This window comes from Bemisia tabaci, chromosome 4 (assembly GCF_918797505.1).
Source record: "Bemisia tabaci chromosome 4, PGI_BMITA_v3".
NCBI lineage: Eukaryota > Metazoa > Arthropoda > Insecta > Hemiptera > Aleyrodidae > Bemisia > Bemisia tabaci.
The window spans coordinates 7252677-7470389 of NC_092796.1; the positions used below are offsets into that span (position 1 = coordinate 7252677).

At 40.0% G+C, this 217713-nt stretch overlaps 1 protein-coding gene across 5 annotated transcripts; it reads left to right on the forward strand.

Annotated features, from left to right (window-relative positions):
- Positions 1-39717: 39717 nt before the first annotated feature.
- S6kII (Ribosomal protein S6 kinase II) lies at positions 39718-206128 on the forward strand. 5 transcript variants are annotated; one of them, XM_019052346.2, is made up of 19 exons: positions 39718-39977; positions 47390-47436; positions 147298-147348; positions 186360-186560; positions 187955-188036; positions 188406-188566; positions 189861-189967; positions 192561-192738; positions 193164-193329; positions 194343-194504; positions 194992-195131; positions 195747-195872; positions 196870-196959; positions 197516-197674; positions 198377-198615; positions 199129-199246; positions 200093-200230; positions 201409-201537; positions 202274-206128. In XM_019052346.2, exons 1-19 carry the CDS (start codon positions 39947-39949, stop codon positions 202289-202291), a joined length of 2343 nt encoding a protein of 780 aa, XP_018907891.1. In that variant the 5' UTR covers positions 39718-39946; the 3' UTR covers positions 202292-206128. The 5 variants fall into 5 exon arrangements, with proteins under 5 accessions (XP_018907891.1, XP_018907892.1, XP_072155318.1 ...); XM_019052347.2 differs by lacking the exon at positions 47390-47436 and having other exon boundaries at positions 39719-39977; XM_072299217.1 differs by lacking the exons at positions 39718-39977; positions 47390-47436 and adding an exon at positions 43284-43603.
- Positions 206129-217713: the final 11585 nt, after the last annotated feature.

The window sequence follows — 217713 nt, forward strand, 5'->3', positions numbered from 1 at the left end:
TCGGGACCGTAATCTTCTAGGAAGGAAAGCCATCGCCATGCTTAATGGGATCCTTTGGGACCAAAGGATTTCCAAAGACAACAAGAAGAGGATTTATAACTCGGTTGTCAAGCCTATTATCGCCTATGGCAGTGAAGTGTGGCAGTTGAAGAAGCGGACCCAAGAAATGCTCAAGGCGACCGAGATGGATTTCTGGCGAAGATCGGCTGGAATCTCGAGGAGAGAACGTGTCAGGAATGAACGTGTCCGAGAGATAATGGGCGTTGAGGGGACGATTGTGCACGATATCATGACCAAGCAATTGGTATGGTATGGGCATGTGCAGAGAATGGCTGATACCAGGTTGCCGAAGAAGGTGTTGGAGTGGGTCCCCCCAGGTAGGCGACGGAGAGGGCGTCCAGCCAAACGGTGGGTAGAGGGCATCCATGAAGAGATGGAGAGATGCCAGCTTCCGGAGGATCTCTACCATGACAGATTCCTGTGGAGAATAGGCGTCGCAGAGCGCCCTAGCGCGCCGTAAAAGCGGCTCATACATACATACATAGAGGCGGAGATTTTCAGACATCACAAACTAGTTATGCGATGTAAAATGAGCTCAGTAGAAAATGAAAAATTCGCTTTAGCTTAGACACCTTATAAGTTATACAGCAAAAGAGTGCTTGTGTTTGCCATGACTAATCCTAGTTGTTGCACCGACAAAAATTGTGTTAAACTTCAACTTGCGTTGCTATAGACCGCCATGACACCGACTATAGTCGGTGTGCAGCACCAATTTGATCGGTGTACAGCACGAATCGGGTCAGCGGAGTAAAAGTTAACAAATTCTTCAGCGCATAACACCAACTTTTTTAAGTCCAGTGTAATGTTGTGCTTGAGGTCTACCCTATCAGGATTCTCATAGATACTGTGAATACTATATGCTCCAAACGAGATTAGTTATTTTGGCTCGTTTAAGACTTAAAAGTTAAACAATATAAGAACAAATTATTTCAGAGACCCAGCGCCAAGAGTCTCAGCAATGTAATCATTTGCGGATCCAGCAATTTGGCAACATTGGATATCCTCAATTTAAACCTATAAAAATATATCGATTCTTGGAGGAGCTAGGTGCTCCGACAAAGATCGATTATTTAGCATAGGTATAAATGGAAGAAATCCGGTGTTGCCAAATTGCTGGATTCGCCTCTGAATGTAATCGAGTGAGACAAACGTTAAATTCAAAGGTCAACGTTACTTTCCGCCCGACAGGGTCTCTTCTCCTTCCACACATGTCTGAGGGCTGACTCATCTAGATTTCAAAACGTATTGCTGATTAAAAGCCTCCGATGTGTTTATCATGTAGGAGCTTCAATGGACTGCAGAACAAGGATTCGAATTTATATTAATATATATGTTTTCCCCATTAAAATTCCTTGTAGAATACAATTCTCGCAATGGAATTATTGAAAGTAATTCCATGAGCTAAGATATCGATGTATTTTGATGCATAAAATCAAACCTCTCCCTTAATAAAAAATCATGCACTCGCATCTCGTTATAACGTTTCTCGAAATGACGTTTCTCAAAATAACGTTTTTCTCGAAACAATGTTCATTTCTTCAAGTCCCAACCGGCCATTTCTCATTAAAAAGGTGCTCGAAAAAACACAATTCCACTTCGAAACCGTTAAAACAAGATACGACTGTAGTTTACTAGAGTTAAGTCGCACATTATGATGCTCAAGACTTTTCTTGAAGCCCTTGAAGCACCACTACAAATAAACGAAACTAACTCATCACGGAACGAGACTAACTCATCACGGAAAAAGAGAAAGAGAAAGGATGCGCGTTGATGACGGCGCAGAGATACAACTATTCGTGCTTGATGGATGTCCGTGTTGCATCTGAAAAATTGAAGGCGCGATGGAGCACGGCATGAACTCGCAGTGCTCCCTTTCTACCTATGAGGTGTCGCTTGCTAAACAAAGGGATGCGAATTCGTTTCTTCTAACTTCGGCTACGTTGGCGCTCCATTTTTTTTAAAAATACTATTGCATTTTGTCTTCAACGGACGATCTATGTAGTAACCGATCTGTGTAATCTAACTTGTAGTAATAAGTCAGTCTTTATTTATTGAGATCAAATACTATTGTATTTTGTCTTCAACGGACGATCTATGGTTTCGACCGCATTCGCCCGTTTATTTCTGTATTTTGTGTTGAATTTTGGAAATAAATAAATAAATAAATAATAATAAAAAACAAAACGAAAAACACAAATGAGAATGCTAAAATTTGTAGATCATAAGCTTTCGGTAAAAATATTTGTTCAAAAGGGATCCAAGTGAACTCAAAGTCAAAGTTTGCGGGTGAAGTTGGGAGGGAGGAATTTGAATGCCGGTGGCGGGAAAGCCGGGACAAAACAATGAGCGCGTCACGGTAAATTAGTGGACGTGAAAAGGAGGCAGATATAATGCCAACCCTCATTGTTACCACGTACCCGTTAAATCATCAAAACAAGGGCGGGTATTTCATCTTCGTGATAGGCTTACTCGTGTAGCCCTGTCTCGCTCGCCCCACGTAATTAAATTTATATGACAGGAATTGACTCCAAAAGTATTATTCTCACCAAGTTTTAGAGCGTTTCCAGAGTGTCATCACTCTGAAAACTGTGATCCCGTGAAATACTCATAAAACTTAATGGAGGAGGAATCTATTAATCCAGGGGAGAAGAAATCCTAGTCCACAATAAATGTAAATTGAGCTATCGAAATCATATTACCGAGTAGTGTCTAAAAAGGAGTGTATTGACGTTGGTATTATTATTAAAAAAAAAAAAAAAAAAAAAAAAAAAAAAAAAAAAAACTCAAACTATAAAGACCAGTGACGTGGTGTGTTATATGCCATCGTGGGGACTGACGAACCTACCTATTTTCGTACACGATCACATATTTTTCATAATCAATCAATTTCCTGGAAGGATTTTTGAATCAGAAAAGGCACATTTGATTTATCTAAGATAAATAAAATTAATGACTCATTTTTAAAAACCGTCACTTTTAAAATTTGTGAAATGATTAAATGTGATGAAAATGTGGTACCTAAATAAAGTATAATGGATTTTTTGAACTTGTATTCATTTTAAATTGTTCCCAACCTGGGAATCGGAACATTACATATTCGGATATTATCATGGGAAGTAATAAATGTAGAGTGGAAAACTGATGCAAAATTAAAATGAAGTCGAAAAGGAATACTGCCGTGCTGAGGAAGAACACCGCATGAACATTCGAGAGTTGCAAAATTTCCTTTGTTAAAATGTTTATTTATGAGAAAAGTTTTGAATATTTTTCCTTGACATTTTCAGGAACTTTAGGCGAGATCGCGAACAAAATTATCCGAAAAATCAGAAGAGAAATATTCATAAGTTCACCAGGAAATGTGTGTGTTGTCAAAGGAAATTTGGCAACGCCTGAAGGTTCATACGGCGTTTTTCCTTGGCACGGCAGAATAAGGAGGATGCGTACCGGTGAAAGAGATTAGGTAGAAGCGCTCTTTTTAAATATAAGATTCACCTCTCGAATAATTTCTCCGCAAATTGAGAATGAACGGAAGCACTTCCGTTTAATGAGTTTCAGGCAAGACTCAATCTCGTTAATGTCGATGGACAAACATTGTCTCCATTTTCGTTTGCACCAGCGAACAGACTTTTTTCCCTCACGTATTCTAGGAAAACGATTCAGCCTCGAACATTGTGATTAATTTGATGAACCTCCAAGCTACCTCCAAGCAACTCTGTCCTGGCCATTTTTCTTTTCCTTCTACTTTTTTGGTAAGTATTGATGTAAGTGTTTGTTTTGAGTAGTCGTTAGTTGGTGGTTCTACTGCAGAGAAAGATTCAATGATGGGTGGATCAATTAAAATGTTTGGATTTTAGTTCATTTCCTCGAAATCTCCGAATATTACATGTAGTCTGTCAGGTATCTGTGCAAAATTTGATTGAGAAATATGTTGAAATAACTCTAAAAGTACATATCGAGTAAATATTGCAAATTAAAATATTTACACGATACTAATTACACGATGGCATATAGCTTCAAAAAACGATTTTTTCACATTGAATCGAAAATTCGGTTTTTCAAATAGACGTATTTCTATCAAACGGACGTAAGCGCCATAGGGTTAGGAAGGTAGAGGTGGGCTTGGATTGGCGGCGTAATCGGGCGTCCGGCTTATTCCGTCCTATACTCGCAATGCTTTTCCATTGTGCTTAGGTCCGTTTGACAGAACGCGCTATCCGGGATTCTAAATTCCTCAAAAGGAACTCAAATTGGCGCTTAGTTCCGTTTGATAGAGATACATCCAAATTTCAATGGAAATCTCTGAAGTATCTTAAAGAATAAATTGCGAGGGGTCTAGTTCATTTTGAAGTCAATTGGTCAGTTGCACTAGTCCCAGAATCGTGTTTTGATGCTCGATTCTTGTAGATTAGCTAAAAATAATATGATTTGTCCAAACAGCAACTTTCTACGTTCAATATTAAGCGAGATGTCGCCCCTTGAAAATGCGGGGTTTCGACGTTATCCACCGCGGTTGTGACCCCCTTGCTTTTTTCCACCGTGCTTTCATCCAAGTTTCACATTACGTAGCCAGTGCAAGTGTGCGTTACACTGACTTTTGAAAGCAAGGTGGAAGAAACCAAGGGTGTCATTACCGCAGTGGATGGCGTCAAGAACCTGTCTTTTCGAAGGGCTATATCTCGGTTAATATTGAACGTAGAAAGTTACTGTTTTCACAGTTCTTATTATTTTTGGCTGATCTACAAGAATCCAGCATCAAAACACGATTTTATAACCAGCGCATTTGACCCATTGAGGGCACTAAATTTTCATTGATCAGGAATCACTGTTTAAAATCTATCTTTTCACTCAAAACTTAATTGAGATACAATATCAAAGGTGACACTGATGGCACACATTTATGTTGGAAAAATGTTCTACTTGCTGCGAGGTAGAGCCCAAGGGGCAGACCTTCAGGTATACTTCGTCCCCCTTCCCTCCCGCCCTCCCCCCCCACCCCCATACAATGACGCTTCTATTGTATCAGTGAATATAAACCATCATTTGACATAAAAAATAAAAATAAGCCAAGCAAGAACCTGTGCCGTTTCATCTGACTTTCACCCACTTTCTGTCGAATGCAGCTCTAATCCCGCGTGACGCTAAAGTTCAAGGTCCAATTTTCGGCCGTCCCCGCCGCTTCGCGCCGCCCGACGCAGTCGTGACTTTAAAAGCCCATGATGAGGCGGATCAACAAGTTGAGGAAGTCATTATAACTTTGCGCAAATGAGCAACTCTGCCTGCCCAAATAACTTTCAGCTCATTCCAAACCAAAGCCCAGCCCGTGACTTCGAGCCAAACGACGCGATGGATATTGAGACGACAGAAAGGAGGCATTTGACGTGATTAGGAGAAAGGCGGAAGGGATCTATCAACAGTGGAAATTTAAAATAAACAGAATTGACCAGGTGTGCGTTTCTTTCTTCCAAAACTTCTTTAGTCCCTAATTGAATCAACACATGCGAAAATACATGTCCATATGTCCCATGTCCAATACAATGTTTCAGATTTCGAGTGGACGATTTCGTTGTAACTTACAGACACAAGACGGTTTCAGATGTTAGGAATGTAGAGCAAGTTCATGATGCCCAAAGTATTACTAGACGTTTATTAAAGAGATTAATCAGTGTCGTGGGGCAAAAGGAACCACTGCAGTTATATTAAACCCAGTATTTGACAACGGATGTTTTAGCATGAGCCAATTCAGTGCCTCACTTTGATCAGTTTACTTCTGTTTGCAAATATTTTGTTTTGTTATAGTAGTGTTTAGTAGATGAGTAAAATGATATACTGCATTGTGACGTGATCCTTAAGACGTTACGTATTTTATGAACGGAATCCTTATTCGTGCTCTTCATCCCGTAGTTTCCATACATAAATATATTTCATCAAATTTCAAACTCTTACCATTTTTTCATCATTAAATTAGCTATTGGAGAATTTTCGAGAGTGGATATGTATGATACTTCATACCGTAACAATAAAACAAAAAATACCAATAGTTATTATAGCGTAAATTATGCCCAGACTACCAAAGACTTCAAGCTTTGCTTCACTGATGAAGTCGTGCTGCATTGCATCGAAAAAAAAGTGAAGTTGATTTAACATTCTGGATGTAAAAAAAATTGTGCGAGAACTTAAAAAATGCTAAATTATCCGCTACAGCAGTTTTTTTAGCAATGCCAAGATGTAAAATTAACTGCCGTGGTGGGTAATTCTGCATTTTATAAGTTCTCGCACACTTTCTTTACATCCAGAATGTTAAATCAACTTCACTTTTTTTCGGTGTGGTCAACTGACTCGCTTTTTTTAACGTAATCTAGGATTTGGCTCATCTTCTTAAGGATTTGGTTGAAAATCAGAAACTCGATTCTGACTGGTCCAAATTCCAACGGTGATACACAAGCCATCCATCCAAAAAAGTAACCAAATCCAGTGGCGGAAATTCGCCGATTGTACAAGTCCAAAAATGTCGAAAGCAATGAAAGAAAGTGAGGTGGGTGAGTTGAATAAAAAGGGAATGTGCGAGGCGTCAATCTTGACGAGCATCGGCACGAATCCGTATCCCACATGACAAGAAGAGATGCATGGCTAATCCCACGGGAGCAATCAATTTCAAGGGATTCCATTTCCCGGGAATGTACATATCGTCGCCCGTCCGACGCAACCGGCGTAATCGTTTTTCGAGTTGAGCCCTATTCTCCGTATCATTTCATACTCTCCACGGCTCACGCTCACATGGAAACCGAGCTACGCCCTTACGTCGGAGGAGCGCCGATACAGGAACGAGCAGCAGCTTAAAAAAGCGCGGCGGTGGGAGGGGACTAAAAATATACGGAGCACAGAGCTTAAAATTAAGAGCCAATCAGCGATTGACTCCCACGTGACTTCACTCTACATGCGAACGGAGTTGCGAGTAGACAACCAAGTGTAACGGTCATTGACATGGATTTCGATGCGAGGAGCCGGATGCGCTCTTGCCGAGTTTTTGCAGTCATGAGCAGGAAGAATGCACATAAGTTATTTCTGAGCATGTGTGTGTAAAAATAATTGCACCGAGTAAACTATACATATCCACAGAGGGATCTGAGACACAAACGTGGCTGAGGGGCAACCAGCACTGGAAAAAAAGAAACACATTGGATCTAGAGTCCAGACTCTTAAAAACATCGACAAGAAAAAGTACTCTTGATTCGATCAGAATCTAGCTTAAATCAAGAACCAAGCCTCTTCATTAAGCGGATTTCGTTTTGATTCAAACAAAAATCCGATTGAATCAAGAGTATTTTTCTTGTCAATGCTTTCAAGAGTCTGGACTCTAGATCTAATGTGTTTTTTTCCAGTGAGCCCTACTGGCTTCCAGTAGCGTTCTATCTCTCTCTCTCTCCCTCTCTCTCTCCCTCCCTCTCTCCCCCTCTCTCTCCCTCCCCTACCGGCTTCCAGTAGCGTTCTGTCTCTCTCTCTCTCTCCTACTGGCTTCTTTTTTATTTAATATGTGATTTTAAGGTAACTGTAAATAAGTTTGTATATTATTAAGATTATAATTTTATTAATGTCCTCAACTATTATTTTATTAACAATAGCAAACGTGATAGTTTTTTTTAAAAAAAATATAAATATTATAATTGAATGAGAGGTCATATTAGAAGGAAAAAGAAAATGAAAACGTGTACCTAATTCTAAACTCCAACCAAAAATCTAAACGAAAGAGAAAAAAAAAAACATTAACATAAAATCCGTGTTTCATCTTCATTTGAACAAGTATGCAAAAACTTTTCATAAGTGCGAAGACAGTCCTTAAAAAGGCATCCTCAGAGATTGATGCTCGTTCTTCATGCTCACGAAAATGAGATCGGTATCAGTTGTTCCAGCGCTCCTTTACACGGCGATTTAAAGATCGTCACGAAGTAAGCACGGCAACTTCGCAGGGAAAGAAAATCTAAAAAATCACGCTCCGAAGCTGGCATCATTGCAACTTACAGGATTTATTTCTCGTATCCTCGTGGGTATTATCCTTTCCGCAGATCATCTGTGGCATCATTGCTGCCAGATTACCAGTCTTTGCAAGTCAGCAACACTCGGCTCCTCTATTTGAATGTGCGTAAAATGATCGATATGTATCGACGAGGGTCCAGAAGCGATATATTTTAGAGACCCCACACTACAATCATATCTAACGCGTTAAAGTTACTTTCCTCGTATTGCGTCTTTCCTTATAGTATAAACATTAGTTTCGAATGGCAACGCTCAGATTCCCTAGTAATATCTGTTAATCTAAGAGTTGAGCAAATGGACGTATTTATGCGAAAAGGAACTACGTTGCACTGAAAAAAAATTCTCGGCGTTTTTACCAAGGTCCGTTGGTACCTTTACCATCTCACTTTTTTTACCAATTATTGGTAGTTTTAGCAAGACAGACTGGTAAACTTACCTAAAAACCGGTATTTTTACTTTTTTTTCAGGTAAGAATACCACTTTTATTGGTAATCCATTCCCGGTAACTTTGCCATTTTATCTCGGTAATTCTACCACGGTCGATAAAAAATATTGGTGTTTTTACCAAGGTCCAGTAAAATTACCGAGAAAGTTCAATAATTTTACTGAGATTTCTCGGTAAAATTACCAATTCCATAAATGGTAATTTTACCAAGAAAAAACTGGGATCAAATAGAACCCTGAATTCTTGGTGATTTTACCATTTTCTTAGTAAATATACCGAGATTTTTTTTTCAGTGTACACGCAAACCCTACGCACATAGTTCCTTTTGGCATAAACACGTCCAATTGCTCTGGAAACCCATGCCTAATTTGCAAAAAAATCGCATAGCAAAGAGCTAGTTGCAACATTCATCGGTCATCCTCAGACGAATTTCATTTGAACGTGTTTATGCCAGAAGGAACTATGTCTCACGCAATTCCTATGCACATTGTTCCTTTTAGCATAAATACGTCCATTTGATGTTTTTCTCAACAAGTTGCTCATCGATCATCATTGGGCGAAAAGTAGCATACACTTTCCAGCTTAACTCTTGTCTCACCCGGTTGTACATTATTCGAGTACTTCGATGTGCGCGAACTTATTTGAACATATTTATACCAAAAGGAGCTATGTCTCATTAAAACCCCATGCACATAGTTCCTTTTAGCATAAATACGTCCTTTTCAATGTCATCCTCCGTACTCGCGTATTACATGTCCTACGTGATACGCGTTGCGAAAGCTCTAGCGCAGTCATTGCGACGGACGGTGTATAAAACGCCTTCAAATACGGAGGATACCACACGAGCACACCAGAGCACGTTTAGTTGCTAGTAGCCCCTTCCGCTCCTGTGCTCCTCGCGCTCTCTACTCCCGGAGCTTATCGAACGTTACCCGAAGGCCGAAGGTAGCGTTTACACTGCTTATAATGTTAGCGAAGGGTCTTTATAATATGTTGCCCCCACAATACAATAATCACTAATGATCATATAAGCATAATTGCAAATTAGCAAGAGGGAAGGAGGAAAAGGGAGGGTTAGAAAGAGGCACTTTGTTTTTTTCTTTTTTTCTTAAAAAAAAAAAAAAAAAAAAAAAAAAAAAAAAAAAAAACCTTTTGGGTTGAAATGACTCTTTTTTACACCAGGTTCAACCTACCTACATTGCTGGGAAAATGCGCGTATACCGAAATCTTGTTCACGGCGATGCAAAGCTTAATCTCTTCTTGAAGTATCGCAAAGGGGGTCAATAATTGGACCACATTTAACAGAAAGGAGCCAAGCCACGTCAGCTATTGCCAAATTTAACCGGGCAATTTAATTTTTTACGAGAGAAAGTCTGTGTAAACTCCTTTGGAAATTTTAAGGAATTAGCTTCGTACTATGGAGAATATTCACCGAAATTTGCACGAAAATCTGCACAACAGTTTTCATGTTAAAAATTAAAGTGCCGCATTAAAATTAACAACAGCTGATGTGGCTTGGTTCCTTTCTGTTTAAAGCGGTCCAATTAGCAGTGTAAAGCAGTCGCTTCATTTAAGTTTCAAATTTTATTTGCTCTTTAATGGTCATAACAGCTTAAATCAGAAATTACCAGTTTTTCATTGCGAAGAAAGAAGACAACGTTAAATGCGGATAGTCTGATAGTGGGTGAATGCGCATATCGACGGTGAAACTACCAAACCACGTATCTCGGTTTGCGACGTCGCAGACTTCCTGTCATACTTTATTTTTTAAACGGAAAACTACTTAACGTCCAGTCTTGAAAATTTCTGTGATTTTTCCTCTTTGCGCGGAGAAAATTCCGTGAAAATTTCAAGGAATGATATTGATTTGGTCCACTTCAAGAAAATAAAATAGGAGCGTAGATTTTTAAACACCGCAAACGAGATACGTGGTTTGGTAGTTTCACCGTCGATATGTAATTTTAAATGTTTACCAATTCACTTCTGAAAACTTCAAAACAAAGGATTCGCTTTTGTTTAGAGAACCTTCGCATTCTCGTCGATACGATTTTATGCAAGGAGCATTTCTCGGAATATTTAGAATCCCTCCAAGCCCTGCTACTATTTACCGACTCAACTGAAACGCAGCTCAGAGGTCTCGTCCGTTTCCCCGGGCCCTCGTGTTACGTGGCGATGCGCGACCTTGCCGAAGTTCCCTTGAAAAATGACCCCCGAGCTAATTTATATTTCTACCCCTCGGAAAGTGTTTATCCTCCCCTATTTGAGGCCCTGCAGCATTTTCAAGTCAAAATCACAGGAGAGAACTAACGACAATCACTAACAACTTCTTTCGTGGTTGAAACGATGCTCCTTTTTCCTGCGGCTCTCCTATAAGGAGCTTGCGCGATTCTGGAAAATTTGAAAAATATGGTATCATACTGCGTTTCTAAAGTTGTGAAAAAAAGATTTACAGTTTGATATACAAATAGCAAATTACCTTCGATTTTAATTTTACATGTAAATACCTCGAACAACGTTATATCTCCATCCTAATAATACGTCTTCCCTTTTTTGAAATGAAAAGATATATTTATATTTAAGCTGTACAAAAAGTACTGTCCCTTTCCGTTTTTTGAGCAAATCAAAGTAGCTACCGAGATGCGGTTTGCGCAGTTTTAAAGTCCTCTTGAATACCTTTAACATGAGACCTTGTGGAAGTCCGTGAGTAAATTGACAGATTAACAGAATTTAGAAAATGGTGTGTTCAATTCACCCCTCCAGGATAACAGCCATTTTTTTTTTCGAGGAGAGAGACAAAAAAAGAAAACCAGTATAGATAAATTCCGCCCCAAGACAAATTAGAAAACTTTACCTGAATGGAAGTTAGTTTTCTTTATTAGGTGACTCAGCTTTCCGACCGTTTCCCAAAGTATCTTCCATCGTTTTTAACGTAGAGTTTCACTAAAGCAGATAATTTCGATGTCCAATATGAACCGAGCTTTATTTCTCCCTGTAGACTTCTAGAGGATGGGCAAGGCTGCCGTCTACTTTGCCGTGCTGGGAAAGTACGCCGCATAAACATTCGAGAGTTGCCTAATTTCCTTCGATAAAATGTTTATTTTCGAGGAAAGTTATGAATATTCTTCCTTGAAATTTTCAGGAACTTTGGGTAAAATTGCGAACAAAATTATATGGAAAATTGGAGGGAAAATATTAATATGTTTACCAGGAAATTCGTGTTTTATCAAATGATATTCGGCAACGCCTGAAAGTTCATACGGCGTCTTTCCTTAGCACGGCAGTACTGAACCCCTTTATTCTCCCCCCCCCCCCCCCGTCTATTTTCTTTTCAAGGGGTAAGACTTTAAATCCACTACGAAGGAGTCGCGGTGCGTTGATCCTTGTCCAGGGGGCAGCAGTGTCCGGCTATAACGGATAAGGGATAATCACGTGACGGTAGAGGGGACGAGGGGTGCGAAAAAGCGGGTGTTAGGGAGGGATTAAAGGGGGAACAAAACGTGCGGCAGTGGCGTGGCTCGGGCCGGAAGCGTGGGTGAGTTGAGGGTTGACACGTTGTGTCACAAGGCAAATGTAAGACAGAGGGATGAGGTGGCGGGTGACGGGGGGAGCGAGGGGGGTGACATAAGTAATCATTGGGATCGCTTTCAAGACGCCTGCCTCCCGAGCGGCGACGCGACGACGTTGTGGGCTAAGTATCCAACAGGTGGGTCCGTGGGTCAAGATGAATTGCTCCGTCCAGCCCTGGCTGGGCATCTGAGTATCTCCTCCCCGGGCCGGGAGTGATCTACGTTGTTGTTTCAATCAGCGCTCAGCTCGGGCGAGGTCATTGTCTCCAACCCCCCGACCGGGGAGTCCTTTATCCAACATTCACACCTCTCTCCATCCCTTCAAAAAATAACACATATCGTCACCTTCCAGGCAAAGTATCACAAGCGCCATGCGACGTTTAAAAATTTCCGCCGCCATTTTATTTTTTTACAGAGAAATTGGTTCGACGAAGCTGTCCGAAAATTTCACTGAATTTTCTTTGTGCGGCCCATCAAATTTAGTGAACTTTCCAAACAGATTCAACCAACAATTTCTCAGTTAAGAAATAAAATGGCGGCGGAAATTTTTAAACGTCACATGGCGCTTGTGATACTTTGCCTGGAATGTGACGATATCTAGGGTCAAACTGGAGTCCCTTTCTACTGCGAGTTAAGACAACACCCCCTCATGGAGTCATAAACGGGAATAAACATTACACAATTTGAAAGTTTTTCGTAATCTTTGATCGGCTCATTCTCAAATTCCTTTCTCCGTTCCTTCTCTCATTCCGGTTGTTCCTTGCCGAACCCGTGATTCCCCGGTCCATTCCAGATTATAATCTTTGCAATTGGTGAAAATGTAATCTTTATTTCCGTTTGTGATACTGTAGAGGCCTAAAATATGGGAACCAATCAGAAATGAACTCACATTGTCTTGACTCTCAGTATAAAGGGACTCTAGGTCAAACTCCAAAAATCCGTATCTCGGTTACGGTGTTTGGAAATCTACGCTCCTATGTTATTTTTTAAAGGGAGATGAAACCAACATCATGGTCTTCACATAGAAAAGAAAAATCTTCAAAGTTTTCAAAAAATGACGTTAGGTGGTTCTCCGTGTAAAAAATAAAGTATGAAAGGAGTCTCCAACGCCACAAACCAATCTACGCATTTCTGCAATTTCACCATCGATATGTGATCTTCCGTAGTTGAAGGGTCCCTTTTCGACAAAAACTTGAGCAAGATGGAGTTAAACAAAAAAACGAGCTTTGGGTACCTAAGAAATTTTCTGCTTTGTGGACTGAATATTGAAATTAACAGACAGAGCGATAGACCGGGATGATGAAGAGAAAATGGAATAGAGTGATCCTACCGGGTAGCCGTGAATAGACTAAAGGGGAAAACGATGGACAATCTGTGGGACATAAGGGTTGACTCCTCATTTTTCAGACTTAAAGACGCACCAAAATTTCAACATCATAAATTTTTAACTCGTAAATATTAATATTATTATTAGAAGACTATACTGCTTGTAAAAATTTTGTCATCTTTACAATCGTTAAATAGAGTTACGCTCATGTAACCCAATGTCTAAGTATTGAGCGAAAAAATTCTGAAAAAACAAATATAAATGTGGTTTAATAATTTCAACTTCCGCCGCGCTGACCGCACTGTATTTTGCGCAATGCGTGAAGTATTCCTACAGTCTTATAGGTGCAATGCGTTTCTCGTCGACCGCTGCTGACCGCACAGTGTTTGACGCAATGCGTGAAGTATTCATGCAGTCTTGTAGGCGCTAATATGTGTGACACGCTGACCGCCGCGCCCAGGGCTTCTAGTTTTCATCTCAAGACCTCGTCATCATTGCACCGCGCCGCCGTTGCAGGCCAAATTGTGTGTTTGGTTTCTCTCTTAACTCGACTAATTAATGAAAGGTGCTGCCTCTTGTATCACCGAAAGACGGCAAACTTAGAAATTACTATACTGAGATACTGAGAAATGAGATATTTTGTCGCCTTTTCTCGTTCGTAATTGTTTTCTGAATCCGATTTTTGTATACCTAAATTTAAAAAAATGCAAAATTTGCCGCCATGGGCCGGGGCCCATATGGCCACCCCCTAAATTCGGCCTAAAAATTATTAGAAGACTATTGCTTGTTTTTAAATAGAGATACAACTGATTTTTTTTATTATACTCAAAAATCCGTGCCATATTGAACCAAATAATACGGTAATATTTTACAACAATTTAAATTTTGTCACCATCACAATCGTTAAATAGAGTTACGCTCATCTGTTTGAAGAGCGACGAAGTTTGCAGTAGCTCCAAATACTGGCCCCTTGGGAGCATTTCAAAGTTGGACGTTCTTAAATCTTAAGATGTAAATACTACATCCTACCGTACTAATAGTGTAATTATGTACACATATACTGCCTTCTTTCATCTTTATGTTTCAGGTGTTCCCAGGACCAACTTAAGTTCCTGTTTCCATCTCATTGTCAGCCGATAAATATTTACCGCGGCCTGGCCTGGGACACCTGGAACAATTAAACTGTACATTCTGACTCTGTCTCAGAGTTCGAATCACCCATAGGATTTAATAATCCACAAGTTAAAATGTATATATAGTCTAGTTTAAGTGTACTTCTAAAATGTAAATTACTTAATACTCTATGTAGGCGTAATTCAAGAATAAATTAAAAAAAAAAAAAAAGTTGGGCGAAAAACGGGAAGTTCGAAATACTGTATGCTGCTTTTACCGACTCTACCACCAGCTTTGGAAACGAAATACTTTAACTACTTTTTTCACATTTTTTTTTTCTTCCGTGTTGTTCAAAAAAATGTGAAAATTGTGGATCATTTTCATTAATTGAGGAGAAAGATTCACAAGTAAGTTTTAACAACCGCGAATTTGTTTCAGTTTAAGGATTTCTTTTACCATATCGTTCAAAAGTTACTCTAATACCAAAAAGGATATCTAATCTTTGTTCTTAAATAATTTATAAATTTTAAAATTAAAAATCATGGCTTAATATTATATATTTTGACCCAATGTTTTGAGGAATATTAGAAAGCATTTAGGGGGAGTTGCAGCTTTGGCGCAATGCATTTTGAATGCAATCGATAACTTTCAAATTCTGACCATCGGACGCATAGTATCAGTGGCGTGGCGTGCTTTGCGATGTATTAATGAATCTACCATTTAAACTCATGGAAAAGGATCGATTATTGAAATAAAAGTTTTATATAATAAAAAATATTAGATCAAAATTCTCCATTAAATTCAAAGAAAAATGTTCACAGTATTCCCTGAAAATTCATATTTTATCGCAGGAAATTTGGCAACGTCTGAAGGCTTATACGACGTTCTTCTTAAGGACGCCAGATTACCCGAGAGTCTTTACCGCGGGCGTTGCGGGCACGAAAGAGATTATTGGATCGAGTCAATAGGAGAGGTCGGACAAAAGTCGGAAACTTTAAACGCTCATAACTCCGTTTATACAAAACTTTCAGGTTCTAAAAGTGGTTTCATTGGTTTCCTCGTGAAATTTTCTTCAAGGTGCACCCCTTAAAGTTTAAAATGTGGCGAAATAAACATAAAAATTTGCAAGTTTTAGTCAAACATTTCATGTCCGACCTCTCTAATTGACTCGATCCACTGGGCGGCACTAAAAATCTAAGCAATAAAATCACTTCAGGCAAAAGTTTAATTCGGAGATCTACGTTATATTTTGCCTGATGATGGTCGATGAGCAACTTGTTGAGCAGAAAATTAAAATTCGCCTGATCAATGAATGTAAGATGAGCTTTTGGCCAGACGAGTTTTTGGAAATTATGTTAGAATCGCTGAACTAATTACTAAGCTCCTTGGTTATCAGTCATCATACGGCGAATCTGATGGAAACGTGGACTTTTGAAAGTCATTTTTTCACAATAAAAGAAAGCAGCAGAGCGGGGTCTCTAATGGCGCAGAGAAAAAAAAATTCGTTCGATATTGCGAATCTCAACGAACATCACCTGATAAAATATTTATTTTTGAAAGAAGTTGTTAAAATATTCCCCCCCAAGGTTCCAAATACATAAAACGAGTTTGAGTTGAAATCCTTCAAATGAAAAATTTATCAACATTCCGGTAAAGTCATGCTTTCTGAGAGCAAACTTGGCAGCGTTCGGTGGTTCGCCATGGAGCGTTTCTCCTTGTTACAGCGGAACTGCTTCGGACTTCTAACCCTATCCCGCAAATCCCATGCAAAACCGCTGATGGAAAGAAAACCCAAAACTGCTTTAGTGAGATGCAATCATTGATCTGCCTGCCCACTCAAAAGCCCCCGCGCTTGAAGCGCGAGTTCGCGAGTCGTAAGCCATCTGTCGGAGTTCTCCCGAACCACCAACGGGCCAAGCCAACGCCAGGTTGCGCCAAGAGTTTGCCTTTGCCGAAGACAAGATGAGACCCTTCCGGGCCTTTTGGCCATGGAAGGAACGTTTTTGCTTTTGGGCTTTGGGGATGCACCTTCAAGGTCAGATTTACCATTAGGCTGCAGGCTATTGCCATAGGCGCATAATTTTTTTAACTTTACTCAGGAACATCAGTAAACATGTTGGACAGATGATTTTCGAGTCCCTTTCATTTGTCACCTTTTCTTCTTCAAAACTACCTTTTTTTATGTCATAATGTGCACGATAGGACTATGTACCTGATAACTGGTACAAATATACAAAACTGGTATACAAATATACTGGTATCCTGATACTGGTACAATGCTGGTACTGGTACTGGTTTTATAGGTGAATAATTCATCATCGACTAATAAAATTTTCCCTGTTGAATCCTGAAACCTATACGGAGGGTGCAGGTGCATCCCCTGGTTGACGAAATAAGGAGAAACCGGTGTATAGACACCAAATCGCGTTAGGCAGAGAGGAGACAAGTCACATTAGCCACTCCTAAATTTCATAAAACAATATATATTTCAGAAGAACATTTGTACAGATACAATTTTAAATTTCAAAGAATTTGCTTTACATCACATAGTGAATTCCCTGATATTATCAAATGAATTCACACGAGCATTTTCTTTTAAAGAAATTAGTCATCCGATGTTTGGCAATGACTGACGTGATTTGCTCTCGTCCTGCTTAATGTTATCAAACTGGAAATAAAATGTGGGATGTAGCTTTAAAATGATGGATATAGACGGTATTCTATGATATTAGGGCAGATACATAGTACAACATGCGCCGGAAAAAAGTAAATTGAATTAAAAAGGAATGTTCTTAAATCCGCCATGGAGATGAAATTTCTCTTGAATCAACAGGAAAAAATGCTTACATCAAGTGAAAAGCCCCTCGTATCAAGCAAAAATCTGCTACTATTCGCATAGTTTGCCCTCGATTCAAGGGAAATTATCTTGACGGCATCAATTCACTTTTCTTACAGATTCGGTTATAGATTTAGATTCAAGCAGATTTTTTTAGGCTGGCAACAATAGGAGCAACTGGTCTTGTCTTCCTTGTTGCCAGCTGTGGATAACACAGTGAGAATAATACAGATATACTTCTTTCAACCCTTGAAGTGGCATAATTAGACCTATTACTGCCAAACGGAACTATGTGCGTTAAGACCTGACCCCTGAGACTCATATAAGAATAAATTTGGAATAACTGCATAACAGGGCTCCTGTCATAATGCACATCGACGGTGCAAGTCGGCAATCACATAACTCGTTTGCGGTGTCTGAAAATCTCCACAACTATGTTATTTTTTTAAAGGAGAACAAATGGACATGATTCCTTGAAGTTTTTTCAGAATTTTCCTCGCACATAGAAGAAAAATCACGGAAGTTTTAAAGAATTACCGTTGAGTAGTTTTCCGTTTAAAAAATAAAGTATGACAGGAAGTCTGCGACGTCGCGAACCGAGTTATGTGATTGCCGACTTTCACCGTCGACATAGTTCCGTTTGGCAGAAATACGTCCAATTAATTAGAAGCGTCTTGAAAAGCTCGCCAAATGTTTGCATGCCTACCAAATTGAAGGCGCTTCACGTTGCTCTGCACTTTCACCAGCAAGGAGAGCACAATGATGATATTAATGGACCGTTACAAGTCGACGGTGTAGGTCGGCAATCACATAACTCGGTTTGCGAAGTCGCAGACTTCCTGTCATACTTTATTTTTTAAACGGAAAACTCAACGGCAATTCTTTAAAACTGCCGAGATTTTTCCACTCTGTACGAAGAAAATTCTGCAAAAACTTCAAGGAATGGTGTCAGTTTGTTCTCTTTAAAAAAAATAACATAGAGGTGGAGAGTTTCAGACACCGCAAACGAGATATGTGATTGTCGACTTACACCGTCGAAGTTCATACACTACCGCAAAAAACAGTTTCCTTGGAAGTTTCTCGTAATCCTGAAGAAAAAACTTGTTGCGTCAAGAAAGGACCTTATAACGCCTCACAGTTTTTGTCTCCAAAGCTGAGTTTATTTTATTGTTAAGTGTATCGTTTTGACATTATACTTTTTTTTTAATCAGCAACCTAATCAGGTCGGCTGCCTCGGATGCATCCCCAATAATGAAATACACCAACAATGGTCTCAACCTCCCCACTGAACTACGTGAGATGATCAGAGAAAGGAGAAGAGCAAGATGTAAATGGCAAAAATCAAGATTCTATAAAGACAGACAGTATTTCGAAAAAGTCAATAGAATTACAACAAATAAAATTACTGAATTCCGTAATGAAAGAACTTTTAACTTCCTGAGAGAGTTAACACCATCCTTCGCTACGGATTACTCTCTCTGGAAAGTTACAAAATACCTTAAAAAAGGAGCAAGCTTCACTTGCCCTCTCAAAAAACCAGACGGCACCTGGACAGAAAGCCACCAGGAAATGGCCGATGAATTTTCAAGACACTTAACCGAAACATTTAAACCCCACAAAGACATTAAATCTGACTTAGACATTTTAGCAGAAACTGCCAAGATTACCCCAACACCCTCAGAACCCTTTTCGAAAATCACGAGGTCCGAGGTGACTGATATGATTAAGTACAAAATACAGATCAAGAAAGCGCCCGGAATGGACATGATTTCTGGAGATATGCTCAAAAACTTGCCCGGTAAAGCAATTAGAAAACTAACTGATATCTTCAATGCATCCCTTGAGCTACAGTGGGTTCCGACGATCTGGAAGAAAGCAGAGGTTGTACTCTTCCATAAAAAGGGTAAACCTCCACAGTTGGCTTCCTCCTATAGACCTATTTCCCTCTTATCAATCATCGGCAAACTATTTGAAAGACTATTCCTCAAACGTCTCATGCCGGTGATTGCTGAGAGGAAAATACTTCCGTCACACCAGTTCGGCTTCAGGAGAGGGCACTCCACAATTGAACAGGTGCATAGAATAACGGAGTTGATAGAGAGCTGTTTTGAGCAAAAACTAGTCTGCTCAGTTGCACTCCTGGACATAGCACACACAGGTACAGGATAAATTTAAGTCCATGTGGTGGCTCTTTAGACCTGCCAGTGGAGTGTCCATTAAAAATAAACTACTACTTCATAACATGATCCTGAAACCGATCTGGACCTATGGATGCCAACTGTGGGGGACCGCAGCTAGGACCAACATCCAGAAGATCCAGGCGGTCCAAAGTCTCATACTCAGGGGGTTCACAGGGGTCAGGTGGGATGACTACGTCAGAAACGACACCATCCATCAGATCCTCGGTGTTCCTCCTGTAGTTGAAACAATAAAAGATTTCACAGCCAGATACGCCCAAAGGCTGGCCAAGCACCCCAACTCCCGGGCTCTCAGATTACTCCAAAACTGCAAAAAGGACCTCAGACGCCTTTTGACGGCATCGAAGACCTTGATTAAAACACAGAATGGCCTCTGTTTTCTTCTAGACCGCTAAATTTTTTTATACATATTTTGTTTATTTACTCATGTTAACCTATTTGTTTTAAGACCCCAAAAAGACACCCATTAGTTTAACCTTTTTTACACTTACTTCTACATTTTATACATATTTCTCCAACCAAAGTCTAGATATCCTAAATATTGTACACTATACCGTAGTTTTCTGAAATTTAATTGTAATATGTAGAACACTACGGCAACACCCGGCTGAAAATCAAGCCAAGTCATTAATTTAATGACCATTAAACTAGATTTTGATCTAATGGGAATTTGAACTTCATTCCTTGAATGACTCATGCAATAAAATTAAGTAATCGGGCAATGTAAATAAACAAAGACTAAAATTTTAAGGATAGGCTTTTATTACTACTATTATTAACTTACTATCACTTGTATATTCAACTTACATACATCTAAAAATCCAGCTATTGTTTGTCCTGCCCACCAACGTCAGACCAAATGCAACATTCAACATTTCCTTGAATTTGTCAGCTTTTCATCTTTTGACACTGGCGTAGGGGGAGGAACTAACAACTAAATTAACAATTATACATAGTACCTATATATAATTTAGTTATAAGTTAGAGTCTAATATTAAGTTAGACTCAAAAGTTCAAAGTTCATTTACTATATTTTAACCTTATAATGTAAAAACAATTAATACTCTGTAGTTTTGTTCATAAATAAAAAATTAAAAAAAAAAAAAAAAAAAAAAAAAAAAACTTTTTTCTTGGTTGTGATTTGTAGGATTGTCTGATTTCAGTATATCGACGGTGTAAGTCGGCAATCACATAACTCGGAAAACGCGATTTTGTAAGTCGGCAATCACATAGGTAACTCGGTTTGCGACGTCGCAGACTTCCTGTCATACTTCATTTTTTAATCGGAAAACTACTCAATGGCAATTCTTTAAAACTGCCATGAGTTTTCTTCTCTATACGAGGAAAATTCTGTATGAACTGCAAGAAATGTGTCGAGGTTCTCTTTTAAAAAAATAACGTAGAGGCGGTGATTTTCAGACACCGTGAACGAGATAATTATGTGATTGCTGACTTAGGTACGCCGTCGAATTACGAATTAAAATGAACTGAAGATAAAAATAAGCGGACGATTACTCAGTTATCCGTCGGATTAGATGTTAGATGTTAAAACAATAACAATGTTCATGTTGTTTGAAGATTCCGTGACGTACTAACTTTTAATTTTCCCTCCTAAACTGTTCACGATTCTTCCCGGGAGAGCGCGCGTTGTGTAAAAATGCGGCGCGACGGCACGAGTTATGTGTTAATGGAATTAACGCCGACATATTATATTGCAATAAGTTTCAGTAAATGGGGCCCATTCAAATAGGAGCTAGGCAACATACACAACACTCAGTTGAATAGCAATATTTACATTATGTAATTACTACGTATTGCAATCTGTGCGACTTGGGGGCCCTTTGACGGTCACATCTTCATAGCTGAACTCGAAAAATGAGTTTTTCAGTTTGCGACGAAAAGTGAAAAATGCGTTTTCCAGTTTGCGAAAAGTCTCCGATCGTGTTTTATTTTTTGAGTGAATATCAACCAACATACTTATAATCATGTATTCTAAGTAAATCATAGAAAACTTCAAGGAACCACTTTGGTTAGTAATCCTTGCAGAGAATAAAACATATAATCGGAGATTTTTAAAACGCTTAAATTGAGATACATCTGATTTTTCGCATTTAACCATCGACACATGACGAGCAAAAATTCAAAACCTGGCGAGCGTCATCAGGTTAATGCTAAAATATGCATGTTGCTCCTCAGCGTAAAAGATCCTAAATACCCCGTCTTCATGAGGAAATTTTCTCTAAATTTGGTCTATTAGAAACCTAGAACATTAGGTAGGTATAGCAACACCTGATAACACTTACAAGATTTTGAATTAGTTCTGAATATTAAAAAAAAAAATTCACAGCTTCTACAGCTTCGTGTTGCTCTCACCTGAAAATTTCAGTTTCGCACGGTTCAATAAAAAGATTCTCAGGTTTTGACGTTACTTATTTATGTTTTTCATGTGCACAGCTAGAAACTAGAAAGGACAACTCAAAAAGGAATGGGGAAACAACTTTTGAAAAGCTCATTTCCACACCACCTTAGGAGAGTCCGATCAGGAAAATGATACGGTACTGCTCCTGGAGGTAGAGCTTTCGGCGCGCTTTTTTTAACGTGGTATCGCCATGAGCCCTAATCCACGGGGGAGGGGGAGGGGGGGGTATAGCACACTTACCAACGCTGACGCAGCTCCAGCTTCCTCTGCTCCATGCCGTTTTTGATTCTGATAAAAAACAGCTCTGCTCGTGAGACGGAAGTAGTGCCCACTAAAACTGATTAACGATTCTAACCCTTATCTAGTAATGAGGCGAAATAAAACGGTATCTTACCTTCGGTTGCGGGAACAGCAGCAGCAGCATCTGAAACAGAAAGAAAAAAAAAAAAAAAAAAAAAAAAAAAAAAAAAAAAAAAAAAAATTCCGACGATCCCGGTACGACGATCCCGGTACGACGATCCCGGTACGACGATCCTGGTACGACGATCCTGGTACGACGATCCTGGCACGACGATCCCGTTACGATGACGGCCTCCCCCAACCCCGGCTTCCGGCCCCCAGGTTCCTTTCCCACCTCCTCCCTTTTTTTTTTTTTTTTTTTTTTTTTCCACTCGTGGCTTGCTGAGATCCTCCGGGGCGTAACGCCCCGGAGCCGCCGTCGCCGGCAGGGGCGCCCGCCGGGACCCCATAAGGGTCCGCTGGGCGCCCCCACCCCCGACCCCCCGCGAGGGGGGAAAAAGCCCCCCCTTGCGGGGGGGCAAAGACCCCCCTCGCGGGGGGTCGGGGGCAGGGACGCCCAACGGACCCACGGGGTCCCGGCGAGCGCCCCTGCCGGCGACGGCGGACCCCGGGACGTAACGCCCCGGAGGATCTCAGCAAGCCAGTCGCAGAAAAAAAAAAAAAAAAAAAAAAAAAAAAAAAATCCTACACCTCCCCCCGTGATTCTACACCGCGGCCCCTCCCCCCTGGGAAACCCTACTCCGCGATCCTACTTAAACCCTACGAACATCCCCCCCTCCCCGGGAGCCCCCCTAGGAAACCCTAGCCCGCGATGCCGCACCAACCCCACGTACCCCCCTTTCCCCGGGACTCTCCCCCCTGGGAATCCTCAATCCGCGATACTTCCCAACCCTACGAACCCCCCTTCCCTGGGAACCTCCCCCCTCAGCGATCCCTCCCCCCAAGCCCGTTTCTTCAGCCGCATCTGAAACAAACAAGGCAAATCAAGAATTATTAGCATGATTAGCAACAGGTGACAAAACTGGCTTCTACGTTTCTATTTAATCCCTCATCCACGTTGTTAAAAGTTCTGTTCTATGATCATCAGTGGCTTGGCGTGCTTTGCGATATATTGATTGTTATGCCATTTAAACCTATAGAAAAAGATCGATAGACAGGGTGTTCGTAGCGAACACCTTCATAATCGATTCTTTACCATAGGTTTGAATGGCATATCAATCGATATGTCGCAATTCATGCCACGCCACTGATTATTAATCTGGACTTATGGATGCTAAAGAGAACTATTTGCATGCAACATACTTCCTTTTAGCGTGCATAGGTCCGATATCCATTTGTCCATTTATCTCTTGTCAAAATTCTAGTCAAGGCACCATGCCAAAATGTATCAAATATTAGGTATTACTTTTTCAAATTAAAATTGCCGTTCCGTGTTGCTTTTTGACTATACCATGCAGCGTTAATTGCAGAAAGGTGCTAAAATAGTGCTGCATCCACACTATTTTGCGGGGGAAACGGGGCCAAAGAGAACTTTTTGATTTCTTTTTTTTCCAACTTTTTGGCCTTGTTTTCCCAGAAAAATTGTGTGGACGCTGCACTATAATACCATTTGGCCTATTTTACTATTGATCATTATTGTACCACCTTCTTACATACTGTCGCCCTTTTGACTTAAAGGCATATTTCAATTTCCACGTGAGCTCTATTTCGCATATAAAACCATACTTTTTGAGGCTCATGCGGAAATCGAGATACGCCCTTACGCCAGAAGAGCGACAATGCGTTCAATGCTTTGCGGTTTTATTTTTCTCGATAATTTCAAGTTTGCATTCATCTGTAGAGTAACTGAGCTACATCACGCGAAAAGAAACTAATTTTTCTGGCTCACTTGGAAAAATTTATGGCATTTATGTCTTTGCCACAGTAAACCGAAAAAGCTAACTCCTTTCTACATGATTCAGTCTAATTACTCTCAGTTGAATGCAGTATTGTTCGATAGTATCACAAGAGCGTCATGCAGAACTGAAAGGAATTGCAAATACTTTTCATCTCTTTCAACAACTGACGGCATTCAAGTTAAGGATACGATAGAACAAATAGGTGCACATTTTGGAAGGCACTACTTCCGTCTTCAATGGCTCATCATGCGGAGCATTTTCTTCGTTTTTTGCAGGCCTGAAACAAACTAAGAATAAAAAAAAAGAATGATTAGTTGGAGCTTAACCTAACTTGAAAATAAAAAATTTATAAGAGAATTAGTTTTTTTCATGTAAAATCAGCTAGTGTTTTTTGACTTGTGCCATAGCTCCAATAATGGGGTTCTCATGTACATAAATATAATAAATAAATAAATAAATAAAATACATTTGATAAAGCTGATTCTCATCTCTTATTCTAATGCAAAATTAATAAATTATTTGGAATGTAATGAAGCTAATTTTTACTTTTGTCTTTTCTTTCGCTATTTGATAATTCGTCGCTTGGCTTACAGAAGGGCGTAACTACACATTGAGATGAGCCCGGAAAAGCATTGAATTGTGTCAGGGTTCACTGCAGAGTGTAGTTACGCCCTTATGTCAGGTAGGCGATGATGTAAGCGACTTATAAAAGTTATTTTAAAGTGATTATAAATGATAAAAAAAGTGATAAGTGAAATGTATAAAATGTGTGATAATAAAAATGTCTTAGTATTTCCTGCTAAATTATGCGAAATTCTATGTTAAGGCGATTCGATGGACGCCAGAACGGCAGGGCCGGGTCGGGCCCTGGCCGGGTTTTGTGTCAGAACGGCATGCAATATATCGCATCAATTGGTTCCATTTTTTCAGCTACTCGTCATTTTCCTCCAATTTTGAGATCGCAATTTTGTTGTCAGGAGACTAAAGCACTCACTTACCAATTTTAACAAAGAAATTCTACGTAATAAAGGCGTGGTTTTTTTCGGAGAGAAAACATCGCATTCGATACTGATATCGAAACTGCTTTCGAATGCGATATTTTCTCTCTAAAAAAACCATGCCTTTATTACGTTGAATTTCTTTGTTAAAATTGGGAAGTGAGTGCTTTAGTCTCCTGACAACAAAATTGCGATCTCAAAATTGGAGGAAAATGACGAGTATATAGCTGAAAAAATGGAACCAATTGATGCGATATATCGCATGCCCTTCTGACACAAAATATGGCGTCCATCGAATCACCTTTATATTTGCAACGCTAAAAATAATTAATGTGAAATTCAATAATCAAAATGAGAGTAAAACTGCTTTCACTGTGAGCGCTTCGTTTCTTGCCGATCTGAAAAAAAAGGATAAACAAAAGAAAATTAGGTAGTTTGAGGTTTACGGAATATAAAACGGAAAATGAAACTAAGCTGAACAGTTTGAAAAACTGTTTTTCCTATCAGTCTGAAGCTATTGAAAAAGAGGAAAAGTAGTTTAAAGTATACAAGAAAAAACACTAAATAAAATAAGGTCTTTTTACTGCGTTTGTTTCATACTAATCTGATAAAAAATAAATGAAAGTAAAGCACAGAGACCAGAGTTAATACTTTGCAGTTCTCTACATTTTGAATAAAAAAAAAAAAAAAAAAACACACGCTATAAATTCTGAAAAAACACGTACGTGCATATGAAACTAATGGCACATACGTTGTTTTTAAACCGGGCCAGAAATTAAAGTTGCAAATTACAAAATGCAGTTCAATTTTCCTTGTGATTAAAATGCTGAAAATCATCTAACCGCATCCCTCGTAAATTCTGAAAAGATTCATACAAATGAGAAAGAAAAGTAACTGTGAGGCTTTTGAAGAGGGGAAATATACGGCTTAAGGTGATTCGATGGACGCCATATTTTGTGTCAAAACGGCATGCGATATATCGCATCAATTGGTTCCATTTTTTCAGCCACTAGCTCGTCATTTTTCTCCAATATTGAGATCATATTTCTTAATACTTTTGTAGTAGGCGAAATCTTGAATAAAACTTAAAAAAATTGAGATCGCAATTCTGTTGTCAGGAGACTAATAAAGCACTCACTTACCAATTAAAACAAAGAAATTCAACGTGATAGAGGCGTGGTTTTTTCAGAAGGAAAATATCGCATTCGAGTGCAGTTTCGAAATCAGTATCGAATGCAATGTTTTCTCTCCGAAAAAACCACGCCTTTAATACGTTGAATTTCTTTGTTAAAATTGGTAAGCGAGTGCTTTATTAGTCTCCTGACAAAAGAATTGCGATCTCAAATTTGGAGAAAAATGACGAGTACCTAGCTGAAAAAGTAGAACCACTTGATGCGATATATCGCATGCCGTTCTGACACGAAATATGGCGTCCATCGAATGACCTTGAGAAGAGTTTAACAGTTAACTTAACAGTCTTTACAGTTTAAAAACTTCATTTTCAATTTGTAAAATATAATTTTTTTTTAATTTCAAAAATTTTATCTTTTACATTTTAGAAATAAAATTTTTACCTTTTATATTTTAAAATTTTTATTTTTCAATTTGATTTTTATGTTAGGTAATGTTTTACATCATTTTTAACAATTTTTTCAGACTCAATAGATCAATAGTGTATATATACTATAAACATAGTAGTAGTGAGTATATAGTGAGTAGTATAGTAAGTAAATCAGTATAGTAAGTATAGTAAGTAAAGTAAGTAAATAGGTATAGTATGTATGAGTAGTAAGTAAGTATATAGTTGTGATAGTAGTAATATATGTGTACTATTGACCTATTGAGTATGAATAGATTGGAAAAATGATGTGAAACAATAAAATATAAATCAAATTGAAAAGTTAAAATCTTAAAATTTATAAAGTAAATATTTAAATCTAAAATTTGAAAGATAAAAATTTTGAAATGAAAAAAAATTAAAAATAAGTTTTTAAATTGTAGAGGATATATATTTTAAACATTAAATTTTGTGACAGTAGAAGTTATGAATAAGATATCATACGGTGTACTCACGGATTAGAACCTGCAGTAGAAGTGTTGCAATTCCAGTATCCGACTGCACTACACCACTACAACACAACACAACATCACTGACCCACTGGCCTGCTCACCCATTGAACTACTTTACTTCACTTGCTGAACCCAAACTGACTGAAATTAGGGATTGGGGTTTCCCTTTTATAAGCTCGTATCCTGTTTGTCTGCATCCACCACAAACGATCCCATCCCCCCCTCCCTTGCTGACCCCTCTCGCAATGAGGGTGCATTCCAGAAACTTCTTCCTGTTTTCCAGTGGCGGGAAACCCGAACTTTACGGATTTCAGGAAGGGGTGCAGCATCCCATCGTAAACATCATTAGTCAGGTGGTGCGTAAGGAGGGGTCCTTTGTTCCACTGCGAGGTGGATGATGGACCTCACATGCGTCATTGTAATCAGGACATGGAAATCCCCTGTTTTGTTTCTTTGGCGGTCCGGTCAGGGAACCTCCGGGCTGCGAAACAATGAAAGAGGGTTAACTTTTGTAAACAGGAAAAATAACACGGAAATAAATTATTTCGGAGACGTCCGTTATAGTGAAACAGCAAAAAATACATTGTAGGCAATTTGGGTTCCTCCGCACAAGAGGAAAGTTAGAAGTGACAATATTAATGACAGCACATCCGCGCATCAATTCAATTATTCGTACTCGGTGGATTTGCGCGTTGCATCCGATAAACTTGAAGGCGCTGTAGTTGTCTCCGCGCATGTGGAGGTTAGAAGCGACAATGTTGATAACAGCGCCTTAATACAACTATATGGACTTCATTTTGCAATTCGGAACTATTACTTATGGCTCAATTTAAAAACAACGCATGTATCATTAGTTTCTCTAAGGACTTACGTGTTTTTACGGATGTGCCAGAAATTGTAGTTCCTAATTGTAAAATGAAGTCCATATGTACTCTATGCTGCCGTATTCGCGAAGAGAGCCGTAAATTTCAAATTTTCGGAATAGAATTTGTTCAAAATTCGTCTAATCTCTTTTAGATGAAATTGCTGACATAGTAAAAACTGCAAAATTCTTCTTATTTGTAAATGAAAACGAGATATATGAGGAAACCGTAAGTGCACAACAAATTATAATACCCAACTTCTGTAATTAAAATGAAACTGATCGATTTTTAATCCTCCACACGATTTCTAAGAGTCTCTCGAACGATTGGTAGATAAATTTGACAAAGAACGGAGGCTTCTTTCAATACAATTTTCCGCTCAAACGCTAGTGAACCCCTTTTTCTTAAAACTTCATTATTGTACTTACGGCTCTTCGCTACCATGGGCCACAGCAGTGGGGTTAGGTCCTTGTTGCATACAAAAAACTTTAAATAAGCGCTCTCGGTTTCGACGGGCTAAGAGTAGCAGCAAGTGTGCTCCCATAAAATTGTGCGTGGTGTTTTTACCCTAGACAAGAAGAAATCACGCGCCCCTGTGAAATGAATATCTGTAGAAAAAAGAAAATTGCGGAAAAATGAATTCAACCCAAAATGAGGCAAAACCGTCTCCTGAAAGAAAGTTCTCTCATATTACGCTATAATCTACGCTTTAGCCTAAAGAGAATGAACAGGGCATTATAGAGGGAAAAACCTCAGTGCTGGATTAAAAATTGGTGAAAATAGATTATTTTCCTCGGCAATGCAAGACGTTCGGATATAAAAAACGTTCATTAACGGCTAAGGCAAGAGTGCATAGCATCCGAGCAGTGGCGTGGCGTGGATGATCGATTTATCGATATTTCCGCATTTGAATCCATGGTAAAGAATCGATTATTAAGGTGTTTGTTACGAGCACCCTGTTAATCGATCCTTTTCCATCGGTATAAATGACAGATCAATCGATACATCGCAAGTGGTAAGAGTAGGGTCGCGATCAACTCTGCTCTGATATGAGTGTTTATTGGGGTTCGGAATTGTATTCGTGGGCAAAGATAGAGTAAAAAAATATAATGATAATAAAAAGGATTATCTCTTGCGGGAGGCCAAAGAAAAGGAAGGGAACCGGCGAGGAAAAAGACTCATTTAAACCCTTTTTAGATTAAATTAAAAATTCTTTCCTGCTTCAGCCGTTGGAACTTTCGGTTTCTTTTCTCGGGGGTAATTTCATTTATTAGCTGTTTCAGCGTCGACGTCAAACCTGAGGTGAAAAAGAAGTTGGCAAATAGATTAGTATTCAAGTTAAGCTACGTTGTCTGATGTAACGATGGAATTCGTTCGTTATCGGTCACAGTTTTGGACCGAGATTAACGTAGAAAAGAATCGAGTCTTATGAAGATTGAGCCGAAAAATAGAGTTCTGACGTTATATGCCATACTTATGCTATAGATGAAGTTCAACACCTATTAAGATATTTAAAACATGTTTTTGCGGCATTGAGATTTTGATGGAGAAAATGTTCGGCTCGTTAGCTCATGAGAGAGCTCTTTACTCATTCATTTTATAAACTACGAATTTCCGTGGATACCTGAGAGAATTCGTTGGAAACAGGATATGAGGACTTATCTGTAACAACAGCGGATGTGAAAAATTACCTTTTCGAAACTCATTCAAAAAACTGTTTTGGCATCGAGAAAATTTTGAGAAAATACTTGAAATGTGATCTTCGAGATCTGTACATTATGCCAGAGCCAAACATTTTAAATTTTTGTGTGAACAAAACAGTTTTTCAAGCGTGTTTCGAAAAGGTAATTTTTCACATCCGCTATTGTTAAAGATAAGTCCTCATATGGTGTCTCCGAAAATTTGAAGGAAAAAATCCCTTTCTTTTATCCAGAGGAAACATTTTGTTCGGGGTAATTTAGCAACGTATTTACCTTTTTTCTACCTCGGCAGTGAAGCTCACTGACCAAAAGTGGTGTCTCCTGCGCGGTTATTCTGAAACATGTATAGGTTTCAAGAAATTAGAATAACAAAAAAGAAAAGAAGACAGAAAGAAAACAATAGTGTATTTCCTTCGGAAAATGCATTAAAAGACTCTTACCGGTGAAGACACTATGAGCCATTATGCCTTAACCAAGCACTTTTCTTCCGTAATCAGACAGGCAAAAACAGACAAGCTGGCAGTTATCAATCCTTTTAGGATTGAAATAGTTGCCTTGCCAGTATGAATTGTTGTTTTTAAAATTCCAGCGAAATAATTTTTAGTTATGAAGTATTGCTACCCGACACATTCGTATGTTGGTGGATCCTAAATGTCTGTCTTCGGGAGATGGTGAACGTCGGTTTACAGTTTACACCTTCAAAACGTTCTCATTTACTGAAACCGCTAAATGGAGTAGGACAACTAAAATCCTTAAAACTGAAAGCTTGAAGCATCTTAAAAACTATCCAGTACCATAGGACTCGTCGAAACAGGGCGTAAAATCTACACCGAAAAAGAGGTGAAGTAAATTTAACATTTTGGATGTTACAAAAATGTGCGAGAACTTTTAAAATGCTGAATTACCCACTACAGCAGTTTTAGCAATGCCAGGATGTAAAACCAATTGCTGCGGCGGGTAATTCAGCATTTTAAAGTTCTCGCGCACGTTGTTAACATCCAGAATTTTAAATGAACTTCACTTTTTTTCGGTGTATCTATACCCCCTTGCCATTATCTCCGGTAGACCATCTGGAGCCTTAAGTTTTTAGTTTTTTTCCAACTACGAGGGCTGTCCCAAAAGAAACCGGACTTTTGTCATAGAAGGCGAACCAAGCGTCGCAATGAAGTTTTCTTGGGCTTGTTTGAAAGCTGATAAGCTACTGAAAATGCTTGTTTTTACAAAATGCAAAAATTCGTCTTGGTAAGGAAACTACACGCTTTGGAATAAAGGAAAGTCAAACTCGTGTTGCGATTTTTGTCTTTATTTCAAGAAAAATTTAGATACAACTTTAAAAAAAAAATCCAGGTTTTAAGTTAAAAACTTCGTTGCTCTCTTATTTAAATGCTTAAAATTAAGGAAATCAACATTTTAAGCAGCTTACCAAGTCATAACCTATCCCCTTCAAAATACTCGCCAGCTTTGTCGATGCATTTTTGCCACCGTTTCTTCAATTGGGAGAAACACTGTTGGAAATCCTCAGGTTTGAATGATCGCAATTCCTTCAATTTGACCTGACCTGGCTCCGTGTGATTTTTTCTTACTTCCATGACTTAAATCTACCTTGAAAGGTCGACGTTTTCAAACCATTCCGGAAATCCAAGAGAACACCTTGTAGGAATTGCGATCATTCAAATCTGAGGATTTCCAACAGTGTTTCTCCCAATTGAAGAAACGGTGGCAAAAATCCATCGACAAAGCTGGCGAGTATTTTGAAGGGGATAGGTTATGACTTGGTAAGCTGCTTAAAATGTTGATTTTTTTTTTTTTTTTTTTTTTTTTATTTATTAAACATATCAACTTCTGTACAGAAATAAGATATTTAGATGTAACTTAAAAATAAATAACGGTTATCGACTGAAAATATATACAATTATACAGACTTTTTCCTAACTTGGATGCCCTGGGACGAGCATCGCAGAGCCCATAGAGAACGGTATAGTTCCCGGTATCTGTGGTGTCCGACCCCGAACAACCGGAACAGCATTATACTAACCACACAGTGATGAGTATAAACCTAACATTTAACAGTGAAATTTTGATACCATATACTTTGTACAGGAAAAAGAAAAAAAGGAAAAAAAAAAAAAAAAAAAAAAAAAAATTAAGACATACTAAGAATAATACCAAACATATCACTATAGTTTAAAGCCACCCTCAATCAAGGGATTTTAAGATGATATATGGGGGTTAATCGGGTACTACGGATGTTGATTTCTTTATTTTTAAGCATTTGAGTAAAAGAGCAACGAAGTTTTTAATTTAAAACCTGGGTTTTTTTTTAAAGTTGTATCCAAATTTTTCTTGAAATAAAGACAAAAATCGCAACTCGAGTTTGACTTTCCTTTATTCCAAAGCGTGTAGTTTCCTTACCAAGACGAATTTTTGCATTTTGTAAAAACAAGCATTTTCAGTAGCTTATCAGCTTTCAAACAAGCCCAAGAAAACCTCATTACAACGCTTGGTTCACCTTCGTCCGGTTTCTTTTGGGACAGCCCTCGTATATTTTGGTGCCTACAGACATTTGTTTACTTTCGATCCAAGCAAGTTAATAACACGCTATACATGATGGAGCATCTCCAAGATAAAGTTGCTAATGTGCCATTAACTCGTTTGCCTCCATTAGTTAAAGATAGTCTGTCTCTTTTAATACCAGAGCAACGAACCCCCTCAGTGGAGCATAAGGAAAGAGCAGCTTGATTTATGACGCACATGGTTTTTCCTGAAACCGGCTGAATTGCCTTTGATAAAATCACGAAACCTCACGGGAGCTTAAACAGATTGCCTCCCCGCAAGAGCCCAAGCTCCGTCAATCCCTCCTAAAAAGTTTCAGAAACCAGAGGCTTGAGATAACATGTTAAACTGAGGGCTGTTTTTTTTTCAGTTGTAATATGTGAGCGTTCATGAGTAAAAGGACCGCAGGGGCCCGCTCATAAGAAACGTGACGCACATACACTGAAAAAAAAATCTCGGTGTATTTACTACGAAAAGGGAAAAATTACAAAGAATTCAGAGTTCTATTTGATCCCAGTTTTTTCTTGGTAAAATTACCATTTATGGAATTGGTAATTTTACCGAATTTTACTGGACCTTGGTAGAAACGCCAATATTCATATCGACTGTGGTAGAATTACCGAGATAAAATGGCAAAGTTACCGGGAATTAATTATCAATAAAAGTGGTATTCTTACCTGAAAAAACAGTTAAAATACCGGTTTTTAGGTAAGCTTACCAGTCTGTCTCGGTAAAATTACGAATAATTGGTAAGAAAGTGAGATGGTAAAGGTACCAACGGACCTTGGTAAAAACGCCGAGAATTCCTTTTCAGTGGACCTTCGTTACGGAGCGAGGGAGAGGGCCCACGGTTCAAGGCTGTGTTACGTAACACTCGAGGCTCTATTTCCCCCTTTTTAAAAGAGGACTTCTTTTTATCTTTTATTTCAGTTTTTTCGTCATGTGCAATTATTTTTCTAATTTGTTTAATTTCATGTTCTCCTAAGCTTATATTCATTGAAAATTGGCCCGACCACTTATTTTTCCGACATTATAAGGACCGCCTTCAGTAGAAAGGAACCAAGCCACATTAGCTGAGGCCAAATTTAATTGGGCAGTTTAATTTGTAACACGAAAACGGTTGTGCGGATTTTTGTATAAATTTCAGTGAATGTTCTGCATAGTACAAAGCAAATTCCTTACAATTTTCAAAGGAATTCGCACAAACGCTCTCTTGTAAAAAATTAAAATGCCCAATTAAATTTGGCAATAGCTAATGTGGCTTGGTTCCTTTCTGTTTAACGCGGTCCATATGGGTGATTCTACGACATAAGGAACAATCGTGTCAACGTGGGTTACAGACGAATTTGGGAAAAAAGATTGAAAGCCAATTTGATAAATCAAGTCTCTGAACTTATCCATGATGAAAAATATGATAAATTAAGTATTATTATATTTTATAATATGGGAATTTAAAGGCCGAAATGTCCGGTCGGTTACGTGTCACCAAACCCGATTGTGAAGCAAAACAGCAATTTGCGGTAATAAATCAGTACTGATCATGGATTAATTGGAAATATTTGCCAAAAGGAGACTCTAATGAGTTAAAATGTTTATTTTTAAGCGAGAAAAGCCATTTGAAAGAAGTTTCGCCACATTTGGCAACATATTTAGCACTTGTATTAAGTGCAGTGTTTATCTCGCTAGATGGAGCCAGGAATTTCAAAACTGTCATCAAATTGTTCCCTGAACTCTTTCCGACCAACCCATTACTATTAGTTATCAATCGGCTTTACAATGAAAACTTTAATTTTTATGACAACCAGTGATTTTTAGGTGTGTAGCACTAATTCAACGGTGAGGGTTGCAGGATCGCACAAGAACTTTTTAAGTTTAATTAATTATTTCATAACTCACTCGCACGTTACTTTAAGTTTAGTCGGACTCGTTTCGATCGCCTTGTACGACCATCCTCGACGACTGATTTACCGCTACGACGACTGATTTACCGCTACGACGACTGATTTACCGCTACGACGACTGATTGTCCCTTGGTTGATGTTTTATCTCTCGCTGTCTCCCCTTCAATGGTCAGGACTTTAAACATTGGGTTTGAAATCCCTGAAAAGTCGATGTTGAAGCTGCCGGTGTTCCTCACTACACAAAATTCTCAATTGGATGTATTTCTACGAAACAGACCTATGTGGCGATGAGAAATGTGGGGTGTGCTCTAGAAATCTGGATAAGAAGCAATGTGGTCAGTGGGCGTGGTTCCTTTTGAAGAATTGGCAAAGCGGGATATTGCATTCTATCAAAGAGACCTATGTGCAACTGAGTGCTGAACTCATGAGCCGCGGGCATGGCAAGAGAGCCTTGTGGACAGGGCTCATGAGTTAAAGACCACGCTGCCGGGCATCGTTGCTCCCGTCATCGTCGCTGACGTCACTGGTGCTTGATTATTATCATTCACTCTTACGCAAAGAGACTAACGAGCACACCCCATATTTCTCACTTCCACATAGGTCTGTTTGGTAGAACCACGTCCAATTTATTGTCATTAAACTCAAAGAAAGTCCCTAGAGTTTAGACACCTATTGAGGCAGCATTGATTCCACCTCATATCTCAAGAATTGCCAAGTTTCATCTTTTGTATCATCTTTAACTCCACATGCTCATGGTTACGCTTTGTCGGTCACGCAACGGACACAGTTTGGCAGTGCGGCAGGAAGAGCTGATACCTGATTCAATGGCTCGTTTATCGATCACTTTAACTTTGCACTGAATCAATATAGTTCGTGCCGAAGCTGGAAAAAGAAAGTTTAATATCTTCAAAACGAAGTCATGAAATTTGGTTGAATTTGGTGCTCTTTTATGTTTAAGGTGTTGCGCATTTTAGCTATTCCTGTTATCGTGAAATCACCCATATCCTTTCATTTTTGCATTCATTCGCATTTTTTATGGACTTTAAACAGATGGAGGTAAAACGTATATGTTAGTGGCTTATCCGTGGGTGAGGCAGGAGGGGGAGGGATGCCAAGAGGATTTTATTCAGGATGTTATAGAAGTAAGTACGTTACGGGTACATTACGAGGAAGCGAGGAGTTAGGAAATCAAATTTTAGCGTAACGCAGTTTATGAGCAGCGCCTTAGTCGACGGAAATAAAATCTTATAGAGGGATTTAGAAACTACGCAAGTTTCAAATCTTCGAGCCTGCAATTATCTACCAGCCATGACCCACCTTCTAGGAGGGAAAGAGCATTACATAATATAATTTTCACCTAAATATTTACCAGTCTTAATTGTGTTATAGTAGTGCTATAGTGATAGGTGATCATGTACCTACGTGTATTTAAGCTGGTGATGTGACATATCTTGCCGCATTCGCATTTCATTTGTCGAGAGGCAAATAGTTATCGTTTTCGTTCAAATCCCGTGCAAATCATCAGGATTGTTCTTTGAGAATTTCACACTTAAGCGTCCAAATTAGGTTTTTCACAGGAAAACCCCTAAAAAATCCAACTTAGTACAACTCATTAAAAAAATTTAAAGAAAACTTTACATATCATGCTCCAATACCTTTTTTTTTTTTTTTTCAATTTCGGGAGCGAGCAACGTTGTAATACTTCCTATGCATTTCTCAGAAAATTGACAATGTCGCAATAAATATCAGAAATGGTTTACATCATCGGCATAGTCAGCAATGCTAGAATTAAGCTGAGGTGTAAAAGAAATAATCAAAGCTTCAGTCAGTGTCACATGCGACAGAGCCTGAACGATTTTCATTATAACGCCTGGATACAACTATTCGGGCTCCATGGTTGTCCGTGTTGCATACGCACGAAAGTGAAGGGGTTCCGACTGTATCGACACCAACCGTCTCACCAGCGGCGCTCAGTGGCGAGAGAAGAGAGCCATGAGATGAGTCGGACAAACTGTAGAAATATCAGAAGTTCATTTACAGGCTCGGACTGGCCATAAGGCCAATCTGCCATTGGCAGATACGCCCCCTCGGCGCGCCGAAAACGCGCCCCTCTGACAGATAGCAAAATAAGAAGAGAAAAAAAATTACGACCGAGAATATATGCGGAAAATTTCTTAAATGAACGGAAAACGAGAGAGTTAGGAGTGAAGAGAGGTGCTTTTACGCATAGTGGTGAACAGAGGTCCAAGAAATACTTTCTGAAGCGTAAACACTTTTCTGTGAAATTGTCACCTTTTTTTTGACATACAGGCGCTTTATCTCCCTCCTTCATTCTCTATGTGTAACTCCCGTAGAAACGATAGCCGGTTCGATTTTTAGACATACGCACACTTTATAGACCTCATGAGAGACCTTTAAACATATTTCTTCCTTTTCATGCAAAATGACTATTGATTTGGACATATCATAGCATATCTCGGGCAAACTTAACCTTAATTTATTTCGAAATTCAAAAGTAAGAGACATCTAAAGTGTAAACGCGATACAACTATTCTCGCAAGATGGATGTCCTCATTGCATATGAAAAATGTAAGACGCGATGGCGTGAGTCGTGAACTCACAATGCTCTGCTCTAGTTTAAAGCACCATAACGCATAAGACAAACGCAAACAAACACAATATGGAAATAAAGCGAGGGAAAGGATGCGCGTTAACGACGGCGCAGAGATACAACTATTCGTACTTGATGGACGTCCGTGCTGCATCTGAAAAATTGAAGGCGCGATGACGCGGAGCGTGAGTTCTCAATGCTCTGCTATATGCTGCCAATGAGGTGTCACTCAGATTCGGGAGAAAAGTTAAAAAAGAGGCCCGAACACATCTCTCCTACCTTCAGCTGTGTTATTCACGTATATAGTGCTTGAAGCACCATTACGAATAAGACAAACGCAAACAAACACAATATGGAAATAAAGCGAGGGAAAGGATGCGCGTCAACGACGGCGCAGAGATACAACTATTCGTACTTGATGGACGTCCGTGTTGCATCTGAAAAATTGAAGGCGCGATGACGCGAAGGTTGAGTTCTCAATGCCCTGCTATATTCTGCCAATGAGGTGTCGCTCAGATTCGGGAGAAAAGTTAAAAAAAGAGGCCCGAATACGTCTTTCTTGTCGTCGGCTGTGTTGATACTCGTTCTTTCTTCTTTTATTCAGGTTCTTGCCTGATTCTTTTTTAAGATGGATTTTTCGACCCACGTCTTAAGCTCGAGTAAACCGCAGCACTGACACGGTTCTTGTGGAAATAATGGTGTTTGGATGCGTCCAGTGGCTTTAATTTTTTTTGTATTCTTTAATTTCAGAAGTCTGTCGGTCACTTCAATACGTTCAATTTTACAATTTTCACTCTGTACGATTAATAAACTTTGAACCTGGAAACAGCGTAAACTTGTGCTGCTTTGCCAAAATTTTCTGAACCCCTCTCCACGAAGGGGATATCCCATCAGGAAATATCACATTACGCCCCTTAACCAGCCAAGGGTCTCCGCCCTCTGATGCGAGCTAGTCCGACGCTGTTCATATAGATGTTAATACGGAACGGAGAGGTTTTAGAAGTGGTTTCAATGATTTTCTCAGAGGATTTCCTAAACATTAAAATTTTTAATTTTAATCGAAAATCTCATGTCTAACTTCCCTGAAAGGCTCGTTTAATTGTGCGACAATCTTTGCTGCGAGGATCTAAAATGAGAGTGCGCCTTCAATTCTTCTTTTGTACCTACTTTAAAGTTATCTCGTAGGCATAAATGGATTGCATCATGCAAAAAGGAACCAGGAGCATTGCGATGTTGCTAAGATTGTGCAACTTATTTTGTCGTGGATAAAAAACATGATTATCAATTAACATTTCCTATTTTACTCGCTGAAAACCGTAAATTTAAGACACAAATTAGCAAGTAAATTTCATATTTTTTCATGGTTTCAGTAATTTCATTACAAAGGATGAAAATGCACAATCTTAGCATCATTGCAATTCCTCTGGTTCCTTTTTGCAAAATGCAATCCAAACAGTTGCTCTACGAGTCATGCTCAGCAAACCGCGATATCAAAACTGAAGCACAAGATACTCACATCCTCCTCCTGTGTGAAACTATTCGTGCCTAGGATATATTTGTGTATCAAATAAAAACGTCGAAGAATTGAAAGCGCTCTGCTATTTGAGATCCTCGCAATGCAGCTCGCCGTTGTTGGCGCCACGCACGCCGCCGCGCCGCCGCGGGTCAAGTGGTGTGTGCCTAGACGGTCAGAACGCCTTCGATTCTGTGCGTATGCAACACGGACATCCACGGAGCCCGAATAGTTGCATTCAGGAGTCAGGAAGTTTGTATATTCTTCGCATTTACGGGCGCTTTGCCTGTTTGTTGTTTCACATACTGTAACATAACTCCAGCGTTGCCTATGGTGCAAATGAAGAGAACTCTTCCTGATTTTTATCGCGAAAATGTCAATTTCCCGAGAAATGCTTTGATTGTTAAAGTAAGAACATTGTTGCCGTCCTGAAATGTGGGCTGCGGCCTTTATCCTCTCTAATCTGAAGACGACGAACGCAGCAACGCTGCAACGTTGTCTCATGGCCACTTCAGGAATAATTCGAGCGCACATCTTAACAAACTGGTAATTTATATCGCCCGAGAGTTAGAATAAAGTCCAGTCAGATATGTTAAACAAACCTGCGGGTAAATCAGAGCAGGGTGCAGCAGGACCCAAAATTTGTAGGAAATATGTCTCACGTTATTGATTGCGTCAGGATCATCTAAAATGGGAGCACCAGTGGACTAGGAACATAAAAATTTTTCTAAAAAAAAATCAATAAGGAAGTACTTAGCTGCCTAAACTTCTCACATAAAATTCTAGAGATTTTTTTTTTAATTCAGAATTTTAAATTTAAAAATTTAAAATTCTGCGGTGCATTTGTGACAATACGGAGAAAAGAAGGAAAATAACTCCAAACATTTTTCGTCGTGTTGAGAGGGATTTTGCGTGGACGATCTCCGCGTCGGATAGCGCATCTGATGAATGTCACAATCTGAAAAATGCAGAGGAGACTGCATGTTACGTGAACGGACTGATAAGACACTGCATCATTAATGAATTGAATAGGAGGAAGCGCAGGACTGACAGTACAGAAGCGGACACTGGAGGAAGTAAAGGAACTGAAATGTGAATTACCATTTACCAGTCGGTCCGAAGGATAATATAGGTGCCGGGAATGGGTCGTCAGGGGGGGGGGGGGGGGCTGCGGGTATGGCGAGGGGGACCGGGGGGGCTTGACAGAGAGAGCGAGAAAAGATGCGCCTTCACCTGCTTCCATCGCACTTCAACAGCTGAAGAATTTAGAGCATGCGCAGAGGCTGCCTATCCGCTATCTCAACTCCAGTGAGTCGCGCCGCTTGCCGCTTCAAGTGTCTGTGAAGTTGCATAGCGGCGTTGTAATGCAGCTTCCTGTAGGTTTGTGTACTTGTCCCTCTCCGCTTTAATTACGTGTTTATCAGTCGGGCCGTTTATATTTTTCCCGTCGAGTGTGCTTATATCGTAGTAAAAATTGAAAACGATTACGATAACAGTGTTTTCAAAGTGATGCCTCTTGCTGGATTAGCAGATCCAGGAGACTTATGGCAACGAATTCAAGTAAAAGAAATAGAGGTTAGTTTCCTTGTTGATACATAATTTGCAATTCGGTTCATTGTTTTTTATCTCTCCTACATTTGCTTATGGGAATATGACAATGATGAAGCTTCCCTCTGTATCTCAGCTCTTGTATTTTATTATTTTCATATGCCACTCTGTTGCGCAGTGTTGTTTATTGTTACGCTCACAAGATTTTGATAGCAGGGCAAACACTGATTTTAGAGGAAAGATTTTGTTTGTCGTCCCCTTTCGTTACTTAAGGCTTTTTTAAAAGCATTAGTTCCTGCACCTTTTCTTAAATAATCGTTATATCTATCAAATAAAAGGTTTATCTGATGAAGAACTGGAGGTAGCGGATGCACCTTGTCTCAAATGACTGAGTCAGTGGTAACGATGTTTTACACATTCATGCTGTTTGATGGCTCCAATTGAAACAGGAACATACCTCTTGTTTATATTTGCACTGAAATGGTCCAAGTGTCTCCTGCAATCACTATTATTTGTGTTTGATGGGTTATCCTTTAATCGCATTTGATTAACGACAGATTTGTACTTCATTATCAATGTAAACACTCAGCTACAAATTTTGTATTGAGGTTAGGTTCTCTGTTTACATCGGAACCATCAATTATCACTACAATAATGTAGCTATTGAATCAGGGTATAGTGTATATGATACACATTTCAACATTTATTTTTCCCAACTACGTAGGCATTCCTTGAGCTTCACTTTGATCTTTTGATGAATAACATCTGCGATTACGTCAACCAAAGTGCGGCACTTTCAATAGATATCTCAACATCAAGGTGAAAGTAAGGCATTTCCAATGTATAGGGCGTATGTAGAATATTGCGTGCTAGGATGTTGCTTTCCTTGGTTGAACTTACTTTGACCCATCTGGCATCCTTATCTAATTTAGGATTCATAAGTACCTAATCTTCGGCACATTTGCAAAAGCATCAACGCTGAGCGCGGCTGCAATGATTTACCAGTCTTGTGTACAATTTATACTTCCTGTGATAGAGCTGGGGCATCTTCTTTTGAGGCAAAGCCGAAGTATTTTTCATGTCACCACTCATCAATGGTGCCATCTGACTGCATGTTTTAACCTGTTGAGTGGTGCCAATTCAGAGCTCATCAGAGGTTGACGTTTGTCTCAACATACGATGCGTAAGCTCTGCTTGTGCTATCATCAGCCCCTGTGGACAAAATTCAGGATGCACTAGTATTGCTGACTTATTGAGCAGTAAGTGTTGAAGAAAATTGATGGACACACAGTTGGCTAATGAATGGAAAAACTCTGCGCTAAGGAGATATTAGTGACGAACCGTTCAACAATTCTCCGCTGATATTTGTTCTAGCACTGAAATCTAGGTTAGATAGGTTGTCAATGTGTCCTCTTCATCCGCTGGTTTTTTTGGGCAAGCAAGGCTTTTATTTGTTCCTTTCTTAGAACTAATTTCTCTGCTAACAGTCCCTCAACTTTAACGACCAGGCTTTTTAATCTGAACCTGCCACCCTTATTTAGTGTACATATGACTCAGTAAGGAGCCAAGGAGGAAACATATATCTAAGAAACTTCAAAAGCTTGTCTTTGCAAGAATTTAGTCTTTCCTCCTTGCATCCGAGATCAACCAATGTAGGAATCTTCTCGTTGACGCTCGAAGTGATATTTTATAGAGTTAAACTAAGTATGAACAGATTGAAAAAAATTACATGGTACGCTTTGGTTTTAACTGCTATTTTTTCTTTTCTTGAAAGAAAGAAAAATTTTTGTTTCCCAACAAAATTATTTTATTGTACTCAACCAGGATCCATAAACAAGCACAGGTTTCAGAAAAGAAAAAGGTAACAAGTCTGTCCTGACCCACTAGTTTCCCTAACCACTCCTGCCTTTCATGAGGTTGGGATCCTACAATCCCACAAAACAACTGAAGCAGTCTGAAATTTTGATGATGAGAAACCTGATACCTATCTGACTTTTGAATAGTTGATTGATTGGAAGGCAGATCATTCCAAGCACCTGTTTAATCAGAGTGACGATTGAAAGTTAAGCCCTAAGACTCGATAAAGAAAATGTTTGAATGTTTGCTTTTTCTAATGATAGGTAGTATTATTTTCTATCTCACAAAATTACAAAGAACAAAACTTACGAAAAAAGTTTTAACATTTTATGTGTGAAAAGCAATGCTAGAGAAGGATTTCTTACACTTCACCTCTGTTAAATCAGTAGGTTGTTCAATGCAAGAAGAAATATCTTTTTTAGAAGAAACACCAGTCAGTGAAAGCTGATGTTCTAAGTGGATAATTAGTGAGAGTGAGAAAAAATTGCGTTTTTTAATTTGCAATAATTTAAAGTCTCCACCCATTTTTATTTTACTCATACAAAATTCTGCACATATGTGATTTCCTCCTGCTCAGCCAAAATGACCCTGCGTACACTGAATAAAAAAGTCTACTTAGAAATTTAATTTACTCCTGAAGAGTAAATTAAAGTAGAAATTGATTTTCTTGGTGCTATTCTTGCTCATTCCCACTAAATTAAGTACATAGTTTTAATTAAAAAGGCGCAAAGGTTTATAGTATGTGGTTGAATTTTCTTTTACATCACTTACTTAATAATCGGTCAAAAAAAAAAGGGGGGGGGGGAACAGATTTGAATTTCTCCAATTCCAGTTACGAAATGGTTAAAGTAAACTCTAAACACTTTTTCATCCCTATCTTACTTTGGACATTAAAAAAAAAAAACGAAGAAGATACCTATAACTTATTTTATGCAAGACCAAGCAACCAGCTAGCTTGCAGTAATGGTTTGGCACTCAATGCACTCTTAGAATTTGAATTATTCTCCAAATCTAGGAATAATCAACATAAATGAAGCACTCTATGAATAATTATTCGTCGGTGTTTAATTATTCTTTTTCTTTTCTTCGCCCATCAGTTGGAAAAGGTTAATAATTTTTTTTTTTTTGAATGGATCGATGACAAAAAAAAAAAAAAAAAAAAAAAAAAAAAAAAAAAAAAAAAAAAAAAAAAAAAAAAAAAAAAAAAAACAAACAAACCCGAAGCGGATCCAGCAAGCTGAAAGTATTGTTTTCTCTTCTTCAAACCCGTGTTGAATAATAGATTATTGCCTAAGTACCCAGCCTCTCCGAGAATCGATTCATTTCCACAGGTTTAATGGAGCGAAAACGATGTTGCCAAATTGCTCGATCCGCCGAAGCGTTTGAAAACACCGGAGATGGCTTTTACCATTCCGTAAGAGTAGAGGACCAATGCACTGTTATTATCTTATCTCTCATATTTATAAATCCTGTCTCCATCTGTTGATTTTTTTAAGGTTTGTCATTCCAGCTACGTTAGGTTTTGTGATGATTGTCGAAATTCTCCATACGTAGCTTGAACGGCATGGCACATACCTAAAAACGTTTGTGACTCACTCAGAGTCTTAACGTATGTGGAAAATTTATCGCGCTTATCGGAGCAATTTTTACAATCTTTTCGGAGATTAGACCGCATTCATTCCAGCACTCAGACGATGGGTGCTTGTTTGTGTATAAACGTCTTAAGTCACGTGGTGGCGCAAGTTCGGTGGTTTCACGCAGATATTTTGACCCCTAAGTTCTGGACTCCAAACAAGGTAATTTCGAAATAGCGTAATTTTTCCAGTGGAAATTTCTCTCGACTTTTACTTTTCTTTCAAGTTCCCAGCGGAGGAGAAGCTCAGAGAATTGCAGGACAATTCGTTCGGTCGATATAATCTTCATAATCTCTGTGAATCCGCAAAAAATCCGGTAAACACGGGCATTTTTGCATTTGACGTCAACAACAATTGATTATTTTAAGCGTGATGTTTTAGGACCTTAAAAACACCTTCCTTGTTTTTATCAGGGAACAAAAAATATCCTGGTCAACATAGGAATGTCTATGAGATTTTATCTTAAAAACCGGTGATTGATTCTTTCATCGCCCGGTGATGGTCATATGTTCATGAAGGTCTCGTGCTCGACTCTGTGTAGATTACTGCAAAAACACATGTAATATATAAAAAAAAATAATCAAGTTAGTTTTCAAATTTGTAGGGAAATTTCGGTTTCCTGTGGAGAGTTTGGAAAGGAGTGAGAAAAAATCCCGCGTTTTCATGAGAGACTTTTCGCCTTAAATCAGTAAATTACCAGGAATTCACCGGACAATTAAACATATCTATATAGACACAGTTAACGTTGATCTTCCGTTATTGGACGTTAGTTCCGGATAAACCACGTCGCGTCGCACCGCCGGAATTTGACCTTGATGTCAGCGATTTTCTTATTTCAATAATATGAGCGATTGGTTAAATTATGACAATCATAAATTGTAGCGACACTTATTTTTCTAATGGTTTAAAACGAAAAACGAGTTTTGGAAAGCTATAATTGGGTTAGTTGCGCTTGTCATAATGTTTTGATAGTTGGAGCCCTATAAAACATATAAAATATCGGCCCCTTCACCTTACAGCAACATCCTCGTCAGGTCGGCCGAAGGTGCGAAAAGGAAGTTGCTCTTCAGCTTAATGCTGTTGTCATCTCGGGACAGAAGAAGCTCTCGCAATTTCGCGGAATTCCAGGGAACTTTGTGAACAGCTCGCCGGCCGGCAGTGCGCAGATCGATACTTCATTATAACCCTTTTAAACTGTTTTAAAATGGCTTGAACCAGGCCCGCAAGCTGACAAGTAGCAATGACTCCGTTTTCTCTGTTTTCTCCGAGGGATAAAGAGCACGTTCCAATTTACTGAGAATTGAGAAATGACGTAATTTATAGATGAATTTTCCAGGAGATAATAACGAGTTCTCAGAAAATCTATACTAAAAGAGTTCCACCCGTGTAAGATTTCCGTAAGTCCAGAAGAGTGTTCGACATCCACTTAGGGTTTTCCGCGGGGTTTAAACTTCATTTTTTGTATGTATCATGAAGTTTCCTGGAATAATTTTAAAAAACCAATTTGAAGTCGTTTAAAAGTAAAAAATTTATAAAAGTTAATATATATTTTTTTATCTCATACCATCAAAAATATCAGAGTAAATTCTAGAGTGTATTTTACTTGAGAGCTTCCTTGGTTATTGAACAATGCTCGTAATCCGTATTCGGAGTAAAATACGCTTCTTCAAAACGGAAAATATACCTCGTGAAAGAGAAATGCACCAGGAAAAAGAGAAAATTCCTCGAATTATTCTTATTGCTTAAGTATAGAATAAAAGCTGTATTTGTTACCAACAGCTTTTGAGAACAGCTCCATTTCCTCAGGGGCGTACCCATGTTCGTTCTTTAAACTGCTCCTTTTCTGAGGAAACCCCATGTGACTGACACTTTGAAGAAGAGAGAATCAAAGAGGAACATCGCATCGTAAAATAGACATTTTTTGCAAATTTCGAGTAAAATTCAGCATTGTACACAAATAACTCTGGAAATGGATCCTTATAAGTAATTACAATGATTTGCCGCCACCCAAGAATAGGTTCATCGTAGAAAAGAAAATACTTTGTGAGTTCTGTAAAATTTAGGTAGGTCCGCACTTACCTTAAAGTCTGTTGAAATCCTAGTAGTTTTTCTTTTGTATTTTGTGCTGTGTGCAGTGACAAGTCATTGTAATCTATTATGATAATCTCCTTCCAGATTTAAAATACTGAATTTTACTTAAGGTTTGCAAAAATTGTTTATTTATTCTCTACGTTACATGCGTTTTTTCCGACGGCCGAAGCTTCCTGAAGGTGATTCGACAGTTGCCATTTTTGTGTCAGAGCGACGTGCGATATATCTCTTCAATTTGTTCCATAATTTCAGCTACTTGTTATTTTTTTTTTTTTCTAATTTTGAGATCGCACTTCTGTTGTCATGAGACTAAAGCATTCATGCACCATTTGATAAAGAAGTTCAACGTATTACAGTCAGGGTTTTTTCAGAGGAAAAATATCGCATTCGAGTGCAGTTTCGATATCAGTATCGAATGCGATATTTTCCCCCTAAAAAAACTCTGCCTTTATTACATTAAATTTCTTTGTCAAATTTGGTATATGACAACAGAAGTGCGATCTCAAAATTAAAAAAAAAAATTACAAGTAGCTGAAATTATGGAACAAATTGATGCGACGTATCGCCCGTCGATCTAATACAAAAAATGGCAACCGTCGAATTACCTTTATCCTCCCTTAATCACAGCGCCAACCGTATAGGGCGTCCTAAGGGAAGGGGCAATTTAAAGAACTACTGTAAATACGACCCTTACAAAAAAATTAGCCTCAGGTCCACACGCTAAATGAATATTCCAACCTCACTTAATCTTACTCAAAAAATGTTTAATTTTGAGAATTTGTCCTCTTTTGAAATCGTCAGATATTTTGATTTATTGCGTAGGAAACTCACCAGAAATGTATTAAAAATGTAGGTGCGAGAATTTTGAAAATTTGTTTAATTCATCCGAGGAAAGGCAACGTCCAAATGTTGATATGGCGTTTCTCCGCAGCACTACAGAATTATATAGGCCGCGGCTTGGAGGAGGGGGTCGGCCTACCCATAATTCAATTTAATAATCTATCCCTGATGGGGTTTAATATTTCTTCACCACCGCTTCCCCCTACCCCCGAAGGTTACGAGGTTCCCTGCGTTACTATTACGCGCTCCATTAGGCTCCAGGGAAATTTCTCAGTTTCTTATTACGGCACCCCCTAGGGGAGGCGCCACGCGTCACTCATGTGAAGTGGTGCAATACGACCATCATTCATTTCGTCGGTCATGACATAAGTTCCTCGGATCGTACCTTGAAAAGAAAATGGTCAAAGTTTATATTTGTGTACAAAAAATTATTAACTACTGGGGTGTTCCGCCAGGGTGTCTATAAGTCCGGAAAAAGAACGGATTCTTCAAGGCCAGTCCGGATGTACTGAAAAAATGCGGAAATTCCGCAAGAAGGTCCGGAATTTTTTCAATTTCGTCGCAATTTGAGCGAGAACATCAAATTTTTAACTTTTTTCGTACTTCCTCAAGTGGAAGTACTGAAAAAGTACTGAATTCTTCTGTTGTGGAGGTACTGAATTTCTTGGAAATGTACTAAAAAATCACTGTAAAAGTACTGATTTTTGGTCGACCATTTTTGATAGACACCCTGTCCGCCCCGTGGCCGCTACGCTGCCAAATCTGCGGGGCGCGAAAAACTGTATTTTCTTTCCTCGTGCGTACGGAAGAAAGTACATGGAATGTAGAATTTTCCGAACTGGAACTATCCTGATCAGGAATTTCGTCGAACTGGTGGAGATTTTGTGAAGTAATCTCTTACAGTTTTTCCTCTTCCCATTTTTTCCGTCGCGCGCCGTCCAAGAAGCTCCTCGTAGAAAAGTAGATTGTAGAATGGTGGTTTATGATCTCTAACGATGAATTTTATTTTTTTTCTAGCCAATGGTGTCGTGAGCTCTTTTTCCGATTTGCGGATAGACGAAGGGGTAATGACCATACGAATTTTATATTTTAGCGCACGCACCCATGTTACACTGTTCCCTGTAGATGACACTTCATTCATTTGTCACCCTTGGTAGACGAGTTTGATTCATTTGAACAAAACCATAGTAGTGAAACTATTGAGTATCAGGGTGTCTACTGCTCCAAAAAACCTGGAGAAAGTACTTATTCAGAGAGTCTTGCAACCTGGGAAAGTTCGAATACTCGGAATAACCAGGGTCTGTTTTTAACAGCATGGACAACCCGGAAAAAGTTAATGGAAAACGCGGAAACTCGGTTGATCGTGGAACAATTTTGTGGAACCATCAAATTTCTTCTTTGGTGTTGAGAATTGTTTAGCTTTTGATTCTGAAAATTTTGGTAACACCATAGAATTTTTTCGGTACATTGATCATAGTCCAATTTTTTTTTTTTCAATTTGCACAGAATAATCTCGATTTTTTTTTTTTTTGAAGCGCTAGACAACCTCTAATTTTTTCAATTGGGTCTCAATGTCCCCTCTCGAAAGACGACAATATCCGAGAAATCTGGCACGAGGTTTAAAAGTTTTCGTAAAATTTGTGTAAGAGAAGTTTACCGATCAAGAATTTTTTTTCATCAATTTTTTTTTAAAAGGAATTTCACCACCAAGAAAAAGTGCGAAAAAATTACGCACATATGGTTCTTATTTTCCTGGAAAAGAATGTCAGTAGACACCCCGGAATACACATTCTCATGCACTCATGAAACCTGAAGTATTGTCTCACGCGTAGGTCTAACATCAAGCTATTTCTCATTTCTTTCCTTTTGTGCGTTTAAATGTCTGTTGGAAATTGTGTCCCAAAGTCTTAGTTTGTATTGTCAAGCCTGTTTAGACTGTGATGTCTGTTCGAAAATATCGCGTTGGACTCTAAATTAACTGTAATTTTTCGCACCATCAATAACGCTGACGTTATTTTTTTCTTAAAAAAAAAATATCACTGAACTGGGAAAAATGGACCAATAGTCGCCGCTACTGAATATACCTACCTCGTTATTTAGAGAATGAAAATTAACACATCTGCGAAACGAAGCAGTTGGAAAACAGCATAAGTATTTGCAGAGCGACAAGTTTTCGAGAAATCGTCAAAATCCAAGATGTCAGTAAAACCTTGATCCGTCGCAGGGACTCGGGATATTTTACATTTTACGTAATCTTGAAATTTTCTGTCCTGCCCTTTTTAATGGCTCTGACACCATACATACATGGTGAAAGTTGCAAACTTGTATCTATATCGCGACCTTCTTTAATCTCCGCCGTTGCTATATTCATTTTCTAAGAAAAACCAATGACCGGTGTCTCTTGAAATGCTTACAGAATATTCCACACTCTCTGTAAAAAACTGTTCAAAACTCCAACAGATAATGTTCGCCAGTTTTTTTTGGAATATTAATATGTATGTGACGAGAAATCCCCAACATTGGAAATCGAGATACGTTTTTTGCAACTTTCAATACCGATTTGTCCTAGGGATCTAGCAATGCGTCACATCATTTTCCTGGGGGGGGTTTGAATGCAAAATTGCTTGACCAGGAAGAGTAGCAGAGTCAAAATTTCTAAATTAAATAGTTGACAGTGTGTTAAGGTTTTTGCCAACGTGCGTTAATATTCAGCATAAAACTGAAAATCTCAATACAGAGGGGAAAAGCTCAAATGAGCACAATTTTCCCTAATAAAGATATGCTGGCAAAAATTGAGGGAAAATTGTGCTCATATGAGCTTTTTCCCTGTGTATTGAGATTTTCAGCTTTATGCGGAATTTTAACGCACGTTGGCAAAAAACTCCAACATACTGTCTTACGACCCGTGCATCCACCGTAAGCAGTTTGTGTAAATAGTTGACTTAATTCTTGAGCGGCCGATAATAACGATATGTTCCGTCGGAACATGGAACAAGGCTCTTGTAGATATTTTCTCGTGACTTGACAACAGCGTTGAATGTGAGCCAGTCATTAGTGTGTGTTGGTGTGTGTGTGTGTTGAACTAATCAGTTTAGCGCAAGACTTTTAAGCTCCCGTCATCCCGTGTCTTCTTCACTGTCGTAGTTGGAGTAGAATTTTTACAAGCTCCCTCTGGAGTGCATGAAGGAAGATGATTCCATGTGTTGACGTTCATCTGGAAAAAGGTGTTTTTTCTCTCGTTTCCTCCTCTTTCTTCATCCCTCAGCCTGCTTCTCACCCCTTGCGTCTTCATTGTGCTAAAGACAGTTCCGGGGCTTGAGACATTTTTTACCGTCTCAAAATTTGTTTGAATACATTCATGGAAGCATTTGAAAACATGGATTTGATTCAGTATTTCCCCCTCTTTCCTCTTCATGAAAAATTGTCTCACGTCCATTTACTGACATTTGTAGACACTTAGCAAATACTAATTGCTGGCTTTAAGATTGATTGTGGACGTCTAGGATTTCGATTGATGTCGTCGACCAGTCCGCAATTCCGATTGTGACGTTGGTAGTTTTACTCCTGTTTTATTTATCAAAATGAAACGATGACCAACATTTGAACTGAGTTTAACAAAAACCAACCAAGTTGCATTTGTAGAAAATTGAGTTTGCAGTAGTTTTGGATTCACCATGTACTTTTCCTCTTGTCAAAAATAATATCAAATTCCAATTCAATAGAGAAAAAGTATCTGTCTCTAGCATTGAGTCTAATGAAGGAGTAAAACTTCTAACTTGTTTCCCTCGATTCTGATGTGAAGCAACCTGGTGGGTGTCTGTACACTCGGTCCTTAAATTTCACCTTAAATCTTTCTTGAATTTCTCCCCTTCATGCGGAAATATTCTCACACAAGTTCCATAGGAGATAGTTTGTTTGTTATCGGTTGGTTTCCTTTTAAAAAAACTTAAAATATAATTTGAAGTTTGTAAATGTCACCATGAAGGTACGCATTTTTCAACTTTCCTCATGTATATGTTTAACGTGTCCTGCTTGAAAGTTTGATACGGAAAATTAACTCGTAGAGGTGTAATTTTTACCTCGTGTCGTGGTCCATTGATAATTTTACCGCCTCTTTTTCCAGTGGCAACGACGTGCTATCGCAAAGCCGTGGCCGTCCCGAGGAAAAACACCGTATGAGCACTCCCAAGTGGACAAACATCCGCTAGTAAAGTACGGATTCTCTAGAAATCCTCATAGTTTTTCCCGTAAATTTTTCAGAAACCTCCAATCACAATTTAATCATGCTCGTCAAAAAATCTTAAGGAATAATATTCAAGTGTTTTTTCACAAATAATATTTGACTGAGAAGAATTTGGCAACATTCTAATGTTCATACGGCGTTTTACCGTAGCTCTGCAGCACGGAAGTGGGGGGGTGGTTGGAGGGGGAAACATCTATAAGGTTTCCACCCTCGCGAAGGCGACATCAGGATGTAAGCAGTCTCGACAAGATCGTTGTAGGCAAGACATGAACCCATATTTGTTGGGAAAGAACATGTTCATTTTCAGATGAGTTCTGAAATACTGGAGGGCACAAGCTTCTCCGGGCCGTCTGAAAATGAGATTGTCCAGTTTTGGGCTCGTGTAAGCCGTCGAACTTCGAGCGCCTCGCTGGAAATGTTACAAGGCGAGCTTTTTTTAAGTAATCCTGTTCGTGTACTCTGGGGACAGGATTCATTGCAACAAGGAAAATCGTCTCGTTGGCAGTTTCTCATCGGGTCAAAGGAAGTACTCGTTTTGTCGAAAAAGCTATTAATTAAGCCAAGTAAAATTTGGACCACCTTCAGTAGAAAGGAACCATAGCTACATCAGCAGGGTGTCTACAAGTCCGGAATCTCCGGAAAGTCCAGAAATAGTACTGATTTTTTAAAGGCAGTCCGGAAGTACCGAAAAAGTGCGGAAATTCCGCAAGAAGGTCCGGAATTTTTGTCATTTTTGTCGCAATTTGAACGAGAAATTCAAATTTCGTTAATTGGAAGTACTGAAAAAGTCCTGAATTTTTCTGTTGAAGAGGTGCTGAATTTCTTGGGAATTTACTGAAAAAGCACTGTAAAAGTACTGACTTTTGACCAGCCTGTTTCAGTAGACACCCTGATCAGCTATTGCCAAATTTAATTTGGCAATTTCATTTTTTACATGAAAACGGTTCTGCGGATTTTTGCGCAAACAGTGAATTTTCTGCATAGTAGGAGGTAAATCCCGGAAATTTTTTTAAGGAATCCGCCCAAACATCCTCTTGTAAAACATTGAATTGCCCAATTAAATTTGACAATAGCTGATGTGGCTTGGTTCCTTTCTGCCAAACGCGGTCCATTCTATAGTCGTGACAACTTGCCGATGGAGTACTTCCGTGCGATTCCGGCGCACAGTGGAGCGAGTCAATTCGAGAGGTCGGACATGAAATTTTTGACTATAACTGCGAATTCTGATGTTTATTTCGTCACATTTTAAACTTTTAGGGGTGCCTCTTGAAGAAAATTTCACGAGGAAACTAATGGAGCCACTTTCAAAACCTCAAAGTTTGGTATGAACGGACTTTTAAGCGTTTAAAGTTTCCACATTTTGTCCGACCTCTTCTACTGACTCGATCCACTGTGCGGCGCGTCGCACCTTAATTAATAGTTCAAATCAGGAGGTGCATGAGTTTTCAGCCCTTGAACTCGCCTTCTTTAGCTAATTTCCCAGAATTTTTCATTGTTGAAGACATACCCCGGCTTTAGTTCGTATCCATCTTGCTTCGCACCGAACCAGCAAAACTGGACCGAATATATATCATGAAAAAGTCTCGAAAAAACTGGCGGAGTTTTGATTGAATTTTAAATTTTCCGCGGACTTTATTTTCAAAACGCTTGGAAAACATTCTTCTACGTTGAATTACCACATAATGCAATTTCAAATAGTAATACTATGCTCCTCATCCTCCAGTTTCTCAGTTTCAAAGTCTCGTACTTCGGAACCGTCGCAATCATTATGTTCATTGTCAACATCAGAAAATGTTTTCGATCAAATAGAGCCCCTTCGATTGTGAGTGATTCGTCAAAAATTTTAACACAACTTCGCGCAGACTGGATAAACAACACCTGTGCGTGCTATCTTAGTGCCAACGGTAACGAACAGCGGAATAGGCGCAGTTACGTTTCATTTTTTTATTGAAGTGCTTTCAAACAAAACGAATTTCCGTACGTCTCGTATTGTGTAGTGTCTAAAAATCCCATGGATTGGTGCTCTCGCTGTTTCATTTGGAACTACACGGTGCTAACGGTAAATATGGAAAACAGGGAAATGGGCCCAAGAACCGTATTCACACAACTCGTTCAGCCGTTCTTTAAGCGCATGGTGTTTAGAACGGGAAAAACCGGGAAAACCGGGATTCATCAGGGAATGAAAATTTACATGGAAAATCAGGGAAAAATCAGGGAATCTGTTCCAGAAACCGGGAATCTTTTCTTCTACCGCTTAGGGATCATTTCGTTTTTAAATTTGGCGGTCTAATCTGATTGAGCGCTATTTTTGACTTCTTGAATGACACATTTGAAACTTCAAGTCATTAAAAGAATGGAGAAGCTTTCATTGACCCGATAATATAAACATCTGGAACGCTATCGGAATTAAAATCGATATTCATAAATGGAACTCTGGAGAGTTATATTCTTTTCCCCTAGAAAATCTCGGGGAAGTAGGAGAAAAGTACGGTTTCTCATCAGGAAATGAGCTCCTGTAAATCAGGGAAAAACCAGGGAATGAGCCTGGTCAAAAATTCTAGACACCATGTTTAAGCGGTTTCTTCTTTTAGGAGGCCATATTTAGTGTATACGGTAACTAAGGGGGCTTCAGGAGCTTCTTAACATAGCATGACACTAAGGACGGTTCTGACGTATCTCCGATAAAATTCAAGAGTGTGGATTTGAATATAGATCCTTGCAAGAAAGAACGTTCATTTGCCTCAACAAAAAAATACAGGTACCTGAAATAGAAAAAAATTCAAAAGTGGTTAGTTTATAGTTTTGTTTCTCAAACCCGAATATTTTAAGTTAATTCGTAGAAAAAATTGACTTTTAAAGGAAACGACGACCTCTGGGGAAAAATCAGTAGAACAAGTAATGAATTCCATCAAAGTTAGGCTCACTCAAACTTTTACTCGCTCAAGTAACTTTACTTTTTGAGATCTTTATATTTTATCTTTAAGATGATTTTCCCTGGTTCCTATGTTATCTCGCTGTGCTCATACGACTTTGCAAAAGAATCTAAGTAAATAGCCGTAATGGAACAGCCCCCCCCCCCCTCCCCATTTCCCCGAAGACATAGGGGGAGAGAGAGAGAGAGAGAGAGAGAGAGAGAGCGTGGCGTGCCGGAACTACACAATGCAAAGTAATTCTCAGATTCCTAAGAGTTCCTGGGCGCAAACACACATTAGCGGGTTGATGGCGCACAGTGGATCCAGTCAAAAAGAAAGGTTAGACATTAAATTTTTAACTAAAACAGCAAATTTACTTGTTTATTTCATCACATTTGAAGTATGAAAGGGTGCCTCTAGAAGAAAAATTCACAAGGAAACCAACAGAGTCACTTTTAAAATCTTGAAATTTTGTCTGAACAAAGTTATGAGCTTTTAAAGTTTCCAAATTTTGTCCGACCTCACCCGTTTTCTCGATTAACCGTGTGGCGGAGTAAATCGCGAGGAACTGAATATTGAAAATTAGAAGTAGGTTACTGTTGGCGTATTCTGAAGGTGGATTCAATTAATGGAAAATGAATACTCTGCAATACTGCCGTTCGAAGGTAAAACCCCTTATGAAAATTCGAGAGTTGCCAAATTTCCTTCGATAAAATGTCCATTTGTAAGGAAAGTTATGAATATTTTCCCTTACAATTTTCAGGACTTTTTGGTGAAATTGCGAACAAAGTTATCTGAAAAATTGGAAGGAAAGTATTCATAATTTTACCAGGAAATTCGTGTTTTATCAAAGGAAATTTGGCAACGCCTGAGGGTTTATACGGCGTTTTTCCTTAGCACTGCACCACTTACCGAAGATCCGTATCGTCACTTGATTTCAAATCTCAGATGAACCTTGTTGCGCTAATACGTTGAGACATGCATTCACTAGCAGCTGCCGAATTTCTTTTGGTGTGCTCTGCGTTTTTTTAAAAGTGCGTAATCGTTTTTTAATGTGTTGAATCGGTTGTAAAATCAGGATTTGAGAAAAGTCGGCCGTCCGATCGGATAATTTTATTGAGCTAGGTACTTTCGTGAAGTTACATCCGCCAAAATTCAAATTTAAAAAGATCAGAATTTAGAAAAATCATGAAATGAGGATTTGGAAAAATTATGAAATCAGGATTGGAATAACTATGAAATCAGGATTTGGAATAATTATAAAATCGGGATTTATCAGTCAAAAATCAGGAAAAGTCAGGGTTTCCCAAAATGAAATAAATCTAGACACCCAGTAAACTCCAAATGTAGATCGACTTATTTTGTGTACGAATTTATAACCATACTTCTTCTTCTTTTAAACAAATAAGAAAAATGTATTAATGGAAGAAAATTCGGCAACATGCGAATATTCTCACGGCGCGCGACCGTATTGCGGGTGGCGTGCGCCCAGATTGAAGGGGCGTCCTGATTTAATCTCCGTCGTCTGCACGATGATGCGATGTCGCGACTCGTCTCGTCGCAGACGTAATTTTAAAGTTATTAGGCCCTGGTCGCGAACCCTTTCATCAGCTGAAAGCTCGCGGATTTGAGGACGGCGCGACGAGCCGCAAACACCCCGAAAATTGATCTCCGGCCTCGAGTCGCTAAAAGCCCACCGTTTCCACACGGTCGTGGCTTCACGGACATAAAGACCCTACTCAGTTCCGCCTAAGCACTGGGAGGCATTGAGTTGTGCGGGCAACAGGGCTTAACTCCAAGTGCAGATATGTCCTTTTCTTATCCCAGATAAGACATAATATTTTTACAATATTGGGCAAATATTGTCAGTATTGTCGCAATATTTACACAATTCTGACAATATTTTGATAATATTAGAATCTCTATCCAGTATTTTTAAAAATAATATATTTACCCAAAATATTATGAAAATATTTTCACAGTGTTTATGCCAAAAGGAAATACGGTGTACACTTTTAACATTGGCTCAATATTTAACTAATATTTGCCAAATGTTTGCCTACATATTAAAACAATATTGTTTAAATATTGGCTAAATATTTCTGTCTTATCTGGGATATCGCAGTTAAGTGTTTAGAGGAATGACTCCGTCTGAGAGTTTCACTCGTGGCGGATCCGGTGCTTTGATTTCAGCCGAGTTCATTATCGACTCAAGGGCACTTAGAGTTATCTTCTCCATCACTTGAAACGTTTTGCATTACCTTTGAGTCATACGTAAAGAAATGTTTCGAGTGATCGACAAGATGGCCGAGAACCGAGCAGAAGTTGCAATTCCTCGATTCTTAATAGCACGCTGATTGATTGAATTAAGAATAATCCGTAACAATAAATTAAATGAACACATTTTAATCACATTGGGAAAAAAACACATTGGATCTAGAGTCCAGACTCTTAAAAACATCGACAAGAAAAAATACTCTTGATTCAATCAGATTTTTGCTTAAATCAAGAACCAAGCCTCTTAATTTGAACGGATTTCCTTTTGATTTAAGCAAAAATCTGATTGAATCAAGAGTATTTTTCTTGTCAATGTTTTCAAGAGTCTGGACTCTAGATCCAATGTGTTTTTTTTCTAGTGCATTAATAATTAAAAATAAGAGTAAATTATTATGACAAAAATTTAATGAATGGAAACCACGGTTGCCACAGCCAGGGCAAACCGGGAAATGTCAGGGAAATTGTAAAAGGCAGGGAAAACCTAGATCACGGTGTTTTTTTTTTTTTTTTTTTTTTTTTTTTTTTTTTTAAATATAACCACCTGATGATGGCTGATACCTAAAGCCGAAATGGCCATCGTGTTCTAGGTTTTAAGTTTTAAGTTGACAACCGAAATTTCACGTCGGGCGAAAAAGGAAAAGTGAGTACTATGAAGTCAAAGACAATTTTCTCGCAGTACATAACGTCCCTTTTACAGATCATTCAAACAACTGCACTAAATTAACAGATATAATGGAGGGATAAATAATTATTAGAGATATCGGCATCAAAGGAAAGAGGATGGGATTTGGCGAAATTGCATTTAAATATAGGGGACTCCACAGCACTTTCCACCCTCTCCATGTTTGTGCAGTTGGAGTTCGAAATGGATCGGTTGCTCGTGTCACAGCGCCATGTTTGGATGGTGGCAGCTTGTAGGTTAGCGCAAAATAATGAGGGACTCGTCGCAAATTTTAAGCCGTTCCATCATATTTCACAATCAAGTCAGGCCCATGTGAGCTAAAATCCATGGGCTAAAAAGTGCTAAAACCCCTACCGATTTTCGTGAACTAGCGCTTTTACCTCCGGCCGGCCTCTGATTTGCCTCACGGAGAAATGCTCGATTCCATGCCAAAATGAGCGATATTACGAAACAATATGTCAGTAATTATACGAACAACAACAATGATGCATAAATACAGGGCCCGCGTTAAGCAGAAAGGAACCAAGCCACATCAGTCATTGCTAAAAATTAGACAATTATATATGTATGTTTTACATGAAAACGATTGTGCGGACTTTAGTGCAAATTTCAATAAATTTGCTCCATGGTACGTAGCAAATTCTTTAAAATTTTCAAAGATGCCTGCACAAACGTTCTCTTGTAAAAAATTAAATTGCCCAGTTAAATTTGGCAACAGCTGATGTGGTTTGGTTCCTTTCTGCTAAACGCTGTCCAAATGATGCATAAATACAGACGTATAGTTATCAGTTCAAAATAGCCGGATTTGTAAATCAGGAAGCAGAAACAAAATATCAGCACCTTTAAAAATTACCTTATGACTTAAGATTTGCCTCGAGATCAGGCATTGTTCGCAACTCCTCCTGAAATTTTAGTGCATCTTGTAGTTCGATCACAAAAAATTATTAAAATTTATTACAAAGATTGCATTTTTCTCCACCCCATTCCCTCTTACTCTATCCCTTTCTCCCCCTCCCCCCGGCCCCTGATTTATGTGAGTGCCCTCATGTTAACCCCGAGCTCCAAGCGTATCCGTATTATCCCCCGCCACTTGAAAACATCCCCTTTTCCCACCCTTAAAAAGCGGAAAACGAGAAGAAAAGCGTATGACACAACTTCATCAGGACGTTTACGCTAACGTTTCCTCAATTCCCATTCGAGGAAAAGAATCCTCTCAATTTCTACACGTGCGCACCGATGAACCGGAACCTCAGGCTCAGGCCGCCCGGTTTTAACGGAATGAATGAGGGGCAAAAGAAGTGATCCCCCCAACTCACCTGCCCCCCTCTCTCACCCTCCCCGTCTTCACCTCGGCCCCCTAACACGCGAGGGTATCAATGCTTAAATTGAAATTTACTCACCGAACCCCCACGTGCAAGGGTGAATCCGCCCTATATTCAGAGAAAATTCCGTATGAGCGTTGGATCGTTGCCAAATTTGTTCTGACCAAGCAGTAATTCCATTAGAAGTTACGAGTATAAATTCCATCGAAATTCTAAGAAAAAATAGATTATAATGTGACTAATAACCCGCACTGGGAAAAAAACACATGGGATCTAGTGTCCAGACTCTTGAAAACATTGACAAAAAAAGGACTCTTGATTCAATCAGATTTAAGCTTAAATTAAAAGGAAATCCGCTCAAATTAAGAGACTCGGTTCTTGATTTAAGCTTAAATTTGATTGAATCGAGAGTATTTTTTCTTGTCGAGTTTTTAAGAGTCTGGACTCTAGATCCAATGTGTTTTTTTTTCCAGTGTGAGGAATAATTGGACGTAATTATGCTAAAAAGAACTATATCTCACGCAAAGCCTATGCACATAGTTCCTTATGGCATAAATACGTCCAATTCTCATAAATTATTAATGAAATTGGCTTTTTATCGGCAGAAATTCGGCAACGCCTGCATGCTCGCACGGCGTTTTTCCTTAGAACGGCGAAAATTGTCCTCTGACATAAGAGCGTATCTCTATTCCCCCGTAAGCCCTAGTTTACATTCAAATCGATTCTTTCTGGGGCTCATGCGGAAATCGAGATACGCCCTTACCGCAGAGGAGCGGCGAAATGTTGCCCAGATTACATTTCGTAGATTATTTCACGGCGAGAGAGGCGATTCTGGTTGATCGGCTCCGGGGAGGAGGGGGCTCTAGTAAAGGGCTCTTCATTTTTCAAAATCACGCCCAGAGATGGGTGTGCGGGTTGCATACGTGTGCGCCTACTCACTTAGTTTAAGTTGTAAATAAATCAAACCCGAGTCTGGCGCTGAAAAGAATAATTCCGCGTCTGCCTTTGTAGAGCGGAATTGCGCAGCGAAGAAGGCGGATACTGGACGCGGCGCTGCTCCAGGTTTTTCGAAGGGAAACTGCGAGAATTCTTCAACGAAAATTGAATACTTTGGCTCGAGGACGACCGAAATTAAAGGGAGAAAAAGAGCTAATAGATTACAATGATTCTCCAGGGTGTCTACAAGTCCGGAAATACTACTGATTTTTTAAGAGCGGTCCGGAAGCACTGAAAGAGAGCGGAAATTCCGCAAGAAGGTCCGGGATTTTTTTCGCAATTAGAGCGGAAAATTCAAATTTTTCGAATTTCGTCAATCGGAGGTACTTTAAAGTGCTCAAAGAGCTGATTTCTCAGTATTTTTTTATAATTTTTTTCTGATATGGAAAACTGTATAAAAACAGATTTATTAGTAAAAAAATGCACCGCCTAGTGACGTCATCTGACGGCATTTCTCATTTAAACAAATGTATCGCAGCAGATTAGATCATGTTGTCATATCTTAGTAGTTTCCATTTAAACAGGAAATTAGTCAATTTTCAGACACCCGCAAATTCTCTACTGGAGTGAGCGGGCCCTATATGAGCGGGTTTTCCTGGAAGAGTAAGGATGTCTGAAAATGGCAAAAATAGAGTCGGTGTAGCTTTTTGCTCGGAAGCACCAATATCGATCCGTTGCATCGCTGAAACGCAACGAGGGACAGCTATTCGATAAGCCTCGGAACCCGGCTAGAAAAACACGCAGTGGGGCGAAGCAAGGTGAGAAAACCAGCAGAACCGCGTATCGTCACAAGATCTCCGTGGGAGATACGTGGTTTCTCACTGAGACCGTTGAAGGAGGAGTAGCACTCGACAGGGTCCAGGGGTTCGCGGTCGGGCAGCGTATCTATCAAATTAAACGCCATGGTGTTTTCACGGGGGGAAATGCCAGATCAACAATGGCGAATTACCGTCACACAGTGGTGTTCAATGCTCGAGCGCGGACATAATGTGGAAATTCAAAAACTTATACAGGGTGTCTACAAGTCCGGAATTTCCGGAAAAAGTACGGATTTTTCAAGGCCAGTCCGGAAGTACTGAAAAAGTGTGGAAATTCCGCAAGAAGGTCCGGAATTTTTTCATTTTTGTCGCAATTTGAGCGAGAACATCAAATTTTTAACTTTTCCGTATTTCCTCAAGTAGAAGTACTGAAAAAGTACTGAATTCTTCTGTTGTGGAGGTACTGAATTTCTTGGAAATATACTGAAAAAGTACTGTAAAAGTACTGATTTTTGGTCAACCACTTTTGAAAGACACCCTGTTATATCTCAGGGTTGCCACAGGCAGGGAAAACCGGGAAATGTCAGGGAAAATGACGAAAATGCCAGGGAAAACTTGTTAAATCACCTTCATTTGCTTTCTAGAATGGGCTTGAGGTTTCGAACAACAAATTTTGTCTGAAAACTATTTTCAATAATGCCTTTTCAACCATCCGTCACATCTTCAATTGTCAGGGAATTTCGCCAAACTGTGTCAGGGAATTCTATTTTCTAAACTCTGTGGCAACTGTGTTTCCTGGTAAAAATGCAATTCGTAAGGGGAGATTCGGCAACATTTAAATGTAGTTACGTTCTTTCGCGAGGGAATCGTCGAAATGTGAAGTTACGGTTGAAAAGTTCTTGTTCGACCTCTCCCGATGCCTCCGTCCACTGTGCGTTGGTGGGAGACTGCGGAATGCTGGGTTCCCCAGGAATGTTTGATGAAACTCCCCAACAACGAGGAATTTCCTCGGAGGGATTGCTGTCCCCTCGTTCTCTTGCGTGCCAGTCTTTATCGAAATTTTGTCGCTGAGATTTGTGTTATGTTTTCAGTGCGAAGGAGCACCGGCGCGGTGTCAAGGGCCTGCAGGATTCGTGAAGCCGTGAAAAGTCTTTAAAGGAACCTGCTATTTTTTCGAACTTTCAAGTTCTTGAATACCTTTGAAGTTCGGGAATAGCTCATTTAAAATCTTTAAGTTTCGCATAACCTCGGTTTTTTGTCAAGAATCTTTTGGAAACTGTTTTTTATTCTCTTTCTCTTGCCGTGGAGTCTCTTAAAAAGTCTAACACAGCTTCTTCCTCACGCCATAAATTTGCCTCTTTTTGTATGCTGAACGCAGCATAAAACCATCGGAAAGGAGGAAACCCACATTTTTAGGGTTTTCTCGATGCCTTTGAAAAAATTGTGTACGTCTTTAAAATGTCTTAATTTTACGAATTCTAACTGCTTGAAAGCCCTGGATTTTGGTTTCATAAACCTTAACTCGGAAAAATGCGGATTTACTAACGTTTCGTTGGGGGAAAAGAACTCTTGGAGTATTAGGGCAATTATGAGGAACTTTAAATCGAAATGTCTTTCCTCTCTGATTTGAGATCATTTTGTTCCTAAATTTGGTGATTCCTGTCGAATCCGCGGTACAGATTTACCCCAAAGATCCATAAATATGACTTTCAGCAGGCCCTAGTCTACATGAACTCAGAATTGAGTTATTTTAACCAGAGCTCATAAGAGTGTTATACCAACAGATCAGTACCAGAGACGCTCAAAAATGTCACATTAAACCAGATTTATGACACTTTCAAGTTAGCCACACTAAAAACTCAATCATGAAGACAATCCACTAGAAATTCAAATTTGTGATGCGTTTGGATTATTATGCAACTTACAGCCTTTGTCGGCACAAAAATTATTCCTTCGCAACTAACCCTTCATGGTAGTAGAGAGGCTTTTCCCGTCAAATTTGAAAAGCTTTTTTTTTATTTTTACTTTTTTTTTTTTCGTTCCCATCCAACTCGACAAAATGCGCATTAATGGATTTGTCTCCGTGGTCTAAGGTTCTTTTTCGCATGAACGGTTAAAAATGTGCTTCAAAATTTAGAAATAGATCTAGTTTTTTACATGGAATCTCGGAGGAAACGAGGGAATTCACTAAATCTTTGTCTGAAATTCGCCTTTTAAGAACCGTAGTAAGTGTGGAAGAAATATCTTGGAATGAGGAAATTCCAAAACTCAAGACATTCTCTTCTACACTCGCACTGAACCATAATATCAAGGGAAAACAGTAGGGGTTTTCCCGTCTTTTGTTCCTTGTAAGCAATTTTCTAGAGGCCTTTCATTATCAGAAAATTCTATATTCTTTGTTTACCTTCCGTGCGAACGGCCCAACTGGTGCTTTGTTTCAATTCGAAAGTTGTATCATAACCGTCACCTTAACGAAGGAAAGATTAATTTCTGTAGGCCGCCATCAGGATTGCTGACAGCTCTTAAATGAGGTCTAATGAGAAATAGCGCGTTACGGCCGGGTTTGAGTCTCAGTATGATTCATCTTTCCCGCGTCTTTTAAAATGTAATCTCACGATGAGCCGTTTTAACCACGAAGATTTGCATGAGCACTCGCAGTAAAGTTCTGTTCAATCAGATATTTCCCAAGAAAACCATCTCTGGCACTTTGTCAACCGCTCATAGGCATTTCTACACGTAAACTTTAAAAATATACGCACACATTTACGCATAACAAGTTTTCACGTGGAAGATAAAAGTTTCCAGTGCTTGAGTACATTGAAAACAAGTATAATCGATGGAACTGGCATTTTCTTTAATCTTTAAAATAAGAAAATTTTCTGTCAATTATTACCTATTTGTGAGAAACTTTCATTATTTTTATCTTTATATCTACAATTTTTCTACACGGCGGCACTCAAAATTTCTTATTGGAATTATTACTGTGTTCGAAAAATTCAGTTTAGACGGGAGACTTATTTTTTAAACCGTTGGCAACTCCCAGTTGCTACATAAAATTGTCTTCGCGTGTCGAAAATTCACCATTTTTTTCTTGGAACTGTGTACCTCCGAAGGGCAGTTTTCGAACTTTAATTTTTTCTTAAGGGTCCGATTTGTAGGGCTACTTAAACGTCGCGGTGCGTCGCCGCGCCGCGCCGCGCTGTTCACGTCTACGACCGCAGCCGCACGCAACTATTCGGCTTGAGAGTCGCCTCTATTGCATATACGGACAATTGAAGGCGTTTTGGTTTTTCACGCACCGGCAAGCATCACCAGATAGTCTGACGGGTGACGGGTCTCTCCTCTCTAACGTCTGTCAAGTCTCCTGCGGCCCGATTATTGAATCTATGTCGATACGACAAGACAAGACATGGCATTATTTTAATGATGCATTGTTTCACATTTCGATGCCCTATCGTGCTGCTTCAAACTTTTATTAATTGGCTCGTGAAAGGGACATATTTATGCCAAACGGAACTATGTGCTTAAGACATGAGGCCTGAGACTCATATGAATATTTGCATAACAGGGCTCACGTCATAATGCACATAGTTCCGTTTGCCAGAAATACGTACATTTATCGAGCTGATTAATATAATGAAATATTGAAGCAGCACGTTTGGCAAAAAAACGTCCAAATAGTCAGAGCGTCGTCTTTCGCCTCATAAATTTGCCTCTTTATTTTTCTCCGTTGTTGCTCACTTCCAGCATATTTTATGAATGATTTTTGCCATCAAAAGTAAATTATTTATCCATGATTATTTTTCATCCATTTCTCCTGGTTTTAGGGATAGCTTTAAATATAGCTTCTGCAGTACTTCCGGTTATCCCAAGTTATACGGTCAATCTTACACGCTTAATCGGGGTAACAAGAAATACTGTAGGAGCTATTTAAAGCTATCCCTGAGACCAAGAGAAATGAATTTATAATAATCGTTGCACACACTACTTTTGATAGCTAAATAATTTACGAAATATGAAAATGATCAACGACGGAGAAAAATAAAGAAGTAAATGTACGGTTTTGGAGGTGGCTTTAATAGCTTCCTCAGTATTTCCGGTTACCCCAAATAATGAATAACGTTAATCTTACACGCACAATCGAGGTAACAAGAACACCGCAGAAGCTAGAATGAAACCAGATCAAGCCCCGGATAGTTTTAAAAAATTACATACTCGATACTATTTATGTAGTTAGTTAGTTAGTATATTTTGAGACATTCAGCGTCACGGGCTATTAACGACTAAACAGAGAATTTTGAAAAGGGAGTATGTACGAAAATTTAGATTTTTAAATTAAGAGAGGTGAAAAGTTTCAGAATTATGGTAGTAATGTTAGTTAGTTAGTTAGTTATTATAATTTTAAGACATTCAGCGACTCAGGCTATTAACGTCTTTACAGATAATTTTGAAAATAGGAGTATAACGGGTTGTGTAAGTAACAGGGAATATATGTGCATAGGGAGAAAGTAAGTCTGTAACGGAGAGTGAAGTTGTAAACAGAAGAAATATGAATTTTTTAGGTATTCTTCAACGCCTCTCAACGTGTTCGGTACGCCCTTGAAAGTCTTCGACACTTGTCCTCATCTTTTGAACATCCCTCTAAACCCTTTAATTTTACTCATCTTAACGCCTGGAAAGTCTATTGAAAGCCCTTGATTTTGTTTTTCAAAAGCCGTTTGAGCTATGTTGACGATCTCTACAATATTTTAAAAATCCCCTTAAAAATTGGTTAATTTGCAGGCCTAACCCTTACGTTCCCGTGTAAATTTTACCGAACGTGCAACCCCGAAGTGGCAACAAGCCCCCGGAGAGCAATCACCGCCGAACCCTTCATCCCTTCGGGCCCCGGGGGGCTCTCATTTTTCTCTCGACGCCATTGTCCAAGTGCTACCCCGCCTTCGTGACGCGCTGCGACGACGTGTAAATTTAGACCGCGTAGCAGTGGCGTGGCGTGCTTTGCGATCTATCGATATTTCCCCATTTAAAGCTGTGGTGAATAATCGATTATTAAGGTGTTCGCTGCGGACACCCCGTTTATCAATACTTTTCCATGGGTTTAAATGGTCAATCAATCGATATATCGTAAAGCGCGCCACGCCACTGCCGCGTAGACGCCTCTTTGCGCCTCTTTTCGCATCTCTCGGCGGGCGCTGCTTTTCATTTTTTCCCCATTTTCACGGCCGCAAAATGTATACACGTCGAGTTGAGCGTCGGCCCCTGCCACTCAACCCTGTTGGGTTTGTGTTAGTGTGTGTTGGGGTGCGTTGGTGTGCGTGCGCGTCCAAGAGCGAGCAGCGTCGCGCACCGAAAGGGAGCTTAACCTTAAAATGAAAAACCTCACCGTCAAGCGTCGACGAGACCGAGAATTTAACCTCTCAATTATGATTCGTGACGACGTCTCTTTCGCTCGGGGTTTCAAAAGGGGGAAACCGAGGACGAAGTGGGGGGGGAGGGGGATGAAAGAGGACGTCCAGTCCACTCTCCGCGCTACAAAATGGATGAGCCGACCATGCTGGGTTTTGACGTCGATGGGTTTTCGTATTAATGCAGTCGCGTTCAGTTAGAAACAGCCCAACTCTCGTGAGAGGGCAGGCTGTCATGTTCTTGAAAAGTCAGGGGATTTTGCTGCGGAACCTAAAATATTTTTCTACACGGGCTTTTCTTTTTCTTCTTTTCTTTTTTCTTCTTTTTAGCGGGTTTTAAAAACTTCGCGCCGTACAAATTGTGTGAAAAGTCGCACCCCCTCCTTCCTCCCTTCCTACTAAAAAAGTGAAAAATCAGAAAAAAATCAAATACTGTAATGTGCAAAATCCTTGAAAAGTCTAGGAATATTGAAATCATAGAAAACCTGTGACCCTGGACAGGATAAAATTGAAAATCCCGCCCTTCGCGAGTGAATCGTTTCGGCGCGTGACCCAGCAAAAAGCCCCAAAATGTTTTTCAAGCGGTTTTCTCAGCGAGATCTTGATTTTTTAAAAATGGGGGGGGGGGGAGGTCAGGCCGGCTTTATTTAATTTAAAACGGGGCTTGTAGGGCTGCGGCACGGGCACGTTACAAGGACAGGGCCGGATTAAGGGGGTGACCACATGGGCCGCGGCCCATGGCGGCAAAATGTAGGGAGCGGCAAATTTTGCCATTTTTTTTAATGTAGGTATAAAAAAAAGAGAGAGAAATCGGATTCATAAAATAAATTACAAACCAGAAAAGGCGACAAAATCTCTCATTTCCTGAGAGTGAAAGTATAGTAAATTCTAATTTTGTCGTATTTCGGTGATACAAGAGATAACATCTTTAATTAGTCGAGTTAAGAGTGATACCAAACACGCAATTTGACCTGGAAGTCATGGAACGGAGCGGTGCGGCGGTCGCGTCGGCATGAAACGCATAGCGCCTACGAGACTGCATGAATACTTCACGCATTGCGTCAAACACACTGCGGTCAGCAGCAGTCGGCCTGAAACGCATAGCGCCTACAAGACTGCATGAATACTTCACGCATTGCGCCAACACAGTAGGGTTGGGCAGCGGCGGAAGTTGAAATTATTAACCGCATTTATGTTTGTTCTTTCATAATTTTTACGTCCGTTTTTTATAAATGGAAGGCCTTGTCCAAACAGGGATGGATTTACGGAACTGAACTTTTGTTAGTGTTGACAGGGCTTTCACAAAAAATGTGCCCAACACGAGTAAACGCGTCTCGCACACCCCTCCTCTATCGGCACGTTCACTTGATGGTATTTATACATCGTATTCGACAGATCACACAGGTGAGATTATATTGATATCGATTGGTTCAATATGTAACCACAGCCTCAAAAGTCAATTTAGAAATCTGAGGTAACGGGTCTTATGTGATCGAATTTTCATTCTCTCGAGTACCAAATGGCAATGAAAAGTGAAATTGTTAGGAATTCTATCTTTTTCAGCTTTTCCGAATGAAATCCTAAAATTTTTGTTTGAGGTTATGTTCTATTGTTTTGAGCCAAACGATACATCGAACCACTGTCGAATACGATCTATTGATGTTTCAAAACGAATGAGAAGGGGCGGAAAAAATGCAGGCGGCCCATGGGCGGCAAGTAGGTAAATCCGGCCCTGTACAAGGAGGGGGGGATGGAGTCGAAAAATCGGAAAAAGCGCATTACGTAATACTTGGACGGCATCAACAATACTGCCGTGCTAAGGAAGAACGCCGTATGAGCCTCCAGACGTTGCCAAATATCCATCGATAAAAAGCGAATTTACTTGGAAAATTGCGAATATTATTTTCCAGAATTTTCAGACAACTTTGTTCGCAACTTAATCTAAAATATCCGAAAATTTCAAGGAGAAATAAGCATGATTGTGTCAAAAACACAATTTTTTCAAGGGAACTTCGGCAACCCTCGAATGTTCATACGGCGCTCTTCCTTAGCACGGCAGAATATTATCTCCAACAGTGTAAACTTGTCACTCGGAACGCGTTATCCCTCTCGCGCACATCCATCGGAATTACACGCCTAATCCTGTATGTCAAAAATACATATTTTTCAAAGGAAATTCGGCAACCCTCGAATGCTCACACGGCGCTATTCCTTAGCACGGCAGAATATTATCCTGAACAGTGTATGAACTTGTCACTATCTGAACGTGTCATCCCTCTTGCCCACATCCCTCGGAATTAGGCCGCCCTAATCCTAATCCGACCCCGTTAAAAACCGCGCGGGCCGGCTCGAGAGACACTCCTCGCACGACGAGCCTCTCGTGGAGTCGACGGCGAACGCGACCGCATCCGAAGCGCGGTTGAAATGTGGAGTGTGAGGACTTGAGGAGGCGACCGGAAATGAAAGGAAATGAAGTCTCCGTCCGGAGAACGAGGGCTAAAGCGGGAAACCGCAGAGGAGAAACTCGAAAAGTTGGAGCGGGAAAGAGATGGATCGAGAGGAAGAGATGGATTGAAGAGAGATGGAGACGGGAACGAAGAAAGTTGAAGCGGGGAGGGGGGGAGGGGGGCAGCTCCGGAGCATCGCATAACAACTTGTAACAATAAAACACGAGTGTGAGCGTCAACGCAGGAGTCCAGCATTGTCAGGTCTCGATTGGATCGGCCGTTTATGACAGTCGATCTAATGCGTGAATAAGTTTCTCGGGAGTTTTTCTACAGAAATTTCTGCGAATAGTTCCGTCGGATTGGATTAAATAGAAATTGGCAGGTGGGCAGAAACTTCCAAGGATTCCCCCATTTTAAGTTTCCGCAGAATTTTGCCCGACATATAAAGTAACGCGGTCGACAGTTGGGTTCTCCCAAAACAGTGCGGTCAACAGTTTGGTTCCCCAAAAACAGCGCGCTTGACTGTTAAGTTCCCTCAAAGTAGAACACTCAACAGTTCCCCCTGAACCCCCCCCCCCCCCCAAAAAAAAAAACTAATATCCCAAGGTTCCCCCAAATTATTCGTTCTCACATGGGTATCATCTTCACATCGGTCCCCCATTTCACGCGAACGGCCGGTCGGCGACCGGCAACCAGGCGACCGGCGGTCGCCTGGTTGGGAAGTTTCTGTACCCCTGGAAATTGGAGTCATGACATCAAAGATTGCCCTTTCCGTGATAGCTTTCCTATGCACTGAGTAAAAAGACTAGGAAACGATCATAGTGCCAAGTAAGAGTTAAGTCGTGATTAGTAAAGTATTCTTATGTCCCAATAAAATTTGCTTATACTCGTCATGCGGAGCTAAATTTTTTGTAACCAAGAATCAGCCACATTCTAAGCGCACGCTGAAAAAAATGTTACGGGCTGTATAGACATACGTCCGTTGCAGGCTCAGTGGCCGAAAGTTCCGGGTGCTGGAACCGCACCTTCGACTGCTCTGGGTGTCACGCCCGGAACTTTCGGCCTCTGAGCCCGCAACGCGGACGGTATTTCGACATAGCCCGTAAGCACGGCTTCCACTGCCGGAGCTTTTTTTTTGGTGCATCGAATCGGTAATCGACCCGTGATTCATTGGCGTGGCGTGCTTTGCGATTTATCGATTGATCTGCCATTTAAATCTATCGAAAAGGATCGATTATGAAGGTGTTCGCAACGAACACCTTCATAATCGATCTTTTTCTACAGCTTCTAATGGAGAAATATTGATAATCGATCATTCACGCCACGCCACTGCCGTGGTTCCGTTATCCAAACATCGGATGCCTCCGATTGTCCGATTGGTGGCGTATCGTGCGTTTCAATTTATCTGCCATTTAACCTATGGGGTAAGAGCGATTTAATAATAATAATAATAATAATAATAATAATAATAACCTCAGGGGCGACCTCAATGTCGTACGGGAGGCCCTTTCGAGGGCTGGCGACCCCGAGGTACCCGAGCAAGTGGCTGGGCATCCTCGTGGCCAAAACATCGCCAGGGGCGTCCGAGGAAGTAGAGTTGTGCTTGTCCCAACTTGAAAAACCAGCTGCGCATCCCTGGTTGGGGGTTTGCAGCCCCCAGTCAGTGATCTTCTTGCACAAGACGATAAAAGAAGAGCCTCGGTCGCGTCAAGGGTTGGGGAACATGGCGCGCATAATAGTCCCCACGCTGGGAACGAAGATGGTCGTGGATCGTCCCAGTGTATGGCACGACGGCCAACCAACAATACCAACCCTGCTCCAAGTGTTTCGTCGACTAGTCAGCCGACGACCACTAAAGCAGGGAAACTCAGGCAACGCATGGCTTGGACTCTAAGCATGAATCAACACGTCATGCGTTGTTATTACCTCGCGTCTAAAATGGAAACGATTCCTGGATACCGGCGGAAATGCGGAAACTTTTTCTTGATAGATTCCCTGACTGCAAAAATGTCTCAGAGCAGCGCCTAATGGACCAAAAGCGAGTGATACTGAAGTCTTGTAAAATGTCTGCTGATGATCTGCAGAATATCAAAGATGAAGTCCAACTTGAAATTTCTCGCGGTGAATGTGAAGACGAAGAAAACGTACTAGAGGCTGATCCCGCGTCAGTTTCTTGCACAGACGGTCCGGTGGAACAGCGAGACATTGTACCGGGATTACACACTGATGAAGGCATCGTACATGCGGAGCATGATGAGTGTGCAACTGATACTGCTGACGAGAACGTTATCAAAGCTGATACGCTAGAGGTTGCATTTATTGCTGAAATGATCAAATGGCAAGGAGTCAGTCCAAATCTTAGACAGTCACTGCCAAAACTTCCTTACACTCCTAAGTTGTTCGCGTGTATTGAGAGGATGAACCGAATTATACCAGCACACATTCGTGAAGAATCAACGTTAGAGGAAGTTCATTGCATCATCTATTGTGCAGCTCAGGCGATAACACAAGCCGTCAAAGGCCCCACAAATCATGGGCGTAGGGGAATCAAACTGAATGCACCAAGATGGCAACTTAGGATTGAAAGGAAAGTGGCCAACCTAAGGCAGGAGATTGGGAGAGTCACCCAGTGTGTCAAGGGGAATACCTCAAAGAGGTTAAGGGCGAAGATGGCCCATGTGAATGAGGAAAACCTTTTAACCCATCTTGATACACTGAAGCAGAAGTTAAAAGTTCAAGCTGCCCGACTCAGAAGATATAAAAAATCATACCAGCGCCATTTAGATAATGCTCTGTTTCAGCGTAATGAGAGAGCCTTCTATCGAAGGATGGGAAACGCCGCGGATGTGAGAAACGCTCCCGAAGAAATCCCATCGAAAGATGACGTAACGCGATTTTGGCGATCCATCTGGTCAGAGGCCAAGGAGCATAATAGCACAGCTCTTTGGATTGAGCAGGAAACAGTGCGTCATGCCCACATTACACATGAAGGTGAGGTTGAAATCACTAAGGAAGATGTGCGGAGAGCAACTTTGCATATTCATAACTGGAAGGCTCCCGGACCAGACAAAGTTCACAATTTCTGGCTGAAAAAGTTAACATGTGTGCATACGCAGCTTTCAAGAAGCATTCAAGATATTATTACTCATCCTGACAAAATGCCGATATTTCTGACTGAAGGAGTGACGTTTGCGAAACATAAAGGAGGCGATTCGAAGGACCCATCTGAGTATAGACCGATTACATGTCTCTCCACGCTCTATAAAGTCATCACATCCATTGTAACCCGATTAATTGGGAGACATGTAGCTAAGTGGAAAATTTTGTGTGAAGAGCAGAAAGGGTGTCGCAAGGGAAGCTTCGGGTGCAAAGAGCTGTTAATAATTGATTCGGTTGTGCTCAAGCAGGCTGTAAAGGAACGTCGTAACTTACATGTGGGTTACATCGACTACAAAAAAGCTTTTGATTCAATGCCGCACAGCTGGCTAATTCACGTTTTAAATATCTACCGAGTCCATCCTGTCATTGTTCATTTCCTGAAGAGCATTTTGGCATCTTGGCGCACCAGAATCATAATACAAGGATCGGCGAGTGAATTGGAAACTGAGGTCATCCACATCCTGCGAGGTATTTTTCAAGGTGACAGTCTTAGTGCATTGTGGTTCTGTTTAGGCCTCAATCCCCTCTCAAATTGCATTCGAGAGATGAAGGTAGGGTTCCCTCTGCGTCGGAACAGACAAGTACTCCACGTCATCAACCACCTAGCCTACTTGGATGATATTAAGATCTATGCATCCCAAAGAGACCAGTTGCATCAACTTTTCAAGGTGATTGAAGAGGTCAGTGATGATATTGGCATGATGCTTGGAGTACCTAAATGCGCGACGCTCCATATAGAAAACGGCGTTATAGTGCGGGAGGATGGTTTTGTGACCAATTCTGGTGACGTCATCAATAGCTTGACAATGGAGGATGCTTATAAATACCTTGGAATGTGGCAGAGCTCTTCCATCCAGAAGGTGAGAGTCAAAGAGCACCTGGTTAACACCTTCGTTGATCGGCTGAGTGCGATACTTAAGACCTCTCTAAACTCAAAACATACGACCAAGGCAATCAACACCTTCGCCATTCCTGCGTTAGCGTACTCATTTGGCGTTGTCCCATGGTCTGACACGGAGCTTGAGGGGCTTAATAGGAAAGTCAGAACCTTGATGACCAAGTGGAATAAGCATCACCCAAGAGCCGCGAAGGAGAGAATACACATCCCCCGCAAACAGGGGGGAAGAGGTATCCTTGATGTGAAGGAGGTCTGCCACAGCCAAGTCCGTAACCTGCGAAATTACTTCCTCAGTAGAAACGACAGCACTTTGCACGCTGCAGTAAATGCCATAGATAAATCCTACACGCCTTTGCGCCTCGCTTGTCACGATCTGAATGAAGAACAACCCTCAGACCCAGTTGCTGGCCAGTTGGAGGCATGGGCCTCCAAGCCGCTGCATGGACGCTTTTATCATTCAGTTGCGCAGGATCATGTTAGTGAAGGAAAGTCTTTCTTGTGGTTATCGAAAGGGCAGCTGTATCCAGAAACGGAAGGATTTGTTCTCGCAATACAAGACCAAGTGATCAGTACCAGGAATTACAAGAGATATATACTGAAGGAGAAGATCGAGAGCGATAAGTGTAGGAAGTGTAATGCTGCATCCGAGACAATAGATCACATTACATCTGGTTGCGCATTGCTTGCAGGGAAGGAATATACCGAGCGGCATAACAACATGGCTAAAATTATACATCTAGCGCTGGCCAACGATCGAGAACTATGTGATACTGCTGAACCCTACTACAAATATTGCCCAGCCACGGTCCTGGAGAATCAGCGCTTCCGGCTCTATTGGGATAACCCGATCCTAACCGATAAAACCATCATGGCAAACAGACCGGACATAGTGCTTGTTGATAAGCGAGATCGCACCGCTTACATCATTGATATTAGCATCCCTAATAATCATAACTTGGAGCTGAAGTATCAGGAAAAGATGGTAAAATATCTGCCCTTAGCTGCAGAAATGAAGCGATTATGGAACCTGAATATTGTTTGTATCAAGCCCCTGATAATGTCAGTAACGGGGATAGTTCCAAAAAGTTTAGTTCAACATCTTCGAGACCTCGGAATAAACAGTTACCTGCTTCATTCAATGCAGAAGTCCGTCGTTATAAGCACGTCAAGTATTGTCAGGTCGTTTCTTAATATCGAATAATTTTTTTGATTTCGCTTAAAATTTAATTTTTTTAAATTTTTTTTTTTTTTTTTTTTTTTTTTTTTTAATTTTACTTTTTAAAATAACGTTTATTACCTTTTTTTCAAGCAAGATAGTATGTGTTACTGACTTTGGCCTGTGGCCCGTCAGTAATACTTGTGCCGGAAGTGTTCCCTCTTCTGAGTTACAAAAAAAAAAAAAAAAATAATAATAATAATAATAATTTATTGTTTCTTTTGATTTAAAACAAAACAAAAGATTACAAAGTCAAAGTGAAAATTGTTATAAATCTAACATACATAATTTACTCTAAATATTCATCAATACTATAGAATACATTTTCCTTACAAAATGTATCTACTTTTCTTTTGAAGGTGCTTCTCTCTTCAATTTCTTTAATATATCTAGGGAGTTTGTTGTATATCTTTGAGCAATTGTATTTTGGCCCTTTGGAAATCATTCCTTTTGGTATCTCTGATATGCTTATGTCTACCTCATTTCTACCTCTATAGTTCTCTTTTTCTCTATTAAATTCGAAATAGTGCTTATTTCTATTTACAAACAAAACTGACTCCCTAATATAAATATTGTATACAGTCATTAATTCATTTTCTTTGAATATCAGTTTACATGTTTCCCTTTTTTTAAGTCCAAAAATGTTACGAAGTACTCTTTTCTGAAGTTTAAATACTAGATTTGGGCAAGGAACACCTTACTAATGGATTCTTTACCATAAGTTTAAATGGGGAAGTATCGATGGTCTAGGATTCACGGCTCCCACGTGCGTTGCGTAACTGGGGACGGATCCCGTGCCTGGGCGTCCTGACACGACGCCCGCCCCGGGGCCGGGACGGGGATGACGTGGCAACGGGGCGCAGGCGGTGGCAGTGACCCATTTCCCGGCGTCGGTCGGGGCGCCCGCGTCCCTGACTCCCGGTTAGCGGGAGGTTATCTCCGTCGGGGCCCCGGGCCCGCGCCGCGACGCCGACTCCCATGCGATTGATTGGTAAATGAGCGGAGTGGCTCCTCGTTCGAATAAATCAAACCCGGAACGCGGCCCGGCCCGGCGCACCTCGTGGGCACGCGTCGCGACGCAACAGGTTCGCCCGCGGCGACCGCGGCGTCCTCTATCTCCCACCCGCATCCCTTCCGGGGCCTCGTTACAGAGTCTGTGTCGGGGGTTTGTATACTCTGTTAGGGATGACGTCACTGCAAGGATTTTCTCTCGTATCCAATCACATCCTCAAATAAGTAGTGGCGTAGCCTCTTTCGTAATTCCAATTTGTCTATATGTATGGATATGTCTGTGTCACACTATCAAAATGCTCTATCTAAATGTGAAGGTCAAGGGCTGTGATTGGTCCAAGTTTTCGAATAAGCCAATCATAACCCCTGACCTTGATATTTTGATAAAGTATTTTGATAGTGTGGCACAGGCTGTAAAGTGAGGACTTGTCGAAACGTGGAGCTCTCACGGCCCAAAAGGGCAGTCAACCTTCTAGTACAAAAATTGTCACTGCTAATCGTCAGATTCCAATGTGAAACGAGATTGTCAAGAATGTTCATAAATTAGCGTCCTTCCTAAAAAATGAGTGAATGTATGTAAAAACCAAGTCAAGTACATGCTTTACAAATAACAAGTTCTCATAATTCTAATAATAAATCACTCTGAATCATTTGAAATCAAAGGTTGGCTGCGCTTTTGGTTAACCCCTAAATTACCGATGTATCCACACTTGCCTTGTTGTTACTCTATCTCCAATGTGAGAAAATCTATAAATCCAGAGACATCATATTCTAAGAGGCTTTACAATGTCATCTTCCCTATCGGGTCACCATCTGCGATCGCCTTGTCTTTAAACAATAATTTAAATCATCACTTTCTAATGTCTGCGTCGTACCCTTTCAACAAAAAAAGAGGGGTTGCAGAAAACTTGCAAGGAATTACATGAAGGACGGAAAGAATCGAACTCAAACGAATGCCGCGGAATGGAGAATCGGCTGAGAAAGTTGTGATGACGTTCCGTTCGAAGGAGTTACGTAAGGGCGTGGACGGCCGTGAAAGGTTCCCGGGTCTGCGACAAGGGCTAAAAGCGGAACTTATCCGGATGCAGATTTTGATACGAAGGATGCGTGGTCGTGGGCAATGAGGAATAGGCGGACACTCCGTGGGCGAGCGTCGATCGTGGGGGAGAAGGCTGACCATAACCGGAGTCGCCGAGCCTTGCTGCTTATGCAACCACCCATTTCCACGAGTTCAGGGGTTGTGACGTCTTTTAGTCCTTGATCATGCTTCAGGTTTTTTTCCCCGGAAAATATCCTTCAAATCATCGGTAAAACTCTCAAGAACTCTTACTCGTACTCTCGACGGATCCTATTATTTTTGGCTGATCTACACTGCCGTGCTGATGCCGCAATCACACGCTGAATTTAGCAGCTGAATGTGAAGTCAACAGTCATCGCCCAACGGCTGAAATTTAGCAAATTCGAGTTATTTTCACCCAGATGTGTATCAAATCTACTCGAATAGTTCAGACAAATCCAACATTAGTCCGATGGTTGCTGAGTATCGTTGCTGAATTTTGCGCGTCACGCGCAAAATTCAGGCATCGGGCCGATGACTTCCACATTTAAGCCACATTCAGCTTCCAAATTCAGCATGTGATTGCGGCATAAGGAAAAACGCCGTATAAGACTTCAGGCGTTGCCCAATTTCCTCTGATATAATACGAATTTATTGGGAAAATTGTAAATATTTTTCTTCCAATTTTTCAGACCATTTTGTTCGCAATTTAATTTAAAATATCTGGAAATTTTACGGAAAAATACATATCAATTTCTTCATATATACATGTTTTATCCGGGGACCTTTGGCAACTCTCGAATGTCCATATGGCGTTCTTCCCTAGCATGGCAGTACTAGAGTCAAGCATGAAAACACGATTCCGGACCAGCGCAACTGACCCATTAAAAACTTGTAAGCGTCTCAGAGCTTAGGCGAATCCAAAGAGGGGAGCAGAGGGCACACGCCCCCTGTTGGCCATAAAAAAAGGGGGAAGACAAATGTAAAAAAGAAACAAGGATAACGGATGAAAAAAGAAGTAAGCAAGCTTGTATTTCGTAATTTTTTATGACGAAATTGACTTAAACTGCATGTTAGGTGCTGAAATTTTCTGGGGGAAGCCCTCCGGACCCCCTTCCTCCCCCCGTCCGTTCAAAGTGTCTGGATCCGCGTATGCTGAAGAGTGTAACGAGGGCTTCCGTAGTGTTTGTGCGTGTTTCTTTTTTCCACACGTTTGCCCCTGTCCTGCTTCCCCGATGTTACGCTCGCTTCCTATCTAACATATGGAACCATTATTCCTAAACCGTTCCATTCGTATTTTTTTCTTTTATTTTCAGAATTCTTACTTTAGCCTGTGTCACACTATCAAAATACTCCATCAAAATGCCATGGTCAAGTGCTGTGATTGGTCCAAATCATCGAATAAGCCAATCACGACGCCTGACCTTGATATTTTGATGCTTAGCTTTGATAGTGTGACACAGGCTTTGGTTTTGACGGAATCTACGTGTTTAACTTGAAAGAACCATATCCATCGTGTCATGACTCCTTGGTTGCACTATGGGTGTTCGGGCCCAGTGGCCCAGGTCACGATAGAGATAGTTCCTGATGTCATAAATACGTCCAAGAGCGTACAACGCTATCCGAATGCAAATTCGGACCACACCTGGCCGTGAGCGATGGCGATGCACGGAGCCCCCGGAAAAAGACCCCGGTCGAAATATCGATGAGCTGCGGCCCTTTGTAATTCCAGCTGCGGTGGGAGGGGGGGGGGGGGGGTGATTTTCCATAAGGCTGCCGGTCGGGTGGTGGCGGCGGCGGTGGGTCAAGGTCGGGGTGTCGGTCGATACTGCAGACTGCAGCGGCGGCGGTGGCGGCGGAAGAGCACGCGACAAAGACGTAGGACGCCGGCTCCGGCGGGCACGCTCCAATTAACCCAGTGTAAATTTCGATTAAAGCCCTGGATCCCGGGTTGCCGCCGTCACCGCGGACGCCCTGCGTGCGCCCCACCACCCACCCCCCGCCCCACCTTCAGCGTCGGGCGATCCCGATGCTCGCGCCGGTCCGAGCGCCACAGCAGTGACGGTATTCCGGCGCGGAATTGCGTCCACGCGGTGAGGTTATGGTGGCCGCTGATGGATCCGGGGTTGCCACAGTCAGGGAAAACCGGGAAATGTCAGGGAACACTAGAAAGAAAAATCGCTTGGATCTAGAGTCCAGACTCTTATAAACATTGACAAGAAAAGATACTCTTGATTCCTTTGCTTGAATCAAAAGGAAATCCGCCTAAATCAAGATGCTCGGTTCTTTGATTCTAGGAAAAAACTGATTGGATCAAGAGTAATTCTTCTTGTCAACATCATTAAGAGTCTGTACTCTAGATCTAAGCTACTTTTTTTCCAGTGAATTTCATAATATCAGGGAAAACCGGGAAATGTCAGGGAAAATAACGAAATTGACGAAAATGGCAGGGAAAATTTGTTAAATCACCTTCATTTACTTTCTAGAATAGGTTCGAGGTTTCGAACAACGAATTTTGCCTGAAAACTATGTTCAGTTATGCCTTCTTAACCATCCGTCGCATCTTCAATTGTCAGGGATCTTCACCAAAATGTGTCAGGTAAATGTCAGGGAATTTCATCTTCTAAATTCTGCGTCAATCCTGTGGATCTTATTTGATACATCAAACAGGTCAGATTGTATCGATATCGATTGGTCCAACATGAGAACGTAGCCTCAAAAGCCAAAGAAATCTTAGACATACTGAAATGCAATTCTTCGTACCATGAACACGTTGGTACAAAGAATTGCATTTCAGTACCTCGACGGAAGATTTTCAGTTGAAGACCTAAGCCGGGTGGTCTAGTTCATTCTCGCACGCATACAGTGGCACCACCGAAAATAAAATTGGTGGCTGGACTCTAATGGGTCAAATTATGACAAGAATTATGTCTCTTAGGCTACGATATTCCCATTAAATGAGAGAGTCAGTTCTACGAGTATAATCTTTAGTAACACCCGATGACGCTTACCAGGTTTTAATTGCCCATTCTTCATTTTTTGCTGGTACTTCAGTGATACTTCCTAAAGTATTGTACGTTTTAAAAAACGTCATCTCTGGCAACATTGCCTCCGTCTCAAAGAGCCGCTAAAATACACAGAGAAGACTGAAAATGGCAATGCAATATCTTCGCCTCAAAGCGAGGGTATTTGTCATAAGAACCTGAAAGCGTATCGTATACCTTCATCAATTTACTTGAAAGAAGAGAGACAGAGAAAAAGCAAAATGAAAAAAACCAAGGGAGAAAAGCGGCCGTTTTCTCTCCTCTTCTTATTTCTCTCTTTTTTTTTAACGAAAGAGGTCATTACCAAAACTGCTTCATTAGGTTGTAATATCAGCGATACAATCGTTATACTTGGCGTTTGAGCGACGAGCCTTTTTTTTCATCAATCGAATGAGCTTAACGAGACGAAAAAACATCAGGAAATGAGCAGAGAAGCTGGATTCTTCATCGATTGCCCGTGGAAGCTTTTGAAAGGATTTTTCGGTCGTTGAATAATGGATGTTGGTTGAGAAATATGCGGGTTTCCCATTTTCTCTGATACGATTCTTGTTTATCGGATGTTTAACGTCATTTTTAAAAGATATTAAATATATCCGCCTCTTTTAAGGAAAGAATATCCTTGTAGAGGGGTGGATATTCTTAGTTGGCCTGTTGTTAAAGATGAATTTATAAATAAGTGAAATAAAATGAAATGAAACAAATTATTGAAAAGATTCTAAAACAGGACTGATGAAGAGTGCGTTAACGATGAGACAGCCTCCGATTTTATGTGACGGTGAACGCGAAACATTTAAAACGAAATATGGCAAAACACAAAACATCACTCGGATGCTTTAATATCTCCGTTCCTATTGTTCATTTTTATAGAGGAGGAGGAAACCTCATTTTTCATCTCTTTCCAAGTTATTTTTCGCACCAGAAAAGGAATGATTATCGACCTTGCACCAACTCCTGCGAAAATTTTAATGGAAGAATTATCAACTAAACTACTCAAATGAAAAACTCAATTAATGATAGAGCTTTGCTTGAACATACGCAGACACCGCGACTGCATTGAAGTCCCTGCGCATTCTTCTCTGGGAAATTTAAACCGATCATTTTCCAAATCACAGAAGCGCCAATTTCTATATTGGTGGTAGAGGGGTTGTTTTTTCCTCTTTTTTCTCTCTGGTATAATCAATCTTGTCTGATTAAAAAATAGCCTTCTAAAAGAACATACATTTTTTTGAAATTTGAAGATTGTCATGAAAGCGAATGAAACGGTTTCTCTTGTTTTTCTAGCATTCGCAATTTTGACGCTTACGTGTTTTGGAAAATAATCGGTTCCAATATGTCATATGTTTTTCTTGTTTTTTTGCAAAAAACGTTCCGAGTTCTAAAATATAAAAATTTTCTGTCTGTTTCAGGTGAGTTTCAACCATTTCAATCGTCAGGCAATATTCGACTTCGAATATTCAGGTGAAGTTGACAAAAGTTGAACTTCCAGAAGTTTACACTTCAGGCAGTTGGTATTTACAAACCCTTCATTATGTATGCATGATGAATATGTATGTCGCCGACTCATTCGCTCGGCTTATTTAATTCGCTTGGACCCGGAGAAGCCTTTAGTCACCCACCGTTGTTTCGTTCTTAAACGTTCAAAGAACAAGCGCAATTCGAATCTTGAGGTCTGGAAAAGTAGTCCCTCACTCTCAACACGCGTAGGAAACATTAAGGACAAAATCTGAAAGGGCGTGTAGATCTCCATCAAATGGGCAAATTAATGCAGGAAGGAACTTTGCTGTACACGCGAAGCCTATGCTCACAGTTCTTTTAGCATGAATTTGTCCGAACATGAAACAAGGCTTCGCAAAAGTCATCAGATTTAACGGTGATACATTAGGAGACCATGGTTTGGTACAAACTCGCCCTGCTCCGCCTGTCGTTCAGAGGCGGATCTAGCAATTCGGCAACACCGAGTTTACTCCATTTAAACCTATGTTAAGTAATCGATTCTTGTTGGAACACCTGGCGCTGGCCCCTTTAAGAATCGATACATTTGCATAGGCTTAAATGGAGGAAACCCGGTGTTGCCGAGTTGCTAAATCTGCCAATGCTGATGTTTTTATTGATGGACCAGAGAATCGCTTGGATGGAATGTAAATGAATCTGTTGAATGAATTCCGAGCCCCTGTTTGCAAAGGGGTTGCTACGCTACGCTCGAATCCCACGCAGTTAATAATGGACCTCTAGACAAGGTACAAAACCAAGCATTCCGATGGGGTTTTCCTCTTCAAAATTTCACATCAAACGCGCTTTGTGCAACTAAAATTACAAAGCTTCACTCTCTACCAAGATATTATCGTTTTTCGGAACGAACAATTTGCATTTCCACTCGCTCCTGGAATCGTCGATAATTTTCCGAGAAAATGCTGTAAAACCTCAGGGGTGGGGAGGAGGACAAAATTAAACACACCATTGATGCAGAGAACCGATGTTTTTCTCCGTGTACATGAGTGCATGTGCACATTCTTACCATTGCAATTATGGTGAATTGCTGTATGTTCTTGCCTCAGTATAGCAATTGTTATATTCCTCCGCTTCATTCAACTTCGCCGAGCAAACAACCCTCGTCCCCTCAAGCTCGAATTTCAAACAGGACCGAAGACAGTCAAGAAAAGAGTCTGCTAACTTCACATGCTAAGGGAGAAAGGGAGTGTATGTGAGAGTAAAGGGGGGTATTATTCTTTGAATCTGCTGGAATATGCATGCATTAGCGGGGACGAAACTGTAGTCGAAACTTTCCAGAACCCCATCCCCCAGCCCCTCTCCTCCAGATCGACTGCTAACATACCGAAGGCAAACATGAAACTTCTCTTACGTGGAAGCTGTTTTTACTTCCAAGAATTGACGTTGGCACAAAAGACGAAGGTTCGAGACAGTCCTTTTTTCACGAAAAATGTGCTATCATGTTGCTTTCGCGAGAACCTCGGGCGTGGAAATTTTTATCGCAGCGTTTTGGAATTGTTCGATGAGATTTTCTCGGTGCTTGGTTTGAGAGTAACTAACTCTTCGGTAGTTCCTACTAATGATTAAGGTTTCTCAGTACTTATACCGTCAGAGACATGATACCTTAGAGACTCCGCTCTCATCGTCGCTCCCCTATCCAGGGTGTCAGCAAGTCCAGAATTCCCCAAAAGTCCGGAATTCCCGGAACACTGGAAAAATAAAGACACGTTGGATCCAGAGTCCAGACTCTTGAAAACATTGACAAGAAAAAGGAATCTTGATTCAATCAGATTTAAGCTTAAATCAAAAGGTAATCCGCTCAAATTAAGAGGCTTGGTTCTTGATTTAAGCTTAAATCTGATTGAATCAAGATTGTTTTTTCTAGTCGATGTTTTTAAAAGTCCGGACTCTAGATCCAATGTGTTTCAAGCGTGCCAGTAGGGCTCGCTTTTTGAAATCACTCGGATGTACCATAGTACAGCACACCGATCAACCAATGCTATTCAACGGGCCGTCCAAATATTTTTTTCCTCGGACCCGTTTTCTTGTCTTTGAACCATTATACTGTCAAGCCCTGATGGTCTCTTAACCAAAAAACCGAATGAACTGCTAATTGGGAACCCTTGAGAACATTTTCCTGTCAACACCGTATTATTTCATTTGACAAAAACCTCATAGAAGCTTTCTTACGCTCGGAGGACTCAACTCTAAAACCTTCTTTCCCCCGCCAAAACTGTTCAGCCAATGAGCGTCTTGCACTGCAAGTGCAATCTGTGATGAGCCTCGTGACTCTTTATATACCATGTACTAACCGTGGCCCCTGCAGAAATCCACTCAAACCACTGCAGTTATCTCCCGATATAGCTTTGGGTGTCAGTTTTGAGCAAGGCAATAAAAGACGGCGAGGAGAGGGTCGCCTCGTCGAACCTATTATCTTCCACGCCCGATTAACCATTCACCGTGACGCCAGGATCCACCAAATTTTCACAAAAAATGTTTTCCGTCTATTTAGCGAGTTTTTCCTTACTTTCCGTTAAAGTACAAATAAAAAGAGACCTCATTTGTAAAAATCGGCCGAATAGGAGAGAAGTTACAGTTCGAAATCCAAAGAGATTAACTCAACGCGATTTCGATGCACGGCAGTTCGCCCAAATCACGGTCGTGCGAAATGCCGCATATCAGCTTAAAATCAAGATAATTGGACGGAATCTTTAAAATCAATTTACATTCAACGTTCATGAATCAATGTTTTCTCCCAAATTTAGCAAAAAGTACCAATTGATGCAAATAACAAAGACGTGAAAATAGTAGGTATGTGTCCAACATTTTAGTTATTCGGCACGCTTTTCCAACATATTCATGTTGGATTTTTCTGCTTGTTTTTGTTTCCCAGTGAAAGTCCGGAAATAGTATTGATTTTTCAAGGGCGGTCCGGAAGCACTAGATAAGTGCGGAATTCCGCAAGTAGGTCCGGAATTTTTTCATTTTTCTGTCGTTTTTTTCGCAATTTGAACGGGAAATTCAGATTTTTGAAATTGGCCGAATTTTGTCAATAATAGGTACAGAAAAAGTACGGAATTTTTCTTTTGAGGAGGTACTGAATTTCTTTGGCATGTACTGGAAAAGTACTGATTTTCGGCCAGCCTGTTTTAGTAGACACCCTTTCGAGGGCAGCCCTTTCCTCCAGTGTAAAAGTTACTTTGAGAAGGCAACGTTCAGATTCACCTGCTCACCGATGACCAAAGAATCCAGAAATGGGTTCAACAATCCCAACCCTATTTACAAAATCTTAGCTAGCTAAGTGCTAACTCCGATACTTATCAGACACCATTAAATAATCTTTCTCGGTTTTTTGTTCAACAAGTTGCATATCGATTATCATGTGGCAAAAAAAGCGTTGACCTCCGAACTTAACTTTTGCCTCACTTGATTAAATTGCTCCAGGGGTCTCGAAAGCATAGTATCGAAAATTAATCAGACTGAATTTATTTTTGAAAAGTCGAATGAAAGAGGGAAATGTATTTTAAGAAGAAATCGAAAATCCTAGCGACGTAATACGAGCACTCGAGCAGGTATCTTTCAGTGATGAGTCTCCATTCGTAACCATCCACGCAAACGGTGTTTTTTCCCCCTTGAAGCCTCGCGATTAATTATTGTACGAGCAATCGCGTTAAAAGCCAAACACTTAGACTCGTCATCTCTCGGCCGTCCACCCTTCTCCTTCCTTCCTGCCTCGCTTGCGCATTTTCCTTTTCATCGCGGACATCAAACGGCATTCATCCCATGATTTTTTAATTTCAGACGAAAATAATGAATTCTCGGTCACCGAACTTGTAGTTTCGAGCCTGTGTCCAGCTAAAATTCCAAGAAACTCTTCTAAATCTTCTTTTTTCATTCACAATCTGTCTAGTTCGGATTTTTGTCCACCCTTCTCCTTCCTTCCTGCCTCGCTTGCGCATTTTCCTTTTCATCGCGGACATCAAACGGCATTCATCCCATGATTTTTTAATTTCAGACGAAAATAATGAATTCTCGGTCACCGAACTTGTAGTTTCGAGCCTGTGTCCAGCTAAAATTCCAAGAAACTCTTCTAAATCTTCTTTTTTCATTCACAATCTGTCTAGTTCGGATTTTTGAAGAAAATTTTTAGTGAACAAGGTTCCAAGAGTAGACTCCGGGTGAGGGAAGAAGAGTGGGATTCTCGTAAATGTCGGATTTCTTCTTCTTCTTCTTCTTCTTCTTTTTCAAACCGAATGAAGATTTCCAATGTAGCCCTCCTAATTTTCAATTCCAAAGAGGAGCAGCAGGCTCTGAACTCGTGACTTGTAACTAATTTTATGCTGTATTTTTCTATGAACAAGACGAAAGGCAAAGAAGACTAAGTTAAAACGGAGCGATCCTATTGGTTGAAACTGGTAGTTGTTACAGACTGAGGGAAAAAATGAGTGACTCATGGAGAGTTTGCTGGTGTCTAAAATTTAATGAATTCTTTATGTGTAAGTGGAACCGACTTATGAGAGGACTGAGCATACGAGCATTTATGGACTGCATTTTGCAATCTGGAGCTATAAATTCTGGCTCTTCTGGAAAAACACTAATGTGCATAGGGAAACTATCTGCACATACGTTGTTTTTAAACCGGGCTGGAATTTATCGTTCCAAATTGCAAAATGCAGTCCATATGGACCGCATTCTGCAATTTGGAACTATAAATTCTGGCTCATCTAAAAAACCCTTATGTGCATGGGGAAACTAACGGCACATAAGTTGTCTTTAAACTGGGTCAGGATTTATAATTTCAAAATGCAGAATGCAGTCCATATGTACTTCGTTTCTGAAATGAACCATTAGTGGAGGAGATATGACCAAATGGCCTTATCTGCTAAAATACATACTCATCTGACAAAATACTTTAAAATACTGGGAAATGCCGCGTGATGACGTCACGAGGCGCTCCATTTTCTCACTTTTATAACTAGTTTTCTACAATTTCCTTTCAGAAATAAATCCTAAAAAAATACTGCCAACTCAGCTCATGAAGTTCTCCGAGATGAAGCAATACAATTTTTCTCGAATTCTCCTTTAGGGTGTTTCGTGGATTGTCATCAGTTAAGTCTATTCTGAGCTCCTTTGCTCATCGCAATCGACTGCTTCCACCAATAGGATCACTCCATTCTCCCTCAGCCTTCTTCGCCTCTCCGCTTCGTCTATCAATTTCAATAATCCGGCTGCAGTGCCTGTATGGCGCATGAATTCGGTTGCGGAACTGGGAAATTGAATTACCTGGTGCAGAGCCTTGAAATGGACATCTAGGCCGAGAAGACTGTCGTCTTGCAATAATAGTATTGTCCGCTCGGTAAATTGTTTAACCCTTCACACGTCAGATTCTCCCAACTTGGACGTCATGAACTGCCAAATCAAATGTGTCAAACCGCTCTGATCGTTGCGTAACGTGGTCGCGTGGTCCTGTGCCCACGATTATGTAATCACTCTCAAGGTCCCAACTACCCTTCATACCTCGCGTGAGCTCTAATCAAAGCTGTCCCTTCCACAACGATCCAACACCACGATTACTAATAGAGGCTATAAAGATACTAGGGAGTATTTCCCGTGGCCGCTACGCGGCCCAACCCTCAGAGGGCGCTTCGCGCTCTCTTAGGACCGCGTCAACAATAGCTTGACAAAAAAAAATTAAAAGGCTATCATACCCAACTCTCAATTGTCCAATCTTCCCCCGGCCTGAAGCGATTGGACCAATAAGAATGGAATGAAAAAATCGGCATTTATTTCAAACTGCACGCCAAGACTGAAACGAAACGGAATAGAGCGTCTCGTCGCTTTTGGATAGTCTGTAGCAAAGTTATGACAAAAGTTATGAATATTTTTCATCGACATTTTCAGATTCTTTAAATTCAATTTAATTTAACTCTCTAAAATATAGGAAGAAAGGTATTCATTCTTTCACCAGCTATATTTCCTGAAAATTCGGATCCTCCTAATCTCCTGAAAATTCATTGCCAAATTCCCTTTTATCAAAGAAAATTTGACGATCTCTGAAACCTCATTGTGCGGCAGAAGGAGAAAGTGTCGTCTATATTAAGCATAGAACTGTTTGATTTAAACGATGTTATTCCTAACTTGAGAGGCAATTCCCCTGGTGGTAACTTTGTCACTTTTCTCCCAGTGTGAATGTGTGTTTTGGGCCAAATCCCATCAAGCTGGACGAAATTGAATGAAATTTGATGAACTTGGACAGAATATGGTGAAGGTAAAGTTGTGAAAATAGCGCTGGAAACGCCACCGATTTGCGGACCCATCCGTAGGGAGGAGAAGGTTTACGGAAGTACCGAGGGGTTGTTTATCGTCTTACCTCGACGTGGCTTCCGGCTCTGTTTTTCGAAAGGATCCCATGCAAGGTTGCCAGATCGTGTGAAAAGATCTGGTGGTTAAATAATATTGAGGTAAATGGAGAAATGTGCTGATAATTTAGCACAATGTGACGACAATGATTCCATGTATGCATAGAGAAAAAAAAGGAGGTGTTTGCATCTTGAGGATTTGTACCCACCTACGTCATCAATGTAAACAAGACGCTCGTTGAGGGTTATGTTGACGCTGTAAAAACGGATCATAATGTCCGATTTTTTTACTTAAATCAACTCTTTATATAATTTCAAGCACTTTTTATAGAATGACTTTTTCCCTTAAATTACACCATTTCCAAGAAAATCGACAGGATAAAAACGTCGCTGTACCCAATGACGTCATCAAAGCTATAGATACTCTATGAAAAATTCCAAGATGCCCGAAATACAAACACCTCCTTTTTTTTCTCTATGCCATGTATGGTTCTACCGTGCCGAGGGAAAACGTCTTATAAGTATTCCAACGTTGCTAAAGTCCTTTTAGTAAACGATTTTTCTTAAAAAATTCATGAAAGCCTTTCTTTGAAATTTTCACACTTTTTATATAGATCGTGGAACAGCTTCTGTGGGAAATGCAACGTATATTCTTGAGAGAAGTTTCATTTTATCTTCGGAAATTTGGCAACTCTCTAATGCCCTTGGACCGTTTTTTCTGAAGTTTCACAAGTACAACCTTAAATAATTAATTTCATATTGTTTTCTTTCTGTAGTTTTTGAGATTTGACTTCACGAAGACACATCAAAATAATGGGTCTTCTCCCTCTTGCGAACAGATCCAAAGTAAGGAACAGGGTTGCCACAGTCAGAGAATGCCGGGAAATCGGAAGTTGTCAGGGAATTTTAAAAAGGCAGCGAAAAACATGGAAATGCCAGGGAAAATGTCGAAGGTGTCGGGGGAAAATAGTCTAGCCACCCTTATTTACTCTCTGGAATGGGTTTTACGTTTCGAACAACACATTTTGCCTAAAAACTGTTTTAAACTATGTCTTTTTAACCATCTGGCATGTCCTCAACTGTCAGGGAATTTTACCAAAATGTGTCTGAGAAGTCAGGAGAATGTCGGGGAAACGGAGTCTCTTAATTCCGTGGCAATCCTGAAGGAAGTGTCTCGCAAGAAGCGAGATTGATTTCAGTCTGCAGGATTGAAGAATAGTACACCCTGTTTACGATCCGGCATCCTTGGGCCCAACTGAGCAAGAAATGCAAGTTTTTCGAAAACAGCCAATTGTAATCGTATAATAAATGCATTTGGAAACATAGAGACCGTCCATTGGACGACTGCTTTGCCGTCGATGTCAAATAAATATTGATAAAAGTCTTTCGTCGCCAGCGAATACTCGATGAAAGGATTGAGTCACCACGTACCTAGTGAATCTTTTTCACTCATTCTTACTAAAGGTTGCCAAATTTCCGACAATTTTTGTCGTTTATCGGAGCTTTTTAGGGCGCGATCATCAAAGTAATAAAAATTCTTATTACGATTTCGGCTCCCTGTAATTTAAAGCTCCCCCGTTAGTTCGAGAGCTCCGCATTTGTGAATCACAATTTTCGGATAAGTATCGTTTCAGCTGTATTTGAGTCTGTTGTCATGAATTTAGTGAAACCTTTCGAAAAAATTTCGGCACGCTTGGTCAGGATTTTGTTTTGCAGGGCAACGTAGGAAATTTAGCAAATTCCGGTGGGTGTATGAGCCGTAAAGTCAGAAAAGTCACTCATGAACAGCCAAGAATATGGTTCTCAAGGCCAGGATAAAAAAAATAAAATGTCTAGGTATTTCAGCAGCCGCAATAGGGACTTCATAATGAAGCTTGGAAAACCCATTCGTTACGCGACAAATCAGGGAAAAGTCAGTAGGCTAGGTATCCGGAATCAGTGACTTTTTTTCTTCTTTAGCGATGTCAGTAAAAAATTGAGAAAGTTGAACATTAATAATCCCGAATATTGTTGATGAAACCGGGGAGCTGTGATAGAATTTGAAAAGCCAGGAACGTTTCATATTCGCAAGTTATTGCAGTTTTTTGTTGTTATAAAATCAGGAAAAAATCCAGGGTGTCTGCAAGTCCAGAATTTCAGGAAAGTCCGGAAATAGTACTGATTTTTGATGGGCGGTCCGGAAGTACTGAAAAAGTGCGGAAATTTCGCAAAAGGTCCGGAATTTTTTTCGTTTTTTTGTCATTTTGGTTGCAACTTGGGCGAGCAATTCAAATTTTTGGAATTTTTCGAATACCGTCGATTGGAGGCACTGAAAGTCTTGGGAATGTACTGAAAAAGTACTGAAAAAGTACTGTAAAAGTACTGAATACTGAATTCCTCCCCTCCTGTTGTAGTAGACACCCTGGCGAAGTTGGTAAATTTCGAAATTTTGCGAGGCTTGCAACCCTGAATACTCCCGTTCACTTCCGGTGAAACTTTTCCGCAGCTAAATAGGCAAGTAAGCGTCGTTATTTTAAAAAGGAACGTTACGAGGGAATTTTTCGGAGTGAACCAACTCTCGTTCGACAATAACAATTTATCTTCATTTGTCCATTCCCAATTCCAGCGGACGGCGCTCCGCCCTGGAGTCGCCTCGTCTCCACCCACCATCCATCTCCGCGAATGTATTCTGCCTTGCTGAGGAAAAACGCCGTATGAACCTTTGTCAGTTGCCACATTTCCTTTGATTAAATACGAACTTTCTGGAAAATTTGTGAATATTTTCCGTTCAATTTTTCAGAGACTTCTCCTCGTAATTAAATCTAAATTATTTGAAAATTTCAAGAGAATATATTCATAACTCTTCTCAAATATAAGCATTTCATCGGAGGAAATTTGGCAACTCTCGAATTTTCATACGGCGTTTTTCCTTAGCGAGGCAGTATTCTCGTCGCCACCAGGGGCGGGTCAATGGACCAACTTTCCAGACGAAAAACCAGCGTAGGTGAAAAAAAGAAACCCCCGCCCGTAATGCAATGAAAAGATTCGCCATTCACGATAGCCTCATCGGTTCAATTAAATAACGATCTCGAGGTCGAACAAACATTAAAAGATTATCTGTAAAAAATAAAAATCAAATTATCTCATTCCAGCTCGTACACCCTCTCCCCCAGTATAATCTCGATTCTTGAAATCAAAACTTTCGTTCCATGTATCTATGCTTTAGCAGTGTAGATACATGAATTACACGGCCCGAATACCCTGACTAACCGGTGATGTTCTTTAGGCGCCTTGATACTACTATTCCTGCTTTAAGACTGTGCGTGTTGCATAAAGGAAAAATCGAAGGCGCTCCGGGTCGCAGCATAGCGTAGTGTTTGTCACTGTCACTGCGTTTTTTGACCAAGTCGATGCACCCCCAGAATTGGTGATGTAGATATTTTGTTCCGATGAACATTTGATTAATATGCAGATTTTATTACCTACTCCTTTTAAAAGGTTTCAAGCACCTCAATTTTTCAATCATTATCTAATGACCGTGATGAAGAAATAACGTTGCCAAGATACGACTGTATCAATCGAGTTCATTTTATAAACTCACGAAATGTGCGATTGTCTGCGGAAAAAGGGTCTTCGCCACTGAGGATATATTTTTCGTAGAGTTATTCTCGCTGAACTAGGTCAAAAAACATTTCAAACTGAAAAAGGTCCATCTCTAAAATTTCACAAGCTCGCTTCAATATGGAAAAATCGCAAACGGTCCACAGTTTGCCACGAGACAGCAGTGCATATCGCGGTCTCTTGCACATCAGCACCTTTTTTGCTAATTACCAATTCACGGTTTTCGATCGAATCACGTCGATCGACAACCTGTGCATTTGATCGACAAATCCGTGAATCGTTCGACAAACCTTCGACTTGATCTAAATATATTATTATATATACTAAATATATATTAACACGAAGTGCAGGTTACTTCTTCTTACTGGGTGATGGGAAAATGCTGGACCAAAGTCTGCTCGTTCACACCCCGGAATTTATCTTATTCGCGCAGCGGTCGGGGCGCGAATCGAAACTGCTGACGGCGCAGACGACCCATACATCTTCCGCTTCCGAAGGGCTCCACAGCCACAGCCACACTCCACACGTGTCGGATATCTCGGCGGCTCGGCCGACAACGACACCGAGGAACTCGGCCCATATATTTCCTCGCGGCGCGCATTAAGACGTCCAATTAGGCGGATAAATTAATTTAACGACGCCAAGTCGCGGACGGGGGCGGGGCCCGAGGGGGGACCCGAGAAAGGGGGGAATAAATTGTCAACGGAGAGAAAATCGAGAACGGGCCCCCGGCTCCCCGAGTCCTGACACGGCGCAAAGTGGATCCAGGAAACCAGAGAGGTCGGACTTGGAATTTTTGACGAAAACTGCGAATTTTGATGTTTATTTCGTCACATTTTAAATTTTAAGGGGTGCCCGCAGAAGAAAATTTCACGAGGAAACCTATGGAACCACTTTTTAAATCTCAAATTTTTGTATTAACGGAGTTGTAAGCTTTTAAAGTTTCCAAATTTTGTCCGACCTCTCCTATTAAAAAACAAAGTGAATTCTCTGAAAAATTGAACGGAAAATTTTCTCGAGTTTATCCTGAAAATTCGTATTTTATCATAGTTTTGGCACCTGAAGAAGGTTCGTACGGCCTTTTTCCGGTACAGCGCACAGCGAATCGAGTCAATCAGAGAGGTGGGACATGAAATTTTTGACGAAAACTGCGAATTTTGATGTTTATTTCGTCACATTTTAAATTTTAAGGGGTGGTTCTAGAAGTAAATTTCACGGTGAAACCAATGGTACCACTTTTGATATCGCAATTTTTTGTATGAACGGAGTTAAAAGCTGTTAAAGTTTCCAAATTTTGTCCGACCTCTCTTCTTGACTCGATCCACTGTGCGGCTCCGGGATAATTTCGAGGCCTCCCCGCGTCCCCTCCGTGGAGTGCAGCCTAGCGAATGCTATCAAACGAGCTATTAAATGGACGTCGTTACCATTGCCGGAAAACCGGAAACCTCCCTGCGGTGGAATTTATTTTGGACCCCGTGATAACGCCCGAAAACAAAGCGCGGGGATCGTAAAATTTATGGGTGCTTTTTTCGCCCCCGAAAGAGGAACAATGAACCGTTAAGGATAATCCGGATTTAGACCGTAGTGTCTGGAGCTTTCGGGTCAACTTGTTCTCAGGCATTATCCTAATCAAATACGCATTTTCAAGAAAACTCGCGAACATTTTCCATTCAATTTTTCAGAGAATTTTCTTTGTGATTTTATCCGAAAATTTCGAGAAGATATTCATAACCAGGGTGTCTAGAATCAGAAAATACCAGAAAAACCGGTAAATATCAGGAATTTTGGCCGATCAGGAAAATATCAGGAAAATCGGAAAAATCGGACGATTTCTCAGGAATTTTTCTTACGCGAATCTCCTCAGCCGAGAAAGGCTTACTGCTTTTTGCCTACCGTGCCAGGGGTCGAGAAGAATCAGGAAAATATCAGGAATTTGCAAAATGAAAAAATCAGGAATTTTTTATGGAATACCAAGAAAAATCAGGAAAATATCAGGATTTTTGAAATCAAAAAATACTAGACACCCTGGTAACTCCTCAAAAATACATGTTTTTTACGCGAAAATTTGACAACTCTCGAATGCTCATACGGCGTTTCTCTTTAGCACGAAAGCGGAGCCCGGTGGTGTGCCGGATGCGACCCGTTTGATCCGCTGGCGGGCGCGCGGTGAGTCCCTCGAGTGCGGGTCGCAACCCTTTCTTTAGTAGGCGTCGCGAGCCTGTGGAAGAGGTTGAAGGTTGCCGGGCGACTTGCGACGTTATCTCGTGCACGCACAAATCGATATGAAAACCCGCCGCCGCGGCCGCACCTTATCCGCACCGTATCCACCGAGCTTTTTTCCCCGGCTCCATCACGCGCGCACTCGGAGCTTGCACAGGAAACAGCCCTCCAAGGTCTCGCAGTAGTTTTCTTCAAGTGGGTTTTCCAAGTCAACAATAAAATACTCTTGCTAATGTTACCTACTTTTGCCCCCCCCCCCCCCCCCTCCACGGAGAGGAGCTACGGACCTCAACTTTTTTCTTTTCGAATGGCAACTCCCTTCCCCCCACCCCCCTTTGTGACACATCAACAGGGTGTCTACACTGGAAAAAAAAAAAAAAAAAACACATTGGATCTATAGTCCAGACTCTTAAAAAAATTGACAAGAAAAAGGACTCTTGATTCATTAGATTTAAGCTTAAATCAAAAGGAAATCCGCTCAAATTAAGAGGCTTGGTTCTTGATTTAAGCTTAAATCTGATTGAATCAAGAGTATTTTTTCCTGTCGATGTTTTTAAGAGTCTGGACTCTACATACAATGTGTTTTTTTTCCAGTGTAGCGTCAGGATTTTCCCGATTCTATCAGGATTTGAAGTCAATCAGGATTCAATCCCGAGTTCATCAGGATTTGAGGGAAAATCGTCGTAAAATTAGGATTTGTGAAAAGTCGGCCGTCCAATCGAATTTTTTTTTTCGAGCCATTTTTGTGGAGCTATACAGTCGTCTAATTTTTCTCCGCAAAAAATCAGGATTTAGAAAAATTATGAAGTCAAGATTTAGCAGTCGGAAATCAGAAGAAATTAGGATTTCCTCAAATGAAAATAAACTAGACACCCTTATCAATCAAAAGAGAATAAAAAAGAAAATTTTTGGCACTGGCCTCGAATCAAAATCTTGATGTTTAACAAATTGGCGGCCGGTCAAAGTTCAGAACAGGACAAAATGAATTTTCGTTATTTACCGGTGAATTCGCGTGAAACTTGGTATCCGGGATTTTTTCGGCACGAGAAAACCGAATGTAGCCTTAGTTTTTTCCTAATTGGTGACCGTAAAAATGACGGTCAAAGGAAAAAAAACTACGACTATCTGAGCTGTTTACCCATAGATTTGCATTATATCAGACACTCATTTTTGAAAACATTTGAAAAAGCAACGCTGGATTCGATCTTCTCTTGCCAAATAACTTCCGTGCACCAATTTTAATTCGTGGGTACTTTTTGCGCCCCTGGTTTCTACAACGATTTTCCTTGCACGGCGCAGTGTGAGTGTATAGTTATGTGGACAAAAATCGAGCCGAGAGCTCTCTCCATTCCAATCGGGTGAAAATCGTAAAGTTTTCAGCGACTGGGACAAGAGGGAAATCAGAGGAGAACGAGGTTCTCAGTGAGCGGGAAAACCATAGAGATGGAAGGATTTCGGGATAACGGAAGGGCATTCTGGCACGTCACAGGAATGACAGGCAAAAATATAGCCCTCCTCCAAGTTATTTTCCCCTAAAAAGTAAAATTCTTATCGTAGTGTGGCAACGACAGGTCGCAGACGAAATCGTTAGCAAGAGGCTCCAAGGGAGGGGTGATAACTACCCTCGATGGGGTCATGGCGAGAAGAAACTGGGGGAATTTAATTGGGTCTATGATCGGCAATTGGCGCCTCTTATTCCAAGTGTCGCGAATTTCACGCCGTTCGATAGAAGAATGTGAACTCGATTTTAGGATAAGCTTCGCCTAAGTTATCGTCCATCGTGATCAACACTGGCAAAAAAGTGTATTTTTTTTTTTTTTTTGGTCAAATTCCTAAGTACCTAACCTTAGCGAGAGTTGCGTAATTTAATATCACTCTTAATGTTTCGCATAGCTCTTCGTCAAATCAATACAATTTATATATTGATCACGGTAGCTAGACACTTTATCCATTTTTTATTTTTTACCCGATACCTAGTTTCGGCCACAAATTTAATCCAAGTTATACTTTGGCTGCGTTCCTCACTTAGCCCTTTAAGCACCGCTATAAATAAGACAAACGTAGCCAACACAACATGGAAATAGAGTAAGAGAAAGGACTCGCTTTGACGGCGCAGAGATACAACTATTCGTACTTGATGGATGTCCGTGTTGTATCTGCAATATTGAAGGCGCTTTGGCGTGAGGCGTGAACTCGCAATGCTCCGCTCTATGCTGTCAATGAGGTGTCGCTTAGATTCGGGAGAAAAGGTGAAAAACAACGCACGATTACATCTCTTATCTTCGGCTGTTTTGCTAAAGTAGCTCTTGAAGCATCCCTACAAAAATACGACAGACGGAACCACCATAACATGGGAATGGAGCAAGGAAACGGGCCGCGCTGATGACGGCGCAGGGATACAACTATTCGTGCTTGATGGATGTCCGTGTTGTATCTGCATAATTGAAGGCACTATGTCGTGAGGCGTGAGCTCGCGAGTCTCGCTCTAGACTGCCAGTGAACTGTCGCTTTGGTTCGGGAGAAAAGTTTCCAAAAACCAGACCCTAAAACTTCTCTCCTACCTTCGGCTGTGTTGATATTTGATTTTTTCCGTCTTTTTTATCAATTTAATGTTTTATTCTTCAATTAATATGTATTTTTAGACCGCATAAAACACGTATCCTGGTCGGTGCAGAAAAACGTGAACATTTTACTCTTCAAACATTGATCATTCAAAAATCCAAACTTTTGGAATTTTAAATGCATACCTCGATTAGATTAACTTAAATCGTTATTCCTTGTAAAAAATAATTTTTCCATTCACTGTCGATTGTCAGAGTATGCAACAGAGTTACTGAACTCAGGTTGATTGTGTGGACGAACAACGCTTATATTTTGTCAGATTTTAGGATCAATAATTTTTCAAAATTCCAGTATTTCTTTATGCCTTTTCCATAACACTTTAGATCCCATTAAACTCCTGCCGTGCTGAGGAAAAATGATGTGTGAGCATTTGAATTTTGCCAAATTTCCTCGCAAAAGACAAATACTTCAGAAGAAAATAATGAATATATTTCTTGAAATTTTCGAACTATTAGATCAAATTACGAACGAAATTCTCTAAAGAAAAATATTTATAAGCATTCCCAAGGATTTGTGCTTGGTCAAAGGAAATTTTGTAATGCCCGAAGGCTCATACAGCTTTTTTCCTTAGCACGGCAGTATAGAAAATCTGGCTTTTCACTGATATTCAGGGTGTCTACTGGTACCCTGTCATCATAATCCTAGCTTTTTCAGTACATTTTCCTTACTTTAGCGAAAACTCCTGTTTTTGACGTTTCTTAAAATCCCTCGCATTTTCCTCACCTTTTCCTTACTTTTTCCTCACCTTTTACACATTTTTAACTGTATCTAGATTCGGAAAGTAGAATGATAGAACTACAACGGAATAAATTGAAAGACACGAAGAATCGAACCGGGAACTTTGTAAATGGATTACGTTAGGAAATTGCATACCCCCCAAGGCTACTTTGTAGATTTCATCACGAAAATCTCGAATTATCGTACCTTATTTTCACAGAAAGTCCGTACCTTTTCCGTACTTCCGCAGCGACCTTCTGAAATCCGTGTTTTTCCAGTGTATCCGTACTTTTTCCGTACACTGAAAAAACCAAGGTGCTTGGCTCACGCATAATGATTCTTGAATTTGCCGCCAAGAATTTTTTTAATCTTGATTGAAGCTAAATTTTGCTTGACGCAAGAAGAATAATGCTGGGATTAAGCAAAAAAGTAGTTTGTATTAAGCAGCAAAATTCTTGATCTTGGAAAAAATACTTCTTGGCGGCAAATTTAGCATTCTTATTTTACCAGTGTACGGTAGACACCCCGATATTGCTAATATTTTTCGATAATTTCTCACTCTAACGATTATGTCCGTCGTTGTAGCGGGTGTGAGCGCATCATTTTCAAGGAGTTGGGTTAATTAATTGATGCTTGGGCTGATTGATGAACTCGTCGCCCGCGCTCGCGAACGGGAGAAAACTTACTTCCTTCGACAGCGACTCAAGCTCGCAGCGCGGAGGATCGGGACTAGGAAGTGTAGATATTTCAATTCCAGCGCTTGTTTCATCCTCCCGTTATCCTCTTAAATTGAAGGGAAACACAGAGATAATCTCGGCACTAATCTCAGGGAGATGTACATTCAGCGCGTCGCTCTTCAAAAGTTATACTTACGACCATTTGTGAGAGTCTGTCTCTTGATACCTAATCGTACTTCGCTTTGTTTCACTTACTCAAAATTACTATCGAGTAACACTGAAAAGTTCGGCGAACAAGAACAAAGTAAGGACAAATAAGGAACGAGACAAGGTGGGAACCTAGCCATTTCATTCTATGCTTCCTCTGCAAAATTTTACGCATAGTATGATTCGCACAACGGAAATAAACCTCTGAAGAATAGATAAGTAAGTATTTATCATTTTCAAACGGCAAAAATAGAATCATAAACGGCGCTGTTTTTGTGATTCGTGTTTCATTTGAGTATACAACTTTTAAAATCTTGATTCGTCGGTAAGAGATGAACTTAAATAAAACGCATTATCGACGGTGAAACTACAAAAGTGCATATTTCGGTTGCGTTGTTTCAAAATCTCCCCTCCCATTTTATTTTTTAGAAGGAGACCAAACTGACATCATCGCCTAAAATTTGTACAGAATACTCTTCAAATAGATGAGAAAAACTACTGAAGTTTCAAAAAAACTGACGTCTATTAGTTTTCGGTGTAGAAAATAAGTAGAGCCTATAACACAGAGCGAAGCGGCGCGGCGTGCTGCCAGCGAGAAAAGCGCACTGGCGCCTACAAACCTAAGGGGATACTTCACGCATTGCGCAATGCTTGAAGTATCCCCTTAGGTTTGTAGGCGCCAATATAGTAAAGACGTAAAAGTAATAAAGTTTAATAAGTATGACGGGAAGTCTGCCAAGCTGCAAACCGAGATACACATACATGCACTTTCAGCATCCTTATGAAACATTGCCAAAGACATCCGTTCGGTTTGCTGCCGCTATACGTTTTATTCCTTTACAATAGATATGCAATTTCGTTGCTGAGAAGTTGAATGTATTCTATTGGTATCTTGACCCAACTCCAATTTAAAGATCGGTGAAATGTAAAGTTGACAGCACCGTTTCCTCTGAAAAACTCAGAAGATATCTCTATATTATACAGCTACAAGCAAAATCTTGGAAGCACTATTTCTGACGAACTGCCGGACCGATAAGGAGGATCTCTACATTTATGTCATCTGTGGTCGATGTAGATGTGCAAAAAATTATGAAACCCCGAACTTTTAATGTTGTAGAGCTTTTAAAGCTCATGTCACCTAAGTCCAATGTTAATAGCGTGAGAGATATGTCGTTTCCGCTAAAAACGTCAAGGTGTGGGATTCTACCTGAGTGACTCGAATAAACAATAAAACAATGAAAAAGCTCGTGAAGGGCTCCTCATTCGAAGAGTTGAGGAACGGTGCATCGCTCAGGGTTCAAGGTTCAAGGTCCAAGGTATAAGGTTTAACTCAATTTTTCCTGCATTCTTCCAGCTTCGATTTGTGGCATTGGTCAATTTACTTGATTGCTGAATTTCTATTAATATTTACAGCAGATTAACAGCAGATACAAAGTGAGAAGGCAGGCGCTGCGTCGCGTCGGGACGGACCAAATATTTTTAACTCTTAACGGTTAAAATCCGATTTTTTTTTTTTAAATTAAGTATTTAAAAATAACATAATAAATGGAAATTTCTCCAGTAAGTAGACTGTGAAATTATGTACATCCAGCTATTCCTCATCATTTACAAATCTGGGTGTTACGTCAAAAATTTTGAAATCGATGCAGCTCGAACACAAAAAATTGTATTAAAATGGAAGAACATTTTTGCCTATACATATGCGTATAGGGCCCGCGAAGCGGGCCTGAGGGCGCGAGGCGCCCTCCCGGGGGTTGGACCGCGTAGCGGTCAGGGGGCAGGGTCCCCTAGTAACTTCAAATGTTACAACGATTTTCTGCGGATTATTTTCACAAGGATAATTCATAATGATGAACCAAACGAGTTAAATGACAGTTAAACTTCAAAAACACGTATCTCTTTTTCAACGTTTAAAGAATCACGCGTATGCATTATCCTTTTCAAGAAAGGAAGGAAACAGTCAAAATATTACGGTTTAAACCGCACAACACAGTGACAAAGTGACTGAAGAATAGTACATAAAATTCCAAAATTCCGAGTTAAAATACCTTCCCTTCAAAATGTGAACTACGCGCGGAAGTTGCTGAGCCTTACGATCAAGATATAAAAGTGAATTTCAAAGGCATAAATTTTGTCATACCTTCGACAAAAAACCGTGTCACTGAAATAGCATGTGACGTACAGATCAGTAGTAATTATAGTTTTTATGGATTAATTTACGTACATCATTCGATCATGTCTGCATGAGAAAAATTTAGTGGCTGCACGGAAAAAATTAAATTGCTGATCTAACACTTCAATTGCTAAAAAAAGTGACTGCAATGTTTCAATGTAGATTTCACAACACAAAATGCTACTTTAACCATCCCCGTGGTTAAATTAGCTTACAATAGTGGCTGAAGGATCATTTTTCTTGTTGTAAAATCTAAGTTGAAACATTGCAGTTACTTTTTTTAGAAATTGAATTGTTAAATCAGCGATCTAATTTTTTTCCTTGTGGTTATGATTACCAATGTAGGGGTGTTTCATATGAACTTATAATTCATGATAGCCACAACCAATACTTATGGGTACTTCGGCCCAACAAAAAAGGTAGTAAAAATACCCTCTCTTTTTGGTAATGGCTACGATTAATTCAGAGCCCATATGAAGCATCACTACTTTACTACACTAGCACTGATTTTTCTTGGCGTAATGAAACGGAGAAATGACCTCGAAATGGAAACGATCTAGGAGAGCAGAGAATCATAACTCGGTGAATTACTACCAACCAATAGGGCTTAACGAGTTCCCATCAATAACCTCGAAGGGCAAACACGAAAACCGCCGCGGGGGACCGAATTCGCCGAATTAGGAGACTGGAAAGCTTGTTTAATGAGGCTACAAAGGAAAGCGATATCAATCGGGGGAAATTGTCTCGAGATTATATACGCGAGGGTAAGGGAAGGGCTTAAATCAATGCTCTTTCTAGATGAGACTCGCCGATATGTAACCGAGAGAAGGGGAAAAGCCGCCACTTTTCGAGAAAATTGGGATGGTTAAGATCGATCGGGATGAAAACATACCATCAGAACCCCGTGCAGGTTCACATTTTATGAAACTTTATGATGTGGTGATAGCCTTAGATGGAAAATTACAGCCCTAGTCCAAAGCTGCTTTCAGTGCAACAGTAATACAAAGTTTACATTGGTCGGCTTAAAAGAAATGAAGTAAATACTTTTTTCTACCTTTTTCCTTTTTCCTCTCTTTTGTGGAAGGGAGGGGGAGGGGGCTGTCAAACTGAAGGCTCTCACACTACAATTTTTAATATCGAATATCGTAAGCCTTGGAACGCTCGTATTCGTAGAGTATTCTGATCATTTGCGCGCATAAGGGAACTAACATTTTTCCTCCATCTGGAAACAACATATGTGCCAATAGTTTTTCAATGCGGATCGGCGTTTTCACATATTTGCCAGAAATAGTACACGGTGTCTACAAGTCCGGAATTTCCGGAAAGTCGGGAATAGTGCATTGTAGTAGATGCAGTGCGACCACGAATTCCGAATCAGTCAACAACCACTGAAGATGGGAGACGATTGAAGCTCCGAAACTAGTCTGGCAATGGAGAATTTGCACGCAATTTTTTTATTGCTTCATCTGAAAGTGCCTAATGAGCTGAGTTTGCAATATTTTTCATAATTTTTTTCTGACATGGGAAATTGGAGAAAAATTGATTTAAAAGTGAGAAAATGCGCCGCCTTGTGACGTCATCTGGCGGCATTTCCCATTTAAACACATGTATTTTAGCAGAATCGGTTATTTTGTCATATCTCCTCTAATAATCGCTCAATTTATGAATCAAGGGTATCTTCGTGTTCAGTTCACTCAGAGGATTCCACTTAAACAGGAAATTCATCAAATTTCAGACCCTTGCAAATTCTCCATTAGACGTAAGCGAATTTGAGTTTTTTAGTTTGATTTTAGCCTTAGTTGATTGAAAAAGTACTGAATTTTTCTGTTGAGGATGTACTGAATTTCTGGGGAATTTACTAAAAAAGCACTGTAAAGGTACTGATTTTTGGCCAGCCTGTTCTAGTAGACACCCTGTAGTAGCTCCTCGCGGTGCAATGCAGTCTATTTTCCTCGCCCGGATAAGGATAGGAAAATAGCCAGGTGGCGGAATCCATTTCCGTTTGAAATACTGTGGGTGGTAATGTAAGCACGTCTGCTTTGTCACCTTCCCATTTCCGAGAGAGGTCAATACGTTTTTCCCTCGCGTCGAAGCGATGTTACCTTCTAAAAATAAAGACGAGATCAAATTGAAAGAGGGCGACGCTACGATGGCCCGATAAAAATCGAATGCAATAAGCATTTTCATCCGCGGTCGACGGGATGGAGGAAGACGCCGCAGTTCCAGCCCTCTGAGTCAAAACCGCGTAAATCCAATGGAAACCGTGTGTAAGTGCGCGTTTCTCGAATAGCAAGATAGAGCAACGCTTTAAACTGGGGTGTGTTGCCATGCTTAAAAAAAGTTGTATAGAAGTTCAAACGTTGCCAAGACTTTGCCATGAAAATGTGAATCCTCTGAAAAACTTTTGAAAAATGTGTCGGTGTTGTCTTCGCGAGTGGGCGGAAAACTTTCAAGAGTGGATATTGAAAATTTCGGATTTTTGTTATCATTTGGACATCAACAGCTTTCGTTGCAACAAAAATCAAGGAAATCGGGCGGTTCCTCAGAATTACGGATCACAAGGTTTCGACCCTCACAGTTTAATTTACATAGATTAAGTGATTACAGAATTTACCAAACAAGGAAAAAACAAAAAATAATATTTTCGTTTTGTGTTTGTTTCAGGTGAGTTGCAAACATATACAGCAAAATGTAAAGAAGTATAAGTCAAAAGCGGTAAGTCGCATAATAACCATGCTGTCAAAAGCATAACGACGTGGGCCTGAGGTAGTGGGTGCTTGCAAACTCCAGATTATTGACGCTTTATGAATATGTGACCGTCCGAGTAATGATAGTTTGAAATTGAATCAGTGAGAACGAAAACGCACCAACTCGGTTTCCTCAAAATGCTCAATTTTCATTTAAGACGGTCAATTTTCTTGAAGGTCATTGAAGTTAGCGCATGTGTTCCAACTTGGACCTTTCAAGTGTCCTTAATTACTCATCTTTCGATACCAAAAATCTTTGTTTTAGACTAACTTCTTCGCCTGCTGAGCAGTTTTGTGTTTGTGTTAATTATTTTCATTTTTTTCGAGTTGGTGTGTTTTCATCCTCTGATTCAATTAGCAACTCAGTAACGTAATTTCTGAAAAAAACAACTTAAAATTGAAATCTGTCATGTTTAGAGCACCAAAATATGGACAATGGTATACAAAAATGGAGTTTACTCTCCAAACATATTCTTTGAATCATTCAAGAGGTTTCTAACGAAGAAGCGAATTTCAATTTTCCGACAAAGCTCGAAAAAAATCCCACAACTATATACCTAATTGAACTGCGTTAAGCAGCAGAGAGCAAGCCACATCAGCTATTTCCAAATTAAATTGGGCATTTTAATTCTTTACATGGAAACGGTTGTGTGGATTCTTGTGTAAATTTCAATAGATTTTCTACTCAATGCGAAGCAAATTCCTTAAAATTTTCGAAGGTGTCCGTACAAGCGTTTTCTTGTAAAATTAAATTGCCGAGTAAAATTTGGCAATAGCTGATGTGGCTTGCTTCCTTTCTGCTAAACGCAGTCCATTTTTCTTCCGTGCTGGTCCTTTTGCCAGTGGACAGGTATAGGTAGATCTGAATTCTTGAAGGTTTAATATGTAGGACAATTCTAGAAAATGAATTGGTCAGTTGATGACATTTAGCAACGTTCAGATGTTTATACGGCCCTCCTTCCCAGCGTGACACTTTCAGAGCCGTGTGGACTTTCGGAAAGTGAAGAGAAGAGTGGAAATGTACGCACGCAGAACGCTGACAGTGGCGTGGCGTGCTTTTCGATATATCGATTGTTATGCCCTTTAAACCTGTGGTAAAGAATCGATTATTAAGGTGTTCGATGCGGACACCCTGTTTATCGATCCTTTTCCGTAGGTTTAAATGGCATAACAATCAATGTATCGCAAAGCAAGCCACGCCACTGAACGCAGATCATGAGCCGGCGGCCCTTGGGAAATTTTTATCCAATTTGAATACTTTATTCTGGCCGGAAGTCACGAAGCAACTTTCCCTCCCTATATCCTCTCCTCGAAGGTGTTCCCCCGTCTTGTTAAAAACGACTTTCAAAAAGGCCTAAGGTTGTCACCCTACACTCTCTTTTTGACAGATCCATTTCGACCACCAAAATTCAACATCTTGATCACAGCAATTTTAGAGTCATGTACAGAAGATGGACGTTTCCAATTACCGTTTGCCTGGATTCTAGTGACCAGGGAATTTTGGGAGGAAAACACTTGAAATTTTGGCTTTCTTACGTTTATGAAACTCGAAAATTTTAAGTTTTGATCGCATGAATGATTTAGTTGATGAATTCTACCGTTTCTTTTCGCTTGTTAACCTAGAAAAAACGTAGAGAATTGGGAACTTCTGGCATTAAGTAGGCTCTGCGTCTGAGATTTTCGGAGTGAATGCACTGTAAATAGGGTATGTGCAAGACCGGCAGATATTTCACTCGAAAATAAGAGGAAAAAGGAAAATGCCACGGAAAAGGGGTAGTTTGTATTCTTTAGGCCACAAAATCTCAGAGGAAGCACTAAAAATACTCATTTTTAATAAAAGAGTAAAGTCATATTGAAATCAAACTGGGAAAAAGTGGCTCATAGTTTTATTTCTCTATTGGGCTCAATATCAGAGATGCTGTTCAACACCTTCTTCACATTCTAATTGTTTTTCTTTTTCGGCCTGTAATTTTTCTTGAGGCGCCTCTCACATGTTACTACGTCTAACTCTTTTTCTTTCAGAATGTGTCTTAGTTCGTCTCTTCGAAATTCAATCCAAAACTTGATCTGAACCCAACAATAGTGTAAAACTGAAAAAACGGCGATTGACCGACCATTGCTGATCAGCCGTCTTTTATGAACTAAAATTTGAAAATTTCTCACAAATTCGGATACAATGTAAACATGAAAAGCAGTTTGAACATCAAAAAATAAGGACACACTATGCTGAAATTTTAACTTTAAGGGTTGTCAGTTCAAAAGTTCGTGAATCACTTCCCGAAAATTATAGAGCGAAACGCGACCAGTCGAACGCCGCTCAATGGACCGAACCGATCAGAGAGGTTGGACACAAAACTTTTAACTAAAACTGCAAGTTTTGAGGTTTAATTCGTCAATTTTAAAACGTTTAGGGGTGCTTCTAGAAGAAAATTTACGAGAAAACCAATAGAACCACTTTTAAAACCTCGAAGTTTTGTATGAACGGAGTTATAAGCTTTTAAAGTTTTCAAAGTTTGTCCGACCTCTCCTATTGACTCGATCCACTGTGCGCCGCCGTGATCGACGTGAAACGATGCTTTCCTAGTCCCATTACAAATACTCTAGGGGCCTCAATGACGCACGTATATGTTTGTGTATGCTTCTGTACAGTTGTAATAGCAAATCAAAATCCAAGGGTTGAAACAAAATACAGTGCAACGTCAAGTGATAAGGGCTCGGTTCCTTAGGGTAATGGAAACTCTCGTCCACTCAACATTTTTTTTCACTGGAATATTTGAATCAGTGAGTTCGAAAACACACCAACTCGGGAAAAAAAAAATTGTTCAGGAAACACCTAAAACTGCGCAGCGGGCGAAGAAGTTAGTTTAAGAAAACATTTTTGGTGCCAAAGGATAAATACTTAGAGACTTTGTAAAGCACCAAGTTGAAATCGATACACCATGTTTGATGACAGAGAATTAAGCGTTTAAAAATTCCCGAGTTTGTGTGTTTTCGATCTTATCGATTTTCAGATACTGATTTTTCATAGTCCGCCCTGAAAAATTTATATTTTTCGACCTGAATAACGCTTGAATATTTATATAACTTGTTGGTACAAGGTACTATACTGAACCGAAAAAAGAAAACCGCAAAATCGGATGGTGACCCCGTTTCCCTTGAAATGGCCAAGAATTGGTATTTCAATTGAAATACTTCGATTTTTCCATTTCTCCCGTCGCTGTTTCGAGCACTTCCGATTGCAATTTCGAAATTCCCTCTTGCGTGCAGATGCTTCTATCCATAAGTGTCACTAAACCGTAAGAAAGTGAAAATCGAAAAAAACCCGAGTTGGTGTGTTTTCGAACTCACTGATTCATTTAGGAGAGGCAGAATCGACACGAACAATATAAGGAGGCAACGCAGATTGCTATACTTGAACTTCATTGTGTAACAAGTAGCTATACTATTTCTGGCGCATCCATGTAAAGACTATACTATGTCTGGCGCATCCATGTAAAGACTATACTATTTCTGGCGCTTACACAGTTGAAAAGATCCTGCATCTTCATACAGTGAAATAGTGTGTCCTTTAACCTGTCCAGAATGATTCCTTCTGTTTTCTTTGACAACCATGCTTGCGCCGTGTAAAAATTGCGACAGCAATTCCTCCATGTTTGCTTTGATTATGCCGTCGAAAAATGAATTTCAGCGCAGCCGATTGGCAGGGATCCAATGGAAATCTGGAGGAGGAGTCGAGATTAGCACTTCTGCATAGCAGGCCTGTCGGATACGCGAAAAATTACTCAATTTTTGCCTCAAGTTAGGCGATTGAAGACACACTTTTCCAGCCGTATTTCCTCTTCTCTATCAGCTCTTTACCGTCCAAGCAAGTTCTATACTTTTTGAGTCTAGGAGTGAATTTTATTCTCATGGCAGGACCCTGGAGAGGAATTTCTTGTTCATATTTCAACGGGACCGCATTTTGCAATTTGGAATCATAAATTCTAGCCCGGTTTATAAACAACGCATGTGCCATTAGTTTCACTGTGAACATAAGTGTTTTTCCAGGAGAGCGAGAATTTATTGCTCCAAACTGCAAAATGCAGTCCAACTATAATTCCCTGTTACGCGAGTCGGAAATGCTTCATTACTATTCGAAACCATTAGTGTTTTCTTTGAAAGAACTAGAATGAATAGTTCAGTTCTTGAAACCGGAGAAGAAGAGTTCAAAACCCGAAAATAAGTAATTTGATCCAATTTTTTCAAGTACTTGAATATCTGTTTGAGACATACGCTGAGGGTAAGTAAAAGCGTTAGTGTAGTTTTCTCAAAATTGATACAGTTGAAAATTTTGGTGAGCAAGTTCTTTCATTTCAACGGTGCTCATCTCTTCGGGGGACTTAAAAACGCGCCTACATGCTGCCGTGCTGAGGAAAAACGCCGTATGAGCCTTAGGGAGTTGCCAAATTTTCCTCGATATAACATGTATTTTTGACAACATTCATGCATAGTTTTCCTTGAAATTTTCGGATGTTTTAGATTAAATTGCGTGTACAAAATTGTCTGAATTTTTTTAAAAATAATATTTGCAATTTTCCCAGGAAAGTCGGTTTTTATCAGAGGAAACTTGGCAACGCCTGAAGACTCATACGGCTTTCTTCCTTAGCACGCCAGCGTAGAAAACAGCCGGGTGCTTCTTCAACACGATCGTATCGGAGCTTTCCCGCTCGTTTTTGTCTTGGAAGCACAGACTGCAGGAACGTGTTTCACAAATTAAGATCAAGTCTCTTGAATTCCGCCCGCAAAAATGTGACGATTCCGTTAATTGGAAATAAAAACACAAGATGTAAAATCACGGTGTCTGGTTTTTTTAAAAACCGGGAAAACCCGGGATTTATCAGGGAATGAAAATTTACCGGGAAAATCAGGGAATCTGTTCCAGAAACCGGGAATCTCTTCTCCAACCACCCATGGATCATTTCGTTTTCAAATTTGGCGGTCTAATCTGACGTGCGCCAAAGAAATGGCTGTAAGATTAATTAAAATCGATATTCATATTTGAAACTCTGGAAAATTATATTCTTTTCTGCAAGAAAATCCCGGGAAAGTGGGAGAAAACTTCGGTTTCTCATCAGGGAATGAGCTCCTGAAAACCAGGGAAAAGCAGGGAAAAAATCAGGGAGTGAGCTTTGCCAAGAAAACTATACACCATGTGTAAAATCGAAATTGGGGTGATTCGGTGGCAGTCCGACAACGCGGTCGGAGCCTAAGATCAAGAGCACGAGCCGCCGTAAATCGTCGTCAACATTGACTCTCAGCGCGGTCACCGAGATTTTAAAAATATGTTGACATTATTTTCGAGAGCAAACCCCCGCCCCCGGAGAGCGGAGGGTCTAAGGTTCTGACACAGTTGGCCCCTGCTCCCGTCGCGGGGCGCTAGTTTTCTGAGTGGAGCGAAGCGAGTGCGTTCTCACGGCCTCGCGAAATTTACGCCTGTTTATTTTTTCGCCGCGCCAAAATGTTCGAGTCCCTCGTGTCAGTGCTCGTCGCTCGTGTTCGTGAATCTAAATTCACCCACATCCATCAAACCGCGCCCAGAGGATAAATCTAGTGCTTTCCGTCAGTAGACTCGGTGTCCTATTCAAAGTCCTTCCTTAGACAGCGTCCATATGCTGTGCTAAGGAAAACCGCCGTATGAACCTTAAGGCGTTGCCAAATCTCTTTAGGTACACTGGAAAAAAAAAAACACATTGGATCTAGAGTCTAGACTCTTGAAAACATTGACAAGAAAAAATACTCTTGATTCAATCGGATTTTTGCTTCAATCAAAACGAAATCCGCTTAAATTAAGAGGCTTGGTTCTTGATTTAAGCTAGATTCTGATTGAATCAAGAGTACTTTTTCTTGTCGATGTTTTTAAGAGTCTGGACTTTAGATCCAATATGTTTTTTTTTCCAGTGTAAAATACAAATTTTCAAGAAAATGTGTGAATCTTTTTACTTCAAATTTTTAGACAATTTTGTACGCAATTTGATCTAAATTATCTGAAAATTTTATGAGGAAATATTCATAACTTTCCTCGAAATTAAACATTTTGTCGAGAGAAATTGGGCAACTCTCGAATGTTCATACGGCGTTTTTCCTCAGTACGGCAGCCTTCCTCAGGCAGGGTTTACGGCCGTCTGGAAAATCTGCAAAGCGGGGAATGTATAGGCCAAGTCGGAAAATTTCTTGAGTAGAGCATAGGCTCAACAACTTCAGCCGGTGCCGTCTGAGAGAATGCCAACTTCAACTTTCGAGTGCTTTTTTCCATAATTTTGATAGAGTCAAGCATAATCCTCGAATGGATTGCATTTAGCAAGGAGGAACCGGCGCGCTTATAGTGTTGTAAAATGTTGCTTCTTTCATAATTATCCGAAAAATCTCCCGGAATTGCAAATAATGTTTGCTTTTTACCCAAAATTTTTTAAATTTTGAAGGAAAATAATGGTGTAAATTTTATTACTGTTCGTACGTCAAGTGTTTTAGAAGAAAAGAAGAAGTAGCACACTTTTGAAAACGCTGTAATCGCGCTGGTTCTTTTTTGCTAAAATCGCTCCACATGAACATCGCAGTTTTTCAAAATCTGAACTCCGATTTTATTTTTTGGACTGAGGCGAACCATTATTTGCACTGAAAATTTTGTAGAAGTAACCTCAGTGGAAAAAAGACTCTTGATCCAAAGCGCAGACTCTAACAATTTGGCAAGAAAAATACTCTCGACTCAATCAGATTTTTGCTTGAATCCAGAAACAAGCTCTTAATTCAAGCGGATTTCCTTGTAATTCAAGCAAAACTCCGATTGAATCAAAAGTATACGTTTTCGAATCAAATTCGTTAGGGATCTGGTTTCGAGATCCAAGAGACATTCTCCAGCTAGGTTGTTCCCATAAAATTTTGAGCGCAATTAATGGTCCGTCTCCTTCCAAAAGATTAAAATCGGAGTTACGAGTTTGAAACACTGCAATGTAGATGTGATTATTTTGCCTAACTCTATCATTTTGATTTCTAGAAGTGAGAAGTTCTTCCGTAATTAGCTGAATATAGGGAATTCGGGTACTATAAAGTCAGGAAAAGCAATGAAAGTTATGGATAAGTCACGAAAATGGAGTGAATTGGAAAATGCAGAGATTATGGAGATACTATGGTCCATTTATGACGGTGCATGAAATTTTTAATAAAATAATCGAAATTTTTGAAAAACAGTAAAAGCTGTATTAAAACTTTTAAAACTTTTTTGAAAAACTCACGAAGGTTGGCAGTCAGCTGATGATGGTGGTCCGGGTAGCCGCCGAAACGCGTCCGAAAAATAACAAATTAGTGAAAGCGTGAGTTTTTCAAAAAAGTTTTAAAAGTTTTGGTGCATGACATTTCTCTTTAATCCTTTCCTAATTGCAATGTAAACCATGCAAGGCCTCCTCAAGAAAAAGAGCTGATTAAAGAAGGACCATAAATACGACTTCCAGTTTCGATCGTCCGTATTTTGTTGCGATCGAACAACTTGCGGCAGTTGTCTAAAATTACAAAAATTATTAGTTATTAGTGATTTGTCGGAGTTGGTAGCGCCTGTGTGCGGCAGAAAAGTTCGCGAAAGCTCGGCTAGTGCCTCCACTTGACTTTGATTATCCACGGCCTGACGCGGTCCTCACGGTGGGTGCTCTCAGAGCCAAGTAATTAACTTGTCACCGCAGCGTCCGCCTCGAAGGGTGGGAAAGCCTTTGTTGCTACTTTTGTTGTGGTCATCATGGCGGCGGCCGTCATGTACGGAATCACCCCCTTCAGTCTTCAGGTTGGTCCTAATTTTGTGTTTACAGAACGAGAACCGCAAACCGGGCAAACAAGGTTCGAAATAAAAAAATAATGCTTGGTAGGTGCGAAATAGTTATAACAATCAGTGTCAGAAACTCACCTTTGAGTTTCAGGAGCCTTGTGGCGCATCAAGCTCAATTTTTAGGGGCCATTAAAGATTTCTTAGAGGCCAAATTGACTTTTTGCCCATATACTACAGCGCATTTAGTGAAAAGTTAGACGCAAGATGTTTTAGTTACAGAACTAGTAACTGTAACTTGGGGGAAATTTCGAAAAATCAACAAACAGGAAAATTAACACAATAATCTCTTTCCTTCTACCTCGCTTAATTTAGACAAATTTTCGGGAAATTGATTTGGTTGAAGTATTTAACTTCCTATCAACCTCCGTTACAATAAAACGAAATTCTCTCTCCGGGCGACGTTGCGCCTGCAACAATTCTCATGAAGCAACTAAGTTTACTTCTTGACTTCAGCAGAGTGTTTTTCTCCTTTGGTTTGCAACCCAGCCGATATGGTCACAAAACTCGATCAAAATCCACTTATGTGTTTGTCTGAAATCGAATAACGGGGTTAAGCTCGCGGAAATTTCAGTGAGCCTTGTGGAATCAAATTTAGTGTTCATTCAAACGTATATGTCAGGTTTCCCGAAACCCAGTGACCCAGAGGAACTGATAGGTTACATTCAGGGGTGGCGGAAATGGACTAGAGAGTTGCGTTTATGTAACATTTCACGATATTCAGAGGTGAAAAGAGGCAAAAAGTTGCCTCATTCGTAATTAAGACTCTAAAAGGCGAAGTGTCCCCCCTCCCCGCCAGAATTTTGGCTCTTAGTTAAGCTGTGCTTTCTTGATCTCATTATCTATAAGCCAATGTTTTTAGGTTTTTTAGGTTTTCGGCAATGTGAGACGAGGAAAGGAAATGAAATACATTTGAAAGCCTCTCGAAATCCATTTCATATCTTGATACAAAAAGCTCTCCCAATTCGTTGATCTCACCATCAGACCCGCCAGAATGTGGCAGTTGCGGCCAGAGGAGGATCCAGCAATTTGACAACACCGGATTTCAACCATATAAACCTACGTTAAATAATCGATTCTTGTCGGAGCACCTAGACCCTTCCAAGAATCGATACATTTCCATAGGTTTGAATGGAGAAAAACAATGATCCCAACTTGCTGGATCTGCCAATGGTTGCAACCAGAATCGATGACTGTGCAAGCATCTTTAAGTATAGTTTTTGACTCATATTACACATACTCGCATTTTTGAGGTTGCATTTTTGCTCGTATCGATGATATTGACTACAATAGAACTTTACCCAACTAGATACAAAATTTGCTTATTCGCTGTATGATTTTGTGTAAAAGCTAAAGATTTCTAGAGCACAATTAGTGAAAGCGAAGGGCAGAAAGAGAATGATTAGTGGCGTTATAACGTGTATTGCCGCCCCCCCCCCCCCCCATAAGAAAACGACATTTCGTGCGATATAGGTGATTATCAGGTAATATTGTTTAGCGCTGGATCCGAAAACGGCAATTTGAGTCCATCAAATGTTATCACTTCAATTTTAGTTTTTCTAGATTGCTTCCTAACACTTGAAGGCCTAAATACACAAGGCGACTGATCGCCGCGAGTAAAAGACGGAAGCCAATAGAGAGCCTTGATTTCGATCCATTGACGTCGATATGTCAAAATCAAGGTACTTATTGGCTTTCGTCTTTCACCCGCGGCGATTAATCGCCGTGTCTATCTAGGCCTTAAACTACATGTCTATACTCGCAAGGAGGGAGTATAAAAAGCGCGTTATGTGGTTATTTTTATCAAAAATTTGAAGTGAAAAAACGGAGGCAAAAAAAATAATGAATTATTCCATCCTTTTTTTTAGTGTCCATTGGAAAGCCATAAAAATTGCCAGATTTCCATTTTTCAACCGTCGTAGACGGAATGGACGCGCACATCGCCCCTTAAACTGGAAAAGACCGGAAAAGTGACAACTTGGGACGGAGCAAATGAATTGCACTGGCCATTTTTTTCCCCGAGTGCTCTGTAAGTGTATACGCGGTACCTTAATCCCCCTCGAACCTGAGCACGAGAGGGGGAGGTCGGGGAAGGTTGTTTAATGAAAGTTTATTTCCGCTATAACAATGGATAGCACTGTAAGAGCACGTTTTTTATCATAAGCCCGGAAAAGCTCACAGCGACGGGGGGCAGGGGGCCGGTGATATTTTAGCATCGAAAGTTTTCATCCATTTATGGCCTGGTGGTTTTTAAGCGTGCCAGTAGGGCTCGCTTTTTTTTAAAAAAAAATACACCTTTCGCGCTTTCATTGAGCTTTTTGCTCTATTAACTTTTTTTTTTAACTGACGCGTTTTAACTTTGTTGCCTCGCCACCCTAATTTTCCGAGTTTTCGAACCGGACGTCCAATTAATGTGTGCTAGGTTTCGGGATGGAGGTTAGGTGTGAATAGTTTCGGAGAGGGATGACAACTCCCCACAATGCGAAAAATTTATTAGGGAGACGCATTCACGAACACGTGTATCCTTTCAAAATGTGTCTATATATTTTTTTCAGAGTTTGTAAGCTCTTGCGGACACTTTCGAATTGAATTGAACTGCAAAATGAAGGTACATCGAAGATTAATAAAATGAAATCGCACAGAATGAATGCGAGTGATTTTTTTCTACACAGTTTCATAAAATGTTTTACAATGCAAACTCTAGTATTTTCTAAAAAGCACAGCTAAATTCATTCTCGCTGCTAGTCTTCTCGTCGTTAGATTATTGCGGTCTAAATCGAAAGTCAAGAGCTGAATCAGAACTAGTGAAATCTTGATTCAAAACGATTGAAATTTCATTTTGCATTTTGAAGAAGAGTTTCTTGTACGGCTCTTGCAAACTTTTGAAACTTTTACCTGAATACATCCAGATTGGTTGGATAGTCATTAGACGAACAGCGTGTTCCACAATAATTATGGGTGTTTTCAATCAGGGTTGTCACCATGCCTAAAAAGGAGGGAACAGTTAGGGAAGTTCGTGCGACCTGGAAAATTCGGTAAATTTTATGATAAAACCGAAAAAGTCAGACTTCTAAAACGTAAACTATGTAATCTCTTTCCGTCTCAATTTCGCCAAACAAATATTGAGAACATGTTTCTTAAAGACTGCAGTGATTTCGTGCGTTCTAAATCAGGAATTTGAAAGAAATAGTTCTGGAAAAGTCAGGGCATTTTTCCAGATATCCTCGCGACCGACCTTGTTCATTGCATCAGAAATTATATCTATTCCTGTCTGGAGGTTTGTTTTTATTTATACGTTTTCTCCATACCCTCTCCCCCTCCGAAAGTTGTGTCGCTGTCCAAACTGAACAATTTTATCTCGGAACAGGAAAAAACGTGCGTTTGACCTTTCAATTTTCGGCCGTTGAGTCACGGATCGTCTGGCGACAGCTAAATAGTGGCGCGTGGGAGTTGTACTGCCATGCTAAAGAAGAACGCCGTATGAACATTCGAGAGTTGCCAAATTTCCTCCGATAAAATGTGTATTTTTGACGAAAATTATCGATATTTTCCCTTGAAATTTTCAGACTTTTCGGATCAAGTTACAAGAAAAATTATCCGAGAAATTAGAAGAAAAATATTCATAAATTTTCTCGAAAATAGTGATTTATCCAAGGAAATTTTGCAACGCCTAAAGGCTGCCATGCTAAAGAAGAACGCCGTATGAAAATTGGAGAGTTGCCAAATTTTCTCCGATAAAATGTTTATTTTTGGCGAAAATTGTCGATATTTTCCCTTGAAATTTTCAGACTTTTTAGAGCAAGTTACAAGCAAAATTACCCGAGAAATTGGAAGAATAATATTCACAAATTTTCTCGAAAATTAGCGATTTGTCGAAGGAAATTTGGCAACGCCTGAAGGCTCCTACGGCGTTCTTCCTTAAAACGGCAGTGTACGTGTACGTGTAAACACTGGATGGCGGTGAATCCGCGAGAAATAAGTTATGCATTACTGTAATTACATCGATCCGCCCATTAAGCGGTTCCGGATTACGAGAATGGCAACGCATGCTTGTAATCCGGCTCTAATCCCCTGTTCTCGAGCCGAGGGGGAGGGGAGGGTGGCGGGCAAAAGGGAGTTATCTGCCCAGAAGCTAATCCCGCTCGTTAATTCGATCCCGGCGCGTACGGTAGTTGCAGCGTTTTCCGCGAACTGAGAAAAATCACGGGAAGCTCTCACTCCGATTTTCGGATTTACCATCGACAAGCAGAACTGGAAAATTTATGTCTTTATCATAATGGACGAGTACTTTCAGACAGAGTATATACAGGGTGTCTAGTATCAGGATTTTTCCGATTTCCCCGATTCTATCAGGATTTGAGGTCAATCAGGATTTAATCCCGATTTCATCAGGATTTGAGGAAAAATCGGTTGTGAAATCAAGATTTGACAAAATTCGGCCGCCGATTGGATTTTTTATCAAGCTATTATTGTGAAGTTATACTCGCCAATTTTTCTCCGCAAAAAATCAGGATTTGGAAAAATTATGAAATCAGGATTTAGCAGTTAAAATGAGGATTTCCCAAAATGATAAAAAAAACTAGACACCCTGTATAAACATTGCCCTAGTAATGATGACATATCATCATCATGATCACTAATGATCATGACCATTGATGCAGTGTTGCAGGACTAAGATCAGACTTGCCACAGTCAGGGAATATCGGGAAAACCGGGAAATGTCAGGGAAAAATTGAAAAGTACCTTTAATTATGTTTTTTTAGAATGGGTTTGACGTTTCGGACAGCAAATTTTGCCCCAAAACTGTTTCTAATTGTGTCTTTTTGACCATATGACATAAACTAGTAACACTGTTGAGATTATTATCAAAGATATTTTTGTACTTCTGAGGATCGTTTGATCTTGCAATGATACACGATATTTACTAGGGGAACACTTTCCGATTGAAAATGGTGAGGAAGCAAGATAGACCAGAAATATGTACGGAAGTCAAAATTTTTTAAAGTTTAGATCCTCCGTGGCCGTTACTGTTTTTGTTAAGTTCAAAAAAAATTTCAATGACGGTCAGAAAATGACAAAAATATCAGGGAAAAATCGTTAAGGTCCCCTTATTTGCTTTCTTGAGTAGGTTTGACATTTCGAACAATATATTTTTCCTGGAAACTATTTCTATTTATGTCCTTCTAACCATCTAGTATATCTTCAACTGTCAGGAAATTTCACTAAAACGTGTCAGGAAAATCAGGGAATTGTCAGGGATTTAAATTCTCAAAATTCTGTGGCAACCCTGTGAAGTGTATCGAAAGTCGAGAGTATCAGAAAGGAAGGGGGAAAAATCAATGTTTCCCTTCGAAAAATTAAGTCGAAGTTTTTTTTTTTTTTTTTTTTTTTTTTTTTTTTTTTTTTTAAAAAAAATAGGTAAGATCTAAAAGTGAATTTTAAAACATTTGACTCGGGGAAAAGGAAATAAGGTCAAAGGTTGAGAATAAAGAAATTAAAGAAACCTTGGCGGAATAAAATCCTCAGCGCAGTCTGCGAGACAATGAATAAAACTCGGACGGGCGGATTAAAAAACAGATCATTCCATCATCTAATTGCCGGCAACTAAGTTGCCCCGCGATTCGGACGAAACTTTGACCGAAATTAATCGACTTTTGCTTCCCTTTGACTGCTTCCGTGGAAATTGAATGAACGGAAACCGGTCGGGTAATTGATTTCTGACTCATCGCCAACAGATGCTCGCAAGCGGGAGCCCATGCAAGCGGAATGAATTAATGCTGCACAAAAGTTAAAGGTGCTCCGATTTTAACTCGGTCTTGCCGGGGCCCGGGACAGAAGAGCCTAAAACACAAGTTCCAGGGCACTTTCTGATTACCTTTTGATGGATCATTACCGAACTTAACTTTCGATGCAAGCCCTGGCAGTCGGATCTACGATATTGCGCAAGGGCCTTTCATTACTCGGAACTCAAAACGTACAATATGGTAAAAGAGAGCACGGGGTTGTTGGATGATATGGACGTTTCAAATTAATTGCAGTGCATTTTGCAAAAAGGAACCAAGAGCATTCCAATGTTGCTAAAATTATGCAACTGACATTGTTCGCAGTGAAATTACTGAAATCGTGCAGGAAATCAAATTTACGAAGGTAATTTTCGTCTTGAATTTATAGCTTATTGGGAGTGAAGATAAAACTTGTTTAGATGATTAGCCTATTTGCAAGGTACAAAAAGTTACAGAATTTAGCGACATAGGGATGCTCTTAGTTTCTTCTTGCAGAATGCAGTCCAATTGGTGTAGTACTCCCAATTAATTTATTGTTGTAGTAACCCAATAAATTAGGTTACTTAACCCGAATGTTGCGTTACTATACCACAACTAATTGGAAATTTCCGTATCATCCAACAAATTGAAGTAGTACCACAATTTTAGGGGACAGCCCCTAACAGTCCTAACACTCGATTTTCGTAGAAGAAGCATCATTTTGGATGAAGACATTCAGGATTCGCGAAACCTTGAGAAGTACTCGACTAAACTTGATTTTTTTCGAGCCTTCAAATCCTTTTAGATATTTTTAAATTTTAAAAAAATATTGTCGCAATGGACTGAAAATTCCGTGAATTTTACACCCTTCGGTTTTTATCTTTTAATTGCTCATAATATAGTATTTGTAAAGAAAAGTCACCGAAAATTTCTTTGAAATTTTTTGGTTTCGCCAATTGTAACTCCTTTAAAACTCCTCGAAAGTTCGTGATGCTTTAAAAGTCGTGCCTCAAAAGCTTTCATGAACACTGCTTTTTCAATTATTACACGCCTCTTTAAAGTGTCCAAATACTGAATCGCTTTTTTCCTCTGTTTCAGGTATGTGATGATCGATAATAAAGCAAAGAAAGAAAGGTGCCTAATTGTTTTTCGTCGTAAGTAGTCTCAGGCTTGTGTCTTATGTTAGCCCTATGTATATCTGTGACAGTCCACGATTGCTACTCTAGCATTGAAAAACCAAAATCATGGTAATGGTAATCAGCACTTTGTAGAGGATTTTATTTTCATGCAGTTTGGAACAACAAATTTATAAAAATTTCAAATCAAACCGAAGTTACAACAGTCCGAAATTCATGGCTAAAAAACTCTCTTTAAAGAACCTGCACTTGAAGGCCTGAACGTTTGACGATTTAGCGCCCTCTTTTGTCCTACAAATGTATCAAATCGCAATTGCAGGTTTTTCTTCATGATACATCAAAATCCTTAAAATAATTCGTCCCGGATTTTGGCTTGGTCGAACAGGTGTGCGCTATATCGCAAATTACTGTGTCGAATGCGAGGAGTTTTCACTCCCCTGAATTTTGCCAATTTTTGGTTTGAGAATTATTTTGTAGGCTCACGCGCCGGGGGTTTTTTCCTCTTTTTGGCTATAATAAAAAAAAAAAAAATCTTGGCTCTAAAATGTTTTTGGCTACAAAATCTGCCGAGATTCATCACTTAATTGATGTGATATATCGCACGTCAGAATCAGGGGCGAATCATCTTAAAACCGTCTTCATTACTCAACGTAAGAAAAGAAGCTCTGTCCCCAGGGGCCAATAGGTTATTCTTTTTCATAAATGCCGTATTTTAGCGTCTTTCTCTCGTCCTTTCTTTCATTCTTTCATCTCTAATATCTGTATTCTCAAGGCCGGTGCTAACCAGCCAATGGCAATAGAATAATTAATTAATTGAAATCAGAATACAAAGGGGTATATGGTTCGTTTCTGAAGGGGTGCATTATTCACCCCCTACTGGTTTCGACATATGTCACGGAAAGGTATAAATTTTGCAGTAGGTGTATCGTTTTATTTCCATTAATATAGCGCGGAATGAGGCCCCGTCATTGTTCGGCTCAAATGCAATAGAATCGGAACGTGTTTCAATTAAGAATCCCTACATTGACGTGCCTCTGGATACAACTATATTTAGAAGAGGAATAATTGGAAAATATTATATTTCGAAGCGTTCTCGTCATCGTTGTTAAACATTCCTGGCAGTTCATTCCTTGTCCATGTTTTTAATGAAACGATCAACGAACACCCAGCCGCAGTGCGCCTAAACTTCCAACGAACCCTTCGCCCTTCACAGCAACTAAAGCCAAAACTGTGCGTTCTAGCTTTACACCTTGTCTGGCACCATACTTCGGTTTTAGGACGAAAGAACGTAACTTCATCCGACGTTTCAAGATTACCACCTGGCAAAGTTTATTTGTACAAATAGACTAAAAGGCGTACAAGTTTTTAACTGAAAGTATTTATTGATTACATACTATCCAAATTTATCAATGTTTGGGAAAGAAAATGCATTCTCATTCTTTCGTAAAACTGAGTTGTTTAAATCAATTTGGCAACCTTGTAATGGAGGTACGTTCTCTCGTCTGGTCGAAAAAACGTAACTTCATTCGACGTTTCAAAATTTCCACCCGGCAAAGTTTATTTTTACAAATATACTAAAAGGCGTTTCTAAGTTTTTAACCGAAAGTATTTATTGATTATATATCATCTAAATTCATCAATGTTTGGGAAAGAAAATGAATTCTCATTCTTTCGTAAAATTGAGTTGTTTAAGTCAATTTTGCAACCTTGTAAAGGAGTTACGTTCTTTCGCCTGGAAAATGACGTGTGTGACGGATACGTTGTTTCTGCAATGAGCTTGACATATTTGTTCCTCGGTGGAAGATGCGCTCCGATTTGCCTTCTAGTCCATTGGCGACCTCGCTCCTAAGTCCTACTGCCGTGCTAAGGAAAACGCCGTATGAGCCTTCAGACGGTGCAAACTTTCCTTCGATAAAAATCGAATTTACTGGAAAGTTGTGAATATTTTTTTCCAAGATTTTCAGACAATTTTCTACCCAATTTACCCTAAAATATCTGAAAATTTCAAAGAAAAATGTGCATGAATGTCGTCCAAAATACACGTTTCATCAAGGGAAATTTGGCAACTCTCGAATATTCATGCGGCGTTCTTCCTTAGCACGGCAGAATAAGTCGAGCATAAAAAGTCGGAGCCAGCTCATCGAGCGCAATACACCGTTGAAAAAAAGTCGCAACTGCTCCTCGAGATGACCAGTGGCGTGGCGTGCTTTTCGATCTATCGATGGATCTGCCTTTTAAATGTATGGAAAAGGATCGATTATCAAGGTGTTCGCACTGAACACCTTGAATCGATTCTTTGCCACGGCTTCAAATGGAGAAATATCGATAATCGATCATTCACGCCACGCCACTGGAGATGACTCTTTCGTCCGTACACATTAACGGTCTCCGGAGCTGACAGGGAAATGCAGTTACGTTTTTACGTCGGCAAATACTCTGAGGGCCGACAATTTGGAGTTTCCAATTTTGTGGCGACGAAGTTAGCGGCGGATAAGGGATAAGGGATACCTGCCACCCGCGCCCGGACGACAGGGACAGGGCTAATTTCATTCGTCCCGTCGGGGAAGCCGCCACGCCAGCCGCGAATGAGAAGCCCAATCGAGCCGATTATACCCGCGGTCGGGCGTCCCAGATCCAAATGTGAAATCAGAAAAGCGGAAAGGAAATTTGATCCGCCATCTCTTCGCACCTTCCGGCCCAAGTATCACAAGCGCCATGCGACGTTTAAAAAATTTCCGCAGCAATTTTATTTTTACAGAGAAATATTGTTGGTTGAGGCTGTTTTTACGTTCACTGAACTTTATCGGGACCACAAAGAAAATTCGGTGAAACTTTCGGATAGCTTCGCGGAGCAATTTCTCTGTAAAAAAGTGAAACGGCGGCGGTAATTTTGAAACGTCGTAGAAGAGATTATCATGCTATATCTTAATATTTTCTTTTGGCTCACTAGCGTCATGAGCCAAATTAACACACAGTTTCCGTGTCTGTGGTTACTGTGGTTACTTATTTGGGTGGCCAGACACTTTACCTAATTTTGTTTAGTCCAAGGTTTTTGTGGTCCGATAAAGTTCATCCAATAGTTTTTAGTGCAATGCTGTATGAACCAGTAGTTAACTTAGTCAAGTTACAAGTAATGATACAGGTGCTGAGATGTCGTTAAATAATGGAATGTAACCCTTTGATGCCCAAGCCGGGTCAAACTGACCTAAGGATCGCTGAAAACACGTATCTCACGGGTTTTATGTGGCCGGCACATCAGAACTTTAGATGCAGGGCTAAAAATAAATATTATAAAAAGAATAAGACATTCATTTGAAAAAAAGGGGGGGGGGGAATCAAATATCAACACAGCCGAAGATAGGCGAGAAGTTTTTGGGTCTGGTTTTTTGAAACTTTTCTCCTGAACCAACGCGACAATTCGTTAGCAGTCCAGAGCGAGACATCGCGAGCTCACGCCAGAGCGCAGAGCGCCTTCAATATTGCAGATACAACGCGGACATCCATCAAGCACGAATAGTTGTATTCCTGCGCCGTCATCAGCGCGGTCTGCTTCCTCGCTCCATTTCCTTGTTGTGTTTGTTTCGTTTGTCTCATTTGTAGTAGTGCCTCAAGAGCTACGTTAGCAAAACAGCCGAAGATAAGAGATGTAATCGTGCATTGTTTTTCACCTTTTCAACAACCTTTCAACAATAAGCGACACTTCATTGTTATCATAGAACGGAGCGGAATATTGCGAGTTTACGCATCGCGCCTTCAATTTTGCAGATACAACACGGACATCCATCAAGCACGAATAGTTGTATCTTTGCGCCGTCATGAGAGCGAGTCCTTTCTTTCACTCTATTACCATGTAGTGTTGGCTTGGTTTGTCTTATTTATAGCGGTGCTGAAAGGGCGACGTGAGCAACGCAGCCGAAGTGTAACTTGGATTCAATTTATTGGCCAAACTAGGTATCGAGTAAAAAAAAAAAAATTGGACAAAGTGTCTAGTTACCCTTACTTGGTTACTTTGAGGTTTATTTTTTTCAACCACATCAACCAAAAGGACTTGGTTGATCGACCAAATTTTTGGTCAATCGAAATCGTGGGTTACTCCGAGACATCTGAGGATGAAGAAAATGTCCTGCACTGAAGAGAAAAAACAATACGGCCGTGTAAGCCGTACTTACGAGCTATGTAGACATACCACCAGTTCCAGTCTCAGAGGCCGAAAGTTCCGGGCTTAGCACCCGGAACAGTCGAAGCTACGGCTCCAGTACCCGGAACTTTCGGTCTCTGAGCCCGGGGCGGACGATATATCTATATAGTCCGTAACTTATTTTTTCTGGGTTTTTTAACTGCCTTCTCTTTTTTCTACGCCACTTCGCGTGGCTGCTAATCTGCGCTAATCTGCGTCCCTGATCCATTGAAATTCATGTTTAATTTATCTCCGGGATAAATATTTTATCTCGTGAGAAGCAGCGCTCGTTGCATACGTCGTTTCTTCACAGCCCGGCAGGACGGGGTCGGGGTGTGGACAGGAGGCGGGCACAAGGGTAATGAGTTGACAGTCGGAATTCAAATGAGTTTCGCCCCGGGGAATAACAATGGGTTTTTGTGCTCCTCTTCCAGCGTTTCCTCGGCGTACTCTCTTGACGTGTCTGCTACTGAGTCTGCGAGAAATTATGGGAACGCAATAGTCGTCTCCTTGGGCCACACAAAAGAGGGCAGCAATGGCGGAGGGAAATTGGACCACGAGAACAGCAGGTGTTGCGCAGCTAGCATTCTGTTATTCAATAATATAAATTCCACGCTTTTCACGTTGAGTAACCAATGAAAATGTGCGTCTCCCAGAAAAATGAAGGCAAGGTGGAGGATTCCAAGAGTGTCACTGCCGCGGTGGATGACGTCAACAAACACATTTTGCTAAGCGCGATATCTTGGTTGATTTTGAGCGTACTGAGTTGCTGTTTGGACAGGTCATGTAATTTTAGGTGTTTTCCAAAAGTCAAACATCAAAACACGATTCTGTGGCCATCTTGACTGATCTATCCTTACGCGGTCGGAGAGGCAAAAATTCGCCCCGTTTAAAATCCTCAACACGGCGGCCTCGCGCCCTCGCGTTGAGCTGTCTTACTTCGATCTATGGGATCACGACTTCACGCCGCCGACGGAACGGCTTAACTGCAAAATTCGATGAGCCCCATGAAAGCATAGAATTATACGGGCAAGAGGACCTACCTCCAAGTGAGGTTATACGCTCTTCTGTCATCGCAGTGAGGATTAGAAAACCCAGCATCTTGAGAAGCGAGGAAGTTATTCTGCCGTGCTAAGGAAGAACGCCGTATGAACTTTCAGGCGTCGCCTAATTGCTTTGATAAAACACGAATTTCCTGGTAAAGTTATGAATATTTTTCTTCCAATTCTTCAGATAATTTTCTTCGCAATATGTCACTCAAAGTTCCTGAAAATTTCAAGCTAAAATATTCATAAGTTTCCTCAAAAATAAACATCTTAACGAAGGAAATTCGGCAAGTCTCGAGTGTTTTCTACGGCGTTCTTCCTTAGCACGGCAGTATTGCTCTCGGAGTAGCCGCGACCCGACCCCGCTGGAGTAACAACAAAACGCCGCATGTCTGCTCTGCCATGTTAAAGAAAAACGCCGTATGAACTTTCGAAATTTGCCAAATTTCCTGCGATAAAATGTTTATTTCTGAGGAAAATTATGAATGTCTTCCCTAGAGTACCTGTATAGCGAGAGTATAGACAAATGTGAAACTCCGAAAATCCATCAGGCCTTCACCGATGTCTCCGCGAATAAAGTTAGGGCCCAGAAATGCAGCCAACCTATGAATCTCAATTATCCAGAGCGCTTTACTAATACAATTGTTACGAACCATCGTTTATAAAGCACGTATTTGACTTAGTTTTGGGCGCTTCTGGGTACCAGATGCGCCCTTTCCAACCGTTCGACTCCCCCGATGTAACATGTACTATACTACATGCCCTTTTGCCTTATGGGTAATGACGCCATTCTGGTACACCCGGGAAAATTTGATTTTTTTCTGCATCTGGTATTCGTAAAAGTTTTCGTGAAATGTTTTGCTTTTAAGCATAACAATCTCGCACGGACGTATTACCTGGTTAAAGTATTTTAGGGCCTCCTTATGCTTTAAATACTTATATCCGAGGCAGTACTTTCAGATCGATTTGAAAATATTACGAACAGTCACGTGATCTCTTCATTTTAGTGACGTATTACTGTGCTACTTTGTGATTGGTTCATTTTATTGGCGCAGCATCGACACGTTAGCTGTTTGCGGCATTGAGCGGAAGGTTTAAGGTTATGTCATGGACCATGAGAATAAATAAGGACCCCCAACTCCAGTTAGCGGAGACATTAGCGCTGCCTATATTTTCATCCATGGCCGATGTCACCGCCGGCCGGCCGGTCGCGGGTCCCTCTCTTCCCCGCGACCCGCGCTTCCCCTCCCCCTGGCTGAACTCCTCTTCACGCGGCCCCGCTCCCCCGCGACCTGCGCGCCCTACCTCGCGGCGTCGCGACGCCGCTGTCCGCTAGATCGCGTTGACGCACCAGCTTTAGAGGTTCCGCCGCTCTTTCCCGTCGTCTGATTTACAGTGGATCCTTTATGTTTCCATTCACCACCAACTAACATTCGTCACAAAGTGCTTGTGGAAAGTTTCAGATCTTCGCGGTCGATCTGTAGTTTTGAAGGGTTTTTGCTGTTAAAGAATCCCACCTCAAATTCCATCTTCGTCAGCCTTCGGGTACATAAGTTGGTAGTAATATGCTTTATCAAAGAAGCGCCCTTCAACGCTTGGGCGTTGGAACTGCTTGTTTGCATTTTACTCGTTTTTTCGGAAGAACGCTCATCTATACTATAAGCTCCAAGACCTCCTAATTTTGCGAAACTGGTAACGCTTAGTTCCAGCGTTCTACCGGGCCGATTTTCATGATTTTTGCGGCTATCGACGGGCAATTGTCTCTAAATAAGCCAACTTTTTTTAGATTTTCAAAATATGGCCCAGGTTTTTTTATATTACGTGGTAAAGTTGCGAATTCTCCCATTTAAACAATGTAAATTTATACTTTTTGTCATAGTTCGTTTGAGCGTTCTACCGGGCCGATTTCCATGATTTTTGCGTAAATCGACAGGTAATAGGCCCTAGATGAGCCCGCTGTAATCAGATTTTGGAAAAAGGACCCAGGTTTTTTTAAAATCACGTTATAAAAGTGAGTGAGTTTACAGAATGCTCGGGTACTGCTACCGCTATGCGCGGGAGGATGCGCGGTGGTCGAGGAGGTTGCGCAGTAGCTGAGTAGCCTGCGCATCAGCTCTACACTTATCTACACAAGATTCGCTCTGAGGACATCACGTCAAGCGATGGCCGAGTCGTCTAAGACGTCGAATGCGTCCACATTGAGAACTCGGTATAGGTTCGATCCCCGACTCATGAAATCTTCAGTATTATTGTTTTACAGCAATATTTCATCAAGCAGTCAATCCAAAACGCGTCCTTTTAATTTTAAAGTAATTTTAAGTAAAGTTTAAAATTAAAGTATACCTCATTTCGTAATTTTTTAGGAGAAAACTAAAACTAACACTGATAGGAGGGTAAAAATAGGGCCGCGAAGCGGCCCATTGATGGCGCGGAGCGCCTTCAGGGGGTCGGGCCGCGTAGCGGCCAGGGGGCGTAGCCCCCTAGTTTATGTATACATTCTTAGCCATCTTGGTTAGAATTGGAATGTGCAGACTGGCAGTGAAATTTTGTGCGTTAGAAGTTGGTTAGAAGGGTGGCTGCACTTTTGGGCCCTAAGCCCTCCATGAAGCAATCTGTCCATACTCTCGCTATATAGGTACTCTAGTCTTCCCTTGAAATCTTAAGGGATTTTAGGTGGAATAGCGAACGAAATTACCCGAAAAATGGGAAGGAAAATATTCAAAGGTTTACCTCGAAATTCGTGTTTTATCAAAGGAAATTTGGCAACGCCTGAAGGTTCATACGGCTTTTTTCCTCAGCACGGCAGTGTAGAGTGTAAACACCGGATCTCCATAAACGATTGCATTCGCGAAACGAGAAGATGGATGGGAGGACGGGGAGGCGGCAGAATGTTCCGCCCGGGATCCCTCCAATTCGCCGAAGTAATTTTGAATGCATTCAGCTCTCTGCCTCGGTTATTTTCAGCTCCTTTCGCGCCGTTTCAATCGAAAACCATCAGCGGTTCCGTTTTAAATTGAGGCAACTTCTTCAGCCTCGCCTCCTGCTCCGAATGTCACCGGCGTATCCCGCACCCATGGGGGATGAACGGCAAGTGGCGGTAAAATTTGCATAAATTTCCAGTCCCCGCGGACCACGAGACAGAGTAAACATTAATTACATACCGTCGAGTTTCAGGAGCCATGTGGCTCATCAAGCTCAATTTTCAGGGGCCAAATTGACTTTTTGCCTAAATATCACGGCGCACGAAGCACTGGAAAAAAAAAAAAAAAACACTTTGGATCTAGAGTCCAGACTCTTGAAAACATTGACAAGAAAACATACTCTTGATTCAATCAGAATCTAGCTGAAATCAAAAGGCAATCCGCTCAAATTAAGAGGCTTGGTTCTTGATTTAAGCAAAAATCCGATTGAATCAAGAGTATTTTTTCTTGTCGATGTTTTTAAGAGTCTTGACTCTAGATCCAATGTGTGTGTGTGTGTTTTTTTTTTTTCCAGTGAGTGAAAAGTCAGAATCCGTTGCCGTGCGTCAAAATTTAAAAAAAAAAGTCGCCCAATAGAAAAATTAGGATTTTCTTTTTGATGGGGAGGGGCATTTTTTTCACCGCTCGGCTGGCTTGCTTGAGCATTTTCAGAACCCCTAGCGACCCTGACCTCGATCCTCAACGTGTCGATGGAACTTGAAGGATAGGTCCTTGGCGCCATCCAAGGAACGGCCCAAAGGTTCCTCCACGTCCCGCTCAGACGTGACCCACGTGACTCCCGAACGGAGCATGAAACACATGAAAAGCCACCGAGAGATCGGAAGCCGCAGTTCCACGTGTCCAGGGTTGCCACGGTGAGGGAAAACCGGTAACTGTCAGGGAAAATGACGAAAGTGTCGGGGAAAAACAGTTAAGCCACCCGTATTTGTTCCCTAGAATGGGTTTAACGTTCCTAACAACAAATCTTGCCTGAAAACTATATTTGAAATTATGTCTCTTTAAGGATCTGACGTATCTCCAACTGGACGTATTTCTATCAAACGGAACTATTGTAAGCGCCATAGAGGAAGGAGAGAAGAGGGGGGGCTTGGATTGGCGGATGTTACGGAACGTGATGCTCGTTTCGTCCTACTTTTGCAATGCTTTTCCATGGCACTTAGTTCCATTTGACAGAACGCGCTATCCGGGATTCTAAAATCTTCAAAAGGAACTCAATTCGGCGCTTAGTTCCGTTTAACAGAAATACGTCCAACTGCCAGCCGGCTGATTGTTGACATTGATAGCGACAGACAAAGAAGACTTAAGGATGATGGAGCGATCCTATTCGTTGAAATGGTGGTTCCTATAGACTGAGGGTTTAACGATGGGGTCTCTCTTGGGTTTCCGTTAGTCCATTACCCACCTCCGCTGTTCATCAGAAGCACCCGTTTCCACCAATAGGATCCCTCCGTATCATTTTTGTCTTCTTTGTCCATCCCTTTGTCTACCAATTTCAAGAATCAGCCCGCGAGGAATTTTACCAGCATGTTTCGGGGAAATGCGAGGGAAGTTGAGTTCCTGGATTCTGTGGCAATGCTGCACATATCACTTGCAGTCCCTCGGTCCCTTTACTGTCGGGGGAAAGAAGCTTGGTGTTTGTTCCTTGGGCGCGGGATGTTAGCTCTCCACTCGAGAAGAAGCATGGCGGGACCGAGGAGATAAACCATCACCCGAGTTCTCTCACTTAAACGATATTCAGTGTTCCTTGACCTCCCGCGAGTCGAATTTACGAGCGCTCCGTGGTTAAAAATAATAAACTTAGCGCCGCCGAAACCCCACCGCCACCGCGATCGATGCATCGACTCCATCCTAATGTTCTACGGCAACGTCGCTACCGCTCCCGCCGTCAAAGAAAACGTCATAAGATCATGAAGACGTTGCCGAATGGGTCAGTTGCGGTGGTCAAAAAATCCAGTTTGATGCTTGATTTTTGTAGATCAGCTGAAAATAATACGATCTGTTCAAAGAGCAACTTTCTTCGTTCAATATTGACGTCTATATCGCTCTCTGAAAAGTTGGGGTTTTGACGTCATCCACCGCGGTAGTGACACCCTTTGTTTCTTCCACCTCGCTTTCATCTGATTATTATCATTAAATTGATATACAGGCAAAAAGTCAATTTGGCCCGTAAAAATCAGGCCACATGCCTCCTGAAACTCAAAGGGATGGGTTTCGAACACTGCTTTGAATAACCAGTGCAAATGTTCGTCACACCAACTGATGAAAGTAATATTGAACGTCGAAAGTTGCTGTTCGGACAGATCTCAATATTTTTTCGCTAATCGACTAAGAACCTTTAATCAAATTACGATTCCGTGACCAGCGCAACTGACCCATTTAACCAGAGGGCTAGGTTGATTCAACCGAAAACAATTGACCCAAGTTCCACTTTCTGTTTTAACACAAACTGTCAGTTCCGTTATTTTTTAGTGCGTAGAAGCTTTTAAAATTATCACATCATGTCCAACTTTTCCAAGTGGCTTCGGTCCACTGCGCGGCAAGAGCATAAATCGCTTTTCGCGCACCCTCCCGCTGATGCCCCCCGTTACCCCGTTACCTTGTCCTTATTCGCGGGGACGTCGCGTCGCACAATGGATCGAGTCAATACGAGAGGTCGGACAAAATTTGGAAACATTAAAAGCTCATTACTCCGTTCATACAAAACTTTGAGGTTTTACTAAGTGGCTCTACTGGTTTCCTCGTGAAATCTTCTGTTAGAAGCACCTCTTGAAGTTTAAAATGTGACGAAATAAGCATCAAAATTTGCAGTTTTAGTCAAAAATGTCTTGTCCGACCTCTCAAATTGACTCGATCCATTGTGCGTCGCTTCGTCTCGTCGGTATGTCTCTCGAAGGGTGCTTCAACACTGCTGTGCTAAGGAAGAACGCCGTATGAACATTCGAGAGTTGCCAAATTTCCGTTGATAAAATGTTTATTTATGAGGAAAATTATGAATATTTTTCTCTGAAATTTTCAGGAACTTTAGATCAAAATACAAACAATATTCTCTGAAAAATTGGAAGCAAAATATTCATAAGTTCACCAGGGAATTCGTGTTTTATCGAAGAAAATTTGGCAACGCCTGAAAGTTCATATGGCGTTTTTCCTTGGCACAGCAGAATACTTGGCTCGATGATAACTCACGGCCCAGGACGCGGTAAAGCGTCCGAATCGGATTCGACAAACAGAAAACCGGATTCGAGTAGTCGATGTCACTGCAGTTAAGTGCCTCCCAGCTGTGTTTCCAACTTCCAAGAGTTGAAGTTTTAGATTTACGTGTTGACGAGCGGAAGCAATATGACAGATTTTAGAGCCTTCTCGCCGCTATCTTCCCAGTACGGTAAAAGTTACTTTCGGAAGTCAACACTCAACGCTTAGTGATGACTGATGACCGAAAAGTCGAGCAAAAAATCTCTCGTAAGCGTCGGGGATTCGCGATTTACGCACCTTTTCTTTTCGAGAAACATGATGGTGCCACTGGTTTTCTCTGAAACAAACTCCCAAGCTCAAAAAAAGCTCCCAAAGCTGTGGCCGAAATGGAAGGGATCTCCCACGCTGCGCTGAGAATTTACCTCTATATTTAGCCAATCTCTCCGTCCACAGATAGAGAGCAAATGCATTAGAAGAGCTGCCACTTTGTTTGGGGCCACTTGACTCCAAGGCTAGGACGACAGCAACCCTGCCAATGTATTTGCTTTCTATCTGTGCTATCTGGAGACCTTGACACGATATTGAGGTGGACTCACAGCATACTGCGAGGGATCCCGGATCCCCTCCATTACGGTCCCAAATATGAGAGCCTTTTTTTATCCTGGGAGTTCGTTTCAAAGATAACCAGTGACCGTCACTGATGATGACAGTTTAGTCTCAAAACATCTTGAATGGCATAATTTCATTCTTAGTTTTATCGCATTTTTCTCAAAAAATTATCCAGAAGCAATAATAATGCGTCCAAGTCACTCCATTTTTATGACGTTTCATAAATTATGACTCCGTATTGTATTCGTAGATTCCAGCCGAGTCAACTTTCAAGATTCTTGCCTGATCAAGGTAAGAATCTTTTTAGTGAATTTTTTTTTTTTTTTTTTTTTTTTCAAATCCACTTATGACCCTCGAAGCTTCAGCCCCCGAATCCTCGAAAAATTCTGTTTTTTTTATAAAATACAATTTGGCAACCTTTGTGGATCAACTCGGATGAAAGTCGAAAACGAGGGGTAATTATAAGCGCTCCGCTCATTTTAAACCTCATAAAAAGGGAAAACTCATTTTGCAGGGACGAAAAGGGGTTGATAGAACAGGGCCTTCTCCCCGCGGATGGTCATAAATTGATGGTAAAACTACCAAACCACGTTCCTCGGTCGCGGTGTTTCAAAATTCTCCCCCCCCCCCCCCCCACATTCTGCCGTGCTAAGAAAGAACGCCGTATGAACTTTCGAGAGTTGCCAAATTTCCCTTGATTACACGTGCATTTTGTACGACATCCATGCACATTTTTCTTGGAAATTTTCAGATATTTTAGAATAAATTGTGTACAAAATTGTCTGAACATGTTGGATAAAAATATTCACATTTTTCCCAGTAAATTCGCTTTTTATCGAAGGAAACTTGGCAACGTCTGAAGGCTTACATGGCGTTCTTCCTTAGCACGGCAGCATTTGAGTCTTGATTATCAGCGGTGATTTGGACCGGAGCCACCGTGGATAATTGGAAATCGCGGAAAATCTTGAACTTATTGTAATTAGCACCGGAAACTTCTTATGAAATTGCCAAAGAATTCCTTCTCGCGGAGAGGCTGCGTAAAATCGCACGAAATTTCTTCCCATATCGATGAGTCAATTGAGTCATCATGCAAAAAAATAAAATGCGCCAAGGAATGCGCAACATTGTGAGCCGAGTTACGCGGTTTTTCCTTTTTTTAGTGTTTCCTTTTCCTGTCGACGGGTAGAGGTATCCTTATTATGCACCCCGTGGCCCGGTGCCCTCGAGGAGGCGAAATTAAGCCGAGAAAATTATAACCCTCCCGGTTTAGCGGTTAATTAATTCCACCGTTCGGGAAACCGGAGTCCCGTGTTCTCGGCTCAAAAATTCGGCGCTCCGGGAACACGAGCTTAGGTGCTTTATTTGCTTGCCACGAACGGGACAGCGTTTAATTAAAACCGCTGAAACCCGTCCGAAACGCGGATGGGTTTCCCCACCCTTTCCGCGATCCTTTTCAACACCCAATCGTCATTCACCGGGGAAAATAATCGTGAAACGCTCCTCTAAGTGTTATTTTGTGACCTGGTCACGAGAAAATGGATTCTAGTCTACGCAGGCAAAATTTTCGAGTGAGCGGTTTTTGTGAAGTTGGGCGGAAAGAGCCGTTTAGCCCTGGATAGACGATCAAATTCCCGAACCAATTCCGATCAAAGTAGCATCAAAGTGTCGGGAGTCATCAGTCTTAAACTTATTAATTTGCTTCATTTTAAAATGAAAACTTGGCAGAAATGTTTCCTGTGGCAGGAAATGATGAATGGTGGCACTCCATTCTGATCTTACTTTGAACAAATAAGTGCGGCCCGTCAAAATTTGATGGTAGATGGTGACCATCAGTCATCAGCATGTCTACTTTGATCGGAATTGGTTCGGAATTTGATCGTCTATCCAGGGCTTTTTGGATGTTTCCAAAAAGAACATCCTCTGAACACCGTTAATGCAGTGGAACACAACGTTGAGCCGGTTTGGTTTCTTGGTCTGTATTTTTCATGGTGGTTTGTCTTTAGTTATTTGCTGGAAAAAGTAATCAAATGAATACAATGTGAGAAGAAATTAGCATATTGAAATAAATTGGGACAATTTTTGATAAATACAGCTAATTTTAGCGTTAGGGGAAAATATGTTCTATTACTTAGGCATCTTGAAATGGAGTTAGGGTAATTGAACCGATTATTTTCCATAGCACGTAAGCGCGAAAATTGCGAATGCGAGAAAAACAAGTAAACCCGTTTTATTCGCTCCGTTGACAAACTTCGAATTCCAAAAAAATTAATGTTCATTTAGGAGGCTATTTTGAAGTCATACACGATTGATTATACCAGAGAGAACAAAGAAAAAACAACCCCTCTACCACCAAACTAGAGATTGGCGCTTACACATGGTTTGGAAAATAATCGGTTCAATTTTTGTAAAGTTATCTAACTCATCTCCAGAGGAAGAAATGTATTATTTTAAATAAGATGAAAAATAATTAAAATTGAAACCAATTCAATCGTTTTTGACTCAATGTAACTCCAATCGGTCGTGAACTTCCGAGACGCTCGTTCTTGTTCACAACTTCATCCGATTTATGGTTTTGAAAACTCAACTTGAGGACGAACCCTCCTGTGGAAAGGCCATAAACTCCGTATTTCTTTATATTGTGAAGGTTCTCCCGCCCCCTTATTTTTTATTCTTTCGATTTCCTCCACCCCCTCCCCATTCCGAAAAATCTCCAAAGAAAATGATACATCATATTCCTCGTCGTCCATCAAATATAATACGCTCTGCAAAGCCGATGAAATGCTTTAATCTCCGAGACCCGATAATGCTTTCTCACTGGTTCAAGGTCGTTATTTTTTAATAGACATTTGACTCATATTCGCGACGATTTAGACGAGGTCGCGTCCGTCCCATCATTTTGTCATGACCGTGGTTGCCGTCGCTTTTCCGAATAACCTCTCCGGGATGGTTTCTTTATTTCGTCTATTTTTTTCGTTCTTTCTTGTTCCTTTTTCCTCTTCCTTTTTTTCAGGCTTCCAAATAACTTTATTCCAGGGATATTATTTCGACGCACGGTGGATCGAGGCAATTGAAGAGGTCGGACATGAAATTTTCGGCTAAAACTGGAAAATTTGATATTTATTTCGTCACATTTTAAATTTCAAAAGGTGCGAACAATAGAGAATTTCACGAGAAAAGCAATGAAACCACTTTTAGAACCTCAAAGTTGTTTATTAACGGAGTATTTATGTCTCCTCTAGCCTTGTATACCCATTTGTTTTTTGTATTTCAGTGTGTTTCTATTGTTAACGGAGTTATAAGCTTTTAAAGTTTCCAAATTATGTCCAACCTCTCCTATTGAATCGATCTACTGTGCGAAACTCCCAAACCACATCTCTTGTTTTACCACATTGGAGACTCCTTGCCATACTTTTTTTTCGTACAGGAAACTACTCAACCTCAATTTTTTAATCCCTCATGATTTTTGCTCCGTGCGAAGAAAATTATGTCGATTTGTTGTCGATTGAAATAATTGTATCTCAAACTTTGTCTTTACACAAAATGAAAGATGATTCAGAAATTTCTATTAGTCAAATCGCTTTCCGAGGACATTTCCGAGAACTATAGCTTTAATTGTGGACGTATTGTAAATTATTTTGTCATTTCCGCTGAATTGCAATTGGCACGGAGGATCGTGTAAGTATTCTGAAAACAAAATTAAGGACTGATAAAGACCCACTTCTGCTCGGGAGTATGCTTTCGTGCTAAGGAAAAACGCCGTATGAACATTTGAGAGTTGCCAAATTTCCTTCGATAAAATCTTTATTTTTGAAGAAAGCTGTGGATATTTTTCCTTGGAATTTTCAGGAAATATAGGTGAAATTGCGAACAAAATTATTGGAGGAAAAACGTTCACAAATTTTCTTGAAAATTCCTAATTTATGAAAAGAAATTTGGCAACGCCTGAAGGCTCATACGGCGTTTTTCCTTAACACGTCAGTATAGTCTGGAAGATTTATTTATCAAAATAGTGGACCACAATGACAAGGAATACTTTCTTTGCTGCAAAAGAGACATTAAAAGAGAGCAACAATTTGCGAAGAAAGTACCTTTTTTCGCTGATAGAGAGCTGCAAATTCTGTATTTAAAAAGAAGAAAAGAAAAAGTCTCTTAAAAACTATAGCAGTACAAATTGGAAATAACACAAAGAAAGAAAGGGAGCAAGGAAACAGAGTATGAAATGAGGGGCGTGGAGGACTAGGTGCATAAGTACAGTTTTTGAAGAAATTGAGATATCAATGATTAAGTAAAACTAAACCTGATGCATATTTAGTGAATAATCCGCTCCGAAATTCCAATTTTTATGCATCAAAAAGTCAATTAGAACCTCCTCTCCGCCTTCAAGATCCGTGTACTTTCGAAACTTCAAACGGGTGATTTTACGATAACAGGAATAGTTAAAATGTGAAATACCTTAGAAATAAAAGTGCACCAATTTTAACAGGATTTCATTACCTCATTTTAAAGGTATTAAACTTCCTTTTTCCAGCTTTGGCACGCTCTATTTTGATTCAGTGCAAAGTTAAAGTGATTGATAAACAAGCCATTGAATCAGGTATCAGCGCTTCCCGCGGGACTGCTGGAGGTCCACGCAAACATGGCGGCCCTGCCAAATTGTGTCGGTTACGTAACAGACACAGCGTAACCGACACTCAAAAATGTGAGATTAAAGATGATACAAAAGATGAAACTTGGCAATTCTTGAGTTATGAGGTGGAATTAATGCTGCCTTAAAAGTTTTCTAAACTTTGGAGACTTCCTTTTAGTTTAATACTATTAAATTGAGGTTTTTGCGTAGTGAGGAATTAGTGCTACGCACGTAAAAATCACTGGTTTTCATAATGATTAAAGTTTTCATTGTAAAAAAAAACTGACTTATCAGTAATGGTTTTGTCAAGAAGACTTCAGCGAACAATTTGATGGCAGTTTTGAAACTCCTGACTCCATCTGGCGAGATAAACACTGCATTTAATACAACTGCAAAAATTTGTCGCCAAATGTGGCGACACCTCTTTCTTATGACTTTTCTCGCTCAATAATAAACATTTCAGTTCAAACTGGCAATTTTCTTGAACACTAGAGTCTCTATTCAGCAAATATTGCCAAAGAGTTCATGATCAGTACTGATTTGTTACCGCAAATTGCTCTTTTGCTTCAAAATCGGGGTTGGCGACGCGTAACCGACCGGACATTTTCGGCCTTTAAAGTCTCATATTATTGAATATAATAATAATTCATCATATTTTTTAGCATGGATAGGTTCAGGGACATCATTCCTATTGATTAATTAATTTGGTTTTCAATCGTTCTGCCCTGTGTCGTTCACAACCCACGGCGACACGACTATTCCTATTATCGTGGAATCACCCAAACACGTATTTCTCGAAATATTAGAAACTGCACTTATGCGCCTTGTTCTCCAAGCCTCTCGAATGAAGCACTAAATTGATACAAACTTATAAATCTCAAAATAATCATCAAATACTTAACATCTTAAAATCTTAAACTTACTGTAGAAATTAAAACACTTAAACAAACACCTCTCACAACTCAATCCTTTTACCATGCGGTCTATTTATTTTTCAATTTCGAATTCGCAAGGTGAAATCGTCTTGACGAAAAAATTTCACGAGGACGCCGAAACTTTACTTCCGTAAATAAAAATTGACTCGGCATGAAAAGTCGTTTCCCTGACGCAACAAGTATTCATCTCAACGCAACGAGAAACCCAGGATGAGGACATTTCTGTGTAAGTGGATCCGCTTTTTTCTCAGGTTAATCCCTTAACGTCCCGTAAAATTATTCTGCCCGACGTAGTTTTCTCGGCGTCAATCCAGGCTCCAGACGAATAACGAGGTAAGACGTCTCTCGCTTAAGGCCTCTCAATCCCAACTTCCGAAGAGGAAACTGTCCCTCTCGGGTATTTTGCATCAAAGTTTCATTACTCTATTTACCCAAGCCTTCAATCCTCGCACTTCTACAGGATAAAGTTTTAGGCTAACAAGGTTTACTCTTCTTTGGATTATTAAACAGTTTTCTTTTTTTAAAGTAACATTTAACAACGTTGAAAAAGTTTAAAAGGCGTCTCCGAGTTCTTTTCATGAAGAGCGATTGACTTTTCAATTTTTGTTTGCGGCGTCACGTCGCTCGGTGGATCAAATCAATCGGAGAGGTCGGACCTGAAATTTTTAAGTAAAACTGAAAATTTTTATGTTTAAATAGTCACGTTTTAAATTTTAAGGAGTGCATCCGGAAGAAAGTTTCATGAGGAAACCAAAGGAACCACTTTTATAACCTCAAAGTTTTGTATGGACGGAGTCGCGAGCTTTTAAAGTTTCCGAATTTTGTCCGACCTATCCCATTGACTCGGAACATTGTGCGCCGCTTTATCCTTTCATTCATGAGTACAACTGTTGCGTTAGTTTTACGTGGTTTGAACGTTGTTAAATCACGTTCGGTTCCACGTAATTGTACCTTACTCTTTGCGGCTGATTTGCCATCATTGGTGCATCTATCGGAGGATACCTTTCCAAAAATATCCCTGGTAAAAATTGGCGATAAGTAGGAGCTGCGTTTCAAAATACCATAGGAGTTCTTATAGCCGACTGAAATAGGCGGTAGAAAATCATATAGCTGGCTGTAGAAAGTGGAAAAAAATCATACGACTGGGCCACACGAAGCGATAAAAAATTATACAGCCGGGCTATAGTTCCTATTGCCGGGCTTTAAACTTTATCGCCTGGCTGTTGCTTTTTCGCCATCGGCTATAAAAGTCTATAAGAAATTGTGTAGAAATTCGTGTGCTTTGTAAATCCTTAAGTGTGTACGGAATCACTTTAATATTTATTAAACGCACATTATATTTTCCTTTACTACATATTTTTTTTTCATCAATTAAAATGGGAATAATTCATACAGAGTGTGCAAACATTTCAAAAGTCATGAGTTGAAAAACGCTGACTCCACGAGATTAAATATTAGAGCCTAACACAAAGCGGAGCGGCGGCGCACTGGCGCCTACAAACCTAACAGGGATACTTCACGCATTGCGCAATGCGTGAAGTATCCCTGTTAGGTTTGTAGGCGCTAATGCGCGTTCAGCGCTGGCTGCCCGCCCGCCGCGGCGCTTGAAGCAACTATTTCACACCAGAGGTATTGCACAGTATCATACGAAATTGAAGGCGCTCCAACATATTAGGAACGGCAGGCATCCTTCAAAAGTACGGAGCTTTCCTTGCAAAATAAATCAAGATACTACGGCCCAAAAAGAGAGCGGTTGACCAAATACTCACCAAGTCCTAGCATCCGTAATTATAACGTTTAGCATACACTTTATCGCCAGGCTGTTGCTTAATCACCATCGGCTATAAAAGGCTATAAGAAATTGTGTTGCCGGCTATAGGAGCTATTGGAAATCTTACCGCCGGCTGTGGGTCTACGGTATTTTGGAACACGGATTCTACTGCCAATTTTTACCAGGGATTAATCGAGCAAAGCGTGTGAACAAGTTGTTCATTGTTTCTATGATGATCAGCCAATATATAGACGCAAAGAAAACATATTTTAAAAACTTCTGCTGATATACAGCTAACACAGGTCTGCGAATTTTAGTTGCGATGAAAGGAGAGAATGAAGATTTTGTTATTGTGGATATTGGATTGAGTGTAATGTACTTTTTATGGGCGGATCATTTAGAAAGACACCGCTGTCATCAGAGGGTGCGAGTCAAAAGCTCAGACATGTTTTTTTTGCCGCGTAATCCAAAAATGAACTTAGTTTTTTCCCACGCGGTAGCACAAATATCCAAAGAAATTAAAATCTCGAAATAGCCCGGTTTTTTGGAATGAAATCCTAATGGAACACCAAGAGAAATGTGGAATATGTTTTTTTTTTTTTTCTTTTATTCTTTTTCTCCTTTTTTCTTTTTTTCTCATTTCTTGTTTTCTTTCTTTATGGGCGGAAAAATTGAATTTATGCATGGAAAATTGTGAATAGCTGTGTTAAGTGTTAGTTTCATCAATTTTCGTTTTACAATATATTCCGTGTGAATTTTTGATAAGAAAGCTTGCATCACGATGCTTAAATTCGCGATTAGTGGTCCACTGGCCCATATTCATTTAAAGTACGCATGGTACCACGTCCACTCTTATTAAATTTTCCTCTCAAAATGGATGTTCAAAAATGGTACTTTGCCAATGGATGAAGCAACGGTTGTTTCTCCGTGTAAGTTATCTGGAAATCTTGTTAAACCATCAATGCGCCCCCAAGTCCCAACGACAGCTGTCTCGTTAACTCCGGCCTGCGAGTCGATGCAAACCATCGCCGCCAAAGCAGCCCGATAATCATCCGATGTAATTTTTCCACGAGAATCTATTGGCGTAGGATCGGATCCAATAAAAAATAGATTCGATCCAATCGAGTTTTGCTCTCATGGTTGCCACAGTCAGGGAAACCCGGAAAATGTCAGGGGAAATGACGAAAAAGTCCAGGGAAAATGTGTTAAATCACCTTCATTTGCTTTCTAGAATGGGTTTGAGATTTTGAACAAGAAATTTTGCCCGAAAACTACTTTCAATTATGCCTTCTTAATCATCTGTTAGATCTTCAATTGTCAGGAAATTTCACCAAAATGTGTCAGGGAAATGTCAGGAAATTTTATTTTCAAAATTCTGTGGCAACCCTGCTCTCCGTGCGAGTTATTCATGAGAATCAAAGTTTAAAGCTCTTCATCGCACAGTCTACTCCGGAGTGAAACTTTAGAGAATCTTGTCAATTAAGCATCCAGTCGGAAGAGTTCTCTCCGCGTGAAGGAAAGCAATAAAAAATGAAATCCTCAAGGATTTCAGTTTCTCTCTCTTTTCTTTTTTTCAAATTTTTACCGAAAGGAGAATTTACTCTTGCTTTCAAAGTGAAACAAATGGAAGACAGGAGGAAAAAACGAGGAGGCAGTGACAACCGGCCGGGCCAGCGAAACAGAGCTCATCAGGTAAACGGGAAAACACGACAAAATTTAGGGTTGCAACAGTCAGGGAAAATCGGGAAATGTCAGGGAATTTCAAGAAGTCAGGGAAAATGACGAAAATGTCATGGAAAATTTGTTAAATCACCTTCATTTGCTTTCTAGAATGGGTTTGAGGTTTCGAACAACAAATTTTGCCTGAAAACTATTTTCAATTATGCCTCTCTTAACCATCCGTCACATCTTCAATTGTCAGGGAATTCCACCAAAATGTGTCCGGGAAATGTAATGGATTTTCATTTTCTAAATTCTGTGGCAACCCTGAAAGTTATAGGGTGTCCACAGTTTTGCCGTATTATACTGCGGCCACATTATTGAAAGCTGTAAACAAAGGAGAAACGTAGCGATCCCATTGGCTGAAGCGAGTGTTTATAATGAGTCAAAGCGTAATAGACAGACTAATGGCAACCCAGAAGTGACCGCATAGTTTGTCCATTATTTTCCCCTACAGTCTACAAGAACCACCAGCTTCAATTCACAGAATTGCTCCGTTTTCCCTTTGTATATTGCTCTGTCTATCGATTTCAATAATCGGCCCGCTGAAGTTACTGCTCTCTTCGATAGCATGATAAAAAAAGCACATATTCACCAAGAAATGGCGGGGTTTTAAAGGTCTACACAGAAGCAAGGAAAATTTACAAATCAGTGGCGTGGCGTGCTTTGCGATGTATCGATAGATCTCTTATTCAAACCTATGGAAAAGGCTCGATGAACAGGGTGTTCGCAGCGAACACCTTAATAATCAATTCTTTACCATAGCTTCAAATGGAGAAATATCGATAATCGATCATTCACGCCACGCCACTGTTACAAATGCTTCATTACAAAATACAGAAGCGCACGAGCTGTCAGTGATGGATTTAAAAAAGGGCTGTTCGAAAATTGTTTGAAATCCCTTTAAAAGGGTCAAAGTCATTGATTGAATAGGTAGAGTTTCATGCTTCAAAAAAGGCAGTTAGTGTCGGAGTCAGTGACTAAACTTTGAATGAGTCTGCTGTGTAATTAATTAGTCACTCTTTCAATGAAAGAGTAGGGTGGAACGTTCGCGCAGAGCTGCCAGGCTGTGCACTTAAATTTTCCATTTTGCCGTGCGTAGGATAAACGCTGTTAAATATTTGGGAGGTGTAATTGCCCGAGTGGAGCATTTGAGGGAAAAAACGAGTTTTTTTCTTGAAACTTTCCGACACTTTAGTTTAAATTTCGCTTGCAATTCTCTAAAAAACTGGAAGAAAAATATTTGTAAGTTTTCAAATAAATTGCATATTTTATGGAAAGAATTTGGCAACGTATGAAAGCTTTCACGGGGTTCTTGCTCAGTTTAGCAATGCTCAACTTTGGAAATTGAAATCGGCGCACAGTATTGCAACATCCTTTCGGACCCGATATCTCCCACGGTGTGACGAGAGACTAATTACAGAGGAGGACTTGTCCCGTCCTGCGCCTCCCAAAGTCATTAATTTGAATATCTAGAAGTGGAGATTTTGTCCATAGTTTAGCAAGAGTCAGCATCTAAAAAAATCTAAGAGAAGATTTTGATTAAAGGAAAACAAATGAAAAATGGAAAATATCGATGAGAAAATCTGAGACCTACATGTTGGTGACCGATTGTTTATTCGTTTGTTTTTCTCGAATCTTGGCGACCAACATGTAGGTCTCAGGTCTTTCTCAGCAATATTTTTTCATTTTTAATTTACTTTCCTACTGAAAATGACTCAGTTTTGAGTGGAAACGTCTCGGATTTTTAGTGTAGTAGTATTTGTAGCTTCGTCTCCCGCTCTCCATCTCTTCCCCCCCCCCACCTTGTTTTTTTCATGTTTTGGAAGAACTACATACTTGCCTTTCTTTTACCAAGTAATTTATTCATTTGCGCCGCCCAATTTTACTCACATTAACGTACGAAATATTTTTCGGAAATATTTTACATGAAATCTCACGATTTTGAATCTCATGCAGTTTTGTCCACCCGGCTAATGCCACTATCGCTGAAAATTTAAAATCTGTTTCACGCACAATTTGGCAACGCGGGCTGGCGTCGAGCAAGTGGCGCAGGTTGCATAGCGAGCCGGGAGCCTTACAAATTAATGATGCCTCGCCCGGTAAAAAGCGCAGCGTTTCGCGCGAACTTTCTGGATATCTGTCCGCTCCCGAAACGATATTGTTTTCCTCCTGTGGGGTCAATTATTTTCGCTGTAACCCAGTGGTTGTGGCTTGTTTGTACAGTTGCTGTTTATTTTCATTTCGGAGGTCATGGAAGCGTTAATGGGCGGTAGCAGAGCTTCGTCCCGCCGCGCCGTCTTCGGCTAGGATTACACGCCTTTTCTCGGCCGCACCCGCGCCACCTTCGGATTTTTTCCCCCGCTGTTTTTAACTTTTTCTCTCCTTATCCTCCCTTTTATTGTCTCAAGTTATATTAAATTTCCTGTTTAGATCTTGAACTAGTTTCATAATTATTCTTCCGCTGCTTTTGTGGTTTTTGATGGTTGAACGTTGACTTAATTTAGACATAATTTGACCGCTCGCGGTAGCTGATTTTTCAATGGAGCGATTTTTCCCCGAGGCAAAAAAAAAAAGGATTTTGACGGTTATAGGACATTTCGTCAACGATTTTTCGCCGCGCACCTGTTTTTTCCAGTAATTTACGCCCACGCGTTTTTTCGCGCACGGGGGTTTTGGATCACGTGCCAGTTGAGACCCAAAGTTAATTGGCCCACATGTAAATACAAAGGTCAATTGCTCACGACGATTTTAGATGAAAATGTAAAAGGTCTTGGAAGAATGAGGGTTTGCTTGTTTTTTTTTTTTGTTTTGTCTGTTTGGTCCAACGGAGAATAATGTATAGTTGAGAGTTTTGATAAAAATGGGGGAGCGTCAATTCCATGAGACAAAATTCACTAAAAGTCTCTACACCTCTTTGGTGTAACAGGACTTAATTATCTTTCAAGATTTTCTCTCCTTGTTATACCTCAACCGGATAAACCTCTATATTTGCCTCAGCCAAAGGCTCTTAGATTTTTCCAGTGTACGATACGTATCTTGATTTATTTTGCGTGGAAAGTTCTGTACTTTTAAAGGATGCCTGTCATTCTTAATGCGTTCAATTTCGTATAATACTGTGCAACACCTCTGATGTGAAATAGTTGCTTCAAGCGCCGCTGCTAGGCGGGCGAGCGGCCAGCGCGAAACGCGCATTGGCGCCTACAAACCTAAGTGGATACTTCAAGCATTGTGCAATGCGTGAAGTATCCACTTAGGTTTGTAGGCGCCAGTAAGCTTCTCGCGCTGGCAGCACGCCGCGTGCCGGCCGCTCCGCTCACTTAGGCTTTAATATTTATACTCGCATAGTCAGCGTTTTTTAATTCAGGATTTTGAAATGTTTGCACACTCTGCATTGATTATTCTCATTTAAATTGATGGGGAAAAAATGTGTATCAATTTATCAAAGGAGAATAATAATATAATGTGTGTTTTTTTTTAAATATTGGTGGTTCTGTGTCAAATTTAATGATTTCCAAAGCACTTTAATTTTTTCTTTTACATTTTGTGCTTTTATTGTGCTGCAGCGAGGTGTACGCGCAACTAAACGCTTAAAATTTGACGTATTTGACTCTAAAAGATCGATGTACAAATGGGTTAAAACTAAATATTGCGTGCTTCTTGGTTTTTTCCTCTTTTAATCATTTTTGCAGTTTCTGTCGGCACAACTGCGGCTTATTGAGATTAATGTCACTTGGAACAGGTTTTACAAATATTTGTCACGTTTTAAAAATATAAATGTTTTCAAAATGAAGTAATAATACCGTAAAGAAAAAATTTAAAAAATAATAAAAAGTACTTATACTCATAATAAGGTATATTGTACATCGAATATTTTAAGAATAGAAATAAAACCAAATATTCACCAATGAGAATTTAAAAAGATGAGTCAAAAGGAGAAAGTAATAACATTTCATTTAGAAAATGAGCAACCATAACAATACCTCCTTCTCTCTCAATTTCTCATTTCCATATTGTCAATATAATTTTACATACCGACTAAAATATAACGCTTGAACCAAGTCACCGTTGCTTATTTTACATGTAGGCGTAAATTAGGCGACAAGAAAGGTGCGCGGACAAAAAATCGTTGACAAAATGTCCTGAAACCATTTTGACAGTTTGACGAGAATCTCTTTCCGATGGCTCGAATGGATTACAAAGGCCGGGAAAAGTCAGTGAACTTGGAAACAATCTGGAATGTCAGGGAGTTTGCTCCGATCTGAGGGCTGCATTTCCTAGAGAACGTTTCCCGTTAAAAAATCGAAACTGTCAATTTTTATATTTTCCCCCTAAATTCGGCTCTCTTCAGAAATTTTTTCCCGGGAGATAAAGCTCCCTTTTCGCACACCCGGACTCATATTCATCATTTCCTGTACGAAGAAACGCAACTCAACTCCAAGGTTGCAAAATTGGCTGAAGCAATTCAATTTTTTACAAACGTACCCTTGCGAATTCAATTTTACAGATTTTTGCGTGAGGTCGGAGGAAGAATATCGGAAATTTTTAGGAAGAAATGCTCAAGATTCTCTCCTCGTAAAAGTGCACCTTACAAGGGGAAATTTGGCAACATTGAATTAAAGTTACGTTCTCTCCTAGGGGGAACTATGTATTGTCTTCGAATCTCCGCGTTTTCGCAAGCGCAATTTTTCTGAGGAGGTGTCGAGTTTCAGATTTTTAATCCTCGCAATAAATTTCCGCATTAAATGGTCTCGTCCTTTATTTTTCCGATGGAAAGGAACGAACTGACCACTTCCATACGATGATCCGACTAACATTCGCGGAGGTGAATCCGTGGCGGTTTGAAAAAGAGTGTCTCGCGTTAAAACGTGAGCTTCAGAATAGTAGCTGGCGTACGGGCGATACGGCTCGTTTGGAAAATACAGTCGCGTCCATTTAACAAGTTGTGAACGTCCGGTCACGAAACTGCCCTGCTAAGGAAAAACGCCGTATCAGCCTTCAGGCGTTGCCAAATTTCCTTTGTTAAAACACGAATTTCCTGGTAAATTTACGAATATTTTCCTTTTGATTTTTCAGGTTGATTTCACTCGCAGTCTCTGCTAAAGTTCCTGAAAATTTCAAGGGAGAATATTCATATAACTCTCCTCGAAAATAAACATTTTATCGGAGGAAATTTGGCAACTCTCGGATGTTCATACGGCGTTCTTCCCTAGCGCGACGGAAGAGGTGTCACGCGTCATCGGCGGGATTCTCTGCGTTCCCGGTCACGTCCGATCCCGAATCTCGGAGCCGTCTCGTTAGTGAGGTGTCATAAAGTTGGCGCTTTCGGCCGCGCTCTCCGCCGCAAAGATGATAAAGCTCCGTTTTAGAGCCTCCCTCATCCGCGCTACCAAGTGCGTCCGAGCTTTGATGTGGGAGTCTTTTGGTTTACCCGCGATAAGGGCAGGCAGTTTCCCGAGCCGCCAGAGTTGCCGCCTACTTCGAAATTGGACGTATTTCTATCAAACGTAACTAAGCGCCAATTTGAGTTCCTTTTGAGGAATTTAGAATCCCGGATAGCGCGTTCTGTCAAACGGACCTAAGCGCCATGGAAAAGCATTGCGAGTACAGGACGGAATAAGCCGGACGCCCGATTCCGCCGCCAATCCAAGCCCCCCTCTACCTTCCTCACCATATGGCGCTTAGGTCCGTTTGATAGAAATACGTCCAATTCATCGCGAGAACCGTTTATATCGGGTCTCCCGCACTGGAAGAAAAGATGGTAACATCTGCTACAAGTCTACTTGATCTTTTACACAGTGATACTATGTTGTAAAAATAATCAGAATTATGTTAGTATTCACCAGAATTCTAGTGATACTTAACAAAATATGGCAACTGATACCATAGCGTCCGGTGTTTATTGCCATGCTCGTATCACTGTGTCTGAGTATGGTAAAATCTACCATATTTTTTTTCAGTGCGGGACGTGCATCGTCGTTCCCGTTCGTTTCCATTTTCGGCCTTTTCATGAACCGGGGTCTTTCTGTCCTCTAGGGTTTCAAATAGTCCCAGAAAATAACCCAGCAAATCAGTTCCCTCCGAACTCTCAAAAAATGAACTTTAAAAAAATTCATTTGTTTTGGCTTCAAAGTCGCTGTAATTCTCGATATTCTATCATGGCAGCAGTGGGAAGTTTGTGTTGAGCGATACTTTGAAATGTCATATATTCTGTTCTGTTAACTTTATGAAGGCGTCTAAGCTGTAGATTGGGTGAGTGTGCGGGTGTTGCAAAGCGTAAATTTGCAGGGTTGCCACGGTCAGGGGAAACCGGGAAATGTCAGGGAAAATTGGTTAAATCCCCTTCATTTGCCCTCTAGAATGGGTTTGAGGGTTCGAACAACAAATTTTGCCCGAAAACTATTTTCAATAATGCCCTCTTAACCATCCGTCATATCTTCAATTGTCAGAAAATTCCACCAAAATTTGTCAGGGAAATCAGGGAAATGTCAGGGAAACTCATTTTCTAAATTCTGTGGCAACCTTGATTTTGGCGTCACATGAATTATGGGTGGGCCTAGAGGCTTCTTCTCGGTGCCAGTAAGAGATAGTCCCCACGTTGGACGAAAACTCGGATATCTTGGCGAAGGAGCATCCCGCGGGCACGGTCCCTGCGTCGTCGGAAAAGCGGAAGTGAACTCGGTCGGATGCTGTCCTCATCCGCAGGGACGCTCTTGATGCCCTACGGGATGAAAAACCCCTTCTCTACTGCTGTGCTAAGGAAGAACGCCGTATGAGCACTCGAGAGTCGCCAAATTTCCTCTGGTAAAGTGTTAAATTTTGAAGGGAGTTCCTAATATTTTTCCTTGAAATTTTTAGATAATTTAGATCTAATTGTGAATGAAATTCCCCGAAAAACTATAAGAAAAATATTCACAGCTTTCCCTGGTAATTCATATTTAATCGAAGGAAATTTGGCAGCGTTTAAAGGCTCATACGGTGGTGTTCCTCAGCACGGCAGTCTATAGCGGAAACCCTCCGCATCTACGCTGTTCTCGCTGAGAACGGCAGGATGTCCAAACCCACTTACCGCGGTTTCTGGGGACCCAGGAAGATCTAATTGGCACGCTCCAACGCCGAACTATCCCGTCGCCGGCGGGGGTTGGAGGCCAGAGCAAACGGGCGAGCAGTCCCGCAGAACCGCGTATTTTATCCCGGAAGTCGGCATGCACTTGCGCGCCTTTTCCGCAAAACCAAGGTGAATGGATCCTGTTCGCTCAAAGAGGACCGGTTGAGTCCTCGACTATGATTCGTTCACTGCCGGAGACAATTTACACGATTAGTGTTACGTCCTAGAAAAGCGATGTATATAGATTTATTCTGATCGGTAACAATGGACATTGGAAAAAAAGTCGCTCGGATCTAGAGTCCAGACTCTTAATAACATAGACAAGAAAAAATACTCTTGATTCAATCCGATTTTTCCTTGAATCGAAGAGCCGAGCCTCTTGATTCAAGCAGAAAGTCCGTTTGAATCAAGGGTATTTTTTCTTGTCAATGTTTTTAAGAGTCTGGACTCTAGATCCAAGCTACTTTTTTCCAGTGATCGGTTGTCAGTTATCGTTTGGATCCAGTTCAATGTAATGGAAAAGCCCTATGGTGACGTCATGCGTCACCACTAGTAGCGACTATATATTTTAGAGATCCTGCACCAAGAATTCAAACACTTTAATAGAGTGAGGCGAATTCAGGGATTAAAGCTACTGTTTGCCCAATGATATAGGTGATGAGCAACTTCTTGCGCATTTACTTGGCAAATGATGACTATTGAATGTCGGGGTGAGAATTTTGCGCGATGAGTTTTTGTAAATTAAGTAAGGGTTCCTTGACTCATTGCTCCACTCTTCGGTCATGAGTCATCATTAGGCGAATCTAAGTCTTAACGCGTTCTAAAAGTAACACTTAAACTACAGGGAAGATACTAGCGCGGGGTCTCTAACATATATTGTCTCGTACGAAAACTTTGCTCCCTATTATGCGTGTGTGTTTTCAAAGGCAAAAAAGTATCTCCTGTTAACAGGTTTAAGTACAAAGTAGCTTCTATAAACGCGAAGAAAAAAAAAACATTGTTCTGTGTCAAGGAAGCATTCAGCTAATGCGTCTTTGTTACAAGTGACGAGAAACTATTTTATATTTGCGAAAACACACCGCGTCCCTAAATCTACACACGGAGGAGAACATTTATGATTGTATGTTTTAAAAGGCGAGAAAAATTTACTCTGATTTTGAGTGTAGGAGCCTCTTCCTCTCATGCACGGTTGAGTTAAGACGAAATCCAGAGCTCAGAAGTTGAATACAACTTACAAGGGGAGCTTCCCAAGTGTAACCGGAATTTCGAGTTGAAATTTCGCATGAAGATACTAGAGATGATTTTAGGGATGCCGTATTTTTTCGTTTTTTCGAATGGGGTCGGGAAAGCCTCAAAAAAGGGCTAAAGATGCGGAAAAAACGCGTGCGCTAGCGGCACAAGGTAAACATAGGTGATAGAGGCTCTGTATTCTTATCAGTACCGCATGGCCGAACGGTAGCGCGCTCGCCTCGCAGGCGGGAAGTCCGAGGATCGGTTCCTGATTACGCTCGTAATTTTATTTTACTTTATGCTTGTTTATTTTTCACTTACTTTATTTTGCACCATTCGCTCCGCAAACCGACTTACGAGGTAGAACACGTAGTGACTGAAGATTTTTTACATATGCTGATAAAAACTCGAAATTTCTCTTGGATTGGAACGTTATATCGACGGTGAAACTACCAAACCACGTATCTCGTTTGCGGTGTTTAAAATCTACGCTCACATTTTATTTTTTTGAAGTAGACCAAATCAATATCATTCCTTGAAATTTTCACGGAATTTTTTCCGCACAAAGAGGAAAAATCACAGAAATTTTCAAGACTGGATGTTAAGTAGTTTTTCATTTAAAAATAAAGTATGACAGGAAGTCTGCGACGTCGCAAACCGAGATACGTGGTTTGGTAGTTTCACCGTCGATATAAAATTGAATGAACAAAACACTCTAAAACTCACCAAATTTCGTTGCCAAGCTGACTTTCCGGAGTATCAGTCGAATCTGTATCTGTATCTGACTGATACTCCGGAAAGTCAGCTTGGCAACGAAATTTGGTGAGTTTTAGAGTGTTTTGTTCATTCAATTATATATAACGTTTCAATCCAAGAGAAACTTCGAGTTTTTTTCAGCATATGTAAAAAATCTTCAGTCACTACGTGTTCTACCTCGTAAGTCGGTTTGCGGAGCGAATGGTGCAAAATAAAGTAAGTGAAAAATAAACAAGCATAAAGTAAAATAAAATTACGAACGGTAATCAGGAATCGATCCTCGGACCTCCCGCCTGCGAGGCGAGCGCGCTACCGTTTGGCCATGCGGTACTGATAAGAATACAGTGCCTCTATCACCTATGTTTACCTTGTGCCGCTAGCGCACGCGTTTTTTCCGCATCTTTAGCCCTTTTTTTGAGGGCTTTCCCGACCCCATTCGAAAAAACGAAAAAATACGGCATCCCTAAAATCATCTCTAGTATCTTCATGCGAAATTTCAACTCGAAATTCCGGTTACACTTGGGAAGCTCCCCTTGTTAGTGCGCATCCATGTGAGTGAAATTACATACGCCAAGCTTTGAAGGCGTTTTATAGCCGAGCCGTAGAAGACAGAAATACAGAGCGCATCGTGTGCGCGGTATGAACGTAAAGGCGTTGCCAAATATCTTCTGTTAAACCTTGGTTTTGATTTTAATGGTTTGTGCATATTTTCTTTTGAATTGTTTACGGAATCTCAATCACAGTTCAATCTAAAATGCCTGAAAATTTCAAAGCAGAATACCCGCAACTTTTTTCAAGATACGTATTTTTTCAAAGGAAAATTTGCAAGCTTCGAATGCTCATCCGGCGTTTTTTCCTCAGCCTAGTAGAATTTTTGAGCTATCAATATGGAAATTAGAACATCCATCTCCTGTTGATTTCATTCTCTCTTACTTTGCCTCGTTTAAAAAAAAAAAAAAAAAAAAAAAAAAAAAAAAACCACCACCTCCCAGAAAAGTCTACCGGGTAATTTTTTTCCTCCCTAATTTTCTGCTCCACCGCAGACATCCGAGCAAACTCACCCTGTTGCGTTCTTTGGACATTCTACTTAACTGTAGCATACTTTTTTCGCTGAAGCATCGTGCTTAGAACAGTCAGAAAATAAGAACTTGCAAGATCTCCTCTCGTCAGTTTGAAAACTTGTTGACTTCGGTGTTTCGTACGTAAGCCTCTCGAATTCCCTTTCGACACGTTAGTCTCGCGTTAAATATTTTTTCTAACACCAGGGTGTCTACAAGTTCGGAATTTTCGGAAATAGTACTGATTTTTTAAGGGCGGTCCGGAAGTACTGAAAAAATTCTGGAAATTCCGCAAGAAGGTCCGGAGTTTTTCTAATTTTTTTGTCATTTTTGTCTGAATGTGAGCGAAATTCAAATTTTTGAAATTTTTTGAATTTCGTCAATAATTGGAGGTACTAAAAAAATACTGAATTTTTCTGTTGAGGAGGTACTGAATTTCTTGGGAATGTACTGACAAAGTACTGTAGAAGTACTGATTTTTGGTCAGCCTGTTTTAGTAGACATAGACACCCTAAACACTGAAAATCATCGAAAGTGACTGTATTGCCATTTAAAATTGCGTTAGAAAATTGCGGACCTTTACGCCCATCATGAAACTACAAAAGTACCGTATTCCCCGTGACGTAGAGCGTTGGGACTGAAAGTCCAATGATCATAAAAAAAATTATCATTCGTATTTTATAATAAAGTGTATCATCTTTTTAAATGCTAATAATCTGTTGTTTCCTTGTGTTTCAGTCCAACAGAAGCGAAGAGAATATGGTGCTCGATCATCCTATAGATCATCATGTAAGTTCCGTCCTTTTTATTTTTAAGTCCTTTCCAAATTTTTTTCATTTTTTCTTTTAAAGTTATCAGCGGTTTTCAATCCATTTGAGGATTCTGCAACCTTGAATAAGCATCGGGTTAGGGTCAGTATACATCTTTCTTCCAGGCTCTCAGATTTCCAGGGATTAAGACCGAGTGGAGTCCACCGAAAATTTCAGGGACGGGTTCAGCAATCCTGACCTAATTTACAAATACCCGCCCAGCAAAGCGTTTACCACGACATTCGTTAGGCATCCTTTGATGAATTTTATTTGATTATTTGCTCAACGATTTGTTCATGAATCATCAGCATCAGGCGGAAAGTAGCGTTCATTAGCGGATCCAACAAATTGACAACATTGTTTCTCTCCATTTAAACCTATGGAAACACATCGATTCTTGGAGAGACCAGGTTCTCCGACAAGAATCGATTATTTAACGTGGGTTTAAATACAGGAATCCGGTGTTGCCAAATTGCTGGATCCGACTCTGGTAGCGCAAATCCTCCAACTTAACACTTGACTTACCCGATTATACTGCTTAGATTGTTAATACGAGGTCTTTAAATATGTTGTCCCTGTAGGTATCAAAAAAGCGTTTATCCATTCTTCACAGTCGAAGAAAAGCTTGGAGTGTAACGGGCCATTCGAAAGAGCAATTTAAGATTTTCCTCTTGTTTTGATGGTGTCCCGTGCTGATAATAACCGGAAGCAGTACGTTTTTTTACTCATTGGAAAAGTTTGATGGTCCATCGGGAAGTAAACTGTTCTCTCAAGTCGACAGCGCCGTTGGGACAAAACCTCGCTTGACATAAGCGCGTAACTGCACTTAGAAAGGAGCTCCGTCGCTCGCATAACTCGTCGTCTCCGGCACGAAAGAACGTAACTCCATTCCATGGTTGCCAAATTGACTCAAACAATTAATTTATTTTACGAAAATGTATGTGAGCTGTTTTTATCCAAAGTTTTTCTGATTTTTGCATGGAATTCAGGGAAAAATCAGTGAAATTTTTAGTTAGAAATGCCCAAGATTCTCTTGATTAATGGGCAATTTACGAGTAGAAATTTGGCAACATTGAAATGGAGTTACGTTCTTTCGTGAGGGAAAGGACGAACTGTATGCTGCCCCCAGTCTCTTGGGAACGGAGTTGATTTCTCGCGATTGGTCATGAGAAGTTCTCGGGCGAAGCGTTTGGATAATGTTAAACGAAAAGGACGTATCTGCAATTTCACATGTGCTGCGACAAGCTCATCCTTTCGGGTCTCGGGGCTTGTGTGAGTGCGGAGATACGTCCTTCTTGCTTACCTTGAACCATTTGTTTTGGAGCCTCCACGAGCGTGCCTCCACTTGATTGTTCCGAAGTGAAAAAGTTTTGGAGCAGTCTGGAACGGGATTGCTGGAAGTTCTGAGTATTGCTGCCTGCCGATCTTAAAATAAGTTCGTGAAGGTGTTCCCAAAGAGCGCTACCATTTAAATGCCGGCCTCGGTGTATTTTTACAATTCTGGATTTCCTGTCTTCGCAGGAAAACTTTGCGGGCAGCCGAAACCTAAAATTTTCCACCGTCTCGACTATCGAATCTCGGAGCTGTGTGTTTTCATCATTTTTCCCGCCGATGTATAACTTTTTTGCGCTCCGTTGATCGCTACGAACACGGTGGCGAAATTTCGTGGAAAATGAAATCGTGATTTTTCAGAAATATATGTGTATGAAAGATACATCTCAAATCGTGGACCCCCGTGTTGAATAATTACCAAAAGCTCTCAAAATTGTATCCAGGCGTTATTTTACTTGTTTTCATCACCGGTGTTTTCTACTTGAGGAAAAAAATGAAAACCAGTTTTACGAACAAAATAAACATTTTCTGCGTTGTCTGGTACCCCTGAAATAAATGCTCCATATTTTTCAAAAATGTTACAGTCCCGTGAAATCTCACGAAATGTTTCACTGTAATTTCTCATCTTTCACAACATTTTTTCATTTCGTGCCAGACACTGGCTAAAATCCTTGCTGACATATGAAGTTGTGATTCTCGCGAAATTTTATATAAGAATAGTACTCAAATCTCAAATCCTTGTGGCGTGCAAGTGCCTTTTTTCCACAAATGAAAGCTTAGAAAACCTGGGATTTTTTTTTTTTTTTTTTTTTTTTTTTTTAAATTTATCAAAGCAGGTCTGCAGGAGAATGCAGATGACGATGAGGGTGTACACAGTTAATTATTGTCTTGTTTAGTGTTACTCAGTGTTACTTTTTTCGAGACAGTTCAACCCAAAAAACTTTGCTGATTGACACAATTATTACGTGTTAAATCGATCCACACCGGGGGTTACTCTGAGACATCCGAGGATGAAGGAAGTGTCATGCGAAACTTACGTACTCTTATTTTCCTCGCTATCATTCAGAGATCACAACTTGCGAGTGGGTAGCACAACGGGCGATTATCGATGCGATATAGGTTCGATATTAGCGGTTGACTCCCAATATTTGGCGAGGTCGCAAAATGTCAACCCGAAGTTTTAGTCGATTTGACACAGAGAAAACTAACATTAAAAACACAATTACTAACTTGTGTTACTTGGTGTCTCACTTCCCATATTAACATAACATTTTGGTTACTTTTCCGTACTGTGTCATAGCTTATAGTATCGGAAGTTTTCCAACAGGAGGAATAGAAGAGTGGAGGATGGAGGATCTTCAGGGCGAGCCTGACGCGGAACGATGGAGCCTGGGTCTGGCTTGGATGTCGATTTTATCAGGGCGTATCGGTCCATTTCCTCGTGACCCCTCTTCATTGCCTAACTTAGTGCTTTCTGGGGCTCATGCTGGAATTGAGATTCGCCCCTCTCTCAGGAGAGCCACGAATTAATGCCCCCGACCTCCGCACTCCGCACTTGATTTTGCTCTCGATCGCCCGATAAAGCTCCACTTTTAACTGTCTCGCGTCCTTCACCCGAGGTCACGGCAGCCGAACCGAGTCTTTTATCCGGATCAGGCCTCTTTCTTCCCGGATCCCGAGTCCGTTATCCGGACCAGGCCTCTTTCTTCCCGGATCCCGAGTCTGTTATCCAGATCAGGCCTCTTTCTTCCCGGATCCCGAGTTTGTTATCCAGATCAGGCCTCTCTCTTTCCGGATCCCGGATCCCGGATTTGATATCCAGATCAGGAATCTTTCTTCCCGGATCCCGAGTCTGTTATCCAGATCAGGCCTTGTAACGTACCGTAACGCTGACTCACACCCCCTTCCCCCCAAGTGCGTTACGTAATACTTGAACGGCCCTTAGGTGAATCATTTTGGGAAAATCTAAATTTTAGTCTGTAGATAAATCATTGAAAAATGTTCGCGCTGAAAATCATCCTCCAACATCTTAAAATAAAGTCCAAGTACAGTTTCTATTTTGCAACCAATTCCAATGTATCTATATTAAAAGTTACTTAGAAACTTTATTATTTTTGTTTTAAGATTTTGGAGGATGATTTTCGGCACGAACGTTCTTCAATGATTTATCTACGGATTCAAATTTAGATTTCCCCAAAATAATTCATCTGAAGGTTAAAATTTGAGATGTATCGATCATACCTAGAATGCATTGCGCGAAAGCTGAAGATCCACCTTTGAGGATAGGAAGAAAAGCGTGCGAACTCTGAAAAAAAATATAATAGATTTTAACCGTGATCTGAGAATGGTAACTAACACTAGATTGTATGGTATTATTTACCCTACTGTGGTAAGAATCACCTGAATTCTAGCGAATACTACTGTAATTCTGGTCATTTTCACTAAATAGTGTCACTGCACGGAGAAAAAACCTCGTTCGTGGGACCTGAAGTTTAGGTCATATGGATCTCCGAAGTTTTCGGATTGAGCATCTGAACACTTTAGGTCTAGCTGTCAAGGTTCGGATCACACATCTGAAACTTCAGTTCTTACATCTGAAGTACTTCAGTTGTGAGAACCGAAGTTTTTCGGATGTGAAAACCTAAATACTTCAGATGTAAGAACTGAAGTTTCAGATGTGTGATTCAATCCTCAGCAGCTGGACCTAAAGTGTTCAGATGCTCAATCTGAAAAGTTCAGAGATCCATATGACCTAAACTTCGGGTCCCACGCACGAAGTTTTTTTCTCCGTGTGTGTGAAAAATTAAGTAGAATTATAATATCCGTTACCATACTTTTTTTCAGTGAAGAAAAGGTAACAAGAAGCAGACGGATGAAAGCAGAAGAAAGAAAATGGGGAGGAAAGTAGAGGCTGAGGGGTTTGAGTCGCTTGACTTGGGAATCGGACGGCCCACGCTACGCCCCTCAGTGGATCGAGTCAACCAGAGAGGTCGGACATGAAAATTTCAACTAAAATTGCTTTCGATGTTTATTTCGTCACATTTTGAATTTCAAGGGGAGATTCTAGAAGAAGATTTCATGAGGAAGCCAACGGAGCCACTTACAGAACCTCGAAGTTTTGTATAAACGGTGTAATAACCTTCAAAGTTTCCAAATTTTATCCGACCTCTCCTATCGACTCGCTCCAGTGTGCGCCCTCGAGCGGGGGCGCGGGGCGTCAATCAATCGCGATACTGATTTCGCCGTGTCACTTGGGTTGCCTCGCCGCTGAGCACACATACTCCCACTCCGGATCGCACCTGCGTGACGTCACTCATGACTCGTGATGCGCCTCGCTCGACGTTAATTACGCCGAGATTGGCAGGCAACCCACCTCACCGTCCGTCTTGATTAACGATACGAGTACCCACGGGGGGTAGTAGATCCCCCCTCCCATCTCCCGCTAACGCCCCCGCTAACGTCCGCAGAAGTATTTTTAGACTTCTCGAGTGAAAGTTATTTCGATCGATTATCAGTCAGCGTGGCGAAAACGTAATCAATACAGCGGTAATTTTTAGGAGAAAGGTTTTAACTCTTTTCTCCCCGTTTCAATGTACACGGAGAAAAAAACCTCGTGCGTGGGACCCGAAGTTTAGGTCATATGGATCTCTGAAGTTTTCAGATTGAGCATCCGAACAGCAGCTCCGGAAGGTCTAGCTGCTGAGGTTTGGATCACACATCTGAAACTTCAGTTCTTACACCTGAAGTACTTCAGATGTGAGAACCGAAGTTTTTCGGATGTGAGAACCGAAGTTCTTCGGATGTGAAAACCGAAGTACTTTAGACATAAGAACTGAAGTTTCAGATGTGTGATCAAAACCTCAGCAGCTGGACCTTTAGTGTTCGAATGCTCAATCCGAAAACTTCAGAGATTCATATGACCTAAACTTCGGGTCCCACGCACGAAGTTTTTTTCTCCGTGCATTAGGAATCGGAAAACACTCTAATCGAGTTGATTACCTGCTGTTGAAAGCAGTCCAAAGAAAGTTAGGCTGACTCTACTCGGAGCCGTCTTTTTTAGTCGTGGATGTCGGGTTGGATATACAGGGTGTTCCAAAGTGAAACGTGATAGAACCGTCCTATATTTTTCAAGGGCACCCAAACCATGTTTGGTGGGGTTTTCTAAGCATGAAATCTACCGAGCTTTCGTTTTAAAACGCTTACAAAGAGGAGGGAGGCGGCTCGGAATCAAACTGAACGAGATCGCAGGTCAGTCGCTCCGCTTGAATTTGAGCCTACCTCAGAACTGAAACGTGAATGAAAAGGGGGGCAAGCATTTGCGACACGCACGAGTTGAATCACCAAGTTCAGAGGCCGTTGATAAAGTACGCGCCCTCGCTCTCCTCTCGCCCGGCGCACAGTGGATCGAGTCAACGGGGGAGGTTGGACAAAATTTGAAAATTTTAAAGCCTACAACTCCGTTTATACACAATTTTGAGGTTCTAAAAGTGGTTTCAATGGTTTTCTCGTAAAATTTTCTTTTAGGAGCATCCCTCACACTTTCAAATTTAAGGGAATAAACATTGGAAAAAAAAACACATTGGATCTAGAGTCCAGACTCTTGAAAACATTGACAAGAAACAATACTCTTAATTCAATCAGATTTATGCTTAAATCAAAAGGAAATCCGCTCAAATCAAGAGGCTTGGATCTTGATTTAAGCTTAAATCTGATTGAATCAAGAGTATTTTTTCTTGTCGATGTTTTTAAGAGTCTGGACTCTAGATCCAATGTACTTTTTTTTCTTCCAGTGAACATCAAAATTTGCAGTTTTAGTCAAAAATTTCATGTCCGACCTCTCTAATTGACTCGATCCACTGTACGGCGAGAGTGGCGGCGCGCAGCGCGACGGTCACTTGGATGTTGATTTCAATTTTTTCGCCGCGGGAAAACGCGTTTGGCTGCGGTCAGTTCGCTCAGATAGCAACGGTGACGTCGAACGCAAATGACGCTTTTTAGCATGAGCCTTCCGCGTCGAATACGTTCCGTTTTTATTCGCTCCTGAACTTGTGACCGCTTTTGGGAGAAGACAGCTCGCTCGGGGCGGACTTGTGACCGCTTTTGAGAGAAGGCACCTCGCTTGGGGCATAACAGGGTTGCTACTGTCAGGGAAAACCGGGAAATGTGAGGGAATGGAGATGTTGCATGTGTGAGGAATTTGCGATTTGACGAATGATTCTTATGTAAATGTTCGCGAGAAACACGATGGTGCTACTGGTTTTCTCTGAAATCAACTCCCAAGCTCAAAAAAAGCTCTCAACTTGAGGCCAAAATGGAGGGGATATCCCACCCTACCCTGAGAGTCCATCTCTACATCAAGACAAACTCTCCATGCAAAGATAGGGAGCAAATACATTGACAGGGCTGCCACTTTATTTGGGGACTCCAAAACTGAAAACACGGCAACCCTGCTAATGTATTTGCTCCCTATCTTTGCATGGAGAGTTTGTCTTGATGTAGACGTGGACTCTCAGGGTAGGGTGGGATATCCCCTCCATTTTGGCCTCAACTTGAGAGCTTTTTTTGAGCTTGGGAGATGATTTCAGAGAAAACCAGTAGCACGATCGTGTTTCTCGCGAACTTTTACATAAGATTCAACAGTCAGAACACAAATTCCTCACACATGCAACATCTCCATTTCAAAAAGTCAGGGAAAACCGGGAACTGTCAGGGAAAATAACGAAAGTGTCAGGAGAGAATTGTTAATTCACCTTTATTTCTTTATAGAATGGATTTGACGTATATGTAGAACAACAAATTTTGCTAGGAAACTATTTCAAATTATGTCTTTTTGACCGTATGGCATTTCTTCAATTGTCAGGGAAATGTCAGGGAATTTCATATCCTAAAAGTTGTGGCAACCCTTACAAAAACGTTTTGATCAGAAAAGAGAATAATTCTATCTCCTATGATCCACCAAAGTTTCCAGTGGAGGATTCCATCATTTTATTTTTATTTTTAGTGCGACTAGAGCATTGTTATTCAAATATTCTACTCAAAATAAAAATTTTAATAATTTGACCGGGATATCGAGAAGGTAAACAGATAAGAACCTCCTCTCTGTAGCGTTGTTTATTTTCATCTCTCGTGAGCTTAGGAGAACAACAAGATGAGTCAATTACCAAACCTAAAATAACGGAGAGGTGCTGTCTATCCATATTTGCGGTCATTCATCAATTAAGGGAGGATCGTTTCCGAAATTGGCCGCAAATTTTCATTTTCCGGACGAAAAAACGTAACTAAATTAAAACCCTGACAACACGCAATCATGCCGCTCCATGAAATTCGATTGAATCTTTGAACAATGTCACGCTGTGAACCTGCCGGTATATTATCCTTATGAAGTTCGCCTTCAATTTCGGCCATAGGCAACAAATCTACCCGGAAGCACGAATAGTTATCTATTCCAGTGGCGTGGCGTGCTTTGCGACGTATCGATTGATCTCTCATTTAAACCTATGGAAAAGGATCGATTAACAGGGTGTTTGCAACGAACACCTTAATAATCGATTCTTTACCTCGGATTCAAATGTGAAGTATCGATAATCGATAATTCGCTTTGATTGAACTGATAAACGACGAAACTTCGTGAACCTGTAGCAGAATTATCACTCACAAATCCTAGATTTATTAGAAAATTGTCGTGTATTCGATTGAATATTTCATGGGATTTTTCGGATTATGCGCAAAAATCAGCAATATTCTTGACAGGGATTGCGCTATGTCATACTCTTGCGAAAAACCCAATCGTGCGAGACGACTTTGCAACCTTGGAATGAAGTTACGTTTCTTCGTCCGGGAAACAACGAAATGTGTCAGCCGAACCGAATGGGGAAGATAAGGGAGATGGGGCCTTGCGTTAAAACTAAACAGACACAGGTGAATTAACTGTCTGAGAGAATGAGATATGAAACACACAACTTTGCAAGGCTGAAAAGCTCAACCACCGACCCGCTCCAAGAGTCTTATTTTAAAAAAAGAGGAACAGCCCACCTCGTAAAATTTGGCTTTTCGAAAAGTCTGCGAGGGGGTGGATTATAATTTGATTTCGTTCAGGGCGTCAGTGAATTTATCACGCTTCCTTTTCAAAATTTAATTTTTTTCGTGTGCGCTCCTCATAATTTTTGAGGATGAAGCCATGTTTTCGAAAATATGACGGAGTTGGCGTGGTTTTTTTTTTCTTTTAAACTCAGGAAGAGGATGAAAGGAAATCCACCGAAACGTGGAAGCGCACAGGGTTGCCGTAGCCAGGGAATGCCGGGAAATTCCAGGGAAAAATCGTCTAATCACCTTTATTTCCTTTCTCGAATGGGTTTGAACTTTGACAAATAATGGTTGACAAACTTGGGTTTGAACAAATTTTGTCTGAAAAATATTTCTAACAGTGAAAGCTCGCTAAGTCGAATTGTGTAGGGACCGGAAAAAAAATTCGACTTAAGTGGCTTTTCGTCTTAACCGTAGTTCGACAGGGTATCTAGATTTTATTCATTTTGGAAAATCCTGATGAAATCCTGATTTTTCCTGATTTTTGACTGCTAAATCCTGATTTCATAATTTTTCAAAATCCTGATTTTCTCTGAGAAAATTAAAATTTCTGCATAAGCGTATCCGAAAGCAAGAAAAATCACATCGGACGGCCGACTTTTCTCAAATCCTGATTTTACGACCGATTTTTCCTCAAATCCTGATTTTACGACCGATTTGTCCTCAAATCCTGATTTTACGATAGATTTTTCCTCAAATCCTGATAGAATTGGGAAAATCTTGATACTAGACACCCTGTATCTACTTAGCAAGCTTTTACTGTATGTCTCTTTACCAGTCTGGTATACATATTATATTCAATTGCCAGGGAAATGAGGGAAACGTCAGGGAATTTAATTTTCCAAATTCTGTGGCAACCTTGAACGTAGCGCCTTCTTCGTCAACAACTTGGAGCAACTTTCCGTGCTCAATATGGGTGTCGCATTTATTTGATTGATATCCTCTGTCTCAAGTGAGACCATATTAAGCAGGGAAATTATATTACGTGCGCCGCAACTGCGTTTGCCTAGTTTCATGGATATTAGATAAACTCGAAAAAGTATCCATGTCATTCTTGTCTAGTGGTCCATTAGCGAGGGTATGAATCCCTGAAACCTAATCTGTACCATCAATAGCAGGTCTCGCGACGCCTTGAAAAATCCTCGAACACAATTGAAAATTGTCGAATTTTCAAGCTTCCGAATTTTGTTAAATTTCTGAGATCTACACGAAATCTCGGGAATTTTTCACCATGCACTGGGGAAAAAAAACACATTGGATCTTGAGTTTAGACTGTTGAAAACATTGACAAGAAAAACTACGCTTGATTCAATCAGATTTAAGCTTAAATCAAGAACCAAGCCTCTTAATTCGAGCGGATTTCCTTTCGATTGAAGCTTAGATCTGATTGAATCAAGAGTCCTTTTTCTTGTCAATGTTTTCAAGAGTCTGGACTCTAGATCCAATGTGTTTTTTTTTCCAGTGTGCTAAATTTGTATGTACAAAGATGTGCTGAATAAATAGTCAAAAAAAAAAAAAGTAACTGCGTCAACTTTGAAAGCTTGGATACAAGTCTGAAATGAATGCAAGTCGAAAAACAGTTGGCAGCTCTGCTTGGAGCGTGAGCCGGGAAAAGGCGTTTCTAAAATAAGGCTTTGCAGCATGCTCACCGCGCATTGCACGTGTTTCGGCTGAGCGTCCACTTGCACTTCTCAAAAGTAATCTCCTCATTTTTGGAAGAAAACTCTCTCTAATCACCCACACGTTTCCACCATGGGAGCATTCTAATTAAACTCAGCGTATTACGGAACGTGTGTAATGCATGCAGTGCTGCTCAACTCTACGTTTTCCTGCATTCTTTTCAGTTTTCCTCCTTTTTTCCGAGCGCACAGCGGGAAGTTAGGTTTCAGTCCAACAGATGAACTCTGAGCATTTAAGATTTAGCTTCGAAAAGCTTTTTCAAGAAACCGTAAGTTATCTACAAGTACTAACTCCAAACTATCATAACCCCGCTTTGGTTCGATATTTTACACTAAAACGAAAGTATGGTGGCCTCTAGTATAAGTCTACTTGATTTTTACACAGTGATACCATTTAGTGAAAATAACTAGAATTATGGTAGAATTCACCAGAACTTTGGTGATACTTACCATAATATGGTAAATGCCACCATGGAGTCTGGTGTTTATAGCCATACTCGGATCACTGTGGCAGTGTTTGGTAAAATCTATTTGGGGGGGGGGGGGGGGACTACATTTTGCAACTAGGATTTAGAAACTAGTTACTACTCAAGGTTAATTTTATAAACAACGTATATTTTGACCGCGTTCAGGAGAAAGGAACTAGGTCACATCAGCTATTACCAACTTTAACTGGGAAATTTCATTTTTCACAAGAGGACGTTTGTGTGAATTCCTTTGAAAATATATCAAGGAATTTGCTTCGAATTTTGCAGAAAATTCACTGAAATTTGCACGAAAATCCGCACAACCGTTTTCATATAAAAATTAAATTGCCCTATTAAATTTGGCAATATCTGATGTGACTTGGTTGGACGATGCAGATGAGCGCCTCTTTTCCTTTCCTCAGGCTCCAAGAGTGACTGTCTGCTGAAGTTAAATAGTTGAAGAGTCAGAAACAACAATCAGATTTTTCAGTTTGAAAACCAAAGAGAATGTGAACTAAAAAAAAAAAAGAAGAAAAAACCTTCCAAATACTCAGCGTATTCTTACAGGCACCGCGTTTAGCGTAGTGCCTCTCATTATTCTCTAGCATCATCGTTCAATTTTTTGGCGCATTCGGTGCGAGGCGCGCGGTGAAATTAAAACGCTGTTTGTGACGCCGTCTTCAAAATCCTTGTTTTCCTGCTTTTTGACCAATTTTTTTATTCTTTACTGTGAGCGGTGCTCAAATAAAAGAGTCACCAATTCAGACAGCGTGCAAATAGAACAGGCAATACGTAAACAGTCAACAGCGATTTGTTGTCGATGGAATATGCGCCGAAGCCCGACCCGACGCACAGTGGATCGAGTCAATAGGAGAGGTCGGACAAAACTTTAAACGCCTATAACTCCGGTTATGCAAAACTTTGAGGTTCCAAAAGTGGTTCCGTTGGGTTTTTCGTGATATTTTCTATCAAAAGCATCCCTCAAAGTTAAAATTCTGATAAGATAAACGTAAAATTTCACAATTTTTCTCAAAAATTTCATGTCCGACTTCTTTTATTGACTCGATCTACCGTGCGACGTGAAAAACTCGGTGAAAGAGGACACGTCCATCATCGGACTAACCCTAGAATATAAGTGCTCAGTGCTCTTATCGAGCCAACCCTGCGTCTCGATTATAGAATTGATATCAAATGACCTTGATCAATTAGTATTGCTATGATGGAAATCTATCGATCGACGTCATTCGATATCAATTCGACAATCGGCTCGCAGATTTCATCAGAAAGTATACTTGATGGCTTTTCAACATTGACCGATTCAAAACCGGGTGGCTTTTTTTAATAATAGTTTTTTAAAGCTCTCCTGTATGGCTCCACCGTAACATCTTGGCTAGTGGTAATCGGAAACGGTTCGAAATATTTGAATCGTGTCCTGCGAAAACCGCTAATGTCAATTTTTTCAGCTTTCAGTTGTATGTTGATAATACACCGGAAAAAAAAATATGGCAGATTTTACCGTATGGCTTAGTGATACGAGTATGGTAATAAACACCAGACTCCATAACTACCAAGCACCATAATAAGCACCATATTATGACAAGTATCACCAGATTTCTAGTGAATACTACCAAAATGTTGGTTATTTTCACTAAATAGTATTTCTGTCAAAAATCAATTAGACTTATAGTAGATGCTACCATACATTTTTTCCCGTGTACTTTTCAAGAATCGAGACAATCATGAAGGTAGTGCAAATACTTGTTTCGGGGTGAGGATAAACCTAAATCAAGTATCAACGCAACTTTCATGGTTACACTTAACTCTGAAAAGTGTTATCAACCCAAAAAGACACAAGACTGAAAAAATAGACACGATTCATTTCTAAGAATGTAAATAGGACGTCTTTCTGCCAAACGGAACTATGTGCATTATGACGTGAGCCCTGTTATGCATGTATTCTTATGGGTCTCAGGGCTCGTGTCTTAATGCACATAGTTCCGTTTGGCAGAAATACGTCCAATTTTCATTGACAATTTATTTTATATACATTTACAATTAAATTTTTTTTTAATTACTCCGGATCAGGTCTCATACTCCACTCTGGCGTTAATCAATAAAACATTCATCGTTTCATCGGAAGACGCCGGACGGTTACATCATGCGAACGGATGCGGCCGAATCACCGGACGCACCGATTACGATAAATTTCGTTTGTGATTATTATGTGTGCAGAGCGCCCGTGTTGATTTCAGGTGTTAATCTCGTCGACCGCACATTTACCCCGTCCTATTATTACGCGGTCCGCTTATTTTTAGCCCAAATTCGGCTTGGACCGCCCCTCATCCCCCCTCCCCCCACTCCGCTCGTGCCCCGAGCTTTGTCGCGGGGCGCTTAAATATTCATAGGCTCTCTCAAGCGTGTCGTAATTCTTTTCCGTCCTCGACGAGCCCGAATTAGGAGAAAAACTAGCGATGAAAATTTCATCGCTCCCGCAGCCTCGTCGTTCCCATCGGTGACGTCAGCGGAGTCCCTTCTCCGCGCAGCGTTTCACGCGTCGTCACGTCCCTTTTCCAGTGCTTTGCGATATATCGATTTTTATGCCGTTTAAACCTATGGAAAAGGATCGATAAACAGGGTGTTCTCAGCGAACACCTTAATAATCGATTCTTTACCATGGGTTTAAATGACAAAACAATCGATTCATCGCAATTCACGCGACGCCACTGGTCACGTCCCTTTTTCCTTTCAATTTTTTAAGGGACAACTTCTTTGGCCCCTCCGCTGTCTGTCTTCATTTTGTTAGGGAATTCAGTGAATTTTTTACGATTTAGTTATTTATAGTAGTTTTGGAAGCTCGTGTGCATCTCAAGACACGACGCCAGTGCCCTTATGGTCCGAGCCTGATGACATTTTGTGACAGATGCGTGACAGTTTGACTAGTTTTTGTTGACTACAGTTTGATAGTTTTGACTACTTAAATCGAATAGTTATATGAACTGACGCTAAACCTGAGCATTGGCCACGTTGTAGAATGTGTCACTGTGCCAATATGTGACAGACAACCATTCTCCGTGTCATTTCATATTTAAGTGGTCAAAACTTGAGTTCCGAGTTTGTCACAAAGTCCCGTCGGGCTCTCGGACTATTCTGCCATGCTGAGGAAAAACGCCGTACGAACTTTTGAGAGTTGCAAAATTTCCTTCGATAAAATGTCAATTTTTGAGGAAAGTTATAAATATTTTCCGAGAAATTTTCAAGAACTTTAGGTAAAATTGCGAACAAAACTATCTGAAAAATTGGAAGAAAAATATTTAAAAATTTTCCCGACTCTTCGTTTTCCGAAAAACTTGGTTCCTGCGGAGTAGCTCGATCGAAATAACGGATTCTGCACATGCCTTAACTCTCGATTTAAAGGGACTCGACATGGATCCCTCAATCTCGTAACGGGATCGCGGTATAAAAATATCCCCTCCCTCGCCTCGTCGGGCGCAGATTTTCAAGAGAGCCCCCCCCCGCCTCCCCGACCCTGCCTACATCCCGTTGACCCCCCGTCGCCCCACCCGCGGGATCGATAGAGTCCATTGATAGACCGGGCGGGCGGCTAATGCGTTATTTGTATTCAGTCCACGCAATTGTTTCCCCGCGCGTTGAACGCTCGTTGAGTGCCGCTAATTTTTGATCCGAATTTTATCAATTTCTTTCTCCCCCCTCCCCCCTCCCGTTTCTTCCGGGCGATTTCGTCGCGGAGGGGGTTTTTTCTTCTTCTTCTTCGCGGCCGACGCTCCGCGCCGGAGAGGATTAAAATAAGGGCGTTCGTGATTTATCCCTCTCGCGGCCTCGCTTTTGTTTCTTCGCGCCTCGAGAGGGCTAATCCCGTTGCAGGAATTGAATCCCGCGTCCGATGGTGGTTTTTTAAATGCTGATCCCGCGACCGTTTTTTTCTCTCGATTTCATAATTTTAGTATTTAGTGGGTTTTAACGCCAACTCCCGAATGGATTGGTGAGACGGGTGAGGACTAGAGCTTGTCGGGGGTGGAAATACTCGATTGCGATGTTCAAACATTCTTGCTCTTATTTGATTTTTTTTCCAAGAATTCTGCACGACTTTTTTGGGTAATGTTTTTGAAAGGATGAAGAAAACATCGGTTCTCTCGGATTTCATAATTTTAGTATTTAGTGGGTTTTAACGCCAACTCCCGAATGGATTGGTGAGACGGGTGAGGACTAGAGCTTGTCGGGGGTGGAAATACTCGATTGCGATGTTCAAACATTCTTGCTCTTATTTGATTTTTTTTCCAAGAATTCTGCACGACTTTTTTGGATAATGTTTTTGAAAGGATGAAGAAAACATCGGTTCTCTCGGATTTCATAATTTTTGTATTTAGTGGATTTTTACCCCAACTCCCGAATGGATTGGTGAGACGGGTAAGGGCTAGAGCTTGTCGGGGATGGAAATACTCGATTGCGATGTTCAAACGTTCTCGCTCTTATTTGATTTTTTTTTAAAGAATTCTGCTCGACATTTTTGGATAATGTTTTTGAAAGGATGAAGAAAACATCGGTTCTCTCGGATTTCATAATTTTTGTATTTAGTGGATTTTTACCCCAACTCCCGAATGGATTGGTGAGACGGGTAAGGGCTAGAGCTTGTCGGGGATGGAAATACTCGATTGCGATGTTCAAACGTTCTCGCTCTTATTTGATTTTTTTTTTTAAAGAATTCTGCTCGACATTTTTGGATAATGTTTTTGAAAGGATGAAGAAAACATCGGTTCCCTCTCTCATTCCGTTTGTTCCTTGCCGTTCCCCTAATCCTTGGTCCACTCCAGTTTGTAATCTTTGTAATTGGTGAAAATGTAATTTTTACTCCCGTTTGTGCGACACTAAGGAGGCCTAAAATACGGGGACCAATCAGAATCGGATTCGTATGGTCTTTACTCTCAGTATAAAGGGACTCTAGAGAAACCATGGTATGTACTAACGCGGTGGATGACGTCATACTTCGCGTTTTCCAACGAGAGATCTCCGTCAATATTTGACGTAGAAACTTGGCGTTTGAACCGCGGACCATAATCTTGCTTGCCAATCTGCAGAGTGTCCGAGGATTAAGTACTATTATTGAAGAAGTCAATTCTTTGGGTCAAAAAATGACGTTTTTGTTGTACATTTTGTTTCCCAAAGCGCTTTCCCTGGGGGTCACGGTCATTGCAGAGAAAGAATAATCTTTTAACACCGTGACAATGTTTATCAACCAATATTAATGAAAATTGGTAAGTAGCGGTAGTTGTTAGCCCTCTTTTCATTTTTGACCTCCAAAACAGGGAACACTTATTTTAAGGGGGGCGGGGTTAGGGGGGTATTGAACCTGAAAGTGGCCAAAATTAATACAAAAGAATTCTATATTAATTATTAATTCTATTATTAATTCTATTATTCTATTATTCTTTATTCTATTATTAATTCTAGCAACAAAAATTGATTTTTGATGGCATCAATAGATTCAACATTGAAAAATGTTGAGGAAATGCATCTTTCGTTTTTTCGCCATGACTCATCGTTGTCGAGATGATAGCGACTGAATGGAGCGCGAGTGGGCGGAAAGGGGGTGAGGATGAGTGGCCCCCAGGGAAAGCGTTTTTGGAAGGAAAAAAAGTCATACTACATAAATGCCTTTTTTTGTATACCCAAGGAATCGACTTTTTCAATATTCGTACTTAATCTTAGGACACCCTGTAGAAACTGAAATTGTAGAAAACACGATTCTGTGACTAACCTAACTAAGCCTTTGTTGGGTTGAATCGTCTTTCTTAATTCATCGTGGCCGGGCCTCAAATTATTAGGATTCGGTCACACCGCAAGTTGTGGTCCAGCCTCAATGACCATTACAGTCCACAATTTTTTTTCTTTTTCCCCCTTTTTTTCGTGATGGAGATAAGAATTTCGCAAAGCTAGACACGCGGTTCGGCGGTATCACTGTGGATATAGTAGTTAAATGTATGGAGAATAAACTCTGGTTTATATAGCACAGCAGACTTGATCGGTCCAAGTAACTAAAGTTTTTATCCATAGAGTGTGTACTTGGATTCATGCCCACGAAGAGAAATTAATTTCGACTGAATGGCTGGTACAGTCTAAAAACTCCATGAAGCCTTTGCGGAGGTAGTGAGCATTGTCAAAGAACAACCGCATGCGGGCTAATGCTTTGAGCTTCGGTTCTGCCGAAACCTTTGTTAGCTTTAGCACAAAAGTATCCACGATACGAGAGCTGAAAATTTGGAGGAGCAAGTATAGCTTGTCATGGTAATTCTATTGAATTTTGTCGTTATCGTGTAATCGTTTCCCGATCCGCAGCCCCTGTACCATGTAGCTAGGTAGGCAAGCTAGGCTAGCTAGGCAAATGCTAGGGCCACGTTATTCTTGTGATGATTGACAGTGCCAGTGTTAACAAACTTACAATCCTTTGTCCGAATTCTATCTAAAAGATTCAAGTTGTTTTTTAATCATAAAATCATTAATGAATTTTCAGTACATAGAAAAAAAGAAAAATTTAAGAATCAGAAAGCTTGCAGTAATGGTTGTAAAAGTGTGTTGTCGCGGGTCGTAAGTGTATGGCCCGTTTAATTTGGAAAGACCGGAAAAATAAATGAGAAAATCAGTTTAAAACAAAGTTATTCCCCTTCTTATTGATACAACTTTAGAAAGAAACTGATCGTCTTCAAATTCATTTATCAAAACAAAATAAGTCCGCAAGAAGTCTTTAATTTATCTTAACTTTTGCAATGGTGGCAAACACGCCTTTAGAATTATTAATTAATCAGTACTAATTAGTGTCTTAAATGACTCGGAAAAATGAGCCCAAGGTTAGGGAGAAGTCCAGCAATATTCAAGAAAAGGTCTACGGAAAGTACCAAATGTTTTAGATATTCCATGTCGTGAAGGAGAATTTAATGCGTTTTTTGTTCATTTGAATGATTCAACCATTAAAACACAATTCCGTCACACGCACAATCGAAGCGTTGCGTCGCGAAAACCTGAGCTGCGCGTGTTTTTTTTTTTTTTTTTTTATATTGCAGTCGATAAGTTTTTATTAATTGCCTCCGAAGAAAATTCGATCGTCCCTCTTTCTATTTTGTTTACTCGCCGGCTCGTCAATACGTCAGGTGACGCAATAACCGTAGATCGGCAGGTCCAAACGAGCATTTCGACTGCGTGTTCAAGATCTCTGGCTCAGTCACGTTGTGAAGTGTTGTTCGGTATTGTCGTGCGTGCGTTCACTGCAAAGATTTATAGTCGAGTCAACTCGGACGAAATTTTTGGAATTTTTCGCGGATTCCATTCGACGAAATCCAAATCGCGAATCAGTTCAATACCTTTTGTGGTAAATATTTTAGGAGTAACACAATAATTACGTGTTGCATTTTTCTTTGAAGAATCCTTGTATCTGTCATTTTATATACTGGGATATTTTTGTATTCAATAATTTATTCAAGTGCTCGCTTGATATTTTTGATAAGCAAGAGTGGGATTTTCGCGGATCAAAAATCCTCGCGCGTTTTCAATGCTGTGTCGTGAGCCGGTATCAGAGTGTGATTACGAAACTCGCCGAATTTCGCCGAGCAATCATGATCGAGTTCAATATCAAGAAGCAGATCAATAAGGCCGTCTACAAGCTCCTTTGCGGGGCCGTCCATCACTCCTGCTTTTTTCGGGTGAGCCAATCGTACAGATCATTTTCTCTTTCAGGCTGCCTAGTCATTAGGGAAAGGGGGACTTTAATTTTGAGGAGTGATATGCCAACAAACCGGAAATTTTGAAACGTTCCAACAAATTTTAGTATCCTCCAAGAGTCGCAGACACATCATTTTTTGGATTCAGAAAGACAAAAAATTCCAGAAACAGGGAATACAATTCACTGGAAAAAAACACATTGGATCTAGAGTCCAGACTCTTAAAAACATCGACAAGAAAAAATACTCTTGATTCAATCAGATTTAAGCTTAAATCAAGCACCAAGTCTCTTAATTTGAGCGGATTTCCTTTTGATTTCATCTTAAATCTGATTGAATCAAGAGTCCTTTTTCTTGTCAATGTTTTCAAGAGTCTGGACTCTATATCCATTGTGTTTTTTTTCCAGTGTTCTGCCGTGCTTAGGAAAAACGCCGTTTGGACATTCGAGAGTTGCCAAATTTCTCCAGTTACATTTATTTTTGAGGAAAGTTATTCATATTTCTTCTTGAAATTTTCTGATGTTTTAGATTAAATTGCGAACAAAATTATCTGGAAATTTTGAAGAAAAATGTTCGCAATGTTCCAAGAAAATTTGGTTTTACTGAAGTAAATCTGGCAACGTCTAAAGGCTCATAAGGCGTTTTTCCTTAGCACGGCAGAATTGCACGAGGAAGAAACACAAGAAGAGGAGGGACTTCAAGGGGGAAGGCTCCAAAAAACATGAATTTTGATATTCTAGTGCTGTGGTGTGTGAAATTGAGAAATTTTCCTTGCCGGCACAGTGTGTTCAATCTTGGGAGGAAAAAGCACTAAGAATTCATCAGAAAATTTGTGGGGCTACCTAAGGAAAAATCAGGGCATTTTGGTTTTTTTCTGTCATGGTTGACGAAAATTTTAAATATCACCAGCCGGAGAGTGCTAAATATTGTTTTTCTTTGGCTGGATGGACAGGATGCGTATACGTAAGTAAACCTCAGGGTTCACTTACACACACGGATGCGGATTATAAAATCGCCCGATTTTAGGAAAAAATACTGGGAATTACACTGAAAATTCTGAATGTTAGAAAAACACCGGGAATTCGTAAATTGAACATTATGTGAACTAAAAAAATAAATAAGTAAAAAGTAATAAATAAAATTAATCCAGGGAATATCGGAACAGTTAGAATTGGGGAAAATATGAGGAACTATACCCCCTTTCTTCAGTTTTATCGTCCGGAGCTCCGAATTACGCGACCTTCTCGAGTGAAGGTGGAGGGAAATAAAAGAAAAGATCCATGGCAGAAGTGAGACATAAAAGAATTAACTGCAGGCCGTTTATTACTCGAGTTTATGTGCGGGCATCCGAAGAGTTTTACTACGTATCCCTCTGTGCAGCTTTGAGGTTCTAAGCCATCGCCGCCCGAATAAGCTCTCCCTCAAGAGGAGGAAGCACGTAAAAAAAAATTCAGATGTAAAGTCTATACCGTTCGAGAATTGTGAGGACACAGCGCAAGGTGAAGTTTAATGTTCCCGGGAAAAATTTCATAGCTCCAGTGCACTTTCATCGCTACATCTCTATGCAGTCCTAATTATTCCATTAATCATGCTAGAGGTTTTCGAATGGAGATGTTGCATGTGTGAGGGATTTGCGATTTGACTGTTGTTTCTTATGCAAAAGTTTGCGAGAAACACGATGTTGCCACTGGTTTTCTCTGAAATCAACTCCCAAGCTCAAAAAAAGCTCTCAAAATGAGGCCAAAATGGAGGGGATATCCCACGCTATCCTGAGCGTCCACCTCTACATCAAAACAAACTCTCCATGCAAAGATAGGGAGCAAATACATTAGCAGGGTTGCCGTGTTTTCAGTTTTGGAGTCCCCATATAAAGTGGCAGCCCTGTCAATGTATTTGCTCCTTATCTTTGCATGGAGAGTCTTTGTCTCGATGTGGAGGTGGACTCTCAGGGTAGGGCGGGACATCCCCTCCATTTTGGCCTCACTTCGAGAGCTTTTTTTGAGCTTGGGAGATGATTTCAGAGAAAACCAGTGGCACCATCGTGTTTCTCGCGAACTTTTACATAAGAAACAACAGTCAAATCGCAAATCCTTTACACATGCAACATTTCCATTGTCTCGTCATGTTCAAATTCCTTTCTCAAGTGCAGGATATTTGGAATACATTTTGCATCAAGGAACCACTATTTCCGGCCCATTGTAGAAACAACATACATGCCATTGGTTTCCCTATACAGATATGTGCTTTTTTAGGGAGAGCCGGAAAGAGTGGTTCCTTATTGCAAAATGTGATCCATTTTGTTTGTCGGCTTTTTCTTCATAGAACCGAGCCAATTTTTGTAGAAACGACGTACTAGCTATTCGATGCTGATAAGATTGTGCGACCTTCGCAAATCGATGGCCCAAGTGCGAAACCACGTATCTGCGTTGGCGACAATGTAGACTTCCTGCCCTTCCTGTTATTTTTCCTTTTGGAAACTAATCATCGTAATTTCTTTAAAACTTCCTTGAGTTTTCTTCTATACTAGAAATATATTTTCTATTAATTTCTAACCATAGAATTGGCGTGTTTCTCTTCGAAAAAAAACGGGAGCGGAAATTTTGAAACGCCGCAATGGAGGTCCGATGTTTCGCTTTTCGGCCATCAAAATTTTATGAAGGTACCGGTGGCATTTTTACCCTAAAAAATCTGCCGTATATTTACTAATTTTTTCCACAAAATTGCTAGCATGTGAGTTTATTTGGTTTCCCTCATGTTATGTATGAAAATTTAAGCAATATTGCGGAGCTTCCACAGCGTTTTTGATAAATGTCTTAAGTACCCCCCAAGATTCATGGGGTACAGCGGAAATTCTTGTGAACTGGCAACGTTGTAGATTACTTCCTTCATATAAATCCATAATAAAGAATCGATTCTAACGAAGCAGCGAGCCACGATGACAATCAATTGTTTCCCGTGCATTTAAATGGACGAGACTCGCAGTTTTGCCAACTGGCGAAAATTGCGCCTCGTGGAATAGATTTTCATAGATTTGTTTCAAGGAGGGGCGAGAGGGGGGCAAAGAACTGTGTCGAATCGTAGAGGGAAAAAGTGAATATTTATGTTTGAGCCAAAACCCCTTATTTTCCAAGTCCGTCAGCCATCGATAAGAAACTTAGTTCAAAAATGTTTGTCCTGTAAATCGGTGTTTACTTTTTCTGGCTTTCCCGTAAACCTAATAATAACGGGAAAAACAACCTCTCGCGTCGAGAGTGGTTCTGACATACATCCTCTTCACGTCTTACATGAGATTCCCCAGCGAAAAAAACCGCAGCGACGCCTTGAAGCTCGTAATTCACTGGAAGGCTATTTTCCAGTTAACTCTCATGTGTGCGCGCAAGCATGATGAGATCGATATAAGGAGCTGAAGATGTTTGTGAAGCCCTAAAACATCGCTCGGAAAGCACCCAACTCGTGAAGGTGAACGACCTATCTCTCGCCATGAGCCATGTTAACTTTTTCGCAGTCTGAAGACTCAGCTCGTGTGCTTTTGCATAGCTGTCCTAGTTATCACGGAAAAAATTAAATTGCTGATTTAACGATTCAATCGCTAAAAAAAGTGACTGCAATATTTTAACGTAGATTTCACAACACAAAAATGCTACTTTAACTACCCTCGTGGTCAAATTAGCTTACAATAGTGGTTAAAGTAGCATTACATTTTTGTGTTGTGAAATCTATGTTGAAATATTGCAGTCACTTTTTTTTTAGCAATTTAATTGTTAAATCAGCGATTTAATTTTTTCCGTGTAATTGTAAGCTTTACAAAAAGCCCAGTAAAACAGAAAACAATTTTAAAAATCGTGTGTTTCTTCTCTATAATGCCACGTATGTATGGGAGTAATTTTATAAAAAATCGTCGAAACGTTATTGTTACATTTTTCAAATCTAAAAAATGTCGAAGGAAAGTTCTTTGAAATGCTTTCAAAATATATTTTAATATAATATGTTTAATGTTTGCGTAAGATTGTACTTGTCAACACCCTCCCCCTTATATGTATATCCCACTAAGATAAAAATATAGTAAAAATATTCTTTAAAAAAAATCTAGAAGAAATTGTTTTAATATTGTATATTAATGAAAAAGGCTTAAAATACTGGATTTAGCAGTTAAAATTCAGGATTTTACCAGGATTTCCCAAAATTAAAAATAAAAAACTAGACACAATGTGAAAACATGAAAAGGTTGATTCTTCCTCCGAATTTTGGAAATGAGCGTTTTTCCTAGAAAACCCAGAGGAAAATGATTGGCAAGCCCGCATTTTAATCAGAAGATTTTCTTGCGGAAATCAGGAAATATCAGGGAATGAAGGAAATTAAGGAATCGAGACATGGTATGTTTCTCTCCGGACAGCATATCGCTTGGAGGAAGCTCTCGAAATTGGTTTTTTCGCTCGGTTTTAAGCATCCCTTTTTCGGGACGGAATTCTGCGAACTTGGATTTGCGTCGACAGTCTAAAACGGGTCTCGTCTCTCTACTCCCCCTCCTCCTTTTCTGCCGTGCTCAGAAAAAACGGCGTATGAACCATCAGGCGTTGCCAAATTTCCTTAGATTAAATACACATTCTCGAGAAAACTTATGATTATTTTTCTTCCAGGTTTTCATATTATTTTTCCGCAATTTCACCTAAAGTTCCTGAAGATTTCAAGGAAAAAATATACATAAATCTCCTTAAAAATACACATTTTATCGGAGGAAATTTGGCAACTCTCGTATGTTGATACGGCGCTTTTCCTCAGCACGGGAGTTTTGTTCGTCATTCAAACATTTCGAACGAGGCGTTTCGTTTCGTTTGACTTTCGGCTCAAAGGCCACGCGTTTCTCCCTCTCGGTAAATAGGTGTAATGAAAAGGTTTCGCGGAAAAGTTGGGCGATGTAGCGATCCGCTGTTAGGATTCGCGTGGAAATTGAAGCTGTCAGACGAAAGCTCCCGCGCGCCCAAGTCGGGCGCGAAACAAGGCTCTTATCCGCGAATTATCTCGCTAAAAGGTCTGGCGCGGATTCACGCGGGCGGGCGGGCTCCGAACCGCCGTTTTAAAGTCGCTCGACGGCGCCGCGCCGTTTCGCCCGCTTCAAAGGCTACGCGACTTGCGTCGAACCGAATCTGCACACCAAGTTGAAGATGTTCTCCATGTGTGCATGCGCTTTGTTTTGTTGCCATGATTTGGCTTACGCCAAACCGGCACACTGGAAAACACATTGGATGTAGAGTCCAGACTCTTGAAATCATTGACAAGAAAAAGGACTCTTGATTCAATCAGATTTAAGCTTTAATCAAGAACCAAGCCTCTTAATTTGAGCGAATTTCCTTTTGATTTAGACTTAAATCTGATCTAGAGTCCAGACTCTTAAAAACATCGACAAGAAAAAATACTCTTGATTCAATCAGATTTAAGCTTTAATAAAAAACCAAGCCTCTTAATTTGAGCGGATTTCCTTTTGATTTAAGCTTAAATCTGATTGAATCAAGAGTCCTTTTTCTTGTCAATGATTTCAAGAGTCTGGACTCTACATCCAATGTGTTTTTTTTCCAGTGCAGGTTTTATTTTCGGTGAAAATTTCAGCAAATTCTCAGCTCTTTTCACTAGTGCACCCACATTGGGAGAGTACACCGTACGCCCTGTACGGGCATGTCGAAATGCGAAGCTCTTATAGGGCCCAAATAGCAGCCAACTTTCAAACACCAAAAATCTCATAGCCAATCTTCAGATTCCAACTTCAAACCGTGATGGCCAATGAATGACCGTTCTTCCGCAAAAATAAATGAATTTATGCGAAAATCAAGTCTGCAAAAAGATCTGTGAGATTTTTTTCAAATTGATTGAAAAAATCGGAAAGAGGTTCAGTAGAATAGACTCAATTTTTTTCTTTCCTCTATACAGGTAGTCCCCCCCCCCCCCCCCCATCTCTTCTTTTTTCAGGGTTCCGATTTTGCCCTGACTGCGTATAACTTATCGCCCTTTCCCCCTCATTTTACCGTCGAATTGCAGACTGGAAGCGCTTAGGGTCGGTGAAAAGGGGGCAATGAATGGTGAGTGTATGTTTCGTTAATGACCTCCATTATCTGAGGCTACCATTAGTGTCGAGTTCAGCTCATCAGTCTCGTTCTCAACGCAATCAAACGGAATTCGTTTAGCAGAAGGGATCTATCTCCAAAGGTAGTCTTGGAGGAAACTCGTATGTATCAATGCACTTGTATAGACGAAACGTGGTTCTTCGAAATTCTCCCGAGCGATAGATTCATTCAGTATCGTGACGCACAAGTTTTACGCACCGGTCGTTAGGGCGTCCCGCTTACGTCGTCAGTATTCAGAGCGTGTGGCGACCGGTATGGACCCGAAATTTCGGGGGATGGAGAAAATCCGAAAAGCTTTATTTTTTCAGCTTAAAAGCTCACAGAAAGCTCGGTTACATAAGAGGTTGTAAATTCTTGGGAAAGATGATGTATCATGACTAAGAAATTGCTTCAATTTGATGCAATTGTAATTTATCATGAAAAAAAAAAAAAAATCATGTTCACAAAATCTCAAAATTGGTCGAGTTATTGGTATCAGAGTATATACAGTGACGTGTTCTTAAAAATTCAAGGAATCCTGCCCAACTTCGAAAATTTAGGCACTTTTGCTATGGAACCCCAAAATTGTTTCCACCAGTCTAAGCATTAAATTTTTTAACTTTTAAGAAACTTCCCGCTTAAAATTGTCCGTAAAAATGATTTTGTTTAGAAATCGTTAACACTTTGTGTGACTTTTCTTGCCTTTTAAAAAAATGCTCAGAATAATTCGTACAAAAATATCACGTCATTTTGATATTAATACAAAGATGTCAAACCGAAATTTTGAAACCTCACAATCGATATATCTGCGTGTGTTTTAATTTGCACCGTCGATTTCTTCTCTTCTATTCGTGAAATTCCCTCTTTGTTCCCATGTGCTTTGTGCAAGCAGGCATCATGACATGCTGAATATAAACGTCGTATGAACCATCGTACGTTGCCAACTTTCCTTAAATGAAATACGAATTATGAAAGGAACTTGCCAATATTTTTCTCACAATTTGTTTCAGAGAATTTTATTCGAACTTCGATCCGGAGTATCTAAAACTTTTAAGGAAAACGACTCGTAACTTTCCACGAAAATTAATATTTTCCAGCGAGAAAGGCAACACTTGAATATTCATACGGCGTTTTTCTTGAGCAGGGAAGCATAGTGATAAAATAACACTCGAATTCGGGGAATCTGGAACAGCGCAATTATCACACTCTCTCACCGCCGAATGGTGGAAACTTTGTTGGTGTGCTTCAAGATTTTTGTGTTGCTCGGATATATCTTAATTTAATTAAAGCTGGAGTTGAACTTTAATTTCGAAGAACTTGTCGGCTAATTATATTCCGCAATCCTCCATTGTTGGCGCGGTTTTAAGCCAAGAAAGCTTCTGAAATTATGAGCAGCGTGAATAGAAGAGAGTATTTTTCCCGGTCGTATGTATAGAGAGCTTTCCGCGAAGCTGAAGTCGGTGCTTGGTCGGTCTGTTTCAAACAAAGACGCCTTAGAGATGGAAACACACTTCGGGAAGATGCTTCTTTGTGTGGATGAGAGAGTCTCACTTGAGCGTAGACAAAGCAAAATTCTTTATAGTCTTTCGAGGATTGTAGGATTCATACGGTGAATTTCCTCGTCCAAATGACATCTAGAACTCCGGCTATACCCTGTGTCAGTTGTGCTGCTAACAGAATCGTGTTTTGATGATTTATTCTTATAGATTGGCTACAAATATCAAGATCTGTCCAAACAGCAACTTTCTATTTTCAATATTAGCCGAGATATAGCCTTTTGAAAAGCAGGGTTTTTGAAGTCATCTACCGCGGTATAATGACACTCTTGGTTTCTTCCATCTTCCTTTCATTAGTCGGTGATGCACTGGTTACATAGCGTGAAACTTGGATGAAAGCAAGGTGGAAGAAACCAAGGGTGTCATCACCGCGGTGGATGACGTCAAAAACTCGACTTTTCAAGGGGTGATATCTCAGTTAATGTTGAACGTACACGTAGAAAGTTTCTGTTTGGACGGATCTTATTGTTTTCAGCGGATCTATAGGAATGAAGCATCAATTACGATTCTGTGACCAGCGCAACTGACCTATATCGAATTGGTCGATGGTATTTCTGAGGATTTAAAGATGTCCTCAGTAAATTTCATGGTCCAAATGACATTTTTTTTTTTTACCTCGGTTGGACGTCTTAAAATTGTATCCATAGCACAGCGGTTAAAGTACATTTCGTCTACGAGTTTTTGTCCGCGCACCTGTTTTTTTCAGTAATTGACGTCCACGCGCTTTTTCGGAAGTTTTGGTCGACGTGCCAGTTGAGACCCAAAGTTAATTGGGCCACTTGTAAATACAAACGACAATTGCTCACTACATTTTTGGATGAAAATGTAAAATGTCTTGAAAGAATGAGGGTTTCTTTGTTTTTTTTTTTTTTTTTTTGCTTTTTTTTTGGTTGTTTGATCCAACGGAAAATAATATGTAATTAAGATTTTTGGTAAAAATGAGGGAGCGTCAATTCATCAGGCAAAATTCACTAAAACTCTCTACACCTCTTTGGTGCAGTAGGACTTAATTATTTTTCAAGATATTCCCACCTTGTTATACCTGGACCGGATGAACCTCTTGATTTGCCTCTGCTGAAGGCTCTTAGATTTTTCCTGTGTACGATAAGTATCTTGATTCATTTTGCGAGGATAGATCTGTACTTTTAAAGGATGCCTATAATTTTTAATACGTTCAATTTCGTATAATACTGTGCAACAACTCTGTTGTGAAATAGTTGCTTCAGGCGGCGCCGTACGGCGGGCGGGCGGCCAGCGCAAAACGTGCATTGGCGCCTACAAACCTAAGTGGATACCTCAAGCATTGCGCAATGCGTGAAGTATCCACTTAGGTTTGTAGGCGCCAGTGAGCCTCTCACGCTGGCAGCACGCCGCGCCGCCGCTTCGCCCTGTTAGGCTTTAATATTTATACTCGCATGGTCAGAGTTTTTTAACTGATGATTTTGAAAGGTTTGCACACTCTGCATTGATTATTCTCATTTAAATTGATGGAAAAAAAATATGTATCAATTTATCAAAGGAGAGTAATAATATAATGTGTTTTTTTAAATATTGGTGGTTCCGTGTCAAATTTAATGATTTCCAAGGAACTTCAATTTTGTATTTTACATTTTGTGCTTTTACTGTGCTGCAGCGAGGTGTACGCGCAACCAAACGCTCAAAATTTGACGTATTTGACTCTAAAAGATCGATGAACAAATGGGTTTAAAGTAAAGATAGCGTGCTTCTTGGTTTTTTCCCTCTTTTATTCATTTTTGCAGTTTGTTTCGGCACAACTGCGGCTCATTAAGATTAATATCGATGCCATCGCTTGGAAAAGGTTTTACAAATATTTGTCACGTTTTAAAAATATAAATGTTTACAAAATGAAGTGATAATTTCGTAAAAAAAAAAATTTTAAAAAAGGAAAGAAAGTACCTATACATATGTAAGGTATATTGAACATCGAATATTTTAAGGATAGAAATAAAACCAAATATTCACCAATGACAACTTAAAAAGATGAATCAAAAGGAGAAAGTAACATTTCACTTAGAAAATGAGCAACCATAAGAACACCTCCTTCTCTCTCAATTTCATATCGTCAATAAAATTTTACATACCGACTAAAATATAACACTTGGACCAAGTCACTGTTGCTTATTTTACGTATTGGCATAAATTACTGGACAAAAAAGGTGCGCGGACAAAATGTCCTGAAACCAGCACAGCAAAAAACCACCGGTAAATCAGTTATTTGTGGTAATGCACGGTGATAAATTCTTAATAAGTCTTTGAAAACCTGGAGCTGGAACTGTCAAAGAAATTTGTCGTGAAATCGTGAAATTTTATTTCCTACCACGCCAACACGCTCTTTTGGCGGAATTTAGAAAATCTACCCATAAATTCTCAAATTTTGGATTTTCAATTTCAGGAGACTTGGCTGTAATTAGGTCGTGGAAAGCATATTTTCTCCCATTTTAATGAGAAATAATGCCTTAAATGACTAGAGTGTCATGACAAAGTCGGACATTTTATAATTCGAAAACCTCCGAAAGTCATGGATAATTTGGGGAATTTTGAAATCCAAGATGACTTGTCACCCCGTTAGTGCACTTTTTCGCGATGAGACCACCAAGCACCCACGTTTGTTACAACCACAATAGGCTACCCTTTCTCGTAGTGACATCACGTTTCAGCCAGTCTATAAAAATTCTATTTTGCCACGCTAAGTCAAAACGTCGAACGAACATGTTGCCAAATTTCCCATGAAAAAAAAATAATATGGGAGAGAGTCATGTCTATTTTGTATTTAATTTTTCAGGTACTTTGGATCGAACTGCGAACAATTTTCCGAAAAGTTGGATGAAAAATACTTTGAAACTCCCCAATGAATTTGTATTTAATGAAACATAGTTGACAACAGCTGCAGGTTCATAAAGCGTTTTCTTGACGACAGTATTCTGTGCACATTGAGACGATGCGTGGCCGCGTGGCGCGTGGGTGGCGTGCTAAGGAAAAACGCCGTATGAACATTCGAGAGTTGCCAAATTTCCTTCGATTAAATGTTTCTTTGTGAGGAAAGTTATGAACATTTTTCTCTTGAAAAATTCAGGAATTCAAGGTCCAATTGCGAACAAAATTACCTGAAAAACAAGAGCGAAAACATTCATAAGTTTTCCAGAAAAGTCGTGTTTTATCAAAGTAAATTTGGCAACGCCTATAGGTTCATAGGGCGTTTTTCCTTAGCACGGCAGCGTGGGTGTCAAGATCAAGACTCCGTACCCCGACCGGGCCGCGACCCTCTCTTTATTCCCCGTTTCAATTATTAATGCTCCACTTTGAAACGGATCCGATCTGAAACGCATACGCATTCGGAGTGCGCCCGCTTTCGAAGTTGCCAGCTTGTGCCATTAAAGTGAGATATATTTAATATTTTCACGGACTATACTGCCGTGCTAAGGAAATACGCCGTAAGAACATTCGAGAGTTGTTTAATTTCCTGCGGCAAAATGTTTATTTTTGAGGCAAGTTGTGAATATTTTTCCTTGATATTTTCAGGAACTTTAGGTAAACTTGCGAGCAAAATTTCTGAAAAATTGGAAGGAAATTATTCATAAGTTTACTAGGAAATCCGTGTTTTATCAAAGAAAATTTGGCAACGCCTGGAGGTTCATACGGCATTTTTCCTTAGTACGGCAGTGTAGTGCTGATTTTCAGCACAATCTGGCAACAAATCCCCGTTTTCCCAACTGACTGACTCCGCTGAGCGTGAACGCAATCGAAGAGCTAAGCGTGGAAACCACGTAACCAGCGTGAACTGATGAGCCCTGGTGTAGGTAGTTGGGTGGGATTTCGGCGGCTCATGAAGTCATGAACACTACGCGGGGCTCTTCGGTGGTGACGATGTCGAGGGGGATTCGCGCCCCTTTTTTGAAGAACGGAAACCCTAATCCGGAGTTTCCCGCCTCGAGAACCAGCCTCTTGTATGGGAGAGGAGGCTTTCAGAGGAAATCAACTTGAACGTTGGCTTGTGTAAATGGCGTCTTCATGGACCGGCACCATTTTTACACTCGTTTTTCACACGTCGATTTCTCAATCTTCGTCATTCTTTTCGCTTAATTGGACCGAGTTTGTCAGAAAGGAGCCAACCCTTATTTTCAAAAAAAATTGAGTTAAGAGTGTTTTTGAGTTCCACTCGTCCTTTATTTTCTCCCGCGAAAATCTAAAAGTCTCGAAAAAGAGATCAGTTCGTGAAAAGAGAGGTGAAAGTTTATTTTCTACATTTAGCCTTATGCAGGAATAAAACTTAGAAAACTATTTTTCTCAGCTTCAACTGGACGTATTTCTATCAACCTAAGCGGCATAGGGTGAGGAAGGTAGAGGGGGGCTTGGATTGGCGGCGGAATCGGGCGTCCGGCTTATTCCGTCCTATACTCGCAATGCTTTTCCATGGCGCTTAGGTCCGTTTGACAGAACGCGCTATCCGGCATTCTAAATTCCTCAAAAGGAACTCAAATTGGCGCTTAGTTCTGTTTGATAGAAATACGTCCAACTTAATGTGGGTTGGTTCCTTTCTGATGACCTCAGTCCAATGGGACGCGTTTTTGTGGGAAAAATCCGCACGAGGATTTCCATTTATGGATGGAACGGATGTCAGGATCAGAGTTCGGAAGTCGGTTCAAGGTTAATTTTCTACCTAGGGCTGATTTACTGTCATAGACTGCGGACTAAACGGTGCAAAAACATGACCCAGCAGTGAGTTTAAAGAGATCGGTCGGTTTGCGGTTGTTAATGCTGATCCATGTTAGAGGCACATTGCCGTGCTAAGGAAGAACACCGTATGAACATTTGATAACTGCCAAATTTCCTCCGATAAAATGTTTATTTTTGCGAAAAGTTATAAATATTTTTCCTCGGAATTTTCAGACACTTCAGATCAAATTACAACCAAAATTATCTGAGAAATTGGAGGAATAATATTCACAAATGTTCCTGAAAATTAGTGATTTGCCTAAAGAAATATGGCAACGCCTAAAGGCTCATATGGCGTTTTTCCTTAGCACTGCAGCACAGCATGCGAAAGAATTCCAGTCGCTGGAGAGTAGAAATCCCCGAGTGCCGCAGCCGCTGAATGTCAATTTGAACCAAATAAATCGGAAAGGAACCCCTCCTGTTTTAGTCCATTTTAGAGACAAAAAACTAGTTGGAGCTTGCTAATAGCTGCGTTTCTTCTCCCGTCCAAAATTCAAAGTCAAGAGCAACTATTTTAAATGTAAAAATAAGCGTCGAACTTTATTTCTTACGTGAAAAGAAACCCTAAAACGACATTTCTCGGTTCGATGTCGATGCGGCTTGGATCTTTCTATTAACCCCTGTCCACCTCTTTCTCGACTTGTCAAAGCGTTTTTACACGAAGTCATATCAACTGAGAGGAAACTGGACTCGTGTAAAGAGAGACGGCGGAAGCTGTCCGTCTCATCATCGCAATGCCGATTCCGTGCGACAGCCCGGTCGTGTTATGGAAAAACGTCATAAAGACATTCGGACGCACGCCAAATTTCTTCCGGTATAACATGAATTTACTGGAGAAATGTACATTTCTCTCTTCAAATTTTGTCTGAAAGTCCCCCGAATGGGGGGACAATAATGCAAAAAGGAAGAGAGGGAAGCTGTAAAAGAGAAAAAAGGGATGAAGGTGAATAACGGTGAGTTCTTCACCCTCCTCTTCTTTCACTCCTTCATCTTCCACTTCCTTTTTTCATTTTTGTCCTCTTCTCCTTCCCATTTTCTTCTTCCTCCTCTCCCACTCCTGTCTCTTCTTCTCCTTACTACTCTTCTTCTGCCCCTCCTTCCCTTTCTTCCGATCTTATTATGTCTTCATCTGGCATACGTCAGAAATCCCACCACCCGAATTTAATAGACTATGATCAAAATTTTCAGGAAATTCTACCCGCACTGTTGTGATTTGAAAAACTGAGGGAAATGTATTCGTACCTTCCCCAGAAAGTGTCAAATTCAATCTGCTCTGAAAAAAAAAAAAATTTGACCAGAAAGTATACTCCTGAATCAAATGGATTTTTGCTTGATTCGAGAGCCTATAGCCAGGATGGCAAAATTTCATGAAAATTAAAATATTGAAATTTCACGTGAAATATTTCATTAAATTCTAGAAACTTATGAAAGATATTGAAAAATACCGGTGCCTTCTCACGTTTCACAAAACTAAAAAATTGTGACTTTCTTCTATTTTTGTGAGTTTGAATGCGGGTTGCATACCCTAGCCCCTGAAAAAAAATTTCATAGAATATTTCACTGAAACTTCCAATCTTCCATTTCTTTCTTACGTTTCATGCCACCCTTAGCATCGCCTCTTAATTTAAGCGGCGCTCCTTTTGATTCTAGTAAAAATCGATTGAATCAAGAGTAGTTTTCTTGTGAAATTTGTCAAGAGTCTGGACTCTGGATCCAAGAGACTTTTTTTCCAGTGTGAGGATTTGGCAACGTCGAAATGTTGATACGGCGTTCTTCCCGGGAGGCTTTCGGGGGGAGGAAGGGTTAAGCCGGGAAGAAAAATGAGCGGAGCCAACAACGCGGACACAAAGCCCCTCATCTTCTGTCAACATCGTGCCCGACCGTCGGATTCCGCCCGGGACTCTACGAAAACCGCGTATCCGCCGCAAGGCACCCGCTCGAGTTACGTCGTTCTTGCCGAGCTGGATCGCGGTGTAGTGCGGGTGGTTTCGGCGGCGCCGCACCACTTTGTCCCCAGGCCCCTCGGAGGGGGAGGGGGGAGGGCAGGGCAAGGCAGAGAGATTTGCTGGCTCCTCATTCACTCCCGCTCTGTTATCTCGGGTTAACTTTGACTCACAAATTGAGCCGCCGTACAGTGGATCGAGTCAATTGGAGAGGTCGGACATGACATTTAATACTAAAACCTAGGGTTGCCACAGTCAGGGAGAACCGGGAAACGTCAGGGAATTTTAAAAAGTCATGGGGGAAATGTCAGGGAAAATGACGAAAATGTCAGGGAAAATCTGTTAAATCTCCTTCATTTGCCTTCTAGAATGGGTTTGAGATTTTGAACAATAAATTTTGCCTGAAAACTATTTTCAATTATGCCATCTTAACCATCCGTCTTATCTTCAATTGTCAGGGAATTTCACCAAAATGTGTCAGGGAGATCAGGGCAATGTCAGGGATATATCAATGGCTGGAGCATTACATACCCCAGAGAGACCCATCATGATAAGCAATGCTTATCATACGTTATACTCTTAGTTAAATAATTTAGATATAAGTTAATTTAAGTCAATGGATACCGCTTCTTTGTATTGGTAGTAGTGACATGCATGTATTGTTTATCAAAAATGTCAGGGAATTTCATTTTCTAAATTCTGTGGCAACTCTGAAAACCACAAATCTTGATGTTTACCTCGTCACATTTTAGACTTGCAGGGGTGCCTCTAGAAGAAAGTTTTACGAGGAAACCAATGGAACCACTTTTAGATCTTAAAGTTTAGTAGAACACAGGCATAAGCGTTTAAAGTTTCAAAATTTTGTCCGACCTCTCCTTTTGGCTCAATCCTCTGTGCGCCGGCGGAAACGTTAGTCGCGGAGCTCTGAGAGATCCTCGCGGAGGAAAGAGACCACGAGTCTACGAGCGGACAAGTCCGGTGGGCGCTTTTCGGTTCGCAGGACCGAATTTTCAGCCGCAAGAACTGAAAGTTCGGTTCTACCATCTGAAATCTCGGTTCACCGAAACCGAACTTCAGTTTCCCTTTAGAGGGCTCAGCAGACTGATTGTTGCAATTGACAGACGAAGCACAAGACGAAGGACATTGATGAAGGATGAAAAATGGAAAATTGAGAGATCCTATCGGTGAAAGTGGGTGATTGCACTTGACAAAGGAGCTAAGTAATAGACTGTTGACAGCGGTCAACGTGAAACGCATAGCGCCTACAAGACTGCATGAATACTTCACGCATTGCGCCAAACATAGTGCGTTCAGCTGCAGCGCTCGGCGTGAAATGCATAGCGCCTACAAGACTGCATAAATACTTCACGCATTGCGCCAAACATAGTGCGTTCAGCTGCAGCGCTCGGCGTGAAATGCATAGCGCCTACAAGACTGCATAAATACTTCACGCATTGCGCCAAACACAGTGCGGTCAGCGCGGGCGCGGCGGCGGAAGTTAAAATTATTAAACCACATTCATGTCTAGTCTTTCATAATCTTTTCGTTCATTTCTAAATGGAAGGCCTTGTCTACACAGAGACAGGTCTACGGAACCTAACTTTTGCGCAAAGTTCCATGAATTTTTGCTAGTAGTGGTGATAGGGCTTTTGCAAAAAGTATGTCTAACGCACGAGTAAACGCGTATGTGCACCTCTCCCCCTCCGCCTGTGGCACGTTCTATTGATGGGGTTCATTGATGTTCCAAAACAAATGAGAAGGGGGCGGCAAGTAGATAAAACCGGCCCCGCATTCTTTATAAGACTTGTTAATAATCCTCACCCAATCCTTACCCAGATCCAGAATCTAGTCTTCACCCTTATATCTAAAAATTTCTCTATCCTGTTTTGTTGGTGCCCAGGACACGTTAATATTCCGGGTAATGTTCGAGTAGATTCTGCAGCCAGGGAGTCTAGCCTTTCAATTGGCCCCTTCTCGAAGGGATCGGTTACCTCTAAAGATCTGTTTCTAGATATAAAAGGAAAAATTCTCCACCATTGGGTTACTGAGTGGCAGCATTTCACCAATGCTAAATGCCCCCCTGCATTGCCCACTTCACCTTCATCCGAAAACTTTCATTTGACTCGACTTCAACAAGTAGTCCAAACTAGACTGAGAATTGGTCACACAAATTTTTCCCATAGCTATTTGATGACCCAATCAAACCGTCCTGCTTGCACTTCTTGTCCAAATCCCCCTTAACGGTAGATCACGTTCTTATAAGTTGCCCACTTTATAAAGATATCCGAAAACGTTTTTTTCCCTACCCCTTACCCTCTCTTAAAAATTTACTTCTGAATACTCATCCTGTGAAACTTTTTGAATTTATGCGCTCCACTAATCTCAAAATTTAACCTTTCCTCTCAACCCTTTGTATTTTTAGTGATATTTCCATGTAAATTTATTATTGTTACTGCCCTCTTTAGAGGTGTAAATGGCCTTAGATGCTAAAGCACCGCTTTAAAATAAAATTATTTTACTACTACTACTACTCGCTTACTTATCGCACAAATCAAGATTTTCCATAGGTTACCGGCACTCTTACTACACGGAGAAAAAACCTCGTGCGTGGGACCCGAAGTTTAGGTCGTATGGATCTCTGAAGTTTTCAGATTGAGCATCCGAACCTTTTAGGTCTAGCTGTCGAGGTTCGGATCACACATCTGAAACTTCAGTTCTTACATCTGCAGTACTTCAAATGTGAGAACCGAAGTTTTTTGGATGTGAGAACTGAAGTTTCAGATGTGTGATCCAAACCTCAGCAGCTGGACTTTAAGTGCTCGGATGCTCAATACGAAAACTTCAGAGATCCATATGACCCAAACTTCGGGTCCCTTCCAAGTTTTAGCGGCTCTGGTGCTTGCACTAGAGCTGCTATTCCGGACGGTCCCAGCTGGGGAGTATCAATGGACCATGTTACATTGGAGAGACCGCGCGTTGGTTGATGGGAATCGGCGCCATTTTCGACTATGTACCTTGTCATGACTTTATTTTATTGCATATTGTTTTATTGTTAGCCAATGCTATGTTGTGTAGTGTATTTTTGGAATCATGGTGATACAGTCAATAATTCAAAACGTGTCTGTGCTTTAATCTCGTGATGGAAAAAATGTACTTTACGTTCAAAATTTGAAATTTTGAATTTTAAAGTTTTCGCGGTTTTTTGGAAGAATGCAGTGGTTGGAGCTTCCTAGGCATATTACTCGATATCAGCTGATAGCAAACAAAGGTTACCAAGGAAACCGTAAACGTTTAACAACTATCGTGGCCATCGGGGCGATTATTGAAATGACATCGACTCTATGTCGCCGCTTACGACAGGACATAGCCCTATCTTATCCGTGTAATATATCGCAATTCGATATTGTTTTGATTTTTAAATGGAGCAATTTATTCATAAAGTTCCGATTAGTTTTGGCGAACGGGCCCCTTAAACAAAAAGACAAAATGTGTCTAGGCCCTCATTCTTGACTACAACTACCGCCGCCAGAGCCGCTTTCCGACGCGAATGCGTTGGAGCTTACTGCTTGTTTTTCTCCGTGTAGGAGTGGTAGCGACCCCGTCAAGCCAATAGATCTCCAACTGAGCTTGGGGAGCCGCTACTGTATCTTACTCGAATCCGTTCAACTTTTCAATATTTACGAGCATTCTTACAATTTCGCCATGAAAGCAGACCTTGGATTGAGTGTGAGTTGACTCTCGCATCATACTTCGAATCGTACATGGAAAAGCGTTCAGGGCGCTTTCATCGCTCTTTTTGTCTAGATTCCCGGTTTTTTGGGTCGTACTTTTCCCCGATCAACTTTTTATATTGTGACGCATGTCGATGTTTCCATAATCCGAGCACCTCCGCCTTAGTGCCCCGACGTCGCGTCGCGTCGTCAACAGCGTCACAGACAGGAGACCGCGAGCATTCAATTTATCACGCCGGTGACGAGTCCAACTTCACGTCGCAGCGTTGCCATTTTCCCCGTTTTCGGGTCGAAATTTCTCCCTCGGTCGTCTCCGGAAGCGCACGGCTGTATCTCGAGACCGAGGATTTAGCATCCGCGCGCTGCTAAGTAAACATCCAGGCACGCTTTTGTCGCCTGCGATTCTCGATTGATACCGTAGCGCGGGCGGCAATGCCGAACCGCGCTGATTATTGAAGTCGATAGACAAACCGATAGTCATAAAGCAGGGTGTCTAGCATCAGGAAAAACCGGAAAATATCAGGAATTTTGGCCGATCAGGAAAATATCGGGTAAATCGGAGAATCGGACGTTTTATCAGGAATTTTTCTTACGCAAATCTCCTCAGCGGAGAAAGTCTTACTCCTATATGCCTACCGTGCCAGGAGTCGAGAAAAATCAGGAAAAAATCAGGAATTTTCGAAATGAAAAATTCAGGAATTTCTTATAAAATATCAGGAAAAATCAGGAAAATATCAGGATTTTTCAAAATTAAAAAATACTAGACACCCTGTAAAAGATGAAGGGAATACGGAACGATGCTATTGGTTTACACGGGTTGTTGTCATAGCTAGAGCCCCTTTATACTGAGAGCTAAGACAACATGGAGTCACAAACGGGAATAAAGATTACAGAAGTCGAACGTTTTTCGTAATCTTTGATCGGCTCATTCTTAAATTCCTTTCTCCGTTCCTTCTCTCATTCCACCCGTTCCTTGCCGAACCCGTAATTCCCCAGTCCATCCCAGATTATAATATTTCCAATTGGTAAAATGTAATATCTATTCCCGTTTGTGACACTGTGGAGGCCTAACATATGGTAACCAATCAGACATGGATTCACATTGCCTTAACTTGACGTGTTTCTGCCAAACGGAACTATGTGCATTAAGACATGAGCCCTGAGACCCGTAAAGATACATGCATAACAGGGCTCACGTCATAATGCACATAGTTCCGTTTGATAGAAATACGTCCAACTCTCAGTATGAAGGGACTCTAATCATATCCAAGTAGTTAGATTTCCTGCGCTCCACATTTTCCTTTCAATAAATAAAACAAGAGAGGAAATTTGCAACGTCGCATCGTGAGGCATGTGTTTTTCCGATCGACGTGTCTACAGCGCGGAGCTTTTACCGCAAGTTTGGGCTCGGACGCGGGAGGCGAGACCGGAAATTCGATCATCGATTGAGCGGCGTCGTAGTCGTCGCGTCTGCATCCGCGCCGTTCGAATTTTTTTGCACCCACGAGCAAGAACCGCCTATCTCCGAGGGAAGTCTAGGGAAGATACGCGCTTTTGCGAGGTCCCCCAGTCCGGGGCTCAATAATACCCAAGTTGAATCCGCTTGCTTCGCTCGGGTGTGCCCCGAGGTTTATTTTTTTCCAAGCTCGATTTTTTTCTGTCGTAGCCCGGTGATTTTTCACGCAGTCTTGCAGAAACTATTGTTAAAAAAAAAAAAAAAAAAAAAAAAAAAAAAAAAAAAAAAAAAAAATTTAAGCATGGGTATGGTTCCAACGTTCGAACGTTGGAGAGCGTTCACTCAAGTAAGGAGCATCTTTTTTCAAGTTTTTCCATTTTTTTAAAAAAAAAACACAGAATCCGGCGTGGTCTAAATCGTAGTGTTTGATCCTCAAAAGTCAGCAGGAATATCGATAGGTCTTTACCCTGTGATGTCAATGAAGGAGGAGAGGATTAAAACATGGGTTAACAAAGCTAAAACATTAAAAACGCGAAAGGACAGGACGTTTCGAGCTGTTACCAGCTCATTTTCAGCCGCAAAAAAACACGAAAAGCAAGTAAAAAATTGAGTGGAGACCCGGCCCCAGTTTTTACTTGTTTCTTGTGTTTTTTTGCAGCTGAAAATGAGCTGGTAACAGCTCAAAACGTCCCGCCTTTTAGTGTTGGCAATGTTTTAGCCTTGTTTGTTTTAATTCTCTCCTTCTTTATTCGTATATTCGGGCTATGTTTTTGTGCTTTATTTTAACCCTGTATCATAAAGACAGCTCTGGCTCTGCCGCACAGTGGATCGAGTCACTGGAAGAAGTCGGACATGAAAATTTTGACAAAAATTGTACAATTTTACGTTTATCTCATCACAATTTTAATTTTAAGGGGTGCTTCTCATAGACAATTTTAAGAAAAAACCAATGAAACTATTTTTAAAACATCAAAATTGCATATTCATGAAGATACATGCTTTTAAAGTTTCTAAATTATTAAGCCTGTAAAGACTTAAGCGTTCCCACAACATTATGTCCGACCTCTCCACCTCTCCCATTGACTCGATCCACTGTGTGCCGTCTCCAACGTCTAAGTTGCGTTTCAAGTTGAAGCAAGGGAGCAGGATAAAACCATTGAAATTATGAGTTATTGTTTTGTGTTACAGAATATTCACCACCGGTCGGTCTCATCAATGGTGGCACCAAACCAGCCGAAGGTGTGCAAGCAGCAGGAGAATGAAGAGCTGGAGATCGACGATGACTCGCACGAAATCGAGCTCCGGGAGGTCATCAAAGAGGGTCACGACAAGGCAGACCCCGGCCAATTTGAGCTCCTCAAAGTCCTAGGACAAGGCTCTTTTGGAAAGGTAACCAGCCTTTTTTAAACTTACTTCTAGTTGGATTGCATTTTGCAAAAAGGAACCACTAGCATTGCAATGATGCTAAGATTGTGCAACTTCATCCTTTGCAATAAAATTGCGGAAATCAAGAAAAACTATGAAATTTAGATGGTAATTTTTGTCTTAAATTCACAGTTTTTAGCGAGTAAAATAGAAACTATTAAGGGATAATCGGGTTTTTCCTCCAAGACAAAAGAAGTTGCACAATCTTAGCAACATTGCAATGCTAGTGGTTCCTTTTTGCAAAATGCAATCCAGTTAACCTTAAAATTTACTTCTGCCTTGCCTATTCCCTACCTTAAGGTGATTCGTCAAGCTCAAGTGACGTGGTCGAACTGGCATGCGATAAATCGCATTGATTAGGTCAAAAATCGCGGCAGATTTTTAATTTTTAGCAAAAAAAAAGGACGATAGCCCCTGCGCATGAGCCTGAAGAATCATTCTAAATCCAAAAATTGGCAAAATTCAGAGAAATAAGAGCAGAATAGTGTTCGGGAAAAAACCTCGCATTTGAAACAGAAATCGATAGCTGAATCAAATGCGAGGTTTTTTTCCAAACACTATTCTGCTTTTATTTCTCTAAATTTTGCCGATTTTTGGGTTTAGAATGATTCTTTAGGCTCATATGCAGGGGCTATCGTCCTTTTTCTTGCTGAAAATTTAAAATCTGCAGAGATTTTTGACCTAATCAATGTGATTTATCGCATGCCAGTTCGACCACTTGAGCTTGACGAATCCCTTAAGGCCAGCCTTCGGCTAGCTTGAGACTATCAACAATCTTTATGGTCGCGTAGCTAAAAGGTGAAACCTTTCTTCTGAAGATAAAACAAGCGGTAAAACCCCTACACCACACGAGGCCGAAGAGAGGATCTTTCTCTAAAACAAGAATTCTGGAAGAAAAAGCATTAATGTACAACATTCAGCGAAAAAGGATCAAAATAAATTTTCAAAAAAAAAAAAACCGAGTCGAGGATAGTATAGAGCCAGTCCTGATATGTATTTCAAGTCTACACAAATTATTTGGTGTACGAAATCTGAAATTATAATTTTTTCTTCATTTCCAGTCTCGTAGACGAATGATACTCCGAACCTACTTTACTTAATTGAAAATCCACGCTCCTCACTTATGCCCTGCTAAATACATATCATCATGTGAGTCGCCTGTCTATAGAAATAAAATTACAAAAATTGGCAGTCAAGATTGAAACTATTGTGATACCTATTCTATCAGGAAAAGTCAAAATTTGAATGTTCTTGCTATAGCCAGTGATGGAATGATGGTTGTGTATTCCAATCTTTTGAATTATCAGTCCCTAACGTTTTTCTTTTTGATAAAGAACTATTTTCTCTCTTTTTTCCAGGTATTTTTAGTTAGAAAAGTCGTCGGGCCAGATAGCGGAACTCTTTATGCCATGAAAGTTCTTAAAAAAGCAACTTTAAAAAGTAAGTACTTCCAATCATAGAAACAGCTCGAAACTGAATAAAATTTTGTACAAAATCTGAGTTAAAAAAATTTTGTTCCTGAAATGTTTGCCGCCATGGAGAGAATACTCTGCTGAATACAGCACAAGTAGTTAAAATAAAATAATACTTTGATGAACTTAATGCATCCAACGCTTTTGTATTAACGCATGAGTACGTTCAGTATTCTCAGGTACGTCTACCTTTACTGTAATCAGTATAATCCCCAATTTTGCTTTGATCAGGTCATGTGAATCAGTCAAGCTGTTAGAACTAAAGCATGGAGTATTTTTCCTAACCAAAGGAATCCTTTGTCATTCTAATTTTGATTTTTTAATTTATCTGTTGCAGTTAAAGATCGAATTAGAACAAAAATGGAAAGAAATATCTTGGTGGATGTGAGGCATCCGTTCATCGTTCGTCTCCACTATGCATTTCAAACCGAAGGAAAACTTTATTTAATTCTAGATTTTCTTAGAGGTGGTGACCTGTTTACCCGGTTATCCAAGGAGGTAAGCTTAAGATGTCCACACAAAATCTCTTTACATAATGGCTTAGTTTTAAAAGAAGCCTTTATGTCTGGAATGGGCTTCACAAAATATTGATAAGATTTTACAGCTCTGCTCACATTTTGTTGGCATATTGCTCGTGAATTTGAAATATTTTGCTCCCAAAGGAGTAAAAATAAAAGGTGCCAGTACAAGCAGAAGTGAATGGAGTTAATGCAGACATTTAAGTCACCACATCAAAGCATAAAACCAATGTGACATTCAGTAATTAAGCATAGAATGTGGAGCACCTAAAGGCTCCTTTGAGGAAATTCCTTGACTTTCGTATACAAGTGACTTTGACTAAAATTAGTGTAATTGAATTTGATTGTGCCTAATATCCTTTCGAGTTTCATTTGTCAATTGAAAACTATAAAATTTAATGCTTTGAAATCATCTGTGAATTTCCGCTAGATTATATCAAGAATATATTTTTCGAGTTTCACGACTAAATGGACCGCTTTAAACAGAAAGGTACCGAGCCACATCAGCTATCGCCAAATTTAATGGGGAAATTTTATTTTTTACAAGAGAACTTTTGTGCGGATTCCTTTGAAAATTTTAAGGAAGTTGCTTTGTGTTACGTAGAAAATTCACTGAAATTTGCCCAAAAATCCACACAACCGTTATCATGAAAAAACTTAAATTGCCCGATTAAATTTGGCAAAAGCTGATGTAGCTTGGTTCCTTTCTGTTTAACGCGGTCCAAATTATGCTCAATTTCCTGTTGAAAACGTTGAGAAAGATGAGGGGAAAAAGGCAACGTTTAATTCAGCTAGGCTAATTTTAATTAAAGCTATCCATTCCATGTTATGGACTGGATCTATTGAAAGAATCTCTATGAAGGATAATTTTTGGAAAATTGTCCAATTAAATTATGCATCTAGTTTAACTCTTAAATCTAAAAACTCCAGGGTAAATGAATGAAAAATTCAAATCTTTTTTCCTCAGTAAACATGAAACCAATAAACGTTCAGCCACCGTTAGTTTGGAAAAGGATTCAGTAGTTTTGTGAAATGTTTGATGCCGGAAAAAAATGTATCTAAAAAACAGTTTTCACTAAAAGTATGTCGACTTGCCCCTGGGTATTGAGTATTCACTAATTTTGTTATTAGTCAATCTCCACAGGATCCTTCCTTTGAACCCTAGAATTAGGGGAGTCTTGTTTCTGGTAAATTTCAAAAATTATGAAGTTTTAAAATTATGTTGCTGTCTATTAGGTCATAAATTCACTTCTGTCTCATTATCATTATTTCAGGTTATGTTCACAGAAGAAGATGTCAAATTTTACCTAGCAGAATTAGCATTAGCTTTAGATCATATACACAGCTTAGGAATAATTTATAGAGACTTAAAACCTGAAAAGTAAGTATAAATTTGCTCCATTAACCACAAAACTTTATTTTCCCAAACCGTCTTCATTTCAAAATTATATCATCAGGCTCGGCAATTATTTTGTTTGTGTATATATATAAAGTCGCTTTATAACGCACTCTGGCGTTCTACGACACCCAAGCGCCACATATGCCTGTCTTCCCAGAGGTTATCGGGCAACTGACACCGCAACATCTCTTTGTCAACGCCCTGCCGCCAACCCTTTACGGGACGTCCCCGTCGCCTCTTCCCAGGTGGTACCCAATCCAAAACTTGTTTGGGCAACCTCTCCTCCGACATTCTTTGCACATGTCCATACCAGCATAACTGCCTGGACATGACGTCGTGCACGATATCTTTCTCAACCTTCATCACCTGGCGAATTCTCTCATTACGGACACGGTCCCGTCTCGAAATGCCGGCAGATCGCCGCCAAAAATCCATTTCAGTTGCCCTCAACATTTCTTGCGTTCTTTTCGTCAAAGGCCACACTTCACTACCATAGAGCACGATACTTTTAACGATGGCGTCATATATCCGGTGCTTGTTTGCCTTTGAGATGCTCTGATCCCAGAGCACCCCGTTCAGCATCGCGATGGCTAGTGCCCTGGATGATCCTGTCCTTAATTGCTCTATCCATCCTTCCATCCTGATCGAGCCAAACACCGAGATACTTATACTCGTCACACTCTTCGATGCGCCGTCCATCCTCAAGCTCTATGCTTTGCCGTTGATGCGCTGCTCCCACGACCAGCTTCTCTGTCTTGGACACACTAACGTCCATGCCCCATTTCCGATATTCTTCGACCAACTTCCGCGTCATGTAATCTGCATCTTCCTCATCTTGAGCTACAACGATCTGGTCATCGGCAAAGCATAGAGTATAAAGGGTCTGCCCATCAAGGAGTGGAACGCCCATTCCTGCAACCTTCTTTTTCCATTCCTCTAAAACGTGCTCTAGGTATACCTTAAATAGTGTTGGTGACAAACAACAGCCTTGTTTTAGCCCTTTTGTGACGAAAAAACCTCCGGACAACTCTCCACGACATTTAATTTTTGCTATCGTCCCGTTATAAAATGATTTAATTGCCCCCACAAGTCCTTTGCTAAAACCCCTTTTTTCCAAGGCTTCCCAAAGCTTCACTAACGGCACGCTGTCATAAGCTTTCTGAAGATCCACAAACACCAAGTGCAGCTCCTGGCTGACCGCCCTTTTCTTCTCGATGACCTGGGTAATGGTGAACAAATGGTCGACGGTAGACCTACCGGCTCTAAAACCAGCCTGTTCTTCGGCTTCCTGGCCGCTCCAAACCTCTTCGACCTTTGCCTTGAGAATTTTACCGTAGACCTTGCTCAAGGTTCCTGTGACCGATATACCTCTGTAGTTGTCGCAATCTTGCTTACTACCTTTCTTATGACTGGGAGTAATCCAAGATTCCTTCCAATCCTTTGGTATTTCGGAACCATGCAAACAGTCTTGCATAAGTTTCCTCAGATGTTCAAATAGTTTACCGGTACCACATTTTATCAACTCCGCCGGTATACCCTCAGGTCCAGGAGCTCTGCGAGTTTTCAACTCCCTCACAGCCTTCACTACATCTTGGAGCTGGATCTCCACGTTGGAATCTTCTTTAGTGCTTATGACTCCGCCTTGAAACTCGGGTCGCCTCTTCGTTAATAAATCTTTAAAATAGTCCTCCATCTTGTCAATTGGTATCGGAGATATGATGTCGCGCATTTTATTCTGTCGCAACCCTTTGATCACTTTCCAGCCTTCCGTACTTTTCCGGCCTCCAAGGTAGGTATTTATCTTCATGCAGCTTTCTTCCCAAGCCTCATTTTTCTTCCGAGTGATTACCCGACGGACTCTTGCTTGAGCCTGTCTGTACATGATTTTATCATCCAACTTTTGGGAAGAGAGAAACTGATGATACCTATTCCTTTTCACATTTATTTCCTCCTCTACCTCCGCATCCCACCAGTACGGTTTTCTGTTATCATTTTTTTGATCAGAAACCCCCAGGGCCTCCGCTGCCGCCGAGTGAACGCAATTCTTAATGAATTCATACCGCTCTTCCGTACTGCCATCGCATGCATCTCCTAACTTTTCATCCAGGCGCTTTGCGTACAGAGCCTTGACACTCGGGTGCTTTAGGCTATCGATGTTGTACTGAACTTGATGTACGCGTTGTCGCTCCGGTTGTTGATTGTCGCCTTGATCGTTCTGCGACACACGAGCGGGAAAGGCTACATCCGCTCTGAGGAAATAGTGGTTGTTTGTGTACATTTTTTATTTATTCACTCACAAGATTTGCATTATTAAAAATGGAGGAAAGGAGGAGAGTTTGAAATAATCTCCATTTACTTTAATTCAAATTCAGAGGTTAGGTTGACTGAACTTGCAGTCAAAACAATTTGGGTCCAGTTCTGCTTTTTTTGGTTTATTGATTGGTTTTTGCCAGTGTAGAAGCTTTAATCCTCTGAGAAGTTATATTACTCGAAGAGTGTCCGTTTTTACATTAATTATTTCATTACATCAAGGAATTCAAAAGAAAAATAACAAATGAGGTAAACTTTTTTTCAGTATTTTACTGGATGCAGATGGCCATATTTCGCTAACAGATTTCGGCTTGAGCAAACAGCCTCTAGATGATCAAAAAGCGTTTTCATTCTGCGGCACTGTTGAATATATGGCCCCAGAAGTCGTCAATAGAAAAGGACACTCGTTTGCTGCAGACTGGTGGTCTTTCGGAGTATTAATGGTGAGTGAACAACCCCATTTATTAATTCATTCATAAGTTTTTTCCCCCTCTTTTTGGATTCCAATTGAAGCAACTGCTTGCTAACTGAATAATCAGCCAAAAATTATCATCAGCAGTAAAACACAGCATATATACCTACAATGGCTATACATGATCAGGCCATTTCCACCCGGCTGCCAGCATGTTTAGTGCAATTTTGTGTCATCATAAGCTAGTAACCTGCTACTATTTAAATGATATGCTTCCTCCATGCAATGAGGAGAATTTAAACAAACATGGTGGGCATTTCATGCGATTTATTTTTCAATTTAGTTACGAATACAATTAAAAAATTACCTAGTTGCAATTACGTAGAAAATTCAACAGATTAATAGTGATAATATAATGTCTATATTTTTATAAAATTTTGTTGTTTTCTTCCTCAGTATGAAATGTTGACGGGGTCGTTACCGTTTCAAGGAGCAAATAGAAAAGAAACAATGACGCAAATTTTAAAGGCAAAACTTGGTATGCCACAATCTCTCTCTCAGGAAGCCCAGCTTTTGTTACGAGTACTGTTTAAAAGAAATCCCCTGAACCGATTAGGCTCTGGTAAGTTCAGCTAGCCTTTTTACCTACCTGCAGGTATTTTACGCAATTTATTCAATGCTCCAAAAGCACATCAAACAAATTCTAGATGTAGCATCATTCCTCCTGCCAAAACACTTTAATGGTTATGGCTTATAAAATGTGCAGTGGAGATATGTTTGTTACTTCTCTTAAAGTATTAGAAGAACAGAATGTATTGGGTACAATATGATAATCATCAAAAAACTTTTCATCAACCTCAAAGTGCTACAAAAGCATATCGACGGTGTAAGTCGGCAATCACATAACTCATTTGCGGTGTCTGTAAATCTCCGCCTCCATGTTATTTTTTTAAAGGAGAACAAAATCACATCATTCCTTGAAGTTTTTGCAGAATTTTCTTCGTTCAGAGAAGAAAAATCACGGCAGTTTTAAAGAATTTCCGTCGAGTAGTTTTCATTTAAAAAATAAAGTATGTCAGGAAGTTTGCGACGTCGCAAACCGAGTTATGTGATTGCTGACTTACACCGTTGATATTTAAGTCTTAATTTGTCATTAGTCTCCAAGAAATATTGAGAAGTCAGTGTTTAGAATGTGCTTGAATGCAAGTCTTTTTGTTGTCATTTTAAAATAAGCAGAAAAAGATCCATGCCGTGCTTCATGAGACCCAGGACTCGCTTTCCAATTAATTAAGTAAAAAGAGTACCTCCTCTAACCGCTGCTGCTCATTTCATTGTCTCTATACAAGTCATGGTGGTCCTTTGTCATGGCGCGGTACCAATCACTTTTTTAATCCACTCACATGAAATACATAGAACTTGCTCCTAGAAAGATAAAAGCATGTGTGGAGTTTCGAAGTTTGTGATTCGGATGTATGTTTAAGTGCCTTTTATTTTTCATCCATCGCTTTTATTTTTAGAATATTTTTTTAATAGCTCAAAAATGTTTATTTCAGTCCACATAATTTTATGTCTACAGAAGAGAGCCCCATTATATTTTTTGATATTTTGAGCAATGTCTCTATTTTTGCTTTGCAGGACCCGGAGGTGTTGAAGAAATCAAAGCTCATCCTTTCTTTGCAACGATAGACTGGGCAAAGCTCTATCGGAAAGAGATTCAACCTCCCTTCAAACCTGCTGTCAGTAGAGCGGACGATGCATTTTATTTTGATAGTGAATTTACTTCCAAAACTCCAAAAGGTAACTCAAATAATGTCAATTTGAACTCCAACTTCCGCAGCTTTGTACAATCTCAGTTTTTGAGTGATGTGATACATGTCTCTGAGCTTTAGTCTCAGAGCTTCGCCCTTTTTTTTTATTTGGCTTTATTTTTAATGTCGCTTATGATTTCAACAAAGTAGCTAATTAGAGGACCACAATCCTAACTGATGAATAACGGTGTCTCAAATAATTACAGCATTGAAACCCAGAAATGACAGCTGCAATTGGTTATGCATAAAATCTATAGTCTCTATAAAGCCTCCTTAGTGACATCAAGGGAAATTATTCCTTCTAATGCTCCCTATTTTTTGTGATAGATGATTACGTTTGACAAACTTTTAATACTGTTTGACCAACTATTGGTGAAATTGAAACTGATTTATTTGTGCTGTAAGTAATACATTCCTGCTCTCTGATACACTTATCTCTCTCCACTTTCTAATCTCTGAATGTGTGGCTTTCTCAGATTCTCCAGGCATACCTCCTAGTGCAAATGCTCATGAACTGTTTCGGGGCTTTAGTTTTGTTGCCTCATGTCTTATAGATGAAGAAGGCATGATGGGAAATGATGTTCCTGTTCGCTCTAAAGTTGAACCAATTAATAAGGTAACTGAAAGTTTTTATTTAAATTTTGTCTTAACTTTTCTGAATCATGATTTAGAACTTCCATAGAACCTCAAGTTATGGGATCCTAACAAATTTTATTCTAGTCAACAGATTGGTTCATTTATCTACCCATAAGGACCCATGTAATTAACTTTAAAAGGTAGAGTTTTATCCACCAACATGGGTAACACCACGGACTTTTTTGAACTTGAAATTGATTTTGCCTAAAACAAGTGGTATCATTGCTTTTCACTCAAGATTTTCCATTCCCTAATTGGATTTTACATTGTTACAAATGGTTGAATATAAAATCCAAGCTGTAAGAAATGATGCCACTAAAATGCAAACCTTGATCGCTTTCTTCAGTTGTTTGGCTAAATTTCAACTTAGTTGATCTATGTTGTCTCTTTACTGTACTTGGGAAGTTAAAGTAAATATTAGATATGTGATTCAGTACCTATTTTACTATGTCATGACAGGGAAATTAAAATTCTTTTACATTTTCTCTGTGATCTAAAAAATGTCAGTTTACTTTGTTTGTTAAGTTATTTGTTTAAAAAAAAAAAAAAAAAAAAAAAATCCTCTCAGTAATAGTTTTTTTTTTTCTTGTTTCAGTTAAATAATTTTACAAAGAGAAACCTACAAGATGAATATGAATTAAAAGGAGAAATTGCAAAGGGGAGCTACTCAGTCTGCAAGCTAGGTGTTCACAAAGCATCAAACATAGAATACGCTGTAAAAGTAAGTGTTGATCTGCTCCGGATCATATTTTCAAATATAATTTCATTTAAAATTGTATACTTATTAGCAACTTTATTCTAAATAGGAAATATTGAAGGCCAGTTTCAAGGTCAGCGTTTTTAAAAGTACTCACCTTAATAACACATTAGATGAAAACTTATCCAACAATGCCAGCTATTTGAAAGGATCAAACATTCAATTTTATAATAGAGCTTGAGTAATCGGAACAAAATCAGCTCTGAAATGTCGTTTTCATCAAATTGCTAATGCAGCCAAAAATGAGCTTAAATGATGAGTCCTAACGTTATCAATGACTCTGGTAATTTCCCTCACAGCATCATTTTCAGCTCTAATGGCATTTTGGTGAGCTTTGTCATCATTTCTAATAATTTTCTGCTATCATTGAAAGTCTGTAGAAAAGATGTAACAGACTTCAGTATAAAGGAGATAAAAAGTGTCATGAACTTAATATAGTTCATCAACAGAGGATGCTTGAATGTTTCAGCACCTCAAGCTATTTCTGGAAGTTTTAGCTCATGGAAAGAAATTAGGACTTAATACTACACAAACTTGCGAATTATTTTAGAAATTTAACATTTTAAACGATAGGTTTGAATGAATCCTAAATGGATTTAATAGGATTACAATTAAGAATTTTCAATCAAGAATCAATTGGATGGCTGCTTGCAGAAAATGCGTACCTCAGCCGAAACATTTAAAAATCTTTGATTCAATGAAATTTATCGAAATTCCTTGCAATTTTGGTGTTATTTTTTTTTTTCAGAATGTGTGAAAAATTGCTATAGAAACATTAGGTCAGGTCTTAAATGAAGAAAATTATACATGAGCCTTAGGCTTACAACATCGCAATCTGAGATACGCATCTTTCGACTTTAAGCCATCAAAATGTTAAAATCATATCAAGTTGAATGAAATTTGTAAGAAGACAATGTACAGTGTTACCCTTTTAACCTATGATCTTTTTTTTGCCCTTCAGATTATAGATAAATCGAAAAGAGACTGCCAAGAAGAAATCGAAATTCTACTCAGATATGGCCATCATAAGAACATTGTTACTTTGAGAGATGTAAGTTCTTGCTATTCTGCTTTTATAGCCAGTATAAAATCAAGAAACTTTACTAATTTTTTTTTCTCTCAATGAAAATGTTGATGGTCTGAGATAATTGAAGAACAAATGTTTCTCTCATTACTCACATTAAAAAATTTGCATCAAATGCATTGTTACATATCATTAATGAGAGTTATAGCATCATTTTCCAACACTCAAAGCAGAATGTAATCCAAAACAAACAAGAATTAACTAGAAATTCCTCATGAGAGAGAGTCTAAGTGGTCTAAGATCAAACATTACTAAAGTAGAGGGAGTGGTAAAAAATTTCCCTTAAGGAGTTATTTCAGGAGAAAAGTGGTCAGGGGCATTGAAACTTTTCGTTTGAAGATGTATACAAAAAAAATGGGCTGTAAAACTAATAATTTTTAGAAGCTGTCAAAAAATCTCGAACTCTCCCGGTAAAATTAGGTAATCTTGCCCCTTCTAGCGAATAATTTCTGAGGGAGGAGACCTTTGATTCAATTTTACTCTTGTCTGATCCGTTAATTATTTCTTTCTTGCGTGAACGTAGGTTTATGAGGATGAGAAACACACCTATTTAGTAATGGAATTAATGCGAGGAGGCGAGTTATTGGATAGGATAATGAATCAAAAGTGTTTTTCGGAAAGAGAAGCAAGCTCTGTAATGAACACAATCGTTTCTACCGTACATTATCTTCATCAGCACGGTGTAAGTACTTTGCTCTTTTTCTTCCTTTGTTATGAAAAGAAAAAATTTCCCTTACACCTTAAAAATTTCTTCTCTTTTTCTTTTTTTCTTTTCTCCAAAGTAAGTTTTTACATGTTTTTTTTATCGAAGTGTATTGTCAGATCAGATTACACGATTATAATTAAACCTGAACCATTTTTGCATGTGAGGAGAGATTTCAAAAAAGGTGATACTTATTTCTGCAGGCCTTAGAATTTTTTCAACTTAAAAATTGGATTCTTTCAACTCAATAATGATGAAAATTTTAGAAAATGCTGCTTTTATTATTCCTCTCAGAACACAAAGTTTGAAAAAGAAAATATCTAAAATACTTAAATACACAAACACTAGTAATAACAAATTTTCAGAGTAATAGAAAACTGAAATTTCAAAACATGAAACAATTCAACAGGATAGCATAAACTTAAAGAATACAACAAGTGCTCAAAGCACTGAAGAAGTTAGCCTGGCTTAACAAATCTGTGACAACAGCTCTGTAATGTCAGCAGTTGAAGGCACAACCATTGTTCTCTAATTTTTTTTCTCAAGCAGATGTGTTCGTTTGAAAAGAGGCAAGTTTTTTTTTTGTATTTCATGACGCTGGGCAAAATTTATATCCAAAACACCGTGTCAATGTACTTGTTAATTTCCATTGGACTTCTCTCAAATCATTCCATCTTCTAGGTTGTGCACCGTGATCTAAAGCCATCCAATATCCTGTATGCAAACGAATCTGCATCCGCGGATGCATTAAGGATCTGTGATTTTGGCTTCGCCAAACAACTTAGAGCAGAAAATGGCTTGTTAATGACACCCTGTTACACTGCGAACTTTGTAGCTCCCGAGGTGCTGAAACGACAAGGATATGATGCTGCTTGTGATATTTGGTCACTCGGAATACTACTTTACACACTCTTGGCAGGGTATGTATACTCTTGGTAAAATATGTGTGATCTCTATGGAAGCAGGGACCTTCATGCCAAAAAACTCTGAAAACAGCGATCATTACAATACCTTAGGAACAGAATGGCATTTAAAATGCTCAAATGTGACACCATGTTTTAATGTCAGCTGCATTCAAAATAATGTTCTAAGAAAAAGATAAGCTATTTTGCACTTTCGAGTGAACATTTCTCCTGGTTGCCTTTTTCAAAAAAGACTGAGGAAAAAAACTGAATGTACAGTTCACTTAATACTTTTGCACGACACAAGAAATAAAAATGAGCCATTCTATTGAATGCTTCAATTAGGTTTGGTTAGTGTATGGTGCATTAACCAATGCATTGTGGTCCTGTTTTCCCAGGATGGTTGAAAGTATACATAATCATTGGATAATGGAGCCATCTTTGGCTGTAATGTTTGTCTTCATTTACAATCATAGTATTTTCAATAATTTTCTTTCGTTTATGATTTTTTTTATCATTTATTATTTACAGACACACTCCTTTTGCCAGTGGGCCAAATGATACGCCTGAAGAAATTTTGCGAAGGATTGCTGAAAGTAAACTCGACCTACGGTCTGGAAATTGGGCTAACATCTCTCAAAGTGCGAAGGTAGTGTAGTTTTAATCTGGAAACCTTACAAAGTTAGGACCATCATCTTCTCTCAATCCTAATGCCAGAAACTGCCTCTATAAATTTTAGCCTCAAGAAATGAACCTCCAGCAGGAACTAAGGTCCCTAAATTCAGAAATTTAAAAGATTTTTTCTTTTAAATTTTTGCTGGGTTCTAAAGAAAAGCCCTTGTACTTTCCGAACAAGTTTCCTAAAAAAAATAGGAAATTGCAATTAACTCTTTTAAACATACATCTCAAATTGCACAAAATTTTGAAATGTTAAAAATAACGCTTGAAATATTTTGGAAAAAAAAAAACTGAATCTTTCGAACTTTTTCCCTCGTTTTTTATTGCAATTCTTACTTTCCTGCGGAATTCCTAAGGGTGTCAAATATAACCGTAGATGTAGTAGTTTGATGTTTATGAGTCAAAAATTTTAATCTGCAGACATACTATTTAAAGTCAAACCTACCTTGCAAGAGACTTAAAATTGCCAGAATAAAATTCAAACTCAGTAGGCACAAATCTGAGCCAAACTGCTCACAACTAATTCTGTAAGTCCCGAAAGTAAAAGCTTCCATAATTGTCAAATCTCCGGTGTAGGTTTAATATTTCGGCTTTTTTTTTTTTTTTTTTTATCAAAAGGCGATAGTTGAACACTCTTCTCTGCAATGTTACCAACTTCTCTATTTTGTCGCAGTTTCATATCAGCCACGAAAGTACTTACCTACAATACAAACTTAAAAACCTCAAGCTGTACATATTTGGGAAAGTGTGCACATAAGAGCTTTCAAACAATGGACCAACAATTCTCATGGTTGTTTTTCATTTTGTTTTCGACTAGGACTTAGTTGCAAAAATGTTGCATTTAGATCCTCACAAGAGACCCACTGCAAGCCAAACGCTTCAACACCCATGGCTCACCAACCGAAATCAATTGTCAACTTTTAGGCTTCAACTTCAAGAATCGTCCATCATTAAGGTGAGTTTGAGTTTGGTTATTATTTTTTTTTTTTTGGTGATCTCACTTAATACTACAATCATTGTCATCTTGAGTGTTGGAATGAAACCATGCCATAACTAAATGTTTAAGGTTTCTTGTTTATTCTGACAGAATGATGAAACTGCGCTTGTGCGATACGGATAGAAAACTATGCTGATTTTCAGCTGAATTGTTTTGCAAAATTACCGTGATTGCTTTTCTGAAGGTAGGTGAGCATTTCAGAGGGCAATTACGAAGTTCATCACATCTGCCAATTTACCACAGCACACAATTTGCCTTTAATTCTTAGTCCGTCTTAGTCTTAGCGTCTCAAAACAATTTTTTGTGACGATAATTGCTGTTATGGTGAAAATGCAATTTGAGTGAGGTCATATACCACCTCCAATTCTACCCATGTTGACTGCTATGAGACGATATTTCTGGCCTGCAGGAATATTTGTAAATATCAGTTAGCGGCTTCAGTCAGTTGGGTAGTCATTCACTTCGCATCTCCAGTTATTCATGATGTTGGTCTTTTTGTACAACCCTATAAAATTTCAAACATTAATTGTATTAAAAATCACCAAAATTAATTAAAAAGTTAGAAATTTCTTTTGGTAGAATGCTATCTAGCATCCATAGTTGAAATTTGCATTAGTAAATTTAAACTATCTAGTCCACAAAAAAAAAAAAAAAAAAAAAAAAAACAACCGAGACCACTGTTGGTCAAATCTGCCATTAAGAACAATCTGATCTGTTTAGGGAATTGACACTGCTTGATTTATCAGAATATTTTGTCTTTTCTAATTCACAGAACATGTAAACTTTTCAAGAAAAATTCAGCAAACAGAATTAATTTCACAGTTCTGGAACATTGGAATTTGTTTATTGATGATTACAGATCTTGGTTTTTTAGTGAGAAGGATGTTTGAATTGGGCAACCACAGAGATAAATATTTTCTCACTCATGAATTGAATTTAGAAATTGTTCATATGTTTATCGCATTCTACATGACATAATATGTTCTGTAGTGCTTTTTGTCATGCCGTGCATTGTAGTCTTATCACTGTGCTTATTGGAGTGTTACTGTACTCAAGGAAATAGAATCTTATTTTATGCCCTTTAAATGACCGATTTTATCTTTATTTTTTGTTAATTTTATACTTACTTGTTGTAGGGAGCCATGGCAGCAACTTACCGTGCAATGAGCCAATCTCCACCTGCACCAAATTTAGGTCCCATCGCAATGAGCAAATTAGCTCAGCGTCGTCAGAAATCAAGACCAACGAGTAAATCCTCAACCGAGGTAAGTTTTATGCTCCAAAAATCCACCTACAGTAAAATTTTGAAGCATGAACAATTAAAGTGATGACTGTTTGACAATAATAAATAAACATTCTCATCAATCTTTGCTAGATAAGTCCGTGTATCAATATCATGGGTTCGTGAGAACAAGCCACGGTGAGAGTTAGTGACAATTCTTGGGTTGTCAGAAAAAAAAGCCTTTTTCGGTAATCTAATACTCCTCATTACTTGGATGGCGGCCTGATAACATTTAAATTTTCAAAATTGACCAGCCAACAGTTTAGAACATTGATCTATAGCAATTTGCCATTTGCAATGCAAATTTCTTATCAACTCAACCCAAGGAAGTATCACAAAAGAAGGGGGGAGAGGGAGTGCGCCACCTGAAGTATTTGCATTTTTTCCCGTGATGGAATCCCTGAAAGAATCCAAATATGCATAGAGAAAAAAAAGGAGGTGTTTGCATCTTGAGGTTTGTTTATCCTGTGACGTAGGTCGGTACAACCTTAAATTACACCATTTCCAAGAAAATCGACAGTATAAACGTCGCTGTACTGACCTACATCATCAAATCATCCAAAAAATTCCAAGATGCCCGAAATGCAAACACCTCCTTTTTTTTCTCTATGCCAAATATGAGCCCTAACTGATAGTTTATGTTTGCTAAAGGCACTTCGAACATTAGATTTGTTCCAGTGTATAAAAATCAATCATTTTTCGTTTTTCTTTTTTTTCAGTCCTTGGACAAGTTGTAACCAGGCAGCTCTTCAGCCACAAATCTGCCATTGGTGGATCTTTGAGACATTGGAAAAAGGTGCAGTCTCCGAAGTTTCACCCTTGTATGTTAAGTTTTTTACTTCATCAGATATTTCTCCGGTAAAAACAATTGTGATATTGTAGTTCTCCGGCAAGCAGTTTTTGCCGAGGAAAATTTAATTCTAACCAAACAAAAAATATATTCGGTAGTTGTAAATTTTAAAGAAAATTGATAATTTATGTTCGCAACAGATGATCGTATTTTCTTTATATTTTTAATGATCCAATCTACATGTACATAGATGTACATTTTAGAATCGTTTGTTATTTAGGTATTAATACGTGTAAAGAGAGGCAAAGAATGGAGACACCTGTTTTTTTTTTTTTTTCCTCTTTCTCTCTCATTCAATTCAGTATTTATTTATTTTTTTTTTGAGGGGGGGGGTAGTATTAGAGGAGTTAGTGCTTGAATCGCATACCAAAGTAAAGTTTGGATGAGAAAAATCAAATGAAATATCTCTCACCCTAAAGTATTATGTATTTACAGACAAGAATCTACTATCTAACTATTTATGCTGCAGACATTCTGGTATTTTTCTCTGAAATGATTTGTTTTGCAGTAGGCTTTCTCTTAATTTTTGTCAATTATACACAAAAATACTTTGCAAGTTGAGTTCACAATAATCTGAATAAAAAAAAGGTCACTGCTATAATTTAAGCAATTTAAACTATATTTTTGCTTGAATTTGTCTGGAAACCCCTCTGTAGGTTATTGGAGGCATTTTCAGTGAAGAATGGTTCATAAATCTCTGTTTGGGTATTATGGATGTGCCAATGTCCCTATTCTTGGTAAATTGTTTCTACAAATACTATGAACCCAAAAAAAGTTGGAATATCTATTTAGTTCTAATGATTTTTCCTCCACTTTATGGAGAACTTTGCCCCGAACACCGCACTCAACTGTTGTCAATAATGGGAAAGCCATTGATCTCTTTCATGTGAAGGAAGCTCTTTTGGTACATTTTGTATGCAGAGGAAGTAATTATTAGCTGTCAAGCTATCTTTAGATAGATCATCTTTTTTTAGGGTATCTCTGAGAGTGGATAGCTGGCAAACTGGTCCTTTTATTAAAGAGGACAAACCGCCTTAAATTTTTTCTGGCTTTAGCCTTGATAACAGCCCTCTCTTATTTTATGTTTCCGTTCAGCTAATCTTGTTTCATAGCTTGCCTGAACCCTTTTCTTGCGATTTTTCCTCTTTTTCAATGGTTTGAACTCATTTGAACCGAACCAGCAGAAATTTTTCTATTCTTGCGTTTTTACTTAATTTTGACTGATTGTCTTTATTTGCTGTTGATACATGTAATTACGGAATTTTATTGTAAAGTGCTTTGAACTGCATACTCTATTCACACTGAGTAGAACAATCACTCATGTTTGCATATAATGTGTGTTACTGTTCATGGAACATGCTTATTGCATGGGTTATAAAACAAGCAGGCAAATCTGAGTTAAATTCTGTGAAATGAAAGTAATTAAATGAGACTTTTCCAGTATTCCTGCATTATTACAAAATAGACTGTAATCCCTCACATTTTTTGCTATCTCTGATTTCATATTTGAAGAAAGATCCTGAAATCATTTCGTTGCTACTCAGCTCAGCTTCTCCAGTACTTTCGCACAAGAGAATCAAATATGTTTTGTGCAGCACTCCTTTAAGCTTCTGTCTTCCCTAAACCATTCTCCTTTTTTCATTTTCACTCATGTTAATTCTAAATAACAAATTAGTCACATTTAAGTTTAAATTTTTTGTGTTGATTTTCATTTAGAATCTGAACGATTGACTATAGGAGTGAATTATTTTTTCTAATCCTACCCATAAATGTATGGTAACATCCAGTAATGTAATGGTTTGGATCAATTTGTTGAAGCTATGCCATAACAAAGAGTAAATTTGCACATTGTCCTCTGACATTGATTTTTTTGTGTTGCAAAATAGTTGGCCTTTTTTATTTGTTACGTTTGTTAAAATAACTCTTTTTCCAGCTGTGAATTATTAATTCATCCCAGTTTTAATCATCAAACCCCAGAAAAATTGTTACTATTGCACCCTGGACTGTTTTAAAACAAATATTGCTTTTTTTTTTAATTATTCAGGAACTCTCACCTTGATCTAGCAGGTAGAATTTTTTAGTCCCTAAATTATGATTCATCCTATGATTTTAGAACCTAAGTACATAAGATATTTGTCATGGCCAATACTAGTGGGCCAATGGGTTGCTTCAAATTGAGAGCCACTGGTGTATTGTCCAAACGATGAGATGAACAATTACACATTCACTCTTCACTTTATCTCATATTCTTCTGTTGTTCAAAGGCAAACAAAAATGTTCTTTCTTTAGCCTTCTTTTGAGAAAAATTTGAAGTCCTGAAATCAACTTTTGGAGAAAAAATAATCTTGCACCAAGAAAGTATTGTGTTTTGAAGTAGGTATTTCCTTCTTTGTGGCTTCACTCACGGGTGTTCAGTGAGCAGTAGATGAAAAAGTGTAGAGAGAATTCCAGTTGTAACTTAAAAAGCATAACTACCACTGGTATTTTTCCAAATCTAATACATGCAGCCGTTAGAAAATACCCAAGTAAATTTGATCATTTTAAGTTTGTCAGAGATCAAAAAGGAAATGTTGGCCTATTTATCCACATCTGCCACCTCTAATTTTTCTCATTTCTTCCTGTCAAAGCTCTCAAATTTTTCATCCTTACATTTTTAGCCTGAAGGTGAATACACTATGTTAATATGTATTTGTATCTGAGGCAGCCTGATTTATGCATAATTCAATGCACGCTTTACATAAGTATTTCATTTTTTTTTCTCTCTCTCTCTCTCTCAAAATAATATACCTTGAATACTGAGCTGTGTATCAAACCTGAGTGATTATTTGACTCTTTGCCCGATAGCTTTGATTTGTGTAATTTCTTGGCTCCGATTTAAGCTCTCAAAAGTCAACTTTTAAGTGGCCTTAGTTAAATTCACGTCATGAGAGTTTGTATGTTCATCACGAAGATGACCTAAAATGAATGCAGGTACTTCTCTGGAATCCTCATGCAATCAACTTGCAAGAAATGAAAAAAATTTGGTGTTTGATATTGACAATTGTCAACGAAAATCCCAATGAGCTCTAATGATAGCTGCCTAATCCATTCTGAAGTGTAACAGAATCGTCTCCACAAGAAGATTATAGGAGTCTTTTTTATGGCTGAATTTCTACTAAACCGAAGAATATATCTTGCTGAAACTTAATTAATTTAAATTTAAGTGTACCAACTTATTAATAAGACAAATAAGGCCTCAGAAAACTGATTAAAATTTAAGAGAAACTAGTTTGGAAATCTTAGCATTACTGTTTTGGTTCAAATGATCTAGGGTAAGTGAAAAGTGATAAGTTTTTGACTGTGGGAGTACCTGTATTTATTGTAGATTATCCTCATTTTAAGTGAAATCCGAGTAATTAATGAAACAATCTTCAACTGAGATCTAGTTTTTTTCCATCCTTCTTTTTGTTTTCAAAGATAGAACTGTTTCCCTGTTTTTGATGTCCTGCAACTAACCTCAGTCGTTAAGACTTGAAGCTTTACTATTATCTACCTTGACTTATTAACTTGATGTGCAATAAATCAGGGCATCAATTACTGTTTAGCTAAGAAATCTCAGTAATCCATTGTTTGCTTCATTTTAAGTACAATCAGGTGTTTTTTTTCTATATCTTGTAATTGTTGTTGAAAACTCAACTCATGTGCACTGAGTCAATTTTTGTTCATAAACTGTTTGTTTCATCTATTTTATTGTTAATTATTTTCTCCCATCCACTTTCTATTTCTACCAAATGATCATGATTTTCACTCAAATTTTAAGATTCAGGGTCTCCACAGTAATGGATTTATTTTTGAAAAAGGAAAAATGCAAATATCTCCTGAACTGTTGGTTGAAGAACGAAACGAAGCACAAGTCTCCTGCCCTCATGAGAGCCTTGATCTATTTTTGCGCTCCCCATGGTCCTATGGGATTAGAAACTCTGTGGCCTTAATTTAAATTTTAGAAATTTTAGTGCTGTTCGATTTTCTTGATGCCATGAAAGTAGATCCTTTTAGGCAACAGAAAATTACGGCAGCGTAGCTGAGACCATTTCTCTCTGCTTGTTCAAAAAGAGAAATGGAAGAAATTAAGTCTCCCATCTCCTGTAGGCCCTTCCTTCAGAAATCTCAGCCTTTGTTGGACCAAAGTAAACCAAATACTTTCAGGACATTTCGACAACGATTTTATGTCTGTGCACCCGTTTTGCCCAGTAGTTTCACCCATGTGTAAAATAAGCAACAGTGACTTGGGGTAAGCCTTATATTTTAGTCTGTACATAAAAATATATAGACAATATCGAAATGAAAAAATTGAGAGGGAAGGAGGTGTTGTTATGGTAACTCATTTTTTAAATAAAATGTTACTTTCTTCTTTTGATTCATCTTTTCGAATTGTCATCGGCGAATACTGAATATTTGGTTTTATTGGTTTTATTTCTATCCTTAAAATTTTCGATGTAAAATATGCCTTTTTTTTACCTTTTTTTTGTTTAATGAAAATATTTTTTCACTTAAAAACATTTACCTACATTTTCCAAACGTGGCAAATATTTGTAAAAGAGGGGAAAAAACCAAGGAGCACGCAATTTTTGGTTGTAACGCACATGATCATCGATCTTTTAGAGTCAAATTCGTCCAATTTTGAGCGTTTGGTAGCGCATACACCACGCCGCAGCACAGTAAAGCACAAATTACAAAAGAATAAATTTAAGTGCTTTGGAAATCATTAAATTTAACACTGAACCACCTCAATATTTACAAAACACACATTATATTTTCTTTTGATACATTTTTTTTTTCATCAATTTAAGTGAGAATAATCGAAGCAGTGTGAGCAAACATTTCAAATCATGAGTTGAAAAACGCTGACTCCGCGAGTCTAAATATTAGAGCCAAACACAGAGCGGAGCGGCGGCGTGCTGCCAGCTCGACACACGCACTGGCGCCTACAAACCTAACAGGGATACCTCACGCATTGCGCAATGCGTGAAGTATCCCTGTTAGGTTTGTAGGCGCCAGTGCGCGTTCCCGGCTGCCGCTTACCCGCCGCCTCGCCGTGCCGTGGCGCCTCAAGCAACTATTTCACACCAGAGGTATTGCACAGCACCATACGAAATTGAAGGCGCTCCAACATATTAAAAATGACAGGCATCCTTTAAGAGTACGGAGCTTTCCTCGCAAAATAAATCAAGATAACACGGCACAGAGAGAGAGAGAGCGCTAGTCTAAAAACTCACTAAGTCCTAGCATCCGTATTTATTAACCTTTAGCATACTTATTAAATTTCACTAGAGAAACAAGTGGCTCAATTTAAGTAACCTAACCAAACATTCTTGCATGAGTGTGCCGTCAAGAAGATTCTATTTTGAATCAAGAATAAAATCGCTGAATGAAAGCGACTTGACTTCGAGTTGTGTGCGTGTGGACCGCAGTTGCACCGGGAGCGCGTGACGTCATCAGTCAGACTTACAATCTTTCATATCTCTGCCGATGTTGCGAATTTTTCATTCAGGACAGAACCCTTTTTTGCCTCTTATACCTTCCCGCTTCAATTTTTAATACTATCTCATTTTCGATTATAGGGCCTTGTCCACACGAGCGCGGTTCGCGGAACTTATTTCGAGGAACTTGTTCCTGGAACAATAGTTTTTAGCTGAGCTAAAAACTTATTCCTCCAAAACCCGGAACTTCCCCCGTACTCCGAGCCTCTACATATGTTTCTTTTGATGTGAATTTGTTTGTTTTTGTTTTTACGTCCTTTATATGCGTCTTGACATTTATTTTTGTTACTTTGGCGGCCGTATTATAATCTATTATTTTGCAATAATTGTATAGTTTTATTGAAGTTCCGGTTCCAGTTCGGACGAACCCCGTGTGGACAGCATGCCTCGTTTCAAGGAATAAGTTCCGGGAACTGAGCAAGTTCGAGGAATAAGTTCCGCGAACTGCGCTCGTGTGGACAAGGCCTCAGGTTGCCGTCCCCTTTCACCAATTTCACCGAAATCCAGAATAGTTGAATTGAGTAAATTGCCTCGTTGATCTGACGCGGAAATGATCAATCTTTTGAATCTTGACCAAATTTTAAAAACGTCATTCATACCTTACTAAGGAAGTACGCCGTACGAGCCCTCAGACATTGCCAAGTTTCTACCGATAAAACCCGAAATTACTGAGAAATTTGTGAATATTTTTTTCCGAAATTTTCAGACCTTTTTGTCCGTAATTTAATCTAAAATATCTCAAAATTTCAAGGAAAAATATGCATCAATGTTGTCAAAAATACTTACATGTTTTATCTTGTAAGATTTGGCAACTCTCGAATGTTCATATACGGCGTTCTTCCTCAGCACGGCAGGTCTGGTAAAAATTGGCGATAGGAGCTGCGTTTCAAAATACCATAGGAGTTCTTATAGCCGACTGAAGAGGGCGATAGAAAATCACCTAGCTGGCTGTAGAAAGTGGGAAAAATCATACGGCCGAGCTATACGAAGCGATAAAAAAGTATACAGCCGGGCTGTAGTTCCTGTCGCCGGGCTTTACACTTAATCGCCTGGCTGTTGCTTTTTCGCCATCGGCTATAAAAGGCTATAAGGAATTGTGTAGAAATTCTTGTGCTTTGTAAATCCTTAGGTTTGTACGGAATCACCTTAATATTTACAAAACGTACATTATATTTTCCTTTACTACTTACTTTTTTTCATCAATTAAAATGAGAATAATCCATACAGAGTGAGCAAACATTTCAAAGTCATGAGTTGAATAACGCTGACTCCGCCAGATTAAATATTAGAGCCTAACACAAAGCGGAGCGGCGGCGCACTTTCGCCTACAAACCTAACAGGGATACTTCACGCATTGCGCAATGCGTGAAGTATCCCTGTTAGCTTTGTAGGCGCCAATGCGCGTTCAGCGCTGGATGCCCGCCCGCCGTGCCGCAACGTACCGCGGCGCTTGAAGCAACTATTTCACACCAGACACGGTGCCCCTGAACTCACTTTAAATGCGACTTTGTTGTACATCAAAAATTCAAGTTGGAGGTTGTAGTGGGGTACTCCCTGATGGGTTTTTGGGCAATTTCGAAATAGGTTGTCGGAGCTCCTCGAAAAATAATCGCATTTTTGTGGTTTTTTAGGGGTAAAATAGCAAAATTGGCCTCCGGGCGACAAATTAAACCCCCTCTCCCTCATCCTTGCCTTGACCGATCTGAATTTTTAGTATGTTTTTACCTGGTATAAGATGGGACTTTTCTGAAATTTTCATGCCCATACAAATTTTTTTGCTCCCGCGGCAGCGTTGCCAAGTTGCGGACTCCAAAATATCGAATTTAATGATAAAATGAAGGTTTCGGAGTGTGATTTCCATTCAAAATCAAAAATTCAAATTGTAAGTTGTAGTAGGGTACTGCCTGATGGGGTTTTGGCCAATTTCGAAGTAGAGTGTTTGAGATTTTTGAAAAGTAATCGAATTTTTGCGGTTTTTTAAGGGTAAAATAGCACACTGAGCACGGGGCGGCAAGTTGAACCTTTTCTCTCTCATCCTTGCCGTGACCGATCTGAACTTTTAGTATGTATTAACCTGGTATATGGTGTGACTTTTCTGAAATTTTCATGCCCATACAAAATTTTTTGCCCCCCGCGGCAGCGTTGCCAATTTGCGGACTCAAAAATATCGAATTTGATGATAAAATGAAGGTTTCGAGGTGTGATTTCCTCCAAAATTTCACGAAAAATGTGCAATCTGAGAGTTTTCGATAAGAAAAGGCATATTTGAACAATTTAGAGTTGCAGTGTTGCCAGCTTTTGATTTAAAATTCGTCAAAATGACCCAAATCGCGTTGCAACCTCGAGCGCTGGATTTTTATTTCGTTCAGAATTGGTTATTACGGTTCTTCTGTACTCTATGCATTTAGGTACCATGAAAATTATGCCATTACTTACTTGATGGGTGCAGCTAACTCAAAAAGAGAGGCCGGATAAAGCGATGATTCGGGGGAAAACGAGCGGTTCGGGTTGACAGAAAGTTCTTAAATCTACTCCATCACCAGAAAGTAAAATTTGAGAACTTTCTCCCACCCCCCAAACCTTATCCCTGTTGCAGTCAATCCTTTGAACATCTGATCTGAAATTTTGCCCCCGAATTTTTACCAAAAACATGAAAAAAAAAAACAAGTTTTTGTGCAAAAACACATCATGTTTTTGGTAAAAATTCGGGGGCAAAATTTCAGATCAGATGTTCAAAGGATTGACTGCAACAGGGATAAGGTTTGGGGGGTGGGAGAAAGTTCTCAAATTTTACTTTCTGGTGATGGAGTAGATTTAAGAACTTTCTGTCAACCCGAACCGCTCGTTTTCCCCCGAATCATCGCTTTATCCGGCCTCTCTTTTTGAGTTAGCTGCACCCATCAAGTAAGTAATGGCATAATTTTCATGGTACCTAAATGCATAGAGTACAGAAGAACCGTAATAACCAATTCTGAACGAAATAAAAATCCAGCGCTCGAGGTTGCAACGCGATTTGGGTCATTTTGACGAATTTTAAATCAAAAGCTGGCAACACTGCAACTCTAAATTGTTCAAATATGCCTTTTCTTATCGAAAACTCTCAGATTGCACATTTTTCGTGAAATTTTGGAGGAAATCACACCTCGAAACCTTCATTTTATCATCAAATTCGATATTTTTGAGTCCGCAAATTGGCAACGCTGCCGCGGGGGGCAAAAAATTTTGTATGGGCATGAAAATTTCAGAAAAGTCACACCATATACCAGGTTAATACATACTAAAAGTTCAGATCGGTCACGGCAAGGATGAGAGAGAAAAGGTTCAACTTGCCGCCCCGTGCTCAGTGTGCTATTTTACCCTTAAAAAACCGCAAAAATTCGATTACTTTTCAAAAATCTCAAACACTCTACTTCGAAATTGGCCAAAACCCCATCAGGCAGTACCCTACTACAACTTACAATTTGAATTTTTGATTTTGAATGGAAATCACACTCCGAAACCTTCATTTTATCATTAAATTCGATATTTTGGAGTCCGCAACTTGGCAACGCTGCCGCGGGAGCAAAAAAATTTGTATGGGCATGAAAATTTCAGAAAAGTCCCATCTTATACCAGGTAAAAACATACTAAAAATTCAGATCGGTCAAGGCAAGGATGAGGGAGAGGGGGTTTAATTTGTCGCCCGGAGGCCAATTTTGCTATTTTACCCCTAAAAAACCACAAAAATGCGATTATTTTTCGAGGAGCTCCGACAACCTATTTCGAAATTGCCCAAAAACCCATCAGGGAGTACCCCACTACAACCTCCAACTTGAATTTTTGATGTACAACAAAGTCGCATTTAAAGTGAGTTCAGGGGCACCGTGCAGAGGTATTGCACAGTAGTATCATACGAAATTGAAGACGCTCCAACATATTAGGAATGGCAGGCATCCTTCAAAAGTACGGAGCTTTCCTCGCAACTTAAATCAAGATACTGCGGCCCAAAAAGAGAGCGGTAGTCCGATACCTCACTAAGTCCTAGCATCCGTAATTAGTAACGTTTAGCATACACTTTATTGCCAGGCTGTTGCTTAATCGCCATCGGCTATAAAAAGGCTATAAGAAATTGTGTTGCCGGCTATAGAAGCTATTGAAAATCTTACAGCCGGCTGTAAGTCTATGGTATTTTGGAACATAGATTCTACTGCCAATTTTTACCAGGGAGTATACCGGGAGAGGCTTAATTTAGAAAATAAATCGTCCTTGTTGGGCATCGAAATAAAGAGGTTGAAATCATGGCTTGTCATCGCAATTGGGACAAGCAAAACTGAACGTGCTGGATGTGACTAGATTCAAATGTTTTTGTCAGGTGCTTGCGCCACATTCTGTCACAAAAAGCTATTAACATGTCCTTACGATTCCATTGTGACGTCGAGCTTTCAAGAATAAGTGACAGTAGTTGACTTTTTCCTGCTTTTATTTATTTTTAGCCCCATACCTGAGTTCTGACCATGACACGTCACCGTATTATCCCCTTTTTGAATGTGCTCACAGGCGTCATGATGCGAAAACAAGAGGGAAAAAAGGAACATACTTGTTTTGCCAAACCACATGATTTCATTTGTGCGAAATTTTTGTGAGGAGATTCACAAGAAGAAGGAAGGTAGCTTACTGCAAAAAAACTCGAAATTCTCGGAAATACTTTTCTCAACACTGTAATAGAAGGGACAATGACTGCTAACATTTTAGAAAGAAGCAATGAAATTTAAACAAATCGAATGAAGTTAGAATAATTTAAATTTCGCAGCTCAAAACCCACAAGTTTCAGCACAATCTATTTTATATTTATAAGGGTGAAACCTATCGGATTTTGATGCCGTTATAATATGCCTTGTGATGGCTTTTTTAGAGATGTTTTTAATGCAAAATAATTTCTTTTTTAAAGTGAGAGGCTGACGTAAGACTAGGCTTGACCCCCCTCCCCTCCTCTCATCGTTGGATCTCGTAAAGAGAGCTCAGAGTAGCGTACCTACGTAATACTAAAACGGCCCATTTTAAGAGAAAACATTGCTTTCATCATTTTGGACGTGAAAACAACAAGGCGCAAAAAGTCCTTTTAGAGCGCTTCTGCTTTTTCAGTTTTTTCCATGTCCCCCACTCCCTTCCCTTTTTAAAATTTATATCGTATTCCTGTTCATATCTCCATAAATTTTTTCGGGGTTTTTCTTTTTTCCCATCTATTTTTGTAAATATTTTAGTCTTAAAAAATAATGACAATGACAAGTATAAAGACGGGAAAGACAAGGAAATAAATAGGTAAATATATTTTAGGGAATTTGAGAAAATTATTCATTTTAGGAATGAATATTTGGACGTATTTCTATCAAACAGAACTATGTGCGGGTGGGAAAGATGGGGTCTGCTCGTTAGTGCTCGGGTCATAAGAATGAATGGGAAATATAAAGCGCCAGAAACGAAGCTGTCGTCGAAGCTCGGCGTGGTGAGCATTAACTCATGAGCCCTGTTCGCAGCGCTCTTGACACACGCCCATGGCTCATACACTTTGCACTTTGCAATAGTTCTGCTTGACAGGATGTAAAATCCCGCTTTTCCAACTCAGCAGACGGAATGGACCACTAGACGAGGTACGAATTTAAACAATCTGATACATGTTTCTCAACAAGAATTTCACGTAAAACACGATTCACACAACGAAAATTACTGAAACCAACTCCTAACGAAGATATTAACGTTTTTATTTCACATTGGTTACGAGGAATTTGAGCTGCCCGCTCACAAGAAACTCAAAGCTCTACGTGAGTCAAATCGCGCACTATACAACGGTTTCAGCAAGCTTCTCAACCGAGCAATGTTCATTTCCCGCCATGTATTTTTCAAACTATAAGCAATTTGCTATAGCTGAGCCAAAGCGTCAAGATTGAGGTTGCCAGATTTTTATATCGCAGAGACTGTCGTAATAACGTTTAGCGCGCGATGTGAATCACGTAGAGCATTGAGTTTTCATGAGCGGGTGGTTTGAATTCACGCATCAAGAATCATTAAATATCTTCGTAAGGAGTTAATTTCGGTAATTTTTGTTGTGCGCATCGTGTTTTACGTGAAATTTTAGTTACGAATACATGTATCAGAATGCTGAATTTTGTACCTTGTCTAGTGGTCCATTGTGAGCCAACTTTATGCGGCAACCATGAGCCATAGACATGTGTTTAAGGCGTTGTGAACAGGGCTCATGAGTTAATGCCCACCACGAGGAGTCGCGACGACGGCTCACGGAGGGCCAGCAGCCAAGTTTAGCCGGACAAAAGTCCTCAGAGGCGCCTGAACTTACTAATATGAGAGAATGTATGTTTTTAGAGGTAATTTAGGTCGCTGAATCCATATTTTGGGTTTCTTTTGAGAAATTTTGAAGTTTTTGATGAGAATTATTTAAAAAAAATTGCTTTATCAACGGGTAATTAATAGCAATTTTTCACTCAAATCTTCAGAGGTACCTGAGTTTGTTTTGTGTGAAGAAATTGGTTTCTGAGGGTTATTTTGGTGAGTAAATTACAGTTTTGCTTTCTTTGTTCAACATTTTTCAGTTTAAAATTCAAAAAATTTGAAAAATGATGATTTATCTCTGGGTAATATATGGGAATATATGTCGCGTATTTTTCAGCAGAATTAGCATTGCATCTCATCTCGCCCAACGAAAATATTCATAGCCCAGAAAACTGCCGAAAACTGCAAGTGAACCAAAGAAATTCTCAAATTTCAGAGTGTGCTTTTACTTAAAATTGACAATTTGAACACTTCAGACATGTCCAGGAAATTCAGGAGTCGTCTGCATGTCGCGTATTTTTCAGCGTAATTATGGTATTGAATCTCATCTCGCCCAACGAAAATACTCATTGCTCAGAAAATTGCGAAAAATTGCGAGTAAACCAAAGAAATTCTAAAATTTCAGAGTGTGTTCTTACACAAAATTGACCTTTTGAACCCTCCAGAGATGTCCAGAAAATTCAGGAGTCGTCTGCTTGTCGCGTATTATTTGGCGGAACCAATGAAAATATTGTTTTGAAGAATGCACTTCTTTTGCCAGAAATTAGAGGATAGAAAGGCAAAGCCGGAATAAAACCTTGAATTAGAAAATTTTATTCAGAATTAGTCATAATTTAACTCCAGAAGTCGGGCCGCAATTGTATGGACATCTATAATAACAATATAAGTACATTAGCGTAGGATAGCGCCATTATACGGCATGCTTGCAATTTGGCAACACTGCCTTTCATCCATATGAACACATCTACGATAGAATCGATATATATCGAAAATCCTAACCTAGAATCGATTTTCGTTAGTGTATTTACAATGAGAAAGAGCATTGATGCCAACATGCAAGAATCGCCAATGCCTGGCACGTGAGTGATCTAATTTAAGAAATTAGCATAAAATCCTCGATCTTGAGTCACAAAAAAATTCATAACTCACGGTAAGGCAAGAAAAGGCAAATGAACCAATGAAAATTTAGATGTTTAGGATGTACTGAACCACATGTTAGCGGTCCGTAACCTTACAGATCTTTACAGAAAATTGCAGACCACTTTAAACCTAAAAATTAGGACATTTTCGTGCCCAGTTTTTAATTTTGTGTACCAGACTATACAATGCACAAAATTGATAAAAATACCTTAAAGTAGAAAGAAAACATGTTAATCTAACTTGGTAAAACACTCGTTATGTTGGGAAACACTCGAAGGTTTGTGGAACATAACCTTTTTGATGAGCGTTGAACCAAGCCAGCATACAGGATAAATAAACACACCGCGCGCGCTCGGGTAAATCTTGGCATCGCAGTCTTATTAGTGATAAGACCCCCAAACCCAGTGATGTACAGATACTCCATGATATACCTTATCGCTCAGTGGTGTCTATTTTCGAATTTTCCGGACAAGCCAAAATGGACTTTTGTCCAGCTAAATTCGATTCCTGGCCCTCTGTGCGGCTTCGTCACTGGCAATTTATATATTTCTCATTCATTCTTATGGCCCGAACACCACCGAGCAGATCCCGTCTTTCTCACCTGCACATGGTTCTGTTTGATAGAAATACGTCCATTTGCAACAACAAAAATCACGTAAAACACCAATAAGGAAAAATGACCCGGAAAATTAGGAAAATGAAAGATGAAAGAGAAAATAGAAAACAGTAGATATGACGCACAAAACGTACTTGAGGAGCTTAAAAAGCCTCATATTTTTTGTTTCGCCGAATGAATTTCCGCGACTGACATTTACTAAAAGTGCGCACGTCACAGTACAATGTGACAACCAATAATCATTCTACTGTGTCACGGGAGAGAGCCGTAAAGTGCTTCCGTGCTTTGCCAAATTTTTGATGATAAAATGCCAATTATCTAGAAAACGTTTGAATGTTCCCCCGATGTTTTCATCATTTTTATTTGCAACTAATCTAAAGAGTATAATTTTTTTTTCTTTCTAAAGTAAACTTTCAAAAAATAAATATTTTATCGCAAGGAAAAGAGGCAACATTTGAATGCTTACACGAAATTTTTCCTCTGCACGATTGTAAGTAGTATTGAAGATGGGTTTGGGTGTGCTGATGAACACACGTGGATTACATATTCGCCTTCAATAATCGTGACAGCAAAATGAGCGACTTGAGAGCACGAATAGTTGCGCGCGGTAGTTTTGTCTCTTTCGCCTCGTTCCGTCGCGTCGCAAAGTGGATCGAGTCAAAAGGAGAGGTCGGAAAAAATTTGGAAACTTTAAACGCTTATAACTCCGTTTATACAAAACTTTGAGGTTCTAAAAGTGGCTCCATTGGTTTCCTCGTGAAATTTTCTTCTACATGCACCCCTTGAACTTTAAAATGTGGCGAAATAAACACTAAATCTCTCAGTTTTAGTCAAAAATTTCAAGTCCGACCTCTCTAATGACTCGATCCACTGTGTGTCGTCCTGGCAAGGAACACACGTTGATTACTCACTCTGTGTCCCTTATTTTGTCGCTTTCAATAACCGTGGAGACAATATGATTGACCAGGGCCGGATGGGCCGCAGCCCATGGCGGCAAATTTTGCAATTTTTTGCCTCTCTCTCACCCCCCTGATGAGTTCCCCCCCTCCTCCGGACAGAAAGTTCCCCGTTTTACCGAAGTGAAGAGGCCCTCTAGGACTTGGACGTCTTCTAAGGGCACCAGCAATTTTTTCTCTCGGCTCAGCGCGTCATCAACGCGCCGGGTCATGTATATATACATTAGAATATACACGAGGATGTGCGTTGTGCTCTGGCTCAGTTCTGACCGGACGCTGCGTTAAAGCACTCCTCCCCGGAAATTTCAAATTTCTCGGACATCAACTAGTAAGTTTATTACTTTTCTGTTATCGCTACACTTCACATTACTTTATCATCTTTTTTCACCCTATCTTTTTAAAAAAATTATGGATTTATCTTCTGTCGTTATGTATTTTGCTACCGCGGTGGTCTCAAAGCCTACAAGCCTTATACCTTGCAATTATGCGAGATTCCTGATGAAGTTAAAATAACTGCGGGATGGAAAAACATTACGATAGCTTCCCCGAGTTAAGTAATCAGGAAATGAAATGCCCTTAACATAGAGATTCATGAAGGGAAAAATCGGCTCAGAAAGTAATTATTTTAACTGCTTAAGTGGTTTGAAGACTTTCAACAAGCTTTAACCTAACGGAATAGTTAGCTTATGATGCATATATCACACACTTTCACCTCATAAAGGACATTTTCTCGGAGTGGACGGGGGAAGAGGGC

What these genes read in the sequence shown, in the direction of transcription:
- S6kII (XM_072299217.1), top strand. Translation starts at nt 43,502, where the DNA reads ATGGGTGCTTGTTTGTGTATAAACGTCTTAAGTCACGTGGTGGCGCAA. An exon ending in TAAAAAAGCAACTTTAAAAA is followed by an intron (nt 188,037 to 188,405) that starts GTAAGTACTTCC and finishes TATCTGTTGCAG; the next exon opens with TTAAAGATCGAATTAGAACA. An exon ending in AGAGACTTAAAACCTGAAAA is followed by an intron (nt 189,968 to 192,560) that starts GTAAGTATAAAT and finishes ACTTTTTTTCAG; the next exon opens with TATTTTACTGGATGCAGATG.